The sequence below is a fragment of the Heptranchias perlo genome, chromosome 18 (assembly GCF_035084215.1).
Source record: "Heptranchias perlo isolate sHepPer1 chromosome 18, sHepPer1.hap1, whole genome shotgun sequence".
In the NCBI taxonomy this organism is placed as follows: domain Eukaryota; kingdom Metazoa; phylum Chordata; class Chondrichthyes; order Hexanchiformes; family Hexanchidae; genus Heptranchias; species Heptranchias perlo.
The window spans coordinates 54,277,255-54,565,612 of NC_090342.1; the positions used below are offsets into that span (position 1 = coordinate 54,277,255).

Below are 288,358 nucleotides of genomic sequence, written 5' to 3' on the forward strand. Positions count from 1 at the left end.
CTGGATTGAATTCCATTTGCCACTTTTCTGCCCACCTGATCTTCCTGCAGTCTACAGCTTTCCTCCTCACTATCAACCACACTGCTAATTTTTGTATAATCTGCAAACTTCTTAATCATGCCCCCTACATTTAAGTCCAAATTATATATATATCACAAAAAGCAAGGGACCCATTGAAAACAGCCTTCCAGTCACAAAAACACCCGTCAACCATTACCCTTTGCTTCCTGCCACTGAGCCAATTTTGGATCCAACTTGCCACTCTCCCTTGGATCCCATGGACTTGTACTTTTTTGACCAGTCTGCCATGTGGGACCTCGTCAAAGGCCTTGCTAAAATCCACGTAGACTACATCAAATGCAATACCCTCATCGACCCTCCTTCTTACCTCCTCAAAAAATTCAATTAAGTTAGTCAGACACAACCTTCCCTCGACAAATCCATGCTGACTGTCCTTGATTACTCCGTGCCTTTCTAAATGACGGTTTATCCTGTCCCTCAGAGTTGATTCCAATAGTTTTTCCACCAAGGTTAGACTGACTGGCCAGTAATTACTTGGTCGATCCCTCGCTCCCTTTTTAAACAATGATACAATGTTAGCAGTCCTCCTGTGCTGTATCCTGTGAGGATTGGAAAATGATGGTCAGAGCCTCTGCTATTTCCTCCCTTGCTTCTTTTAACAGCCTGGGATACATTTCATCCGGGCCTGGTAATTTATCTACTGTCAAAGATGCTGATCCCCTTAATACTTCCCCTCTCACTAAGTTTATCCCATCCAATATTTCACACTCCTCCTCAACTGCATCATCACTCTCTTTTATAAAGACAGACGCAAAGTATTCATTAAGAACCATACCAACATCTTCTGCCTCCAAACATAGGTTACCTTTTTGGTCTCTAATAGGCCCTACTCTTTCCTTAGTTATCCTCTTGCTCTTTATGTATTTATAAAACATCTTTGGGTTTTCCTTCATTTTACTTGCCAATATTTTTTCATGCCCTCTCTTTGCTTTCCTAATTTTCTTTTTAATTTCACCCCTGCACTTTCTATACTCCTCTAGGCTTTCTGTAGTTTTGAGTTCTCGGTGTCTGACATAAGCTTTCCTTTTCTGCCTTATCTTGCCCTGTGTGCTCCTCGACATCCAGGGGGCTCTAGATTTAGCAGCCCCGCCCTTTCTCTTTGTGGGAACATGTTTACTCTGCACCCCTTGATTGACTCCCACTGCTCTGACATTGATTTACCTTCAAGCAGCTGTTTCTAGTCCACTTTTGCTATGTCCCTTCCTTCCCCAATTGAGAACTTTAACTCTTGTTCTATCTTTGTCCTTTTCCATAACTATGCTAAATATAACTGAATTATGATCACTACCACCAAAATGTTCTCCCACTGATACTCCTTCCACCTGCCCAGCCTCATTTCCTAAAACTAAATCCAGAACTGCCCCCTTCTTGTTGGGCTTGCTACATACTGGCTAAAAAAGTACTCCTGAAAGCAATTTAAGAATTCTGCGCCCTCTATACCTGATTCACTGATTCTATCCCAGTTAATATTAGGGTAGTTGAAATCCCCTATTACTGCCCTACTAATTTTGCACTTCAGAAATTTGCCCATATATTTGCTCTTTTATCTCCCTCTGACTGTTTGGGGGTCTATAGTACACTCCCAGCAGTGTGATTGCCCCTTTTTTGTTCCTTAGCTCAACCCATATGGCCTCATTTGATGATCCTTCTCATATCCCTCCTCACAGCTGCAATTGTTTCTTTGACCAACATTGCCACACCCCCCCCTCCTTTTTTATCCCCTTCTCTATCTCATCTGAAAACCCTGTAACCAGGAACATTAAGCTGCCAGTCCTGCCTCCTTTAAGCCATGTTTCTGTAATAGCTATGATATCGTACTGCCACGTGTCTATCTGTGGCCTCAGCTCATCTGCCTTATTCACTATACTCCTTGCATTAAGCACTGCCAAACTCCCTTGCTGTTTATTTTCTAACCTTCGTTTCCACTGCCTTCCCAAGTCACTTACTAATTTTCTGCCTTCTATCTCCAGTTCTGATTCTATCCCATCTGAATCTACACTCAGGCTCCCATCCCCCTGCCAAGCTAGTTTAAACCCTCCCCAACAGCGCTTGCAAACTTCCCCACAAGGATATTGGTCCCAGCCCTATTGAGGTGCAACCCGTCCCGCTTGTATGGGTCCAGCCTCCCCTAGAACCGGTCCCAATGCCCCAGGAATCTAAAGCCTTCCCTCTTGCACCATCTCTCTAGCCATGCATTCATCTGCTCTATCCTCCTATTTCTATACTCACTAGCGTGTGGCACCGGGAGTAATCCAGAGATTACTACCTTTGAGGTCTTGCTTCTTACTCTCTTCTCTAACTCCTTAAAATCTTCCTGCAGGACCTCTTTCTACCTATGTCATTGGCACTGATATGGACCACGACCTCTGGCTGTTCACCCTCCCACTCCAGAATGTTCTGCAGCCACTCAGTGACATCCTTGACCCTGGCACCAGGGAGGCAACACACCATCCTGGAATCACTTGGGGCATGATTTTTACCTGGAGCCAGGAAGAGAGCAGGGAGATGGGTGGAGGTGAGAGGTCAGCGATCATTTGGTGGGGGTGGGGGTGGGGGGGGGGGGAAGGAAACTGGGAGAGGCGAGAACTCAGGAGATTTTGGGGGAGGGAGGGGGGAAAAAGAAGGCCGATCATGGCAGTTCGATCGTGACAGGTAAGCTTGTTGGGCCTGGAGGAAACATTTCTGCTCCTCCTGGTCCACAAACTGTGCAATAAAGGAACTTACCTAAATGAACGGGCTCTTCTCACCTCCTTTAACCTGGCGAGATTCACGAGCCCCAGGAAAGCCATCCTGGAGGCGTTAAATTTAAAGTTAAATTTCATTCAGTTAAAACAAAGTGCCACGCTAAATACCTGCTCGTCGGCACTAATTGGGAACATGACCTCAACCAGGGCGTTCCTCGCACGCACCAAACGCGCCCACGTTAAATCCGGAAGTAGGCGCATTGGAACTGGGTTGCGGTCGCAATTTAAAAACCTGCAATTTTGACCTCCCACCTGCCCCCAACCCACCCATTCGAAGGGGTTAAAATTCCTCCATTGGAGTCCAGGTCATACCAGGCTCCTCTGAGGATTAGAAAGTTTAAAACTGATAAACATTGGGTACCCAGTGGTCTGCCCTTGATGCTGTTCCAGAATTCCATTTCTCGTGCCATCACTCCAATCCCCAGGGAGATGTGGAAGGATCTATAAGCATATCTAAGTCTCATAATCCCAGCGATTCATCATTTTTACTGTGCATAGCTGACTCATAGCCAGCATGCTGACATAATCACTGACAGTACAGGAGATAATGATGACTAATATTAATCACTATCACCAGTTTTTATGGATCAGTGATTCAAAATGTCACTCAGCACTGCATCACATAGAAGCCAAAATGTCAACCTGAAATGTTATAACATTTGGAGCATCCACTTTCCTCAGGCCTTCCAGTATCCACCAGTATTAACACTCAGCACTGAACTTCCAGCAGAAGAGTGGCCCTCTGTAGCACCCAGGGCACTGTTGACACAGGAGAGCTGCTGTGCAAAGTGAGTGAGAGGAGGTGCACTCGTGTCATTGCAGTCTCAACCAGCCAGGTGTGGCTGCAACTTAGGAGGACGTTCACTACCTCATCTGGATTATCGAGGTATGCATGCTGCAGTGTTTCCTCCCCTTCACACTGTCCTACCATGCTTGCCAACGCTGCAGCAGAGTACACACTGCAGCAGCAACTTATACCTGCAACCCTCCCCACACTAGGCTGCATGATTGGCCACCTGGGTTTCACGATACATACTTGTGACACTTCTAACCTCTCAACTGTGCTGCTCTGCTTGCAGGCCAAGGTGTTACATAACAGAAGAGAGCAGAGGCAGACGAGTGGAGAGTCATGTTGCAACAAGCCCTCGAGTCGAAGGTGCAAACTCCTGCAGATTATTGGGCCAGAGGGCATGGAGGAATGGGGGGGGGGGGGGGGGGAGGGAAAAGTTGGGAGCCCCCCCCCTCCATACTATCCTTTTGCTCACTGCTCCAGAAGTATGAACTTAAGCATCATGCAACTTAATAATCCATTGTCATGGAATCATTATTTGACAGGCATCACTTAGACAACATTCTAATGTATGCTGCTCTTCACTTTCTATAGGCGTGCCGAGTGATGAGAGGTAACAGGGCCCAAATTTATGTTCAATAATTTTTTTAAATCTTATATTAATTTATTAAATGATGAAAGTTACAAATACTCGTGTCCTAAATTCCATTTGATTATGATCCATGGCAGATTTTGCCATTGAGTTCATTGGCAATAAAGCTCAACATAAGGGGTTGGGCCCCAACAAAGGTGAAATGCTGGGCTCCCAAATGCCTCTCAACAGGCCTGAGTGTCCCAAGAGAAACAGCACCAGGTTCCAGCTTTTCAGAAATTAGCACTTCACAATACTGCGCATTACTTACAAACATCACGATGAGGTATATCCACCCCAAGGCATTGAGGAAGTAGGTTACAGGAAAATGTGTCGGGTGATGCACAGAAAAAAACATTTGCATTTATCACAGGATGTGTCAAAGTACTTTGCACTTTAAAAAAAATTGTTGTAATGTAGGAAACACAGCAGCCAATTTGCGCACAGCAAGGTCCCACAAACAGCAATGAGATAGTGATGTTGGTTGAGGGATAAATATTGGCCAGGACACTGGGGAGAACTCCCATGCTATTCTTCAAAATAGTGCCATGGGATCTTCTACCTCCACTTTAGAGCGCAGACGGGCCTCGGTTTAACGTCTCATCCAAAAGACAGCACCACCGGCACTCACTCAGTACTTCACTGGAGCGTCAGCCTAGATTTTGTGACCGAGTCTCTTGAGCGAGACTTGAACTCTCAACTTTCTGACTCAGAGGCGAGAGTGCTACCATTTGAACCATGGCTGACACATGGAGCACGAATGTGGAGAGGCAGTTGTTATGGCTGTGGAAGAGCTGAAACCTGTTGGTCAGAGGGACAGCCTGCTTCCTTCCTCAGCTGCTGAGCACTTGGATTCCGGGGCCTGAATTTAAAAAGGATGGATGCTATTAAGTACCTGCAATTATTTCTGGGTTCCTCTGTGGAGGCTTAAAAATAGATTGGGTTGACCAGCTGGCATTGTGGATTGCCTTAAAATGAAGGCATTATGACTACTGCTGGAAAGTGGGCATTCACTTGCCTGTTCCTATTTCAATGATCATAGATGACTTGCACATTAATAAAGGCAAAGGAATTGTGTGCTGGAGCTCATTGGGCCATCTGGCTGCTGACAATGGCAAGATGGACTTTGGGGAATGAGAGATTTGAACACCATTCTGCAATATGGAATTGGACATTAACTTAGAAAGATACAGCATCAGCCAAAAAGACAGAACGAACTGCTGTTAACATGGTCCCTCTGTGCAGCTGGACTTTTGATTGATTTAAAACTGCAGTTCTATGGGAAAGCTTCTAGAAGTTTTAAACAAGTCAACATACCACAGAACTGATAGTCAGTTAGAATCATGGACACATAAAACCAGATGAGCACAGATAAGAGGGGCCTTTACATTCTAAAGTGCGTGAAAAGCCAAATGAGTACATATAAGGGAAGCCTTCACATTTTAAAGTGCTGAGCTAATTGTACCTGGTTTTGAATGAAGTCACTGTCCATCGTAAAGGCCTAATTGGACAAAAATGACATTTACCTTATTTTACTTACGCCCCAAAGTGCAAAAACAATATAAAAAAGACATTGCAATGGAACTAGCACTGCAGTGAGAGGACAGGACAACAAGAGCTCATCACAAGGAGGAGGACATCATCAAGATGAACTGATCATCCAGAAAACTCAACGACCACTCTCTACATATGATGTGGAGATGCCGGTGATGGACTGGGGTGGACAAATGTAAGGAGTCTTACAACACCAGGTTATAGTTATATAAAGCTGTTGGACTATAACCTGGTGTTGTCAGACTCCTTACAACTCTCTACATAGGATAGGTAGTATGGATTTATGCCTATAAAGTTGTATAGCCTAAAAGCAATTTGTTCGTGTAGTATATTTCCAAAAGTTACCATCCAGAGTTCACCAACCCTTGGAGATCAGTAAGGACCAGTGTTTGGATTGTGTGGACAAACCCTACAGGAATCCTATCATGCAAAAAAAAATGCAGTGTGTTCTAATTCTGCTGCAGGTCATCAGCGGGAAAAGCAATAAAATTGCCCTGAACAGTCACCTAGTTGTTACATCTAAGAACTGCAGATTAACTGATTTTGCTGATTTGGAAATGGTGTAGAGGAGGGCCAAAGATTAATGCCTAGTTTAAGGCTACTTAGTTACCAAGATAGGCTCAAAGAACTGGGACTCTACATTTTAGAGAAGCATAGATATAGGGGTAATTTGATCGAGGTTTATAAGATGAAGGGAATAGATTGTGTTTTCCATAATTGGCCTGGGTTTTTCCTGGTATTTGGTCTCTCCCAGGAGATTACATGGCTTTTGGGGAGTCTATATATTGTGATGCACAAGGCATTGCAATTGTGTGGGACAGGGTGGATGGACCAGTGGGTCTTTTCCCGTACATCATTGTTCGTATGTTTCATGTGGCAGCTTGGAATGAGCCATAAAGTTTAGCGCCGTGGTGACTGACAGGACAGCATCTGTGACAGTGGCTGTGGTTGAAAAACAGCTGGAGGTGAGTTTCCAGGAAATAGCACGATGCTGTCTCCACCTCAACATAGTCACTGTGTGGAGACAGTTTTCCTCAGACATACCAAGGTAGGTGTGTCCCAGCTTGTAGATCTAAATCCGTGGCTAACAATAGGTGTGGGCAGTACATCTTACATGTAGTCTAACTTGCATTCTTCCTCTCCTCCTGTTCTTTCTCCAACTAACTTCCCATTTTGTAAACTATAATTGCAGAAACTGAAGACATGTTATGCCCAAAACCTTAAAAAAAACTTTGCAAAAAAAAACTGCCAAAGTAACCAATATTGTTCTATCTACAGTTCAACAACACTAACAGGTCCGGAATTGAAAATCACTGGTGTCACTTCAAATACCAATGTAAGTGCAGAATAGCTTTCCATGCAACACCTGCTTTGTAGGGTTGAGACTATTGTACAATGTACACCCAGTGGGAATCATAGCAAATTGCACATGCTTATCTGGATTTTATCTACATTAGGACGGATCTTAATATTGTAATTAAATGCTCACTTGTTTTCAGCAAGAACTGTGCCCATCCACATTACACCCCCTGCATGGTACAATATGGATCGCGACCTATGTCTGAATAAACACTCAAGTTGGTGTGGTGATTTAATAGATGCTTTTATTTCAGACTCTCTGGAATATTCTCTCAAGGATAGAACATTCCAGTGTAAGAGGAATGTAGCAGTTACTCTTATCAGGGGGCTCTCTATTGTTCAGTCACCAATAATGCAAGTATGAAACATATCAATTGGGTTCCTGACCCTTATTGCACCCTTAACACCAGCAGTGCTGATTGGAAAATATATGCTTTTGTAGACATAGAAACAGGAGTAGGCCATTCAGCCCCTCGAGCTTGTTTCGTCATTCAATTAAATCATGGCTGATCTGTACCTTAGCTCCATTTACCCGCCTTGGGTCCGTAACCCTTAATACCCTTGTCGAACAAAAATCTAAAACTCAGTTTTGACATTTTCATTTGCCCTCCAGCCTCAACAGCTTTTTTTTTGGGGGGGGGGGGGGGGGGGGGGAGGTGCGGGGGAAGGAAAGAGAGTTCCAGATTTCCACTCCCCTTTTGTGTGAAGAAGTGCTTCCTGACATCACCCCTGAAGGGCCTAGCTCTAATTTTAAGGTTATGCCCCTGGACAAATCCATATATTAAGGAGAAAGGGTGGATGTGATACAGTTGCCTCAGGATTCAAATCCAGCCCAGGCTGATGGGATGGAAGTCCTTTTTGTCTACTGGCTGTCAGTATCCAATGTGAGATGAGATTGAGCAGTTTCAATCCAATTCTTGGTGGGCATGGACCCACAGCACCATCTGCAATAGGTTCTAAGGTTGGGACTAAAAGTATATTGTCAAGGTGGAGTAGAGGACGTTTTACTCTGCAACTAACCTTACTTGGGAATGTTGATAGTGGGAGCCTGAAATGAAAAGTGTTTCATTTCCCAGCACTAACATCCCTTACCTGATGTGCACAAAAAAAGTTTTAAACTGAAGTACCAAACTCCCAATGGGATTTTGGGTTGTCCCCAGCAGATTAAAATACCATGCTGTGCAAGAGCTGACATTGGTACATGAGCCCTTTGTAAGTTCTGTGCTATTTGTTAACCTCCTGTACCTATTTCCACAGCAATAAGTATGAACATAAACTACAGAAGCATCAACAAAGCTTATCCCTCTTTCAAGTATCAGGTCCTTGGCTATGAAGAGGAGCTGCTAATGATCATCAGCTGGGAGTGATTGCCGTTAATTACCAGCAAAGCCACAAATGTCAGAGACTGCAATCCAAGGGACTGTGAGATTCCTGCAAAATGTAGGATATTGGGAGGCCTGCTCTATTCAAAGCCATGAATTGATATTTTCAATTTCTTTTACATGAGCAGGGATACCACTGATATTGTAGTCACAGCAGAGATACAGGTGACCAACTGTGTCAATCTGGAAAACTAGCAAAAGCTGACCAATAGCTTCAAAAAGCTGACAACTAAAGAATGAGCTCAATACATGAAAACAGGCAGTTACACAGGTTTTGTAACTTAAACTGTAGGTGTACACAAATTCCTTGGAGAAAAAAAAATAATTAAATGAAAGCCTGAGAGAGATAAACCCAAATGTTGAAGGCACAAAATCGATGGGGGTTCCCAGGAGGTCCAGGGCGTACTCCCTAGTAAATGTTGAATTTCTACATTCTGGTTATTTTTAAGTGCTTTGGTACTTCACAATTAATACATTTTCACTTATTTTCAAAAAAAAAGGAAAAAAAAAAAAGTGACATTTGGATTTTCAACCGATCAGCTTATTCAAATGTTACCTCAACAGTCACTCTCCCACATCCAACCTCCCACCGACCTAGTTCACAAAAGAACTCTACTCCAGACCAGTGCAGAGATGCTGCACCCCATCCAACTCCACCTTGGAGACATTAATTTCTCCTCCAACTTGCCAGTGCATACAGGCACTCTTTCCCTGCCCATCTTACTTCAATCTGGCACTCTCCTCCCCTCTTTACACGGGTAAACTAGTATTCTGCCACTCCCTCAATTCAAACTGGCACTCTTTCCTCCCTCCGGAGTTCAGGCTGGCTCAGGAGAGCTATTCTTTGTTTCGCCTCGCAGTCCCCCAAAGCACCACTCCCAACTTCTGCCTCGTTCCCTCTCCCACTTCTGGCCCCTTCATTACCATCCATTTCCTTCTTAGATAGTAGCACCCTGCCTCTGAGTCACCATTGACTACAATGTAAAGGAAAATCAGGCAGGTGTAAAACAGGTGGTCATGTACACAATCTTGTTATCTGCAGAGATCAATGTGTATTTCGTAAACTCAATTCTCTGTTTTTTGACAGACACATCCATTCCATTGTCTTCAGTGATGTTTGAGGCAGATCTGCCAGTAAGGCCAAGATCTAGAATTGACTGCATTTTTTTTGTTATTAAAAAAATCCTCGTCAAGAGCCAAACATATGGCAGGACACCAACAAGATTGAAAAAAGAGAAGACAAGACGACAGGGTGCAATAATCAAGTGATGCCAAGTCTGGGTTTTAAAAGCATGAAGATTGAAAGAGGAAGGAGAAAGCTGGGTACAAAGCCACATTCTACCACTCTGTGACAGAGTTCAGTGGCATCAAAATGTCCCATTAACACCAGTTCACAACTTTACTCTGAAAAAAAATACATCCATACCACAAATGCTCTGTTAATGAGGATTTGCTCAAATCCAAATTGCCTTCATTGTATACAGATGATATCATGTGCTTATACATCATACTCTTAGATCCACTAGATTGATTCCTGGGATGAGAGGATTGTCCTATGAGGAAAGATTGAGTAGAATGGGCCTATATTCTCTGGAGTTTAGAAGAATGAGAGGTGATCTCATTGAAATGTATAAAATTCTTAGAGGGCTTGACAGGATAGATGCTGAGAGGCTGTTTCCCTCGGCTGGAGAGTCTAGAACTGGGGATCATAGTCTCAAGATAAAGGGGTCGGCCATTTAGGACTGAGATGAGGAAAAATTTCTTCGCTCAAGAGGGTTGTGAATCTTTGGAATTCTCTACCCCAGAGGGCTGTGGATGCTCATTCGTTGAGTATATTCAAGACTGAGATCGATAGATTTTTGGACACTAAGGGAATCAAGGGATACGGGGATAGGGCAGGAAAGTGAAATTGCGGTTAAAGATCAGCCATCATCTTACTGAATGGTGGAGCAGGCCCGAGGACCGTATAGCCTACTCCTGTTTCTTATGTTCTTATCCAGACAATCAACGCAATTGGGTGAAGAGTGATCAGGCATGATTGTGGAATTTTTACTGTTATCATTTTACTGCCAAAAGCAAAGAATGGCCTTAGGGGCATCATGATTAAAGACAGGATCTAGCTTGGCATTAACACCCATTACGGTCAAGTAGCCTACTGACACTCACTGTCTTGGCACACAAATGAAGAATGGTTACTTAAGTGACAAAACAGAGGCCTACCATTACCCTGTGGGATTGTATCCCAGCAAGGAAGCAAAAAGGGGTATCACCAACTTAATCTCTCAATGCTCATGCTCACAAATAAAACACAGGTCTTACACTGCACCAAAGTGGATAAAACATTCCTCCCCCCACAAACTTATAAACAAACTCCACTTAAGAGTACAATCAAAAATACCACGGAAAGCCTAGGTGCCAATGTGGCACCAAGCTATACAGACCAGAAGGTCGCAGGTTCCATTCCTGCTGACTTCAGCAACGCTGGGTGCTATAGTTGGATTACATGGGGTAGGAGGAAGCAATTCATTGTCCCCTGAAGGAAAATGCCTGTGTGTGGATCGCTGATGAAAACAGGATTAGGCTTTTCTGTGATGCCCTCTATAGTTGAACAGCCTGTCAACAGTCGCTGCCCTAGGTCAGACATGAAGAATCGCCATTTAGGTATAGTACTGGAGAGCTGGAATTGTGTCTGGAGCTCTATCCCTGCAAGAGTCAGCACTTTCAGGAGTAGAAGGCCAAAAATAAAGAGAGAAAGAGAGAGAGAGAGCACGATAAAGAGAGATAAAAAGACAGAGACAAGTAAAATGACACCTTCCAATGACAGGGTGCTGTGGGCAAACGATTTCCCGCTGGTCGAAGCAGTGACTTCCAGTGTACTAAAGTCTCAGGCACTTCGGTAACCCTTGGTCAGTAGTTTCCACAATCCTGAACTGCAGTCAATATTTGTAGAATAAAAGACAGAGAATTCATTTTCAAAAATGTAGCACACTCCTTACTGAAGCCATTGGAACATCCTGCATGTAATTTATAGACAGAGACAGATAAAGATAGAAACAGTATTCCCCACAGGAAACAGTGGGATATGGGAAATAACTCACAGAATAATGTAGGTGAAACAAAAATGATGTTCCAATACCCTGCTACTCCTGACTCAGTTATTCTATTTATGCCACCTATCTGTCTGCTTTGTGTTGCAATGCAGATTATAATTTAAAAATGATTTTTAAATTGCTAATAAATGATGAAACCAGGTCCATGTGAGATTATTTCCTCCCCGCCTACCCCAATTTTTCTCCCCATTTCTCATGAAGGCATTGATTCCTCCCTGGGGTACAGCCCCATTGGTGCCAGCCAGCAGCCCGCTGGTATCTTTCTTAAGTGGCCATTCTTCATTTGAGAACCTGAACAATGAGCGTCAATCTTGGAGGGAGTCACAACTGATCCAGACCCTGTTCTCACCCAATGTCCACATGCACTCACTTTCTAGCAGAGATCAACCGGATCAGCAGCAGGAGTTGTAGCCAATATATATATACAACTTGGCACTAAAGCAAAGAGTAGTGAGAGCCCCAACTAACACACTGATCATTATCAATATTACTCCAATTTTACAAAATGACAAACCACAACATCTGGGCTTGTGATGAACCCTTGGGTGACACGTACAGTCAAGTCAAAAATGCTATTGAGTGTAAGGAAATGCCTGGCACAGCTCTAACTGATTCAATTCAAGTCCTAACTTTGCCCCTCATGCAGTCCCGAAGACTCAGCAAGTTTATCCAATGAGTAACTAAGGCATACAAACCAGGAACCTTCCCGTCTGTATTGAATTGACTGATTTCAGTCAGCGTTAACAGGGGTGATAATACTGGCCTGAGTACCTCTGGATTAGGGAGAGGGCAGATTATCCAGGGCACTCATTCCCAATTGTTATCCAGCATCCCTTGCTGGAAAATCCAGATGTGCAAATGTTAGATGAGGATAGGTGAAAGTTCAGCTGTGATATCATGATGATCAAATAACCCATCAACAGCACCGTCTAGGTCACAAATGAATAGCTACTTGAGTAAGAGTCACAGAACAGTTCCCTGGCCAGGAGTCAACACCTTTAGGAGAGGAAAGCAAACTAGAGGAAGAAGAGGAAAAAAGAATTTGCCCCTCACTTTTTAAGTTGTGGTAGAGCTGTCCTATCACTTGCAAATCAGTCAGATTACATAAACTTTTTTGGGTGTGGATTTTTAAAAAGGTACTGTGTATCTATACATATATTTTACAGACAAATATATATGTTCACAAAGAGCAAAACAAGTTTTGTAATTAACAAGGTTATCTTAGTAAATGCACCATTCAAGACCTTTAAATGCCATTCAGGTGAAAAATGAAGAATCACAGCCTCTTACCTTCCTGTGGGTACTTCCTAGCCACAGCTTTCAATATCACCCTTTTTCTTTTCTCTCATCCAGTGAGTAAAGGACCAGTTTTAAAACAGTAACAAGAAGGCAGGCAATGTAAAGCTCTTTAGTCTCCAAAGCACAAACCAGCAGCAACCATCAAGCAAAATCACTGCAACACAACACAGCTGAGCTGGCTGAGGGACGAGACTTGGTCATTACCATGACCAAGCAAGGGGGATGTACACAATCAAATCAAACACTTTTCCACATCTACAATGCAACCAGTTGCAGCCAAGCTGATGGGAATCACCTTTCCCAACATTAAATTACAGTCTTTAGGATAACATTTTTAAAAATCAAAGCTGTAAGATGAGCTATGTGTCTCCAGCATACCATACACCCCTGTTGTGAATAGTGAACTTGAATGTGTGACCCTAGCACTAAAACAGCCTTTTAAAGGGACTGTGCCCCTCACACTCACTAACTTCTGGAGCATTTCACAAATCCACTAACTAGTCAATTTCAGAGTTTTCAAACACTTGCCATGCTCTAATTGAAATTAGATACAACTTTGAGGTCATTTAAAGCTATTTATATATTATTTTAAAAATGAACAATTCCAATTTTAGCCAGGTTGCAGAATTGATCGTAATTTTTATTGAATCTGAAACCCCTTTTGGGAGTGTGGCATGAAGAATGACATTTGATAAACAAGCTTCAGAGCAAGGAGTGTTCAGTGGAAATCAGGAGGTCAATGGGTAGAGCTCCATTTTGCTATTCATTCAGTTACAAGAAAACATGCTTTCACAGGTCTGCAATAGATATTCTCTCAGACTCTGTATCACTAGTCACTCTCAGAGGTGGACCTTACTTCCCCTACAATCAGAAGAGCATCTATCACTGCCCAATATCTATCTAGATAATCGTGTGAGTCAGTAGGTTGCGGGTTCAAGCTCCACTCCAGAGACTTAAGCACATGTTCTAAGCTTATACTCCAGTGCAATACTGAAGGGGTGCTGCACAGTGGATGAGACATTAAAGTAAGGCCCTGACTACCTGCTCAGATGGACGAAAAAGATACCATGGCATTTTTGAAGAAGAGTAGATGAGCTCTCCTGGTGCCCTAACTAACATTTCTCCTTCAACCAACACCAAAGTTTATCTGATCGTTATCATGTTTGTGGGATCTTGCTGTGCGCAAATTGGCTGCCACATTTGTCTACATTACAACAGTGACTATGCTTCAAAAGTACTTTGTTGGCAGTGAAATGCTTTGGCACATCCTGACTCATGAAAGGTGTTACATAAATATAAGTTATTTACCTTCTGCACTCAATCCTTTCAGTCTGATCCAGAAGTAAGCTATATTGCAGAACGGGCAGTGCTCTAAGTGACATATTATGCTGTTTCCACTGGCATTATTGGCTGGGAGATATTGGGGAGTAATTTCAACCCCCAAGAATGGGTGGGTGAGGGCGGGTGGCAGTAAAAATAGTTGATTTTTGGAGCGGGACCACGCCCCAGTTCCAACGCGCCCACTTCCAGGTTTAACCCAGGAGCATATTAGGATGCGCGAGCACAACTGAAACCTGGAAGTCCCGTTCCCACTTAAAGCCGGTGGACCAATATCTAAAGGGGCAATATATCTCACTGCGATAGTTGAGGCACTTAATTTTTTGTGTATTAGAAATGTCAAACAAATTTAACCTTACCTGTTCGGGTTTCCCATCGCTTCTGATTCACCTCAGGTGAAAGCAGGTGGGAAGGGCCGGATCCATGAGGTGAGTGCCGTTATTGCACTGCTTGTGGGCCCGGAGGAGCAGGAGTGCTTCATTCAACAAGGCCCAACATGCTCACCTGGTGCAACAGGACCCTGTGATCGGCCGACACCCCCCCTCGATAGTGGACCCCTCCCCCCCCCCCCCCGATGCTGGACCCCCATCCCCCGACACTGGACCACCTCCAACCCCCGTGGACGCTCCCCGATGGTGGACCCCCGACCTTCTTCAAGGCCCACCCAATGTCCACTTCCCCCCATCCCTCCAATTACTTCCACGGGCCACGATCTCGCTCTCCCTCCTTCCCACCTCTCCGATTCGCAGCTCCTTTCCCTTCTGACAGGCAGCCACCCTGTCGATCTGGCTGGCTGGCATGTGGGAAACCCAGAAGCAAAAATATTTACCTTCAATTGAGTTGCGATCACAGATTGCGACGGACTCATTTGGCTTCCAGGTTCCCCACATGAATATCTACGGACGCACTGAGTTCCCAGCTCCAAACTAAAATCATGCCCATTAACTCCAAGAATCAGGGGTCTGATTTCAGTCTATTCTCAATCATCAGCAAGGTGATGGAAGGTGTCGTTGACAATGCTATCAAGCTCACCAATAACCTGCTCATCGATGCTCAGTTTGAGTTCCCCCAGGACCACTCAGCTCCTGACCTCATTACAGCCTTGGTCCAAACATGGACAAAAGAACTGAATTCCAGAGGGGAGGTGAGAGTGATTGCCCTTGACATCAAGGCAGCATTTAACTGAATGTGGCACCAAGGAGCCCTAGTAAAATTGAAGTCAATGGGAATCAGGGGGAAAACTCTCCAGTGGCTGGAGTCATACCTAGCGCAAAGGAAGATGGTAATGGTTGTTGGAGGCCAATCATCTCAGCCCTAGGACATTGCTGGAGGAGTTCCTCGGGCCAGTGTCCTTGGCCCAACCATCTTCAGCTGCTTCACCAATGACCTTCCCTCCATCATAAGGTCAGAAATGGGGATGTTCGCTGATGATTGCACAGTCTTCAATTCCATTCGCAACCCCTCAGATAACGAAGCAGTCCATACCCGCCTGTATCAAGACCTGGACAACATCCAGGCTTGTCTTGATAAGTGGCAAGTAACATTCATGCCAGAGAAGTGCCAGGCAAAGACCATCTCCAACAAGGGAGAGCCTAACCACCTCCCCTTGACATTCAACGGCATTACCATCGCCGAATCCCCCACCATCAACATTCTGGGGGTCACTATTGACCAAAATTTAACTGGACCATCCACATAAATACTGTGGCTACAAGAGCAGGTCAGAGGCTGCGTATTCTGCGGCGAGTGACTCACCTCCTGACTCCCCAAAGCCTTTCCACCATCTGCAAGGCACAAGCTGGGAATGTTCTCCTTGGAACAGAGAAGGCTGAGAGGAGATCTGACAGAGGTATTCAAAATCACGAAGGGTCTAGACAGAGTAGATAGAGAGAAACTGTTCCCATTGGTGGAACGGTCAAGAACCAGAGGGCATAGATTTAAGGTGATTGGCAAAAAAACCAAAGCTGATATGAGGAGAAACTTTTTTACACAGCGAGTGATTAGGATCTGGAATGCACTGCCCGAGGGAGCAGCGGAGGCAGATTCAATCATGGCCTTGAAAAGGGAACTGGATAAGTACTTGAAAGGAAAAAATGGGGGGGACACGGGGATAGGGCGGGGCAGTGGAACTAGGTGGATTGCTCATGCATCGAGCTGGCGCGGACTCGATGGGCCGAATGGCCTCCTTCCGTGCTGTCACCTTCTATGATTCTATGATAAGTCAGGAGTGTGATGGAATACTCTCCACTTGCCTGGATGAGTGCAGCTCCAACAACACTCAAGAAGCTCGACACCACCGAGGACAAAGCAGCCCGCTTGATTGGTACCCCATCCACCACCTTAAACATTCACTCCCTCCACCATCGGCACACTGTGGCTGCAGTGTATACCATCCACAGGATGCACTGCAGCACCTCACAAACCTGCGATCTCTACCACCTAGGAGGACAAGGGTAGCAGGCACATGGGAACAACACCACCTGCACATTCCCCTCCAAGTCACACACCATCCCGACTTGGAAACATACCGCCGTTCCTGGGTCAAAATCCTGGAACTCCCTACCTAACAGCACTGTGGGAGAACCGTCACCACACGGACTGCAGTGATTCAAGAAGGAGGCTCACCACCACCTTCTCAAGGGCAATTAGGGGTGGGCAATAAATGCTGACCTTGCCAGCAATGCCCACATCTCATGAACGAATTTTTTAAAAACCACAGGACCCCCATTTCTGCATCTAATTTTTTTCTGTTTAAAATTTGTTTTTCACAAATTTAATTTTATGTTTGCTGGCCCTAATACTCTGAATTACTTTAAAGAAATAGTCCCGTCTTCGCACTGAGGACACCATCCAACGTGTTGTGTGGCACTACCAACGTGCTAAATGGGATAGATTCAGAACAGATCTAGCAGCTCAAAACTGGGCATCCATGAGGCGCTGTGGGCCATCAGCAGCAGCAGAATTGTATTCCAGCACAATCTGTAACCTCATGGCCCGACATATTCCTCACTCTACCATTACCAACAAGCCAGGGGATCAACCCTGGTTCAATGAGGAGTGAAGAAGATCATGAAAAGGAGCAGCACCAGGCGTACCTAAAAATGAGGTGCCAACCTGGTGAAGTTACAACTCAGGACTACATGCATGTTAAACAGCGGAAGCAACATGCTATAGACAGAGCTAAGCGATTCCACAACCAATGGATCAGATCAAAGCTCTGCAGTCCTGTTACATCCAGTCATGAATGGTGATGGTCAATTAAACAACTAATGGGAGGAGGAGGCTCTGCAAACATACCCATCCTCAATGATGGCAAGGTCCAGCACGTGAGTGCAAAAGACAAGGCTGAAGCGTTTGCAACCATCTTCAGCCAGAAGTGCCAAGTAGATGATCCATCTCGGCCTCCTCCCGATATCCCCACCATCACAGAAGCCAGTCTTCAGCCAATTCGATTCACTCCACGTGATATCAAGAAACTGCTGAGTGCACTGGATACAAGAAAGGCTATGGGCCCCGACAACATCCCGGCTGTAGTGCTGAAGACTTGTGCGCCAGAACTAGCTGCGCCTCTAGCCAAGCTGTTCCAGTACAGCTGCAACACTGGCATCTACCTGACAATGTGGAAAATTGCCCAGGAATGTCCTGTCCACAAAAAGCAAGACAATTCCAATCAGGCCAATTACCACCCCATCAGTCTACTCTCAATCATCAGCAAAGTGATTGAAGGTGTCGTCGACAGTGCTATCAAGCGGCACTTACTCACCAATAACCTGCTCACCGATGCTCAGTTTGGGTTCCGCCAGGACCACTCGGCTCCAGACCTCATTACAGCCTTGGTCCAAACATGGACAAAAGAGCTGAATTCCAGACGTGAGGTGAGAGTGACTGCCCTTGACATCAAGGCAGCATTTGACCGAGTGTGGCACCAAGGAGCCCTAATAAAATTGAAGTCAATGGGAATCAGGAGGAAAACTCTCCAGTGGCTGGAGTCATTCCTAGCACAAAGGAAGATGGTAGTGGTTGTTAGAAGCCAATCATCTCAGCCCCAGGGCATTGCTGTAGGAGTTCCTCAGGGCAGTGTCCTAGGCCCAACCATCTTCAGCTGCTTCATCAATGACCTTCCCTCCATCATAAGGTCAGAAATGGGGATGTTCGCTGATGATTGCAGATTGTTAAGTTCCATTCGCAACCCCTCAGATAATGAAGCAGTCCGAGCCCTCATGCAGCAAGACCTGGACAACATCCAGGCTTGGGCTCATAAGTGGCAAGTTACATTCGCACCAGACAAGTGCCAGGCAATGACCATCTCCAACAAGAGAGGGTCTAACCACCTCCCCTTGACATTCAACGGCATTACCATCGCCGAATCCCCCACCATCAACATCCTGGGGGTCACCATTGACCAGAAACTTAACTGGACCACCTATATAAATACTGTGGCTACAAGAGCAGGTCAGAGGCTGGGTATGTGACTCACCTCCTGACTCCCCAAAGCCTTTCTACCATCTACAAGGCACAAGTCAGGAGTGTGATGGAATACTCTCCACTTGCCTGGATGAGTGCAGCTCCAACAACACTCAAGAAGCTCGACACCATCCAGGACAAAGCAGCCTGCTTGATTGGCACCCCATCCACCACCCTAAACAGTCACTCCCTTCACCACCGCCGCACCTTGGCTGCAGTGTGTACCATCTACTGGATGCACTGCAGCAACTCGCCAAGGCTTCTTCAACAGCACCTCCCAAACCTGCGACCTCTACCACCTAGAAGGACAAGAGCAGCAGGTACATGGGAACAACACCACCTGCATGTTCCCCTCCAAGTCACACACCATCCCGACTTGGAAATATATCGCCGTTCCTTCATCCTCGCTGGGTCAAAATCCTGGAACTCCCTTCCTAACAGCACTGTGGGAGAACCTTCACCACACGGACTGCAGCGGTTCAAGAAGGCGGCTCACCACCACCTTCTCAAGGGCATGATGTGGAGATGCCGGTGATGGACTGGGGTTAACAATTGTAAACAATTTTACAACACCAAGTTATAGTCCAACGATTTTATTTTTAATCCCACAAGCTTTCGGGGGCTTTCCCCTTCCTCAGGCGGTGTGGAAGATCATGCCACATCGTTCCACACCGCCTGAGGAAGGGGAAAGCCCCCGAAAGCTTGTGGGATTAAAAATAAAATCGTTGGACTATAACTTGGTGTTGTAAAATTGTTTACAATTCTCAAGGGCAATTAGGGATGGGCAATAAATGCCGGCCTCGCCAGCGACGCCCACATCCCATGAACGAATAAAAAAAAAAGTCTGGGTTAACCTTATGTATATACTTTAGCTGTCGGTGTCAGCCTTGGCTCAGTGGTAGCCCTCTCAACTTTGAGACAGTCGGTCATGGGTTCAAGCCCCACTCCAGAGACTTCAACGAGGCTGACACTTCAATGCAGAACTGAGGGAGTGTTGCAGGTGCCATCTTTTGGATGAGACCAAAGTCCCATCTTCTCTCTCATGTGGTTGTGAAAGATCCCATGGCACCATGTGAAAAAGAGCAGGAGAGTTCTCCTGGTGGCCAGGCCAACATTTGTCCCACAACCAACACCACCTAAAGCAGAATATCTGATCATGTATCTTAATGCTGTTTGCAGGACCTTGCTGCACGCAAATTGGCTGTCGTGTTTCCCTCGATTACGACAGTGACTACACTTCAAACTACATAATTGACTCTGAAGTGCTTTGGGATATCCTGAGCTTGTGAAAAGTGTTGTTTCAATACAATTTCTTCCTTTATCATTTAATATTTTACATATCTCAATGAGGTCCTGACTTAACCTTCTTTTTGGACTGTATAAATTAAGCTTCCCTCATCTTTCCATTTGGCTGATCTACTCTACAATTATACTACTGCTTTCAGATCAGCAGTATAACATGGAAGTCAAGTCAGCAATCTGATTCCCAGCCGTATTAAAGCCAACATGAGTTTATCTCCAGGTGGCTCACTGGGTCTCCTGGGAGCTATTTAAACTTAATTATGATGTGCTTTAATTAACATTAGCAGAGAGCCCACATCCCACTTGTGCTCTCTTAACACTGAAAATTAACTGGTTGGTGAGCGGAGCTCTGTGTAATCAAGCTTGCATACCTGTCCAAAACTCTGTTGTCCGACAGAGTACGAGGTGCAAGCAACAGTATAACTCAATGCCTTGGCTACAAATTGTGCTTTACAGGTTCTGAGCCCTGTAAAGTAGCAGTCGATGCACACCGACTGATCCATGCATGCTGGCCTAACTCTTCAAAAGTTGAGTTTGCTGCTTGGATGAGTCGGTGACTTATCGTGCTCAAACAGCTCGTGTGGATAGCTCAGCTTTTTATGGCATTCCTTGAGATTATACTCGCTACTTTACATTGCGTGAGACATGCGCTAGCGCAGTCTCTTTCCTGGATGTCCCGGCTTTGTTTGCTCCAAGCCCAATATAAAACTTTTGGGGCCTGTGGCCCACAGTAGCAGAGCTAAAGGTCAAAGGATTGGGGGGTCGAAGTCCAGATTCGGCCGACTTGGCCCCCAGAGGCAAAAGTTTAAGCAAGGGGTCTGGGGGTTGGAGAGCTAATGCTTCGGGGTTGTATGCACAGCACAGCCATGACAATCTCCTCCAATGCCACGTTCATGTCAGGGTCTACAAGGCAATGCGCTCGCAATTGGGAATTTAACAGTTAAGTGAGTAAATTATTTGCAGTCAGTTTTGGCCGAGTCTTGACATACAAACTTGGCTGACTTCAAAGTGATTGGGGAGGTGGTGTGTGGGGTTGGCTCATGACCCCGATCCCCCACTGGTAGCCCAGGTCTTACTGACAGCTGGTTTTAGTGAGTCCCAGCAGTTTTACATTCGTTTGCAGCAGGCTGCACAGGACATCTAGGAACTGCCAACACTAAATGTGGGTCTTGTTCGATTTAATAACAGTTATAAAGACTTGACTTTCATGTTTGTGTGTCTGAGAGAGATCAAAATAAACTTGGTTAAATGCCAATTTTATTTTTAAAGAAATCAGTAAATATTAATGATGTAAATATTAATAATGTAAACAATAATGTAAATATGAAGATTTTTTCATAATAAATTTAAATCATTTATTTACTTATTAACAGCTCTGTTGTCAAAGACAGAAATGCTGTTGAAATAATTCACAAGACCTAATAGCTTTTGACATTACATCCACCTTGAAGTAAAAATTACCTGTCAAAATTTATTCAAAGTAATAGCTTGTACTAGTCAGTAAATCCCAACATTAGCATGCCTTCAGTGCAGGAAAAGCAGATTTACCCCCCGATCTTCTCCTGTCCTGTCCTGAAGGCTAAGGCTTGCCAGAATGGGATTGTATAGTTACCAAATACTATCCCACCTAATATAACTATCTAAACACAGACCAGGAATTAAAGCTGGGACCTCCTGGTCTTTTAAAAAAAAATTTGTCGGGATGTGCGTGACACTGGCAATGCTGTATTTATTATCCAATCACTAGTTACTCTGAGAAGGTGGTGGTGGGCCGCCTTCTCGAACCGCTGCAGTCCTTGCAGTGATGGTGCTACTACTACTACTACAACAACAACAACTTGCATTCATATTGTGCCTTTAACGTAGTAAAACGTCCCAAGGTGCTTCACAAGAGCATTATCAAACAAAATTTGATATCAAGCCACATAAAGGAGATTTTAGCACAGGTGACCAAAAGCTTGGTCAAAGAGGTAGGTTTTAAGGAGCATCTTAAAGGAGGAGAGGTGGAGAGGTTTAGGGAGAGAATTCCAGAGCTTAGGGCCCAGGCAGCTGAAGGCACGGTCACCAATGGTGGAGTGATTAAAATCGGGGGATGCGCAAGAGGCAAGAATTGGAGGAGCGTGGAGATCTCAATGGGTTATAGGGGGCACTCCAGAGTTAACGGTGCGGGAGCAGGAAGAGAAGCCATTGCAGGTGATTCTCTGGCTACAACTGGATAGATAAGAATGGAACCGGGCGAGCGCAGTCCCACCCAGCTAGATGACATAGAAGAGGCGTTGGAGGAGGATGGTGTGGTCAACCGTGTCAAAGGCTGCAGACAGGTCGAGAAGGATGAGGAGGGATAGTTTATCATAGTTACAGTCACATAGGATGTCATTTGTGACTTTGATAAGGACTTTGGAGAGGAAAGGGAGGTTGGAGATGGGGCGGTAGTTTGCAAGGACCGAGGGGTCATGGGTGGGTTTTTTGAGGAGGGAGATGATGATGCCAGATTTGAAAGGGAGGGGGACAGTACCTGAGGAGAGGGAACCGTTATCAATATCAAACAATATCAGCTAACATGAGGAAGGGAAGTTGGGTGGTCAGTAGTTTGGAGGGAATAGCGTTGAGGGAGCAGGAGTTGGGTCTCATGGATGAGATGAGCTCGGAGAGGGCATGAGGGGAGATAGGAGAGGAACTAGAGAAAGATGCAAGTTCAGGACTAGGGCAGGGGGGAACCTTACGGGAAGTTTGGCTCAGTGGGCTAGGGGAAGGGAGGGAAGCAGCAGAGGCAGCTGAATGGATGGTCTCAATCTTAGTGACAAAGAAGTCCATGAGCTCCTCGCACTTTTCGTTGGAGGTGAGGGTGCAGGGGGCAGGGGACAGTGGACAGTGGTTTAAGAAGACAGTTTGTAGTGAAGTGAAGCCTGGGGTTATCTTTGCATTCCAGGATGATCCTGGAATAGTGAGCAGATTTGGCAGAGGAGAGCAGGACCTGATAGTGCTTTATGTGATCCAGTCAGATCTGGCGATGAATGGCTAAACCAGGCGTCCAGCATAAACGTTCAAATCTGTGTTCCTTGGACTTAAGGGAGTGGAGATGAGGGCCATACCAGGGGGAACGATTGGGGTGAGAGAGAGTAATGGTTTTAATGGGGATAAGGGAATCAAAAGTGGAGATGAGGGTGTGACTGAGCAAACCAGTAGCTGCAGAAATGTTGTGGTGAATGGAGGGCCAAAGGGTAGACAGTTGTGAATTTGAAGGTGCCGTTGTAAGTGACCTGGGGAAGAGTTCCTTCCAGGGACGCACACAGAAGGAAGTGGGGTCAGGAGGCGGAAGGGGGACGTGGGTGGAGTGGGATACAAGGAAGTAATCAGAGATGGCCTTATCCGTGATTGACACGATGGGAGTAGAGAGGCCACGTGAGATGGCAAGGTCGAGGAGGTGGCCGTGAATATGGGTAGGGGAGTTTATATGGGGGGAGAGATTAAGAGTGAACTCAGAAGAGAGAGAGAGCACGATAAGTTGAGATGGAGGTTGAAATCACCGAGGATGAGAAGTCTCTCAGTGCAAAGGCTGAAGAAGGAAAGCAGTGAAGATATCTCGGTGAGAAACCTGACGTGGTACTTCATGGGCGGTAGAGAACGAGGATTTTAAATGAGAAGTGAGAGTGGTGAAACAAGGTGAGATACTCAAAGGAAGAGAAGGTGCCAGTGGAGTAGGGGGACAGACCGAAGTGTGATTTGATGATAAGGGCCACACCGCCACCGCGGCAAGTGGTGGAAGATATAGCCAGGCAGGGAGGCTTCTTTAAGGGGGAAGGTGTCATCACCCGTCAGCCAGGTTTCCGCTAAGGCCATGATGTCAATGTAATCATCCACAATAAGGTCATGGATGGCAAGGGCCTTGTTCCCAAGTGAACGGACATTCTGGTGGGAGATGCGGAGAGGGACAGTGATAGCTGACTTGTTGGTGGGGTCCACAGGATCAGCGCTGCGAAGGGTGAGTGGGATTGGAAGGAGATTGGCAAAATTAGTCCCCAACGGGCGCGCTGGGCGGGAAAGTCAGTGAGAGAGTAGGATGGGGCAGTTGGAGCTGCTACTCATAAGGAGGCAGCGATGAGTGCCTCGATGGGCCCTTTGGAGGATGCAAGAGAGGCCCAGAGGGAAGCTATAGGCTTATCTAAGAGGCAGTCAATCCTGGGACAGCAGTAGGAAAGTCGAGGAGTGCTGAAGGCTTGTTAGGTGTTAGGTAAGGAACTCCAGGATATTGGTCCAGTGATGAGAAAAGAACGGTGCTATCTGTCAAAGTCAAGATAGCATGTGACTTGGAGGGAAAATGCTTTAATGTCACACCAGACATCGGCCCTGAAATTCAACAGGGTTCTCCCAATTTCCATTTGTAGCTTCGGCCCCTAGAGAAATTATGTAAATAGCCGTTTTCAGCCATTTCTCCAGGAGTTCTGCTGATCTTCCGGCAAAGTTACAACAAAAGATCAGCAGAACCACTGCAGAATTTCCAGGCCATTGGCTGCATGACAGTGTGATGGCAGGCATTGGCTTTACGCATTAGACCATTGAGGCAGCTAAAAATAGTTAGGCCTAGGATTTCCACGTGGTGAGTTGCACTGCTTTAATGCCAGTGGAAAATTAATTTCGCTCATCAACGGCATGGAGAGGTATTTACACAACAAATTCCTGGGTCAGCTCATTTGCATATCCAAAGGAGGAGTGATTGGCATAAAATCTGTGTAAAATGAGTGTAATGTGCTGCGGCACATGGAAATAAGAGTGCAGACATTATAAAGCCATTTCTGGCAGAAGGCTGCAGCAGTAGGCTGGGGGAGCAGCAGGTAAGTAAGGGGGATTGATTTCGGGGCAGCAAACCAGCATAAACAGTTTCCGCCCATTTTGCTGCCAAAAAAATTTACTTGCCCTGATTATTCGCCGAATAAATCGTGGAATTTCTAAGCCACCATTTTGACAATTTATTTGTTTTAATTATTTGCCTGCAAGCATTCCTTGCCTTCTTGACACTCTTACCTCTGGGTCAGAAGGTTATAGATTAAAGGCCTATGTTACAATGGAATTGAAATCGGGCAGGTTCTACAATGGGTGGGCCAGATTACCGCTCAAGCGGTGTAGACAAAAATGTACCCCATAAACTTCTAACCAAATTAACTTATGAATACAGGCAACAATATTAAACCAGGAAACCAGCTCAGCCAGATGTTCCCCATGGATGAGTGAATGGGGGTGATTTTAATTTGCTTTACGCTTAATAAAAGTTCCGTTCTTGGAAGTAATGTAGAGGGATAAGAGGGGTAGAGCTCCATGATGTCACTTTTGCATTGGCCTGCGATTTCTGGGGGGCTCCTGGAGGGTGACAGAGCTGGTACAAGCATTCAAATGAAGAGGGAGTGACATAATTGCATTTCCTGTCAGATTTTCCACTCTCTAAGACAGATGCGCATTTTTTGGAGCAATGCCGAGAGCAATTGCACCTTAGGCCCTGTGTCCAGCCCTGCTAGATCGGAGGATCTGAGAAGAGAAGGGCAGCGGGAAGATGGAACCTAGAAAAAGGTACACACCTTATTTTTGCCAGATTCTTGAGAACACTGTTGAGGCTGGAAATCTTCTGGCTGATGTCCAAAAACACTGTAGCCAGTGGTCATAACCAGTGTTGAAGACCTCTCAGAAAGTCCAACATTGGTTGGATTTCCACACCCAATTCTGGGCACAAACCCCTTCTAAGGTGCAAGCCTGCAACAGAGGAATGTCAGTCTCTTAAAATGGCTTGAACCCAGAAATACGGACAGGTCATGTTGGATGGAGCGCAATTTGGATGCAAGCTGCCTGACTAGTGGGGAGGGGAGAAAATTGGCCTCAGTATCTCTGAACACTTTCCCAGGCTATCCTTGGTCACAAAGACAAAAGATTGTCTTTAAAGATTCAACTAATCTGAAGCCAGTCTTTCTAATTCACATTACACTGTCTATCCAAAGTCACATTAAAAGGATATAGTACAGAAATGTCCCTGTTGGAGGCATTACAGAGCTCTGCTTTGATCAACCACCCAGCTGTAAGATCCGTGTGCTTAACCTATGCTGAAATGACAGTACTGAGGGAATATTGCACTGTGGCAGGTGCCAACCTTTGGATGAGACAATAAACCCAGATTTAATCTGTCTGTTCTCATGGTTCAGTGGATGTTAAATATCCCATAGCGCTATTTGCATTACTGTAAGGAGTTCTCCAGGTGTCTTGGCCCACATTCCTCCTTCAACCAATACCAAAAAGAGATTAACTGGTCATTCATCTCGCTGCTGTTTGTGCAATCTTGAATGTGCAAAATGGCTGGTGTGTTTACCTACATAAAGAAACAATCATTGCATTGGAAATTAATTCAAATGAATTTCATTATAGATAAGTGTGAGGTGGCACATTTTGGTAGGAAGAATAAGGAGGCCACATACTCCTTACATAATAAGAGTCTAAATGGGGTAGAGGAACAGAGGGATCCAGGGGTACAGATACACAAATCACTAAAAGTAGCGACGCAGATTAATAAGACCATAAAAAAAGCAAACAAAGCACTGGGGTTCATTTCTAGAGGGATAGAATTGAAAAGCAGGGACGTTATGTTAAACTTGTATAGAACCTTGGGTAGACCACACTTGGAGTACTGTGCACAGTTCTGGTCTCCATATTATAAAAAGGATATGGAGGCAGTGGAGAAGGTGATTTATTAGGATTATACCAGGATTTACTAGGATGATACCAGAACTGGGAGGTTATATCTATCAGGAAAGATTGAACAGGCTGGGGCTCATTTCTCTAGAAAAGAGAAGACTGAGAAGTGACCTGACAGAGGTATTTAAGATTATGAAAGGGTTTGATAGGGTAGACGTAGAGAAGATGTTTCCACTTGCAGGGGACCAGAACTAGGGGCCATAAATATAAGATAGTCACTAATAAATCTAATAGGGAATTCAGGAGAAACTTCTTTACCCAGACAGTGGTTAGAATTTGGAACTCACAAGGAGTAGTTGAGGCGACTAGCATAGATGCATTTAAGGTGAAGCTAGATAAACGCATGAGAGAGAAAGGAATAGAAGGATATGTTGATGGGGTTAGATGAAGGGTGGGAGGAGGCTCGTGGAGCATAAACACCGGCATAGACCTGTTTCTGTGCTGTACATTCTATGTAATACATTGTATATGAGTGCTTTAAGATGTTTCTGAGAGATGTGCTAAGATGCTGTATAAATTTAGGCTATTGTTTTTTTTCTCTTTTAATTTTGTAGCAGCTGCACTCTAAGAGAGAAATAAAGTCCCTCTTCCCTGGCCCAATCAATCATTTGTGAAGTACGCTGCTTCACAAACACGTGCCCTGAGGTGTAATATGTCTCTGATGTCATTATGATTGAATGGTATAGAAATAGCTAGGGATGAAGGTGAAAGAGGGCATCAATCAATCCAATTTGGGTTTTCTCAATGTATATTTGGTTAGCAAGACTTGAGAAGCTGGACACCATCTAAGACAAAGCAGTCCTCTTGAATGGCACCCCTGCCACTGGACTAATATTTACCCCCTCACCCACCATGGCTGCAGTATGTACTATCGATAGGGTGCACTGCAGCAACTTACCAAGCTTCCTTATGCATACATGAGGGAATAGAGGGATATAGAGACAGGGTGGTAAGAGGTAATTAGAGTGGGAGGAGGCTCATGTGGAGCATAAACACCGGCATTGATCATTTGGGCTGAATGGCCTGTTTCTGTGCTGTATATTCTATGTCATTCTACGTGGGGCTCAGTGTTTATGAACAATGATACACAGTCCGTGGACAGCACAGCGCAACTTTTATTTCAAAATCGCACAACGGCAGTAAGAATCAGCTGGGGCAACTGAATAATCATATTCCAGACAATTTAAAAGACAAGACAGGATCAGCCCCAATTGTTCAGCACTAGCCCATGTGGTACTGAGCAACACAGACCAGGAAGATCTGGGGTTTGATCTGGGTGTGCGGTAATTCAGTAGATCTTAGCCAAGGAAGCAACATAATTGGCCTCAGCATCCTTGGGCTGGGGAGTGGAAAAATCAGTCAGGGTTCCTGTTCCTCATTGTCATCTATTGACCTGTGCATGAAAGTGGATATATGTGGCCTTTGGTTGGGAGCAGGTTTGGGTTTGTTTGTGAGTAGCCACCCAATAATCACTGATGAAGATGGCAAAGTGCCATTGGCAGCAAACATAAATGGCTGTTGCGAATGACACATATCAGATCTGTTACTTTGACTCTGGCCAACACTTCTCGAGTGAGCTATTGTTTTAAAATTATGTTCATCACGATCGAGCAGCAGTTACTTGATTGTTAGCGATTCCATCCTACAAAAGTGGCTGTGTAATATATATGCAGAAATCACATATTTGCATAAAATGTCCTTTCGACTGACTCTTACTCATTTATTTGCAATCTTTCACGCTTCAGCTTATTGGTCTCACCAGAACCAATAAAACTACCACTGATCCAACAGATAGGAAAACATTAATTACAGCGCTCTCAGTGACAGAGAAACCACATAAAACACCCTTTCTGCATCACAGCCTTTACTATCACACTGTCCAATATAACACACACTATTTTTGTTCCCTCTCTGACAAAGAAATATATAAAGCATCCCTTGTGCGATACAGTCCTCACATATATTGCTAATGGCTCCCTGATTAAGAGAGAAACCATATGAAGCACAAGCTCCTTAACATGCTCCTCAAATAAAACATACCATGACCGTATGGTTCTCAAAGATAGCATTTAGGTACCTAAAGTTATAAGTTTATATACGTGCCTGTGTTATGTCTTGGTGTTAAAATTAGATAATATCTGCAGCATTGAGATCTCGTGTTGTTTAGGCTTTGTCTTGACAGTTGATGCGGCTCTGCCTGGTACCTGTCAAAGTACGTCAAAATGGTCAACTTTTAAAGACTTGGACAGCTAAAGCTATCATGTCATTTTTTGTAGCCGGTTGATTGCTTAGGAACACAGGACGGTGAGAGCAAAGACTGGAGATCACTGCTGTATATCCACAGATTGCTTCTTTAGAAGATCAATCACCATCTGTCGTATCAGATTGCACTGGGAAGATTTTTTTTTACTTTTTCCAATTTTCTCCTATCTCCTGCCAAGGGATTGCTGAGGTACAGTTCTACAGGCACTGTGTGCCCTCTGGTAACTTGCCTAATGATCATTCTTCCTGTGTGAGCCTAGATGAGAGTGTCAGCAGTCTGTTTAACCATGGGTGCAATCACAACCGAGCTAGATTGTGCCCTCACCTCATGTCCACACATGCACATTTTCCAGCAGAGGTTGCTGGATAGAACCAAGCAAATTGATTTTAAATTACTAAATAATTCCATTACGGAAATACTATACAGATATCAAGATATTCCTTTTAAGTTTTCTTATTTTATTTTCCAAACTGGGGATGGACATGGGTTTTTCCCTCCAGTGTTCTACCCTCCTCTTCTGAAAGCATGAAATCACACTGGAGTATTGTTCCACGGGGGACCAGTCACCATCAGGTGTCACACAAAAAATTTCTAATCATTCAAACAAAGGGAAATGATTAGAATAGTTGGATGACATTTCAGTTGTGGAACTGAATCCACAACAGGCAGAGAGCATGGTGGTCTTATGGCTCTGACAACTGTGGATTTCAATGTATTGGACCACCATTCCTTTGCCTCTGTGATCCAGCTTCATAGCCTGTCCAGACAGAGGAGCTGAAATCTCCTCCCAATGGAAGGTCACTATAAGTTGGCTTCTTGGAGACCAAGGCTACCCATTGCACACTTGGTTTATGACACTTGTGCGACATCCATCAACATCTGATAAACACAGGTTTAATGAGGTCCATGGGTCAACAAGAGCCATCATCGAGCACACCATCGGAATGATGACTTGCAGGTCTGGGGGCTTTCTTCAATATTGCTCAGCCAAAGTGTCACGCGTCATCATGATAACAGACTCAAAGAAAGCATTGAGATTACTGAAGGCCCATCAAAACGGCCTTCTATCCTACTGAAGAAGGAGGAGATAGTAGAGCTCAGGATCTGAATGGAGACAGTATATGCTATTATTGATGTTCTAGGCTCTGTCATAGGTGGCTCTGCCACAATTGGCCCTGAAGTGACTATATGCTCCATAGTAGATGGCAGTTTTTCAGTATCATGTATCAGAACTCCACACATGCAGGTGGCGGAAGGGTCAACAGCTTGACACACTGACTGCCGTTCTTCCACAGATGATGTCTGACTTGCTGAGTGTTTATTTGTGGAATCGACTATACTAATTGCCATGTGCTAAAAGCTCCTAGGCACACTGTCCACTATCTGCAGCAATCTGTCATTTCAGAAAACATCCTTCTTTTAAAATCTGGGTCCTAGTGGTATGTATCCAAGTCCTCTTTGATAGGGAATGGGCATGAAATTGGCCCGCCGGTTAGCTTGTTCTTTTTCTTTGTTTGCCACCTTCACCTGTTCCTGTTCATGTGTGCTCCATATATCGTCCAGAGCACTCTCCTGAAATGTCCTGATCCAGATCCTGCAGGATTGATATTACTGAGCTGGTACTTGGGAGGTAAGAATGAGGGATGGTGCATTGTCTTTCTGTAGCCTTATCACTGGATCCCAGCTCTGAGTTATGAGGCTGACCTAGAGGAAGAGAAAAAAGACAGGAGTTAGGAAGTAGTTTAGAAGCCAATGAATGAGGCAGTGAGTGAAAGTAAAGAAAGGATGATCAGGAAAAATTGGTAACAAACCCTTAGCTGGGAGCAGGCCTCTGGCTTCCCCACCTCCTGTTTCCTCCTTAATGTCCCTGGTCTGGATCTCTTGGGCTTCCTCTTCAAAAGGGGTGAGAGGATTCAATCTAAGGGGGCTGTAGGGCGATTATCCCGTTAAATTCATCATCCTAGAATTACGAGTATGATGAGGTTCAACACCCAGCAGAATAACATGAATGCACAATTTTAAAAGTCAACTCTCACTCTTTATTGAACAGTTCCCACTTTACTTCCAACTTACAGTAAGCTTACACTCAGCTGCATGCGTGATCCATATGAGGAGGAAGACCCTAGACCATTCCTCTCTTAGCTAGCTATTTCCAAAGTTCCTAGTATAATACTTACAATCATCCCTCAGTTGGTCTTCCGATGGTGATGTAGGTCCCAGTAGAGCTGACCGGACTCTACCTGCTTCCTGTGACTGGCTGTGGTTCCAGTCCTACACTGCAGATCTCAGTTCATATTTATACAGTCTTTTGCACGCAATGTTGATTTCCACATTATCCCTTTAAGCTGGCGGCCGACTTGGCTGATCTCGTTAACCTATGCCTTCATTCCCTTTAAACAGGTTTTAATCTTTCTGTAAGAGGCACAAAGACCATCTCTACCTGCTGACGGTTGACCGCACACAGACTTATCTCGCCCCATTGTCTGATAATAAGGTTAGCATTTGACAAACATGTTTTCCTATGCTCAGTTGTTAATGGTTACTTTAAACAGTTCTTTTTTCTTGACCACATCTTTGTCCCTTGATCTTGCAGCGAGGTCCCTCCACATTGCAGTTTGGCTCTCAGCAAGCAGAAGTTAACTCACTGTTGTCCTTCAGTCCTCCCTTTAATATCTCTCAACCTTAAAATGGGATATTACCACTTGGTCATGTGTCTTCTGCCAACCATAGATGCTTGTAAGCATTTCTTCCTCTTTAGTTAATTCCCCTTAGTTTCTGTCTTTCCTTCTCATCCTTCCTCATATGTTTCATGAAGCATTTTAATTTCCTTTGCCTCTGTCTACGGCATAAATCCCACAACAAATACAAAACAATAATGAGTTGTACAACGACAAAAACATGCGAGACAATACGGATCCAAGGGTGGATCTGAATATTGGTCCCGTAATTCCAAAACACTTCCCACCAACTTTGGTCAGGGATTGCCTGTACCTTTTTCTGAATCAATCTGTTCTGTTGTTCCAATTTATAGAACACTTGTCTAGATTGTTCTACTTCCTTGGGAGTGGGGGAATGTCATACCCAAACCTTTCCACGTACTGTCTCAACTGACTTCGGAGTTCATCTTTGATCTTTATCTCTGTTATATTATGATGGTAAATGTTAACCAGCTCACGGTGTCCTAACCTGACCGGCCTCTCTGGGATAAAACAGAAGGTCATTTGGCCGTACACAAACTCCTTTTCCCGAGTGGTAACACAGTACTCTCCCTCCCCAACAAAGGCAACCTGGGTACCCACAAACCATAATCCCACAGCTTCCATCGTGTAGTTCACATCAGTCATGTTAAATCCACAAATGGATTGTTCATGTTGTCTTATTCGGTACAAGCATACCATCCATCCGCCTCGTTCCTTTCATTCCTCCAAACTAACTCCCATCATATAATCTCCCAAATTCACTGCATAGGGTGTAATGTCTTGGTGTTTTACTAGCATGCCATCTCTGACCACCCCTGTATTCTCCACGTGATAAAGTGGTGGTGGTGTGGCAACAGGGGAGAGGACCTTACTAACCCAAGCATAGTCAAATTGGTTTGTTTACAATTTTCCTGTACAGGGTAAACCTAGGCCCAAGTTGACACATGGTGATATTGTTCCGATACTTGTGCAAATCCTCATCTCTTATCCACGATGGTACCTCCCCTCTCCTAATTTGTTGAAAATTTTCCCTAGCTTGTTCAATCAGCCAGGAGCTGTACACGACACACGTCATTGTGTGCGGCTCCTGCCGAGGCGTTCTTATCTTCCTTTATGATTTCATTCATTTTAACCGCCTCAGTCTCTAACTGATCTGCTATTCTGTGTAGGTGAATCATTGCAGCCTGGGTTTCGTTTAATTCCTTCCCTTGAACTTCTGTGCTTCCCCCCACGATCTCCTTCAACCGGCCTCTCAATCTCCTGACTTCCTGATCTAATGTGGCCAAATCTAAGCTATTAACCAAAGAGATGCCAGTATTAAAGGTTGTGGCAGCATCATTTACCAGACTCCTCCTTCTCCTAGTTTTACCTTTGAGTTTGTGCAGGTTTCTCCAATCCTGACTCCCCCTGTACTCACAGTGCGGCTCAAAATTTCCCTCAATAAACGCCCATACAAAGCCTTTGTTCTCTTCCCACACCACTCTGGCAACCCTAGACTTGTTAGGTTCAATATCACCGGTACTACCTCATGGTGTACGTTATGAGAAGACGTGGTATAACGTCTTCCCTGTTGGTATTAGTACCAGACCATTATTCAGCCCAGGTTCTAGCCTAGGACCCCACCACTTGACTTTGGCTAGGAGGTGGCAGCTTACTAGGGGGTGGTGACTTAGGCGGCTCCTCGGGCAATACCACCCTTAGCCTTGGCAATGACTCCCAAGTGCACCACCCTTGGACAGGAGCACATGTATACACACCCTGCTCCCCCTTTGTTTGAGTCCAACAGACGGTACTTTTGAATTATACCCAATCAGATCCTCCCTTTTCACCCCCCCCATTATCATGTTCCCATGTTAGAGTCACTAATCTCGACCTGGGTCAGGGCCACATAATACAAAACGGCACCCCAAGTCTCACCTCTACCACTGTTATGTTTACGTGTGCCCTTAATTTGCTCTGTCCTGGAGCCAAACAATTCAAGTCATCTCTAGCCAAATGAAAAACCTCAACATCTTCCCGGGTGGTACCCGTGGTGTGGCCTCCCGTTCATGTCATCTCATTACTCTCACCACTCCAGCTCGCATTATCTTGCTGCTGTATAACAACCTCTCGCTCTCTCCGGCTCTCCCTGTTCCCTCCTATTCGCCCCCGTGGTCGTACAACCATCCCGGTGTTCGGAACTCTTAACCCTGCGTTTCCCTGGGTCAGTTTCAGGCTGAAGGCAACTACACAGATCACGAGAGTCCTCATCTTCCTCCATCCAATGGGGTTATCTGCAAGATATAATACGCTACAGATGTGCTTTGTGAGGGTTTTACCGCCACAGGCACATCAAGTATTAGTTATTTACATACGTATTTACAACATTTCTTTACGGGGTTTTCTTCTGGCGGGTAGTCAACTGTATAGGGGAGGGCGTACAGGTGGGCACAGTCGGCTTCCCTTTTTGCTGCTGGTCCAGGCGGTGTCCAAAGCACTTTAGGCTTTTTGAGCCTCCGACCCCTACATATCCTTCCTCTGCTAGGCGGGGCTTCATCCGTCTTATCCCAAATTATTGGATCTGCCCACCACTCAGATTGGGCAAGACTCAATATTGTCTCTTGTGCCTTGGGCTGTTTGGTCTTTACCTTCCCCACATTATACTTCTTACATTGGTTGATGTGGAACCACATTACTCGCTTAGGCAGTTGTACGGTGTAGACCATAGGCTAGCCTTATCCATGATGGCGTATGGGCCCTTGTACAGGGGCTCAAACATTCCCGCTCGGGCATAATCCCTTATCATAACTTGGTCCTCTATATTCCATTCTTGTGTCCCCGCGAACTCCAGTTGTAACTTATTCTCCCGGTGACTTCTACCAATGTTAGTTGCAGCTCTCAGCAGTATTTCTCACAACTGCTCTCTCAATTCCTGTACATATCTATCTCGGCTGACCTCTCTCTCTCCCCTCTCGCTTAACCTTGGGATTAACAGGTGCATAGCTATCCTCATTTCTTACCCCGTCACCAGCTCGTGTGGCGAGTATCCGGTGGCCTTCGAGACTCCCGCTCTAATCCCCATCAGGAGTAAGGGTAACACCTCCTCCCATGTCTTCTCATTTGCTTCCCCTAGCTCTTTCCTCGGCCTTTCCTTGAGAGTTCTGCTCATCCTTTCCACTATCCCGGATGATTGTGGGTTATGGGACATGTGCCATTTCCCCTTTATTCCCAACATGGCTAGGGTCAGTTGCATCACCTGTCTGGTAAAGTGAGATCCTTGATCTGACTCCAGTATGTCCGGTAGGCCTCATCGGGAGAATACCTCCTTTACCAGTGTCGTGAATAAAGCTGTGGCAGCTTTACTTGGGAACGCTTCAACCCACTTTGTAAAGCTATCCACTAATACCAGACAGTACTTATTCCCTTCCTTGGTAGTGGGAAGGGGCCCGATAAAATCTATCTGTAAACTCTTCCAAGGTTCCTCTACCTGCCAGGTTTATCCCATTGATGCTTTCTTTTTCTGAGGGTCTGGGTTGTTAGCTGCACATACTCGGCAATTGTGCATGTATTCCTCGACATCCTGTCTCATATTTGACCACGAGGCCACAGCTGCAACCCTTTTCAGTGTATTATCGACCCCTGGGTGTCCAGCCCCTAGTCTCCCATGGGTCAATTGTGTAAATTCCTCTCTGTTACCTGCCGGCACCACCCATTTATCCTCTTTAATCGGCACTCCATCTTTTACACATACATCCGTGCCTCCATATGGGCCCTCTATCTCTTATTTCCCCTTTTGCTTTTACCACTGCTCTCAGAGTAACGTCACTCATTTGGGCTTTCTTCAAGTCCACAGGTTCCTGTTCTGATGTAGCTACACCTTGTCCCGTGTGCGCCATTACCACTCCTGATTCATTCGGATCCCATGCCGTCCCGTTCACCTCCCCTTCCTTGGCTAGCTCATCTGCCCGCTTATTACACTCCCACTGGGGTTCCATTTTCGAGTGGGCTTTTACCTTATGGACATAGTACTCATTATCTGCATTATCAGTGATCTCTAGTATAGCCTTCAACAGAGGTGCTATAGTTAGTGGTTTCCCATCAGCTGAGTTAAAGCCTCGCCTGGCCCATATTGCCAAATATTCTGTGCATGAGTTACATGTGAACATTGAGTCTGGGCAGAGTGTAAAAGGGGTCGGAAACTCAGTAGGGTGTGGTCACCACATACACTACTGCTGCCAGCTCTGCTTGTTGGGCACGCATGCCCACGGGTAGTTTCAGCTTCACTTACACTCGCCTTTCGGGGTCATATATCCCACATCCTGTCTTCCTCTCACCCTTTTCCACATAACTTGATCCATCAATGTAAATGTCCCTACCATTAGGATGTATTCCCACTCTAAAGCCTCCCTTAGAGTCCCAGATTCCTTCCACTGTACTTGTGTGCTGTTTCCCAGGATACAGCAGGTTCGCTGCCAGTTTGGGTTCTGACAAACGTTCCGTAACTACCCTGGCCTGGCTCAGTAGCTGGGTCCACCTTGCTACCCTAGCACTACCAGTACCATCCTGGATCCTTCCCTCAAGCAACAGTCTAGTAGGGGTGTGACATGTGAGCAGAGTGACCGGTTGTCCTCCAGTGAATACCTCAAAGTGTTTCACCGCCCAATAGGTGGCTAATAGATGCCTCTCACAAATAGAGTAGGCCCTTTCCACCTCAGTTAATACCCTGGACGCATACCCCACCGGTCTTAATTTCCCATTCCGTTCTTGCAACAGCATGGTGCTACGACTGGTGTCTAATGCTGTCACTTCGAGTTGGAAGGGTAGGGAGGGGGTTCTACTGTCCCTAATGCAGGGGCTGTCTAGAGCCTTCGTTTAGTCTCTTCAAAGGCTTCCTGCTGTTCCTCACCCCACTCCCAATCTACTCCCTTCCTTAGCAGTACCTGGAGAGGCCAGGTGGCTGCTACATAGTCCTCAATAAACTCTCGGCAATACCCTGTCAGACCCAAAAAGGATCGCAACCCATGGGCATCCTCTGGTACTGGGAGATCCTGCACTGCTTGTCGCTTAGCAGCACCTATTCCCTTCTCTCTGGGTGGGAGGGTAAGCCTCAGGAGCTGTACTTTCTCCTGACCTATCTGGGCCTTCCTAGGATTAACCTTAAGTCCTGCTTTCTATAACAATCCAAATAATTCTTCTGGTAATTATTTGTGTTGTTCCTCTTCCTCTGTAAATAACAGTAAATCATCTAAATACTGTATCAGTTACAACAAAGGCTATGGGCCCCGACAACATCCCGGCTGTAGTGCTGAAGGCTTGTGCTCCAGAACTAGCCGTGCCTCTAGCCAAACTGTTCCAGTACAGCTACAACACTGGCATCCATCTTCTCTCAATCATCAGCAAAGTAATGGAAGGTGTCGTCAACAGTGCTATCAAATGGCACTTACTCACCAATAACCTGCTCTCCGATGCTCAGTTTGGCTTCCGCCATCTCCAGACCTCATTACAGCCTTGGTCCAAACATGGACAAAAGAGCTGAATTCCAGAGGTGAGAGTGACTGGCCTTGACATCAAGGCAGCATTTGACCGAGTGTGGCACCAAGGAGCCCTAGAAAAATTGAAATCAATGGGAATCAGGGGGAAAACTCTCCAGTGGCTGGAGTCATACCTAGCACAAAGGAAGATGGTAGTGGTTGTTGGAGGCCAATCATCTCAGCCCCAGGACATTGCTGCAGGAGTTTCTCAGGGCAGTATCCTAGGCCCAACCATCTTCAGCTGCTTCATCAATGACCTTCCCTCCATCATAAGGTTAGAAATGGGGATGTTCACTGATGATTGCACAGTGTTCAGTTCCATTCACAACCCCTCAGATAATGAAGGAGTCCGTGCCCGCATGCAACAAGACCTGGACAACATCCAGGCTTGGGCTGATCAGTGGCAAGTAACATTCGCACCAGACAAGTGACAGGTAATGACCATCTCCACCAAGAGAGAGTCTAACCACCTCCCCTTGACATTCAACGGCATTACCATCGCCGAATCCCCCACCATCAACATCCTAGGGGTCACTATTGACCAGAAACTTAACTGGACCACCCACATAAATACTGTGGCTACAAGAGCAGGTCAGAGGCTGGGTATTCTGTGGCGAGTGACTCACCTCCTGATTCCCCAAAGCCTTTCCATCATCTACAAGGCACAAGTCAGGAGTGTGCTGGAATACTCTCCACTTGCCTGGATGAGTGCAGCTCCAACAACACTCAAGAAGCTTGACAGCAATCAGGATAAAGCAGCCCGCTTGATTGGCACCCCATCCACCACCCTGAACATTCACTCCCTTTACCACCGGCGCACTGTGGCTGCAGTGTGTACCATCCACAGGATGCAATGAAGCAACTCGCCAAGGCTTCTTCGACAGCACCTCCCAAACCCACAACCTCTACCACCTAGAAGGATAAGGGCAGCAGGCACATGGGAACAACACCACCTGCACGTTCCCCTCCAAGTCACATACGATCCTGACTTGGAAATATTTCACCGTTCCTTCATCGTCGCTGGGTCAAAATCCTGGAACTCCCTTCCTAACAGCACTGTGGGAGAACCTTCACCACATGGACTGCAGCGGTTCAAGAAGGTGGCTCAGCACCATCTTCTCAAGGGCAATTAGGGATGGGCAATAAATGCTGGCCTTGCCAGCGACACCCACATCCCATGAACGAATAAAAAAAAAATCAGTCGCTTTGGCTAACTAAAACCTTGGATGACCCGTGCCATACACTGGTGGAAAATAGAGGGGCCATTGTGGAATCCTTGCGGCAGACACGTCCATGTATACTGCTGTTCTTTAAACATGAATGCATATTTATACTGGTCTTCCCGTCTCCCTGGGATGGACCAAATCCCATTTGAAAAGTCTAAAACACTGAATACTTGAGCCGACGTGGGAATTGGGCCACCAATTCTCCTACAGCAACTACAGTGGGGGAACAAGAGGGTATATGCTTATTTAACACCTTATAGTCGATGGTCATCCTCCGTGACCCATCAGGTTTCCTTACCGGCCAAATGGGTGAATTGACATGCGTTCCTATTGTCCTAAATACCCCTTGCTCCAACAGGGAGTTCACCACCCCCTCAATATCTCCCTCTGCTTCCCTGCTGTACCGATACTTTCTCTGGGGTTTGCACATGGGTTCCCCTTCTATCTGAACCTCTACCCCTTTCATTCTGCCACAGTCGTGTTTACTGGTAGCAAAGGCCCCTTGGCGTTCCTTCCACACCGACTGGTATGTGGCTGGGACATTCTTCACCAGCTGTTCTATGTCATAGACACCTACAGCTGCCTGGATGCATCCCATTCCCCCTGGTATCACGATCAACTCCTCGGTCTCCTCACCTGCCTGCCATAGGCACATGTTACAAAAATCAACTACGATATTAATGACGCAAAGCCAATCTGCTCCCAACATTCCTTGTCCAATTTGCGCAGCATTCATTAATATGCATGGCCACTGTGTTTCCAAGGCCCCCCACTCGAACTCTTAAAGGCTTTGATACCGCCCCAACCTTAGATTTTTCCGTAAACACAGAGGCTGTAAGGTTCCTCGCTTGACCATGAGGATTGATAAGGGTTCTCCTGATGTACTACAGTTTTAGAAGATCCGGTATCCACCAGACAACCCCTCTCAATGCCTTCTATAACCAAATCTACACTGGGTCTACCCCATGGGTTGTATGAAGGGGCACAGGTACTTGGGCTGGGTGCGGCACCTTTACTTCTGTCCCAAGTCCTCCCTTTGGGCCTTGGGCGGTATTAACTCTTCCCACTTCCCCCTGCTCCTTCAATTGCATGGCTGCATCCAGCAGTTTTACCACATCTTCTTGTGACAAGTTTCCTGCAGAACCCTGCTTCCCAACTTCCTCCTTGGATTTCCAGTTGGAGTTGATCTCTCCCCCTTTTGGAGGGGCCCTACACTCCCTGGCAAAATGCCCTGCCTTCCCAAAGTTGTAATACTCTCCTCTCACCGGGCCGGGGGCAGACTTTTGCTCCCTCCTGCATCCAAGTAGTAGGAGTGGGCCCAGATGTCGTCCCCATCCCCGGTTGTCCTGAATGTATCTTCTCCCTTTGGACGGGTACCAGGGTATTCTGGTGGGCCAAGGTTGCCTTCTGGATCACCTGATCCTCAGTGATAATGTGATCACCGGGATCATACCAATTCTCTACCCTTTCCTTTACCCCAGGGCGGAGTCCCGCGACCAGAATTCTCAACCAATGGCACCACTGTTCCCCCTGAAGATCGGCCCTCACTGGCACTCCTCCCATCGCATGGTGGCATGCTCCCCATTTCCGCTCAGCATAGCTATCTACCGCTTCTTGGCTTCCCTGCATGGTCTCGAACAGGGCTTTAAAGGGACCTCCCATTCCCTGTCCCATGGCTACTCTTAATGCATCCTTAAAAGCAGTCCCAGGTACCTCCTCCCATTTTAGCATTTAAATTCAGACCACCGTAAACGGAGGGAGTTAACCCTATCAGCGCTGCATTTTTAGTCTCTGATGCACTCAGCCAATGTATGGTTTTAAATTGCTCAACCTGCTGGATAATTCATGACAAGTCTCCTCCAGCCCCCAACGGAGGGACCCCCGCCATCATCACCTTTAACTGATTACTGGTATACGCCTGTGTATACTGATTTAGTACTGGTCCCTGTGGGTTCCCAGGTGCCAGTGGCCCGAACTTTATCTAGGTCATTGGCGCCATTGGGGAGGGCTTCGGGGGTGCCCCCGTACCCTAACGGTTCCACTTCGCCTTCATCTTCTCCCATTAAATTGATCATGCCTTGCTTGGCCTTTACTTGCTGTTTCAACTGTGTAATTATTTGCTGACACCACTTGTGATCTACCCTCTCGTGTGCCTCTTCCCTCATCAGGTTATAGGCTGCTTTCATTCCTTCACACTTTGCTTTAATTTCATCTACTTGCGCATCAGCTGCATGATACAACTTCTTTTATTCTTCAACTTCCTCTCCCGCTTTACACGCCTGGGCCTGATAGTAACTAACAGTCTGCTCATAGGCAGACTCTGCTTTCAATTTGTCTGCCTCGAATTCTTCTAACTCCTTCATGGGTCCGTTCACTTCTGTTTCACGGTCCCTAGACTGTTTCCTCACTTGTTCTAATTCTTTCTGTAGTTTAATGGTTTCCCATTGATCCCTTCTGTGCTGGTGATTATACCCAAATAACCATACTACCTCTTCTGTCCCCGTTCGTCTTTGAGGCGACTCCGTCCACTCTTTCACTCTCTCTAAGCGATCTCCTTCATCCAACCTTTGCTAGGCTTCAGTTTCTTAGAGATATACTGCAGTAACCTGGTCTCCATAGTCACCAGGGTATTACTCTTCTTACCTCCCCTTTTGTTGGTGTAATATTTCCTTACTCATACTGTCAACTAGGGACCCTTCGTGGTCGCCGAATCCTGTAGGGCGATTATCCTGTTAAGCTCGTGACCCCAGAATTACGGCGAGTATGACAAGGTTCAACACCCAACAGAATAACACAAATGCACGTTTTTAAAAGTCAACTCTCACTCTTTATTGAACAGTTTCCACTACACTTCCAACTTACAGTAAGCTTACACTCAGCTGCATGTGTGATCCATATGAGGAGAAAGTCCCTCGACCATTCCTCTCTTAGCTAGCTATTTCCAAAGTTCCTAGTATAATACTTACAATCATCCCTCGGTTGGTCTTCTGATGACGATGTAGGTCCCAGTCGAGCTGACCGGACTCTACCTGCTTCCTGTGACTGGCTGTGGTTCCAGTCCTACACTGCAGATCTCAGTTCATATTTATACAGTCTTTCGCACGCAATGTTGATTTCCACATTATCCCTTTAAGCTGGCGGCCGACTTGGCTGATCTCGTTAACTTATGCCTTCATTCCCTTTAAACAGGTTTTAATCTTTCTGTAAGAGGCACAAAGGCCATCTCTACCTGCTGACGGTTGACCGCACAGGTTTATCTCTGATAATAAGGTTAGCATTTGACAAACATGTTTTCCTACTCTCAGGTTTTAATGGTCACTTTAAACAGTTCTTTTTTCTTGACCACACATCCTTGTCCCTTGTTCTTGCAGCGAGGTCCCTTCACACTGCGGTTTGGCTCTCAGCAATCAAAGTCTCACACCAGAAGTTAACTCACTGTTGTCCTTTAGGGGCTTTATGTGCAGCTTCTCTCCCTTTTGTAATGGGCAGTCTTCCACTGCAAGAATAGTAAACCAAGTTAAATAATTGACATTGGCAAGAGGATATTCTTGCCAAAAGAGCCTGAGCGTGTATCAGCCTGTTGATGATAATTTTCTGATTACATTATGCTGCTACAATAAATAGAAGGAGTTGTTAGGGGGAAATCGTAAATTCAAGGCATCAGGAAGAGTACAAAGGAAATGGAGCAGTCTTCCCTGCTGTATAATGAGCAAAGAGGGAAACTTCAGAGATACGATGTGGAGGTGAGGGCTCAGTTCATGCCTTCACAGTTGAATCAATGAGTGATGTGAGTGGGATTTCCTACCTTGGTACATAATGAGATCACTGAACTTTGTGCAGCACCGCAGCCAGGTCCTTGGATCAATGCTGCTCACATTCATTTGGATGCCAAGGGTCGTGCCACTTACCATGGGACACGCCGGCCATCCCCAGGAAAGCGAATGTTCTTCCTCAGCCACAGTTGCTCAAGGTAAGGTTCTTATTGCGTGATATCCTGCTGCTCTCTTGACAAATGACAGATATGACAACAAGCTCCTGACAGTTAGAAACAATTTTACAACACCAAGTTATAGTCCAACGATTTACATTTACCTGAGGAAGGAGGAAGCTTCCGAAAGCTTGTAGATTTCAAATAAAATCGTTGGACTATAACTTGGTGTTGTAAAATTGTTTACAATTGTCAACCCCAGTCCATCACTGGCATCTCCACATCCTGACAGTTAGAATCTAATAAGATACAGCACAGAAGGAGGCCATTCAGCCCATTGTGTCTGTGCTGGCTCTTTGAAAGAACTATCCAATTAGTCCCACTCCCCTGCTCTTTCCCCATAGCCCTGCAAATTATTCCTTTTCAAGTATATATCCATATTGTTCTCCCTATTTGGCCTGAAAAACTGCAATGCGCTTTAACCTGCTCTAGGTCTTTAAGACTTGCAGCAGCAAACAGTCTCCTGCCCACAATGGGTGAGCTGCCAAACACCCCAAAATATGTGCACAATAAGCAAACAATCCGGATATCACACAGTTCTGTGGTATTGTACAAGATATATGTACCTTTTATACAAGAAATGAGCACGGTTTATACAGCTGCTGATTTGAGATATTTTTCAATTGAGAAACCTTAATTAAGGGCTAAGGCACATAGTGCAGGATACCACCTGGATTGAAAAGAATAGGAGAGAAGATGAGTTAATAAGTTGTGGCTGTGCGATACCAAGCTAGAGTTTTAAAAGCTTGAAGATTGTAGAAGAAAGAGAAGACAGAGAGGTAAGGAGTGCGACCGCCGTGAGGTTCTGGGAAAGAATTAGAATTGAAGATGGTACACCTAGCTGTGACTTCAACTCAGTGAGAAGGTAGGGAAGAGCAAAGTTTGTGGGATCGTGTATATGAAGCTTAGGAGCAATAAGAGAAAAATTCAGAGGAGGAAGGAAAGTAGTAATATCAACACAATGGTGAAAGAAAACAGGTTGCGATGGAGAAAGAGAGGGAGGATGATAAAATGAGAAACGATAAATGTATAGGACAAATCAATTCTGGCTTGTCTATCATCAACAGAGCTTGTCCTGCTCTTGAATTTTGGTTTATTGATGCTGTAATGGGCACACAACTTACCCAGTTTAAAGCATGCAGTACATGAACAGAGATTGGCATACGCACAGATGTCAGATGAGGACAACACTGAACTCATTTGTTATGCCCCCTCAATGGTCCAATGGTCTGCCAATATTCAGGGCTGGACTTCCCTCCGTTATCCCTTTTGATTTTGGAAAAGGGGCAAAATAATGCAGTGAAGCCCACCACTGTTTTCCCGCCCTCAGCTCCACTTCCTTTCCCTGTGCCTGCCCCTGGCCACTTATTCCATGCTCACTGCAGGGAAATGTCGGTGGTGGGGGGGGCAGGGCCTGATTTCCCGCCTGATTTTACTGCTCTCCGCTCCTCTTACTGTCATCCCCAGGACCATCCAGAGAAAGGTGGCGCAGGCTCGGAGTTGTGACAATAAGACCCCAATTTTTTTTTTTTTTTGAGAGGGTGGGGGCCGAGCAGCGGCCTCCTCTTCCTCTATTTTGGCCCCAACGTCATACCTTCTTAGACCTCGGTTTCAGTCAAGGCCTGAAAAGAAATTCTTGGAATCCTCTTCGGGGCTCTTCCCAAACCTTTAAATGACTGGTCACTTATTTGGGTGCTGCAAAGAAAGAAAATTTACATTTATACAACAACATTTTTTTGTGTATAAAGGTGCATTTATATAGCACCTTTCACAACCTCAGGACATCCCAAAGCATTTCACGGTCAATAAAGTACTTTTGAAATGTAGTCAATGTTGAAATGTAGGAAACACAGCAATCAATTTGCACACAGCACGATCCCATGAACAGCAATGAAATAAATGACCAAATAATCTGTTTCAGCGATATTGGTTGACTAATAAATATTGGCCAGTACACCAGGGAGAACTCCCCTGCTCTTCTTCAAGATAGTACCGTGGGATCTTTTACATCCACCTGAGAGCGCAGATCTGCACTTGTATTTTGTGCCCTAGCAGTGGCGGGCTCATTCTTGGTGGCAGGGATCCCACCAGAACCTGCCCTACAAAAATAAAATAGCCCTGACTCGGGAAAACGCGTCGGGGACACGGAGGTGCTGGGGTGGCGAATGCAAGTCCAGCCCCGCCATGATACCGCTGCGAGAAAGAGAATCCAGCTTCACTGTCCAGGCTTCCACGTGAAAAATAGGTACATGTGGGTGATTGATTAATGTTTTAAACCCTTTACCCAGAGGGTTTCATTCTCAAAATATAGACATAGATATGCTCACTGTCAGTCAAGAAGTTGGAATTCACCAATGGAGAAAGTTAATTATATTTTCACACCAACTGAAAAAGGGGCAGGGATGTTTATTTTAATGCGAGTTTAGGTCAGTGATGTCATGATCACTCAAGAATCACATTTGGACTGATTTGGGTTTCGGATTCAGACCACTTGAAACATGGCTGGTCCATATTTCAATCTGTGTTTTAATAGAAATCAGTCATGAGTGAGGAGCTGGAGCATCAGGGAACTCAAGCACCCGCTTGTCCACTTGGAGGCAAGAACCAAACTACATTCAGGAAGTATTAGATTTCTGGGTTCATTTTCAAAGAATTACAGTTGACCTAATCGAGATCAGTTTGGTTAGGCCTGTCACTTCAAGGCATAAAAATAAGCAATGAGCTTCCCCAATGGCCCAGTTTATAAATATGCTATGTGTTGTGATTAGGAGGCCTGAAGGTCCCAGGATCATTTTCTGGTGCCACCCCTAATTACTGGTGATTCTTGTTGGAAAATGTTGCTTGAATGGACATTAGGTGAGGACAGGATGCCCTTCACATATTGTTAGGCACTCACATAGGAACATAGGAATATAGGAACAGGAGTAGGCCATTCAGCCCCTCGAGCCTGCTCCGCCATTTGATAAGATCATGGCTGATCTGTGATCTAACTCCATATACCCGCCTTTGGCCCATATCCCTTAATACCTTTGGTTGCCAAAAAGCTATCTATCTCAGATTTAAATTTAGCAATTGAGCTAACATCAAAGCAACGGCCACGTGGGTGATGTACCGTAGGGCTGTTGGGACATATCTCAGCAAGAAGTCAACACCTTTGAGACAGGATTAAAAGACATAGGCATAAATAAATATATAGGTAATGAAGTTTCATGCCTGTAACTAATTATATACCTCATTTTCTTATAAATCCGTGTCAAGAGAAATGGACCTGCTGCTTCCACACCAGCAAAAAGAACTTCTGACTTCTCAAGAAACTAAAACTTGTACCTGCAGGGCATAGTGCCAACATTTCAACAGTTACAATCTCTCACAGATCAACAGAGATTGACTCCTTCGACCAGCGATCCAGCCACAAACAGAATTTGTTCCAGCAAGCTTCTTCTCTGACAGGAAGAAAAAAAAAGTCAGTAAATTATGAGCCTCTGTGAGGGGACACACTTAAGGACATGGCCATAAATTACACTGCCCTTATTAAATCTAAGGAGGAAAATGTAGGCAACCCGTCTGGCTGCTGAAAGTGAGCAGCAGCTGAGAAATATTGTTGCCGCATCAAACAATTCCTTTCCACAGAACATTATTTACCGAATAAATGTCAACAGAGGAAAGATGTCTGCTATTACTCATAACTTCACCATTACACACCAGAGCGGCACAACAGAAAGGAAAGACCATTGAAAAAGCCAATATGCCGCTATTGGTATATTGGTGAATACTTTTATTTCAAAGATTTACTGTGTTTGTGCTTCCGTCTCTCCTTCAGCATGGAAAGCAGCATGGGCTTGGTCTGGATCCAGGCCTGGGCTACAGCCATTGCTACATCATGTCTCCTGCAAATTTAGTCTCATAATTAGCTGACAAAAAGTTTATCTGTGCAATAGGGCCGATCCCCAGCCAATTATTCTTTTGATTATAGAGTGGATTTATAGTTACAATCACACAATTTCTCTTTGCGCAGCAGACCCCGTGCTCATTTGACCTGCAGTGCAATTAGTTAAGTGCCCAGGTGCGTGCTCTTTGTAACAGAAATTATTTGAAGCTAAAATTATTAGCTGAAATCAGGATGCTTGGGTGAAGGTAAAGGGTCACATAAGGGCCAATTTTCCTGGGGCCAGTGGTGGGGAGTGCAACAGTGGGCAGCCCCGGGGCAGTGAAGAGTGCCGTATTTCCTGCCGGGGCTCATTTTAATATTATGTGGGTGGGCACTATGCCCAGTGATTGGGTGAAGAGAAAGAAGGACTGGAAAGTGAAGCACTACTGTAGACCTTAAAGATTTGTGATAGCTTAAAAAGGATGCAGCTTTTTGGCTCTGGGGGAAAAACCTGTGGAGAAAATGCTACAGACAGAGAAAAATGTTTGATTTGGCAAGTCTGCAACCTCAGTAGAAGCCAGCCAGAAGCCAAAATTGAGAGTGCCAAGGAGAATTACCTAGTTGGCTGATTTAAAATATTGTGCAAACCTTTACCACGTCAGACAGGAGGGCTGGTTGCATAAGGGCAATTCGCTTTGATGAAGGTGGTGATTCAGCAATTGCTACACATAGTTGAGCAAGGGAATAATGCCCTGTTTCCCCACCATGGAAGGAAGGTACTCAAGGCTGTGGCCTGCAGTGGATGGCAAGAGGTGTCTGAGGCCATAACTCCAGCAGCACTGACATAAATGATGCCATGGCATCATTTCGAAGATGAGCAGGTGAGTTCTCCCCAGTGTGCTGGCCAATATTTATCCCTCAACCAATATCATTAAAGCAGATTATCTGGTTATTATCACATTTCTGTTTGTGCAAGCTTGCTGTGTGCAAATTGGCTGTCACATTTCTTACATTACAATGGTGACTACACTTCAAAAGTAGATAAGTCACCCGGTCCGGATGGGATGCATCCTAGGTTGCTGAGGAAAGTAAGGGTGGAAATTGTAGAGCTTCTAACCTAATCTTCCAATCCTTCTTAGATACAGGGGTGGTGCCAGAGGACTGGAGAGCTGCAAATGTTACACCCTTGTTCAAAAAAGGGTATAAGGATAAACCTGCCAACTACAGGCCAGTCAGTTGGGAAGCTTTGAGATACGATAACCTGGGACAAAATTAATAGTCACTTGGACAAGTGTGGATTAATAAAAGAAAGCCTTGTTAAAGGCAAATCGTGTTTAACTAACTTGATTGAGTTTTTTGTTGAGGTAACAGAGAGGGCTGATGAGGGCAATGATGTTGATTTGTAAATGGACTTTCAAAAGGTATTTGATAAAGTGTCACAAAATAGGCTTGTCAACAAAATTGAAGCCCATGGAATAAAAAGGGCAGTGGCAGCATGGATACAAAATTGGCTAAGTGACAGGAAACAGAGAGTAGTGGTGAACGGTTGTTTTTCAGACTGGAGGAAGGCATACAGTGGTGTTCTCCAGGGGGCGGTACTGCTTTTTGTGATATATATTAATGACTTGGACTTGGGTGTACAGGGCACAACTTCAAAATTTCCAGATGACACAAAACTTGGAAGTTTAGTAAACAGTGAGGAGGATAGTAATAGAGTTCAAGAGGACATAGATAGGCTGGTGGAATGGGTGGACATCTGGCAGATGAAATTTATCGCAGAGAAGTGATACATTTTGGCAGGAAGAATGAGGAGAAGCAATATAAATTAAATGGTAAAATTCTAAAGGGGGTTCAGGAACAGAAAGACCTGGAAAAAATTCTGAAGGACAAAATTAGTCTCCACTTGGAGAAGCAAGGATTAATCAGGGATAGTCAACGTGGCTTTGTCAAGGGAAGATCATGTCTGACTAATTTGATTGAATTTTTTGAGGGGGTGACTAGGCGTGTGGATGAGGGTAACGCAGTGGATGTGGTATACATGGATTTCAGTAAGGCCTTCGATAAAGTCCCCCACAGGAGACTGGTCAAGAAGGTACGAGCCCATGGAATCCAGGGTGCCTTGGCACTTTGGATACAAAACTGGCTTAGTGGCAGAAGGCAGAGGGTGATGGTCGAAGGTTGTTTTTGTGACTGGAAGCCTGTGGCCAGTGGGGTACCACAGGGATCGGTGCTGGGTCCCTTGCTGTTTGTGGTCTACATTAATGACTTGGATATGAATGTAAAAGGTATGATCAGTAAGTTCGCTGATGATACAAAGATTGGTAGGGTGGTAAATAGCGAGGAGGATAGCCTCAGTCTGCAGGACGATATAGATGGGTTGGTCAGATGGGCGGAACAGTGGCAAATGGAATTTAACCCGGAAAAGTGCGAGGTGATGCACTTTGGAGGGACTAACAAGGCAAGGGAATACACAATGAATGGGAGGACCCTAGGCAAGACAGAGGGTCAGAGGGATCTTGGTGTGCAAGTTCACAGATCCCTGAAGGCGGCGGAACAGGTAGATAAGGTGGTAAAGAAGGCATATGGGATACTTGCCTTTATTAGCCGAGGCATAGAATATAAGAGCAAGGAGGTTATGATGGAGCTGTATAAAACACTGGTTAGGCCACAGCTGGAGTACTGTGTGCAGTTCTGGTCGCCACACTACAGGACGGATGTGATCGCTTTGGAGAGGGTGCAGAGGAGATTCACCAGGATGTTACCAGGGCTGGAGCGCTTCAGCTATGCAGAGAGACTGGGAAGATTGGGTTTGTTTTCCTTGGAGCAGAGGAGGCTGAGGGGGGACATGATTGAGGTGTACAAAATTATGAGGGGCACAGATAGGATGGATACTAAGGAGCTTTTTCCCTTCGTTGAGGGTTCTATAACAAGGGGACATAGATTCAAGGTAAAAGGCGGGAGGTTTAGAGGGGATTTGAGAAAGAACTTTTTCACCCAGAGGGTGGTTGGAGTCTGGAACTCACTGTCTGAAAGGGTTGTGGAGGCAGGAACCCTCACAACATTCAAGAAGCATTTGGATGAGCACTTGAAATGCCATAGCATACAAGGCTACGGACCAAATGCTGGAATATGGGATTAGAGTAGACAGGGCTGATGGCCGGCGCGGACACGATGGGCCGAAGGGCCTCTATCCGTGCTGTATAACTCTATGACTCTATGGATGTGCACAAATCTTTGAAGATTGAGAAAGTGGTTTAAAAAACATATGGGATCCTGGGCTTTATTAGCAGAGGCATAGGGATCGATTTTGCAATGGTAGCGGGTTAGCAGCGAGGGCGGGGGGGGCGGGCGGGGGTGAACATGTGTGTGTCAAACCCTTGTGAACAAAACTAACCGTTTCCGACGCAATCGCATGTTGATTGCTGATGATTAACGTCCTCTCCGGGTTTCGCACCCTGCTACGTGAGGCGGGGGCAAGAAAGAGAGCGAGACATCATCCGACACTGGAATGGAAGATCGGGGGGGGGGGGGGGGGGGTGGAGAATGGAAGATCCGAGGGGAGAGGGGCAGATCGGGAGGACATCGGGGGGAGGTGAAGAGGGGGACATCGGGATGATGACGAGGGGGAGATCGGAGAGGGAGATATCGTACATCAGAGGAGGGTACAAAAGGTAGGTTCATTTTGTGTTCTAACTTCCTTCTTTGTTATTTTATTTCATTTGTTTAGTTTCTTTTTCCCTGATCTGGCCCTTCACGCCTGGTGAAGCGGTGGGCAAGCCGCCCAGGTAAGTTAAAAATCATTACAATCACTTACTCTGTCACAGATAAAGTGCCTTAAGTGCCTCAATGAGGTACATTTGGCTCTTTAACTATCATCCCGCAGGCTTTAATTGCTGGCGGGACTTCCAGTTTCGGGTCACCCGCGCGCACACAGGTGGGTCCATGGGAAACTCGGAAGTCTGCGGGTTGGAGCCGGCTTCCGAACCCGAACGGGATTTCCGTGATTTTCAGAGCCTCCTGCCCCCAACGCATCCACAATTGCCCCCTAAAATTGAGCCCATAGAGTACAAAAGCAAGGAAGTTATGATGAACCTTTATAAAACATTGGTTTGGCCACAACTGGAGTATTGTGTCCAATTCTGGGCACCGCACTGTCGGAAGGATGTGAAGGCTTTAGAGAGCGTGCAGAAAAGATTCACTGAATGGTTCCAGGGATAAGGGACTTCCGTTACATGGATAGACTGGAGAAGCTGGGGTTGTTCTCCTTACAGCAGAGGAGGTTAAGAGGAGATTTGATAGAAGCATTCAAAATCATGAAGGGTTTAGATAAAGTAAATAAAGAGAAACTGTTCCCATTGGTGGAAGGGTCGTGAACCAGAGGACACAGATTTAAGGTGATTTGCAAAAGAACCAAAGGCGACATGAGGAAAAACTTTTTTACACAGCGAGTGGTTATGATCTGGAATGCGTTGCCTGAAAGGGTGGTAGAAGCAGATTCAATCATGGCTTTCAAAAAGGAATTGGATAAATACTCGAAGGGAAAAAATGTGCAGGGCTAAAGGGAAAGAGCGGGGGAATGGGACTAACTGGATTACTCTTACAAAGAGCCAGCATGGGCTCGATGGACCAAACGGCCTCCTTTTGTGCTGTAACCATTCTATGATTCTACTTAATTGGCTGTAAAGCGCTTTGGGATGTCCTGAGGTCATGAAAGACGATATATAAATGCAAGTCTTTCTTTCTTACATCTGACAGATTTGCCAATGCTAATCACTATCTAGCAATCTCTGCTGGAAAGTGTGCATGTACACACCTCAGGTGAGGAAAGGACCACGCTTGGCTGCGATGGTCCCAAGATTGAATAGCTTGCTGACACTCAGTGCCTCAGTTCACATTTGAAGAATTGCCACTTCAGTAAAGTGTCAGAGGGCAGCCAACACGCATGGAACTGTAACGTTGCACGAATAGGAGAAAATTGGAAACCAGAAAAATAAGTACTCAAAGTCTATGGCTCCAATTTTAGAATGGAGACAGGAAAGCAGCGGTGGGGGGGGGGGTCGGTGAATGGGAGCGTGGGTAACCCGACTAATAAAATATGTCCGTTTCGCATGTGATCGCAAGTGAATTGGTGCCACTTAACGTGGCTTCCGGGTTTGCAGTCTGAAAGCTGCGCAGTGGGCGGACTGCGCACCCGGATCACAGGCTGTCAGCTGGATGAGCTCGATTTAAAGGGCCATTGCTCCAAGGGCTTTTGCTGGAGCAAAGACCCAGAAATCACAATGTAGCAGCACAGGGGCAAGGCTGCTCCAAGGTTCAGCAATGCCTCACTGCAGCAGCTACTGGACGGGGTGAGGAGGAGGAGGGAAATCTTTTACCCAACGGACGGGAGGAAGTGCCCTGCCTCTGCCACCAAAAAGGCCTGGTTCGAGGTGGTAGACGAGATCACCAGCAACATCTCCCGCACCTGGATCCAGTGCAGAAGTGTTTCAATGGCCTAACTAGGTCAACCAAAGTGAGTACACTTATTGATTCTCCAGCATTCTGTGTTCCACATCACCTCAACACCCCCCCCCCCCCTCACCAACTCATTCTGCACTCTATCACATCAATCCTCACACCCACGTAAGGCTCATCCTCAACTTACCTGCACTTCCTCACCTCCCCATTAGACACCCCACCACTACCACTCACCCCAATCCTCATCCAATGTCATGGCTCTGTCTCATACTCAACTCTGACGCACCTCTTTCACGGTCAGCTTCACCCAAAGCAATGCATTCATCAGTTGGCCACTTCACCATCACTCAATCTGTCCTTTGTTCCTTTCTAGTAGAAAAGAGCACGCGAGAGGGCGAGGACTGGAGGGGGGCCATAACGAGTAAGGTCCTCACAGACGTGAAGCAGGAGGCGCTGGAGATCAGCCGCACTGGGTGTCTGTCCGTCGGAGATGGCGAGACTGGCACCCGACAAACGTCTGGTGACACAACTTTAACATTCATCACACACAATATGAATTGATGTTAACATGCCTTGCCATGTTCAACACCTAAGTATGCTCGTCACAACATGACACAACTGTGATGATGCTAATTATTGCCTTCTGTTCTCTTACAGGCCCTTCAACGACCACAGTGAGGGCAAAGGGTGATTCCCCAGAGAACCTGCCGGCCTCTGAGGGCGCACCGTCACATCCACCGACTAACTCACTACTAGGACCGAGGTGTGAGTATCTGCGCTGGTGGATGGCTCACGATTTTCGGAACCGCCCGCCCCCAATGCACCCGCATTTGCCTCCTAAAATCACTCCCTTGCTCACGTCCCTGTGCCTCCATTCCACTCATGCAGGAGTTGGACTCCTCCATCTTCTGTGCTATTTTGGAGTGTGCTATTTTGGAGTGTGCTATTCTGGACATAGATGCTGAACCCTATCCTTTAAAAGGAGAATGATCAAGGGACAGCAGCACATTTGCGAGGTACTGGAACAGGTGCCACATGCACTCTCCACAAGATGGAGGAGTCCAACTGCTTCATCAATGACCTTCCCTCCATCATAAGGTCAGAAATGGGGATGTTCGCTGATGACTACACAGTTTTCAGTTCCATTCGCAACCCCTCAGATAATGAAGCAGTCCGAGCCTGCATGCAGCAAGACCTGGACAACATCCAGGCTTGGGCTCATAAGTGGCAAGTAACATTCGCGCCAGATAAGTGCCAGGCAATGACCATCTCCAACAAGAGAGAGTCTAACCACCTCCCCGACATTCAACGGCATTACCATCGCCGAATCCCCCACCATCAACATCCTGGGGGTCACCATTGACCAGAAACTTAACTGGACCAGCCATATAAATACTGTGGCTACGAGAGCAGGTCAGAGGCTGGGTATTCTGCGGCGAGTGACTCACCTCCTGACTCCCCAAAGCCTTTCCACCATCTACAAGGCACAAGTCAGGAGTGTGATGGAATACTCTCCACTTGCCTGGATGAGTGCAGCTCCAACAACACTCAAGAAGCTCGACACCATCCAAGATAAAGCAGCCCGCTTGATTGGCACCCCATCCACCACCCTAAACATTCACTCCCTTCACCACCGGCGCACTGTGGCTGCAGTGTGTACCATCCACAGGATGCACTGCAGCAACTCGCCAAGGCTTCTTCGACAGCACCTCCCAAACCCGCGACCTCTACCACCTAGAAGGACAAGAGCAGCAGGCGCATGGGAACAACACCACCTGCACGTTCCCCTCCAAGTCACACACCATCCCGACTTGGAAATATATCGCCGTTCCTTCATTGTCGCTGGGTCAAAATCCTGGAACTCCCTTCCTAACAGGACTGTGGGAGAACCGTCACCACACGGACTGCAGCGGTTCAAGAAGGCGGCTCACCACCACCTTCTCGAGGGCAATTAGGGATGGGCAATAAATGCCGGCCTTGCCAGTGACGCCCACATCCCGTGAACGAATAAAAAAAAAAACTCCTGTACGAGTGGAATGGAGACACAGGGACGTGAGCAAGGGGTGATTTTAGGAGGCAAATGTGGGTGCGTTGGGGGCAGGGAGGCTCCAAAAATCGCGCAAATCCCATTCGGGTTCGGAAGCCGGCTCTAACTCATCGGCTTCCGAGTTTCCCAGGGACCAACCGGTGTGCGCGAGGACGACCCAAAACCGGATGACAGTTAAAGAGCCAAATGTACCTCATTAAGGTACTTAAGGTACTTTACCTGTGACAGATGAAGGGATTAGAAAGATTTTTTAAACTTACCTGAGCGGCTTGCCCACCGCTTCTGCTTCACGCCTGGTGAAACCAGGCATGAAGGGTCAGATCAGGGAACAAGAAACAAAATTAATTAAATAAAAAAACATGCATTGAAGTGAAAACACTAAATATACCTACTTTTGAAACCTGCTTCGATGTCCAATGTCTCCTGCTCTGATGTCCCCCTCTTCACCCACCCTCACGTCTGGCTCTCTCTCTTTCTCACCTCCCCCTACCCCACCTCGCGTTGCAGCTCCTGACGGCAGCCAGCCTGTCAATCAGGCTAGCTGCCTGGCGCGAAACCTGGAGAGGACCTTAACCACTATCAATCAACGTGCAATCGCGTCGGAAACGATAAGTTTGATTCATGCGGGTTTGCCAGGCGCCCAACCGCTCCCCCCCCCGCTGCCATCCCGCCTCCCCACTAATATCGGGGCCCAAGTATCTGAGATAGTGTCGCAGGTAAGTGCAGAAATGTCTGGGATGGAGAGAAGGCTAGCCTCCGTTGAGCTTTAAGGATGGCTCATAAATTAGTCCATTCAGGCCATAACAACGGTCGTTCGGACTCGGGGTGAACAACATTCTGCCGCCTTAAACAGGCAGGCAGATACTTTACAACTGTGCTTCCAAGGCCTCATACATGACCTCCAAACTGTTGTCCAGCAGGGTGGTAGGAGTGATATGGGCCTGGTCCAGGAGAGGGATGATGGCGAAAGGGGACTTGGAAGTGGGGACGCCACTCAAAGCACTCCCATGTCTCACCCGTTGCCCCGCTCTCAACCAGTTCCCACAATGCTGCCTTTTCTTCAGGTGGCCGAGTCTGCCCCAGCACAGGTGCAGATGGAGCAGTCTTTGGAGGGGCCCCCACGGGCACCAAAACCCAGAGGGTGTAGGCCGAAAGTATCTAATCGGTCAGGGCATGAACATGAGCAACCTGCCACTACCTCTGCTGCAGCCACAGGGGAAGCACCACGTAGAAGTAGTAGGAAGAGAAAGGTGAAGGTTTTGTGATCACGAAGATGATGCATAAGGGTGTCTGACAGACTGTCATGTTTTTCACTTATATTTGTTTTTTGTTAAAATCACATTAAATGTTATGATTCTCACCACTACTGCCACGTCTTGCCCATTCTTGACTGGCTTTTCTAATAAGGCCCTTTCATGAGCTTCACCATGAACGGCAACCCTTGATGCCACCCATTGGGACACTTTACAGTGGGTGTATGTGTAGTTGCAGGACTGTTTTTGGCGGGGTGGGGGGGGGCGGAGGTGGGTGCTGGTGATGTTACTTGTCCTCGGATGTAGTGGCGAATGCAGCCATGGGCGCCCCCCCCCCCCCCAATCCTGACGGTGTCAGTTTGAGGGGGTCCGAAAGGTTGTTAAGTGTGTGAACAGAAGAATTCCGAGTGGAAAATAAGAATGTTCAGTGAAAACACAAAGATCTCCCAGCCAAAAGTTTGTCTGAAAGAACTGAGTGCCCTACTGCAATACCTTACCTTTTTATCCCCATCTGTCAAACAAACATTTGAAAGTCCAACAGGCTGCTGGCTGAAACACGTCTGTTACAACATGGAATGTTTCCCACAGCACGGGAAACACATTGAGGATGTTTGAAAATCGGACACCTGCCTCAATGTGCACAAAAGTAAGTGCTTCAAGTATCTAAATAACTCTCTTTACTGCTGGCTTTAATTGCTGGTGGGGCATCCGCATTCATGAGGCGCGGGCACACCCAGACGCGTCAGTGGGGAACCCGGAAGTCTGCGGGTTGGAGCCTGGTTCCAAACCCGCTTGGGATTTCCCCAATTTTCGGAGCCCCCCCACCCACCCCCAACGCACCCGCTACTTCATTCGAAAATTGAGCCCTATTATTCACAATGGAGGACCTTGCTGATATACAATTTTTTCCACTAAATAGTAGGCTAACTGCTTATTGAAACAATTCAATGTTCTGTGGTTTTGCCCCTGAATCATTTTTGGTAAATCATTATCGTGGTCATCAGTCGTTGTCTTTCCGTCTGACTCAACAACAATCTTCATTGTTTGTGTTACACTCTACTTTCTTTGTACTTCAGCTTAGCATTTCCAATAACCTTTACTTCCATCGCTCAAAAACGATCTTAAATCTGCAATCTTTCTGAAACTCTTGCAATTGAAGTAAACAACCTTAAATACTTAAAGCTTCTGCAGTTATCATCACTTCATTTGATTTAACCAGCCATGGCAAACAAGTATACTTGCATAAATCATTTTTAAAAATACAGTTCCGTTCTCCAAACATACCTTAAAAATTGCAACCATCAAGTCAAGTTTTTCTATACAAGGTTCCTTGCACTGGGGAAATTGGTGGCATGGCAGACCACTACTGATACTTTTGTCAAGGACTTTAATACACAATTCTATAAATCCATTTTTTTTTCTTTTCTTCCTGTTGCTAATGTAAGACTAATTAGCAATCTCACTCAGAGAGGCCATAGTATGATTAGTACAGGAAGTGGAAAAATATCATACTGATTGAGACAGGGATGCTTTTCAGAGGTTGGGGCTAAAGCACATTGCTGGAACAAAGTAGAGGGAGCCTTATTCTACATCTAACTGTGCTGCATCAGCTTGATGCCGATACTTGCTTCCTTTCAGGGGTGGACATGCTGCAGGGAAATCAGGAAATTTCCCAAGTGCTCCCCTGAATGGTTCCATAGTGTTGTATTATTGGAGTCAACTCCCACTTATTCTGTGAGAATCCCAAAGAATCTCTCAGGGGAGCCATTCGACACCGGTTCCATTCTCCAATATTAAAATTGCTGACCTCAATGAGCATAAAATTGACAAAAAACAGCACAAAAGAACCATGATGTTCACTAGGTTCCAATAATCAACATAAGTCCCGGATGACATCACTGGAGACCAATCTGCGTTTTTAAAGAAGGGCCCTGATGACTTCCATTGGGTGTCCCTCTTGCTTGCTCAGAAGAGCAGGTTAAGATCGGAACCTGCGGGAAGGCAGTGGGATCAATGCGGGTAAGTCCGAAGGGCCATTTTAACTGCCCGCCCACCCAATTTCCCCCCCGGTGAGCAAAATTAAAATCAGCCCTTTGGGCTCCTTGCACTGATATAGTAATCACATTACTCATGTAAAAGCTTCACATTGGGAAGTCTACAAAAGACTGTTTCACCCAAAAGCCTTATTCCATAACAAACTGGAAGAAGTGCATCCTTGAAAAGTGTTTTTCAATTCCTTGTGGACTGACTCAATCTTCATTGTATTTGTACCACTAGTATCTTGCTATATCATTCTGCTTCTGCGTAACATCTTCTTGTAAATAAATCTATTAGCTTTAGCCAAAACAGAATGGTCTGGCATTGTGGTATTTAATGGTTTTGGAAATTCAGTACTTTTTTTTGAAACTGAGTGTTGTTAGTACTTTACAGTTAGCGATGGAGGCCATGGTCAGTATGTGCCAACTGCTGAAGTTTTTTTTTACTAGACCTTTCCTGAGCCACTAATCACTATTTCCCTATCAGACTAGTATGGTTCCTTATAAGCATACAGGTTTTGTTAATTTATCACATCTCACTTGGAGGCCTTGATCGAGATCTTGGTTTCTTCTAACTGGAGTCTTTGTGAAAAACTTGAGCAAACATTTTCTTGTTTGAGAGGGAGAAGAGCCATATGTGATTTTTCTCATGGTGTAGGTGAGATGATGCATGTCCTGCTATTTATGTCTTTGCATCAAGTGTTTGCAGACAAACAACAACAAAAAGAGGATTGTCGAACATGGTGCCCCTTCAAACCATGCCAAATGTGTCTGGGTTTGATCTCCCATCCTGAACTTTTGTCAAAGCTTTCACAAGTCTAACTAGGGAAATTAAGTTAGCTCTGCAGTACAGGAGGTATAATATTCACATTCCTAGACACTATAACTGAATCTAAATCGGTATCAGTATTGCTGGCTGCTTTGGATAATCCCTTGGTCACACACAGGTCTCCATTTGTCCTGTGTACAGACATCAAGCATGTACCACTGTGTTAGCTGAAAGAAATGATTTAGAGTAAATCCTCTTCCTACTGTCAATGATATATTTACAAAAAGGGACTTAAAATTGAGTAATAAACTGAAATCTTCGCAAATACTTATTCCTCTGCTTTTCAGACTGAATCTAGAATCTATCCTCCAACTGAGAAAATGAATTTGCTCTAAAGAAGGAACAAATTTGCATGCAACACTGTGCAAATTTTTATGGATAAAGGCCAAGGTGCCTGCTTTATTGCATGCAACGTATTAACAAAAAAGATTATATTAATTAATATATGCAAGCTCCACTGATGGGTCAGTTAGTTAAGTCAGTGTGGAACTTAGTCATATATCTCAAGCAGGTCCCAAGTTTGATTCATGGTCTGTATTAAGTTAGCAACACTTGGGGCACGATAATTGGCCTTAGCGCTCTTGAGCTAGGAAAGGGAAATCAGTCAGGCTCCTCTTCCTGATTGCTCTCCAGTGATCCCTGCTGGATAGTACATACACGTAGACATTGATTAAGGACAGGATCAAGCTTAGCTGTGATGCCTTCCACAGTTAAACTGAAACTCAGGCTGGGGGGTTTCTGCTTCAGCACTCCCCACCCATCCATTAAATGCATAGGGATGGCAGAAGCGAAGAATTCTGGCCAGACTATCTGAGATCATACATAATGAGTGTCCACTTGGATGAGGTACAGGAAAGTAGGCAACTGTTCTGGAGTGTGGATTTGTATCTTCAGGGGAGGATACTGCCAAAAATAAATAAGAGGAGGTGCTGGATGCAGTTTGCCAGGAAAGCTCAAAGTGGAGAACAGCATTCCTTTCCTCATGTTTGCCTGATGACCTCAGTACTTAGAGATTACTTTCTCCTATTTGCCTGCTGACTTCAGTATATAGAGATACCTTTTCCTGTTTGAGTCACGACCGCAGTATTTAGAGATTCCATTCCTCCAGTTTGCCTGATGCCCTCAGTATTTAGGGACTGGCAAACTGGAGGAATGGGGGACTTTAACCTTCACACAGGTTGGGAAAAGCAGACTAGCAACTGTCAGAAAGGTAGTAAATTTTTTGAGTGTGTCTGGGATAGTTTTCTACTATGTCATAGAGGCAACAAGGGGGCAAGCCACACTAGATTTAGTAATGAGTAATGAACCAGATTTAGTTAACAGCTTAACTGTGCGTGAACATCTATCCATAACATGATCGAGTTCAATGTAGTGTTTGAAAGGGAAAAAAGTGAGTCAGCTGTTAAGATTCTAGACTTGGGTAAGGCCGACTGCAATGGGATGAGACAGAGGCTGTCCACAGTAAACTGGGCAAATCTGTTAATGGGTAAAACGACTGATGATCAGTGGGAAATGTTTAAAGAAGCATTTAACGTGATACAGAATCAGTTTATACCCCTGAGGGGCCAGAACTCTACTTACCAAATAAAAGCCATAGACAACTAAAGAGGTAAGAGACAGTATAAGACATAAGGAAAGGGCATACAAAAAGGCAAAAAATGGCATAGATCCAGGCGAATGGGAAAGATACAAAGTTCAACAAAGGGTCACAAAACAGATAGTAAGAGCTACAAAAAGAGAGTATGAAAAGAAACTTGCAAGGGATATCAAAGCCAATACTTTTATAGTTATATTAGGAAAAAGAGGGTGGTCAGGAGCAGTGTTGGCCCCTTAAAAACTGAAAGTGGGATATTGTCATTGACAATGGGGAAATGGCGGACATGTTGAACAATTACTTTGCGTCAGTATTTACAGTAGAAAAAGAGGATAGCATACCGGAAATCCCAAGAAAACTAATATTGATTGGGGACAGGGACTCAATAAAATTAACATAAGTAAAGCAACAGCAATGAAGAAAATAATAGCACTAAAGAGTGACAAATCCCCAGGACCAGATGGTTTCCGACAGAAAGCAGGAAACTACAGGCCAGTTAGCTTAACATCTGTCATAGGGAAAATGCTAGAATCTATTATTAAGGAGGTTATAGCAGGGCACTTAGAAAATCTCGATGCAATCAGACAGAGTCAACACTGCTTTGTGAAAGGGAAATCGTGTTTGACTAATTTATTGGAGTTCTTTGAGGAAGTAACAAGCAATGTGGATAAAGGGGATCCTGTGGATGTGGTGTACTTGGATTTCCAGAACGCTTTTGACAAGGTGCCGCATCAAAGGTTACTACACAAAATAAGAGCTCATGGTGTAGGGGGTAACATATTAGCATGGATAAAGGATTGGTTAGCTAACAGGAAACAGAGAGTAGGCATAAATGGGTCATTTTCAAGTTGGCAAGATAGGTTAAGTGAGTGGGCAAAAATTTGGCAGATGGAGTATAATGTGGGAAAATGTGAACTTGTCCACTTCGGCAGGAGGAATGGAAAAGCAGCATATTATTTAAATGGAGAGACTGCAGAACTCTGAGGTACAGAGGGATCTGGGTGTCCTAGTACATGAATCACAAAAAGTTAGAATGCAGGTACAGCAAGTGATTAGGAAGGCAAATGGAATGTTGTCATTTTTGCAAGGGGAATGGAATATAAAAGTAGAGATGTTTTGCTACAGTTGTACAGGACATTGGTGAGACTGTGTGCAGTTTTGGTCTCCTTATTTAAGGACATAATTGCTTTCGAGGCAGATCAGAGAAGGTTCACTCGACTGATTCCTGGGATGCGGGAGTTATCTTATGAGGAAAGGTTGGACAAGTTGGGCCTGTATACACTGGAGTTTAGAAGAATGAGAGGTGATCTTATTGAAACATATAAGATCCTGAGGGGACGAGAAGGGGTAGATGCTGAGAGGATGTTTCCCCTTGTGGGAGAGACTAGAACTAGGGGCCACAGTTTAAAAATAAGGGGTCTCCCATTTAACACGGAGATGAAGAGAATTTTTTTCCCTCAGAGGGTCGTGAGTCTGTGGAACTCCCTTCCCCAGAGAGCGTGGAGGCAGGGTCATTGAATGTTTTTAAGGCTGAGTTCGATAGATTCCTGATTAACAAGGGAGTCAAAGGTTATAGTAGGTAGACTGGAAAGTAGGGTTGAGGTCACAATCAGATCAGCCATGATCTTATCAAATGGCAGAGCAGGCTCGAGGCACCGAATGGCCTACTCCTGCTCTTAATTTGTATGTTCGTATTTTCTTCTGTTTGCCTGATGACCTCAGTATTTAGAGATTCCTTTCTCATGTTTGCCTGAAGCCCTCAGTATTTAGAGATTCCATTCGCCTGTTTGACCGATAACCTCAGTATTTAGCGTTTCCTTTCTTCCTGTTTGCCTGCTGGCCTCACGATGGATGCGTTATCCTCCTCCTGATTACCTCATTATGCATGGGTTATCCAGGAGAAACAGGCACAGCTGCTCAAAGAGCTTCATCTCTAAATATTTTCCAACCAAATTCTGTGAATAATCCGTCACACTTGGAACTTTTAGTACTTTTGCCAGGAACTGTAATGAGGTGTGATGAGCTTTAATTGTTGGCTGAGGTTATCAGGCTGCTTTTTTCATCAATTATGGATGATTATGTTATAACATTTGCTGAAATTCACATCAGATTATATCTGGCTTGTGTGGCCTTTCATTCAGTGAAGATGTAAAAACGTGCTGACTGTGCTGCTTTCCAATAACAGCAATTATGTTGTAGGTTGGGGTCATAATCTGGGAAAGACCATCGAAGAGCTGGGCCTGGAGTCAACACTGCTTTGTGAAAGGGAAATCGTGTTTGCGCACAGAGAGGCGTGCAAGCTGGATACAAACTACTTACGCAGTTTCAAAGATTGCGGAATTTTGTGTGAAAATGAGTTACATGCATAACTGCAATACCCCCAAGTTTCCTCATTATTTTGCATCTGTCATCCAACCTTTTGTCTGAACGAATCTCCGCCCACAAACCGGCCTTGCCGCCAACTCTCAAATGTGAGTATCCTCCAATTGTGTTTGTTTGGGAGTGTTGGCGGTGGGTTAGCTCTCAACATTGCGACCAGATTTTCAGATGCAGCAGGAAAGAAAGTAATTCTTCTGGTGTTTAATTCCAATTTTTTAAGCAATTTAAGAAATTTATCCTCACTGAGACCTGCTCTGTATTTTCTGTTTTTTTTGAATGGATTTTCATGGCTAAGTATAATTGAACAGTTTCCCCGATTAAAGGTTCCTGCTGTGCTTGATGTGAACGAATGGTGGTTTAAATGAGTTGAAACTTACATTTTCATACTTAAAGAAGAAATGTGTCGTGTGGGTTTGGTGCTTTTCTTGTGGCTCTGATTGTTTATGCTGATTTGGCCCCGTTTTAAGTTCGGACGTATTCCAATGACTACTTGGGCGCAACTTGACCGGCAAAATGGGTGCGACTTTGGGCGCATTTTCGGGTCTAACTTCTGGATAGCACTCAAGGAGGAAACTCCAGGCTCTCGTGTCTTCCTGGATTAGCAAAGCTATGCTGAGTCAGGCACAAGTGGTTCATTCAGTGCACAGTGAGTTGCTTTTTTTGCTGCGGCTTCGGCTTGTGGGAAAGACCTTCAGAGAGCTGGCGTCTTTCCGAGTTAACGTGGAAGTGGTACTGGTCATTCAGTCACAGCCTCCTTTGACTCACAGCGAGTAAAGCTCTTTCGCTGCCCTTCAGCAATCTACGAAAAGTCAGAGGCCGTGTATTGTCGGGTTGCCGCTGGTGGTTTGGTCACCTGCACTCTGTCAGCGGAATGAGAACATGGTTTCAACCTTGCAATCAGGGTGTGAGAATGCGGTCACACTTGGAGTGGGGTCTGTGGCGAGTATCGGTGTAGTAATTGCTGTTGAACCACAAGTTTGTCTCAAAAGGCAAAGTTGCAGTTTCAAAATAAAATGCTGGGTTAGAAAGAGTTAAAGTAGGAGACTGGATGCTCTTGCGAGAGCCTCGTGCTATTTCTGTAAATGTCAATGCTGCACCAGAGATTATGTAATTATTCCGAATAAGGCCCTGCCATTAAATACAAGTGCAGAGGCAACACAAGCCAGAGGAGACAGAGGCAGTGGCAGTGACAGACGCTGACAACAAGACTGATGGATACCAATTTACTCTCACCTTTCTTAGAATCCAATAATGCGATTTAAACAGCAAAGAGTCGGAGAATTACACCAACAGCATTTGATGGGTGCGTCGTTTCATCTTGCGCTTGTGGGTTTTTTTTATCCAACATTCCATGCAATGACATACCCAGTTTGTCATTTTTAGTGACATATTTGGGATGCTGCTGTTCCACTGTATGCCATTTCAAATAGAAAGGATCTACAGAGATACTTCCAGGGTTGTCACCAGTCTGATTTTAAAATTGGCAATCATACATTTTTAAAATGTAAACCACACACCAAGCATCTGCATTTTTAATGGCTACTTTTTAATGAATTTTGCACTTGTCAAGATATGGGACACCAGTGCTGGGAAATGAAGCACTTTTCATTTCAGGTACCCGGTGCTCAAGTCTCTGGAGTGGGGTTGAACCCACAACCTTCTGACTCAGAAGTGAGATGGCTAACTAACACTGAGGCAAGGTTGACAACACCCATCTGCTTCCTGGCCTCAGGATTAACAAAAAGGGGAAAAGCCCATATTCAGGGCAGTCAAATTTTGAACAAAGGACTGTAGGATAGCCCTTGGCCCAGAACTGGAAGCTATAGTGCAGGCAGTTAGAAGTTATCAAGTAAGAAAGATAATGCCATAAACCTGCGTTCCAGCTTTCAGACACTTAGGTCGGGATACAGGCTGCTGTCTCCTGGAGCTTTCAGGATCCGATAGCTAACAAGCCACAGGTCAGTGGGCAACCAGATCCCAGGTCCATTAGGATGGCGAAGGCTGAAGTTGGCCTGCATGAGGCTGCCTTTTCTCAGGAGCGCAGCACATGCCAGGCACCCCTTCAGAGATGCGTGTAGTGGCACAGAGGAGGAAAGACCAGGCTGCCCAGACAGACACTCTATAGATGCAGCCCACAACAGATCCTTCTCAGGACCAAGTTGTCATGAGAGGAGGGCTACCTCAGCCCCATGAGCTTTTTGTACCATAAGAGCAGTCTTGTGACACTGGCCCTCAGCATTTAAGAATAGGTAAAAAAATGTAAATCATTTCAAGCAATCGAGAGGTCTAGAATGAGGGGGTCATAGATCCAAGATGAAGTATAAGAAAATTAGTACAGAAAGCAAGAGAAACATTTTTACACAGAGTTGTGAGGCTGTAGAATTCACTTTTGAGGTTGGTGGTTGAGGCAGAAACTATGTCAATATTCAAGATTAGATTGGATAGGTCGATGAAGGGAAAGAGGATAAAGGGATATGAAAAATCATGGAATGATACAACACAGTAGGAGGCCATTTGGGCCTTTATGCCTGCTCGATGAAAGAGCTTTCCAATTAGTCCCACTCCCCTTCTCTTTCCGCATAACCCTTGAAATTTTTCCACTTCAAGTGTTTATCCAATTCCCTTTTGAAAATTATTATTGAATCTGCTTCCACCGCCCTTTCAGGCATCGCATTCCAGATCATCACAACTCATGTAAATTATTTTTTCCTCATGTCACCTCTGGTTCTTTTGCCAATTACCTTCATCTGTGTCTTCTGATTACTGACCCTCCTACCACTGGAAACAGTTTCTTATTTACTCTATCAAAATCATTCATGATTTTGAACACCTCTATCAAATCTCCCCTTAGCCTTCTCTGCTCTAAGGGGAACAATCCCTGATCCTCTAGTCTCTCCACATAACACAAGTCTTTCAACCCTGGTACCATTCCAGTAAATCTGTTCTGAGCCCTCTCTAAGGCCTTGACATCCTTCCTAAAGTGTGGGGTCCAGAATTGGACATAATACTCCAGCTGGGGCCTAACCAGTGTTTTGTAAAGGGTAAGCATAACTTCCCTGCTGTTATACTCTATGCCTCTATTAATAAAGCCAAGGATCCCATATGCTTTTTTAACCACTTTCTGAACTTAGAATCATAGAAAAATTACAGCACAGAAGGCGGCCATTTGGCCCATCATGTCCGCGCCGGCTGAGAAATAAGCCACCCAGCCTAATCCCACTTTCCCGCATCTGGTCCGTAGCCCTGCAGGTCATGGCCCTTCAGGTGTACATCCAGGTATTTTTTTTAAATGAGTTGAGGGCTTCTGCCTCTACCACCCTCTCAGGCAGTGAGTTCCAGACCCCCACCACCCTCTGGGTGAAAAAAATTTTTCCTAATTTCCACTCTAATCCTTCTACTTTAAATCTATGCCCCTGATTATTAACCCCTCTGCTAAGGGAAATAGGTCCTTCCTAGCCACTCTATCTAAGCCCCTCATAATACACCTCAATCAAATCACCCCTCAGCGTCCTCTGTTCTAAGAAAAACAAACCCAGCCTACCCAATCTGTTATCATAGCTAAAATTCTCCAGTCCTGGCAACATCCTCGTAAATCTCCTCTGCACCCTCTCCAGTGCAATTACATCCTTCCTGTAATGTGGTGACCAGAACTGTGCACAGTACTCAAGCTGTGGCCTAACTAGTGTTTTATACAGTTCCAGCATAACCTCCCTGCTCTTATATTCGATGTCTCGGCTAATAAAGTAAAGCATTCCATATGCCTTCTTAACCACCTTATCTGCCTGTCCTGCTACCTTCAGGAATCTGTGGACATGCACTCCAAGGTCCCTCACTTCCTCTACACCTCTCAGTATCCTCCCATTTATTGTGTAATCCCTTGCCTTGTTTGCTCTCCCCAAATGCATTACCTCACACTTCTCCGGATTGAACTCCATTTGCCACTTTTCTGCCCATCTGACCAGACCATTGATATCTTCTTACAGTCTACAGCTTTCCTCCTCACTATCAACCACACGGCCTATCTTTGTCTCATCCGCAAATTTCTTAATCATGCTCCCTACGTTTAAGTCCAAATCATTAATGTATACCACAAAAAGCAAAGGACCTAGTACCGAGCCCTGCGCCACCCCACTAGAAACAGTCTTCCAGTCACAAAAACACCCGTCGACCATTACCCTTTGCTTCCGGCCACTGAGCCAATTTTGGATCCAATTTGCCACATTCCATTGTCCTCTCACCTTCAAAGACTTATGTACGTATACCCCCAAGGTGTCTCTGTTCTTGCACACCTTTTAAAATTTGATCATTTAATTTATATTGCCTCTCCCCATTCCTCCTACCAAAATGGATCCCTGTGTTAAATTTCATCTGCCATGTGTCTGCCCATTTCACCAGTCTGTCTATGTCCTCCTGAAGTCTGTTACTATTCTCCTCACTGTTTACTATATTTTCGAGTTTCGTGTCACCTGCAAACTTTGAAATTATGCCCCGTATACCCAAGTCTAAATCATTAATATATATTAAAAAGAGCAATGATCCCAACACCGACCCCTGGTGGACACCACTGCACACTTCCCTCCAGTCTGCAAATCAACCATTCACCATTACTCTCAGCTTTCTGTCCCTTAGCCAATTTCATACTAACGCAGCAACTGCCCCTTTAATCCCATGGCCTTCAATTTTGCTAACAAGTCTATTATGTGGTAATTTATCAAATTCCTTTTGAAAGTCCATATATACAACATCAATCACACTACCCTCATCAACCCTCTCCCTTACTTCATCAAAGAACTCAATTAAGTTAGTCAAACATGATTTGCTTTTTAACAAATCCATGCTGGCGTTCATTTATTAACCCATATTTTTCCAAGTGCCAATTAATTTTGTCCTGGATTAATGTTTCTAAAACTTTCCCTACCAATGACGTTAGGCTGACTGGGCTGTAGATGTCGGGTTTATCCCTCTCCCCTTTTTTGAACAGGGATGTAACAATTGCAATCCTTTAGTCCTCTGGCACCACTCCCATATCTAAGGAGGATTGGAAGATTGTGGCCAAAGCCTCTGCAATTCCCTTACTTCCCTCAGTAACCTTGGATGCATCCCATCTAGACCGGGTGACTTTCCTACTTTGAGTACTGCCAACCTTTTTAGTACCTCCTCTCTATTTATTTTTATCCTATCCAATTTCTCTACTACCTCCTCCTTTACTGTGACATTGGCAGCATCCTCTTCTTTTCTCTGAAGACAGATGCAAAGTACTCATCCAGTACCTCAGCCATGTCCTCTGAGCTCCTTTTTGGTCCCTGATCGATCCCACCCTTCCTTTGATTACTCATTCAGTACCTCAGCGATGCTCTCTGCCTCCATAAAAAGATCCCCATCCTTCCTTTGACTACCCTTTTACTATTTATATGTTTGCAAAAGACTTTTGGTTCCCTTTTATGTTACCCGCTAACCTATTCTCATACACTCTCTTTGCCCCTCTTATACCCTTTTTCAGTTTTCCCCTGTACTTTTTATATTCAGCTTGATTTTCTACTGAATTATGAACCTAACATTTACCATGAGCCTCCTTTTTCTGTTTCATTTTAATCTCTATATCTTTAGTCATCCAGGAAGCTCTAGCTTTGGATGTCCTTCCTTTCCTCCTCGTGGGAATGTGTCTAGTCTGTAGCCGAACTATCTCCTCTTTGAAGTCCTCCCATTGCTCATTTACTGCTTTACCTGCCAATCCTTGATTCTAATCCACCTGGACCAGGTACCTTTTCAACTCACTGAAATTAGCCCTCCTCCAGTTGAGTATTTCCACATTCGATTTTCCTTGTCCTTTTCCATAACTATTCTAAACCTAATTATATTAAAATCACTGTTTCCCAAATGTTCTCCCACTGAAACATGCTCCACCTGCCCCACTTCATTCCCCAGAACTAGATCCAGCACTGCTTCCTTCCAGGTTGGGCTGGAAGCATACTGATCAAGAAAGTTCTCTTGTACACATTTCAGGAATTTCTCCCCCTCTTTGCCCTTTACACTGTTATTTTCCCAATCTGTATTATGATAATTGAAGTTCCCCCATTATCACTACTCTGAAGTATCTTTCAGCAATTCACCTACAAATTTGCTCTATCTCCTTCCCACTATTTGGTGGTCTATAGTATACAACCAGCAGCATAATAGCTCGTCTATTGTTCCTTAATTATAACCAAATACATTCGGTCTTTGAACCCTCAAGTACATCATACCTTTCTAGTCCTGAAACAGTATCTTTGATCAATATTGCCAACCCCCCCACCTCTCTTTCCTTCCCTATCTTTCCTGAATACATTGTAGCCAAAAATATTAAGTACCCAGTCCTGTCTTATCTTAGTGCTCTTATGCTCACTAACACGAGTAATCCAGAGATTTCTACCTTTGGGGTCCTGCCCTTCAAACTTCCTCCCTAGTTCCTCAAATTGTGCCAGTAGGACCTCAACCCTTTTCCTACCTATGTCATTGGTTCCCACATGGATCACAACCTGTGCCTGTTCCCCTTGCCCCTGCAAAACGTTCTGCATCTGTTCAATGATGTGCTTTACCCTGGCACCAGACAGGCAACACACCATGCGAGACCTCAAGTCGGTGGTTGTAGAAACACTTGTCTATCCACGTGACTATCGAATCCCCTATGATGACTGCATTTCTAAACTTTGCTGTTCCCTCTGTGCAGTAATTTGCCCCACAGTGCCTTGGATGTGCTCTAGACTGCACTCCCCCGAGGTGTCGTCACCCGCACTGAAAACCAGTTTGAGAATGCCACACTCCAGGAGGATTCCTGCACAGACTGCTTCTTCCTTCCCTGCCTGATGGCTACCACTTACGATCCTTCTGAACTCTCTGTAGTTGCAGGTTGACCACCTCCTGGAACGTACACTCCAGGAAATTCTCAGCCTCCCGTATGCCCTGCAGTGATTCCAGCCGCTCAAGCTCAGAAACCCTGATGTTGAGTTAGAGCAGCCGGAGGCACTTCCTACACAAATGGTTATCCAGGACACACAAAGCATCTTGGAGTTCATACATGGCACAGGAATTGCAGGCAACTGATCTCACCTGTCCCATCATTCTGCTTAAAAGTCTACCTACTTACTTGTGTGTACATGTCATGTATGTATGTATGTATGTATACACACACAGTCTCGACACACATTATATATGTATATCTCTCTCATGATGAGATATACATACACGTCTCATATATACACAAATATATATGTTTCATATATAAATATGTACATATTTATGAGATATATATATATATATATATATGTATCTTATTTTTCCATTATATATCTCATGATAGATCTGTTTTTAGTTTAGTATCCCCTTACTCCTTATTTATTATGTATACCAATTTTTTTATTTATTATAATTCAGATCCCTTTAATGTTCATATCCTCTGCTTAGTTAATTTTAATTTTATCCCCTTAGATCTAATTAATTATATATTTTCTTCTTTACTGTTACCACTTGGTTTAAATTACTTAGCACCTCCATCCCCATCTACACCGAATTCCCACTCTCACCAAATTCCCTTCGTCACTCTGTTAGGCAGATTCACCCAACTCTGTGCTTTTGCAGATATCCCTCTAATATATGTCCTTTAAAAACACACTAGTTACAACTGGTCAGACAACTTCCAGACACAATAATTAACACCTAGGTCAGGGACCCACTTACAGCCAATTGAATGTAAACTGCCACTGACTTGCAGTTTTTTAAAGTAAGAAAACTAGGTTAAATTTCAGTTTGATAAAAACACACTTTCTGTACGACTCACCCATTACTTTCCAGTGAATTTCCCACTCTCACCAAATTCCCGTTGTCATTCGATTTAGCAGATTCACCCAACTCTCACCAAGCTCTGTGCTTAAAGAAGGACTATTTGCTCGCATGAAGCCTAAACACCAACATGGACTGGTTGGGACAAATGGCCTATTTTTGTATAACTATGTACGGTGTGAAGGAGTAGAATGTCTACAAGGTTTATGTATAAGATTGTTGTATTAAAGAAAACATGCAACATTTTTTTGCACTCAGTTATTCATGAAAATTATACTGTTTTGCAGTGTCTGGTAGGGGTAACAAAGATACAACAAAGGCGATGTGCCCCGACAACATCCCGACTGTAATGCTGAAGACTTGTGCTCCAGAACTAGCCACGCCTCTAGCCAAACTGTTCCAGTACAGCTACAACACTGGCATCTACCCGACAATGTGGAAAATTGCCAGGTATGTCCTATCCACAAAGAGCAGGATTAATCCAATCCAGCCAACTACCGCCCCATCAGTTTACTCTCAATCACCAGCAAAGTGATGGAAGGTGTCATGACAGTGCTACAGAATGGCACTTACTCACCAATAACCTGCTCACTGGTGCTCAGTTTGGGTTCTGCCAGGACCACTCGGCTCCAGACCTCATTACAGCCTTGATCCAAACATGGACAAAAGAGCTGAATTCCAGACGTGAGGTCAGAGTAACTGCCCTTAACATCAAGGCAGCATTTGACAGAGTGTGGCAACAAGGAGCCCTAGTAAAATTGAAGTCAATGGGAATCAGGGGGAAAACTCTCCAGTGGCTGGAGTCATATCTAGCACAAAGGAAGATGGTAGTGGTTGTTGGAGGCCAATCATCTCAGCCCCAGGACATTGTTGCAGGAGTTGCTCAGGCCAGTGTCCTTGGCTCAACCATCTTCAGCTGCTTCATCAATGACGTACCCTCCATCATTAGGTCAGAAATAGGGATGTCGCTGCTGATTGCACAGTGTTCAGTTCCATTCGCAATCCTTCAGGTAATGAAGCAGTCTGTGTCCACATGCACAAGACCTGGACAACATCCAGGCTTGGGCTGATAAGTGGCAAGTAACATTCACGCCAGATAAGTGCCAGGCAATGACCACCTCCCCTTGACATTCAACGGCATTACCATCGCCGAATCCCCCACCATCAACATCCTGGGGGTCAACACTGACCTGAAACTTAACTGGACCAGCCACATAAATACTGTGACTACAAGAGCAGGCCAGAGGCTGAGTATTCTGCGGCGAGTGACTCACCTCCTGACTCCCCAAAGCCTTTCCACCATCTACAAGGCACAAGTCAGGAGTGTGATGGAATACCCTCCTCTTGCCTGGATGAGTGCAGCTCCAACAACACAGAAGCTTGACAGCATCCAGGACAAAGCAGCCAGCTTGATTGGCACCCAATCCATCACCCTAAACATTCACTCCCTTTACCACCGGCGCACCGTGGCTGCAGTATGTACCATCCACAGGATGCACTGCAGCAACTCGCCAAGGCTTCTTCGATAGCACCTTCCAAACCCGTGAACTCTACCACCTTGAAGGACAAGGGTAGCAGGCACATGAGAACAACACCACCTGCACGTTCCCCTCCAAGTCACACACCATCCCGACTTGGAAATATATCGCCGTTCCTTCATCGTCACTGGGTCAAAATCCTGGAACTCCCTACCTGACAGCACTATGGGAGAACCTTCACCACAGGACTGCAGTGGTTCAAGAAGGGGGCTCACCATCACCTTCTCAAGGGCAATTAGGGATGGGCAGTAAATGCCGACCTTGCCAGCAACCCCCACATTCCATGAACGAATAAAAAAAATGTTCAGTAAGGTTCTAAGCTGTGTTTGGCATTGGAGATTTGGATTTACCCTGAAGGTCGAGAAAATGGAATAATGGTAGTGGTGACAAATGGACAGATTAAAAATATGAGAAAGCTTTTTTAAATATTTGTATTCGGATCCACCTTGTAGCCAGCATTGAGGAATCCTCCAAATAATGATCTTCAAGAGGCTCTAATCCAATCTCCTCTGCCTCCAAAGCAGCTAGGGCCACCTACTCCAGGATCTCCATGTCCAGCCCTTTCTGGGTGGTGAAGTTTTGCAAGGTATAGCAAATTACCACTATGCAAGAGACACACGTATTGCTATTCCCATCCTGATCTGTCCAAGCAGTGAAACCAACCATTGAAGATGCCAATAATTCTTTCCGTGACAACTCTAATAGAGGCATGGGCCTCATTGCCAAAAACTGAGGAGCACCACAAGATCAGAATTGCAGAGACCAAAGCCCAAATGTCCTGCAGAGCAAGCTCAATACCTTACCATCACCAGCAATTGATCTGGACCCAGGTTATTTATTTAAATACTTCAATTTGCCATTGACTGGGCTGACACCAAGGTTAACTCAAATGCAGACATCCATCTGGGCAAAATGCTTGCCGCAAAAGGCAAAAAAATAAAAAAGTATACAAAGCTCCTGACTGCAGGAGAAAATACACAGCTGGGGTCATGATCCACTGAGAAAAATCCAGCTGTTTCTAGAAGGTTTTTATTTTTAATATCAAATACTCTGAGGTATATCATCAGGGCTGGTTATGATTTTTCTTAATACCATTCCAAATGTGGAAGATTGGGAGTGAAGACCTGTTCCAATTCACAGTAAAATCACCACAAATGAATACTCTGTGGGTAATTAGCAAAAAATTATACCTAAAGAATAGGCAGTTAAGACCTGACACCTAGGATTTGCCAATGCTGTGTACGAATTCATTCTGGATATAAATCTCATTCTCTCAAATTTTCCTCAGCTTTTTACTATCAGATATGTGACCCAGACTGAGCACCTTTGCTGGCTTTGGTGACGTCACCTTGCTCAAACATTCGAGATCTTCGCAAAACTGCAAGAGTGGAGAGACAAAGCACTCAACTGGATAGGCAGATGGATTTCCAATTAATCTTTTTTCTTTCGTGCAAATATTAGATTGTGTTTTAGGTTTATAGCTAGGATATGTGTGTGCGAGATACCTAATTTGGCTCGGAACCACTTTATCCTTGGCTCACCCCAATGATATCAAGGACTTAAATGAACACAGGTTGCCGCAAATGGTTTTACAAAATATATAAATAACTTTAATTATACTACTGCTACATGTTCAAAGAAAAGACAAGATTGTCAACTTAACTATCAGAGGCACAAGAACTTGCTTTCAGAATTACAGTAACAGTATCAATTTACCACAACTCCACTCAGTTCAGAATCATTGCATCATAGCCTTAGCTGGGTTCACCATGTATATTTTTATCTTATATCTGCATGCATTTCCTGTCTACAAATCCTTACTTCCTGTTGTCAAGTTTTTGCCACACCTTTGGGTCACCTTTTTCCATTTCCACAAATTTCAACGTCCACATTTATAATGGAAACTACTAGGCAAACCTGTCATTGTGTGATTGCACAACCTGGCCATTGGTAGGTGTTGTGTTAACTTTTTTTCCAAAAATCACAAACTGAAAAATTTTCATGCACCATTTTTTCTCAGTAACTGAAATTTCTATGCCCAAAATAAGGATTTAAACAAAATAAAACATTAAACAAATTACATACAACACAATAGCATGATTACATATATCCACTGAATTGTCTTTTGTATCTTTTGATACTTTGAGAAAGGTTTTCACTTGAAGGCCTCAGCCTCTCCAAAAAGCCTGGGTTTACATTTGATATTTTTGCCCTTAGCTGTGACGCTGAATTGAACTTGGATTGAGCATGTGCTGGTATCTAATTTCCCAGGAAGCACCGGTACTGCTTAGTGAGCTGTACTGATGGAATAGTTTTCTCTTTATCAGCAGCAAGAGAAATGATGTAACAATTCATTAGAGACCTAATTCAATGGATGTCCCATTGCAATGGCTCACTGTTTATAATACTTTCCAATTCCATTAAATTCCAACTGCTCTCAGGGGAAGGTATATTCCATTTTTTATCATGCAATAAAGAGAATCTGTAGCTTCAACTAAAGGCACAAGCAATATACAATCACATTCCAACTTTACTGATGTTCACATCAAAAATTTTCTTTTTCATTCTTACCACCTGCTACTTCCTTGTGGTGCTCCCTGAGTGGCAGGAGGTTGTAAGGTGGGTGTCTGGGAAATTACAACAACAACTTGCATTTATATAGAGCCTTCAACATAGTAAAACGTCCCAAGGTGCTTCACAGGAGTGTTATCAAACAAAATTTGACACCGAGCCACATAAGGAGGTATTAGGACAGGTGACCAAAAGCTTGGTCAAAGAGGTAGGTGTTAAGGAGTGTCTTAAAGGAGAAGAGAGAGGTAGAGAGGAGGAAGGGTTTAGAGAGGGAATTCCAGAGCTTAGGGCCTAGTCAGTTGAAGGTTCCGCCACCAATGGTGGAGCAATTAAAATCAGGGATGCGCAAGAGGCAAGAGTTGGAGGAGCGCAGAGATCTCAGAGGGTTGTAGGTCTGGAGGAGGTTACAGAGATTGGGAGGGATGAGGCCGTGGAGGGATTTGAAAACAAGGATGAGAATTTTAAAATGGAGGCCTTTCCAGACTGGGAGCCAATGTAGGTCAGCGAGCACAGGGGTGATGGGTAAACGGGACTTGGTGTGAGTTAGGATATGGGCAGCAGAGTTTTGGATGAGCTGAGGTGACACTCATCTCGGGGATGCTGTTGAAGGACCAGCTTCCAGTTGCATTTCTCTTGCCTTTTCAAGGTTATCTTGGCCCTAACAGCTTATTCCCTCAGGTGATGGCATCTTAGGGGGCTGGAGGGATCCAACCAGTGTGTCACTGCCCTGACAGACAGTATCATCATGAGTATCCACACCTGACAGCCCACTGGCTCAGTTGGGCTAATAGTCAATGAGAATGCAAACCAAATAATTCCAATAAAGTCTTTGAAACCCTGTAAAATAGTACTGTTAAGGATGGCTCACAATGGGAGCAGCCACACCTACCATTCCAGAAGTCATGATTGTCTTTACATCCTCCTCTTAGGTCCTTGATGCGGTAGGTCTCTTCTGGACTGCTATATGCTCCAGGATGGACTGCATTACCTCACAAACGCCCTTTATATGTTGCATATGCGGGTAGTAGACTCTTAAAGCTTATCTTGCATTGAGAGCACATTCGCGGAAACTATCTCTACAACACACTCACGAGTTGTATCGTCCTGGATCATTTTTCTTTTAAATACGGGCCCCTGACATATGGATCCCTGGGTCCCACGGCCAAAGGCTATTGTTTAGACACCCTCCAATCAGCCATGGCTAGATCTTCATCTTCCACTCCCAACTCCTCCAGTTCACTGGTGCTCGGTGTATCACCTAGAGAAATTTCAACACAATTCACGCCATAGATTCACCAGAATGATGCCAGGGATGGGAAACTATAGTTATAAGGAAAGACTTGAGATACTGGGACTATTTCCACTGGAACAAAGATTGAGGAGATTTAATAAAGATTTTTTAAAATATTTTGATGGAGTGAATAGGGAAAGACTATTTCCTCTGATTGGGGAGTCAATAATGAGGGGGTCATCAATCTAAAATTGCCACTAAAAGGTTGAGGAGAGAGGTTAGGATAAATATCTTTACACAAGAGGGTTATTGGAGCATGGATCGCATTGCCAGAGGTGGCGTTAGGACCCTGCAACCCATACAATTACACAGTGCCCCGAGCTAGTCAGGCGCCCCGAGCAGATCCAATGAAAGGACACCTATGCAGTGGTAATTTACCAGCTGATTCCCATCACATTGAGTTAAGCCTTAAGGGTGAAAAGAGGCATTTTTATAACTTACGCGAACATTAAGCAATGAGGGCATTTTTTTTAAAATTTACTGAGAGGAGAGAAATGCAACAGGACAGCAGAGGATTTGCAGCCCTCCTATAATAAAAGCTGTATACCTAGGAACACGCAGCAGCCTGCAGTGGGCTCTAACCTCAGCGATCACCTTCTCACAGTCATGGCTGTGGGGGGAGAAGGAGAAGACTAAATTCAGTTCTTAGGAGCTGTAAGTAGCACTCAGCGAGGGTAATTTTGACTCTGTGTGATAGTGGGCTAGATTTTGCAGTAGCAGAGCATCCAACACCGTCTGCCATTAGTTAGACTTACCCTTGCACGTTTAGGTTTTTAATTTCTTTTGCGTGGCGAGTTGCTGAAAGTGCGAGGTGATAACGTCGCAGCGATGGAAACAAGGCATCTGGGACCTGAGTGAACAGACAACGAACTGTGTATCTACCGCGCAAATACAGCAACTTCACGTCATTGAATGCATTTCAATAGTGAGGCAGACAGCGAGATGCCGTTTTCGCAAAGCTAACAATAAAGCGGCGCAACTCGGACAGCAACTTTTGGATATCCGCCTTTAACTGCGCACCTGCCCCTCACCTGAAGTTGCTGTACCATTTGCACTTAAAATCTGGCCCAGTGTAAAAAGGGAGATAGCAAATCGGAAGCCCATTTTACATCTCTCCTGATTTTAATTTTCATTGACTTCAATGGAAATAAAATCTATTACCCATTTTACATTACCGCACAGAGTCAAAATTGCCCCAACTACTCAGATATTATACAAGACCTTGCTATAGCTAAAGCATGAAAAGCTAGTTACTACATTGACAAATGGCTCATATACTGAAATAACAAGTGTTTCAAGACTTTTATAATTGTTCGATATCAAGCACTCGTATTATATATCGCTAATCATTTTGACAACTACTTTTATGTTACCTTTTGCAAACATGCCTTTCGACAATCTTACTTGTGTGGATTTGGTGGTGGTTGAGGCAGAGACCATTGTATCTTTTAAGGGAAAATTAGCTAAATATTTGAAGCAGATGATGATACAGGGCTATGGGGAGAAAGCAGGGCAGTGGGATTTGTTTTGGATTGTTCCAGCAAAGAGCTAGCACAGACAAGTTGGGCCAAATGGCCTCCTTGTGTTCTATGATTCGCTATAGCGAAAAGTTCAATTACCTGGTGACATGCATTAAAAATGAGAAAGTTAGGTGTAAGAAGGGGAGTCAGGTGGAACTTTTTCACCCAAAGGGTGAGAGCTGTGAAATAAATAATAAGAGAATGTCACTGAAGTGAACAGTATCATTGGGTCCAAGAGATAATTTGGACATATTTTTGGAGAGAAAATAGAAGTATGGTGAGAAAGTGGATGGGGTTGAGCTATGAAAAATGTAGGAGCCCAATGGCCCTTTTCTCTTGTTAAAATTCCTTGTGATTGGTGAGCATAATTTTAAACAAGCAATGAAAGTAAGGCAGGGCTCCCAGCTCCTGTTAGCTTTAAATATCTTGCTGTCTACTTTTCAGTGTTCTGTCAAAAACTAAGCAAAACATGAAAATGTATGAGAGCTGTGGGGCTAGTTTACTGAATAATAAAAGAACAATGTCTGTTTTACCCAAATTAATACACAGCGTATTTATATTTCCATATTCACCCACATTTTATATATGAACAACAACCTTGCCATTCGTATTCAATTTACTCTGTGAAAGATAGTGAACAGTTCGACTTTGTTCACAATAAAAACATGTCACTGTCCAGAGATGCACCCCTTCATCACAGTACAATGCTTCAAAGTGATTGAAGCAGCATAGGGATCTAAAAAGCAGACCTATTAACACTGTCAAAAGCCTGATATGTTATTCAAAGGCTCAGCACATCCCTCACACTCCAACCTAGCAGCATTCTTTGTTTATCCAGTTTTCTCCACTTGTTTCCTGAAGATACTGACATTCGTGCTGCGACACAGTTTCACGGGTGCCAGGTGTTCTCCAGTGCTTGAATGCACACGCTTCACGTGTTAACCTAGACACTGGGTGATGGCAGGCTGCTCGGTTGTGGAGGTTTGCACTTCTGCCCATCAGATTTCCCTCTGCCTCGTGATGGAGTGCTCCAGCACCATAAACCACTGTATCCAACAACAACTAATGGGAGGAGGAGGCTGTGAACATCCCCATCCTCAATGATGGCAGAGTCCAGCACGTGAGTGCAAAAGTCAAGGCTGAAGCGTTTGCAACCATCTTCAGCCAGAAGTGCCGAGTGGATGATCCATCTCAGCCTCCTCCCGATATCCCCACCATCACAGAAGCCAGTCTTCAGCCAATTCGATTCATTTCACGTGATAGCAAGAGTGCACTGGATACAACAAAGGCTACGGGCCCCAACAACATCCCGGCTGTAGTGCTGAAGTCTTGTGCTCCAGAACTAGCCGCACCTCTAGCCAAACTGTTCCAGTGCAGCTACAACATTGGCATCTACCCGACAATGTGGAAAATTGCCCATGTCCACAAAAAGCAGGATTAATCCATTCCGGCCAATTACAGCCCCATCAATCTACTCTCAATCATCAGCAAACTGATGAAAAGGTGTCATCGACAGTGCTATCAAGCGGCACTTACTCACCAATAATCTGCTCACCGATGCTCAGTTTGGGTTCCATCAGGACTACTCGGCTCCAGACCTCATTACAGCCTTGGTCCAAACATGGACAAAAGAGCTGAATTCCAGAGGTGAGGTGAGAGTGACTGGCCTTGACATCAAGGCAGCATTTGACAGAGTGTGGCACCAATGAGTCATAGTAAAATTGAAGTCAATGGGAAAATGGGGGAAAACTCTCCAGTGGCTGGAGTCATACCTCGTGCAAAGGAAGATGGTAGTGGTTGTTGGAGGCCAATCATTTCAGCGCCAGGACATTGCTGCAGGTGTTCCTTGGGGCAGTGTCCTTGGCCCAACCATCTTCAGCTGCTTCATAAGTGACCTTTCCATCATAAGCTCAGAAATGGGGATGTTCACTGATGATGGCACAGTGTTCAGTTCCAGTCGCAACCCCTCAGATAATGAAGCAGTCTGTGCCCACATGCAGCAAGACCTGGACAACATCCAGGCTTGGGCTGATAAGTGGCAAGTAACATTTGCACCAGACAAGTGCCAGACAATGACCATCTCCAACAAGAGAGAGTCTAACCACCTCCCCTTGACATTCAACGGCATTACCATCACCGAATCCCGCACCATCAACATCCTGGGTGTCACCATTGACCAGAAACGTAACTGGACCAGCCACATAAATACTGTGGCCACAAGAGCAGGTCAGAGGCTGGGTATTCTGCGACGAGTGACTCACCTCCTGACTCCCCAGAGCTTTTCCACCATCTAGAAGGCACAAGTCAGGAGTGTGATGGAATACTCTCCACTTGCCTGGATGAGTGCAGCTCCAACAACACTCAAGAAGCTCGACACCAACCAGGAAAAAGCAGCCCGCTTGATTGATACCCCATCCACCACCCTAAACATTCACTCCCTTCACCACCAGCGCACCGTGACTGCAGTGTGTACCATCCACAGGATGCACTGCAGCAACTCGCCAAGGCTTCTTCGACAGCACCTCCCAAACCCGCGACCTCTACCACCTAGAAAGGCAAGGGTAGCAGGCACATGGGAACAACATCACCTGTACGTTCCCCTCCAAGTCACACACCATCCCGACTTGGAAATATATCACTGTGCCTTCATCGTCGCTGGGTCAAAATCCTGGAACTCCCTACCTAACAGCACTGGGGGAGAACCTTCACCACAGGAATGCAGTGGTTCAAGAAGGCGGCTCACCACCACCTTCTCAAGGGCAATTTGGGATGGCAATAAATGTTGGCCTTGCCAGCGACACTCACATCCCATGAACGAATAAAAAAAAAAGCTGACAAATGGCAAAATGTGGTAAACAGGGTGGGGCTTGGGGGTTTAGGTTGTTCATAATTTAGCTGAATGCACTAAGGTTTATAGCCATTTTCCCAATCTCCAGGTCACAAAACTAAATCTTCAGATATTAGAAGACAGGACTAACAGAGTAATGGCAGAAAAGAGAAAGCAGGAGCAAAACAGTAACAAACAAAATATATTATGCAACCTATAAATTTTCTCCTGGAATAGTAAGTACAGTCACAGGACAATGTGGCGTTTCACTTGGCGGTGATGGAACAGTGTCTAACAGTGCCATGTGAAGCAGTTTGTCTCAGGCTGTTGAGAGACTCCAATTAGCCTCACTTATTCAATAAGCTTCTTTCATCAGACAGTCAGCACATTTCATACTGTCAAGAGAAGCACTCTTAAACTGTTGCTTTACATTGCTACATTTTGCCAAGTCTAAACCTGAACAGAATGGAGACAGGTTCATGCCCTGAGTTCTGAAGTTTGCTTTGCTGATGAAAATTCACTGAAGGTCATAATAACCTCAAAAATTAATGTCTCCACATCATGAGGCATAACATTATTGTTTACAATTTTGGTCTCCTTACCTAAGAAAGGATATACTTGCCATAGAAGGAGTGCAACGAAGGTTCACCAGACTGATTCCTGGGATGGCGGGATTGTCGTATGAGGAGAGATTGAGTAGACTGGCCTATACCCTCTGGAGTTTAGAAGAATGAGAGGGGATCTCATTGAAACATATAAAATTCTTACAGGGCTCGACAGGGTAGGTGCAAGGAGGATGGTCCCCTGGCTGGGGAGTCTAGAACCAAGGGTCACAGTGTCAGAATAAAGGGTAGGCCATTTAGGACTGAGATGAGGAGAAATTTCTAAACTCAGAGGGTGGTGAATCTTTGGAATTCTCTACCCCAGAGGGCTGTGGAGGCTCATTGAGTACATTCAAGGGATATGGGGATAATGCAGGAAAATAACGTTGAGGTATAAGATCAGCCATGATCTTGTTGAATGGCGGAGCAGGCTCGAGGAGCCGGATGGCCTACACCTGCTCCTATTTCTTATGTTCTTTTTATAGAAATTTCCAGAAACACCACTCAAAAACCAGAGGGTCCATGGAATGGGTAGCAATGCTAGTTTCAGGGAGCTAGGCATATTTAAAAACCTGTTTATACTTCACTGTAACTTTTGTTTACTGAACGCTCAAAAATACACCAAAACATTGTATTGTCCCACTGGGAGCAAGGCTGCCATTTTAAGGAAGCAGAGGAAAGTGGGTTTTCACATGAATATCCACGTTCAAGAAGTGCATCTGAATTGACCGTAGATCAAAGCAATCACTAGTGATCGGTACCAGGGTGCTGCTCCTGGCTAGGGAGGGGAAAATCCGACAAGGTTCCTACTCCTGATCCCACTGGAAAGTGTTAATGTGTAGATGTTGGGTGAGGACAAGTGCAGGCTCATTATGATGCCCTCTGTGGCTAAGTAGCCTGTTGACACTCAGTATCCTGACTTACATATGATGAATGGCTATTTGAATAACGTACCGGAGGTCAGGGAGAGTCAGTGCCTTCATAAGAAAAGGAAGAAGCTGGCAGAAAAGTTTTTGTTTAAAGAAATCAATTAATATTAGTATCTAACCATAAGGTGCCTTTAAAAGAGCTGTGTTTATATTAGATCATCAGCTCCCCATTGCTTAGCTGCAGAAATAATAAATCATGTAACATTTTCTATGATAACAAAATTCTAACCTAAAATTATTTCCTGAATCCCAGGAAATCCCTTGTTTCGAGATAACTAAACCCTCCCTGTGGCTTTTAATATGGCTTTATAGAAATTGTTTTATAGCAAACAAAGTATTTATTTCAGAGAGGGTAATGGATACCTCTTGGTAATAAAGTAGAGAGACAGTTAATAGCATCACTTTCATAAACCAAAAGAGGAAATCCAAAGTACATGCGTGAGTATTTCTGCAGGCACAGACTAGGTTATTATTTAAAGGGAAATAAGTTATATTTCTGCTTTATCAGATCTGGGGTATGGTCTACTCTTAATTCAAAGTCACTTAATTCAAATTATCTGATAATTTGTATTTGAGCACTAAATTTGCCTTTGAGCACTAAATTCCCACTATGCTGTGTTACAATGCTTAATTTGAATTATTGGAATTTTTTTAGTGCAAGAATTGATTTCCAAGTACAATAGAACCATAGAATAGTTACAGAACAGAAGGAGGCCATTCAGCTCATCGAGTCTGTGCCAGCTCTTTGTAAGAGCAATCCAGTTAGTCCCACTTCCCTGCTCTTACCCCATAGCCCTGCAAATTTTTTCTCTTCAAGAATTTATCCAATTCCTTTTTGAATCTGCTTCCACCATCCTTTCAGGCAGCGCATTCCAGATCATAACTACTCGCTGCATAAATAAGTTTTTCCTCATGTCGCCTTTGGTTCTTTTGCCTATAGTTATAAGGACTATAAAAAAAACAGAAAATTCATAAGAAGTTTTTGTGCTCAGCAAGTTAAGGGATGTTAATGCTGGGAATGAAACGTTTTTTATTTTGAATATCTAGCAGCAAGAATTCCCAAGCTAAGTATCTCCCAATTAAATGAAGAATAAAACCCCTCCACTATGCTCCAAAGTTGTGCCTCAGCCCAACCTCAGATGAGATACTGCACCAGCGGGACAATATTTCATTTCCCACACCAACCATCCTGTGACCTCTAAGTAAGATTGCCAAATAGTTCTGAATTTGGGGCAATTTTATTCTGTGGGATCATGTCCACTAAGAACTGGATTGGGAGGTCTAGGATTTCTTGTCTTATCCTGCCAGTTTTCTGATAGATGTGGAGCGGATGGGGCATGAATGGTACTCAGGCCCACTTTGGTACTGTGTCCCCACCCCTTTTCTAGAAAGCAGCCTCTGCGGCTAAAATTGCAACCACTCAACTAGGCGGGCATATGCAAATGGTATGCCAGTGATGGAAACAAGGCTTCCGTGAGGTGAAAGATCAATGTCTCATATACAATGCCCCCTTTTGTCCCAATTCTATTGAATTTGCCTTTTAAAATTGCTTTCGTAATGTTGCAGTGGTCTGCTGATTGATTTGAAATGTAGTGCAAAAAGATGTGAAACCAAGGATGATTATGATTTTCCCTCCAGTTTTCTCTTTTTACTCCTCTTTTTAGGAATATCAGTGATTCTTGCCAGGTTACCAGCAGCCCTCTGACATCTCTGCAAAGTGGCTATTCTTTGTGAGACCATGGGAAAGCATTACAGACAAGGACTCATCTTGTCCTCACTAAACATCCATATATGTATATTTCAAGAAGTGGTCACTAGAGAGTGGTGAGGAGTAAGAACCCTGGTTGACTTTTCCACTCCCTACCTTGGACAGGGACTACTCATAGCCCCATCACCACTACGACTGCTGCCTTAGCTAATAGAAAACAACTCAGCTGAGCAGGTTTCCTTCCCCTTCCTAGACCAGGTCAATGAGGCCCAACAGGAATCAACTAAATCAGCACAATCGCCTGGTCTCATTTTAATCAGAAATATAAATTAATCAGGGTTCTGGTCATTAATTATTCATTTTTCTCTTTTTTCAGTCCAGATTATGTTTTTATGAAATATTATTTAAATTTTATCCAGTCGCTCCCATTTCCATAATATTGAGATCAAGCACTAATTTTTAAATAAAGAGTCTTTTACCATCTTCCTCATTCTTTGAATGATATGTATTTGTTACACACTGTAGGAATAGAGCTTACCCTGATAGGTTCAAAGGGAACCCATGTGCTGACCACACACACACATCGAAATTGCTAGACCAAAAAAGACCAAGGTCCAACTAGTTTGCCTTCTACCATCCTGGTAGTGACATGATACAATGATAATGGGGTCATTGATTAATCACGCCTATCAATTAGTCTACAACAAATTCAGATATGAGATGAGGAAGACCCCGGTGGAGAGCTTTGGGACCCAGAGGTCCAAAGTCACCTGTTCCTCCCAAGCATGTTACACTTACCATGTCATGTCTTAAATTACTCATATACTGTATCCCAAAATACTATTTTTGGAAAGAAATCTATCTAATTTGCATTTGAATTAATTAATACTAGCTGCTTCCACCATCTCCTTAGGGAGCCTGTTCCATAGATTGGCCACTCTCTCACCGAAATATTGTTTCCATTGATTTGTTTTGAAAATGAAAATGCTGTGCATAGGTAGTACCCCATGCAGTTTCTTATTCCCAGGATGTATATGTCCCACAGTCCATACCATTGCACCAGTTTATTTTGACCGGAAGCTAAACCGAAAAACTATTTATTACAGCACCTGCCTGAATGCAGAGACTGAGACTTGATAGGGAGAGTCTGAAAAATCTCAGCGCCTGCAATTAAATTGCACAGAAGATAATGGGCAAGTGTTCAAGAGCTCATTTTAGAAATAAAGTTTAGTTGCTGAGAATTATTTTTCCAAAATCATGTTGAGTGATTCTATTGGTTCACTTTCTTTCTTTTTAAAATTATTTTTTACTGGTAGATTCTCCTGAAAGTCAGCAGATACGTTATGAACACTTTAAAGGTAAAAAGCTGGTTTTGTCAGCTAAGTGAGCAAACAACTGGCAGATGGGGTAAGCTGCACCAGCAGGATGGACAGCCTGGGGTCTCGAGCCTTCATCAATGGAGGTGGGGACCAAAAAGGGGGCAAGGCAAAACAAGGAGGATGGGAGCTGTGTGTGTGTGTGTGTGTGTGTGTGTGTGGAAGGGGGGGGGGGTGGGTGGAGAAGATAGGGGAGAGGAAAGACGATAAGAGACTGAGGAAATAGGTATAGGAAATGAGAATCAAACTGTAGAAAAAAAACAGTAAAAATAAAAGTTCACGGACCTGAGGAAAAGAAAGGAGCAGAAATACTTTGAGTCAGGAATTAAGAACATGGGAAAAAAGTTTTGAAGTGTAACAGCACCACCCAGTGTCCAGAAGATGGAAAGGTAAGTCTGTCAATTATACATCAGAGTCTGTATTATTTTATGAGTTAAAAGTAATACCCAGATGTGACATTTGCTACTGATACAATGAAGTCACTTGGGACTCAAATATCATGGCACAGATGTCCACTGTACCTAAGAGGTGCATGCTATAAGCAACAGGCAACTACAGGCCAGTCAGTTTAACCTCGGTAATAAAAACAGAAAATGCTGGAGAAGCTCAGCAATCAGGCAGCATCAGTGGAGAAAGAAACAGAGTTAACGTTTCAGATCGAAGACCTTTCGTCAAAACTGGAAGATGTTAGAGTTAAACTTTAATTCTTTAACATCTTCCAGTTCTGACGAAAGGTCTTCAACCTGAAACATTAACTGTTCCTTTCTCCACAAACGCTGCCTGACTTGCTGAGGTTCTCCAGCATTTTCTCTTTTTATTTCAGATTTCCAGCATCCGCAGTATTTTGCTTTTAGTTTAATCTCGGGGAAGCTTTTAGAAACGGTATTCAGGACAAAATTAAGAGTCACTTGGACAAGTGTGGATTAATAAAGGAAAGCCAGCACGGATTTGTTAAAGGCAAATCATGTTTAACTAACTTGATTGAGGTTTTTGATGAGGTAACAGAGAGGGTTGGTGAGGGCAATGCAGTTGATAGTGTGTATATAGACTTTCAAAAGGTGTTTGATAAAGTGCCACATAACATGCATGTCAGCAAAATTGAAGCCCATGGAATAAAAGGGGCAGTGACAGCATGGATACGAAATTGGCTAAGTGTCAGGAGACAGAATAGAGGTGAAAAGTTGTTTTTTGGACTGGAGGAAGGTATACAGTAGGTGTACAGTGGTGTTCCCCAGGGGTTGGTACCAGGACCACTGCTTTTTTTAATATCTATTAATGACTTGGACTTGGGAGTACAGGGCACAATTTCAAAATTTCCAGATGACACAAAACTTGGAAGTGTAGTAAACAGAAAGGAGGACGGTAATAGACATCAAGAGGACATAGACAGGCTGGTGGAATGGGTGGATACTTGGCAGATGAAATTTAATGCAGAGAAATGCAAAGTGATACATTTTGGTAGGAAGAATGAGGAGAGGCAATATAAACTAAATAGTACAATTCTAAAGGGGGTGCAGGAACAGAGAGACCTGGGGGTATATGAGCACAGATCTTTAAAAGGTGGCAAGACAGGTTGAGAAAGCAGTTAAAAAAAGCACAGGGGATCCTGGGCTTTATGAGGCATAGAGTACAAAAGCAAGGACGTTATGTTGAGCGTTTATATAACACTGGTTCGGCCGCAACTGGAGTATTGTGACCAATTCTGGGCACCGCACTTTAGGAAGGATATGATGCCTTAGAGAGGGTCCAGAAAAGATTTACTAGAATAGTTCCAGGGATGAGGGACTTCAGTTACGTGGACAGACTCTCCTTAGAGCAGAGAAGGTTAAGAGGAGATTTGATAGAAGTGTTCAAAATCATGAAGGGTCTAGACAGACTAAATGCAGGGAGGATGTTTCCCCTGGCTGGGGGGTCCAGAACGAGGGGTCGCAGTCTCAGGATACGGGGTAGGACATTTAGGAGTGAGATGAGGAGAAATTTCTTCACTCAGAGGATGGTGAACCTGTGGAATTCTCTACCACAGAAGGCTGTGGAGGCTAAGTCACTGAATATATTTAAGAAGGAGCTAGATAGATTTCTAGACACAAAAGGCATCAACGGGTATGGGGAGAGACCGGGAATATAGTATTGAGATAGAGGATCAGCCATGATCATATTGAATGGTGGAGCAGGCTGGAAGGGCCGAATGGTCTACTCCTGCTCCTATTTTCTATGTTGACAGAGTAGATAGAGAGAAACTGTTCCCATTGGTGGAAGGGTCGAGAACCAGAGGACACAGATTTAAGGTGATTGGCAAGAGAACCAAAGCCGAAATGAGGAAAAAAAATTTTACGCAGCGAGTAGTTATGATCTGGAATGTGCTGCCTGAAAGGGTGGTGGAAGCAGATTCAATCGTGGCTTTCAAAAAGGAATTGGATACATACTTGAAGGGAAAAAATTTGCACGGCTAAGGGGAAAGAGCGGGGGTGTGGGACTAACTGGATTGCTCTTACAGAGAGCCGGCATGGGCTGAATGAGCCGAACGGTCTCCTCCTGTGCTGTAACCATTCTATAACAATTATAGATTTTCAATGCTCCTCTGAACTATCTTGTTTCACTGAAGTCACTAATGTACGATCCTACACATTCTTCCTCTTTGCTGCATCCTCACTGTGTTGAAATCAAGACTCATCACAGTCTCATACTCTAACTCATTCTTTCCTCAAATTATGGAACACCTTAACTCCTTCAGTCTTTCCTTCATCCTGAAACATAAATGCTTTTAAAAGACAGGCTTCGCACCACCCTCATCACTACTTCCTGAGTTGCCTTCTCCTCTGTTCTATTCTTTACAATCTTGGTGATGTCCTCGACCAATGAGGCATGGACCATCACCTAAATTTTTTAAAAATCTTGTGGATCATACATGGGGGCTGATTTTCACTTGGGAAAATCAGCATTGACGGGGTAAGTAATGGCCTAAAAATCGGGTCTGGGCCTTAAAATCGCAGCTGTGTCTTTGCTGCCAGAATGGGCAACTGGCCGGCACGTTCCACCAGTCGGCTGCCCAAAAGTCAAAATCGCCTCCTATGGAGTTTCTGAGTGATTGGAGGGTTTGATAGAAATGAGAGATGTGGTGAGAGAGACGGAATGAAGAGTAAGTGGGTTGCAATAAAAGGCTTTTAGATCAGTTCTTGGGAAATTCTAATCTATCAGACAATTACTGCTGTGGTACATTCTGTGGAGAATTGGTCTAAATGGCCACATTCTCAGGTCAATTAGAGGTTAAATGCTGAGGGAAGCTTGTGTAGATTGGCAGCTGTTTCCAAATCTCTTGCTTCTGTGTCCTTTGGGAGAGGGCATGTTATTAAGGTTAGAAAAACCAGCAGAGAATAACTGCCTGGCTTTCTCTTTTTTAATACTTTGAAATACTCTCTCACTAACTCTTCAATTTTACTTCTCTCTCTGTCCTCTGCTTTTCACCCGCTGCCTTTTTTTCTTTTCTTTCCTTTCATGTGGGAGGTAGTGGGTGATATAATATGATGTGACAGGGAAAGGAGAAACCAATGGCTGTAAGCTGCATTTGCAGGGGGTTGCAGGAAACGTATGCCTCTAAGTGGCTCCCTTCCTATCCATTCCCCTATTCATGGTCCCCAACCCCTCATTATCCTTAGCTCTTCTATTTTGAACTGTCTGCTCATCCCTCATAGGCCTTCTCTCCCCCTTGCTCTGCTATTACTCACCTCACCCTCAATCCTCCATTCATTTCCCCTCTAGAACCACTCACTCCCCCCAAAGGCAGCTAGGGAGAGAACAGAGGACCCCTTGCCTTCAAATTGTTGCTCTCTTCCACTCTATTTTTATCTTTCCTTCCTTCCTACCTACTTTCCTCAAAGAGGCTTAGCTTTCAAAATTCAACTTAATTTTTTTTTAAAAACAAATCAAATTATAATGAAGTTGGTTTTACTGGCTGCCTTTCTCTGTCCCACAGCTGCTAGAAATTAGAATCTTGTTTTCACAAGTATAAGCCATTGGCCTCCAATCTCTGAGAAACCTTTTCTAACTGTCAACAAAAGACAGTAAGATAATCAGTTGGCTCAAAATTCAACTGGCATTTTATCTTGAAAATTGAAAGCTAACATGAAAACACTTTCTCTCACCCTTTGACAACAGTCTCTCTCTGCTTAATACACTTTCTAAAGTTTATAGTTTTATGTTCTACAAACTTGTGTAAACAGTAAACTATCATTTTTTTCTCACAGAAGCTCAAACACAGCCTCTCTCAAAAAAAAACAATAAATATTAACCTCAATGGACCTTTCAAATGTTTCCTCTTGTTTTTTAAAAAACTATTTGAAGAAAAGCTACCGAGTACTGATGCATCCTGAGAAATTAGTTGCACTGCACATGCTCAGGCTGCACAATCCAATCCAAATTCAGCTGTCAAAGTCAAAGTCCATGCTTTCTGGATAGGCTGAGGCCTTCAAGTAAAAACTTTAATGAAGGTATTAAAAGACAATTCAACAGGTGAATGTGGACATGTTATTAATATGTATTATTTCATAATTTTGTTTCAACTCCTATTTTGGATATTGGGCCAGATTTTGCTGTGAGCTGCGAACGAACGGCTAGCTTGCACTTGCCCATAAACTTTCTATGCGGTTCTGCACAGCAAGTTGCTGACAGCGGGACATCCATACAACATCTAGGACCTGTAACAGGGCAAGCAACTGTTTATCTCCTTAACCAATCAGATTGAAGGATCAAAAGCTAAATACTGCAGATGCTGGAAATCTGAAATAAAAACAGAAAATGCTGGAACTACTCTGCAAGTCAGGCAGCATCTGTGGAGAAAGAAACAGAGTTAATGTTTCAGGTCGCTGACCTTTCGTCAGAACTGAAAGAAGTTAAAAAGTTAACAGTTTTTAAGCAAATAGAGAGCCAGGCAAAAGGGGAGGGGCCAAAAGAACAAAAGGGAAGGTCTGTGATAGGGTGGAGGGCAGGAGTGATTAAATGACAAAAGGGATGATGGTGCAAGGCAAGGAGGATGGTAATGGGACAAGTAAAGAAACAAAAGATGGGTCTAGAGGAGCTGTGAATGGCAACAGCAGAACCATTACCAGCACGACTGAAGAATCGTTAATAACAGCGCAGGGTCTGAACCAGGAAGTGTAAGTTAGAATAGTGAATTCAATGTCAAATCAGGTATAGAAAGTGAAATAAAGAGAGGGAAAGAAAGATTGGATTAAGAGAGAGAGATGAGACACAGAAAAAGTAACAAAAAATGTATTTACATTTCTTTTTATTTTAAAAAAAATCTCCAACAATAATTAAACGCTGAAGGAATGAGACTCCACACTTGTAAAAATTAATTTTTAGTGCCAGAGAGATTGTTTGGCAGTAATTAAGACTTCCCACACCATTAAAAAGGTATTTAGACTGGAACGGACAAGCCCTAACTTTTTGTGGCAAGTTTAGTTCCTATCTATAACGTCAGTACTGGAACTTCATGCCGTTCAATACATTTGAACGGGGAGCCAGATGGCGAGATGCCGTTTTCGCGCAGCTTACGGAGGACTGGTGCATCTCAGACAGCAACTTCCAGATTTTCGCCTTTAACTGCACGATTTGCACATAAATAACGGTGAGCGCTGTTAGCCTCAATGTTATTTTGACAGTAAAATCTGGCCCATTATAAATTTCAATTATTAATTTTAAAAAGTCAGAAAGCATTTTGAGCAATTTGTGGGAATCTGGTGGCCAAATTGCACAATCACATTGATGAATTTATATCGCATAACCCACTATAAATGTTCACATAGGAATTTATAATAGGTAAAAGTTGACACAAAAAGCATAACAAAAATGTGACAAGAAGTCAAGTTGTGCAGATAGGATATGGTAGAAATTTGAGAGAGATTAAAATGTTTTATATTATATTAAGAAAAGAATGTCAATGCTCCTATGAACTTTCATCTCTGTGGAGGAAAGGTACTGCGTATAGATATAATGAGTACTTGAGGGGTTACAGTTTAACAAATATAAATGATGGGTTGGAAGGAGGAATGCATATGGAGGACTAGAAAGAGACCAGCACTTTCGTGGATGTAGGGAGGAGTGGAGAGTGAGCCCAACAAGATCACCCCAATTTTATTTATTCAGCCATAGTTTATTTAATTAATTTACTGACCCACTCTCCCCAAAGTCTGATTTCATTTGCTCAGCCCCAGTTTATTTATCTAATTAATTAATTCTCCCCAGAAGCCTGATTTCATTTACTCAGATGCCATTCATTTAATTAATTCATTCATGACTTCCCAGCTCTTGTTGAAGCTCAATTTCACTTCATTAATTTATTTGCTTGTCAACCCGTTGAAGGCCACTATCAGTTAATTAATAAATTCAGGAGATATCAATTCAAAGTTGATTCATTTTTTTCATAGATTTAAAACAATGGAAAATACCTTGGCCATGAGTTTCCACTAGATTGCACTGGCTTTCTCAGCGCAATCCAGCCGAATCAGCGCAAAACATTGCGGAACTTCGATTTACACTGGGCATAATTCGAGTTTCCGCTATGTTCTGCACTGGCTCAAATCGGGCTTAAGCCAGCCATGCCTCCCCTGATCAAAACGAGGATAGCGAGTTTCTGCTGATTGCACCTGCCTGAAGCCGTTTGAAGTGAGTCTTAAAATTAAGCTAGTTTTTTTTAGGCACACATGCACTAGTATGCACGTTTTAAACATTAAGTATTAAAAAATATTTAATTTACTAAGAAACTGACTAGTGTACACCAATGAAAGTAGTAAATGGTTCAGTATGGTTTTTTTTCTAAAGTTATTTTCAGTGATTTAAAATCAGGTTACTCACAGGGAGGACCAAAAACTATTAAAGTGCTTATTTTTTTGAGCTAAATCCATTTTCAACTGTATTAATAAAACTGCACCTGGTTACCACTCCTAAATACATCAATTAATATTTTTTATTGCAAAAAAAATAAATGATTACACTCTGATTCACGGAAGATTATACATTTGTGATTATGTTAATACATTTTAGCGGAAACTCGCAATAAAAGCCAGTGCAATATCGGGCACAGTCTGCGCCCAATGCTGAAATTCAGGGCCTTTATATTTAGTGGCAGAAGAGGAACTAGGAGATTGAGTTGAGGCACAACAGTGCCACCTAGTGTTGGGAAGCCTGCAAGATAAGTATATTCTCAATTTAAAAGCACAACTATACTTTAAAACTGAGCATTCATGCCTGTGTAAAGTAATTATTGGCATTACCCAGGCATGACAATAACTTCACATAGGAAGTTAGGAAATGCGCACTAGATGAACAACTGAATATATTAACATTTATTATTTTTACATCTATTGATATCACTTTCACTTTACTAGTAATGCCGGGTGATTATATGTCAACATAATAACAATGAATTTTGTATATGCTAGAACAGGAGACCAAGTTGATGCAATCCATGAGCCTGGAGGTTCCCTGTTCCAACATTTAACATACTGGAGCATTCATTTTTGTCATCAGCAGATTACTGGAGTTACCTGTGAATTTAACCCTCAGAACAGCAGCCAAGCTCACTATGGAAATGTTGGCTTTTATCACAGACTGATGGCCTCTCTCTCTCTGTCAGATTGTTGCTTTACAATCGTTTCTCTACTGTATACTCCTTTTAACTTGCATCTGTCCAAAGCCAAGCAGAGCCAGTGAGTTAAAAAGAATCATGGAATAGAAGAAATCTGGAAGGTATTTAATGTGCAGAACTGTGAGTTAATCAGTCAGTTTTGAAATTAGTGCACTAATTTGAATTTACCTTCAATCTGTCTGAATCCTGAACATAAAACAGGGACCGCAAAAAACACAGCAGAGAAGATAATAGAGAATCAGAAAGCTGTATTGCCCTCAAGTGAAGATCAGTTGGAATTGCAAGTAGAATTTGAGAGTGAACTACTTTTCAACACAATTAATAAGGATATCATGAACAGGCTAATCAATTAAAGATCAATATCAAATTGACTGGTGACAGCTTATTAAAACCATAACTTCTGGCCAGAATTCGATAGCATCTCACCAGCATTGCAAGGTGAATAAGGATTTGCTCGCTCTAACTGACGATTCCAGGTGCCTTTATCTTTTTTTTTAAAATTATATTTTTGCCAATTTCATCTCTTCTTTTGTGAAGGTGCTGACTCTTGCAAGGTATGCAAATGCATAGGCTAGTGGGATGGAAGGTGAGAACAATGAGGTTGGGGGGGCGGGGGGGAGGAAATCCTGTCATTACTGTGAGAGGTGAAAGCAGAGGCACAGAAAATGGGGCTGATCAAGTGAAGGAAAAGTCCAGAAAAGGAAGGGAAGAGTCAGAGATGGATGACTAAAGACGAGGGGTGGCTGGAAATTAGAATAGGCAATGAAGTAGTCAAAAACAGAGGAGCAGGAAGTGGTACCCACACAGTCGTCAATGTTAACAGAGGAAGAAGTCAGGGAGGTGGTCTGAGTAGGGTTAGAACAAGTGTTCCACATAAAGATAAAAGACCAGGCCGAGCTGGGACCCATGCAGCCTGCCATAGCAATATATTTTATCTAGAGGAACAAAAAGTAGTTGTTCAGGGTAAGAACAAGATCTAGCAGTAGCCCTGAGGTGGACTTTCTGGATTCACTAGGACTGCCTGTAGGGAAAAACTGTTTATAGAATCATAGAAATTTACAGCACAGGAGGCCGCCATTCAGCCCATCGTGTCTGTGCTGGTCGAAAGAGAGCTATCCAGCCTAATCCCACTTTCCAGCTCTTGGTTCGTAGCCTTGTAGGTTACGGCACTACAAGTGCACATCCAAGTACTTTTTAAATGTGAGGAGTGTTTTTGCCTCTACCACCCCTTCAGGCAGTGAGTTCCAGACCCCCACCACCCTCGGTGAAAAAAATTCTCTTCAACTCCCCTCTAATCCGTCTACCAATTATTTTAAATCTATGCTCCCTGGTTATTGATCTCTCTGCCTATCTAGGCCCCTCATAATTTTGTACACCTCAATTAAATCTCCCCTCAGCTTCCTCTGTTCCAAAGAGAACAACCCCAGCCTATCCAATCAATCCTCATAGCTAAAATTCTCCAGTCCTGGCAACATCCTCATAAATCTCCACTGTACCCTCTCTAGTGCATTAACATCTTTCCTGTAATGTGGTGACCAGAACGACACGCAATACTCTAGCTGTGGCCTGACTAGTGCTTTGTACAGTTCTAGCATAACCTCCCTACTCTTATATTCTATGCTTCGGCTAATAAGTACTAAAGTATCCCGTAAGCCTTCTTAACCACCTTATCTACCTGTCCCGCTACCTTCAGGGATCTGTGCATATGCACTCCAAGTTCCTCTACACCTCTCAGTATCCTCCCATTTATTGTGTATTCCCTTGCCTTGTTTGCCCTCCCCAAATGCATTACCTCACACTCCTCCGGATTGAATTCCATTTGCTATTTTTCTGTCAACCTGACCAGTCCATTGATATCTTCCTGCAGTGAGCTTTCCTCCTCACTATCAACCACACAGCCAATTTTTGTATCATCTGCAAACTTCTTAATCATGCCCTCTACATTTAAGTCTAAATCATTGATATATACACAAAAAGCAAAGGACCTGGTACTGAGCCCTGCGGAACCTCGCTGGAAACAGCCTTCCGGTCACAAAAAAACCCGTCAACCATTACCTTTTGCTTACTGCCACTGAGCCAATTTTGGATCCAACTAGCCACTCTCCCTTGGATCCCATGGGCTTTTACTTTTCTGACCAGTCTGCCATGTGGGACCTTGTCAAAAGCCCTGCTAAGATCCATGTAGATTACATCAAACACGCTACCCTCATCGACCATCCTTGTTACCTCCTTAAAAAATTCAATCAAGTTAATCAGATACGACCTTCCCTTAACAAATCTGTACCTTTCTAAATGACGATTAATACTGTCCCTCAGAATTTTATTCCAATAATTTGCCCACCACCGAGGTTAGACTGACTGGCCTGTAATTACTTGGTCCTTCCTTTTCTCCCTTTTTAAACAGCAGCAGTCCTTCAGTACCATGCCTGTAGCCAGAGAGGATTAGAAAAGATAGTCAGAGACTCCGCTATTTCCTCCCTTGCTTCTCAACAGCCTGGCATCCATTTCATACGGTCCTGACGATTTATCTACTTTCAAAGATGCTTATCCCCTTAATACTTCCTCTCTCACTATGTTTATCCAATCCAATATTTCACACTCCTCCTCAACTACAATGTCTGCATGGTCCCCCACTTTTGTGAAGACAGATGCAAAGTATTCATTAAGAACGATACCCACATCTTCCGCCTCCACAGTGTTACCTTTTTGGTCTTTAATGGGCCCTACTCTTTCCTTAGTTATCCTCTTACTCTTTATGTATTTATAAAACATCTTTGGGTTTTCCTTGATTTTATTTGTCAATATTTTTTCATGCTCTCTTTTTGCTTTCCCAATTTCCTTTCTAATTTACCCCTGCATTTTCTATACTCCTCTAGGCTTTGTGCAGTATTGAGCTCTCGATATCTGACATAAGCTTCCCTTTTTTGCCTTATCCTACCCTGTTGTCCTTGACATCCAGGGGGCTCTAGATTTGTGAGTCCCACTCTTTTTCTTTGTGAGAACATATTTGCTCTGAACCCTCACTATCTCCTCCTTGAATGCCTCCCACTGCTCTGACACTGTTTTATCTTCAAGTAGCTGTTCCCAGTGCACTTTTGCAAATCACATCTCAGCTTAGTAAAATTGGCCTTTCCCCAATTGAGAACTCCTGGTTTATCTTTGTCCCTTTCCATAACTATGCTAAATCTAACTGAATTATGATCACCACCACCACCAAAATCCTCTCCCACTGATACTCCTTCCACCTGTCCAGCATCATTCCCTAAAACTAAGTCCACAGCTGCCCCTTCTTGTTGGGTTTGTTATGTACTGGCTAAATAAGTTCTCCTAAATGCATTTTAAGAATTCTGCACCCACCATACCTTTTACACTGATTCTATCCCAGTTAATATTAGGGTAGTTAAAATCCCCTATTACTGCCCTATTGTTCATGCACTTGTCAGAAATTTGCCTACATATTTGCTCTTCCATCTCCCTCTGACTGTTTGGGGGTCTATAGTACACTCCCAGCAGTGTGATTACCCCTTTTTTGTTCTTCAGTTCAACCCATATGGCCTTATTTGATGATCTTTCTAACATATCATCCCTCCTCACAGCTGTAGTTGTTTCTTTAACAAATATTTCGACCGCCCCTCCCCCCCACCCCAATCTCGTCTGCTGCAACCAGGAACGTTGTGTTGCCATTCCTGCCCGTTTAAGCCATATTTTGGTAATAGCTATGAGATCATACTTCCACGTATCTATCTGTGCCCTCAGTTCATTTGCCTTATTCACTAGACTCCATGGATTGAGATATCTATACCATTAAACACCACCAAACTCCTCTGTTCTCTATTTTCTAGCCTTTGTTTCCTCTGCCTTCCAAACTCGCTTTCTATTTTCTGCCTTCCATTTCCAGCTCTGCTTCTCTACTTTCTGAATCTATGCTCAGGCTCCCATCTCCCTGCCAAGCTAGTTTAAACCCTCCCCAACAGCACTAGCACACCTCCCCGCGAGGATATTGGTCCTGGCCCTGTTGAGGTGCAACTATCTGGTCCCACCTCCCTCAGAAACGATCTCAATGCCCCAGGAATCTAAAGCTCTCCCTCCTGCAACATCTCTCCAGCCACGCATTCATCTGCACAATCCTCCTATATCTGTACTCACTAGCATGTGGCGCCCAGAGTAATCCGGAGATTACTACCTTTGAGGTACTGCTTATTAATCTCTTTCCTAGTTCCCTAAAATCTGCCTGCAGGAGCTCATCCATCTTTCTACCTATGTCATTGGTACAGATATGGATCACTGCCTCTGGCTGTTCACCCTCCCCTCTCAGAATGTTCTGCAGCCACTCAGTGACATCCCTGACCAGGAAGGCAACATACCATCCTGGAATCACGTCTGCGGCCACAGAAATGCCTGTCTGTTCCCCTAATTATTGAATCCCCCATCACTATTGCTTTCCTGACCTCCCTCCTCCTCCCACCGCCCCCCCCCCCCCACCCACCCCATACAGCTGAGCCAACCATGGTGCTGCAGACTTGGCTCTGGCTATACTCCCCAAAGGAACCATCGCCCTCACCAATACTCAAATACCGGTTAGAGAGTGAGATGCACTCAGGGGACTCCTGCACTACCTGCTTGGTCCTCTTTGTCTGTCTGGCGGTCACCCATTCCCTCTCTGCCTGCACATTCTTAAGCCATGGGGTGACCACTTCCTGAAACATGCTATCCACGGAGCTCTCGGCTTTGCAGATGCACTGCAGTGAAGCCAGCCGCTGCTCAAGCTCAGAAACCCAGAGATTGCGTTTCTCTTGCTGATGACACTTCCTGCACACGTGGCTGTCCAGGACACAAGCAGCGTCATGGACTTCCCACATAACACAGGATGTGCATTCGACAGGACTGAGGTACTCTGTTATGTCTCGATTTATTATACTTATCAAACTTATCAGAAATAAACTTAAGACTTGTCCCTGGTCTGGACAAAAAAAATCAGCTACTCACCAATCAGCTCCTTCCCTTGTGCCAACGTCACATCTGAAAGTTATAACCAGTCTTTCCAGCAGCTGGCCTTGACAGGTTTAGGGTTACCACCAGCTGCACAAGACCCACATATCAAGGGCAATTGCCACTGGCATGCTGTGACACCAGTATAGAAGCAGCTTATGTTTGTCCCTGTGCTTTTTCACCTCATATTGCTATTTTTGTAGCTTTTTCATTGCCTCATTTACACGATCTTCATTAATCATGCCAGAGTATGAGTCACTTCCCAGATTTCAAAAAAACTGTTTACTGGGCATTTAACTCACTGGGCCCGATATTAGGAGGCAGATTGCCAGCAGGGAGTCGAGTGGGTAACCCGTCCAGTAAAACTGGTGGGTTCCCAACGTGATCCTAAGTAAATTGATGCCACTTACCTTGGCTTCCGGGTTTCGCGCTGGGAAGCTGCGCAGCGGGCAGACTGCGCACCTGCATCATAGGCTGTCAGCTGGAGGAGCCCTATTTAAAGGGGCAGTCCTCCACTGACTGATGCTGCAGAAAGGAGCCAAAATTACAGCATGGAGCAGCCCAGGGGGAAGGCTGCTCCCTGGTTTAGTGATGCCTCACTCCAGGTCCTACAGGATGGGGTGAGGAGGAGGGGAAGGACAGAGATCTTCTCCTCGGCGGAAGGGGGTAAGTGGCCTGCCTCTGCCACCACGAAGGCCTGATCAGAGGTGGCAGAGGAGGTCACCTGCACCACCAACATATCACGCACCTGCATACAGTGCAGGAGGCGCTTCAATGACCTAAGTAGGTCAACCGAAGTGAGTACACTTACTCATTCCCCTACACTCTGTCTGCCACATCACCGCCCCCACCCCACATCTCCTTCTGCACTGCCAACACTACTCTATCACATCACCCCTCACACCCACTCAAAGCTCCTCATCTTACCTGCACTTACTCACCTCGCCAGTACTCATCCCACCACTACCACTCAACCCAATCCTCATACAATCTCATGACTATCTCATACTCACCCTCTGATGTATCTCTTTCACGGTCAGCCTCATCCAAGCTGCCACTATCTGTGCTGCAGCCACAGGGCATGCATCACATATGTGTAGTAGGCAGTGTAAGGCAAACGTGTTGTGAGCATGAAGGGGATGCACTAGGGTGTTTGAAGGTTTGTCATGGTTTTTACTTATATTTGATTTCTGATCAACTCACATTACATATTATATTGTCAACACTACTGCCTCGTATTGGCTATTCTTGACTGGCTTGTGCAATAAGGCCCTTTCATGAGGTTCTCCTTGAACACCCTTGATGTCACCCATTGGGTCACCCTACAGCGGGTGTACGTGTAGTTGCACGACTACTTTCTGCAGGTGCCTGTTGCGCAGCACTGTGTTGCGTAGCTCCACGTGGCGGAGGTGGACGGCATGCCTGGTGATGTTGCTCGTCCTCCAACGCAGTGATGAATGCAGCAATGGAACCCCCCCCCCCACTTCCTGACCGTGTGAGTGTGAGGGGGTCCACAAAGTAGGTAAATGTGTTTGGACAGCAGAGTTTAGGGTATGATTTAATAATTTGGAGTGTGGAGACAATGCTGTGGCAGGCAAAACTTTGTCTGAGGCGACAGTGCCCTGCTGCAATGAATGAGGGTTTACCCCGTACCTGTTAAATGAACCTTTGCAGCTGCCACTGGCTGCTGGCTGCAACACGTCTGTTTAAACAGGGAGTATTTCCCCCAGCATGGGAAACACACTCTGCGCAAGTCCAAAATCCGAATCCTCCTAAAATCTCCAACTAATGAGGTCTGTAAACGACCTCAAGTACCCAGATAATGATCTTAAGTGGGATCTCACCGGCTTTGATTGCCAGTGGGAGTCCCGCATGCGGGGGCTATGCGCGCACCAATTCGAGTGATTGGGGAACCGGAAGTGGGCAGGTTGGAGCTGGGCTCCGGACCCACTCAGAATCCCCAATTTTAGGAGCCTCCCCACCACGAACGCACCCGCTCAGTAATCCGAAAATTGACTCCATTGTCTCTGCCAAGAATAGGCATTTCAGATTCATAACTCCTCTCTGTTGCTCTCTCCCTCTTGTTTTAGAATCATAGAATAGAATCATTACAGCACAGAAGGAGGTCATTCGGCCCATCAAGTCTGTGCCGGCTCTCTGCAAGAGCAATCCAGCTGGTCCCACTCCCCCGCCCTTTCGCCCAGCCCTGCAATTTTTTTCCTTTCAGGTACTTAATAAATTCGCTTTTGAAAGCTATGATTGAATTTACTTCCACCACCCTTTCAGGCAGTGCATTCCTGATCATAACTACTCGCTGTGTAAAAAAGTTTTTCCTCATGTCGCCTTTGGTTTTTTTTGCCAATCACCTTAAATCTATGTCCTCTGGTTCTTGACCATTCCGCTAATGGGAACAGTTTCTCTCTATCTACTCTGTCTAGACCCTTCATGTTTTTAAATACCTCTATCAAATCTCCTCTGAACCCCCTCTGCTCCAAGGAGAACAACCCCAGCTTCTCCAGACTATCCACGTGATATGTTAATTACTGCCAGTCAACCTCTTGGACACTGGAAATTAACTATTACAAGTGTTGAGTCTCATTCCATCAAGTTTTAATTGATGCAGATTTAAAAAATGTAACATTTAAAATTAACATTCTTTTTGTAACTTTTCCTTTGTCTCTTTTTTCCTCTCTCTTAATCCAATCTTTCTTTCCCTCTCTATTTTATCTAGACCTGATTTGACATCGAATTCACCCACTCTAATTCATGCTTCCTTCTCAGTCCTTTCGCTGTTAATTTCACAATCCTTCAATCTGATTGGTAAGGAGATATACAGTTGCTTGCCCTGTTCACACAGGTCCCAGATTCCATCACTGACGTTATCACTTCGCACTTTCAGCGACTTGCCACGCAAAAAAATTTAAAAACCTAAAAAGGTGAAAGGGCAAGTCTAAATAACAGCAGACGTCCTTAGATGCCCTGCCACAGCAAATTATGGCCCAATACATACATGCGCACAAGTGAACATATCGTAAAATCCTCGGGCTATGCTAATCTGAACTCTCTCAGAAATTCCAAACTAATACTCAAAAAAAAATCCTTAAACATTGCCAAAAACATTTACTGAATGTCAACATAAGTCTATGTTTGTGCATAAGTAGCTTTGTTCCTCTCTCAAGCTTTGCAGACAAGACAAAACTTGTAACATTTGTATTGAGTTAGGCTTGCACAAGAGTCTAACTGTAGCAATGTTTTAAAAACTCCTTCACCTAGAATTTGAACAGGAGTTCTCCTGATCTCCCTAAATCTGGTGGAAGACAGCAAGCAGGATCGCCAGAGAACTGGGTTTCTTAAGTTATGGCAGGAGATTGGGCGAACCCCACGGAAATTAATCCCCCCTGATGATTAGTGACTGAATTAACGGAACCTCTACAAAGCTAAAACATGACAGAAGAACTGCTTCATTTTCTGGCACATTGCTTAATGCAAGGTAGCTACTACATTTGAACACACAATAACTACACTTTAAAATTATGCACTATGAAGTGTTTGGCTCATTTGAGACATGATTAAGGCACTATATCAATCCAAATTCTCTCTTTCATTCTTAAATAAATGCAATCCAAGTAACACTGAGAATGCCTACGTGGCAAGTTTCCAGTAGAATACCTACGTGGCAAGTAGCAGTGCGGTTAAGCAAGAGTTAATTAGTAGCTTAATAGGACAATGGGCCCCTTTTCGGCCACATGTTTGCATGCTCAGCTCTTTGTTAAGATTAGGGGTCTGGTGTGGGGGTATCTATGCAGCTGGTTAAGCAATAAGAGTACAAGGCTGTGCAAGGCCGAAGGAACATTCCTAGTTGGGAGATAAGGATGCATCCCTCTCTTGTTGTAACTGCGGCGTGATCATGCACGTGTACTACCTGTGATTGGTCTGCCATCATGTAACCTAAGCATGGCCTACCCATGCCCCGCTTATGATTGGTGTTGACTCTTTGTTAATCATGCTCATACTCCTGTTGTAACTGTATAAATGTGTGAACCTTTGTATGTAACTTTACTTGCTCTGTTGGACTCGACAAGACTCTGTCAGCAGTCAATGTCGGTACTATAGACTAAGCCCCGCGGATAATAAATTCTGTTAAACTCTGAAGGTGTATTCGACTCAGTGATTGCTGAACCAGACTGAGGGTAAAAGAATCCAGTTCATCAACACAGTACATTACAAAAACATTGAATTGTCAGATACATTCTGTGAATTTAACACTGGCTAGGTTCCTCAGTGTTTGTTGAACATTACTTAATGTCAGATTGGGTTTGAGAATATTGTGAACTCCATAAAAAGTGGTTGAGATTAGGAAATAAAAATGTGTGGATTGTGTCGGATAATTTGACACTGCACAACCTCAACTTCTTAGGATCCCCCGTAATGGTTTACTTTTTCCAAACACCTTTAGACACAGATTGCAGTTTCCATCAGCAAGCTACATTCATTATGAACTGAAACCTGTGCTTTATTTTCCAGCATGTACAAATTAATGTGTCTGGATTTAACAATTAATCCCTAATAATGGAATAACACTCATTACAAATACATGGGATGCCCATCACATTGTGTCACCTCAGAAGGCAGAAAATAACAGACTAGTAGACCAATGCATACAGGCTAGAGCTATAGTCAAATTTATTTACAGTGAAATAAAACACAGGAGTGAAAAGTTACAGCAAAATACTAAGAAACTTACACAATGTGAGCTGTTTAAAACAAGAAATGCTAAATTCTTTTCAGTAAGTTCTCGTAACAATCAATTAAAAAGTTAACTATATAAAAATGTATATGCCATAAATTCAGACTCTGAGGTAGTCTAATAGTCCTTGTTTTAACACCTGAACTACTGGAAAATTAAATTCCATCTGTGTGGCTAGAAGTGAATCAATATAGGAAATAACCTCTTGTCCTTCAAAAGAACATATAAATTAATTAACTTGGGTTCAAAGACATACTGTGACTTTGAAGCAGACACCATCTGCGGCAGCAATTAGATATTAAAAAAGCGTGTGGACACATCAAGCTGACAATACTAATACTACATGTATTTAAAACGAAATTTATATCTCATAGGACAAGACCCCTATTTTCCTTATATCCCAAATCACACAATTGCAAAAGATTCATCCATATTACATTGTAAATCTACAATATGTTAAAACCTTACATCTGTGCAGACTTCCTGTCAATTACCATCACTGGCATAAGGGTGTAATTACAGTATGACACGTTTACATTGGCAGTTTCCATTATAATTATGGATGTAGGAATTTATAATAGAATATAAAAATAAGTGCAGAGTGTATGACTTAAACATGGGGACTGAATTACATATGTGCACCCTGGTCCAATTATCCATGCTTAACCTGAAGACTACATTTGTTCTTTTTTTAAATGTTGTTCTCAGGATATGGGCAACACTAGCAAAGTCCATTTACTGCCCATTTCAAGTTGCCCTGAGAAGGTGGTGTTGAGCCTTCTTGAACCACTACAATCCTGTGGTGATGGTGCTCCCACAGTGGTGTTAGGTAAGGAATTACAGCACATTAACACAGGGGCAATGAAGGAACGGTGATATATGTCCAAGGCAGGATGGTATATGAAATTGGAGATGATGGTGTTCCCACACATTGCTGCTTTTGTCCTTCTCAAATGGTAGAAATTGCAGGGAAGGGAGGTGCTGTCAAAGTAACCTTGATGAGATGCTGCAGTGTATCCTGCAAATACATACTGCAGCAGTTCACCAGCGATGGAGGGGTAGCTATTAAACTCAGTGGCAGGGCCATCGAACAAGCAAATTGCTGTGTCTTGGATTGTGTTGTGCTTCTCGAACATAGTTTCAGCTGCACCCATTCAGGCGAGTGGTGTATATTCATAACACTTGAGCTTTGTAGATGGTCAGGAGATGAGCCATTTATATTGACTTCCTGTGTGTAACACCACAGGGGATCAACCAGTAATAGATAAAAACTCATGCATCTAATGTATGTCCATCACCTACCAGATACCACATTTTGTTACCGATGCAAAAAAAATCCCGTCATTGAAATGGAGCCTGAGGTTTACGAGAAATTGATTGCTTGAAACTGACCTCAGCTACAATTACAAACAGCTACAATTGCCTAGATTCCCACAAGGAATACTTGAGCACTGGTCTTAAAGAGACAGGCAAGGTTAACTGCTAAACATCACAATCACACTTCAGACTACATACATGCAAGGATACAGGAGATTGTTTTTCTTTTTAATTGGTGGTAGCTTTAATGCCGCATCTCTAAGGGAAAATATAACATTCACACAATTTCAAGAGACATTCGCACATTTTGGTAATTAAAAAGGTCATTTGGAGTGTTAGCTTCCATGATGGCTCAGTTGGTAACCACTCTCCCTACTGTTTTACGGAGTCATTAAAACCAAGCAGCCTCCAGATTCCATCCTGGTCAATGCAGAATTTACTGATCTCAGTCAGAGCATCAGGGAAAATTTAACAATTGTCCTTGGGCCACACAGATTTTTTAAAAAATCAACCAGAGCTCCTGTTCTGGATTGCTATTCATTGAGTCTTGATGCAAAGATTGAGTTTGAGAATCTCCGATGCTGACAGAATGGGCTCAGTGATTCCCCTATAGCCTGCTGGCACCCAATCTAGAATACCTCTCAACTTTCAAACTTGAAATCAAAAAATATCATGCAGTGCCATGAATATTCAAATTATCTAATATTTTCAACCCCACTGATTCAGGAATCTTCACATACTGCTGGAGTTGAGCCAGGCTTGGACCAGAGTCTGGGGAAATTACATGAAGGGCAACATTCCGTTAAGATGTCTCCAACATTAGGTGGTGTGGCTTCATGTTGTAAAAACCGTGTCAGAACAGCAGTTGATTTTTCTCCCAGTTGGGGCAATGTTCTGCTCCTTAACCATTCATTTCTCAAAGCAATTACACTGGTGAATACATGTCCGTGCACTATTATTGTTACAGTTGTTTGTATAAATGATGGTTTAAAATTATATTTTTCAAATCTGTTAATAGTTTATGGTTCAATATTAATCAACACCAGCAGGTCCTTTGATTTTATTATCTCGAGGATGCTGCAGAAAATCTGAACAGGAGAAGTGATAGTGATTCTGGTCAGCCATGGCATTGATCATTAAACATCCTGGCATTGAACAGTCATGCCTGATCATATAATCCCATAGGAGAGACTTCCCCTCTCAAATGTCAGGTTGGACTGTATGCCCAGATTAAGCCAGCTTCCGATAGGACAGAAGTTAACGTTTAGACTAATGCCAACACCATCTGTAATGGCTGCATCACTGCACATGCGTAAGTCATCTAGGAACCAGGTTTGCAACATCAAATGGAAAAACAAAAATCTTAGTCTCCACTCATGGTATACCTTCCATCCTGGAACGCAAAACTCCATTTGTGTTTCTTTTGCAGCAACTTCAGTCGTCCCTGATCTTACATCAGGTTCATTAGGAGGACGACTGTAGGATCCTACTTTATAAATGCCATCAAGATATAAATCTTGAAAGGCCACCATTACTCCAAATTAGCATTTTGATTTAATCCATGTATATGAATTTAAGTATCCTTTATTACAATTGAGGTTACCACAAATACCTTTTATTCACATCCAAAAGAAAATCTGCTTCCAAAAGGCAAGCCCTTGCTACCTACAAATCTAAATATGACCTCATTCACAAAGCATTCTGAGATTGCAGGGTGAACAATAAACCCTTTTACAGAACAGTCATGCATTGGAAATAGTACTGGATACCAATGTACACTCCTGATCTCTCCAACCGACAGAAAACACTACCTTTTTGTTTCTGGGGCTTTATTACTCTAGATTTGTTATGCCTTCTGTATTTTAGATCACTCTCATATGTCTTCAAGAGTATTTATTACCCTTGATATCTAGGTAAGCTTTTGTTAGTGTGCCCAGAATAACGAAAAGAACTTGTTAATTAATACTGGAAATTATTTTGCACCTCTGCTTTTGGTTTAAGCTATCAACCAAATTTATTAAACAAGCAATGAAAATAAAACCGTAATATAATTTACATATATTTATGTTAGAAATTCTCTCTAGCTCCTATAAAGCAAAACAATAAAACATCACAATCTACACACTAAAATATTGTTTTAGATACTTTTATATGTGTAGTTCTTTTCTTGTAATCTTTCCTAACTGCAGGAGCTATCTAGCAAACTGTGAAGATTCCAAACAGCTTGATTTAACTTCCTTCAGCTCAACTTTGCTCTACTAACTCAGCTTCATGAATTGCAACCATTTAAATACCCATTGACTGTTAGTTAAAGTTTGTTGGACTTGAATAACTGACATCAGGATTCAAAAATAACTGTCTGCCATACACATAATCACAAAGTGTGTATATATTTGAAATATGTAGCTTAGTACTTCTCAAGTCTGTAACCGTCGAAATAAATCAGCAAACTTCACCAGATCTGCACTGATTTAGGCTGAAACAGTACAACTGGCTTTTAAACTCTTTACATATTGTGGCTGTATTAAAAGGAACAAGTACCAGACTAAAACAAGACAGAACTGCTTCATTTTTATCATGTAACCACCCCACTTTTGAGCTGGATACTTGATTACTGCTGATGAGGCACGTGTTAGGATCAAAACTGCATTTATTGCTGATGTGGCAGCACGTCAGTGTTCTCATTTTGGGAAGCATGAGTGTTGGATCCTTGGAGGGCATTATTCCATCAAAATAAACATTCACTTTTGTCATAAGTAGCATGTAAGTACACTAAGGGATGGTGGTCAGAATATTCTGTAAACTCAAGTCCAAATAAATACAGTTGTAACTTCTGCAGCTACCAGAGGCCACGTAGTTGTTCTTTTCCCGTGATACCTGCAGCTTGTGATTTAGGTAGACGACTGGGTATTCCTCCCCAAGGTACTTAGGCAAGTAAATGACAGCACTAATGCCTCAGTCTGACGTGTCAGTGTACAGTGTGAAAGCCCAAGCATAAAAATTGCTAGATGCAAAAAAGCCAAGGTCCATCTAGTTCACCTATCATCCTTATATTTGTGTGATACAATAATGGAGTTGTTGACTAAACATGGCAATCAATCTCAGACAACAGACCAAGAAATAAGGAGGAAAACCCCCAGTGGTGAAAAACATTGCGAACCAAAGTTACCTGTTCCTCCCAAGCAAGAGCACAAGACCCCCATCAACTGAGTTTGCTGTATATTCCAACCGTTTGCTGTGCTCTCATTCTGCTGCTGTACCACCTCTGTTCCAAACCAGAATGGGAGCAGAAGTAAAATCCATGGCAGCAACACAGCAACAATACAATTATATACAGTAAGCTTATCAGTTATTATAGAAGTTTCATACGCTTGCTACTACTGCCATGTGACTGACATCATTCTGACACCAAATTTAAGAGCCCCCATTCCACTGCTACAGATAGACGGCTAGTTGGTTTCTGTTCCGTCTTCTGCTGCTGGTTGCTCCAAGTCTCTGTTCCAGCTTATACTTTGCTGCTCCAGCTCTACTGCTTCAGCATCCTTATTCCCTCTCAGATACTGCAAGGACTGTTAATATTACTGGTGAGTTAAAAATTATGCTTTGAGATAATACATAAACTTTGTAGTTATTCCATGGTCCTTACAATGCATGTTTGGATTTAGGATATTACAATGCCAAAAAAATACCAGCAAGGAGTACAGTGACAAAGGACAGCTTTGAAAAAAAAAGTAAAAAACATGGGCTTTGTAGCATTTACTTGGTAAAGGTCTGTGGCTGTTCTACATTTCTAACCTGTGGCAGTTCTACATTTCTAACCTGTGGCAAATGTGGCATTTGTGGTGTTTCTTTGGCACTGTTTAGGAGTGTTGCAATAGCAAACAAAAGAAACCCTTCAACAGATACACTGACTAGGAACAGCAATATTAGACAATGCAACATTTATCTTCAGAATACTGTTAAAACACCTAATGTGATCCCTAAAGCACTGATAATTTTAGAATCCCATATAATTTTCTTAAAAATGGAATTTGATTTTGTCAGTCACTATAATCCAGCAGCTCCACTCAAATCTGTAAAATTAACCAAAACATTCAGCAAGAGACTCTAAGTTTAGCTCCTATTCTGTAGTGTAGATATTTCTCTTCTCAACACTCCTTCAAGCCCACAGTCCCACAGCCTCATGCAGCCAAACGTTTATATAAAATGATGTGCAGTCCACTTGTGAGCAATTCAATTACATCAGATACCAACTGGCAGGAAGACAGGCAACAAAAGTGAAGCACTGAGGAAAAGATTAGGTGAAGAAAATGAAAAAAAAATACCACTCCAGTCAGAACATTTTCCTCTAAAATTGGGACAGTTAAAAGGGCTGGGATTCACCATTAGTGTTAATAATGGAAATTAGAATACATAATCAGGTCCATTATACAAACAAAAAATTTGAGGAGCTACCAATTTTGAATATATTTTTGAAACAAACTATTCATTAAAAATTGATATAGTCCAAAAAGAGTGCATTCTAAAGGGCACCTAAATCACGGTGCTACAGACTCAGAAGCACAGTTTCTTTGACCAGGGTATTGCTGGCAGTGTTATAACAAGGATGTCCTTGCGTGGTCAAGGACAGAATCTATTTGGTTAAAGTTAAGAAACAATAGAGGCGCCATTACACTACTGGGAGTATTCTATTTCTATAGGCCACCAGCTAGTGGGAAGGATATAGAGGAGCGAATTTGCAGGGAAATTACAGCAAGGTGCAAGAATTATAGACAAATGGGAGACTTCAACTATCCTAATACAGACTGGGATAGTAATGGTGTAAAGGGCAAAGAGAGGGAGGAATTTCTGAAGTGTGTTCAGGAGAACTTTCTTGATCAGTATGTTTCCCACCCAAGGAGAAAGGAGGCATTGCTGGATCTAGTTCTGGGGAATGAGGTGGGTCAAGTGGAGCAAATGTCAGTGGGGGAACATTTACAGAACAGTGAACATAGTATCATAAGATTTAGATTAGTTATGGAAAAGGACAAGATCAATCTAGAGTAAAAATACTTAATTGGAGGAGAGCTAATTTCAGTGGGTTGAGAACAGATCTGGCCTGGGTAAATTGGAATCAAAGATAGGCAGGCAAAACTGTAATTGAACAATGGACGGCCTTTAAAGAGCAGATGGATTGGGTACAGTCTAAGTACATTCCATGAGGGGGAAAGGTAGGACAACCAAAGCCAGAAGTCCCTGGATGATGAAAGTGATAGAGTAAGATGAAGCAGAAAAAGGGGGCTTATGACTGATGTCAGGTTGATAATAGAAGTGAGAACCAGGCTGAATATAGAAAGTACAGAGAAGTGAAAAAGGAAATAAGAGGGGCAAAGAGAGAGTATGAGAGTAGATTGGCAGCTAACATAAAAGGGAATCCAGAAGTCTTCTATAGGCATATAACTAGTAAATGGGTAGTAAGAGGAGGGGTGGGGCCAATTAGGAGCCAAAAAGGTCTACACATGGAGGCAGAGGACATGGCTGAGGTACTAAATGAGTACTTTGCATCTGTCTTTACCAAGGAAGATGCTGCCAAAGTCACAGTAAAAGGAGGTAGCTGAGATACTGGATGGGCTAAAAATTGATAAAGAGGAGGTCCTATAAAGGCTGGCTCTATTTAAAGTAGATAAGTCACCTGGTCCAGATGGGATGCATCCTAGGTTGCTGAGGGAAGTAAGGGTAAAAATTGCAGAATTGCTAGCCATAATCTTCCAATCCTCCTTAGATATGGGGGGGTGGGGGGTGGTGGTGTCAGAGGACTGGAGAATTGAAAATGTTACACACTTGTTCAAAAAAGGGTATAAGGATAAACCCGGCAACTACAGGCCAGTCAGTTTAACCTCAGTGGTGGGGAAGCTTTTGCAAACGATAATTCAGGAAAAAAAAATTAATAGTCACTTGGACAAGTGTGGATTAATAAAGGAAAGCCAGCACAGATTTGTTAACAACAAATCGTGTTTAACTAACTTGATTGAGGTTTTTGATGAGGTAACAGAGGGTTGATGAGGGTAACGCAGTTGATGTTGTTCATATGGACTTTCAAAAGGCATTTGATAAAGTGCCACATAATAGGCTTGTCAGCAAAATTGAAGCCCATGGAATAAAAGGGGGCAGTGGCAGCATGGATACGAAATGGCCATGTGATAAGAAACAGAGAGTAGTGGTGAATGGTTGTTTTTCGGACCGGAGGAAGGTATACAGTGGTGTTATCCAGGGGTCAGTACGAGGACCATTGCTTTTTTTCATATATATTAATAACTTGGACTTGGGTGTACCGGGCACAATTTCAAAATTTGCAGATGACACAAAACTTGGAAGTGTAGTAAACAGTGAGGAGGAAAGTAATAGACTTCAAGAGGATATAGACAGGCTGGTGGAATGGCGGACACATGGCAAATGAAATTTAACACAGAGAAGTGCAAAGTGATACATTTTGGCAGGAAGAATGAGGAGAGGCAATATAAACTAAATGGTACAATTCTAACAGGGGTGCGGGAACAGAGAGACCTGTGGGTATATGTGCACAAATCTTTGAAGGTGGCAGGATAGGTTAAGAAAGCGGTTAAAAAGCACAGGATCCTGGGCTTTACAAACAGAGGCCTAGGGTACAAAAGGAAGGAAGTTGAACCCTTATAAAACACTGGTTCAGCCACAACTGGAGTACTCTGTCCAATTCTGGGCACCGCAATTTAGGAAGGATGAGAAGGCCTTAGAGAGGGTGCAGAAAAGATTTGCTAGAATGGTTCCAGGGATAAGGGACTTCAGTTACGTGGATAGATTAAAGAAACTGGGGTTGTTCTCCTTAGAGCAGAGACGGTTAAAACAAGATTTGATAGTTATTCAAAATCATGAACGGTTTAAAATAAAGTAAATAAAGAGAAACTGTTACTAAAGGGTAACTAGGGAGAGAGTAGGGCCTCTTAAGGATCAACAAGGTCATCTATGTACGGAACCACAAGAAATGGGTGAGATCCTGAATGAATATTTCACATCGGTATTTACGGTTGAGAAAGGCATGGATGTTAGGGAACTTGGGGAAATAAATAGTGATGTCTTGAGGAGTGTACATATTACAGAGAGGGAGGTGCTGGAAGTCTTAACGCGCATCAAGGTAGATAAATCTCCGGGACCTGATGAAATGTATCCCAGGACGTTATGGGAGGTTAGGGAGGAAATTGCGGGTCCCCTAGCAGAGATATTTGAATCATCCACTGCTACAGGTGAGGTGCCTGAAGATTGGAGGATAGCAAATGTTGTGCCTTTGTTTAAGAAGGGCGGCAGGGAAAAGCCTGGGAACTACAGACCGGTGAGCCTGACATCTGTAGTGGGTAAGTTGTTAGAGGGTATTCTGAGGGACAGGATCTACAGGCATTTGGAGAGGCAGGAACTAATTAGGAACAGTCAGCATGGTTTTGTGAGAGGAAAATCATGTCTCACGAATTTGATTGAGTTTTTTGAAGGGGTAACCAAGAAGATAGATGAGGGCTGTGCAGTAGACGTGGTCTACATGGACTTCAGCAAAGCCTTTGACAAGGTACCACATGGTAGGTTGTTACATAAGGTTAAATCTCATGGGATCCAAGGTGAGGTAGCCAATTGGATACAAAATTGGATTGACGACAGAAGACAGAGGGTGGGTGTAGAGGGTTGTTTTTCAAACTGGATGCCTGTGTCCAGCGGTGTGCCTCAGGGATCGGTGCTGGGTCCGCTGTTATTTGTTATTTATATTAATGATTTGGATGAGAATTTAGGAGGCATGGTTAGTAAGTTTGCAGATGACACCAAGATTGGTGGCATTGTGGACAGTGAAGAAGGTTATCTGAGATTGCAACGGGATCTTGATCAATTGGGCCAGTGGGCCGATGAATGGCAGATGGAGTTTAATTTAGATAAATGTGAGGTGATGCATTTTGGTAGATCGAATCGGGCCAGGACCTACTCCGTTAATGGTAGGGCGTTGGGGAGAGTTATAGAACAAAGAGATCTAGGAGTACAGATTCATAGCTCCTTGAAAGTGGAGTCACAGGTGAATAGGGTGGTGAAGAAGGCATTCGGCATGCTTGGTTTCATTGGTCAGAACATTGAATGCAGGAGTTGGGATGTCTTGTTGAAGTTGTACAGGGCATTGGTGAGGCCACACTTGGAGTACTGTGTACAGTTCTGGTCACCCTATTATAGAAAGGATATTATTAAACTAGAAAGAGTGCAGAAAAGATTTACTAGGATGCTACCGGGACTTGATGGTTTGACTTACAGGGAGAGGTTAGACAGACTGGGACTTTTTTCCCTGGAGAGTAGGAGGTTAAGGGGTGATCTTATAGAAGTCTATAAAATAATGAGGGGCATAGATAAGGTCGATAGTCAAAATCTTTTCCCAAAGGTAGGGGAGTCTATAACGAGGGGGCATAGATTTAAGGTGAGAGGGGAGAGATACAAAAGGGTCCAGAGGGGCAATTTTTTCACTCAAAGGGTGGTGAGTGTCTGGAACGAGCTGCCAGAGGCAGTAGTAGAGGCAGGTACAATTTTGTCTTTTAAAAAGCATTTGGACAGTTACATGGGTAAGATGGGTATAGAGGGATATGGGCCAAGTGCAGGAAATTGGGACTAGCTTAGTGGTATAAACTGGGCGACATGGACATGTTGGGCCGAAGGGCCTGTTTCCATGTTGTAACTTCTATGATTCTATGATCGGCGGGTCGAGAACCAGAGGACACAGATTTAAGGTGATTGGCAAAAGAACCATAACGCAACATGAGGATAAACTTTATGTAGCAAGTTATGATCTGGAATGTGCTGCCTGAAAGGTTGCTGGAAGCAGATTCAATTGTAGCTTTCAAAAAGGAATTGGATAAATACTTGAAGGGAAAAAATTTGCAGGGCGACGGGGAGTGGGAGTAACTGGATTGCTCTTACAAAGAGCTGGTACGGGCTGGATGGGCCGAATGGCCTCCTTCTATGCTGTAATCATTCTATGAATTGTAGCTTAAGCTACAGAATGGGGTATGGTCGAAATGTCTTCTTGGACCATCCAAGTAAATATCAACCGAGTTGCCTTGAACAGTTGGCAGTTGTCTACCTTGCTTGAAGAGTGCTTCTGGGTAATGCTGCGCAGAGTTCATGCATATATTTTCCAACTTCCCACTTAGCTGCTCAGCTTCACTTGCAAATATTTTGTGCATTCTGAAAGTGTCCAGAACTCTCAATAAAAACACAACTGTTTTAGAATTCCAAAAAAAAGGTTTCTTGTATTTTTTTTGAAACTGTCTCAACCAGCACCAAATATGAGCATAGCAGTGTACAAGATATACTTTAGTATTGACTGATACAGCTCTGGTCAGTACACCACAATCATATCTAGATATTTTTCATAATCTTGATCATGCATTTTAATTATATCCCAACCATGCTCATTTAAAAGTAACAAGATTTCCCAAAGTTTCACCATCTCTTCCAGATGCAGCAGAGAATCTCAAACTGTCCCATTGATATAATCCAAGGATGTACATACCCAAGGATGAACAGCTGATGAGGACTTTCATCTGGTATTCAATCCATTACACATAGAAAATAGTCAGCCCGTTGGATTTCTTTGAGCAGATAAAAAGAAATCATTTTGCAGCAAAGCTGAATACTTTATTCTGTGCCTGTGCTGATAAATTATTTAGGTGTCCCTTAAGATTACCCATGGGGTTATAAACTTAGAAGTATGATCCTGTGCCTAAGTTCAAGAATTTATTGAAGAAACCTTTATGGTTTGATATGGCACTTTCATCACCTCTAAAACGTAGTTATAATCTTGATAATGTGGTTATAAAGTCGACTATTCAAGATGAAGCCAATTTAGTGATCTTTTCCTATTGGTACCTGCTTTGTGTGTTGGTAACTAACTTGTTCACCCATTCCTTTGCTCCTGAAAAATCTAGTCAGATTTCAACATTGCCCAAGTGATCATTACACATTTTATGTTTGTGAAATCTTCCGTTGTTATCCAGTGATCAAAACTAGTCACTTAGCATGCCGTACCAAGTTTGTTCTGCCCTGACACAAAGCAAAAAGTGCAGACGGTACCAATGGTGCATTATAACCATGAAAATTTGTCAAATCAAAATACATTGAATTTATGCTTTTAGTTTCAAATTGTTTGACTAAGTTATGTAACTAAATGTATTTAAATGTATTTATAAAGTACTTAGTCATGTATTCATGGTTGATTCATCTTATCTTCACGGTAGCTGTTTTATATAGGCAGTTTACTTTGCATTGGAAGCAGCTATTGTCATAACTTAATCCTGTCCCTTCTCTGGAATTGCCAGTATTTTGAATGATTAAAATCTAATTTATAACTTCAAACATTTTGCAGTAAACAACAATATTGACAGGCAGCAAGGGACCAATCAGGACTCTTTCCACAGGCATCCAAGGTTACTGATGGGGCAATTATCAGCAAATTTGATAAAGCACCACATAATAGACTTGTTAGCAAAATTAAAGCCCTTAGGATTAAAGGGACAGTGGCAGCGTGGATAAAAAATTGACTAGGGGACAGAAAGCAGAGAGTAGTGGTGAAGGGTTGTTTTTCAAACTGGAGGGAAGTATACAGTGGTGTTCCCCAGTGGTCAGTATTAGACCACTGCTCTTTTTGATATATATTAATGACCCGGATGTGGGTGTAGAAGGTGTAATTTTAAGTTCGCAGATGACAAGAAACTCGGAAATGTAGTATACAACGTGGAGGATAGTAACAGACTTCAGGGGGACATAAACAGACTGGTGAAATGGGCAGACACATGGCAGATGAAATTTTACACAGAAGTGTGAAGTGATACATTTTGGTAGGAAGAATGAGGAAAGGCAATATAAACTAAATGGTACAATTTTATAGGCGATGCAGCAACAGAGACATCTGGGGTGCACATACACAAATCTTTGAAGCTGGCAGGACAAGTTGAGAAGGCTGTTAAAAAAGCATATGGGATCCTGGCCTTTATCATTAGAGGCATAGAGTACAAAAGCAAGGAAGTTATGCTAAACCTTTATAAAACACTAGTAGGCCTCAGCTGGAGTATTGTGTTCAATTACGGTAGCATAGTGGTTATGTTATTGGAATGGTAATCCAGAGGCCTGGACTAATAATCCAGAGACATTAGTTCAAATCCTGCCACGGCAGCTGGGGAATTTAAATTCAGTTAATTAAAATAAAAAATCTGGAATAAAAATCTAGTATTGATAATGGTGACCATGAAACTACTGGCTTGTAGAAACCCATCTGGTTCTTAGGGAAGGAAACCTGCCATCCTTACCCAGTCTGGCCTCTATGTGACTCCAGACCCACAGCAGTGTGGTTGATCCTTAAGTGCCCTCTGAAATGGCCGAGCAAGCCACTCAGTTGTACAATCCCACTACAAAAAGACATAATGAGAATAAAACTGAACGGGGCATCAAACCAGTAAGCACCGGACAGGACAAAGGCAAAGCAAGGCCAGTCAACATAGAAACATAAAAAAAGGGCCGAATGGCCTGCTCCGCCATTCAATATGATCATGGCTGATCCTTTATCTCAATACCATATTCCCGCTCTCCCCTTGATGCCTTTTGTGTCTAGAAATCTATCTAGCTGCTTCTTAAATATATTCAATGACTTGGCCTCCACAGCCTTCTGTGGTGGAGAATTCCACAGGTTCACCACCCTCTGAGTGAAGAAATTTCTCCTCATCTCAGTCCGAAATGTCCTACCCCGTATCCTGAGACTGTGACCCCTCGTTCTGGACCCCCCAGCCAGGGGAAACATCCTCCCTGCATCAGGTCTGTCTCGCCCTGTCAGAATTTTTATATGTTTCAATGAGATCCCTTCTCATTCTTCTAAACTCGAGTGAATACAGGCCGAGTTGACCCAATCTCTCCTCGTACGACAGTCCTGCCATCCCAGGAATCAGTCTGGTGAATCTTCGCTGCACTCCCTCTATGGCAAGTATATTCTTTCTTAGGTAAGGAGACCAAAACTGTGGTCTCACCAAGGCCCTGCATAACTGCAGTAAGGCATCCTTGCTCCTGTACTCAAATCCTCTTGCAATGAAGGCCAACATACCATTTGCCTTCCTAACTGCTTGCTGCACCTGCATGTTTGCTTTCAGTGACTGGTGTACAAGAACACCCAGGTCCCTTTGTACATCATTTCCCAATTTATCACCATTTAAATAATACTCTGCCTTTCTGTTTTTCCTTCCGAAGTGGATAACTTCACATTTATCCGCATTATACTGCATCTGCCATGTATTTGCCCACTCACTCAACTTATCTAAATCGCCTTGAAGCCCCTTTGCATCCTCCTCACATCTCACGATCCCACCTAGTTTTGTGTCATCAGCAAACTTGGAAATATTACATTTGTTTCCCTCATCCAAATCATTGATATATATTGTGAATAGCTGGGACCCAAGCACTGATCCCTGCGGTACCCCACTAGTCACTGCGTGCCAACCCGAAAAAGATCCATTTATTCCTACTCTCTGTTTCCTGTCTGTTAACCAATTTTCAATCCATGCCAGTATATTACCACCAATCCCATGTGCTTTAATTTTGCACACTAACCTCTTATGTGGGACTTTATCAAAGGCCTTCTAAAAATTCAAATAAAGCACATCCACTGGTTCTCCCTTATCTATTCTACCAGTTACATCCTCAAAAAACTCCAGTAGGTTTGTCAAACATGATTTCCCTTTCGTAAATCCATGTTGACTTTGTCTAATCCCTTGATATTTTCTAAGTGTCCTGTTATCACATCTTTTATAATAGACTCTAGCATTTTCCCTACTACTGATGTTAGGCTAACCGGTCTGTAGTTCCGTGTTTTCTCTCTCCCTCCTTTTTTAAATAGTGGGGTTACATTTGCCACCCTCTAATCTGCAGGAACTGTTCCATAATCTATAGAATTTTGGTAGATGACAACAATTGCATCCACTATTTCCATGGCTACCTCTTTTAGTACTCTGGAATGCAGCGTACAAGGCCCTGGGGATTTATCGGCTTTCAGTCCCATTAATTTTCCAGCACTATTTTTTTTACCAATACTAATTTCCTTTAATTCCACCTTCTCACTTGTCCCTTGGCTCCCTAGCATTTCTGGGAAGTTATTTGTGTCCTCTTTTGTGAAGACAGAACCAAAGTATTTGTTTAATTGCTCTGCAATTTCCTTGTTCCCCATTATACATTCTCCCATTTCTGACTGTAAGGGACCTATGTTTGCCTTCACTAATCTTTTTCTTTTTACATACTTGTTGAAGCTTTTACAGTCCACTTTTACATTCCTTGCAAGTTTACTCTCATACTTTTCCCCCTCTTAACCAATCTCTTGGTCCTTTTTTGCTGAATTCTAAACTGCTCCCAATCCTCTGGCTTGCCACTTTTTCTGGCAACTTTATATGACTCCTCTTTGGATCTTATACTATCCTTAATTTCTTTTGTTGGGCGGCTTTTCCTTTGGTGTTTTTGCACCAGAAAGGAATGTATAATTGTTGCAATTCATGCATTCATTCCTTAAATGTTCGACCCTGTAAAGTCCTCTTCACTAACATCTGGGGACTTGTGCCAAAATTGGGAGAACTGTCCTACAGACTAGTCAAGCAACAGCCTGACATAGCCATACTCACGGAATCATACCTTTCAGCCAATGTCCCAGACTCCTCCATCACCATCCCTGGGTATGTCCTGTCCTATCTGCAAGACAGACCCGGTACAGTGGTATACAGTCACAAGGAGTGGCCCTGGGAGTCCTCAACGTTAACTCTGGACCCCATGAAATCTCATGGCATCAGGTCAAACATGGGCAACAAAACCTCCTGCTGATTACCACCTACCGCCCTCCCTCAGCTGATGAATCAGTCCTCCTCCATGTTGAGCACCACTTGGAGGAAGCACTGAGGGCAGCAAGAGCACAGAATGTACTTTGGGTGGGGGACTTCAATGTCGATCACCAAGAGTGGCTCGGTAGCACCACTACTGACTGAGCTGACCTGAAGGACATATAGGACATAGCTGCCAGACTTGGCCTGCGGCAGGTGGCGAGAGAACCAACACGAAGGAAAAACCTTCTTGACCTCATCCTCACCAATCGACCTGTCACACATGCATCTGTCCATGACAGTACTGGTAGGAGTGACTACCAAACAGTCCTTGTGGAGACGAACTCCCGTTTTCACACTGAGGGCACCGGCCATCGTGTTGTGTGGCACTACCACTGTGCTGAATGGGATAAATTCATAACAGATCTAGCCACTCAAAACTGAGCATCCATGAGGCGCTGTAGGCCATCAGCAGCAGAATTGTATTCCACCACAGTCTGTAACCTCATGGCCCAGCATATTCCTCACTCTACCATTACCAACAAGCCAGGGGATCAATCCTGGTTCAATGAGAAATGTAGAAGAGCATGCCAGGAGCAGCACCAGGCATATATAAAAATGAGGTGCCAACCTGGTGAAGCTACAACTCAGGACTACATGCATGCTAAACAGCAGAAGCAGCATGCTATAGACAGAGCTAAGCGATCCCACAACCAATGAATCAGATCAAAGCTCTGCAGTCCTGCCACATCCAGTCGTGAATGGTGGTGGGCAATTAAACAACTAACGGGAGGAGGAGGCTCCATGAACATCCCCAATGATGGCAGAGCCCAGCACGTGAATGCAAAAGGCAAGGTTGATGCATTTATAACTATCTTCAACCAGAAGTGCCGAGTGGATGATCCATCTCGGCCTCCTCCCGAGATCCCCACCATCACAGAAGTCAGTCTTTAGCCAATTTGATTCACTCCACATGATATCAAGAAATGGCTGAGTGCACTGGATACAACAAAGGTTATGGGCCCCAACAACATCCTGGCTGTAGTGCTGAAGACTTGTGCTCCAGAACTAGCCACGCCTCTAGCCAAGATGTTCCAGTAACAGCTACAGCACTGGCATCTACCCGACAATGTGGAAAATTGCCCAGGTATGTCCTGTCCACAAAAAGCAGTACAAATCCAATCCAGCCAATTACCACCCCATCAGTCTACTTTCAATCATCAGCAAAGCGATGGAAGGTGTTGTCGACTGTACTATCAAGCGGCACTTACTCACCAATAACCTGCTCACTGATGCTCAGTTTGGGTTCCGCCAGGACCACGTGGCTCTAGACCTCATTACAGCCTTGGGCCAAACATGGACAAAGGAGTTGAATTCCAGAGGTGAGGTGAGAGTGACTGCCCTTGACATCAAGGGAGCATTTGACCGAATGTGGCACCAATTGAAGTCTATGGGAATCGGGGGAAAACTCTCCAGTATCTAAGTCATACCTTGCAGAAAGGACGATGGTAATAGTTGTTGGAGGCCAATCATCTCAGCCCCAGGACATTGCTGCAGGAGTTCCTCAGGGCCTAGGGCAGTGTCCTAGGCCCATCTTCAGCTGCTTCATCAATGACCTTCCCTCCATCATAAGGTCAGAAGTGGGGATGTATGCTGATGATTGCATAGTGTTCAGTTCCATTCGCAACCCCTCAGATAATGAAGCAGTCCGTGCCTGCATGCAGCAAGGCCTGGACAACATCCAGGCTTGGGCTGATAAGTGGCAAGTAACATTCGTACCAGACAAGTGCCAGGCAATGACCATCTCCAACAAGAGAGTCTAACCACCTCCCCTTGACATTCAACGGCATTACCATCGCCGAATCCCCCACCATCAATATCCTGGGGGTCACCACTGACCAGAAACTTAACTGAACCAGCCACATAAATACTGTGGCTACAAAAGCATGTCAGAGGCTGGGCATTCTGCAGCGAATGACTCACCTCCTGACTCCCCAGAGCCTTTCCACCATCTACAAGGCACAAGTCAGGAGTGCGATGGAATACTCTCCACTTGTCTGGATCAGTGCAGCTCCAACAACACAAGAAGCACGACACTATCCAGGACAAAGCAACCCGCTTGATTGGCATCCCATCCACCACCTTAAACATTCACTCCCTCCACCCCTGGCGCACCACTATGGCTGCAGTGTGTACCATCTAAAAGATGCACTGCAGCAACTCACCAAGGCTTCTTCGATAGCACCTCCCAAACCCCCGACCTCTACCACCTAGAAGGACAAGGGCAGCAGGCACATGAGAAAACCACCACCTGCACATTCCCCTCCAAGTCACACACCATTCTGACATGGAAATATATCACCGTTCCTTCATCGTGGCTGGGTCAAAATCCTGGAACTCCCTACCTAACAGCACTGTCTGAGTACCTTCACCCCACAGACTCAGGTGGCTCATCACCAACTTCAAGGGCAATTAGGGCAATAAGTGCTGGCCTTGCAGGGACACCCACATCCCATGAATGAGTGATAAAAAAAATTCTGGGCACCACACTTTAGGAAGGATATTAAGGCATTAGAGAGGGTGCAGAAGAGATTCACTAGAACGATACCAGGGATGCAGTACTTCAGTTATGTTGAGAGACTGGAGAAGCTGGGGTTGTTCTCCTTAGGACAGAGGAGGTTAGGGGGAGATTTGATAGAGATGTTCAAAATCATGAATGGTTTTGACAGAGTAAATAAGCAGAAACTGTTTCCAGTGGCAGAAGGATTGGTAACCAGAGGACATAGATATAAGGTGATTGGCAAAAGAGTCAGACGTGACATGAGGAAACCTTTTTTAAAAAAAACGCAGCAAGTTATGGTGATCTGCCTGAAAAAGTGGCGGAAGCAGATTCAATAGTAACTTCCAAAAAGGAACTAGATAAATACTTGAAGGGAAAAAATTTACAGGGCTATGGGGAACGGGACTAATTGGATAGCTCTTTCAAAGCCGGCTGAAGCACGATGGGCCGAATGTACTATGCCTACTATGAAACTCAAATCTCCCATGCTCTCCAGAGAGAGACACAGGCAGACAGACAGGGTTAATGGGGTCAGAACCTATCCTTCCCTTTCAATGACTGATTAACAGGACATGAATGAAAACATCCTTTTGGAAATCGCAAAAGCATTATAAAATCAGATGATTGGTGCAGCAGAGAGAAATTGGGGCCGGGTGGCAGGCAGCGACATGCCTTTATGGTACGGTAGTCCACCCTTAACCAAGTAAGTAGTTTGGTTAATGGTGGACATAAAGCGGCAGCGGCGAGAGAGAAGGCCCAGAACATAAAGAGGGAGCAGTGAGAGGAATCAATAAAAACAAGTCAAAAAGTGACATCACAGAGGAGTGCCAAGGGTAAGTCAGTGTAAGTCTTTAGTGGCTGGTTAGTGTCTCTAGTGTTTAGCTAAACAGTTAAATAGCCTTAAAGCTAAACTAACAGTTAAAAAGAGCAGGAAACCAGAGCAGTTGAACCAACCCAGGGAAAAATCTCGAAAGGTGAAGTCACAGTCAGCACAGAGTGGGGAGCTCTGGAACCCAAGGAAATTAAACTAAGTCTTTAATTTACTATACACACTATTTTTAACTATAAAATATAAATCAATAGTTAAATAAACAAATATTCAGAATTACTAATTAATTTAAAATCAAGCTAAAATCCATCTACTAAATATTTTCTAGACCTTAAGTGTTTATATTAGTTCTGGAATTAAATTAATACTAATAAATAAATAAAAATTAGAAATGGCCGTGCAGGCTAGGTGTCAGGACTGTGATAGTTGGGAGTTTGTGGACAGTGAGACTGCCACATCTGCAGTAAATGTCTTGAGCTGGAGTGCGAGTTAGAGACACTCCGACACATAAATCAGCTTGTTAAGGGGAACCAAGGGGAAGTAGGGAAGCAGGTCCCGCAGACACTGGACAATCCAACAGGTACAATGTACTTTTTACCTGTGAGGACTAAGATGTAGGCTGGAGGGAGGACAGCCAGCATGCTAACCATGGTACCGTGGAGCAGGAGACAGTCGAAGGTGGGGCGGGGCGGGGAAGAGGAGCAGAATAGAAAGGTTGTCATCGTGGAATTATAACGCCACAGGAGGCGGCCATTCAGTCTATCAAGCCTGCGCTGGCTCTCTGCAAGAGCAATCCAGCTGGTCCCACTCCCCCGCTCTTTCCCTGTAGCCCTGCAAATTTTTTCTCCTTCAGGTACCTATCTAATTCCTTTTTGAAAGCCACAATTGACCCTGCTTCCACCACCCTTTCAGGCAGTGCATTCCAGACCCTAACCACTCGCTGCGTATAAAAGTTTTTGCTCCTGTCGCCTTTGGTTCTTTTGCCAATCACCTTAAACCTGTGTCCTCTGGTTCGCGACCCTTCCGCCAGTGGGAACAGTTTTTCTTTATTTACTCTGTCTAGACCCTTCATGATTTTGAACACTTCCATCAAATCTCCTCTCAACGTTCTCTGTTCTAAGGAGAACAATCCCATCTTTTCCAGTCTATCCACATAACTGAGGTCCCTCATCCCTGGAATCATTCTAGTAAATCTTTTCTGCACCTTCTCTAAGGCCTTCACATCCTTCCTAAAGTGCGGTGCCCAGAACTGAACACAATACTCCAGTTGTGGCCGAACCAGTGTTTTATAAAGTTTCATCACAACATCTTCACTCTTGTACTCACTCTATGCCTCTATTTATAAAGGCCAGGATCCCGTATGCTTTTTTAACCACTTCCTCAACCTGCCCTGCTACCTTCAATGACCTGTGCACATATACCCCCAGGTCTCTCTGTTCCTGCAGTCCTTTTAGTTTATAAAGGGTTTAGATTCATGTGTTCTGAAGTTTAATTTGAGACTACAACGTTCAAAGACCGTAGTGAAAATCACTAAGCTGTTATCATAATTTCCAATGCCCCAATGAGTTTCATGACATTCCCTGAAGGTAGGTGTTCCAGCTGGTTGGATCAATCCCACTTGCATGGAATGTGCATGGGGACTGGAAACTTGGATGGGAAATTCCTTTTGTCAGATCCCCACTTGATTAGCACAGTATCCAATCTTCTAGCTGGCCCTTCAGACCAACCTAAAGCATTCTCACATAAAATTAGCAAGAGCTTAGTTAAAATGCTAAAAAAATGAAAGGCAATTACTTTTGAAGATGAGACTGCCCTGTCTTCTTACCCAGATTGTGCTGTGCACTCAGTTTGCTCGTATAAAATTGGAGATAAAAGGCAGGCACATTCTAGCCTTTTAGAAAGTCCTTAAAACTGGTGGATTTTTCATTGCTGCAACCTAAATTCTTAAAATAAGGATTGGATTGAGTGTTCCTCTTTATTTGCATTTTTAGAGGTTCACTTGTACACAATGTGTGCAAACCCAGGCACACCTATCTGAGAATGCCTGAGGACAATTACTTTTGTAGGTTCTCCTTCCATAGACAGCCAGTGACTGAGTTGTATTGTATGTCAGAATCTAACATGCAGACTTTGACAACAATTATGCATTGTCAATGCCTGTGAAGGTAACCACAGCAATGAATGTTTATATCTCCAGCTTCTTGTAAACTATTTACAGGGGCATATCCAACACCAGTCTATTCGCAGTACACAGGTGCATCAAACACATCACTGATTGTTGTTCACCAAAGAAGTACCTTCGACACTTTCCTCCATGGAAAAACCACAGCAGAATGAGAGGGTATTTCAGTTTATCTGCATCAAGAATTCCCTAAAGTTATTGATGGCACCATATGCCTATCCAGACACCTCCACATAATGCCACGAGCCCCAAGAACTTCTATTTCATCAACGTCCAGGTAGTCTATGACCAGTAAACAGAATCACGGAGGTGATTGCCCATTTCCTAGGCAGTGGGCATGATTCCTTTATTTTAAGACAACCCTCTATGCCTGGGGTTATTTGAAAGGGAAGGTAGATTGGAAGGATGGCTTTTAGGAAACAAAGGCTACCCGTGCTCGTGACAACCAGGAACGCCAGGTGAATGCAGATACGAGGTCCTTGGTGCCACCAGGATCATTATTTAGCAAACCGTCAGCATCTCAGAGCAGTTTTTCTGATGCCTACACAGATCTCCTAGGTCATTATGCTCTGCTGCACAACTTTGCCATCCAGAGAGACCTAACAATAGAGCAGGTGGAAGAGGAGGTTCTTCGACAGTCAAGGGCAGACTAAGACAATGACAATAACCCTCAATATATCCCCACTGAAATAGCTTTGCAGGCAGCAAGAGTAGCACACCAGGCTCTTATCGAGAGACCTTCACCCAAGTACCCGAGGCACCCAATTAACTCATGTGCACACATGCAGTGATTCACACACCTTCATCAATATTGTCCTTGGCACTAACTCAACTACCACGGATGCCCATCGTTTGATCTGTTGCTTCCTATTCAGCACCATCAGAACTAAACTCTCAACCAAGTTGAAAAGAAGTGCAAGCAAATAATGCCTAGAAATAATGGCACAGAGTATCTGCCCCCCTTTGATTGGGGCACTTATCTGGCAAGTCACGTGCTGTCTGCAAAAACAGTGGTTTGAAAAAATTGGATGCCTCCTCTTCGGCTTCTGCAAGGCCACACTCAGTGCTTGCACAGGCATTAGCTACCAAATAAACTATCAGGCCCTCCTCTGGCAACCTCTGAGTACTGGATACCTTGGTGGCTCTCCTTGGTGATGTGTGGTGTGTTTCTTCTCAAATCTAGTCTAGTTGCCTTTCTTATTGCTTCCCCAGTAGGAGGAGTAAGTAGGGTGGCTAGCTGCTGAGTCTCTATTGGGATTGGGGCTCTCTTGAACCTTCTTGTGGGGGGGCGGGAATCATCAGATGGTCCTGCCAGAGTTTTCATCTTGCCCAATTTTTCTCTGGCAGCCTGGGCGTGAACACTATCTGGCACATCTTCTGTCATTTGAGTGGGATGGGGAATAGGTAGTGTCCTCTACAGTCGTGACCAAGTGCCCAGGAGGATATGTGCCTACCTGGTGCAAGATTAAACGATATCTCGGAGCAACTGGAATGGAACTTAGAAAGGGAGGGGGAGGATCCAGCTGTCCTGGACCATGTTGGGACCAATGACATAGGCAAGAAAAGAGAATATCAGAAGTTAGGAACTAAATTAAAAAACAGGACCTCACTGGTTGTAATATTGGGATTACTAACCGAGCCACGTTCTAATTGGCATAGGGATAAACAGGTCAGGAAGGTGAATGTGTGGCTGAAAGACTTGTGTGGGAAAGAGGGGTTCTATTTCACTGGGACAGGGAGGGGCTGTGCCGTTGGGACGGACTCCACCTGAACCGAAATGGGACCAGTGTCCTAGCGGAAAGGATAAATAGGGCTGTCAGGAGGACTTTAGTAAGATGGCGGGGGGGGGGGGGGGGGGGTGGGGGAGGGATCTGGTGAAGGTAACATAAGTCTGAAGAAAAAAGAAATAGGAAATGAGGGTAAAGGTCAAACCAAGGTAAGGAATAAGGGTAACAGTCAGGGAACAATTGCAGTTATGGGACATAAGTACAAAACAATTGTTAAAAATAAAGTATGGGGAACAATTGCTAAAAATAAATTAAATTGCCTGTACAGCAATGTGCACAGCATCCAAAACAAAATGGTGGAACTAGAGGCGATAATTCATAATAAGGAGCCAGATGTGGTAGGGATCATTGAAACATGGCTACATAGAAACAGGACTGGCAGTTAAATATTGCAGGATATAATGTATTTAGAAAGGATAGGTAAGGAAGACGGGGAAGGGTGGGGTAGCTGTACTAATGAAAGACAAAATAATGGCAATAGAGAAAAGGGACATAAGTAACAATAAGGTAGAAACAGAATCCATGTGGATTGAGACAAAGGATAAGAAGGGATCGATCATGTTAATAGGCATATTCTACAGACCACCCAATAGTGGAAGGTGGGTGGAGGATGAAATATGTAGACAAATGTATGAAATGAGTAAAAAAACATTAAATAATAACCATGGGAGATTTCAACTACCCCCAAATAAACTGGCACGAGATATCGGAAGGGGAAAAGGGAATGGAGTTTTTACAGTGTGTACAGGACTCCTTTCTTAACCAGTATGCGAGAAGCCCAAGAGAGGAATCACTGCTAGATCTGGTAATGGGAAATGAACCAGATAGCAATCATAACATAACATTTAAAATAATAATTGAGAAAGACATAAGTAAGACAAAGACCAAAGTAATAGTTTGGAAAAAAGCTAATTTTGAAAGGATGTGAATGGATTAGAGAAGGTAAATTGGAAAAAAAAAATTGACAGAGACAGAACAGCAGTGGGAAATATTCAAAACAGTGATCAAGAGAGTTCAGGAGAAATATATTTCTCTAAAAAGCACAAACAAACTAGCCAACAATGAAACACCATGGGTGAATAAAGAGATCAGGGTAAAATTGAAATTAAAGGAAAAGGCATACTCTAAGCACATAGACAATAAAGGAGGATGACAAAAGGGAATACAAAGAGTTAAGAAAGAAGTCGAAAGAAGTCAAAAGAACATAGGAACAGGGATAGGCCATTTAGCCCCTCAAACCTGTTCCGCCATTCAATGAGATCATGGCTGATCTGTGACCTAACTCCATATACCCATCTTAGCCCCATATCCCTTAATACCTTTGGTTAACAAAAATCTATCAACCTCAGATTTAAAATTAACAATCGAGCTAGCATCAACTGTTGTTTGCTGAAGAGAGTTCCAAACTTCTACCACCCTTTGCATGTAGAAATGTTTCCTAACTTCACTCCTGAATGTCCTGGCTCTAATTTTTAGGCTATCTTCCCTAGTCCTAGACTTCCCAACCAGCTGAAATAGTTTCTCTCTATCTACCCTATCAGTTCCCCTTAATATCTTGAAAACTTGGATCAAATCACCCCTTAATCTTCTAAATTCCAGGGAATACAATCCTAGTTTGTGTAACCTCTCCTCGTAGTTTAACCCCTGGAGTCCAGGTGTCATTCTAGTAAATCTACGCTGCACTCCCTCCAAGGCCAACACATCCATCCTAAAGTGCGGTGCAAAGAACTGAACGCAAAGCTCCAGGGGTGGTCTAACTAGGGCTTTGTATAGCTGTAGCATAACTTCTACCCCCTTGTATTCTAGGCCTCTAGGTATAAAGGCCACCATTCCATTAGCCTTTTTGATTATTTTCTGTATCCATGACATTTTAATGATCTATGTACATGAACCCCAAGTCTCTTTGGACCTCCATTGTTTCGAGCTTTTCACCATTTAGAAAGCACTCTGATCTATCCTTTTTAGGTCCAAAGTGGATGACCTCACACTTGCCTACATTGAAATCCATCTGCCACAGTTTTGTCCATTCACTTAATCTATTAATACCGCTCTAATTTTATGCTTCCATCAACACTGCTTACAATGTTGCCTATCTTTGTGTCATTGGCAAACTTGGATATGTGGCTCTCTATCCCATCATCTAAGTAACTAATAAATAGTGAATAGTTGAGGCCCAAACACAAATCCCTGTAGGACACCACTAGTCAAATCCTGCCAATTTGAGTACCTGCCCATTATCCCTACTCTGTCTCCTGCCGCTCAGCCAATTTCCTAACCAGGTCAATAATTTGCCGTCAATAATTTGCCATCAATTCCATGAGTTTCAACTTTAGCAAACAGTCTCTTATGAGGGACTTTATCGAATGCCTTCTGGAAGTCCATATAAAGAACATGCATAGACATTCCCCTGTCCACTACTTCAGTCACCTCTTCAAAAAATTCAATCAGGTTCATCAGGCATGATTTACAGCATCCAAAACAAAATGGTGGAACTAGAGGCAATAATTCATAGTAAGGAGCCAGATGTGGTAGGGATAATTGAAACATGGCTACATAGAAACAGGACTGGCAGTTAAATATTGCAGGATATAATGTATTTAGAAAGGATAGATAAGGAAGACGGGGAAGGGTGGGGTAGCTATACTAATGAAAGACAAAATAATGACTCTTTACAAATCCATGCCAGCTCTCTCTGATCAACTAAAAATTTTCTACTGAACAATTAGGAAAGCAAAAAGGAACTACAAAATTTAATTATCAAGGAATATAAAAAGAAATAGTATTCTAGGGACACATAAATAACAAAAGAAAGATCACAACAGGGATAGGGCATTAAGGGATGCACTTGATAAACTCTCAGATAATGACAGAAAAATGGCAGAAATACTGAATAGTTACTTTGCCTCAGTATTCATCAGGGAGACTAACAAGGTGGGCAGGACATTAGAAGAGATTAAAAAAATATAAAAACATTTAAGATAGAAAAGGGGGAGATAATTGATAAACCACTCAAAATTGGAGAGGATAAAACCCCTGGTCCAGATAGATTGCATTCTCGATTAATAAAACAAGTTAGGGAATCGATAGCAGAGGCACTTTTACATATATAAAAATTCATTAGAAAAGGATTCAGGGCCAGAGGATTGGCAGACAGCTAATGTTATTCCTATATTTAAATAGGGAGATAGAACAAGTCCAGAGAACTAAACAACAGTTAGCTTAATGTCAGTAGTAGGAAAGATAGTGGAATCTTTACTCAAAGATGTAAAAGAAAGACATCTAGCGAACAAAAATATAATAAAGAATAGTCTGCACGGATTTCAGAAGGGAAGGTCATGTTTGACCAACCTTATTGAATGCTTTGAAGTAACAAAGAGTTGACAAGGGTAACGTAGCAGATGCAATATATTTGGATTTTCAAAAGGCCTTCGATAAGGTACTGTATTGTAGACTCATGACTAAGGTCAGAGCTTGTGGAGTCAGGGGACTGGTAGCAGAATGGATAGCAAGGTGGCCACAAAACAGAAAACAAAGAGTAGTAGTTAAGGGTAGCTACTCTGATTGGCAAAAGGTGGGAAGTGGTGTCCTACAGGGATCGGTGCTGGGACCACTGTTGTTCACAATTTATATTAACAATTTGGATTCGGGAATCACAAGTACAATTTCAAAACTTGCAGACGACATCAAATTGGGGGGTGTAGTTAATACAAAGGAAGAATGCTTCGAAATGCAAGAGGGCAATAATAAACTTGCAGAATGGGCATGTTATTGGCAAATGAATTTTAATATAGATAGGTGTGAGTTGGTGCATTTTGGTAGGAAGAATAAGGATGCCACATTCTGTTTGGAAAATAAGAGTCTAAATGGGATAGAGGAGCAAAGGGATCTAGGAGTAGAGATACACAAATCACAAAGTAGCGACGCAGTTTAATAAGGCCATAAAAAAGGCAAATCAAGCACTGGGGCTCATTTCTAGAGACAGAATTGAAAAGCAGAAAAGTTATGTTATACCACACTGAGTACTGTGTACAGTCCTGGTCTCTGTATTATAGAAAGGCAATGGAGGCATTGGAGAAGATGCAAAAAAGATTCACAAGGATGATACCAATTGAGAGGATACACTTATCAGGAAAGGCTTCAGGCTGGGGCTTTTTTCTCTAGAAAAGAGAAGGCTGTGGGGTGTCTGATAGAGGTCTTTAAGATATTGAAAGGGTTTGATAGGGTAGACATAGAGAAAATGTTTCCACATGTGGGCAGAGTCCAAAACTAGAGGTCATAAATGTAAAATAGTCACCAATAAATCCAATAGGGAATTCGTGAGAAACCTCTTTACCCAAAAAGTGGTAAGAATCTGGAACGCAATACCACAAGGAGTGGTTGAGGCAAACAGCATAGATGCATTTAAGGGGAAGCTAGATAAACACGAGGTGGGGAATAGAAGGCTATGTCGATAGGTTTAGATGAAATAGGGTGGGAGGAGGTTCGTGTGCAGCATAAATATCGGCAGAGACCAGATGGGCCAAATGGCCTGTTTCTGTGCCGCAGATTCAATGTAACGATGCAATTCAGTGAGGTTATTCCACTCACTATCTGTGTGAGTACTAGGTCTTTACTGGAGTTATCTAGCTCAAGTCCCTATACTTTTGTCTCCTCATTTCTCCATTCCCTTTCCTCTGCCCAATCCTCCTCCCCTCTCTCTCTCTCGCTCCTCCCCAGCTCCGGCCCCTTCCTTTTATCTTCCCACCGCCCATCCCCATTTTTCTCTGTAACGCCTCCCTCCACCTTCCCTTTGTCTCATTCTCTCTTGCCTCCCTCCGCTCTTTCTCTCTCTCTCTCTCTCTCCATGATTTCAACGCGAGCCTGGCTAGCACAAGCGTTCGACCTTCAGCACAAGTTTACTTACGTGTTTGTGCTATATCACCCACTTGCCTCAACGGTAAACAGCCCACCTCTAACTCAGGAATTTGTTCATCGAACTCCACGGAGAAGTCTCTTGGTCTTTTTTTTTTATGTCTGTGAGGCATTCCCTCGGTAAAATACTGACGACAAGCCCTTCAGTCGGGACTCCCCACCTGGGTCCGCGCGCCACCACCGTTAACTCGACACCCAGCGCGCGGCGCGTCCGAAACTCGCTCCGACTTCATTTTAAAACCGGCTGACGGGCGGAGCAAGGACTGCGCGTGCGCGCTCCGACCGCATTGTAAAACCGGCTGACGGGCGGAGCAAGGACTGCGCGTGCGCGCTCCGACCGCATTGTAAAACCGGCTGACGGGCGGAGCAAGGACTGCGCGTGCGCGCTCCGACCGCATTGTAAAACCGGCTGACGGGCGGAGCAAGGACTGCGCGTGCGCGCTCCGACCGCATTGTAAAACCGGCTGACGGGCGGAGCAAGGACTGCGCGTGCGCGCTCCGACCGCATTGTAAAACCGGCTGACGGGCGGAGCAAGGGGGCGGGAGCCGCAACGAGAAGGCGAAGTGGCTCTAGCTGATTGGCCTGAACCCGCCGCCAATGGAAAAAGGATTTTCGGACGCTGCCCGGTGACTGATTGGTTGACGCAGCTGTCAGTTAGAGTTCCCTGTGCGCTTCCGGCCGGTGCGAGAACAACACGGGCAAGCGGCAGCCGGTCGGCGCTTGACGGACGGTGTAACCGAGCGATCGTTATGGAAGTGCTGGACAGCGATAGCACGGACCCCCTCCATTGGGATACCAAGCTCAGTGAGCTGAATCTCTCGCCAGGAAATTGCGAGGCCTTTTACACGACGGTAGGACCTCACTGTTGACAGGGGCTTTGGGCAAACTCGGGCCCGGGTTAATTCCACTGGTTTAATCCCCTTGTGTGTTGAGCTCGGTATCGCGGATCGCCAGAGCTGGAGTTGAGTTTTGCCAGTTCTTCAAGGTTGGCTTGGCTTGGCTTGGCCGAGAAAGGGATTGAAGATTGCGTGATACTACTTTCAATGGTGGGACTGTCTGGAAACATTTCTGAAATCTGTCAATCAGACTCCAAAAGTTTGTCTCCCCTCCCCTTCCTGGTCCTTGGGAGTTGTGGTGTACGATAGTCTGGATAGGATCCGGGTGCACGGTCTCATCTGGAAGGTGATGAGGAACCTCCTGGCATCCGGCGGTGGTGTGCCGTGCGATTGGCATCGTCCCTAAACAAGAGCTCGCAGCCAGGGATTGTACCAAGTCCAAGTCTGTGCCTGACTAAGGTGACAATTGTAAACAATTTTACACCACCAAGTTATAGTCCAGCAATTTTATTTTAAATTCACAAGCTTTCGGAGGCTACCTCCTTCCTCAGGTGAGGAAGGAGGTAGCTTCCGAAAGCTTGTGAATTTAAAATAAAATTGCTGGACTATAACTTGGTGTTGTAAAATTGTTTACAATTGTCAACCCCAGTCCATCACCGGCATCTCCACATCCTGACTAAGGTGACAACCCAAGTTACCACTGGTAGATATTCTTTGAGGTGCAGAGTTGGTTGGTTTATCCCCGAGTTTCACATCCAAATTTCCCGTTGATCTGTCCAACATTCTTCCCTTACCTGATGCCACCAAAAAAGCAGGTTGACTGGTTGCTTTCATCGTGTTGCTTTCTCTGATATCTTACTTGCAAAATGGTTGCTGTATTTATTAGTTAATTGTAGATGGGGTGCTTTGCGATGTTTCTGAGATACGTGATACGATGCTATATAAATGCAAGCTTTTTTTAATGGCAGTAAAACCTGCCAGTGTTAAACAAGCTAGTGTTTTTCATGTCTTCAGCATCATTCAACAGATCTTCAAATTCTTTAAAGCTCCTCGTTCTAAAGGCAATTAAGTCTCTATTCCATTTTTTTGCGTACTGAAACTGCTGAGGAGTGAGGCTTACTGGAAAAGTTGGACCAGAGTTGGGACAGGATTCCTGCAGTGGATCAGTGGGCTGCCTGTATCGCCATTAATTGACATGAAGCCTCTGAAGCTCCTTTGATGTTTGGATCTCACATATAGCGAGTCACATGTTGTTTCCCCTCCATAGTACCAATGCAAACCTTATATTTCCAGCAGTTGAGGGGTCTAGAACGAGAGGTCATACATTTAATCTTGTATCTAAGAGGTTTAGAACAGAGAGCAGAAGAAAGTTCTTGAGTTGTGAAGCTGTGGAATTCAGTTCCAGGGTTAGTGGTTCATAGAATGGCCTCCTTCTGTGCTGCAACCATTCGGCCCATCGAGCTTGTGCCAGCTCTTTGTAAGAGCAATCCAGTTAGTCCCATTCCCCTGCTCTTTCTCCGTAGCCCTGCAAATTTTTTTCCCCTTAAGTATTTATCCAATTCCTTTTTGAAAGCCACGATTGAATCTGCTTCCACCACCTTTTCAGGCAGCGCAATCCAGATCATAACTACTCACTGCATAAAAAAAGTTTTTCCTCATGTTGCCTTTGGTTCTTTTGCCAGTCACCTTAAATTTGTGTTCTCTGGTTCTCGTCCCTTCCGCCAATGGGAACAGTATCTCTTTATTTACTTTATCTAAACCCTTCATGATTTTGAACACTTATCAAATCTGCTCTTAACCTTCCCTGCTCTAAGGAGAACAACCCCAGCTTCTCCAGTCTATCCACGTAACTGAAGTCCCTCATCTCTGGAATCATTCCAGCAAATCTTTTCTGAACCCTCTCTAAGGCCTTCGCATTTTTTCTAAAGTGCGGTGCCCAGAATTGGTCACAATACTCCAGCTGTGGCCGAACCAGTGTTTTATAAAGGTTCAACATAACTTCCTTGCTTTTGTACTCTATGCCTCGATTTATAAAGCCCAGGATCCTGTAAGCTTTTATAGCCGCTTTCTCAACCTGTCCTGCCACCTTCAGAGATTTGTGCACATATGCCCACAGATCTCTCTGTTCCCGCACCCCCTTTAGAATCGTACCATTTAGTTTATATTGCCTCTCCTCATTCTTTCTGCCAAAATGTATCACTTCGCACTTCTCTGCGATAAATTTCATCTGCCACAAATTTCATCTGCCACGTGTCCGTCCATTCCACCAGCCTGTCTATGTCCTCTTGAAGTCTATTACTAACCTCCTCACTGTTTACTACACTTCCAAGTTTTGTGTCATCTGCAAATTTTGAAATTGTGCCCTGTGCACCCAAGTCCAAGGCATTAATATATATCAAAAAAAGCAGTGGTACTAGTACCGACCCCTGGGGAGCACCACTGAATACCTTCCTCCAGTCTGAAAAATAACCATTCACCACTACTCTCTGTTTCCTGTCACTTAGCCAATTTCATATCCATGCTGCTGTTGCCCCTTTTATTCCATGGACTTCAATTTTGCTGACAAACCTATTAACTTTGTCAACATTCCAGATTGGATTGGATAGGTGGATGAAGGAAAAGGGGTTGAAGGGATACGGGAACCGGGTGGGTAAATGTGGTTAGAACTATTTGCTTGTCTGGAGGGTAAATGCCAACACTGACTGGTTGGGCCGAATGGTCTGTTTCCATGTTGTAGTTTCTAAGTATTTCTATGTAATAACTAGACTATTGCTCACTTAAGTGTAACTGGGTCAACAAGATGAACAAAATGTGTTTGCTTTGATAAAATTGTGTTTTATGAGAAAACTTAAAACAATGCAATATATTTCCATACTTGCATTCTGAAAATGATTGTTTGGAATTTGGGTATTTTTGATTGTATTTGCACAAGGGAGGACCAACTGTCCAGATTATTCAAGATCCATTTCCTAGTTGTGAGGATGTTACTGGGTCCATTCAGTCTGAAGAAGCTCTAACTTTGCCTTTATAACTGAGAACAAGCTAATGAGTAGTTATGAATTAATTATTTGATGTGGTTTTATATTTAGTCTTTTTTTGTGACTCAAAATGTCTGGATTTTTATCCAGCCAAATCAGTTTCTAGACCTTTGTGTTGCCATGTATCACAAGGTTACCAAGAATCTGTATGCATTGGGGCTGCTTTATGCCACTTGCATGACTAAGAACCTACATCAAATCTGGAGAAAATTACTTGCTATTGATCAAACTCCTCAATACAATGTAAGCTGTGGTGACATATTGTCTGTAAATATATTGAGCAGAACGAAGGAGATTAAGATATTTGAGTAAGAATGGGGAGAATAACACTAATGAGGGGCCTTACAAAATTTAAAAACCAAAAAAAATGGAGCTTGAATAATTAAATGGAGAAAACCAACTGCAGCACTGAAAAAGTGTGGAGTTGGCTAGCACCAGTAGTTATGTGCCAGAATAATGAGCTCTAACGGATCGAATTGTCTGCTATCCAGCAGAAAGGATTGAACCATTTCAAGTCCAGTCTGGGCTTTATTATTATTGATGGCTATGATGAATGCCTCAATGTGGATATTTCAACCTGTTGTATTTGTTTTGGTTTCTCTCTCCACACCTGCCAGAACTATATTGCTAATATTATGAATGAGAGACGAGAAAAGAAGCAGAAGTAGAAGTCAACTGGGCACCGGATGAAAGGTCCAGATCATGTCAGTGCTGAGAACTGCTCAAGCTCCACACAGATGGGTGACACAGCAACTAATAAATTTAAATATAACCATCTGTCAGCACAAAACCATCCAACTGGTCCTACCACACCAGGAGAGGCTGGTGTTGATTTTCTTAGCCCTGGAGGGGGCTTGCACTACACGAGAACTGCCTGTCCATGTCACCCTGGTATTCACTTTTGTGCCAATTGACACCATGCGCTATATTGCAGTCAACATTGCAACAGGATTGTGTCAGACTAGTTGAACCAAATATGAATTTATCTAATAAACATCGGTGTCTGCATTGGTTTGTGGAGGTAGTTCCCCAGTTGGTACTTCTCAACCCATGTGATCTCATCACCATCTCCTTCTGTGGCACCAGGTTGAAAATGAGATGGTGGTCTATTTAGGAACCTTTTGCCTTGGAGCACCTCCCATTCAGGGCTCTGACCTACAGTCTTGGCAGGGAGGGAGAGGGTGGTGTCCTTTTTTGAGAGTGGTCACCAGGATCTTGGGGGGGGGGGGGGGGGTGGCAGGGAAGGAGGGAGCGACAGAATCGTAGAACCTCTCTTATTTACTACTATTTTAATTGCTTTCCCTGCGCCCAACATCCTCAAGACTGCTCTCCACTCTCTGTTGAGGAGAAAATTGTCAAAATAAAGGATTGTGACATGTTGACCCTAGACTCAGTGGGAAATCTTGTGCTCATTGTATGTGCCTTGTGGTCTGTGGAATTAAATTACAGTTCTACAACTGCTGTCCAGCAAAATAATGTTATAGATGTTTACTATGGAACTACTCAAAGTTTGCTTTTATTGGATTAATGGATTGGAATCGGGATTTGTTTCTCAAGTTTTTATTTGTGTTGGCTAATTTGGCTTTTGAGTCATCCTATGTAAACAGAATGATTTTTAAAAAAACACTAGACGCAGCTCAGCCACCATTGTGGACAAGGTGCAGGGTGTGTGTGTTGAAATGCCATTTAACTCATCTAATTTGAGAGATATCAAGGACTACACAGGGCAGAAGTCAAAGTATTACTGATAATCAAAGCCACTGGCTTATGGTGACTAAGTAAGTCAGATACGGTTTTCATTAAATGGGATTCTGCAAGTTTTGTCAGTACTTCAGGAATCAAATTCTCTAATTGCATTTTTTTTCGATCAAAATTGTAAATCAGTGGCCTTGCTGATAACTTTTTATTTTGCTATTTCTATAGTAGTCAATGGTAACACTATTGCTAAACATCGCAAACCAGACAATAACTTGTTTTGAGATCCGCAATAACAGCATTGGCTGGGATCAATTTTTCATAGTATTACTCACGACTTGATTTCAAGGATTATGATCCTTTGGCTTCTTTCATTTTATATAGTGAAATAACAGTCATGCCTCATGCTGTCCCTGTTTAAGTTCATGTTTTGGATGACTTTAATAGAAAAATATATAACCTCTGATCAGTTTAACTGCTATAACTGTTTTTCTCTGTCGTGTGTTAGTTCTTGACCTCTAGTAGTGGTATATAGCTTTTTATAGGCAAGAGCCATGATAAGCAGCTGAGTGGTGGGTCTTACCTACATATTCCCTTTGGTTCACCATTTAGGTAAGCAGACTTCCCCTATGACCCAGGGTGCACCCTTTTACTTTGCAATATCTATGTAAATGATTCCCTGACCGCAGGAATTGAAACAAAATATTTGCTATGTATACCAGCTCCTGTAATATTGCACATGTTGCCATCTACGTTCTGTCTTTACGGGAGGCATACTGTAAAGCATTTTTATCCAGATGAGGCATAACTGCAAAGCAACAAAGTGGTTTATTTTCTATAACATACATGAATTAACAGAATACTGTTTTCAAAGTGTAATATGTCAAATTCTCATATTTCTCATTCCATAAAAATAACAAGCTGGCTACTCCCAAGTTAACTGATGCTGTCTTTTGTTACAGGTTGCTTGAAATCTCTCACCCATTTCTGTGCCTAAGCGAACACGAGAAATAGAAGAGCCAATTTTAACATTGGGCGGTGGAGAAAAACTGGCGATGGTAGTGGATTGGCCGCCCGATGTACACCCCTCCTGATTTTCCTTCCAATTAACTTCAATGGAATGGAAAATCAGCGGGTTGTATAATCGACAACTGATCGGTTATTGCTAGTTTTCCACCACCGCTGAAAGGTAAAATTTGCCGTAGAGTCCTCCAGTGTGCTTAAATCTTTGGGTGGGGGGGGGGAATTATCCTGCAGAGCTGTCAATCACTGCAGGTTCAGATTGGGACCACCTTTAAAATTGTGGGGAAATGACTGACTTGTCATTCATTGTTTTAAAAAAAAAACAAGGCAGAATGGTTGGTTAGCAGCATTGAATGAAAACCATCTTTGCTAATAGCCTTGGAGGGTTGACTCTCCATTTCAACTCATCAGCCCCTGGGATCTTTCCATTGTTTTAAAGCTACAGAAACTTTCATAAACAAACTGTTTTGATGTTGGCATCTTGGGTGTCAACCAGGGACTATTTCATCACCATGGTGTGAAAGGCTTGAGATTTACACAACAATCTCTTTTGTTTGAGTTAACATTCCAAATTATGATGGGAACCAAACTGTATTCTATGTCTGTTTTAAATGCTGAACCGAAATCCTTGCATTTAACATTGTAGAAATATTGGCCCAGAAATTGCTTAGAAAAGAACAGTGAGCCCCACAGCGCTCACTGTTGGTGTTGGCGAAATCGAGGAGCAATTCCGGCATTCGCTCACGTGCTGTGAAATGCGGAAACCCGGAACTTGCTTCTCTTGGTTTGTCGGCGATATCACTTGCTGGAATCAGTGGAAACCATGGACCAGCAACAAATTGCTCATCTGCCCAGCTGGAAAGTAACTAACATCACCACAATACAGGTACGTTTAAAAATACCAGGACTAAACTAAGTTTTAACAGTGAGGTAAGTCTTAATGACTGCCAAACAACTAAAAATTAACTTTTAGAAATGTGGAGTCTCATTACTCATTTTAATAGTTTTTGGTCATTTACTTTTACTTTTTTCTTTTTCCTCCTGTCTCTTTCGATTCGATTATTTCTTTTTTTCGCTGTCTGTTACTGTTTTTACAAATGATTTTAACGTGATACCTTTAATTTCCTGGATTTAACGTTCCAAGCCTGCAGAAACTCTTTGCAGCGTGTCAAAAATGCTGCAATTTGATTGGTCGAAGAGAGAGTGCTCCTCTCGCTTCTCCCATGGGTCCAAGCTTCGCTGGAACTAACGCTGGGCTCTTTGCTTCCTATTAAATGTAAGGAATCTTACAACACCAGGTTATAGTCCAACAAATTTATTTTAAAATCACAAGCTTTCATCACCTGACGAAGGGGATAATCTCCAAAAGCTTGTGATTTTAAAATAAATTTGTAAGATTCCTTACATTTGTCCACCCCAGTCCATCACCGGCATCTCCACATCATGGCTTCCTATTAAAGGAAGTGCACCCAGTAAAGTCCCTGGTAAGTTAGTGGGTTAGTATAAATCTATGGAGCGTAAGCACTGATGGTTCACCGCTCTGACTAATTTACAAAATTCAGTTCATGCAAGACCAAAATGCTACAAGATTTTTATATACAGGCTTTGTGATAAGTAACCAAGTAGGATGACCTGCTCTAAACTGTGAACATTCTTCTAACTGCATATTTCTTCCTTCAAATTTCCTCAATTATGCACTGTTGAGCAAAACCCTCCCCTTTTTAGTACCTTAGTTTATCAAGCTTAAAGCATTATCCCAGCACATTTGGAGTTTCTATCAAAACAATAAATATACATCTGTCCAAATGACTTTACTTCTGCAAGATTCTTCTGTGTTGATTTGAAACTTACTATTTAGCATCTTTTAGTTTATGGAGCATCCTCAAATATTTGGGTATTCCTATTTCTCAAGGCCAACTGAATCATAGAATCATAGAAGTTACAACATGTCCATGTCGCCCAGTTTATACCACTAAGCTAGTCCCAATTGCCTGCACTTGGCCCATATCCCTCTATACCCATCTTACCCATGTAACTGTCCAAATGCTTTTTAAAAGACAAAATTGTACCCGCCTCTACTACTGCCTCTGGCAGCTCGTTCCAGACACTCACCACCCTTTGAGTGAAAAAATTGCCCCTCTGGACCCTTTTGTATCTCTCACCTCTCACCTTAAATCTATGCCCCCTCGTTATAGACTCCCCTACCTTTGGGAAAAGATTTTGACTATCTACCTTATCTATGCCCCTCATTATTTTATAGACTTCTATAAGATCACCCCTTAACCTCCTACTCTCCAGGGGAAAAAAGTCCCAGTCTGTCTAACCTCTCCCTATAAGTCAAACCATCAAGTCCCGGTAGCATCCTAGTAAATCTTTTCTGCACTCTTTCTAGTTTAATAATATCCTTTCTATAATAGGGTGACCAGAACTGTACACAGTATTCCAAGTGTGGCCTCACCAATGCCCTGTACAACTTCAACAAGACATCCCAACTCCTGCATTCAATGTTCTGACCAATGAAACCAAGCATGCCGAATGCCTTCTTCATCACCCTATCCACCTGTGACTCCACTTTCAAGGAGCTATAAACCTGTACTCCTAGATCTCTTTGTTCTATAACTCTCCCCAACGCCCTACCATTAACGGAGTAGGTCCTGGCCCGATTCGATCTACCAAAATGCATCACCTCACATTTATCTAAATTAAACTCCATCTGCCATTCATCGGCCCACTGGCCCAATTTATCAAGATCCCGTTGCAATCCTAGATATCCTTCTTCACTGTCCACAATGCCACCAATCTTGGTGTCATCTGCAAACTTACTAACCATGCCTCCTAAATTCTCATCCAAATCATTAATATAAATAACAAATAACAGCGGACCCAGCACCGATCCCTGAGGCACACCGCTGGACACAGGCATCCAGTTTGAAAAACAACCCTCTACAACCACCCTCTGTCGTCAATCCAATTTTGTATCCAATTGGCTACCTCACCTTGGATCCCATGAGATTTAACCTTATGTAACAACCTACCATGTGGTACCTTGTCAAAGGCTTTGCTGAAGTCCATGTAGACCACGTCTACTGCACAGCCCTCATCTATCTATCTTGGTTACCCCTTCAAAAAACTCAATCAAATTCGTGAGACATGATTTTCCTCTCACAAAACCATGCTGACTGTTCCTAATTAGTCCCTGCCTCTCCAAATGCCTGTAGATCCTGTCCCTCAGAATACCCTCTAACAACTTACCCACTACAGATGTCAGGCTCACCGGTCTGTAGTTCCCAGGCTTTTCCCTGCCGCCCTTCTTAAACAAAGGCACAACATTTGCTATCCTCCAATCTTCAGGCACCTCACCTGTAGCGGTGGATGATTCAAATATCTCTGCTAGGGGACCCGCAATTTCCTCCCTAACCTCCCATAACGTCCTGGGATACATTTCATCAGGTCCCGGAGATTTATCTACCTTGATGCGCGTTAAGACTTCCAGCACCTCCCTCTCTGTAATATGTACACTCCTCAAGACATCACTATTTATTTCCCCAAGTTCCCTAACATCCATGCCTTTCTCAACCGTAAATACCGATGTGAAATATTCATTCAGGATCTCACCCATCTCTTGTGGCTCCGCACATAGATGACCTTGTTGATCCTTACGAGGCCCTACTCTCTCCCTAGTTACTCTTTTGCCCTTTATGTATTTGTAGAAGCTCTTTGGATTCTCCTTTGCCTTATCTGCCATAGGATTGGTAGAGAAGTTAATCCTATAGTGTCTGGTTTGCTACAGCTTTTCCTATATTTTACTTTAATTTAATGGCCACTCTATATATAGCTGCAGTGCTGATTTAAAATAGTTTCATTGTTCAGTAGCTATACATTTTTGAGTCAACTGAACATTTTTTTTCCTAAAATGGAGAGATTCTAGAGCCCTTCAACTTCAATGAATTCTGGGTTGCCAATCTCCTGTGGCTGAGTGGGCAGTTTGGCAGAGCCCAAGTCTGATCCCAGCCTGTGGTGCATGAACTGATCTCTGCTGGGTCAGCAATCGGGGAAGGGGAAGTGCAATTAGCTTAGTAAGGGAGAAAAACTGACCAGGGTTCCTGCTCTTGATTACTTTCTCAGTGAACCTTGATGGAAGGCATATATGTATGGATGTTGAGAGACAGGATTGGCACAGCTGTGATACACCCATGGTTGAATAGCCTCTTATTTGTTGTTGAGGCTCACATATAAAGAACAGCCACTTGGGTAAGACACTCAATAGCTGCCAGTCCCTGTGGAATTGCAGTCATCATGAATCGTTGCCTTCAGGAGAGGAGGCCAAGGCACTGAGTGTGCATGAAGGTTGCTAATGCTTGTCCCCTCATATTGTCATTTAAAATGGGAGGGTCTATGTAGTAACTGATTATTTTTAATTACTGTTTACAGGTTTTATTTTGAATTGGAGATGAATTAGATTTCTAATGTAAACCCACATAAAATGTGAACCTGTGTTGGTTCTAATGCTTTCAACTAGAATGGATATATGAATTCGTAACGCCATGCCTGCTAACTATACTGCAAGTCTCTGCAGCTTTAGTCCATGCTGCACCAAAATTCCCTTCTTAAATTGGCTAAAGGAAAGCCCTGTATATTTGATATGTCAAACTGATTCTGTTGCAGTTTGCACCAGAATATGTTTAATTTCTAATGAGAGCTGGACCATTTTTGTCTTGAGCTGTTTTTATATTGCACCAACACTGGCTCCTGAATTGTGGGTCCTCACACAGCCAGCAGCATACCCAAAGTAAACTTGCAAGATTTGCTGCAGCTGGGAAGTTGTTTTTTTGAACTGGATTTTACTGGCTTCTGGTCTTGACCTATCTGGCAAGTTTACTTTGGCATTGCCACTGGTTGTGTGATACCTGTGTGTAGGAGCTGGTGGCACTAGCTTATTATAAACACTTAATTTTCTAGTGATCCTTCACATCAGGCCCTTACGTTGTTCATGATGCAGGTTACATGCCCCCATATAATGAATGATTCATTAGTCCTTTTGGGAATATCTTAAAACTACGAAGTAAAGTTGGAATTTCTAGTTCTGTTTGAATTTGAATAGCATTGTATTACATAATTCCTACCTGTGCCCATCTGTCAAGAGTGATCACAATCACTAAGATGGTGCGTAGAAACTATTTAGGGCTTTTTATGTTATAGGCCAGGTCTTGGGAGAGAAGCCCACAAGTGCCACTGCCCTCGCCAATCTTCCTGTGAACTGGTGGCAAAGGGGAAAAGCACGTGCAGGCTGCCTGTGACATTTCACGTGTGGAGTATTGATGTTGAGATTTTGCATCATAGCATTAGTGTGGAGATAACGGATACGCTTGTGCATACAAAGACATGACACCATTGCTGAAATAGCAGTAGCACATTACCTGGCCCTAATAAAATTAGTGACAACCAGAAAGACCCATTGACAAATGGATTTTCCTTGCCATTAGTCTAAATAAAATCCAAACAATTTATGTTGATGTGGCTGCCAGCTATGGAAGTCTCCCTCTATAAATGTGTTATTTTCTTAATCACTCGCTCATACGGATTAGATGATGTTCAAGGTTTTTTTAAAAATCGTCATTCTGGTAATTTAAAATCTATATCAGAACCCTTGAGTGATTCACACAGCTTAACACTTGGGCCAGCAGAGACCCAGAAAAGGAGCCTTGAGCTTTCGGTGAATAATTGTCCCATAGAAAGTACACACACTGGTAAATTTCAGTTCTCAATATCTGACTAGTTGAGCATACTGCTGTAAATGGACTTTCAACTTCTGTATCAAAGTAAAAATCATTTTGGATATTGCCCTGTGTCTAAGTTTATACTGCACTAAAGTGAGGGTAGCAAAAGAATGCAAATACGTATCAAGCTATCTTTTTCTCTTCCGAGCAATAAGTGTAATCAAGGTCACAGGCGAGTATAAGGTGGTTCTTGTAATGGTATATTTTTGAGCCCTCCGTTATAGCAGATGGTAAATCAGAGTGAACACAAAACAATGAACTATGGGCACAAACTATTATGGACCATATTTTTTGAACCAGCAGCATTTTTTAAAATTCAACATAAAACAACAGCTGCTTCCTCAATATTGACTGCAGATAATAATTATGCAGTACGTATGGATAATCTGAAAATCATACTGGTCACTTAGTGGGTAAAAAAAAATCTTGCAGAACAGAAAAGTCCCAGGTTCAATCCCTGGTCTGTGTACAGCTGGCTGACCTGTGTGGCACTAAAATTGGTCTAGAAGTTGATGTGCTAAAAGGGGAAAAATCGGCCAGGGTTCCCACATCTGTTTGTTATCCAATGACTACGGCTGAAAAATGTGTATGTGTGGACTCTGGGAGAGGATACGATTTGGTTTGGCTGTGATGGTCTCTATCATTGAATAGACTGCTGGTATTTACTGTCCAGGCTCGTGTGAGAATGGAGACTTGGGAGAGGCAGTAGATAACTGATGCAGTGGAACTTTTGATTGTTTTGACTTCAATGAAGATGGTGTCCTTGATTGGGAACCCAGCCACCACATGGTAAAATACATTATTTTAGAAGCATTTTTTTAAAACTCCATGCTTGACGGCATCTGGATAGTGTCAGCAAAGAAATTCAACTTGGTTAGGAATAGTTCATAGTTAACTGCTTCAAGTTGGAAATTTTGGACTTTTGTGTTCATTTGAGCTGCTTTGGCTATAAACAGAACATTGTGCAATATTGTGCACCGTCTCTGCATTATAACTGAATGATTCCAAAAAACTTCTCTTGGGGATGAGTTGATTAACTTAGTTGCAGAGCATTTATATAATTTGCCTCTTCAGTACATGTTATACGTAGTATGCATGAGAAACATTTATCTTATAAATATATATAAGTACCTGTGATCGTCTCCATCCCTGCATGCACCCTCTGTTCCTCTAACATCAGTTTGCTCCCTGTTTCCTGGTGCCTCGTCTCCCTTCTCATCACTGTCAGCTCTTTCAAATGTAAGGCTCTCCCTATGTGTCTCCTACCTTATTATCTCCCTCCCTGCTTTCTGGAAGTTGCCCTCTACATCCCCCTAATTTTCCTTCCCAGCTTTCAAATGTTTCATTTAAAAACCCTCCCAACTTTCTTTTCCCCTTTCCCCTCCTGCTCAATGTCTACTGTTCTTCTCCACTGTGTAAAGCACTGAAATACTTTAGTGTACATGTAGGACTCTAGACATGATTGCCTTGGCTAAATGTAATTTCTGATGCATACAGTACTTTTTGAAGTGAACCTGATGACTTCTCAGCAGCAAGTTGTATCTCTTGTACTCTATTTATATTAGTCAAAGGCAGCATTCTGTGTATGTCTCTGAAGGCAGAGAATACTGCATTGTAAGGTGGCTTTGTTTCGTGTTTGCCAAGGTAATATCAGTGAGAAATGCAAATTGAAAGAAGAAATATTTCTCCAAGCACTTCGCAAAAAGAATTATTTTTTGGAGTGCAGTGGCTGTTATGTAGGAAAACAGGCAGTCTTTTGGTGCCAGCAGTGACCCACAAACAGCAGAGATGAATGACAAGTTGATTTATTTTTTGGTGGTATTAAGTAATGAAGGAATGTTGGCCAGGATCCTGGTTAAAAATCCTTGCCCCTCTTTGAATAGTGCCATGTAGATCTCCAGTGTCCATCTGAATACTGAAAAAGCAGATGGGACCTCGGTCTAACTGCATTCCTGACACTGTAGCCCTCACTGAAGTCAGTTTAGTTTTGAGCCTTTGAGGCTCCTATTTGTTCTGGTGTAGGTGGACTGATTTCTCAGACTGCTCACAAAAAAACAGAAATGCAATATTTTTTTCTCCCCCCACCCCCGCACCCCAAACCCCTCATGTTGCCACTGTTTTCTAATGGTGAATCTGTCCTATTTTTGCACAGAATTCAGAATACTGGGAACCACGTCAATTGGAAGCAGTTCTGGAATATAAATGGAGTATAAGTTCTCAGTGCTGCTGATTGAATTAAGAATTTGGACACTGTGGTTGGGGAAAAAAGTTCCTGTGAATGGTTGTTTGCAGAGGTTGATAAGTAAATGAAAGCCTTGTGTGTGCACATAGGAGTGTTAGCAAGCTGAGGATGTTGTTAATAAAGGGTCTTTGAGAGAAGAAACTTTATCCACAGATGGCATCCAGATGTGTGACTATCCTTTTTTATTCAAGCACATACCCTGCAGACATTTAGGCAGACTGACGTCTCGAATGAATGAATAAGAAATTAGTTGTTTTTAAGAATGCTAGACTGTAACAGTGCACTATTCTGATCAGTGTGTATCTCCAACATGTAGGGTAAGTCAGCTTACTGAATTACATACAGGATTGTGAGCAAGTCTTGTAGCTGCAGTACAGCGTGATGGAGATATTGGAACACAGACTCCTGAGAGAATATTGTTCTTGTACTGGAGTTAAATACCTTGCTGTTCCTTGGAGTAATCAGTCTTTCTTTCATAGAATTGAAAACGGGACCTACCTGCTAGGGAATTCATATTTGCTTCACCATCTGTGCTTTTAGTTTCTGGTTTAGTGCTGGAGAGTGCTTGACTCTCAAGTCGACACGTGGTGCCTCTGATAAATGCACATTGTGGCGATCAGCCACTCTGGCTATTCCAAGTGAGGTCATTGTACTGCAAGAGTTGCAGCAGACCGTCTAATCTCTGGAGATGGAGGAGAAGCTACATTGCATGACATTTCTCTGGCAAATGATTAGTACAGCCTTGAATGACCTTAATACTAATTTTTGTGTGGATCTGGGCTAATATTTCATGTTCCAAAAACTCTCAATGTAAAGAAATTTCTCCTAACCTCTATCCTCACTCTGAGTGACAATTTGGTCTTGAGTGGAGAAAGCAGAGCTCCAATGCAATCTTATTTAAAAATTAAAACTATTTCTAAAGATAGTGGCTCTTTTTATCATTTGTCGTTTTTTCTATCATTGTAAATTGTAAGAGGAGCACAGCAAACCTCCAGAATTCTTTTTAAACTTTAAATTTTAAGGAAGTTGGCTGCAGGATGTGCAGCAGCAGTGCCATGCGACCACCACCTCATCCAGGTGGTGTCTTCACCAGCACAAAATTAATTGGCAATATCAAGCAGCACCTTTTGGGTTGGTGCACTGCAAACCTCGCATTAATGTGACGGTTGTGGCCCATTCTCCAAAAGGAGGAAGCTTGTTTGGAGGTTGAAGCCAATGACTGGAGAGTGGGGGAAGCATAGTTGTAGCACATTAATTATAGAATGTCCACATTAAAACCACAAGAAGTATGTTTTCAGGAAATTCATGTAATTAAGAAAAGTTTTTAATTTTTAAGAGTTTGTACATTGACCAATAGGAGTTTGACATAATTTGAAGCCTAAAACGGTTTATATATTTGAATATCTATTTGAGTTTGTGACTTTTTTGTTCCTTTTCCATTTTGGTTACTGCCAGCCTGCTTTCCCCAAGCTACAGGGAATATACATTATAGTTTGGTATGCAAATAGTCACGTCAAAGACATTATTCCATGCAGATACCTTTTTCTTGCAAAGCAAGTAGAAATCACTTTAGATTTCAAGACAAAGCCAGCAGTTTGTACTATTGAATGAAGGTAAATGCCTTGCTAACACTTACAAATGGACATTTATCTCATATCTGAAGGAAATTCAGGAAACCCTTGCATTAGGCTGGTAAACTTGTTTCCACAATGGAAGACGACAATTTTCCTACATCCCAGGCTTTCAATAGGAATTTCCTCAGGAGTTCTCCCGATCAGTCAGCGGAAGATCGGTGGGAATCCTGTTTATGCATCTATCTGCTGATCTTTAGCCAAATCAGGAAAACCTTTGAGGAAATTCCCTGGGATAAACTTTATAAAGCATGCAAGAAGCATACCCCTGGCTAGCAAGCATTCCCTTTGTTTTCAGTCCTGCAGATTTTTGGCAGCCTAACACATGTGAGAGATATAGATTTGATCCTTCTTGTTACTGGTTGAACTTCAAAAGGACTGGACACTATGGGGAAAAAATTCAACTTCAATGGAAAGGAAATTCAGACTGGATGCGTAACGAGTGGCTAATCCACTACTACCCGTTCTGCACCCCCACCAAAGTTGAATTTCACCCCTATATCTCTTGATAGTTTTGCTTCAGTTTTTCTGAGGCCAGCGACATAAGGGTTGGAGACTCTCTGTGGGTCCAACAAAACTCCACCTATAAATAATTACATCGAATTACATAGAATATACAGCACAGAATCGGGCCATTCAGCCCAACTGGTCTATGCCAGTGTTTATACTGCACACTAGCCTCCTTCCACCCTTTTTCATCAATATTGTGGACTCTGACCTTTGTTGAGTAATACTGAGAGAATCATTTATTATTATTTTTGTAACAAGTGGGTGTAGATAAAGCACTGTAATCTGCTGTATTGTCCATTGCTGCTTTTCTGTTACTTTTAATAAATCTAAACTGAAGTTTGAGGTCACCAGATAGAGCTCTTGCCATTTCTAATAAACCTGGGAAACGCTACAGTACTAGAGAGGGAGCGAAGGCTTGCTTATAGGAGTGCCCTTGACACTGAACACAAGAAATATTTGAATAAAACTCGAGCGTAACAGACATTACGTGTTTGAGACAGATGTTTCAAATTCCTTCAACACTGCTAATCTTGTGGAATTGTTTAGGCGAGGAGGCCTGCAGTTTGAACTTGTCTGTAGTGTACTAATGGATATTCTTTATTTTAACTTGGCCAAAGTTCAAACTGACTGATTATTGGGCTCTATAAAACTGTAAAAGCAAAGGAATTTCTTGTTGCCTGAATGAATTAGTGACAGGTATTGAATACATTTTATTAGTCCTATTGCTGATCTCATCCCTTCTAACCAAAGGATTACTCTCAAGTTTGTTTTTCAGCTAAAGTAATATAGTTGAAACAATTAACAATAAGCCAAGTTTACCACATAATAGATTAAATCTGTTCTGAACTATTTGCTATATGCATCTCGCATTGTGGCAAGATTTATATTTAAATATGATGTGGAGATGCCGGTGATGGTCTGGGGTTGACAATTGTAAACAATTTTACAACACCAAGTTATAGTCCAGCAATTTTATTTTAAATTCACAAGCTTTCGGAGGCTACCTCCTTCCTCAGGTGAACGATGTGGAAATGAAATCCTCGAAATGAAATCGCATTTATAATTCACAGGACAATGCTTGGTGATTACAGACAGTTTTTTCAACTGCCCGTTGCCAAGGCAATCAGTGTGCAGACAGACAGGTGTTACCTGCCAGGTCTCAGAATATACAAATCACCAAAAAAAAACAACAAATTTATATTTAAATAGGAATAGGTCTTTAGGAGCTGTGCTTTCAGGTGACATTAGTGATCATTGGCACTTTTAGTCATAAATTAGAAAAATGAAACCCCCCCCCCCCAAAAAACAAAACTGTTTTTCAAACCAGAGGTCTCAAAATGCACCAAGTTTATTCAAACCCAAATGGATCATACCTCTGGGAGAACTATTTTGGCCCACAGTTAATAAAGACATTCATTTTGGATAGATAAAGGCATACATGTGGGTCAAATCTAAGAGTGGTGATTTAATCTAATGTTAAGTTACCAATTTTTGCTTGTGTAATGTTGAGATGGGTATCCTTGCTCACCCATTGAGGGATTGGCCAGTGATTCAGAAATTTTGGAGTGAAAGATTTCCTTTTCACCAAATTCCCTAAAGATTCAATTCCACTTTTTACTGACTCTTTAAATACTGACTGTTCTAGTTCACTTAGCCGAATGTTTCGTAAACTTCGACTCAAATTCATGGGGTTGCAGGCAGACAGGAAATTTAGTGGGAGGACATGTATACTATGGGCTGGGCTATTGGACAATGGAGTTGTAGTTCCTCCTTCCCTTTTGGGGAGGGGCAAATTGAGTATATAAATCCGGTTCCATGAGAGGGATGGAAGTCTATGTGCTGTTGTGTTGCTGACATGTGCCATGGTTCCCATATTGATAACTGTCTGGAATTTGAAAGATGTTGAAGACCCCATTGTCTGCTGTACATGGGATTTCGCCAGTGTATGTCTGTATACATGTTAAAAGTTTCCTTGACTAATGGCCCTTGCATTCTTTCCTCCTGTTACACCATAGATAGGTTCGCACAGGTTACTTTCAGGGCTGCTTTTGGAGTGGGGGTGGGGGTACACATTTCTTTCACTTGCAATAAAGGAGAAAAGACTGGCAGTAAAGAAGTAATATTTGTCTCCCATCACCATTTATATAATCTAAACTGGAAGAAAATAGGTGATCCCAGTCAGGCTGTGCTGTTCCAGTAAAACCTTCCAGAACACACATCCAGTTGCATATCATCACATTGTTCACTGCTACCAAAATCATTAAGACTTTGTGACTTGGCATGTGTATAATAGGTGATGCGATGGTCTACTGTTACCAGTTAGGGGTTGAAACTGACAATGTGCCACACATGCTTTGTGTACCTCGGTTATAGATTGACACTGCTGCAAGTGCTTTGTGTGACGTCAACTGCATTGGACCTCCAGTAAAATAAAAGAACATTGTTACAATTTAATTTGTTTTATTTTTGTGCCAATTCATACAAATATTCTATTTTTCCAGTGAAATTACCTTGGGGATCCAGCAACTACATTTAAGATATTTACCCATGTCTTTTGTTGCTTGTGAGGTGAAGTACTGAATTTAAGTATTGCATACATTCTGGCAGCGATTCTATGGGGTTGGAATTGGTTTTCAGCAGTAGCACAAAATGGGCGATAACAAATCGGCAGCCCGTTTTACACTCCGCCCGATTTTCTTATTCACTCACTTCAGCTGCTTTTATCATGACCTCCATGAGCTGGTTTGTGTTGCCTTTCCTTACATGTTTCTAAAATTTCTAAATGTCCGATTAATTACTAACACTGGATTGAATCCTCAACACTGTTCTAGGACATTCCCTGAAGGATATCTGCAGTTCCAACTCTAATGATATTTCTGTATTCAAACATTTAGGTTTCTGGACTAACGTGTATGATGTTTGTGTCTTTAAAATGAAGTGTTCAGCAATTCAAGCAACCTAGCATATCTTAAATATTGGGTGAAACATATCTTGTTAGTCTTTAATTCATCAACTTATCACTACTCCCACCAGTGACTAACTACTTCCCACTTGAGTTGTACAGATCAGAATATCCTCTTGAGACAGCACATTTTGGAAAATGTTTAAATCCAAAAATACCCCCACACGCACCATTACCCTTTATTGGAATCCTGACGGCATGAAGAACAATGTAATGCATCAGTTATATCCATGTTTGAGAAACAAATATAATCCATCTTGTTTCTGTTCTATTAACTACCATTGGGTCCATAGATTGGGCATGAAATTGCACACGATCTATCTTTGGATGATATCGTGATGTGTTGTTTAGTGTTATTTTAGAGTGGTGTCAGAACACTATTATTAAGGCTGTACCATGGCAGGCCCGGGTCCCATGATATTCATTCTCCTCCAATTCAGTCTTGCTTTCCTTGAGCAGATCTGCGACAGGTTTCTTCTGTTGCGTATGAGGGGTGAAGTGAATTGCTTAATGCATTTCTAATTTGGATCCATTAAGAATCCCTTCATTCAATCCGTGTACACAGTGCTCCTTCATATGACTCCCAAAGCCCAGCTGACTACTGCAAACAGGAAGCAGTCAGCTCACAAAATCCCACTGGCAGATTCAATGCTCGCCAAGGCAGCTGATCTCTTCTGGCATCTACAGTTGGAATGCTTATGTAAACCTGCAGCCCCTGACCCCTGCAACCATTTCTCCCACTTTAAACCCACCTGCACGTCAGTAAGATCACTGAACTTGTTCTCAGCAACAACTTACACTCACACCCCACCCCAAAGCAGCATTGCAAGGATTGCACAGGACTGCTGAATTTCTGATAACCATCATCCCAGTCATCACCCAGAAAGAAGCAGTGCATCCAAATACAATGTCCCCACACAACCACTAGCATTAGAAAGAACAGCTGTACATAATTTTTTTTAGAATTTCCATGACTTTTGACTTTTTACCATGATAATGATTTTTTTTCTGAAAATGTTACCATGACATAGTCACAGCCTTAGTGCATAATCCCAAGTTTCAATTTTTTTTCTCTTTCCTATTTCCTCAGCACTTCACAGAGATGTTGGATGAGTTTTCCAAGGATATGCTGGGCCACCTCTTCAACGACCCTTTTCTTTCTGATAAAAGTGAGCTGATGGATGCAGAGCTCTCGCCCGCTCCACATATCCAGGCTGAGCACAGCTACTCCCTGGCAGGTGACTCCCGGCCACAGTCCCCACTCACACAGATCTCGACTGAAGATGACTTTAGTGAAGGTATTGATGTGTTTGTTTCAGGTTTTGGTTTGAACTTAAAAGATAGTCTAAATGCATTAAAAAAAATACAGCACCCTTATTTTGATTTATATCTAAAGTCGCATTTTTGTTTAGCAATTAGGACTATTTTAAATGATCTGACTACTTTGTAGTGTATATTTCTGCATATGAAAATAAATCTCCCACTGATTACATTCAGAGAGGGTCTAGTAGCTGTACTGGTAGAGCTCTGGGCTCCATTCAGAGAGGGTCTGTTAGGTGTACTGGTAGAGCCCTAAGCTCCATTCAGAAAGGGTATGGTAGCTTCAGCAGTAAAGTCTCGCATTCCCATTTATAGGGGGCTTGATAGCTATAGTGGCATAGCCGTGGATTCCATTCAGAAAAGGTCAGGTACATGTACTAGTAAAGCAATAGATTCCCATTCAAAAGGGGCCTGCAGAGTGTGTAGCTAAACTGCGACAGACCAAGAAGACCCAGGTACAAATTCAGTTCAGGTCTTTGCTTAGTTGGTTGATATCAGCTGGGCTCTTGGTAGAGTCCTGCAATTCACTTCAGGGCCCTGGATTCAGGAGGAGAAAATCGAGTAGGGTACCCCTTCCTGAACACTGGCCTCTAACCCCTGCTATAGGTGCATATGTGTATGGACCTCGGGTGAGGACAGGATAGGGCTAAGCTAATGGCCCATGTTATGCTCGTTGTCTAGACTTAGACTTAAACTTAAAGAATGGTGATGTTCCAAATTGGCTATCTACAGAGATTAAGTAGGACTGGTTCTTGGCCAGGGTACTAAATGGGATATATTACAGTAGTAGATCTCTTCCAGTCTAGGAGAAAACAATTGCCAGGGTCATTGATCTTGTTTCAGCACATTTGCACACATGTCGGCCAAATAAAGAAACTGATTTTACTTTCTTCATTCCCAACCTCCACATACCAAAAGGAAGATGGGCAAAATACCATTATAAAATTAATCCTTTGAAGAAGTAGCAGAAAGATAGACCGGGGTAATGTAGTGGATGTAATATATTTGGATTTTCAAAAGGCTTTCGATAAGGTACTGCATTGAAGACTCATGACTAAGATCAGAGCACGTGGAGTCAGGGGACAAGTAGCAGAATGGATAGCAAGCTGGCTACAAAATGGAAAACAGAGAATAGAGGTTAAGGTTAGCTACTCAGACTAGCAAAAGGTGGGAAATGGTATTCCACAAGGATTGGTGCTGGGATCACTTGTTCACAATTTACATTAACGATTTGGAATTGGAAGTACAATTTCAAAATTAGTTGACTACACCAATTTGGGGGTTGTAGTTAATACAGAGGAAGAATGTGTCAAAATGCAAGAAGACATTAATAAACTTGCAGAATGGGCATGTAATTGGCAAATGAATTTCAATATAGATAAGTGTGAGGTGGTGCATTTTGGTAGGAAGAATAAGGAGACTACATACTGCTTGGATAATAAGAGTCTGAATGAAGTAAAGGAGCAGAGGGATCTCTAGGCACAGATACACAAATCACTAAGAGTAGTGACGCAGGTTAATAAGGCCATAAAAAAGACAAACCAAGCACCGGGGTTCCTTTCTGGAGGGATAGACTTGAAAACCAGAGAAGTTATGTTAAACTTGTTTAAAAACTTGGTTAGAACACACTTGGAGTACTGTGCATAGTTCTGGTCCCCATATTATAAAAAGGATATAGAGGATTTGGAGACAGTGCAAATAAGATTCACAAGGATGAGACCAGAACTGAGAGGATATCCTTATCAGGAAAAGTTGAACAGGCTGGGGCTCCTTTCTCTAGAAAATAGAAGACTGAGGGGTGACCTGATCGAGGTCTTTAAGATAATGAAAGGGTAGATGCAGAGAAAATATTTCTGCTTATAGGGAAGTCCAAAGCTAGAGATCATAAATATAAAATAATCACGAACAAATCCAATAGGAATTCAGGAGAAATTTCTTCACCTAAAGAGTGGTTAGAATGTGGAACGCGCTACCACAAGAAGTAGCTGAGGCAAATAGCATAGGTGCATTTAAAGGGAAGCTAGATAAACGCACGAGGGAGTAAGGAATAGAAGGGTATACTGATAGGGTTAGATGAGGTAGGGAGGGAGGATGCGCATGTTGAGAGTTTAAACCCCGACATAGACTAGTTGAGCCGAATGGCCTGTTTCTGTGCTGTAGACTCAATGTAACATGTTTGATGTCCCTGTTCAAAAAGGGGGAGAGGGATAACCCAGCAATTACGGGCCAGTCAGCCTAATGTCTGTAGTGGGGAAACTTTAAGACAATAGTCCGGGACAAAATTAATTGGCTCCTGGAAAAATATGGGCTAATAAATTAATGTCAGCACAGATTTGTTAAAGGATAATTGTGATGACTAACTTGATTGAGTTCTTTGAAGTAACGGAGAGGGTTGATCAGGGTAGTGTGGTTGATGTTGTGTATATGGACTTTCAAAAGGCATTTGATAAAACACTTGTTAGCAAAATTAAAGCCCATGGGATTAAAGGGACAGTGACAGTGTGGATACAAAATTGGCTAAGGGGCAGAAAGCAGAGAGTAGTGGTGAACGGTTGTTTTTCAGACTGGAGGGAAGTATATAGTGGTGTTTCCCAGGGGTCAATATTAGGACTACTGCTCTTTGACATATTAATGACCTGGACTTGGGTGTAGAGGGTATTATTTCAAAGTTTGCAGATGACACAAAACTCTGAAATGTGGTAAACAATGTAGAGGATAGAAACAGACTTCAGGGGGACATAGATAGACTGTGAAATGGGCAGACACATAGCAGATGAAATTTAATGCAGAGAAATGTGAAGTGATACATTTTGGTAGGAAGAATGGGGAGAGGAAATATAAACTAAATGGTACAATTTTAAAGTGGGTGCAGGAACAGAGAGACCTGGGGTGTATATATACACAAATCTTTGAAGGTGGCAGGACAAGTTGAGAAGGCTGTTTTTTTTTTAAAAAAAGCATGTGGGATCCTGGGCTTTGTTAATAAAGGCATATACAAAAGCAAGGAAGTGATGCTAAACCTTTATAAAACACTGGTTAGGCCTCAGCTGGAGTATTTTGTTCAATTCTGGGCACCACACTTTAGGCAGGATTTCGAGGCCTTAAGAGAGGGTGTAGAGGAGATTTACTAGAATGGTACCAGGGATGGGGAACTTCAGTTATGTGGAGCGACTGGAGAAGCTGGGGTTGTTCTCCTTGGAACAAAGTTAAGGGGAGATTTGATAGAGGTGTTCAAAATCATGAAGGGTTTTGATAGGGTAAATAAGGAGAAACTATTTCCAGTGGCAGAAAGGTCTGTAACCAGACGACACAGATTTAAGGTGATTGGCAAAAGAACTAGAGACGACATGAGGAAGCATTTTTTTTACGCAGCGAGTTGTTATGATCTGGAATGCACTGCCTGAAAGGGTGGTGGGAGCAGATTCAATAATAACTTTCGAAAGGGAATTGGATAAAGACTTGGGGGCGATAATGCAATGGCTGCCACCCATTATGCTGAAGGTCATTGGGTGCTGAATCCCCATATTATGAGGTGTGGAGCCTTGAGGCCTGCTGTACTTCATATGCATTGCTTGTCTCCTCCAGGTGCCCATTAAGGTCCCAGTTTAATTTAAGGGGCTTCCCTTTAATGTGACTAGAGCCCCAATTGCTTAATGTCCATTCAGGAGGGGGAGAATTTGCTGCTGGCTTTTCCCTAATAATAGGCCACCTTTCATTTTTCCCACATTTCATTTCGGCCTTTGATGGCTAGATCCACAATAGGGGCACAAGTCCGTGACAGCTGTATGGAGGTTACAAAATGGCAGCAATGTTTGGGCAGCCAGCAGCTTTTTATTGAGTTCCTGGCACCCAACTTTCTGGCCCCTGCCCCACGACGGTCCCATTGTGTCATGCGCTACATGCCAGGAATGCCACTAATATATTTTAATGAACTGGCCTTGCATTATCGTGCAACATCAGTTCATTTAGGTGCAAGTATTTAATCTGGACCACTTTATTGGCCCATACTTCTGACCAAGTGCATGGGCACATTTATGGATGGTGCCTATGCTGTGCTGATGCATGCGGTGAGGCAAAGCAAGATTACCTTAGTTAGCACTGAAGGAAACCATCCTCAAAGAAGAGTCGTCCAAAACGCTTTGCAGATAGCTGACCATGTGTTGCTCTCTGTAACACATAAGAGGACCTGACTCCAAATGTGAAAGAAAATGGTGGATCTGAGGAAAAAGTGCCACGGTAATGAAACCCAGCAGTTTTCTGTAGCAAATATCTGCCCCAAGTATGCATTACCACCAAGAACCTTTTACACTTTTAGCTGGCATCTGCAAAGCATCCATGCAATCTTATAGCCTTTTAATTGCTTAGAATGAATGGCCATAGAGTAGCATGGCACACATATAGGCTGAAACTTGTTTCTGAGATGGTTGTCACACTGAAATTGTAATAAAGCTAAGCACAGCAAATCCTTCCAATGTACCCTAGATATATGATGTGTGCTATTGACACAAAGGATGGGCTGCAGGTTAGGCACGTGTTATATAGAATCCAAAGCACACAAACCGGCCATTCGGCCCAACGGGTCAATGCCAGTGTTTATACTCCACATGAGCCTCCACTCTGCCCCATATCCCTCTAGTACCTTCTCCCTCATGTATGCATCAAACCTCCCCTTAAATGTGTCAATGCTATCTGCTTCAACCACTCCGTGTGGTAGTGAGTTCCACATTCTCACCACTCTGTGTAAATAAATTCTTTATTTGATCTGTTGGTGACTGACTATATTTATGCTCCCTTGTTCTGGACTCGCGCACAAGTGGAAACAGTTTCTTCACACCCACCTTATCGAACCCCTTCATAATTTTAAAGACCTCTATCAGGTCTCCTCTTTGTCTTTTTTCCTGAGAAAAGAGCCCCAGCCTGCTCAGTCTTTCCTGATAGTTGTCTCCTCTCAGTTCTGGTAACATCCTTGTAAAGCTTTTCTGCACTTTCTCCAGTGCTTCAGTATCCTTTTTGTAGTGTGGAGACCAGAACTGCATAGAGTACTCCACGTGCGGTCTAACCAATGTTCTGTATACATTTACCATTACCTCCCTGCTTTTCTATTCTTCCAGAAATGAACTCCAGGGTGGTGATTTTAACCCCAAAGAACTGGTGGTTTGGGGGCTGGTGGGATGTTAAAATAATAGACTTTTGAAGGGTGACCGCATCCTGGCTCCAACCTGTCCACTTCTGGGTTTAAGCCAGGCGTGTTTGAATGCGCATGTGAATTTGAATCCCAGAAGTCCCACCCTCACTTAATGCCAGGCGGGCGGATTGTTAAAGGGGCAATATACCTTATTGAAATGGTTGAGGTACTTAATTTTTTGTTGCTTCTAAGGCTGAAACTAATTTAATCTCACCTGCACGGATTTCCCATGGCTTCTGAATCTCATCAGGTGAAAGGAGGTGAGAAGGGCCGTTCCATGAGGTGAGTGCCTTTATTGTACTGCTTGTGGGCCAGGAGGAGAAAGAGTGTTCCCTCCAGGCCCATCTGCCGTGATTGGACCCCCATGATCAGCTGACCCAACTCCCCTCCGCGCCCCCCCCCCCCCCATTTCTGACTCAACTCCACTCCACTCCCCCCTCCTGATGTCAGACTCTCTCTTTCTCTCCATCCCCACCCCGGGATGGGAGAACCCTCATTGCATCCGAGTCCTCTCTTGATGTCTGACTGCCGACCCGATCACCACCCAGCCCGTGATCTTCTCCACCGCCACCCCACCCCCAATCTTCACCTCCTACATCAGACTCCCACCGCCCCCCACCACTGGATGTCCTCCAAGGACCACAATCTCTCCCTCCCTTCCTCCTCTCCAATTCCCGGCTGCTTTCCCTCCTGACAAGCAACCAGCTTGTCAATCTGGCTAGCCGTCGTGCGGGAAACCCAGAAGCAAAAGTAATTACCTTCAATTAAGTTGCAGTCGCAGATTCTGACGCACTCAGCTCATTTCTGGATTTCCCACATGAATATCTACCCACCCGCGGAGTTCCCGGCTCCAGGTCATGGTCTTATCAGTTGGTGTTGCTATTTTTAGTGATTTATGTATCTGTATTCCCAGATCTTTTTGCTCCTCTACTCTATTTAGTTTCTTATCGCCTTATTTGTCTTGCCAATATGAATCAGCTCACACATCTGTCACTGTATATGCTCCTTAAACTTGCTACATTACCTCTTTGCATGCAGGACAAGCTAATACATAATAAATGGCAACATACCCCAACTGGAGGTGGTCCAACAAATTGCAAGCATTTGATTCCCTTTGAAAAGGCCATCTGGAGTTGTGTATGAGAGCTCAGAGGAAGTAAGGGAAAGTGAATCTTGAGGCCTTCCCCAAACTCGGAACTCGTACTAACTTGTTCTTGTTATGTTTTGTTTAATTTCTTGTAGACAGCCATTAAAAACACACAGTCTATTGAAATGCCAGCTGTTTAAAGGTGACTCTTGAAGCCAACATTTGTATCACGTGTCTCTGTTCTATTATTGTAGGCCTGGATAAGCAGCCGATGGCCAGCACCCTACATCATTCTCACCAATGTTTGCAAGCACCAGCACAGCGACATACATCTCAGAGGATGCAGATAGTAAGCTTGGGGAGGTAGCATGTTGAGTCATAGTGCACAGGTGAAGGCGAGTAAATGATAGTAACAAAGAAGGAAGAAGTACCTGCTGCCTGAATGGGCACATGGATACCATTATTGTCACTCTGTTCTTTAGGAAGTCCATCCAAAGAGGAAGACGATTATCCTTTTTTAATAACAATTTAAAAAAACTTTCTTAAATCTGTAAAACTTATTTTTATTTTAAATTTTCCTTCTGCAGATATGGAGTGTGAATCCTGGTCAGTGAGCTCTGATCTAAAGCCAATCACGCTGAAGCATGAAGCTCTCCTCTGTGATAGTAACTGTCTTGCTCCTTCTGTTACCTTAACGACCACAGCCACTTCCATGGTCGTAGACACTACACTCAACACGTACAAGGTGGACACGGCCCCTGTGATTGAATCAGCTCTTGATGCAGTCCCAAATGTTCAGGTGAGATACACTTTACGTCTCTATATTTGTACTTCTGGGGCTCCCTCGGTAACCTCGTGAGCCAAAAAAAGGATCTATGGATTTGAATCCTAGTCTGTGCTGAGTTTGCTGGTCTTAACTGGATAATCAGTTGTGCAGCCAGGATTTCTGATCCTATTGCCACAAAATGATCCCTGCTGAAAAGTGCACGTGGATGTAAATTGAGGCAAGAGCAGAATTCAGCATAGCCTTTCTCAGTCACATAAGCTTGTTACTCTTGCTGCCTAGCCTCGCTCATGACGAATGGCCTATAGGGCATGGCACCTGAGGCCTCCCATGGAACAGTGTCCCAGCACGAATTAGCCTTCAGGAGAGGAAAGGACAAAATTAGAAAGAAAAAGACCTCTAGTTGCTTCTACATTAGAGTAATCACTCTCGAAGAATTGGGATAGACAAATCTCATTGAGGAGTAAAATATGAACAAGACAACTTAATCTCAGTGAATCTGAAAAATGCATGCCAAAACTCACCATACTTGCATATTAGATTTATTTTTCTATACATCATCCCTTTAAAGGTTCCATATATCATTAACATAAATACCAAACTAAATTTATGTGTGACTTGATCATTAATACTGCTGTGCACTTGGCCAAAAGAAGGCATGTTTGCTGCATACTTAACAAGGTCTAATGCTTTGCCAGAAATGAGAACATAATGTCTTTATGGATAGAAAAAGCCCATTAGACCAATACAAGCCTATCCTTTTTTTCATAGATGAACCGCGTCAACCCATCTTCACACCACTTCTCTCAATCCTATCTATCTCCAGAAATGTATCCATCGTTTCCTGAACTGACTTGTGCTGTCTGCTTCAAGGTCCTCTCTGGTAACTTGTTGCACAGCTCTCTTATGCTTTGTTTGAGAAGGTCTGCCTGAGTTTCCTCCTAACTCCCTAATTCCCTAATTTGTAACTAGCAATTGCTGCTATTTGAACTCTTTACCATACTTAACAATTTGCCTGGTTCAAGTTTGTCAATTATGGTAGAGGAAAGGAGGAGGCCAATCGGCCCATCATACCTGTGCCGGCTCTTTGAAAGAGCTATCCAATTACTCCCATTCCCCTGCTCTTTCCCCATAGCACTGTAAATTTTTTTCCCTTCAAGTATTTATCCAATTTCCTTTAGAAAGTTACTATTGAATCTGCTTCCAACACTCTTTCAGGCAGTGCACTCCAGATCATTACAACTTGCTGCACAAAAAATGTTTCCTCATGTCGCCTCCAGCTCTATTGCCGATCACCTTAAATCTGTGTCCTCTGGTTACCAACCCTTCTGCCACTGGAAACTGAGTAAATAAGGAGAAACTATCAAAACCGCTAATGATTTTGAACACCTCTATCAAATCTCCCCTTAACCTTCTTTGTTCTAAGGAGAAAAACCCCAACTTCTCCAGTCTCTCCACATAACTGAAGTCCCTCATCCCTGGTACCGCCTCTTCTGCATCCTCTCTTAAGGCCTTGACATCCTTCCTAAAGTGCAGTGCCCAGAATTGAACACAATACTCCAACTGAGGCCTAACCAGTGTTTTATAAAGATTTAGCATAATATTCTATGCCTCTATTGATAAAGCCCAGAATCCCATATGCTTTTTAACAGCCTTCTCAACTTGTCCTGCCACCTTCAAGGATTTGTGTACTTGTACCCCTAGAATCTCTCTGTTTCTGCACCCCCTTTAAAATTGTACCATTTAGTTTATATTGCCTCTCCTCATTCTTCCTACCAAAATGTTTTCCGCATTAAACTTCATCTTCCATGTGTCCGCCCGTTTCACCAGACTGTTTATGTCCTCCTGAAGTCTGTTACTTCATGTAGATGAGAAGTAGGAGGGGGCCAAGGATAGATCCTTGGGGGATACCAAAGGTAACAGTGCAGGAGCGGGAAGAGAAGCCATTGCTAGTGATTCGCTGGCTATGACTGGATAGATAAGAATGGAACCAGGCGAAGGTAGTCCCACCCAGCTGGATGACGGTGGAGAGGCGGTGGAGGAGCAATATATCACTTAAAGGAGGTACGGTGAACGCGAACTAGACACAAAACTCTTACCTTTACCAGTGTCTGTTGGGAGTCCCTTGATGGTGTGTTTTGTGCTGCTGGCAGGGCCAAAACTTCAGAGAAAAAAATCTTTGTGTAGATATAAGTGTCAGCCATGGTTCAGTTGGTAACACACTTACCTCTTGAGTCAGAAGGTTACGAGTTCAAGTCCCACTCCAGAGACTTCATCACAAAATCTAGGCTGACACTCCAGTGCAGTACTGAAAGAGGTGCCGTCTTTCGGATGAGACGTTAAACCGAGGCCACGTCAGGTGGATGTGAAAGATCACATTGCACTATTTTGAAGAAGAGCTGGGGAGTTCTCCCCAGTATCCTGACCAATATTTATCCCTCAACCAATATCACTAAAATAGGTTATCTGGTCACTTATCACGTTGCTGTTTGTGGGACCTTGCTGTATGCAAATTGGCTACCTCATTTCCTATATCACAACAGTGACTACACTTCAAATTGGCTGTAAAGCACTTTGGGACGACCTGAGGTCATGAAAGGAGCTATATAAATGCAAGTTTTTCTTTCTATATAGACAGATGGATAGATTATATGGGCCAATTCCGTAGAAACATTAACTTTTAACTCACTTAAAAATAGAAGTTAAATCTTTAAAACTCATACACCTGAATACAATTCACATTGGTATATATCATAATTAATTTGGTGATACTTTTAGGCCTGAACCCATGTAAAGACACTAAAAGGTAAATTTTATGTATTTGGAGTCTTGTTATAGAGCTTCACCTGCTGGGAACTTGGGGCCTGGAGGTCAGTGCAGATTTTCTTCTGGGAGCAAAAATTTGTAAAATCAACCCTTGTATCCTTATTATTTGTGATTGGCTTTCAGGAAGTCAATTTTAAAAGCAGTTTAAAAATCAACCCACGAATATGACTCAGTTATGCAGTCATCCTCACTAACTTAGTTATTACCTGCCAGATCATGTGACAACTTGAGCTACAAGACGTCAAATGAAATTCATGTTTGTATTAAAACAGTAAATACTGACACGGTGGGTTTTGTTTTAAAAATAAACTTTGTGAGAAAATTTGACTGCGGTATATCCGTAAGGATACCTTGAAACATCAAAATAGTTCAAAACCATCAAAATACGAATTGGCGAGGTCAAGGCTGCAGAGGGCTGACAACTCTATGCTGCAGGATCTTTCTATTCACAGGAGAGAAATAGCCCTGTGATAAAGGGAAGGAAACAAATAAATCAGTGCCAAAAACAGCAAATTAAGATCAAAATTATAACAACAGTTGTGAAGATCTGTGGGGAAAAGCTCTATGCCTTAGTCGACAGAAGGGGTAATTTTAATCTAACTCACCAGATGAACTCTGCTCAGTCACCCATTTTACTCCCCGCCCGATTTTATTCATCATTGGAAAGTAAAATCGGGCGGGATGTAAAACAGGTGGCTGATCTGAACCCACCTATCTCGAGCCCAGTAGGTTGGAATAAAATTACCCTCAGTGTTTATCACCAAAAGATTGCCTGAATCTGCTCAGAACAGACCTTATTTGCAAAAGCAAGATACTGCAGATGCTGGAAATCTTAAATAAAAACAGAAAATGCCGGAAAATACTCAGCAGGTCAGACAGCATCTGAGGAGAGAGATAAACAAAGTCAGCGTTCCAGGTCGATGACCTATCATCAGAACCTTATATGTATTAAGCTGAATATAAAACTTCTCCAGAACAAGTCAGTCTACTCTTTTTTTTAAAAAAGTCAGTGATTGTTGAGGTATTGGCCCAGCATTTGCTGGAGTGAGGCGAGCCTCGTTAGTTAGGATTCACCCTTTAGCTCGTTTTTTCTTCTTTTTTGCGGAAGTGCGAGCTGTTAACGGAGCATCTGGGACCTTGGTGAACAATGGGACCAACAATCTCTCCCCTTAGCCAATGAGATTAAAGGATTGAGAAAGAAACCAAGGAACGATGGAGAAGGAATATGATGAACTAGAGTCAAATCAGAAACAGAAGAGAGGGAAAGAAAGATTGGATTAAGTGATAGAAAGGAAAAGTAAGAATAACATTTAAAATTTTACAAATTTCTAAGAACAATGTACTACCTGCAGGAATGAGACTCCAAAGTTTCAGTTGTTCCCTTTCTGGGCTGGAGAGGTTGAGTGGCATTGCAGAAACATAAATCTCGTCATTAAAAGTGTTCTTACACTGTTTAAGTATTAGCCCTAACTTTCTGCGGCAAGTTTAATTCATAATTAAAGCGCAAATGCAGCAATTTCTTGAAACTCACGGGAAGGTTGACGGCGAGTTGCTGCCGTTTTTGTGAGGCTAACTGCGGAGCAGCAATTGTCCAGCAATTTGTGATGATTTGCAACTTTTCCTCGCCACAAATTGTTGGATTATTTACACGGCAAGTTAAATGCGCATACCGTTATTGCTGTTATTTTGCCAGCACGTTCTAACCCATTGAATTGAAACATTTGGACTAACATATTGCAAAGTTTGCTAGGTGCAATTATGGATGTGCTTTTCAATGATAAGGAACTTGTTAGTCTAAGAATGCCTTAGTCCCTGCAAGAACTGGGGTGCACTGATCCAGAAATGGTACTGATGTTCTGTCATACCTCTCTTATTAAAGACAGGAAGGCTGCTGCTAAAATGCTCTGGTTATTAAAGGCTCAGACAAGTTAAGGACGGCATTGAACAATTAGGCTGACCACTGGCTAAAAAAACTCATTATCTAAGTTTCGATGGAAAGGGTGTATCTTGGAACAGTGGGAGACTGCAAGTAGCAATAGATTTACCATAAGATGCTTCCAATATACTGATGAAGAATGCAACCACATTTCTACATGGTCCTGATACTGTCAAACCTGTTCTACTGCTTATGATCTACTTTACTCTTGCCCATGAAAGAAGCCAATATAAGCACAGCAGTAATAGATACAATAGTCTAGATAACCCACCTGCTACACTGTGACACACTAGAGAATGAGCTACCCTAATTAATTCCAAGACTTCTGTCCATGTACCAAAAAAACTTTGGTGATCTTTATATCACACGGGGTCTGTGCGCTGCACCACCTACTGTCACGGAGAATAACAATGAAGTACAATTGGAGTATCTGCTTATCAATTTAAACAATCAAATCTGTACTTTCTGAAGAGCATCATAATTCCTTTCCTGCTTAGAACTTCAATCTCCAGCTTTTACAAATCAGAGACTAGAAGTCCATCTGCTACTGCTGACAATTCATAAATGACCAAATTCATAGTAGTAGCAGAGAATACTTGCCCTGATAATACATACTAGGGACAGTCAGAGTTACCTAGTGAGAGGAAAGGAAATGGTGGAATTTATCATTCGACAGGGGCCTCTGCGTACTCAGAAGAATGAGGAAAACAGACAGCACAGGGAACTTCTGCAGCATAAATAAAGATTTGTTTTCAGACAAAGATTTAGGGAAACTGGGCAAAGTCTTGATGAAAGTGATGATTGCAACATTGACAGTGTTCTCTGGCCATTCCTGCTAGCAGGTAAGATCGCAATACAATACACTAACACCATGGCAATGTTCTGTACTTGGTGTACTTTGGAACAAAGAAACAGAAAGCTGGGTCACAGAATTTGCTCTTAATTATGAGAAGCAAATCTTTGTAAACTCCACACGCTGCTGGCACAGCTGTTGGCTTGCTTCTTCTCTGTCCGGGGAAAAAGGCAGATGTGCTCCTCACTTCAGGTTGTGGGTATTAACAGCAACGTAGCAGGAGTGACAGAATGGGAGAAGGAACTTCCAATTTTAGTTTATTACCCGTGGGAGAATTTGGAGACATCCGTGCTCAAGAATCAGCAGGAGGAGAAACTGTTATGAGTTTTAGCCCAAACTCCTGAAGCAGATAGCAGATCAGACATGGATTGTTCAGCTTAGTGAAGAAATGAGGAATTACATTTGAAGCAATCACCTTTATTCACAAAAGGGATGGGTTTCAGTTAAAGATTTAGGTACAGTGCGACAACTGAATCAAAATAAAAAGCGATATTAAAAAAAAATCTTAGCACAATGGAGCTTTAAAGAGAGAGGGCGTTTCTACTAAACTTGGTTATTGTGCTTGAAATCACTTGAATACCGCACTGACTAAAGGGTTTTGTAAAGTTAAATATTTTCAAAAAGACTAAAAGTTTCTTCCATATAATTAAGGACCAGGGTGACATTTAAATAATAAATGTTAAATGCTCACTCATTTTATGCTAGGGACATATAACATGCAATTCTTTTAACGCCCTCACTCAGCCCAAAATAGAGAGCTATTTCAATATAAAGATTTTGGAAATCAAAGCTGGGATCAAGGACTTGACAATGAAGTTAAAATTGATGAAGACTGTAACCCTGCTATCCAATGAAGAAGAGCCCACCTCTGGGGCTCAATGTTAGAAGTGAAAAACGGGTGAGTTGTGGACATTGAAAATTGCCACAATTTCAGACCCTTCGGTCAAAATCATAAGGATGTCCAGGAAACCCGTACTAGTGGGTTTCTCATCCTCAATTTGACCTCCCTGCCCCCTTCCTGGCTTGTTTGTAAAATTGAGCCCCTAGATTCAACAAAAAGGCTGCATTAAAGTCAGCAATTCAGCCTATCGGGGCTGAACCAACAGAGACAGTAGCGACTTGTGTTCGCATGTCTGCCATCGATGCCTGTGCTTCCCTCATAAAACGGGAGCCTTTTTTTACTGAGAACAGTGAATTAATTAAAACATACCTGAATAGTGTTTTCAGCTTGCCACATTTGGAAGTCAGCAGTGCCAACGAAAGCACAAACTTGAGCATGACAGAGCCACAGCTGCTTTACAATGGTCTCTCTGCCAGATCTTATGAAGCAATTCTTACTTTTAGATTTGTCACCTGATGGCATACAACCTAAAAAGAACCATGAAAGAGAAAAAGCAATGGAGACTACTTTATAGCTGCTGACATTTTACCTGGAAAAATAGTGACATTGACCAGGTTTCATCCTATATCTGGGCAGCTATTATTGAATGAATGGTGCTTTGAGGTGCAGATCTATCATTTATTGTAAGAGAGACAGCTTTTAAAAGCTTGTTTGCACTGCTTTCTATCCAGTTAGACTTTAAAGGGTTTCCTGTAGATCATAAAGATACAAAAATGAAGTGGCTGAAAGCTATCAAAGTTGAATTAAGTTAACTTTACCATCAAGCCATCTTTCAAGCATGCATTGATATTGGCAAAGTTCTATAAAAATGCATGGCTCATGACCAGTTAAGCATTCTACTCACAATTTTTGAAGGACTTGCCAATCAGCAATTCAACAGCTTGTATGTGGCTTCCGTTATCATGAACATCCACATTAGAAAATGTGGAGCTCGCCTTGCAGCTGTTCATGGCATGTTCAAAGTACTGTACAATTAATCACAGTCAATTACTGAGGGGCAGGTTACACATTTAATGTCACATTCTATTTCTACTCCTTGCTTTGCAGAATGTGCCAGTGGCTTTGTCCTGTCTCCACGCACGCCCTACTCCATTTGACAAACAAATTTATATTTGGAAATCACTTGAGATAATGCACTAACCGCAACCTCGGTAAAATGCATACTGGATAACTTAGTGACTGCATGATGACAGCAAAGAATCCCTTATTGACGATGTGACAAATTCAGCAACTCAGCAGCCTTTTATTTGCTATCTGTACTCTTTATGAAATGGTAGGTAACCCTGACTCAAACAGTGATAAACATTCTATTCCCTCGGTTATTCAGCACCTTTCCGATTCATCTCCATTGTAATGTCCAAGTCCTTCCCTTGGGCTATTTTCTGCTGTTAAAAACCACATACCATGGATGCCTGCAGTTTCTCTGCTGAGATTCTTCAAGCTGTCCTGCCATCAAGAAAGGGTGATGGCACAAACATAAAATGAAACGGGTGGGTGGGATCTGACCAAGTGTGCAGGAGAGCAACATGAGAGCATTATGCTGCTGCCAAGCACAGTGACTGTGTGCTGTCCCTTATTTGATGAGCATTGTTGAGCAACTCACTGCTGTCCTTGTTTACATACACAAGAGTCAGAGAATCACAGATTCTGCCTTTGGAGAGCTTTAAAATCTCAGTGGTGATGGAATCGTTACTAAGATACTTCTGATGTGGAGATGCCGGTGATGGACTGGGGTTGACAATTGTAAACAATTTTACAACACCAAGTTATAGTCCAGCAATTTTATTTTAAATTCACAAGCTTTCGGAGACTTCCTCCTTCCTCAGGTAAATTTACCTGAGGAAGGAGGAAGTCTCCGAAAGCTTGTGAATTTAAAATAAAATTGCTGGACTATAACTTGGTGTTGTAAAATTGTTTACAATTAAGATACTTCTGCTATTGTTCATTGGCTCACTATAAACATTTTGGGAAATGCTGCAATTGGAGCATCTCAGAAGATAGAAAAGTACTCTGTTAAATTGTTGTCTGCACTGATTTCTGTGACAGATTAAATTCTAAACCCAACAATCTCATAACAGTTGAGGCAGTGTCAAGGATATTCAAATTCTTAGATCAGTTGCAAGTGAATTATGCAAATCCCATTCTCATCAAGGTGACACTTGCAGTTGAGCCTTTCTTTGAAAATGAACATGATAAAGTTAGAGCTGTGACACTTTACTTGGGAAGCTAATCAGATTTGGAAATATATGACTAAAGCCAGTATTCATGCACCACATCAACCTTTTTTAGCTTGGTGCAGCATCTCAGTGATGAGAGCAATGAGGTAATAACGGTCTGAAAATTAGTGCTCAATTTAATTGGTCTGATAATGGTGTCAGAATGTATATGTAAGATGGCTTGATTGCTTTCATTGGAGGAGACCATGCTGGATTATGAGATGTTTAAGCAGCATCTTCAAGCACATTAGCAAAGACTTGTCTGACAAGATCATCATTTATATCACAAGCTGTGTTACGTTCTTCAGCAACTGCAGTAATATTTATAAGTTCTCTCATGTACAAGGCTCTCTTCAGATCAGACTTGTGCTGATTATTGCTATGCTATCAGATCAAGTACGAAGTGTCAAAATTAAAGGAGCCATAGTGATACAGTATCTCGACATAAGGTAAAAATAGTGTCCACAATAATTACTTGTATTCCAGAAACTAAAATACATCATAAGGAGCTGCTGAGTTGTTTGGGGAGAGCAGTCATCAGTTTATTTTCAATAGGTTTCCAAAATGGATGCATGCACTCCCTTGAGATTTCTTTTTATAGTGCAAAATGACTTTTCAACAGTATTACTACTTTATAATATATATGCCAACTATGTTCTTCTGATGATCAATTGTTGATTATCACAACAAATTTAGAGTAGGATTATTAATCCTTCAGTATGGGTGTCAGCATGACTGCATCAATGGCATTGAATGCTGACTGTGGCCATTGAGAGCTCAAGGTATTAGTGAAGGAATGAATCCAATGCCAAACAAAATCACCTCTCAAATCTTCCACCTGTATCTTACAGCCCCAAAATTAAGAGACTCTGCTCCCAGAACGGCATCTTCCTCGATGAGAGCGCTTATTAGAGAATCAAGCATGGAGGTCATTATGTCTGATTTGTAGTGCTACTGATTTTCCTGTCATTAATTTTAGGGGCTAAAAAAATCAGGAGCATTGTGAATCAGTCGTGCTGGCCACTATGTATGGTGCTGTCATAAAGTGAAACTATGCCCTAGGAGAGAGGGCGAGAGAGAGAGATACATTATATATTGGAAATTAGTGAATAATCCCCATATTTATCTTACACAGCAATAACCTAGGGCTAAGAATGAAAACAACTACAGTACAGTTTGGATTTAATCCTTCTTGGATTGCCAAGCTCACTTATATCAGACAGGATCATAGTAGTGTCGGTGCTGTACAATGGGCTGACATTTCGTGTAAAGCTTTGCTCCACAATCATTCTGGCAGTTAATTGATAGGAAATTATGGACATTCTACCGAAACATAGGGGTACATTTTGCATTGTGAGGCTCCTGGTGCGGATTGGAGTTCATCATTCCTAGTTCGTGGTGCTGCTGATTCTCCGCCCTTAATTCTGCTCCCTTCGTATTGAGTGTGGTTCTACACTGGGATTTCTATGGGAAATGAGGAAACATCAATGAAAGCAAATCTCACCATCTGCATGCACCTCCTGCCGACAAAATCTTGCTGTTGCCTCATTTTTGGTCAGACTTTATTGTGTCAGCTTTTTCCATTAAATATTCCTGTGTCCATATTTAAAATAGAAAAACCCTATGTAGCTAGCTCTACAGTGAATAAATTGAAGCTAACACAAGATTTGCTATAGGCCACCAGATCAACACAAGGAGGACAACTTGCTCTAAGAGGTGAGGGTGTGTGAGAAAAGATCAATGGGAGACTTCAACCAATCCAATATAAATTGGAAAAACCCAAATGGTTTAGAATCACAGTCGGTAAATTTAATGCATGACTGCGTCATGAATCTGCTTAAGGGAAGCAGTGCTCATCTTGACCTACTATTCATAACTGACAGAGAAAACGGAAGTTGTAGAACCCGTGAGTAGAGTGATCACAGAATGATCAAATCTAACGTGGTCTGGGACCCAATTATACCAAAGTCTAGGAGCCAGGATTATAATTTTAAAAGGGCTAAACTCAAAAGAGATGAGGGTAAAAAACTAAAAACAAATGGATTGAAGGAAGGTGTTTGTCAACATTTCAGCAGAGGACAAATGCAACACCTTTAAAGGAACAATGCTGGACATGTACATATTGATGATCAGCAATCTCAGACTAAACAACCCTGAGCCTAAATGGATTAATAAATTAAACCATGAAATATCAAGGAAAAATGACCTCTACTAGCCCTGCAGGAAAGGAGAAGGGCACACTGAAACAGATATAAGATCTTGTGGAAACAAGTTAAAAGGATGATCAGGTGGCCAAAGAAACACCTAGGTAAAAAAGCATAGCTGTGGTGACAAAATAGAATAGTAAAAAATAATTTCTGTTCTACAGCAGCAAGAAGGCTATTGGCAAAGAGGTGACAACATTAAAAGATGCAAATAGGCTTGAAACTGAGGATAAACACAGCATAGTAAATGTTTTGAATGATTACTTCACAAGGGAAGATATGAACAGCATGCCTGTATCCAAAAGCAGGCCCAAGGCATGATTCAAGACTTCAGTATAAATGAGATGGAAGTTCAAGACAAGCTGAAAAGACTAGAGACTTATAAATTCCCAGGGTTAGATGGAATTTATCCCAGTGTTGAGAGAGACTAGGGAGGAGATTTGTGAGCCACTGACTATCATCATGAGGGAGTCAATGAACATAGGGAGGTACCAATAGATTGCAAACAGGCTAACAAGGTGTCCATATTCAAATAGGGTGACAAAGCAGACATAGGCAATTACAAATCCATTAGTTTTACTTCCATTAAGTGTACAATAATTAAATTGATTATCAGGATTAAACTTGGAGATTATCTGTATAACAACAACCTAGTAAACAGCAGTCAACACGGCTTTAGACACGAAAGATCCTGCCTGACCAATCTCCCAGATTTCTTTGAGGAAGTGACAACCCAAGATAACTGTGGTAAACCTTAGTGTTGTGTCCTTAGACTTCCGAAAAGTATTTGATAAAAGTTTCACACAAAAAGTTGTTAATTACGCTCAAAACTGTGGGTAATCAGGGTGAAACCTGGGTAAAGGGCAGAAAACCATAGGTTGGAGGAGTAATGTCAGAGTGCAGGGCGGGTCCTGGGTGGGATGCCCCAGGGCTCAGTGTTGGAACCACTACTGTTTCTAATCTACATTAGTGACTTGGATTCTGAAACTCAATGCAAATTGGTTACATTTGCAGATGATACCAAACTAGGAGGGTCAGTGGAATCAAAGGAGGCAGCCAAGAAACTAATGAATGAGCTAAACAAACTATGTGAGTGGGCCGAACAATGACATAAAATTTAACGCAGACAACTGTAAAGTATAACAGAGGAGGGGAAAATGGGCAACACACATACTTGGTGAATGGAGTTGAAATAGTTGAGGATGGAGTTGAAACTGACTGAGGAATCTTAGTAAACTCAACATGTCCAGCCAATACAGAACAGCAATCAACAAAGTCAATAGAATGTTGAAGTACATAGCCAAAATAGTAGAATACAAGATGGAGCAAATTGTGATCATAGAATCATAGAAAAGTTACAGCAGGGAAGGAGGCCATTCAGCCCATCAAGTCCACGCCGACTCTATGCAAGAGCAATCCAGCAAGTCCCACCCTTTCCCCGTAGCCCTGCAATTTTTTTTACTTTCAAGTACTTATCCAGTTCACTTTTGAAGGCCATGATTGAATCTGCCTCCATCATCTCCTCAGACAGTGCATTCCAGATCCTAACCACTCGCTGTATTAAAAAAAAGTTTTTCCTCATGCCTCCTTTAAATCTATGCCTTCTGGTTCTTGACCCTTCCGCCAATGGGAACAGTTTCTCTCTACCTACTCTGTCTAGACCCTTCATGATTTTTGAATACCTCTATCAAATCTCCTCGCAACCTTCTCTGTTCCAAGGAGAACAACCCCAGCTTCTCCAGTCCATCCATGTAACTAAAGTCCCTCATCCCTGGAATCATTCTACTAAATCTCTTCTGCATCCTTTCTAAGGGCTTCACATCTTACCTAAAGTTTAGAATTGCGCCCTCTAGTTTATATTGCCTCTTCTCGTTCTTCCTACCGAAATGTGTCACTTTGCATTTTTCTGCGTTAAATTTCATCTGCCACGTGTCCGCCCGTGCCACCAGCCTGTCTATATCCTCTTGAAGTCTATCACTATCCCCTTCACTGTTCACTATCTTTCCAACTTTTATGACATCTGCAAATTTTGAAATTGTGCCCTGTACACCCAAGTCCAAGTCATTAATATATATCAAGAAAAGCAGTGGTCCCAGCACAGACCCCTGGGGAACACCACTGTACACCTCCCTCCAGTCCGAAAAACAACCATTCACCATTACTCTCTGTTTCCTGTCCCTTAGCCAATTCTGTATCCATGTTGCTATGCCCCCTTTATTCCATGGGCCACAATCTTGATGACAAGCCTACCATGCGGTACTTTATCAAACACCTTTTGAAAGTCCACTTACACCACATCAACTGCATTGCCCTCATCTACCCTCTCTGTTACCTCATCAAAAAACTCAACCAAGTTAGTTAAACGCAATTTGCCTTTAACAAATCCGTGCTGGCTTTCCCTAATCAATCCACATTCGTCCAAGTGACTGTTAATTCTGTCCCGGATTATTGTTTCTAAAAGTTTCCCCACCACAGAGGTTAAACTGACTGGCCTATAGTTGCTGGGTTTATCCTTACATCTTTTTTGAACAAGGGTGTAACATTTGTAATTCACCAGTCCTCTGGCACCACCCCTGTATCTAAGGATGTTTGGAAGATTATGGCCTGTACCTCCATAATTTCCACCCTTACTTCCCTCAGCAACTTAGGATGCATCCTATCCGGACCAGGTGACTTATCTACTTTAAGTACAGCTAGCCTTTCAAATACCTCGTTATCAATTTTTAGCCCATCCAGTATCTCAACTGTATCTTCCTTTACTGATCAAACTGTACAGTGCTCTGATTAGACCACACCTTGAGTACTGTGTCTAGCTCTGGTCACTGCAAAACAAGGGGACACTGAAGCACGAGAGGCACGATGCCTATTGCCAGCAGTCTGAGTTATGAAGAAAAACTGGAGAGAGATGGGCTTTTTAGCCTGGAGAGAATACACCTGCGAGGCGATCTTATAGAGTTTTGTAAGGTAGTAAATGATATGAGAAAGGAATAGAGTTCAACTATTAAAAGATAAGTTCAACTATTAAAAGATAACTTTAGGACTGAAATAAGGAGGTTCTTCAAGCAAAGAATGATCAACACCTGGAATGGACTTTCAGGCAGCATGGTGCGGCTAAAACCTTTTCATTTGATGCAGCAGTGGGGAGCTCTTCTGGATGGATGAATTAAAATGGGCCAAATGGCCTTTCTAATCCCTAAGAATCGTGATCTTGGGAACTGACTCCTTTTGCCATTCAATTACAGTCTCTGGCCACTAGGTGACACATTATCTTTTACTTGCAAGTCACTTAAAATGCTTTCTTAAAAGTCTTCAATTATCTTTTTTCAGTCACTGAAATCGCTAATGTCTAAAAGAAGGGTTTAAACAAAATTTTAAAAATTTCCCAAAAAATGTATATTCCACAATAGTACAATTCAATATATCCATTGAATTTTATTTTGTATCTTTTAATGCCTAATGTTTCTACTTGAAAGTTTCAGTCTCTACTAAATGCCCTAAATGATATGTTTGTCCAGGGCTGAGACGCTGCTGGCTGAAGGCATCCTGCATATGCATTCTGCACAATTTCCCAGGATGTATCAACAGCATTTAAGCTAGCCAAATGACTTAGTGCTTTCTCATCTCTATAACAAAATCCATTTGATTGCTTTTTAAAATTATTAGAAGAAAAGCTAGATGGCATTTCATAAGCTTTTTAGATGACATTGCATAAGCTTTATTCACATACAGTTTTCAGAGCATCTGTTTAATTAAACAGATGCCCTATGTATGTGAGAGAGCGTATTCTTTCTGTACTTTCGTTTTGTATTCTACAAGCTCCAAAACCTTGAGCTCGAGCACAAGCATTCGGAGACATACCCTGCATTTCTGATCAGCGTGGACGCACAAACCATCCAGGTACTCCCACATTGCACACGTACTGGACATCACAGGCTTCTGCTGTCCCCCTATACTAAACTGTTTTCTCTTAAAAGTGAAATAAAACAAAATACAACAATTGAAGTATAATTTTAGACCAACTGCGCCTCAAGGCTGAAATCTTTCTGTTACAAATTTCACAGTTATACACCAGACATTCCCTCAAATTGAGGGTAACTGGTCAGTCCTGTGAGCAGACCCTGTGTCTTCCACTTTTACTGCCCAATGTCTAGTTAAATTATAGCGTGATACAGGGATCATTACAATAGATCTCTTTTTGAGCATATTGGATACTGTGATCTCGCATTTGCTTCCAAATTCATTCTCCAGTGTTTTCAGAAAGCGGACTGGAACACACTGTAGTGATATGAGTCAATTGTGAACCAAGAAACTGGCTTATTTTTACATTAAATTATATAAATGAACAGAATACAGTTTTCACAGTGTGATTCAATAAATTTCCTATTGTTCCTCATATCACAAAATAATATGTGACTCTGCCATGGAATGGATTAAACCTGCTCACAAATTAGCAGAACTAACTAGTAATAACCATTTTTTTTATAGGCCATATGTGTTCATATCTCAGCCTGCAATTTCTTAGTCTTCCTCTGTCTAATTTGGAAGCAAGACCTCTAACTGTTCCAGGCTCAAACTGCTTTCGACTGACTTCTCCTGAGAGACAGATAGAGAAAAGATGTCCTCTGACCACTCTCTCAGCTCTATGCCAAGGATTGGGCTGTCAAGTTGTCAATCAAAGTTACCATTTTGAATGAAAAATCCCTTCTCTCCCTGCCTTGGTATGGGAGTTCGTGGCAACTGCATTGCCTACTTAGCTAAGCCCCCTGCTGGGCACATTTAATGCAAACTATTCTTGCATTAAGGGTGAAAACTGTTATGGGAGTTGCTCAACAACTCCCTGCTGATTCAAAACGAATGTGATATGCAAGATTACACAATTTTGATAGCTTGTATTCTGCCTAGTTGTCCTAGTTAACATTGGCTTTGTGTAGCTTTAGGAATTAACCCTTTATAAACTGAACATGACATTATATGAAGCTTTATGGCACAGAAGGATGGCAATTGGCCCATTATGTCTTTGCTGGCTCTTTGCTAAAGCAATTCAAAACTAATTCCACTGCTCTGCTTTCTCCCCATTGCAGTTTAAATCCAGTTGTTGAAAAGCTATATACAAAATAAATTGACTTAGCTGTTTGACACATTGAGTAAGGAAGAAACTTTGCATTAACTCTAGAAATATTCATTCCTTTTTAGCTTTTCCTCCGCTATTTTACCAAGCAAGATTTGAATAGTTGAAATCCCTATCATTAATGTACAGTCTTTTTGCAGGCCTCTCTAGTCTGCAAAAATATCTTTCTTTCCTCTCCACCTGTCTAGTAAATCTATTACAATCAATAATTATCTTTTTTTCTTTAACTATCCTTGACCTTAAGTTACTGTGTCTGTGCTGTAAAGCATTTACATAAATTCTTTCTATTAGCGCAATACCCTCTCTTACTCACATTGGCACTCCAACTGCTTTGCAGTGTTAATTCCTTCTGTAAGTTCTAAATCCTAATACTTTACTCTCTCAGTCAATGTCCTGGTTTAACCAGGTCTCTTCTATTCCTATTACATCACATTTATCCTTCAGAACAGTGTTTCCAATTCTGCAAACTTTTTTTTGTCTGCTGTTATTGCTCTACTGTGTGCTCTTAGATCATTCTATGCACCTTCTGAGGTAAGGTAAGTGATGTCTGAATTTCCCTCCACTCAGATGGACAGCTTCTCTTGTTATCTTCCTTTTTGATCACTATTTCACACCACCCATGTTGTGTTCTTTCAGACTAAAACGTGCACACAGAAGGTTCTTCCAAAGATTAAGCTGGAACCACATGAGGTGGATCAATTCCTCAATCTGTCTCCAAAGGAAGGTGAGATGTATAATTGATATATTGTGAGGCATTGTTCCACACTTTATAACTGTAGAACTACTCAAGTTGTGCTAAACACCTAGTTAGTTAGTTAATTTTTCATAGATAGGAAATCATTTAGAAGGTGGAACTTAAAAGTAAAGTTGATTGAACAAAGTCATAAAAACTGTACATGAACTGAAGATCCAATATTATGCAAAAAGATATTATTAACCATTAATTAGAGATGTGTGGTGATAATGCTGTGCAAATTCCATATGGTAAGGACATAAAGCAATGATAGTGTGCAGATTCTGCCCAATAGTGTTACAGATCAGTAACACTATGCAAATTCTGGTCAGTAGGGACATTGAGTTATTATGCTGCGCAGATTCCATCTGTTGGGAAAATGGAACAATGACACCATTGGTTTGTAAAAGTGGGAGAAAGTATAGAATCAGAATGTGCTGGCCAACCAATCGAGTTAATTCCCATCACAGATTGTGTACAATGTGCGCTTGGTCTCTGCGCAACTCACTTGCTCTCCTGAGGAAGGCAACCCAACCATAGGCAAACCTCCAAGAGGAATAAGATCTGTGAAATTACTCCCTGACCCCTAGGTATAATCAAGGTGAATCCCAGAATCTGAATATAAATTTACAACTGAACTTTCCAAATTTGCACTAGTTGCATTGCATTCCACAGGTGACTCATCTGTGATCCCAGCAGTGCAAAAACCATTGTATCTCAGTGTATTTGATCAGCTATGTCTACCCTTAACGTTATCAACTGCTAACCATCTCCAGTACAACAATGCCTTTTTCAAGGCATGGCATCCAAAATTACATTCCAAATGCTGTTTAGGATTAAAATAAACTTTCAACTTCTCACCCAGCATGCTGTAAATGCATTCCTGTACTGGAACAGCTTTGCCGATAACAGTTTTACATGGAATACGTTTAGTGAGTAATCAGGAAATGCACTAAATACGTAAACAAAAGCAAACTACTGCGGATGCTGGAAATCTGAAATAAATACAGAAAATGCTAGAAACACTCAGCAGGTGAGACAGTATCTGTGGAGAGAGAAATAGTTAACGATAACCTTTCATCAGAACTGATACACTAAATACTTTTTTCCAGCTTTGTTCAGACACTCATTCATTATGTACCCATCTATCATGTTGCCTGTTCCCTAAATGCATTACCTTGCAGTTATTATCCACATTAAAATGCATCTGCCATTTGTAGCCCATGTAATTAATTTGTCCAGAACTCATAGCTTAGGCTGGTCATCTGACTACATGGGTGATGTCATTAGCAAGTTTTGTATTTGTTTGGCGTCTCCTGACTTCTCTGCTTCTGCTATTTCAACTATGGTGTAGTGCCTTGCACTGTGGGTTTTGGTTTTTCACTAAAGTTTCTCAACAAATGAAAACGGGCTAGCACTCTAGGCCATTCTTTGGCAGCTCCAATTTGTTACAGAGCTGAATTGGACGATTCTTGCTTGCTCTCTTGGCCAGATAACCATGTGAAGTGCAAAGAACGTAAAGAAGATGTGGAAATTTTTTTAAAATTTGGGGCACTGAAAGAAAGTTATTTTCATAAAATAATTGTGAATTGAATATGCTGTGTGTCTAGGAATAATGTAAATATTTTAATCTCACAGACATCTGTGAATCTGGTTCATTCTGTCCTGAAGACAGTTTACCCGAGACATTTTCTGAGGCAGGATGTCTTTGCGAAGCAGAGACTGAATTATGTGTTTAAATGGTGACTCTGTTTTCTTTTTTTTGCAGCAGGAGCAGATATTGTGCAACTGCCACCAACCCCACCGAGCAGTCATGGCAGTGACTGTGAGGGCGGACAAAGCCCAATACGTTCTGTTCAATCACCAGACCCCATCCAGCCACAGCCCACAGGAAAGGTTATAATCCGAACACCATCTGCTTTGTCCAGTTCCCCTCTTCTCACTGCACCACATGTAAGCTATATATTTATTGGAACACAGAGTAATAAGTGCTCCTGCATCCCTACTTTTTGTCAGATCTTCCAGGAAGCTACGAACATTCACTGACAACCTAACATTAGTAAACTTCTGGGAGCAGGGCACTACCTGCACTGTTGGATAGTGATGATGATGGGAGGCATTCAAATAAGGAGATCAAAACTGAAACTGGGGTGGGGGGGGTGGGGGTAATTTTAACCGAACCTGCTCAGTGGGAAACTGACTGGATTGGATTGGCTGCCGAATTTACACCCGCCCAATTTTACTTTCCGTTGAAGTCGAGAACAGTGGAACCAATTTTAACTTATCAAAATTGGCGTCAACGGGGTGGTAATGGCCTCAAAATGGGATCGGTCGACTTACTGATCCATTAACACTGCCGCCATTTTGAAAGAGGTCTACAGCTGGGCAGACGCAGAGCCAGCCTGAAACGGGGGTAGGCCTCTTTTCCGTGTATATTGGGGTCCTAATGACATAGTTAGGATCCCGGTTGCAATTTTAAAAGACACATGGGCTGAGCGTGTCCCACCATGTGTACTAGCGTTGAGCAGCTTAGGCAGTGGTCCTTAAAGGGAAACGACCACAAAAGTTTTAACTCCTGTATTTTTGTGGAGCTGGAATACTTTTCCTGGCTCCAGAAAATTATTGCAGGCTGCTGCGGCCTAAGCTTGCGTCTCTCTGCTTCACCTCCCTGCCTCCAGGACCTATTTAATATGTGGATATGAACCACATTCAAAGGATGAGGCAAACCATACCCATGATTGATAATCGTTAATATTCCACTCGACTAAGTTGGAATTGAATGAAAGCCCTTAAACAGAAATGTAATTCTTCATCCCCTCAGAAGCTGCAAGGCTCATCAGGACCTTTGATTCTGACAGAGGAAGAGAAACGCACTCTGATTGCTGAAGGATACCCAGTTCCTGTCAAACTACCACTCACCAAATCAGAAGAGAAGGCACTCAAGAAAATACGCAGAAAAATTAAGAACAAGGTATGGAAGATCAGCATAATTGCTTTTGCGCTGCCTTACTTAGCAAGCCCTTGGCTTCATGTAGTCTCTTATTGGAAATGCAGGAACAACCTGGTTTTGCGATGGCAAAATCGGAAAATGACTGAGCACCAATTAGCTCTCTCAATTATTAAGTATTACATAGGTATGTGCTTTGCAAGGAGCAATACTAAAATGTTGGAGTAATCCATGTGTACTAATCATGCTGGATCAGTTATTGCAGTAGATGTGAAAGTCTTAAGAGGAAAAGAAAACTTCCCGTGGAAGTTGATTAAAGACGGGTTTTGTCCATGACTAGATAGCTGCTGATTTCCTCCTGTTTTCTGTGGAAGTTTAATGTGTACTGTGCTAATAAGTAAAATTGAAGTGCATATTAATGATCAAAAATCATGAAAGTCTATCATCAGTTCTCAAAACCTGATTCTTCCAGATAGCAAACAAGTTGCAATAATTTTGTTCTTGGCAGATCTCAGCCCAGGAGAGCAGAAGGAAGAAGAAAGAATACATGGATACGCTGGAGAAAAAGTAAGACTGTAATTATTTAAAGGCACAGTAGTCCTGATAATTTTGTATGTAATGCACTTATTCTTATATAGCTCTGCTCACTTGGTGTCTCTCGCCTCTTAAGTCAGAAGGTTGTGGGTTCAAGCCCTACTCCAGGCTGACACTTCAGTGCAGCACTGATGGAGTGCTGTGTTGTCAGAGATGCAGTTTTGTGGATGAGACATTAAACTAATGTCTGCCTGTTCAGATGGATGTAAAAGATCCCATGGCACTATTCGAAGAAGAGCAGGAATTCTTTTAGTGTTCTTGCCAATATTTAACCCTTAACTGATACCACCAAAACAGATTATCTTGTCATTCGTTCATTTGCAGTTTGTGTTACCTTGCTGTGTGCATGTTGGACGACACATTTTCCACATAACAGCAGTGACTAAACTTCAAAAGCAATTCATTGGCCGTAAATTGGATGTCCTGAAGACATGAAAGATATATAAATGCAAGTTCTTCGTGACATGTCATTCTTCTGCAATTTTTAATTAAAAAATCCACTTATTTGATTGCTAATCTCAAAGGGTCCACACAAATAGATTGTTGTATCTTCAGGTCAGATAGAATAGAGTGCTTCATCTGCCTGGGACAGCATAATAGTTAAAATGATGTATCTTGTCTTTCTTGTCTCTGTGAGATATGAGGATAGATAACATGGGGGAATTCTCCTCCGTGATCCTGCCTGAAAAATTACAGCAAATAATGTTGGAAAATTTGAATGGTGAGACCCACTACCACCTCACCGCTCCTACCAGGATTTCTCGCCTCTGCCAGAACCACTGCTGGTCACTCCTTCCCCACCCACTGCATGGAAATGGCGGCGGGGGCGCAGGGCCTGGGTCCCTGGTCCATTTTCCTTCTTTTTACCCCTGTTACTGCCACTTCCCGGGGCTATCATGTGGAAGGTGGCGATAGGCCTCAGAAAGTGGTGATAAAGGCCCCGAGATCCTCCAGTGGAGGCAGAGGGTCTTACAGCGGCATCTTCTCCAGTCGGCTTCAGAGAAACTTACCTGTGGATGGCCTCAATCTTTACCAAGGCCTTCAGCGGGAGCCTTCCTTCTGATCGTCAGAACACTTCTACTCCTTTAAGGTCCCTTGCCAACTCTTCTGGTGTTGTAGTGGCGGCTCCAAGGCAGCTATTCCCCACCTTTGCACTGGCAGGCTCCCTCTTGGTGGCAAGAATCAAGGCGGGTGCGTGCCATGCATATGTAATAAACCCTGACTCAGGAAAATGGGCTGGGTCAGATACAGAGGGGTAGGCTCCAATTTTGCCCTGCCAGAACTCTGCCCCAAAGAGAAGAAGGTGTCCTTCCCAGTGTCTCTTCCAGGTGGTAGGTTAGAGAAATACAATATTCCGTCTCACTCCTAAATAGCAGAGCGTTGCTAAGAAAGCATTTCTATCTTTGTCCATGGTAAAGAGATTAAGATAACCAATGGGCTTGGAAACAGTGGCACTGCACATTGGACTGGTGGCATGCAGATTCAATCTTCCCATTTGTCTGAATTGCTTGTCTTAGCATTTTAGCTGTAAGGAGGCACCGAGCCAATGCGAGGGAGAATTGGAAGGAAAGTCTTGTTGCTTGGAGTGGAACTGATAGACTAAGTTGCTCTCGGACTTCTATCAACCACGTTGGTTCATTGCTTGGAGAAAAGCAAAATCAGCTTCAGAAAGATAAATTAAATAGTACATCCGTCTCTCTTTAACAGCAGATTTCATGGAATACCATGTGCTTTCTACTGATAAATTATTATTTGCCCTCTCTCCTGGATAGCAGAATAAATGAGATAGAACATTCAATCCTTCTCCCGAATATTAAGATTGACAATAGTATTTATCATCGCTGTCCCACGTTTTTCTTACCAGGGTGGAATCCTGTTCAAATGAAAACAGCGAACTCCGTAAAAAGGTGGAAAATCTGGAAAAGGCAAACAGGTAATAGTGCTGCCACGTGTTTGTGCCTTCTTTATATTCATTTCCTCCCTATTACGTTTTAATCAACAATTGATCCAGAGCTCATTACGGTTCTAACCTGATTCCTGAAATACAAGTTCTGAGTTTAATCCGAAACAGATTCTGTGTTGATTTCATTGTCGATCAGGTTGAGCAGTGTGTAAATGCTCACTGTTCTTGCCTCTTGCGCATTTCCGATTTTAATCGCTCCACCATTGGCGGTTATGCCTTCAGCTGCCTAGGCCCTAAGCTCTGGAATTCCCTCCCTAAATCTCTCCACCTCTCTACCTCTCTCTCCTCCCTTTATGACACTCCTTAAAACCATCCTCTTGGTCATCTGTCCTAATACCTCCTTATGTGGCTTGGTGTGAAATTTTGTTTGATAACGCTCCTGTGAAGCTCCTTGGGACGTTTCACTATGTTAAAAGCACTATATAAATGCAAATTGTTGTTGTTGTTGTTGTTCAGATTTTCACTTTCTGCTGCTTGTAGGTAGATAATAGGGATGTGATATAACTCAATGGCTTCTTCTTTATCTGTTCAGTCTCCACATAAAAATCAATATTTTGTCAACCAAGTGGGGAAATCATGGACCACTGTCCCTTTAAGAGTTTACATCTTCACGCTTGGAGCTGTGAGGCCTACATGGCATTGTATTTTTAATTCCATGATTTAGAATTGCAGCTCAATTATTTTCCTCTCATTGGCAAATGTTTGGTTTATTGCTGCAAGAATTTCAGCACCGTTCGTTCATTTCCGGTGATTTTATAGTCTCAGTTTTTTAAAAAGCTTTTGCAAGTATGTTTTCTTTTCTAACTCTGCAATGTCACTTCCAGTTTTGTAATACATTTTATTATTTTTCATGTTATGTCTTCATTGAGACCTCTGTGTGTTATCTGTAATCAAAGCCTTAACAGTTGACCAATCGTTGATGTAGATTGATGTGAATGATCAGATTATAGATTTATTCATACTGCTGTAGGTCCTTTCCAGATTAATATCAATGTTGATTTCCAATATTGCATAACTTTCTGAAGTGCATGGTCTGTTCCATATTCTGAAAAAGTGCGCACTGTGAACACTTGAAATACTGGACTCTTTTAAGAAAGGATGGAATCACTCAATCCTCTACACTAGTCCATGAAAGTGTTCCAGATCAGAGTATAGAACATCAAAGGCATTGCGAGAACGATGCTTCATCCAAAATACAGGCTGAGGTATTCCTCAGTGACTGGGTGGAGCCATCAAGGTGTTCTGTGTCTCACACAAGTTGCCTTAGCAAAATTCAGAGGTTCCATATTGTTTTAGGCCTTCTGTAAAAGAGCCTTGATCCAGTTGTCCAGTGTGCACAGTATGCAACAGGTCCAGTTGTCCAATATGCACAACCAAATTTGAACAGAGAAGCATTCACTCTGCAATTGTTGAGGAGGCCATACCAGTGTATGATAGGTATCCCTGGCATCGTCAGGACTTGGGGTTACATTTTGACGGATCTACTTATATCACTCGACAATCACAAACTCTCATGCTTCTGCTCAAAGGCTGAGTTGATGTCAACTCATGCTTGGCATGCCTTTTGGAAATGGATGTTTCTATATGCACATTCTTCCTTTCTCAAAAATCTGAAGAGTAGAAGCAAGGATGACATTGCTGATAATCCCCTACTGGCCTCACTGAATATGGTTCTTAGACCTCCTACAATTACAAACCATCCACCAACTAGGCCTATAGTATTGAATGGAAAAATTTTGTTAAATAGTGCTCCTGTCAAAAAATTAGCCCATCTTCCTATTAATGTCTAGGTTTTTGGCTTTCAAATTTTAGATCACTGTCGTTAGTAAATCCCAATTCACTATGTTTTAGCGAGTCTGTTCACTAGGTTGATATCTAGATAATGTGTCCCAGATAATGAACAAAACTAACTTCCCATAATTTTAGGTACTGGAATTACCTTTTGCCTCCACAGGATCTCTCCCCTGTCTTTTGATGACTGACCAAGCATCACAACTTCAAACTTACCCTGTGGTTTTCTTCCCTCCCAGAGATAGAATCATAAAATCTTACAGCATAGGAGGCCATTCAGACCATCGTGTCTGTGGTGGCTCTTTGAAAGAACTATCCAATTAGTCCCACGCTCCTGCTCTTTCCCCATACCCCTGCAATTTTTTTATTTTCAAGTATATATCCAGTTCCCTTTTGAAAGTTACTGTTGAATCTGCTTCCACCACCCTTTCAGGTATCAGGCATTCCAGCTTATAATAGCTCGCTGCAGAAAAAGATTTCTCCTCATATCCCCCCTGCTTCTTTTGCCAATTATCTTAAATCTGTGTCCTCTGGTTATCGACCCTCCTGCCACGGGAAACAGTTTCTCCCTATTTACTCCATCAAAACCCCTCATAATTTGGAACACCTCTATAAAATCTCCCCTTAACCTTCTCTGCTCTAATGAAAACAAATCCAGCTTCTCTAGTCTCTCCACATAACTAAAGTCCTTCATCCCTGGTACCTTTCTAGTAAATCTCCTCTGCACCTGACATCCTTCTTAAAGTGTGGTGTCCAGAATTGGACACAATACCCCAGCTGAGGCCTAACCAGTGATGTATAAAGATTTAGCATAATTTCCTTGCTTTTGTACTCTATGCCTCTATTTATAAAGCTAAGGATCCCATATGCTTTCTAAAAGCTTTAATAACTTGTCCTGCCACCTTTAAAGATCTATTACTATTTAGGAATCGCCCAAATCTAGGTTGCTAGTTCTCATTGCACTTGTCTCTCCAAGTCATTCTGGAAGATGGTGTTATTAATACACCAGACTAGAGCTGGGTTCACATGCCAAATTAAATGACTAGATTTATTTAAAGAAATTAAACAGGTAGATCATATAAACACAAACCTATGTACAGGTCCTTTAAATCTCTAATCTTCTTCAGTAATAGTCAATGTAGAGTCTCTTAACCAACAGTCTGTAACATGTTTTTCATGGTTTAATCTTACTCAGTCTCTCAGGCTAGAGGTTTAAATGTCCCATTTGCCTTTGATCTGCCTGGAATGCATATTAATCGTTTAATGTTTTCTCTGATGGGGCCATTTCCAGTTTGAATGATCCACAGATGGGTGTTCTTCTTACCTCCAGACAACATCTTTCTGGCTCAGTTAACATTAGCACTATCTGAAAGACAAAGGCTGCCTTCTGGGAGTCAGTCACACTGTGCAGCGTGGCCATTTTAGACCTACCCCAGCTTCAGCTTTTAAATTTATACAGAACACAGTGTTTTAATTTATATTTCCATACAAAGCTAGTTCTACCTCAGACTATCTACATGCAGCGACAATTAAAGGAACTTCTTACAGATCATATCAAATACCTAAAACTGTGTCATGTCCATATTTCCGGCAAAATGTAATTTTCTGTCAGTTTTGATTTTGGATCAACATTTGAATTTATGAATCCTTAGTCTGACCCTGTTTGACTCATCCTCCAGTACTACCATCTGTCACCTTAATATTAACATGATGACTGTCAGCTTTGTTCCAACATGAAACTGGCACCCTTCAAGAAGAAAGCTACCTGTCTGCCTAGCTTGGAGAAGCATTGGTATCATTCATGAGGATATCCACATCTTGCTTTTCTGTGTATCTATAAGGTTAATCTTGAAGGGGAAATCTAAATTGGAAAAATAATTTCTGTTTGGTTGCAGTACACAAAGCTTCAATGGCATTGTCTAATAGAGTGATAAATATTTTATTTCTTAGGTCCTTGCTCCAGCAGCTACAGGGACTCCAGGTTCTGGTGGCAGGGAAGATGCCCAGAACCTGCAAGGTGGCCAGCACACAAACCAGCACATGCCTGATGGTAAAGACAAAGATTTTTCTGTTGTCGGTATATTGAATTGAAGCAAAGCATTGAAGATTCTCCTTCATTCTGATCCTCCACACGAGAGTGAGACTAAGTCACAGGGAGAATTGTGGAAGGGATGCACCTTTAAGACATTTTAAGCATCAGAATGTTGGTGTCCCTTTCTCCCGCCTGATGCTGTATAAAAGAAATGTGCCTACTGAGTGGAGTTTTTCCCAACTGCTGGCTTTGACCACATCTTTGCTGCATCCTGGTTCAGCAAATAGTCTTCTCTTCATTTTTTGTGTTTTCTGGAATTTAAGATGTCATCTTAAATGGTTCTCTGCACCGTACTAAGTGTCAGAGTGCTTTCCCTGTACTACAGTCATTTCTGGTGTCTGTCCTGCTTTTCTCAGAAGCATGACATGGCCACCTCTAGTGTCTACGTTTTTTTTACTTGGCAGTCTTTGTGGATTTAATGTTTGGTTTCACATCCCCAATTGTTGGTATCCCATTTCAACATTACTGGATGTGTAATTCTGTCAGGTCTTTTTTGGTGGACCAACATTACCTCATGTAGCGTAAGTATAGGTTAGTGTTCCTAAAATACTTCCACAAAATAATGTCCAAATTTCCATTAATCTCAGGACTAGTTAGTCCCTCTTCCCCACCTCCCACTCGCCTGCTCTATAAAGTTTACAGCAGCACTTTTCTATTACCGGATTCATTCTTTCTTTACAGATGTAAACTTGGTGCTTCATCTTTGTGAGCAATATGCCTGGATCAATTTTGTAATTTTCCCTCTAATTTGGAAAATTTGCATTAACTTGAAGTCTCCTCTTTTCCAAAGAAAGCAACTGCAATATCTTTACCTATTCTCATAACTAAAATTTCTGATACATGGAAGCATTTTATTTCTTGCCCTTAACCTTCTCAAAGGCATTAATATCATTCTTGTGATTAGGTGGCAAAAAATGTACACAATACTCCAGATGGGGCCTGACCAATGCTTTATACAACAATACAGCCTTTTTAGATTCTATCCATTTGTTAATGTAACCTAATTGCCTATTTGCTTTTTTCACCGTAGCCAAGTACTGCTCACAGTTAGAATCATAGAGTCATACAGCACAGAAGGAGGCTATTCAGCCCATCATGCCTATGCTTGCTCTTTAAAAGAGCTATCCAATCAGTCCCACTCCCCTGCTCTTTCCCCATACCCCTGCAAATGTTCCCTTTTCAAGTGTATATCCAATTCCCTTTTGAAAGTTAATGAATCTGCTTTCAGGCAATGCATTCCAAATCATAATAACTCTCTGCGTAAAAAAAATTCTCCCCATCTCTCCTCTGGTTCTTTTGTCACCTTAAATCTGTGTCCTTAGATTACCGACCCTCCTGCCAGTGGAAACAGTTTCTCCTTATTTACCCTATCAAAACCCTTCATAATTTTGAACACCTCTATTAAATCTCCCCTTAACCTTCTCTGCTGTAAGGAGAACAATCCCAGCTTCTCTAGTCTCTCCACATAACTGAAATCCCTCATCCTTGTAACCATTCTACTAAATCTAATAACTTTCCTTAGAATCTCAGAACATCTCCAGCATCAGAGAGGACAGACTTTGGTCCCATTGGTCTGTACTGGATTTGAACCTGGGCCCACAAGTGAAAGGACAGGATAGGGAATTAGGGGTTACGGGGAGCGGGCAGGAAATTGGACATGAATTTAGATTTGAGGTTAGGATCAGATCAGTCATGATCTTATTAAATGGCGGAGCAGGCTCGAAGGGCCGATTGGCCTACTCCTGCTCCTATTTCTTATGTTCTTATATTAACCCACTGTGACAGCCCAACTGAGAGCTCAGTTTTATTGATTTATCCACTGTAACCCTAGATTGCTTTCCTGATCAGAATGCTGTATCACTGTTCCATTTAACACACACTCCCTTTTATTTGATCCCTTCTGTAACAATTATTTCATGCTTATCCACATTGAATTGCATTTGCCCCGTTATTTAAAAGATCTATGTCCGTCTGACTCTGATTACATTGTTCCCAGTTATTTGTGTTGCCACTCATTTTGGTGTATCTGCAAACCTGGAGATTATCCCCTTGTGTCATTTTTGTCAATATTTATGATGGAAAGACCCTACGTCAACGTTGCCAGTCATGCTGTATTGCAGGCCTCTGGTCACTAGGTGGTGTTGTGCCACGAGTTTCCAAGACCAACCTCCCCTTTTGTTTTTCCACCTGATATTCAGGTGTTTATAAAACATTTTTAGGTGTTTAGGCGCCCAGCACCACCACCCCACTCAAACCGTTGATCCCCTCCCATCTCCTGCCCTATTTCATAACCTTGTTAATGGTGGTTGGGCTCACCATCTAATGACGTAAATACAGCATCCTCTTGATAATATGAAGTAATTTTTTGTGCTAAGAAGAATTAAGCAATGTTAATAACAGTGGGAATTTAGTTCTCAAAAAATGTTGAATCGTCAGATAATTTGGGTGATTTTGAATTACGAATAGACTGTAATACCACATCTGCTAAAACAGCAGTTCAAATCTGTTCTATGCTTAATAGTGTCCTTTTTTTAAATAAGTAAGTTCACTGACATTCCTCTGTTAAGTCATCAAGATGAAGGCATCTTTTCTCTGTGATTATTCCAAACCTCTGATTTTCTTGCTGTTGCAGATTGTGGTGCTGTGTTTTGCCATTGCATTGGGGAGTTTCAGTAACAGATTTGACCCATTCTCATCCTCTGTGACAACAACAGTCCTACCTGTCCAGGATTCCACACAGGAGTCCTATGCAGCCACTGGTAAGAGACAACCAACCATTTTTGAGACTGTACAATCCATTGACATTTGCTGTTTGAATTGTAATGGAGCTGAATTTTCTTAATATCCTAAGTAGGAATTGATAACGGCCTTATTAGCAGTTCTCTTTTGTAGGCTGGCATTTACTTAGATGATCGGTGCTTTTACTCACTAAACCATTGGGGCTCAGCGCAGACCAGGAATCAGTGCCTTTACTCACTAAACCACTGGGGACTCTTGTCCGACTACTTCCTGTATCCCTCACCACCCACATTCCCCCTACCCCCTTCCAACATCACTTCTTTCCGCATCCATCCCTAGAAAAATCTCTCCCCACTGTATTTACAGCAGCACTTTCAAACGACCAACAGCCTAGCCTTTGCCCCTCCATTCGCCACAATATTTCTGCAGTTGTAAATTTGCTCAACTGCTCCCTCACCTCCACCTTTGATATACCTCTTCCCAGTAAAACCATTTACTCGCTCCCATCCTGGCTATTCATCATGGTATGGCCCCAATCTTTGCTCCCTCAAATCCAATAGGATTTGAGCATTTCTAATGCACAACTGGTTTAACCGTCCATCACCAGATTTGCCTGGACCACATCGAGCGTTATTGGGCCTCGCTCTCTTCTGCCAAAACCACCCACTATTCTCAGATCATTCTGGAAAGCAAAGATAACCCCTGGTTTCTTTTCTCAACTATTAACTGTCTCCTTAAACCACTCCAACCACAAGTGCAAGGAGCTTGTGGACTTCTTTGTCACTAAGATTGAGACCTTCCGTTATTTCCTCTCACGACCTCTTTGAGCTCATATCATCCATGAAATCTGCTCCCACTCCCACTGCTGAGCACCCAATTTCCCTTCCTAGCACCCATGCTAGCTGACATAGTAAATGGTTCCGTCTCCTCAAGGAATGTCCCCCTTCCTTTCACAACTGCAGTCATCAGCCCCCTCAAAAAACCCTCCTTTGACCCCTCGGACCTTGCAAACTACCACCCCTATATCCAATCTCCCTTTCCTTTTCAAAGTTCTTGAACGTGTTGTCACCACCCAAATCCATGCCCATATCACCTGCAACTCCCTGTTTGAATCTCTCCAATCAGGTACCACCCCTGCCACAGCAAGGAAACAGCTCTAAGCAAAGTCACAAATGACATCCTCTGTGGTTTCTCTTCTACCTCTCTGCATTCTTTGACATGGTTGACCACACCATCTTCCTCCAATGCCTCTCTTCCATTGTCCAGCTGAGTGGGACTGCCCTCGCTTGGTTCTACTCTTACTTATCTGAATATAGCAAGAGCATCTCCAGCAATGGCTTCTCTTCCCACCCCCGTATCATTACCTCCGGAATTCTCAATGAATCAATCCTTGGCCTCCTCATCTTCCTTATCTACACGTTGCCCCTTGGTGACAACATCCGCAGACATGGGGTCAGCTTCCACATATACGCTGATGATACCAAGCTCTACCTCTCCACTACCTGTCTTCATCCCTCCAATGCCTCTATGCTGTCAGACTGCTTGTCTGACATCCAGTCTTCAATGAGCCAAAGTTGGGAAGAACAAAATCATCGTCTTCAAACCCCGCCACAAACTCTATACCCTTGCCACCAATTCCATCACTTAGCCACTGTCTCAGGCTGAACCAGATTATTCGCAGCCTCAACGTCCTTTTGGACCCTGAATGAGCTTCCAACTCCACATTCTCTGCATCTCAGACACCTGCTGCTGAAACCCTCATCAATGTCTTTGCCACCTCCAAACTCAACTATTCCAATTCTCTCCTGGCTGGCCTCCCCTCCTCCACCCTTTGTAAACTTCAACTCATCCAAAACCCTGCTACCCATTTCCTGTCCGACATTATCCCGCTCACTTATCAGCCTCATCTTCGCTGACCTACTTTTGGTCCCAACTCCTCATCCTTCTGTTTAAATCCCTTCATGGCCTTGCCCTCCCTATCTCTGTAACCTTTTCCAGATCTACACAACCCCCTCCCTCCTCTGAGCTCTCCTTTCCTATGACTCTTTCATACGCTCCAGAATTCCTTCTATAAATCTCTTTGCCTCTGCAGCTCCCTCTCCTTCTTTAAGACATAGTAAGATAAATTTCTGGTTACAAACAGGATCAAAGGCTATGAAGACAAGTGCAGACATGGATGATCAAGCACTCCAAGGAATAGTATACTCTGTGTACTGCTGGGACCATGTAAATATCAACTGTGTAATGCAGCTGCCTATAGTTGAGTAGTGTCAGATTACTGAGAGCAACAACAGCTTGCATTTTTATAGCACTTTTGATATAGGATAAACTTCCCAAGGTAATTCACTGAGTAAAGAAGTAATTGATGCCAAGCCTTATTGGAGAGTTAGACGAGGTGACCAAAAGCTTGGTTAAAGAGATGGGGTTTTCAGAAAGCTTCTTAAGGCGAAAGAGAGGTGGATGGGTTTAGGAAGTGAATTTTAGAAAGTAGAGCTAAGGCAGCTGAAGGCTCTGGCACCATTGATGGAATAGAAGGAGAGGGGGATTCACAGAAGGCTGGAGTCAGAGTGCTTGGGTGGGGATATAAGGCTGGAGAAGACTGCAGAGTAGAGTGGGGGTGGGGCCATTGAGGGATTTGTAGACCAGCACAGGAATTTTAATGTCAACATGTTGGAGGACAGGGAGCAAGTGTATGTTGAGCCAGTGTTTGCCAGCGAGGAAGGAGGTGAATGCAAGCAGGACAGAATGCTGGCGGCAGAGTTTCGGATGAGCTGTAGTTTATGGATTGCGGAGCTTGGAAGACCAGTAAGGAGGGCATTTCAGAAATCAAATCTACAGGTGACAAAAGCATTAATAAGGGTTTTGGCAGCAATGACATTGAGACAGGTGACCAGCAGTATTGGTGATGGATAGTAGGTAGAATTTAAATCTCAGTTCTAGGTTGAACAGTATGCCGAGGTTGCGTCTGATCTGATTCAGCCTGAGATAGTAAACAAGGTAGGGAATGGAGTCAGCGCTAAGAGTTTCTGGTGGGTGTTTAAGTTTTCAGCCGCCTTGCCCCACCCTCTAAAACTTGCTAAACTGCTCCAATTCTTTCTCTGCTTTAAAATGTTTTAAGAAAACCCTATCTATTTGACCAAGCTTTTGGAGCTAGAATCTTTTATTAGGGACAGGGTGACTGATCATTTAGACAAATATGAACTAATGGGAGAGAGCCAGCATGGATATGTAAAGGGTAAGTCATGTGTAAAGAACCTAGTTGAATTTTTTGAGGAAGTTACTAATGTGGTAGATTAGGAATATGGATGTTATTTATATGGACTTCCAGAAGGCATTTGACAAGGTTCCACAAAAGAGACTGCCGGCCTCCCATCTTCCACCTTTCATAACTGAGCTCATCCAAAATTCTGCTGCCCGTATCCTAACTCGCACCAAGTTCTGTTCACCCATCACCCCTGTGTTTGCCGACCTACATTGGCTCTCAGTCCGGCAAAACCTTGATTTTAAAATTCTCACCCTTGTTTTCAAATCCCTCCATGGCCTCGCCCCTCCCTATCTCGGTATCCTCCACCAGCCCTACAACCCTCCGAGATCTCTGTGCTCCTCCAATTCTGGCCTCTTGCGCATCCCCGATTTTAATCGCTCCACCATTGGCGGCCGTGCCTTCAGTTGCCTGGGCCCTAAGCTCTAGAATTCCCCCCCCTAAACCTCTCCGCCTCTCTACCTCTCTGTCCTCCTTTAAGATGCTCCTTAAAACCTAATCCTTTGACCAAGCTTTTGGTCACCAGTCCTAATAACTCCTTATGTGGCTCTGTGTCAAATTTTGTTTGATAATCTCTCCTGTGAAGTGCCTTGGGAAGTTTTACTACCTTAAAGGCGCTATATAAATGCAAGTTGTTGTTGTAACAAAAGTGAGAGTGCACGGAATTGGAGGCAACCTATTGGCTTGGATCGGGAATTGTTTAGAAGGTAGAGAGTAGGGATAAAGGGTATGCACTCAAATTAGCAAGATGTGACTGGTGACGTTCCCCAGGGATCTGTACTAGGGCTGCAGTACTGACTTGGATGAAGGAATAGAGAGCCACATTTCTAAGTTTGCTGACGACACTAAGTTTACTGGCACAGTAAATAATGTAAATGGGAGCAGAAAGTTGCAAAGAGTCATTGATAGATTAAGTGAGTGGGCAAAACTGTGGCAGATAAAATTCAACATGGGAAATTGTGAAGTCATCCACTTTGGACCTAAGAAAGATAGATTAGTGTGTTTTCTAAATGGCGAGAAGCTAGGAACTATGGAGGAGCAGAGAGATTTAGGGTTCCAACTACAGAAATCATTAAAACCTAGTGAACAAGTACAAAACATAATTTAAAAGGCTAATGGAATACTGTCCTTTATTTCAAGAGAGCTGGAATACAAAGGGGTGGAAGTTATGTTACAGCTGTACAGAGCTCTGGTTTGACCACATCTGGAGACTGCATTCAGTTCTGGGCACCGCACCTCAGGAAGGATATGTTGGCCTTGGAGGGGATGCAGCACAGATTCACCAGAATGATACCGGGGCTAAAAGGGTTAAATTATGAGGACAGGTTGCATAGACTACGCTTGTATTCCCTTGCATATAGAAGATTAAGGGGTGATATAATTCATAGGATCATAGAAAATTTACGGCGTAGAAGGAGGCCATTTGGCCCATCGTGTTCGTGCCAGCTCAAAATGAGCCACCCAGCCTAGTCCCGCTTTCCAGCATTTGGTCCGTAGCCTTGTAGGTCATGGTGTCAGGTGCACATCCAGGTACTTTTTAAATCAGTTGAGGGTTTCTGCTTCTACCATCCTTTCAGGCAGTGAGTTCCAGACCCCCACCACCCTCTGGGTCAAAAATTTTTTCCTCAGCTCCACTCTAATCCTTCTATCAATTACTTTAAATCTATGCCCCCTGGTTATTGACCTCTCTGCTAAGGGAAATAGGTCCTTCATATCTGCTCTTTCCAGGCCCCTCATAATTTTGAACACCTCAACTAAATCACCTCTCAACCTCCTCTGTTCCAAAGAGAATGACCCCAGCCCATCCAATCTTTCCTCATAGCTAAAATTCTCCAGTCCTGGCAACGTCCTCGTAAATCTCCTCTGTACCCTCTCTAGTCCAATTATGTCCTTCCTGTAATGTGGTGACCAGAACTATACACAGTACTCAAGCCTAACCAGCATAATTGAGGTGTTTAAGATGATTAAAGGATTTGATAGGGAAGATAGAGAGAAACTATTTCCTCTGGTGGGAGAGTCCAGAACACGGAGGCATAACCTTAAAATTAGAGCTAGGGCGTTCAGGGGTGATGTCACTACAAAGGGTAGTGGAAATCTGGAACTCTTCTCCCAAAAAACTGTTGAGGCTGGGGGTCAATTGAAAATTTCAAAAATGAGATTGATGGATTTTTGTTAGGCTAGGGTATTAAGGGATATGGAACCAGTGCCTTGGTGAGACCACACTGGAGTATTGTGTGCAGTTCTGGTCTCCTTACTTAAGAAAGGATATACTTGCCATAGAGGGAGTGCAGCGAAGGTTTACCAGACTGATTCCTGGGATGGCAGGACTGTTGTATGAGGAGAGATTGGGTCGACTCGGCCTGTATTCACTCGAATTTAGAAAAATGAGAGGGGATCGCATTGAAACATATAAAATTCTGACAGGGCTCGATGGACCTGATGCAGGGAGAATGTTTCCCCTGGCTGGGGGGTCCAGAACGAGGGGTCGCAGTCTCAGGATACAGGGTAGGACAGTTAGGACTGAGATGAGGAGAAATTTCTTCACTCAGAGGGTGGTGAACCTGTGGAATTCTCTACCACAGAAGGCTGTGGAGGCCAAGTCACTGAATATATTTAAGAAGGAGCTAGATAGATTTCTAGACACAGAAGGCATCAAGGGGTATGGGGAGAGAGCGGGAATAGAGTATTGAGGTAGAGCATCAGCCATGATCATATTGAATGGCGGACCAGACTCGAAGGGCCGAATGGCCTACCTCTGCTCCTATTTTCTATGTTTCTAAGTCGGGTAGATGGACTTAAGGTACAGATCAGCCATGATCACATTCAGTGGCGGAACAGGCTCGAGAGGCTGAATGACCCACCTCTGTCCCTATGTCCTCATTTAGATGAGAAAGAGGAGGGGACCAAGGAATGTAACCTTGGATTCAGGAGGTGACTGCAGGGGTGGGAGGGGAATTCATCTCTGGAGATGCGCTGGCTGCATTGGGACAGGTTGGCTATAACATGCCGCTGGCAGAATTGCTCTCATTCTTTGCAAAAGGTTCAACTTCCACGTACACAAAAGATTGTCTGTCTTAGTGGACGTATGGAATCGACTCCCATCAAAAACAACCAGTGCTATTTAGATCAACTCTAATTTAAAAAGAATGGGTCAATATCCGGTTAAATACAGGGTTAAAAATTATAAGTACAAGGATGGATATACAGATGATCAAATATCCTCAAGAACACTGATTCCTGTATTACTGAGAGCATTAGAATAGATCAGAAACTGACCAGCTAACGGCTGAATAATGTAGGTGCCATCTTACATGAGTTTTGTTAGACTATTTCCAGGGACTGAAGAGAAATATCAGAGATTTATCTTTATGGAAGTTTTACTTGTGATTTTTCACCTCAAAAGATTAAATGACCCATATTTGTGTTCTTCTCTTTTAACCCATTGTTAAAGTCATTATGATCTATAAAATACCTCAGTCTTCTTTAGTACATTGTGATTTCTGATTAAAGGTACCTTTCTGAAAGATCATCGTGTTGCAAGAATCTAAAGAGCATACAGGCCATAACCAGTGTTTAGCATCAATTTGGATCATGCTTCATGAAGCTACTTAATACTAGTGGTTAAGCGCTGACCATTGAATATGTTACTTCGATTTTCAGGAGATGCTTGATAAAATTCCATGTGTAAGATTTGAAGAATGTTAAATTAATGACAGATTATTCAGTTGTATTCAAAGTTGGCTTAGCAACAGGAAGCAGGTAATGATAAAGAATGAAAACACATGTCTGGAGGGCAGTGACAAGTAGAGTTCCATGGAGTTCAGTTCAGGAGCACCTGCTGGATCTTGTAATATTATAACATTTGCTGATATCAGATGAAAATATTAGAAATAAACAGCATTCAGAGATGAGGAATAATTAAGCAGATAGACTAAGCAATGGCAGTTATTATTTAATATAATAATGTAAGATAATGCAAAGTGGTACAGAAACAGAAAACACGTATCTGAGGCTGTCCTTCAGCAAAGGTAGAAAAGGGAAAGGATCGGGTGTGATTCTTGATTTTTTACTGAAAGTTTCCACCAATATGAAGCTGAAAAAATCCTCGTGCACCTCAAGGGCATTTGACTACAGATTGTGGACAGTTGACTAAGATTTGATAGTGGCAATGTGAGGCGGATAAACATTCAGGAGCTTTTGTTTAATAATCATTGGCGTGCAGGCAGCATTCAGTTCTTGCAAATAATCTATGCAATTCAATCTGCTACAATCGTAATGATCCTCAGTCTGGACTTGAATTTATGATTTTCCTCCAGTGTTGCAGCATCACAGTTAGCTAACTGGAAGAGAATGCAACCACTATGATGGAGATTCATTCCCGGTAAAACTCCCTCCTTTTGGACTATCCTTACAGGGAAATGAATAAATTCATATCAGCTAATTGCAACGAGGAGCACTCATGTATTTTCAGCAGTTCTGCAGAATTGCAAATTGAATTGCACAGTAAGGTCACTGATGAAACAAAGTGGCATGTGGATGAATGATATTGAAATCAATATCACTTTCTATAAACAGAAAAGTGTTTTAACTGTACAATATGGAAATTAAAAATGATATTTAAATCATGCACTTTCTGATCATCAGGTTCTCTTTCTCTGAGTTACAAGCTGTGCGGGAATACCAGATGGCTACAATGTAGCCCACTATGGGGCAACTCGCTTCTAACAAGGACTGAGTTAGATTTGATGACTTGGGAATTTAGACAATTAGGAAAATTAGTTCAAAGTCTACTGACTATGGCTATGTCTAACATGGGGTGAATTCTCCAACACCTTCACACTGTTAAGGAATCATTAAGTATGTCTATTAAGTTGCTGTACTTTTCACTCCAATGATTTGTGGTTGTACCTGGTTTGTACATACCATCTGAGAAATCAAGTTTTTCCATGATTATCCTATCAAAATTTTCTGTTTATTACTAAATTCCACCCAGATTGGTTCTGCCATTTCCTCTTCTACTATATTCACCCTTTTGATAGCTGTTGCCCTTGAGATGGTGCAACAAAAATGATTTTAAGTACTGGACATTTGAGTTATGAAAAAAGCTATTAGCTTTCCTTTGGAAAAAAGGAGTCTTTAAGGTGACCAATGTTCTCCTGGACCCTCCATAAACTTCAGTTCATCCAAAACTGCTGCCCATATCCTATCTCGCTTCAAGTCCCACTCACCCATCACCCATGTACTCGTTGACTCCCGGACCCCCAACGTCTCAAATTTAAAATCCTCCCTATCTCTGTATCCTCCTCCAGCTCTGCAACCCTCCGAGAACTCCGTTCCTCCGATTCTGGCCTCTTGTGTATCCCTAACTCCCTTTGCCGCACCATCGATGGCTGTGCCTTCAGCCATCTAGGCTGTATGTTCTGGAATTCTTTCCCTAAACCCTTCCACCTCTCCTCCTTTAAGACCCTCCTTAAAACCCACCTCTTTGACCTCTCCTATTATGTGCTTCTTTGGCTCAGAGTCCATTTTAGTCTGATTACGCCTCTGTGAAGTGCTTTGCGATGCTCTTTTACATTAAAGGCTCTATATAGATTCATATTATTGTTGACCCAAATTGAAGTTTTAAGGATTGAGGATTATGAAGGGAATTAACAGACCTTAATCTGACAAATTGTTCACTATGGTGAATGGTTCAAATACGAGGGAGCATGTGGTAATAATTAGAAAGCAAGCAGAGGAAGAGAGTTGTGGGATAAATTATCAAAAGACCAATGAAATGGACAGTTTTAATGGGCTCAAGAGGTAACTTGATATGTTTCTGGAGGGAGAAGGGTTTGAAGACAACAGTGAGATGGTGGGTAGGTGAAGTTGATCTATTTTAAATAAAAGACACTGTTCTATTGTGCCTAATTGGCTTTCCTTGTGTTAGATCATCTTTGCTAATAGTGCCACTTGTACAGTTTGCTAAATAGATCAACCTTAAATACAGCATTCTACAACCTTTTAACTCCACCTCTTATTCATCTGCTTGCAGCTGTGTTTCTGTTACGCCAATAATAGCAGCATTTCTGTAGATGTGTACCACTAATATCCATTCAATCCTTCTGCACCTTACATTAGTCCAAAAACAGTTTAGTTTCTTGCTGTACTTATTTGAACTGTTTATGATGTTTCCATTCCTCTCTTTACCCTGAACATAATTTCCTCCCATTTATTTTAGTTCCTCATTAACCTTAACATTAACCAGTATTTATCCAAGGTTAGAGCATGTGGAGTCAGGAGTCAAGTAGTAGAATCAAGCTAGCTATAGAACAGAAAACAGGGAGTAGGGACAGCTACTCAGATTGGCAAAAGGTGGGAAGTGGTGTTCCATGGGGATCAGTGCTGGGACCACTGTTTTTCTACATTTACATAAAAGATTTGGACTCGGGAATCAGAAGTACAATTTCAAAATTTGCGGGCGATAATGGGGGTGTAGTTAATATTGAGGAAGACTGCGACAAAATACAAGAGGACATTAATAAATAATTGGCAAATGAATTTCAATATAGACAAGTGTTACATTTTGGTAGGAAGAATAAGGAGGCCACATACTGCTTGGATAATAAGAGTCTAAATGGAGTAAAGGAGCAAAGCGATCTATGGGTACAGATACACAAATCACTAAAACTAGCGACACAGGTTAATAAGGCCATTTAAAAAAAAAAGGCAAATCAAATACTGGGGCTCATTTCTAGAGGGATGGAATTGAAAAGCAGAGAAGTTATGTTAAACTTGTATAGAACCTTGTTTAGACCACACAGAGTACTGTGCACAGTTCTGGTCTCCATATTATAAAAAGGATATAGAGGCACTGGAGACTGTGCAAAAATGATTTACTAGGATGATACCGGAACTGAGAGGTTGTGGTAGAGTTTCCGCTCCTTTACGCCAGTAATATCAGCGCAATTCAGGCGTAATCGGCTGAACCAGCGCAAAAGATTGGGAAATTTTAAATGTGAGTGAGTTCTGCCCAAAACCATTCACGCTCAAATTTCCATGATCTTTTACACTGGTTCAAGATCAGTTCAGCCAAATCAGGCTCCGCCCACAACTGGCCACGCCCCCAGGTTGACATGGTGAGATTGCGCTGGTTCGGGAAAGCTCTTCAAATTGTGCTCATTTTCTTGGGCGCACAGGCACAAGTGGGCACGTTTCCAAAGCTTTTCATATCAAAAAATATTTTACTACGAAACTGACTAGTGTACACCAACGGAAGTAGTAAATGGTTCAGTATAGTTCTTCTAAGTAATTTTCAGTGATTTTAAATCAGGTTTCTCACAGGTGGAGGACTGGACACTTAGTAAAAATGCTTATTTTGTGTGACAAACCCATTTTCAGCTATATTAATAAAACTGCACCAAGTTACTGCTCTTAAATACATCAATGAATACCTTTTAATGGAAAGGGGAAAAAAACGATTTTGTTCTATTACGTTGCCCGATTGCGCTGGTTCATGGAAGATTTTATGTTTGTAATTATGCAAATAATTTTTATCGAAAACTTGAACTGTAACCTAACCAGCGGAATCTCAAGCGCATAATTGTGCCCAAAGCGGAAACTCTACCGCGGAATACTTATCAGGAAAGGCTGAACAGGCTGGGACTGTTTTCTTTAGAACAGAGAAGGCTGGTGGGTGACCTGACAGAGGTCTTTAAAATTATGAAAGGGTTTGATAGGGTAGACATAGAGAAGATGTTTCCACTTTTGGGAAGACTAAAACTAGGGGCCATAAATATAAGATAGTCACCAATAAATCCAATAGGGAATTCAGGAGAAATTTCTTTACTGAAAGAGTGGTGAGAATGTGAAACTTGCTACCACAAGGAGTAGTTGAGGTGAACAGCATAGATGCATTTAAGGGGAAGCTAGATAAACACATGAGGGAGAAAGGAATACAAGGATATGCTGTAGGTTTAGATGAAGAGGGGTGGAAGGAGGCTCATGTGGAGCTTAAACGCTGGCATAGACCAGTTGGGCTGAATGGCCTGCTTCTGTGCTGTAAATTCTGACTAATCTGTATCTTAATCCTACTACAGCAGTACCACATTCGGTTTTGATAAAGAAAGAGAGAACTTGCAATTCCAGACGAATCCCAATTATTGTTTTCATGTTCTGAAGCAATACCTATTTACCCCAATATGTTAGCATGCAGACTATTCTTCCTGAACAAGTTCCACCTATGTCAAAAAGTTCAACAATTAACAAAAAATAACTTTCATCTGTAAACACTATTTTAGTCACCACTCATTGAAGTCAATTATTCTTTCCATTCTCGGAGGGTAATTAAGGACAGATTGAGGATGGAGAGCAGGACGGATTGCACTGCAAATAGCCCACGCATCACCACAATGTACATTTTACTTCAGACTTATTTTTATATTACTTTGACTATAAATGGATATAATCATGAACATTCTTGTCATTCCCAGCATTTATTAGTACATGCACCTCGACAGTGGAGTTTACTAGTAAATGTCCAGTAACAATGTCAATGCCATGACTTACCAGTTAAATGCATAGTAAAATTTGTGATTCAAAATTACCCCCAAAATCCCTTTGTTTTTTTGAATTAATTACATTTACCTTTGTCAAAGCAGTAATGTTATCTCAGCAGAAGGCTGAGGTTCCCAGAGAGTACCATCAACCTAGAGGAATAGTTTTTAAACTTCTCACTGTGAAGGACCCCCTGCAAATATTGGCACACTCCCAAGGATCCCCTGCAAATATTAACAGACTCCTGGGCACCCCCTATCTTGACTTTGCAAAGACTGTGTCAACTACCAAAAGCAAAACAGAGCTAACCTTTCATAAAATGGTTTTTATTTGTGTGCGTGTATATAGTAAGTCAACATATTCAGAAAAAATTGAGAATACAGAATTTCGAATCCTGCTTAGTATGCCTGAACCCACATAGTCAGAAATCTGATAACCTTGCAACCCTTGTCTGAGAATCTTCGACTTTTTGCTCTAATCACGATCTGGTATTTTGCCAGTTTAATGAATGTAATAAGCTATCTTCGAGGCAGTCTGAGTTACCTTTTAATTTATTAAGAAGACCGCTGGACAGATTTATGTGACATTGTGGTGAAGGGCAAAAATGTAGCTTTAAATTCTGGTCACGTTTCTTCCCACAGTTCGCTCAAGACATTTATTATTTTATGAAGAGCACCCTGGCTATGAAGATGAGTTCAGTTCTGTGATGTCGACAGATGCCTGGGAAAAATTAGCAGAGTCTGTTAGAGAGAGAGCTCGACTGGCACAGTTCCTCACAGCCAGGGGTTCAGCACAGAAGCAGCAGGCACAGGAAGCAGTCACACACATGGAGCAACCAGCAGAAGAATATATAATAGCAAATGAAACAAGAATGGAGAACTCAGTCCTGATAGATCTCCAGTCACAACGGTATGACTCACGTTCCTGAGTGTTATTTAAAAATCACCCCATTCCTTTAAACATGGAAAATGTTGTTGATTGGGGGGAGGGGGCGTAGAAATCAGGCTTGTATTTTAGTTGGCATGTATTGATAAAGAAAACCTGAGAGTTTTACTGCGTAAGGGCAGTGAAACATGAAGCACTGATGTGTAGACCTGACAGCTACAGAAATAGCAAAAATCTTCACATCCACATTATGTAATCTGCTGCTGTTTCTTAGTATTGCAGTTCTGCAGTGCCCTTCTCCTGCCAGTAGAGGGTATCGTTCAATGGAAACATGGGGCAGGGGGAAAAGAAAAATCTTTATTCATTTAGCAGTTTATCACATTTCTCAGAAACACCTCAAAGTGCTTTGCAATAAATAAATTACTTTGAAGTACTATTGTCATGTAGGCACACTTGGTAACCATTTTGTGCACAGCAAGATCCCAGAAACAGTCATGAGATCAATGGCAGGTTAATTTTTTTGGCGATGTAAATCGAGGAAGGAATATTGTCCAGGACTTTGGGAAACTCCCTGCTTTTCCTGTAATAGTCGCACAGGATCTCCATTTAAACCAGCGGAACAGTGTAGCATCTCGTCTGAAGGATGGCATTTCCAACAATACAGCACTCTCTTATTACTGCAATGGAGTGTCAGCCTGGATTATGTGCTCAAATCCTACAATGGGATTCAGACTCACCAATTGCTGACTCAGAGGTGGCAGTGGTGCTGACTGGGCCAAGCTGTTATTCTGGTGACAGGAGCTATAACTGAACAGGTTTTCTGAAAGCTGGGTCCAATGGAATTGCCAACCTATCTGCACTACCCGTTGTGATGCTTCCCTTACCAGTCTCTTGAATTGTGTTGTCTGCGCTGTTAACTTGATTGGAGTCAAATTTTTATCCCATTTACAAATGTACAGAACACCAAATAATTTGCGATTTGTTTCCCATTTACCTAAAGGTAGCTCAGTCTGTCACTCAGAATTTGTATCCATACCAGCAAACTGTCCTGCAGCAGTTTAATCCATCCCAGTCCCTGTTACAGTCATTGATGATGAGGAGACTGACACCTCTGTCACCAGCAGACTGATGATGGGGTCACAAAGTTTTCTTTCCAGGGTAGTGATTGCAAAATCTAATTTTGCTGAACCCTTCCTGCCTGTGCATCTCTTGCCTAGCTGAAGTTCTGTTTTCTGTACTACTTATTCATTGACCATGTGGTAACTTTTTTTTGATAATGTCTGATTTTTTTATATATATATATACTAATTTGTACATTTGCATCTTGCTTTGCCTTCAGGAGCCTTCCCAGCGTAGGGATTAATGGAACCACCATTGAAATTGACAGAAGAGTCAACACAACATCATAAAGGACCCTAAGGTGGCTTTTATCCTGATTTGCAATGAAAGCAGCCCCTTTATATAATACCCCACTCGGACTGGCCATCAACAGCCATCCAGGAGAAGATCAGATACTTTTGCATTATTTCCTGTATTTCTTTATCACAAACATACTTACTGAATATTAATTTATGTATTGGGAACTTGAGTTACAAAACGTAAGTCTTCATTCCTGCATTGATTGCTCTTTAAACCGTGCGGGCTGGCTGTATCAAGCCATTTACTTTAAGGGTGTGAAGGAGGTTGATCTCACTGTGGGCTAAGATTCCATGTTTCAGGACCAGCAGAAAAGATTAATCTGAATTTCGGTAAGTTGATAGCAATATGCTGTCACCTCATCCTCATGTGTTCTATTCATTCTGTGTGCAAGTAAGAATTGCTCTCAGTCCAGCTATGGGGAATCACTTGGAACGTTGCCCCTTTAACAGATTCACGCCCTGGGAGGTTGGTTCACCTTCCTCTCTCTGTGATATCACAGCCTCGATCCCTCAGTTAACTTTCTGTTGGGCAGCAGGTGTAACCTGTTGCCTTCTACAGCAAAGTTTCAATGACCTTTATCAGTTTTGATACTATGTAGTTTTAGTGTCTCAGTTCCTGGGTCATCATTTTTTAACCAAGCTTTTGCATTTGTATTTTTAGTAAAGATCTGAAAACAAGTCTGCACTGCATTTAACGGATGTTATTTCAGATCTAGCCTTTGCTGACCAATCCAACCTGAGTTTTACTGTAAATGTTTACTGTGGCTGTAATATTTCTATGCCTCACTGGTCCTTCACGTCTCAGTGTTGCTCTTACTGGGCAAAGATTGAAGCTACGATCCAACAGAACAGAGAAAGGACACTGACACCCATAATAAACTTTATTAAAGGGACAGTGTTCTTCAGTGACTTCCTTATAGGATGCTCACAATATTAATGCTGTGTATTCTATCATTGATCTAACAAAGAGCCAACACAGACACAATGGGCCAAATGGCCTCCTATGTTATTTTTTATTGATAAAATGGAGACAGGAGACTAAGAAACAGAACTTGGTGCTGCTCCAAGTCTTCTACCTAAAGAGATTTGGCTAGTAAGCAGAGTCAGTCTTAAGTGGTATAATGGTATAATTGGTAAAAGAACCAGAGGTGAGATGAGGAGAAAATCTTTTACATAGTGAGTTTTTATGATCTGGAATGCACTGCCTGAAAGAACATAGGAAAAAGGAGCAGGAGTAGGCCGTATGACCCCTCAAGCCTACTCTGCTTTTCAATCAGATCATGGCTGATCTTCTATCTCAACTCCACTTTCCTGCCCTGTCCCCATATCCCTTGATTCCCTTAGTGTCCAAAAATCTATCGATCTCAGTCTTGATTATACTCAACGACTAAGCATCCACAGCCCTCTGGGGTAGAGAATTCCAAAGATTCACAACCTTCTGAGTGAAGAAATTTTTCCTTATCTCAGTCCTAAATGGCAGACGTCTTATCTTGTGACTATGACCCCTAGTTCTACTCTCCAGCCAGGGGAAACAGCCTCTCACCATCTACGAGCTCTCTAAGAATTTTATACATTTCAATGCGATCACCTCTCATTCTTCTAAACTCCAGACAATATAGGTCCATTTTCCTCAATCTCTCATCATAGAACAACCCTCTCATCACAAGAATCAATCTGATGAATCTTTGTTGCACTCCCTCTAAGGCAAGTACATCCTTCCTTAGGTAAAGAGACCAACACAATACTCCAGGTGTAGAAGCAGATTCAATAATAACTTTCAAAAGAGAATTGGATAAATACACGAAGGGGAAAAATTTGCAGGGTTATGGGCAAAGAGCAGGGGAGTGGGACTAATTGGACAGCTCTTTCAAAGAGCCAGCATAGGTACAGTGGACCGAATGGCCTCCTTCTGTGCTGTATCATTCTATGATTCTATGAAGCAGAAATGAACTTCTTGCAAAAGAATGAACGTGAAGGGGAGCATTTTCAATATTCAATTCATTATTTGCATTAGGACCCAGTTAATGTGATTCAGGAGACTGAAATTGCCAATGACATCACATTTTTCTCTTCTGATCCAGGGACCAATCAATCCTATATCTCCCACAGAGGAATGGTTAATACGCATACTACAAATGTAGAAAAGCATCGCTAGTAAAGTTTAACCATCTCCATTTTTTTTCAGCCAAGTGTCTGACCTGCAGAAACCCATCACCATGGTAACAGGCTCTAATATAAGATACTCAGAAATCCACACAGTTAGAATGACTCTTTGCCTGATATGGATAGCAGACTCTCCATAAGGACACTCTGCACCCAGCTAAGTCTAGTGAACTTAGTTGCAGGTTGGCCAGAACCAAGGCTCAGGGATCCCCAAATATGTTTAGGGGTACTGCTGGAGTTTAATCAGCTAAAACCATGTAGCTTACCAGCGTACAGAATTGGTAATCTTCCCACTATCTAGGGCCATACTATCCATCATGGCATTTGGATTGCAGGATTATCTGGAACTGAGTGGGAAGAATCTTAGTTCCCAGTGACCAGCCTACTCCTCCAGGTTCCATTGGTGAGCCAGGCTGTCTGGTTAATCATCAGCAGTATCCTGGAATACTGCAGACTTGAGTGGCTCAACTACTGGACTACCAAGTATGCTGTAGAAGGTTGACTTAGTTTCGATCTTCCATTAGCAGGTGTGTCATCCTGGAGCCACCTTGATTCCAAAGAGATTCTGCTTACATTTAATAATTATGCATCAATGGTATTTGATGGAATTTCAGTAAGTGGGATTTCTTTATTCGTGTATTTCTCCAAATGCTAGCTGACTGCACTTTTTAGTCCTGTTTCTGACCAGAGAGGTCAAAGAAATCTTACTTTGATTACCAAGACCTCAGTGTTGACATCTGCATAAGATGAAGCTTGGAATAATTCACTCCAAGTTTTACAGCCAGCTTTTCTGTACATATTTTCATGGACCACTCTATAGATGTATTTGTATTTTCCTTGTTTAAAAATAATCTTAACCAGCAGAAATTGTTTTAAAGACGTATTTATACACCAGTTAAACTTCCGTCTTCATTCTTTGAGACTTCGGGTCTTGACTGAGGTCATTGCATTGGTCAGCTCCTTCCTTATGCTGCATTTGATCTGCATTTAAGTTGAACCAAAACAAAATGGATGATCGTTTTCTCTGCAGTGACAGTCTTGGGGAAAAAAACATATTGGGGTAAAGTCTTTATTCCATTCACACTGGGAGACGGCCCTAACTCTAATTCTGATGAGCACTAATGGAACACGTTCTGTTTAGTGGACCATGAGGACAGAATGAGAGAGCTAGAAGTATTGACAAGTAAACCTTTACATGCAATAACTGCTTTTCAGAGATTTGACTCCAGGTGAAGTAGGAGGGTTTTGCAGTACACTTACCCAAATCACACATAGCCTAGGTGTTACATTTTTATTCTGGTTGGGTGTAATTCTGAAATATTCATTCCCGGTTCCCTCATTCCTATCATCTATTGACATTCTGGCCTCATCATCTCCTGTGATCTTGAATGGACCTCTTTCAACTACCTCCAAGAGGCTTAGTTTTATCTTTTGTGAGAAAAGAAAAACATGAGTACTGCTCCTGTATCTGAGGCAGCTCTTTAAGCACCTCTCACACTCCTTGACAAGATACAAGAAAAAGCTGATAATCTGCAATTTATCAGCAGATAATCTTCTGCCTCTAGCTGCAATTTTTCTGTTCTGTCAATACTGCTATGGCCCATGTCGCTCTGAACTTTTCTCTCTTGTTCCTCATAAGCTGAAAATATGCCACCCTACAGTCTCTCCCCCTACACTGTGTAGAATTCATTACTGATCACCCTGCCGTACTCTAACTCACTCCTTCCCAGGATCTCAAATCTGTGGAACTCCTTAGCCGCCTTTCTTCCTATAATCTGGAGGCTTTCAAAACACCCAACCCCTACTTGATTTCTCTCATCTTCTCTCCTACTCCTTTTAGTCGAGATGTCCTGCAGTGGGCAGAGCCATGAAATGGAACCAATAAATCAGGACCTAAGCGATTACAAATGAATTAAAACTGTTTTGAATCGGACGCCACATCTTTGAGTGAAGAGAGGAATGCTTGACTGTGTGCCCAAAACACACATGTCTGTTGAAATTTGATCTCCTTTATAAACTTACAAACAGAACAAGTTAGTCCAGAAAGCCTCCCTGTTCAAACTGTTTGGAGTGATTGAGGATACAGGTTTCAACAGTAAAATTTTAATTTAGTGATTCTTTTGAATGTACAAGGGAAGTTAGGGTTGGGCAGAGGACTTACTCAAACACATTGTTGGGAATGTCAAGTGATGAGTTAGAGATTGCAATCTTTTTTAATTGAAAGTTTTTGACAAATTATGCAGCTTTTACATCAGTTTTATGCATCTGGCAGTAAACCATGCTTTCAGTAGATACAGGTGTACTTCTCTACAAAGTAGTTTTCAAAAACAAAATCCCAAATGCAGTGGTGAAATGTTAAGATCCTGGAAAGATAAAGGGGCCTTCAAGGAGACATCAAGGGAAGGTAGGGTTTAAGAGAATGATTAGAATTGTTTACTGAAATATTACTGTATTTTAACTTTCCCCCGAAGCCCCTCATGAATGAATTTAAAAGCCGGTTCTTGATTCCAAAAGACTCCAAGGCATATGAACTCCTGTGGTTGCTATGCTTAGCCGCATCTTAAATGTGCTTGTATGGATTTCTTCTGCTCGGTATTTCTAGTTCTTTTAGAATGGTTCCAATTTCACTCGGAAGAACAAGCACAAAATATCTTCACTTTCAACGTCACTGTTCCTAGCAACCAAAGCAATCTTACCCCCAAATGCATTAGCGAGCAAACAAGTAAATGAGCAATTTACTTCAGTATTCAAATATAATAAAACAAAAACTGTAGATCAGTTAGCAACTGAAGGAGAAAGAGAGGCTGACTGACCCACTGTGTATTTCCATTATCCTCTGTTTTTATTTCGGGTCTCCAGCATTTGTTATTTTTTTCTTTTTATCTCTTGATTATGTGCTACATACTGCTGTCATAATTATACACCTGCATCCTTCCTTCCAAGTGCCATTTTGACACATTTGCCAGGATTGAAGGAACACCTTCTCCACGCTAAGGCTATAAAATGTTCAAAAATTGTCACGCCAATACTGCAAGTTAGAAAGCACAAAAGGTATAAGTAGTGGTGTTTTATAAAAGGAGAATTTCCCACGTACCGGAATTCATTGAGAGTTATCAATCCCAAGAAGTGAGTATGCAACATTATATAACTAAAGTACTCTTTATTAAGAGAGTTAAAGTGAAAGTTAGTTTATTGGTTTGATTAGTTCAGACAGCTCACGATTCACAGTATAGTCTGTTGACGTGTTCTATAAAGTCACAGCTCCTAGACCTTTCATCCACACCTTTCCAGGTGTCCTGATTGAAGTATTTCTTAACAATTTTCAGTGTTTATTCATAGTATCCAAAGAGTGCAATTTGATCATAGCTGGTATTATACACAAATATTCAAGTTGATTATGTACAGTAACACTGTGCTAACTCAGCACAGAGGCATCTGCCTCCAAATCCAGAGCTCCAATTTGTCATTCCCATTCACTTCTGTTATCTACAACGATTTCGTCAACTCTGATCCTGATCTAAGTGCCAGCTAATTATATTTAAACTGCTGTTCGTCGGTTAATTTAAATTGGTCCTGGCGATGATCCAACATTACAAGTTGTTGGACGTAGGACCAGTTGGAATTTCCAGCCTGGTTGTGATGATTTAAAGTTTATGGGGAATGTTTGATGGCAATCTAAAAGTGGACCAGTATTGTATTCCCCAACATTGTCTTTAACTGGCTGAACACATGTATAATTTTAATGTCCCATTTCTGTATGTCTCCTGATACGATATATGTGGAACGGTTACCAGAATGCATCAGCGTTAATCCTGTCTTTCTGGCGTAGAAAAGTTTATATTTTATTCTATACGGAAACATTTTTTTTCATTAATAATGACTGTCTTTATACATATAAATTGTATGTTATGCTTCTTTCCATTGCAAATAAATATTTTCCTTAGTAAAATAAACAGTTTATAAGACAATGCTTACCTTCATTTGTTCAACTTGCATTGTTGTCACACATCAGGAAAACATTCCTCAATGGGGGGGAGAGTGTCTAACTCTCAGCACTGCCTACACTGAAAGAAAGAGAAGACAGAGGAAAAACAACAGGCAGAATTAAGAGCTAAGAGAAAACAAATAGAGGAGGAGAGACAGGCAGAAAAGGGAGAAATTAAAGCAGGATATAAGGCAAAAATAAACAAGAAGGAGAGAAAGGGAAATAGCAAAAAGAAACACAGATGTAGGGAAATAAAGAACTGGGGAAAGAGAGAATGATACAAAAAAGTAAATGGGAAATTCCAGCCGAATTGTAAGCTGAAGACGACTTTTACCCAAGAGTTTTAAAGGAGATGGGGAATGAAAATAGTGTAGCTTTAACATAATTAAGTTTGAAAGCCTGCTACTAAAAATTCTCATGTTCTTATGAATCTCCAGGAACTAAGAGTGCTATTTGAGCCCAAGGGAAGCTTGAACTATTTTAATAAAAATAGACAGAATTCAATTTATTTTAATAAAATTAGGCCAAAAGAAAATTGCCATTTAAATGCTTCTTAATTAATTGGATAGAGCAATTACTTGTGGAGTAGGATCTAAATTCCTTCAATTCAATGTATTCTCTGTCTACTTCGAGGGTGTGCCTGGCCATCATCTTTTATGCACAGGTGGAGACTGGCGTAGTAGTGGCTGAAGTGAAGAGAGACCTACGGTCCTCGTGGACTGGAGGAAATATCATATAGCTAGTACAGCTCTGCCAAATTGGATCATGTTCCACACTCAGATTCAGACAATAATGCTTTGTCGTATGAATTACCTTACATGGCTGCTGTACAAATACACTGTTAAGAGTCATTGACCTTGTAGAATGACTGCTGAGTGGGCTGGAGGTTTTCCTACCTGCCAGTCGATAACAAATGAAGAATACACTCCACCATACACTTAGCTATTCTCTGCTTAGTGACTGCTGATCCATCTGCTCTGGTCTGAAATGAGATTTACAGATAAACTTACTGCAGTGCATAAAGACTGTATAAGGACATTGTGCTCAACTTCAGAATAGTGAAGCTGCAGATGACAGGAAGCAATGATTGCTCTTTCTGTAAATGAAGTTGAGATACAAGCTTTTTCCTTCATTTAACAACCTCCACACTCTCCTGGAGCTGGCCAACGCCAGGCCCTCACCCACAGGACACACTAGCTGTGATATCCAGGGCCCCTTGGATGCAGTGAGCAGAAAAGAGGCTCTATTTTCTTACGAAAGAACTACTTTAAGATGCCTAAGAAGTCAAATACATCTGTGCAATCCTAGACTGCAGGCTGCTCAATAGATTTCTCATAAGGGGGAAATGCAAGATGGTTACTCTGCTTCACAAGGTTCACAATTGTAAACAATTTTACAACACCAAGTTATAGTCCAGCAATTTTATTTTAAATTCACAAGCTTTCGGAGATTTTCTCCTTCCTCAGGCAAATGTTTCATCTTGAAACATTTGCCTGAGGAAGGAGAAAATCTCCGAAAGGAAGGAGAAAATCTCCGAAAGCTTGTGAATTTAAAATAAAATTGCTGGACTATAACTTGGTGTTGTAAAATTGTTTACAATTGTCAACCCCAGTCCATCACCGGCATCTCCACATCATCACAAGGTTCAGGCAGTTCATCCTGGAGACTGGCTGCAATAGACCTCAAGGATGTCACGGAAGGACTCCAAGATTCTATTTTTTAGAGAAACGTTAGTAATACAGAGTTTTTCATTTTGAACCATTTTCTGTCCCGAGGGGATTTCCATTATTGCAGCCCACCTTCACCTGCAATATTTACCTATCCAAGAGCTGTTCAGGTGTCAGTTGCTAACTCTGCATATAGTGTTGACTGAGCACATCCCTCCCTTGGTGAATAGATTGCATCTTCTAAACACTGAAACAAAAAAATGGACTGACATAAAACAATTTGGCTCATTAACCTGTTCTTTCCAACAAACCACATACTCCATTTAAAATCTGCAGGGAGATTATTAAGCACAGGTAAAGCATCCAAAAAGATAGAGCTCTGATAGGCCTTCCTAACATCCAAGATATTAATGTAGCATCACCCCTACATTATTCAGCCCTGGGTTAATGTATTCTTATTGTCCCACCTGTACAGGTCCCTGCTGCTGGGTGTGGCTCTGGGATCTGCTTTTGGCTGCTGCCAGTTTTGATGTCTGCTGCTGGATGTTAGGGACTCTACTTCCTGTTGCGGGATGATGGTGGTTTTGATCCCCGCCGCTGATGTTGGAGACTGGGTGCTCTGGCCCCTGATGTTGGACACTGGATGCTCTGGCCCCTGATGTTGGACACTGGGGGCACTGCACTCTGCCACAGGATGCTGATGGTTTTGCTGCATGCTGCTGTTATTCCTGCTGCTCAATTCTGGGGGTCTGGTCCTTGACGATGGATGCTGCTGGTCTCTGCTGGCTCTGCTTTCTACACCAGGATCCTGGGAGCTCTGGTCCCTGACACTGGTTCTGGACTCTGCTGCTGGATTGAGATGATTCAACTGGCTGCCACTGTGCAGCTGGTTTTAGTCCCTAACTCTGGCTGTTGGTTCTGGTCTCTATTGCTGGATATTAATAGTTGTGGTTCCTATTGCTGAATGCTGATGGTTCTGGTACATGTTGCTGGCTGTAATCCCTGCTGCTGGATGATGCTGGTCTGATCACTTCTGCTGAATGCTGCTGGTTCTGGTCCCTGCTGCTGGATGCTGCTGGTTCTGGTCCCTGCTGCTGGATGCTGCTGGTTCTGGTCCCTGCAGCTGGATGCTGCTGGTTCTGGTCCCTGCTGCTGGTTCTGGTTCCTGCTGCTGGATGCTGCTGGTTCTGGTCCCTGCTGCTGGATGCTACTGGTTCTGGTCCCTGCTGCTGGATGCTGTTGGTTTTGGTCCCTGCTGCTGGTTCTGGTCCCTGCTGCTGGATACCTCTGGTTCTGGTCGCTGCTGCTGGATGCTGCTGGTTCTGGTGCCTGCTGCTGTCTCCGCTCCCTGCTGCTGTCTCCGCTCCCTGCTGCTGGATCCGGTCCCTGCTGCTGGATGCTGCTTGTTCTGGTCCCTGCTGCTGGTTCTGTTCCCTGCTGCTGGATGCTGCTGGTTCTGGTCCCTGCTGCTGGATGCTGCTTGTTCTGGTCCCTGCTGCTGGTTCTGGTCCCTGCTGCTGGATGCTGCTGGTTCTGGTCCCTGCTGCTGGATGCTGCTGGTTCTGGTCCCTGCTGCTGCATGCTGCTGGTTCTGGTCCTTGCTGCTGGATGCTGCTGGTTCTGGTCCCTGCTGCTGGATGCTGCAGGTTCTGGTCCCTGCTGCTGGTTCTGGTCCCTGCTGCTGGATGCTGCTGGTTCTGGTCCCTGCTACTGGATGCTGCTGGTTCTGGTCCCTGCTGCTGGATACTTCTGGTTCTGGTCGCAGCTGCTGGATGCTGCTGGTTCTGGTCCCTGCTGCTGGATGCTGCTGGTTCTGGTCCCTGCTGCTGGTTCTGGTCCTTGCTGCTGGATGCTGCTGGTTCTGGTCCTTGCTGCTGGATGCTGCTGGTTCTGGTCCCTGCTGCTGGATGCTGCTGGTTCTGGTCCCTGCTGCTGGATGCTGCTGGTTCTGGTCCCTGCTGCTGGTTCTGGTCCTTGCTGCTGGATGCTGCTGGAACTGGTCCTTGCTGCTGGATGCTGCTGGTTCTGGTCCCTGCTGCTGGATGCTGCTGGTTCTGGTCCCTGCTGCTGGATGCTGCTGGTTCTGGTCCCTGCTGCTGTCTCCGCTCACTGCTGCTGGATGCTGCTGGATCCGGTCCCTGCTGCTGGATGCTGCTGGTTCTGGTCCCTGCTGCTGCATGCTGCTGGTTCTGGTCCTTGCTGCTGGATGCTGCTGGTTCTGGTCCCTGCTGCTGGATGCTGCAGGTTCTGGTCCCTGCTGCTGGTTCTGGTCCCTGCTGCTGGATGCTGCTGGTTCTGGTCCCTGCTACTGGATGCTGCTGGTTCTGGTCCCTGCTGCTGGATACTTCTGGTTCTGGTCGCAGCTGCTGGATGCTGCTGGTTCTGGTCCCTGCTGCTGGATGCTGCTGGTTGTGGTCCCTGCTGCTGGATGCTGCTGGTTCTGGTCCCTGCTGCTGGTTCTGGTCCTTGCTGCTGGATGCTGCTGGTTCTGGTCCTTGCTGCTGGATGCTGCTGGTTCTGGTCCCTGGTGCTGGATGCTGCTGGTTCTGGTCCCTGCTGCTGGATGCTGCTGGTTCTGGTCCCTGCTGCTGGTTCTGGTCCTTGCTGCTGGATGCTGCTGGTTCTGGTCCTTGCTGCTGGATGCTGCTGGTTCTGGTCCCTGCTGCTGGATGCTGCTGGTTCTGGTCCCTGCTGCTGGATGCTGCTGGTTCTGGTCCCTGCTGCTGTCTCCGCTCACTGCTGCTGGATGCTGCTGGATCCGGTCCCTGCTGCTGGATGCTGCTGGTTCTGGTCCCTGCTGCTGGATGCTGTTGTTTCTGGTCCCTGCTGCTGGATGCTGCTGGTTCTGGTCCCTGCTGCTGGTTCTGTTCCCTGCTGCTGGATGCTGCTGGTTCTGTTCCGTGCTGCTGGATGCTGCTGGTTCTGTTCCCTGCTGCTGGATGCTCCTTGTTCTGGTCCCTGCTGCTGGTTCTGGTCCCTGCTGCTGGATGCTGCTGGTTCTGGTCCCTGCTGCTGGATGCTGCTGGTTCTGGTCCCTGCTGCTGGTTCTGGTCCCTGCTGCTGGATGCTGCTGGTTCTGGTCCCTGCAGCTGGATGCTGCTGGTTCTGGTCCCTGCTGCTGGTTCTGGTCCCTGCTGCTGGATGCTGCTGGTTCTGGTCCCTGCTGCTTGTTCTGGTCCTTGTTGCTGGATGCTGCTGGTTCTGGTCCCTGCTGCTGGATGCTGCTGGTTCTGATTCCTGCTGCTGGATGCTGCTGGTTCTGTTCCATGCTGCTGGTTCTGGTCCCTGCTGCTGGTTCTGGTCCCTGCTGCTGGATGCTGCTGGTTCTGGTCCCTGCTGCTGGATGCTGCTGGTTCTGGTCCCTTCTGCTGGATGCTGCTTGTTCTGGTCCCTGCTGCTGGTTCTGGTCCTTGCTGCTGGATGCTGCTGGTTCTGGTCCTTGCTGCTGGTTCTGGTCCCTGCTGCTGGATGCTGCTGGTTCTGGCCCATACTGCTGGTTCTGGTCCCTGCTGCTGGATGCTGCTGGTTCTGTTCCCTGCTGCTGGATGCTGCTGGTTCTGGTCCCTGCTGCTGGATGCTACTGGTTCTGGTCCCTGCTGCTGGATGCTGTTGGTTTTGGTCCCTGCTGCTGGTTCTGGTCCCTGCTGCTGGATACCTCTGGTTCTGGTCGCTGCTGCTGGATGCTGCTGGTTCTGGTCCCTGCTGCTGTCTCTGCTCCCTGCTGCTGGATGCTGCTGGATCCGGTCCCTGCTGCTGGATGCTGCTGGTTCTGGTCCCTGCTGCTGGATGCTGCTGGTTCTGTTCCCTGCTGCTGGATGCTGCTGGTTCTGTTCCCTGCTGCTGGATGCTGCTTGTTCTGGTCCCTGCTGCTGGTTCTGGTCCCTGCTGCTGGATGCTGCTGGTTCTGGTCCCTGCTGCTGGATGCTGCTTGTTCTGGTCCCTGCTGCTGGTTCTGGTCCCTGCTGCTGGATGCTGCTGGTTCTGGTCCCTGCTGCTGGATGCTGCTGGTTCTGGTCCCTGCTGCTGGATGCTGCTGGTTCTGGTCCCTGCTGCTGGACGCTGCTGTTTCTGGTCCCTGCTGCTGGATGCTGCTGGTTCTGCTCCCTGCTGCTGGATGCTGCTGGTTCTGTTCCCTGCTGCTGGATGCTACTGTTCTGTTCCCTGCTGCTGGATGCTGCTGGTTCTGGTCCCTGCTGCTGGATGCTCCTGGTTCTGGTCGCTGCTGCTGGATGCTGCTGGTTCTGGTCCCTGCTGCTGGATGCTACTGGTTCTGGTCCCTGCTGCTGAATGCTGTTGGTTTTGGTCCCTGCTGCTGGTTCCGGTCCCTGCTGCTGGATACTTTTGTTTCTGGTCGCTGCTGCTGGATGCTGCTGTTTCTGGTCCCTGCTGCTGGATACTTCTGGTTCTGGTCGCTGCTGCTGGATGCTGCTGGTTCTGGTCCCTGCTGCTGTCTCCGCTCCCTGCTGCTGGATGCTGCTGGATCCGGTCCCTGCTGCTGGATGCTGCTGGTTCTGGTCCCTGCTGCTGGATGCTGTTGTTTCTGGTCCCTGCTGCTGGTTGCTGCTGGTTCTGGTCCCTGCTGCTGGATGCTGCTGGTTCTGGTCCCTGCTGCTGGATGCTGCTGGTTCTGGTCCCTGCTGCTGGGTGCTGCTGGGTCTGGTCCCTGCTGCTGGATGCTGCTGGTTCTGGTCCCTGCTGCTGGATGCTGCTGGTTCTGGTCCCTGCTGCTGGTTCTGGCTCCTGCTGCTGGTTCTGGTCCCTGCTGATGGATGCTGCTGTCTCCACTCCCTGCTGCTGGATGCTGCTGGTTCCGGTCCCTGCTGCTGGATGCTACTGGTTCCGGTCCCTGCTGCTGGATGCTGCTGGTTCCGGTCCCTGCTGCTGGATGCTGCTGGTTCTGGTCCCTGCTGCTGGATGCTGCTGGTTCCGGTCCCTGCTGCTGGATGCTACTGGTTCCGGTCCCTGCTGCTGGATGCTGCTGGTTCTGGTCCCTGCTGCTGGATGCTGCTGGTTCTGGTCCCTGCTGCTGGATGCTGCTGGTTCTGGTCCCTGCTGCTGGATGCTGCTGGTTCCGGTCCCTGCTGCTGGATGCTGCTGGTTCTGGTCCCTGCTGCTGGATGCTGCTGGTTCTGGTCCCTGCTGCTGGATGCTGCTGGTTCTGGTCCCTGCTGCTGGATGCTGCTGGTTCTGGTCCCTACTGCTGGATGCTGCTGGTTCTGGTCCCTGCTGCTGGATGCTGCTGGTTCTGGTCCCTGCTGCTGGTTCTGGTCCCTGCTGCTGGATGCTGCTGGTTCTGCTCCCTGCTGCTGGATGCTGCTGGTTCTGCTCCCTGCTGCTGGATGCTGCTGGTTCTGGTCCCTGCTGCTGGTTCTGGTCCCTGCTGCTGGATGCTGCTGGTTCTGGTCCCTGCTGCTGGATGCTGCTGGTTCTGGTCCCTGCTGCTGGTTCTGGTCCCTGCTGCTGGATGCTGCTGGTTCTGGTCCCTGCTGCTGGATGCTGCTGGTTCTGGTCCCTGCTGCTGGATGCTGCTGGTTCTGGTCCCTGCTGCTGGATGCTGCTGGTTCTGGTCCCTGCTGCTGGATGCTGCTGGTTCCGGTCCCTGCTGCTGGATGCTGCTGGTTCTGGTCCCTGCTGCTGGATGCTGCTGGTTCTGGTCCCTGCTGCTGGATGCTGCTGGTTCTGTTCCATGCTGCTGGTTCTGCTCCCTGCTGCTGGATGCTGCTGGTTCTGGTCCCTGCTGCTGGATGCTGCTGGTTCTGGTCCCTGCTGCTGGATGCTGCTGGTTCTGGTCCCTGATGCTGGATGCTGCTGTCTCCGCTCCCTGCTGCTGGATGCTGCTGGTTCTGGTCCCTGCTGCTGGATGCTGCTGGTTCTGGTCCCTGCTGCTGGATGCTGCTGGTTCTGGTCCCTGCTGCTGGATGCTGCTGGTTCTGCTCCCTGCTGCTGGATGCTGCTGGTTCTGGTCCCTGCTGCTGGATGCTGCTGGTTCTGGTCCCTGCTGCTGGATGCTGCTGGTTCTGGTCCCTGCTGCTGGTTCTGGTCCCTGCTGCTGGATGCTGCTGGTTCTGGTCCCTGCTGCTGGATGCTGCTGGTTCTGGTCCCTGCTGCTGGATGCTACTGGCTCTGCTCCCTGCTGCTGGATGCTGCTGGTTCTGCTCCCTGCTGCTGGATGCTGCTGGTTCTGGTCCCTGCTGCTGGATGCTGCTGGTTCCGGTCCCTGCTGCTGGATGCTGCTGGTTCTGGTCCCTGCTGCTGGATGCTGCTGGTTCTGGTCCCTGCTGCTGGATGCTGCTGGTTCTGGTCCCTGCTGCTGGATGCTGCTGGTTCTGGTCCCTACTGCTGGATGCTGCTGGTTCTGGTCCCTGCTGCTGGATGCTGCTGGTTCTGGTCCCTGCTGCTGGTTCTGGTCCCTGCTGCTGGATGCTGCTGGTTCTGCTCCCTGCTGCTGGATGCTGCTGGTTCTGCTCCCTGCTGCTGGATGCTGCTGGTTCTGGTCCCTGCTCCTGGTTCTGGTCCCTGCTGCTGGATGCTGCTGGTTCTGGTCCCTGCTGCTGGATGCTGCTGGTTCTGGTCCCTGCTGCTGGATGCTGCTGGTTCTGGTCCCTGCTGCTGGATGCTGCTGGTTCTGGTCCCTGCTGCTGGATGCTGCTGGTTCTGGTCCCTGCTGCTGGATGCTGCTGGTTCTGGTCCCTGCTGCTGGATGCTGCTGGTTCTGGTCCCTGCTGCTGGATGCTGCTGGTTCTGGTCCCTGCTGCTGGATGCTGCTGGTTCTGGTCCCTGCTGCTGGATGCTGCTGGTTCTGTTCCCTGCTGCTGGATGCTGCTGTCTCCGCTCCCTGCTGCTGGATGCTGCTGGTTCTGGTCCCTGCTGCTGGATGCTGCTGGTTCTGGTCCCTGCTGCTGGATGCTGCTGGTTCTGGTCCCTGCTGCTGGATGCTGCTGGTTCTGGTCCCTGCTGCTGGATGCTGCTGGTTCTGGTCCCTGCTGCTGGATGCTGCTGGTTCTGGTCCCTGCTGCTGGATGCTGCTGGTTCTGGTCCCTGCTGCTGGATGCTGCTGGTTCTGGTCCCTGCTGCTGGATGCTGCTGGTTCTGTTCCCTGCTGCTGGATGCTGCTGTCTCCGCTCCCTGCTGCTGGATGCTGCTGGTTCTGGTCCCTGCTGCTGGATGCTGCTGGTTCTGGTCCCTGCTGCTGGATGCTGCTGGATCCGGTCCCTGCTGCTGGATGCTGCTGGTTCCGGTCCCTGCTGCTGGATGCTGCTGGTTCCAGTCCCTGCTGCTGGATGCTACTGGTTCTGGTCCCTGCTGCTGGATGCTGCTGGTTCTGGTCCCTGCTGCTGGATGCTGCTGGTTCTGGTCCCTGCTGCTGGATGCTGCTGGTTCTGGTCCCTGCTGCTGGATGCTGCTGGTTCTGGTCCCTGCTGCTGGATGCTGCTGGTTCTGGTCCCTGCTGCTGGTTCTGGTCCCTGCTGCTGGATGCTGCTGGTTCTGGTCCCTGCTGCTGGATGCTGCTGGTTCTGGTCCCTGCTGCTGGATGCTGCTGGTTCTGGTCCCTGCTGCTGGATGCTGCTGGTTCTGGTCCCTGCTGCTGGATGCTGCTGGTTCTGGTCCCTGCTGCTGGTTCTGGTCCCTGCTGCTGGATGCTGCTGGTTCTGGTCCCTGCTGCTGGATGCTGCTGGTTCTGGTCCCTGCTGCTGGATGCTGCTGGTTCTGGTCCCTGCTGCTGGTTCTGGTCCCTGCTGCTGGATGCTGCTGGTTCTGGTCCCTGCTGCTGGATGCTGCTGGTTCTGGTCCCTGCTGCTGGATGCTGCTGGTTCTGGTCCCTGCTGCTGGATGCTGCTGGTTCTGGTCCCTGCTGCTGGATGCTGCTGGTTCTGGTCCCTGCTGCTGGATGCTGCTGGTTCTGGTCCCTGCTGCTGGATGCTGCTGTCTCCGCTCCCTGCTGCTGCTGGAGGAGGAGCAGGGATTTTCCCACAATCCTGTGCTCCCGGTGATGGAGGCTGCGCCGACAGCGGCCGCTCTGCCCATTCCCACCCCTCAGCGCCGAGTGCCGCTTCCCGGGGATCAGGTGCAGTGGTCGGGCGTGATGGAGCGGGGGAGCGCGGCGGGATCGCCGGCCGCTGCCGGGCTGGGGCTGGGGCTGGGGCTTGGAGCGGGCCAGCGGGACCAAGCGGCAGGCGCCGCCGGACGGGAGACTCCGGAGCCCGGGCACAGTCCCCTCCAGCAGTCGCTCAGCGGATCCCATAGTCTGGAGCAGCGCCTCAGCGAAATGGGCATCAGGAAACAGACATCGTACAGGTGGGTCGGAATTGTCGCTGCTGGTGACCGGCTTGTGAGTGGGAGAGCTTCAGGGTTTAACCGTGGATGAGAGATGGAATGTAAAATTGTACAAGGCTGGAGTTAATGCAACATCACCAGATTGACAGTAACCCATGGGTTTGCAAATATAATGAATGTTTCTTTTTATGGTATTGAATAAGCTGGATATTCATGCAGCAAAAACAGCAGATTGCTGATAGTCTGTGGAGCTCACATTGGGCAGGAATACTGTGGGATTAGGGAGCTTTGCCTGCCAAGCATCCATTCCCTATCTTCTGGGTTCCTAAACCATTTTTTTTTATATATAGTGGGTAATACCATAAACTTTGCTGTCAGAAGTTATATCATACATCTATCTATTCATACCTGCAAGTAAATATCAAATAACCTAAAGAGATGAATGTCGAGCAGCTCCTCGGTGTGGTATTTTCTGTTGATGGGGCCTCTACGGGATTTTGTTGACGTTTTCCCTGATTATTTGTTGAATTGTGTCATTTCACTACAACCTGTGAGCTGTTGAATAACAGTTGTGAGTTCAATTTTAATTTTCAGTTGATTATCAAATCTCATCATTGCTGTTGTCTGATGTACTGAGCAGTGTAGTTCAGGATATAGATTCAGGGCGCACAAGTGAGATTCGTAGAGTACATTACTACCAACAGGCAGGTATGAGGGTATACCTTACCAGCACCAGAACGGCATCTGCATTTTGATATTTGGTTGGTAATTTTGCTATTCAGTGGCATCTTGTGTGTAAACTGAAATAAATTCAAGCTGATTAAAAATGTCTGTAAAGCTCCCTCAGTGGGCTCAGTGTGTAGCTGCATTGCTAAGTCCAGTGCTAAGCTGTATAGATCAGGAGGATCCCAGGTTTAATCTCTGGTCCGTGCTGAGTTAGCTGATGTCAGCCAGGGCAGCAGTATGGGGTGCTATAATTGTCTCTGGGGTAGGGGGAGGAATGATCAGCTAAGATTTCTGAACCTAGTGGCTATTCAGCGATCTCAGATGGAAAGTGCGCTGCTTGAGGACAGGATCATGTTCGCCTGCACTGCCCCCACAGTCGAATAGTTTGTTGATGCTCATTATCTTGGCTGGCGCATGAAGAATGGCCACTTGGCCAAGGTATGGAGCCCAGCAAGTCAGTGCCTTTAGATTAGGAGGGGAGAAAAATTGGAGGAGGATGCAAGGAAAAGAAATGTGTTAAAAATGAAGATGCGATGAGATGGTCTCACCCCTAGGTGAAGGTTAAGTGGAGCCTGGGAACATTAGGACATCGCAGAAGACCTAATGTCAACTCAAACTAGCCAAAACATCATACAGCCTGGTGGTTTAATTATTATTATTGAATGAGTCAGAACACGAACCATCAGTTAAAGCAGTTCTGCTCCCAGCAAGATATAAAATAATTCATATAATAAGAGGATCTGCTCTTCCATCATGGAGAGCTCTGACATTTATACATTTCATGTTTCTCATGACATGTTTATAAAAATTCAGATTTTTATTAAAATCCAGTTATTTGCTGCTTGTTTCTCTGTGACAATGTCCTCCTACTAAAGGTACTAACACAGTCATGGCCATATATGGCATGGAAATTGTTCTGTGAAATCATATCTTGCACGACTGCTGCGCCCACAGAAAAAGTAAGTAAGGGTGTATATTGCAGAGGTCGGGCCCTGCCATTGCCAGGCTGGACACGCGGCATTAATTAGGTCCAAGCCAGATTGATAGGCAGCTGATGGGGTAGATAGAGAGAAACTATTTCCTCTGGTGGGAGAGTCCAGAACAAGGGGGCATAACCTTAAAATTAGAGCAAGGCCATTCAGGGGTGATGTCAGGAAGCACTTCTTCACACAAAGGATGGTAGAAATCTGGAACTCTCTCCCCCAAAAAGCTGTTGAGGCTTGATAGATTGATAGATTTTTTTTCGGCAAGGGTATTAAGGGTTACGGAACCAAGGCGGGTAAATGGAGTTAAGATCCAGATCAGCCGTGATCTAATTGAATGAGGGAACAGGCTCGAGGGGCTGAGTGGCCTCCTCCTGTTCCTATATTCCTATGAATTGCTGGCTAACTGCTGGAATATAATAGGTTAGGTATTTTACTACAAGACATTGAACTGAACCAGCACTGTACACTCACTGTTGGTACTGCACACTATTAAATGGTCCCTTTGCTGAGTTTTAGGAGCAAGTAGGACAAATGGAGCCATTGAACGCCATAGGCACTTGGAGCCTTCAGGCTTGTTGAAGATAGAAGCACCCTAAGGATGGGGGAAGGCAGCTGTTTTACTGCCAGCATTGGGGGTGGGAGGGAGAGGAGGATAGTCAGAGGGATAGAAGTATAACCCAGAGAAGCTCAAGGATGGGTGGAAGAGCACCAGGGAGGCTGGCTTTTTACCCCTGTGTGTTAAACATCCACCCCCTCCACCGTGGCTGCAGTGTGTCCTATCTACAGGATGCACTGCAGCAACTCACCAAGGCTTCCTTGGCAGCACCTCCGCACCTCCACCGCGTAGGAGGACAAGGGCAGCAAGTGCATGGTAACACCATCGCCTCCACGTTCCCGACTTGGACATATATCTCCATTCCTTCATTGTCACTGGGTCAAAAACCTGGAACTCCCTACCTAACCAGCATTGTGGGCGTATCATCACCGTATGGACTGCAGCAGTTTAAGAAGGAGGCCAACCACCACCTTCTCAAGGGCAACTAGGAACGGGCAATAAATGCCAGCCTTGCCAGTGATGCCCACTCTCCGAGATATAAAAGAAACGTTTTTTGTTGTGAGCTGCATCCTTAGCTTTCAATGTTGTTGCCAGCACCGGTCCTGCGTTGTTGCCTCTATGTACAGAAAAAGTTCCTGTTCTATACTTTCTCTTGAAGTTCGATAGTTTCTGATTTTCCAGATATCCAGAAAAAGGCCGCAGGAGCAGAGAAAGTGCCCGCTATAGAGAGAGATAATCTGAGCCACCCACTCCTAATATAACTCCTGATAGAGGTCGCAGGCAGCATGTATGAAAGCTGTTTGCTGGTATTCCTTAGGAGAGCATTTCTATCTCTGTTACAGTGTACGACTGTTGACAATCTGAGTATGGTAGTATTGAAAATAATCGTGCTTAGACAGTGCTAATGGTGAGGAAAGGGTGAAGGGAGTGAAGGTGTATTTTTGTTAAGTGACTAACCTGTCGTTGCACTGATCTTGATCTCTCAAGTGAGGATTTGGATCCAGGGCTGTGCTTTACACAATTTTTATTGTCCAGTTATGCTAAACTGGGAACACAAGAATCCCAATTGGAGACCAGTCTCTGCTAATTGAGGCTTTGAGTTACTGTGAGGGTTGGTGCCATCCCCAGAGAGGGCAAGGTTGGATTGTTCCAATTAATTTCAACTCTAGCAGCAGCCCATTGCATGTGTTTGAATCCCGGGGCTCTTGCGTTACAGCTGATAATTGCTGACGATTTCCTCCCTGTCATTATGCAGAGAAGGGGAGATGTCGGTCTCCAAAATGGGAGAGATTGGCATGGTGGGAGGAAGAGAGGAAGTAGAGTGGTTGTGTTTTTCGGGTGGAGTGGGGTGCCTACAGCAATAGTAAAAGGTGAAAGAAACTTGTAGCCTGCAAAGAACATGATTAATGAGAGACCTCATTGAAATATATAAAATATTGAATTTGACATATTTCTTCAAAGTTCATCAGAAAAGTAGGACCAGAGGGCATAAATAGAAATTAGTGAAATGTAAACTTGGAACAGATATCAGGAAACAATTCTTTACTCAAAGAGTAATAAATATTTTGAATAATCTACAAACAAGGCAATATAGGCAGGAACACTGGATTTATTCGAAATACGATGAGATACCATAATGCAAGAATTAATGTACTAGAAGGATTGGCTTCAATGAAACAAATATTTTATTCTCATCCTTGCCTTGTGTTATGATCTTCAGCTGCAAATCACAGGCACTGTGCTTGTAGTGCTGTTTTTCATGGTCTCCCCTGGTCGAGTGGGAGGACCATCTGGATCTTTGGAGTGACTCAGTATAACTTCCTGCTCAGACTCCTCCTGATAGCAGCAGCTCAAGACTGTGGAAACATTAGTTCACACGTGGGCCGTTGGCTGCTCAGGGGTTCTCTGTGCTCAACCATCTGATCAGTTTCTTTCAGCTAACCTTACAAAGGTAAACTCCTCAGGCCTGGTTTGAATAGGCTGTTCTGATCTTAATAAAGAGTTGATATGTACTAGTCTGGTCCAAATATTTATGTTGAAAACTTCTATTATGAATATATTTGACATCTAAGTGAGGGATATTAGTGCTAGGGAATGGAAGACTTTTTCACCCAGAAATGAGAGGACAATGTTTCAAAGGACAAAGTGTCCTGGCCAATATTTATCCCTCAACCAACATCAGTAAAACAGATTATCTGGTCATTATCACATTGCTGTTTGTGGGATCTTGCTGTGCGCAAATTGGCTGCTGTGTTTCCTACATTACAACAGTGACTGCACTTCAAAAGTACTTCATTAGCTGCAAAGCACTTTGGGATGTTCTGAGGTCATGAAAGGTGCTATATAAATGCAAGTCTTTCGTTTTCTTTCAATGTTTGAGCCCTCTCTTCATCCAATTCCCAAAGTAATATCTACTTACAGTTTACAAAAAATACTGACAAGTTTGCCTGTTGTTTACTGTAACTTTTTTCTTGCTCCCAAATGTACCTGGAAAGACACAGGGCTAATGGACCTCTGAATCCAGCTGTCTTAAAGATAGAAATACCCCACTATTGGTGGTGGAATGAGGGAGGAGGGCTTGGCCACTGGCAGAGCTGAGGGAAGACAAGAACATATGAAATAGGAACAGGAGTAGGCCATATGGCCCCTCGAGCCTGATCCGCCATTCGATAAGATGATGGCTGATCTTCTAACTCAACTCAACTCCACTTTCCTGCCTGATCCCCATATCCCTTAGTGCCCAAAAATCTATCGATCTCAAGATGGCAGTGGCTCAGACAAAGGAAGTGATTGGAGGTTCCTGTTGATATTGAAAGTTCAGTATTAGAGGTTTGTGTAGAACCCAAGGACTGGAGGTGCAGCACCAGGGACATTGGCTCTACAGCATGATTACATTCCCGTTTCCACGTAAAAATTGCCTCAGCGCACACACAAGACATTCCAGGTCTGAACATTTTAATGATCCTTGGTAGTTGTTAGTTAATCAGAGGTGTGGTAAAAGTTGTAAAAATGAACACAAATTTCCAGCAATGTTTCTGTTCAGATTCATATGTAGATTGTTTCCTGCAGGGATAGAACCAGTAAATAGTAATGTGGTGTTTACAATGTCCTTGGTTGGCCTGGAACCAGTCTTTTCTACTCATGCTGTGGAAATTTCCTGAGCCAATTATGCAGAAGTATTTTCCCAAAGCTGTGTATCAGGGAGCTACCTGGAGCACCTTACATACCTTCACTAAACATTACTGCCTTAATCTGTCAGCAAAGGGTGGGACTGCATCAACACCTCAGTGCTTCAAGCTCGTCTGCACACTTATTTGCACAGAATCCCGTCTCCAGGTTGTGCAATGTTTCCGTTGTGTTCTTTTTATCTGTAGTGCTCAACAAAGGAGAGACATTATAGTGCAGTAATCGGTTTAACACAAAGAGCCCCTTTGGTTTCAGCCAGATGCTGAATTCGTGCCAGTTTATCTGCAGCTATGCTACAGATCTTGGGTTGGAGCAAAGTGGAAATAGCTTTAACTTGGGGTAATGATTTGTCAGGGAAAAATAATGGAAATCAAGAGGTAGTTGTGGATAAAATCATGCAAATCATGTGGGAAGGAGCAGAGAATTCCTCATCTTTGAAATAAACGTGCAGGCGGACACAGACCAAAATATCCAAAATTAAAACTGCCTTGATGGGGGTTGTGAACTCCAATCCCCCACAGTTTTTACTGTTCCCCCCGGGAAGGATTGACTTTGGTTAGTCATGTAAGTGACACTATAAACATAACAAGAAAACTTTTTCAGATCACTATTTCCAGTGAAGGACTTTAGTCTTTTAATTGGAGAGCCCAGGGTTGGGTTGTTAGCTTCCTTTAAGCAAAGCAAGCTCGATGGGCTGAACGGCCTACTCCTATTTCCTACTATTCTAGAAATAGCGAATCTGGGAATTCTGCTTCATCTATTTCTGATGTGACTTAATATTGTGACCTGGGTAAACCTGTACTGATAGAAGAGTACAGAAGAGTAAAGGTGAAATTACTTCAATGATAAGAGAGGGTACAATGAGAGGTCAGCAGTCAGTGGACACTTTATGGGTAGAATTAAGAAATAGAAAAGAATTTAAGACTGTAGTGGGAGTTGTGTACAGGCCCCCTGGTAGCAGCTGTGAAGTGGTAGAATGTATAAATACAGAGATTAGACAAGCATGTAGCAAAGGCAGAGGGGTTTTAATGGGGGATTTTAACTTTCATATTGATTGGGATAAGCAGACGAGCTCATGTCAAAAAGGTAGCGAATTTCTTGAGTGTGTCAGGACAGCTTTCTGCAACAATATGTCTAAGAACCAACAAGGGGGCAGGCCATATTAGATTTAATAATGAGTAATGAGCCAGGTTTAGTTAACAGCCTAACAGTGAGTGAACATGTATCTAATAGCGATCATAATATGATCGAGTTCAACGTTGTGTTTGAAAGGGAGAAACCCGTATCAGCTACGAAGATTCTAAATTTAGGTGAGGTCGATTTCAATGGGATGAGACAGAGACTGTCCACAGTAAACTGGGCAAATCTGTTAATGAGTAAAACGACAGATGATCAGTGGGAGGTGTTCAAAAAAGAATTTAACGTGATACAGAACGAGTTTATATCCCTAAGAGTCAAGAGCTCTACTTGCAAAAAAAAAAGCCTTGGATGTCAAAAGAGGTAAGAGACAACAAAAAACTAAAAGAAAAAGCATACAAAAATGCAAAAAATAGCACAGATCCTGGAGACTGGGAGAGATACAAAGAACAGCAAAGGGTGACAAAACAGATAGTAAGAGCCAAAAAAGGGAGTGTGAAAAGAAACCCACAAAAGATATCAAAATCAACACAAAAATTTTTTACAATTATATTAGGAAAAAGAGGGTGGTCAAGAGCAATGTGGGCCCCTTAAAATCTGATAATGGTGATATTGTAAATGAAAATAAGGAAATGGCGGACATGTTAAATAGTTACTTTGCATCAGTATTTATAGTAGAGGAAGAGGATAGCATGCCAGTCACCCCAAGGAAACTAATTTTGAATCAGGGACGGGGAGTCACCATAATTATCGTTAGCAAGTTAACGGTAATGAAGAAAATAATGGCACTAAAGAGTGACAAATCCCCAGGACCAGACGGTTTCCATCCCAGGGTTTTAAAGGAAGTAGGTGAGAACAATGCACAAGCCCTAACTATAATCTTCCCAAGTTCTCTCGATTCAGGAATCGTTCCTTTAGATTTGAAAATTGCACGTCACTCCGCTATTTAAGAAAGGTGAGAGAGGGAAACCAGGGAATTATAGACCAGTTAGCCTAACATCTGTTGTCGGGAAAGTACTAGAGTCTATAATTAAGGATAGAGTAACTGAACACCTTGAAAATTTTCAGCTGATCAGAGAGAGCCAGCATGGATTTGTAAAGGGTGGGTCATGCCTGACGAACCTGATAGGATTTTTTGAAGCGGTGACTAAAGTAGTGGACAGGGGAATGTCAATGGATGTTGTTTACATGGACTTCCAGAAGGCTTTGATAAAGTTCCTCATAGGAGACTGTTAACTAAAATTGAGGGCAAATTATTGACCTGGTTAGGAAATTGGCTGAGTGGCAGGAGACAGAGAGTAGGGATAATGGGCAGGTACTCAAATTGGCAGGATGTGACTAGTGCTGCCCCACAGGGATCTGTGTTGGGGACTCAACTATTCACTATTTATTAACAACTTAGATGACAGGATAGAGAGCCACATATCCAAGTTTGCCGATGACACAAAGATAGGCAGCATTGTAAGCAGTGTTGATGGGAGCATAAAATTACAGAGAGATGTTAATAGATTAAGTGAATGGGCAAAACTGTGGCAAATGGATTTCAATATAGACATATGCTACACAAGTACTCAGACAGTGCAGAGTGATGGTGTGTGCTACACAAGAACCTGGATAGTGCAGAGTGATGGTGTGTGCTACACAGAACCTGGATAGTGCAGAGTGATGGTGTGTGCTACACAGAACCTGGATAGTGTAGAGTGATGGTGTGTGCTACACAAGAACCTGGATAGTGCAGAGTGATGGTATGTGCTACACAGAACCTGGATAGTGTAGAGTGATGGTGTGTGCTATACAAGAACCTGGATAGTACAGAGTGATGGTGTGTGCTACACAAGAACCTGGATAGTGCAGAGTGATGGTGTGTGCTACACAAGAACCTGGATAGTGCAGAGTGATGGTGTGTGCTACACAAGAACCTGGATAGTGCAGAGTGATGGTGTGTGCTACACAAGAACCTGGATAGTGTAGAGTGATGGTATGTGCTACACAAGAACCTGGATAGTACAGAGTGATGGTGTGTGCTACACAAGAACCTGGATAGTACAGAGTGATGGTGTGTGCTACACAAGAACCTGGATAGTGCAGAGTGATGGTGTGTGCTACACAGAACCTGGATAGTGCAGAGTGATGGTGTGTGCTACACAAGAACCTGGAAAAGTACAGAGTGATGGTGTGTGCTACACAGAACCTGGATAGTGTAGAGTGATGGTGTGTGCTACACAAGAACCTGGATAGTACAGAGTGATGGTGTGTGCTACACAGAACCTGGATAGTGTAGAGTGATGGTGTGTGCTACACAAGAACCTGGATAGTACAGAGTGATGGTGTGTGCTACACAGAACCTGGATAGTGTAGAGTGATGGTGTGTGCTACACAAGAACCTGGATAGTGCAGAGTGATGGTATGTGCTACACAGAACCTGGATAGTGTAGAGTGATGGTGTGTGCTACACAAGAACCTGGATAGTACAGAGTGATGGTGTGTGCTACACAAGAACCTGGATAGTGCAGAGTGATGGTGTGTGCTACACAGAACCTGGATAGTGCAGAGTGATGGTGTGTGCTACACAAGAACCTGGAAAAGTACAGAGTGATGGTGTGTGCTACACAGAACCTGGATAGTGTAGAGTGATGGTGTGTGCTACACAAGAACCTGGATAGTACAGAGTGATGGTGTGTGCTACACAGAACCTGGATAGTGTAGAGTGATGGTGTGTGCTACACAAGAACCTGGATAGTACAGAGTGATGGTGTGTGCTACACAGAACCTGGATAGTGTAGAGTGATGGTGTGTGCTACACAAGAACCTGGATAGTACAGAGTGATGGTGTGTGCTACACAGAACCTGGATAGTGTAGAGTGATGGTGTGTGCTACACAAGAACCTGGATAGTGCAGAGTGATGGTGTGTGCTACACAGAACCTGGATAGTGCAGAGTGATGGTGTGTGCTACACAGAACCTGGATAGTGCAGAGTGATGGTGTGTGCTACACAGAACCTGGATAGTGTAGAGTGATGGTGTGTGCTACACAAGAACCTGGATAGTGCAGAGTGATGGTATGTGCTACACAGAACCTGGATAGTGTAGAGTGATGGTGTGTGCTACACAAGAACCTGGATAGTACAGAGTGATGGTGTGTGCTACACAAGAACCTGGATAGTGCAGAGTGATGGTATGTGCTACACAGAACCTGGATAGTGTAGAGTGATGGTGTGTGCTACACAAGAACCTGGATAGTGTAGAGTGATGGTGTGTGCTACACAAGAACCTGGATAGTACAGAGTGATGGTGTGTGCTACACAGAACCTGGATAGTGTAGAGTGATGGTGTGTGCTACACAAGAACCTGGATAGTACAGAGTGATGGTGTGTGCTACACAGAACCTGGATAGTGTAGAGTGATGGTGTGTGCTACACAAGAACCTGGATAGTACAGAGTGATGGTGTGTGCTACACAGAACCTGGATAGTGTAGAGTGATGGTGTGTGCTACACAAGAACCTGGATAGTGCAGAGTGATGGTGTGTATTACACAAGAACCTGGATAGTGCAGAGTGATGGTGTGTATTACACAAGAACCTGGATAGTGCAGAGTGATAGTGTGTGCTACACAAGAACCTGGATAGTGCAGAGTGATAGTGTGTGCTACACAAGAACCTGGATAGTGCAGAGTGATAGTGTGTGCTACACAAGAACCTGGATAGTGCAGAGTGATGGTGTGTATTACACAAGTGCACAAGTGCTGCTGTGAAATCTGCGCCCCTGCATAATAGACTGCAGGAGGGGAAAGGTAACCCTGGGTGCCATGTGTGCTTGATTAACACCATTAATATAAGGTTATCATGGGGTTTCCTAACTTAGCAACCCTTATGAGATCATGGGGGTGATTTTAGGAGGCAATTTTAGGAGGCGTTGGAGGGCTCCGAAAATCGCAGAAATCCTGTTTGGGTTTGGAAGCCGGCTCCAACCCGCCGACTTCCGAGTTTCCCAGGGACCCACCTGTGTGCGCGCAGGCGACCCGGACACAGAAATCCCGCCAGCAATTAAAGCTGGTGAGATGATAGTGAAAGAGTCAAACGTACCTCACTGAGGTACTGAAGGCACTGTACCTGTGACAGAGTAAATGATTAGAAAGATTTTTAACTTATCTGGGTGGCTCGCCCACTGCTTCTGATTCACACCTGGTGAAACCGGGGCCGGATCATGAAACAAAATCATGGAACGAAGCGAAAACACTAAATGAACCTACCTTTGCAACCTGCTCCGATGTCCAATGCCCAATGTCTCCCACTCCGATGTCCCCCTCTTCACCTCCCCCGATGTCCCCCTCTTCACCTCCCCCGATGTCCCCCTCTTCACCTCCCCCGATGTCCCCCTCTTCACCTCCCCCGATGTCCCCCTCTTCACCTCCCCCGATGTCCCCCTCTTCACCTGAATTCTGAGAAAAGGCTTTTAACTAATACAAGCTCCCAGCTAGTTGGAACCATGGAAGGTCCCCAGGTAATCAAGCCATAAAACCTTTAAGTTAATTACACCAGAAAGTTCTTTGTTTCTTTACTGGTGTGAGAAGGCATTATTCCTAACTCAAACCACTTAGGTAACACCGAATGGAACATAAAGATGTCACATCTCCACATTTGTGTGCAATAAAACTCTTGACAAATGCAAGATTGATAAGGAAAAGGCCTTAAATCGCAGTCACAAAATCTGTCATGCTGGGGGGAAAGCCATGTCCCAGTGACTCAACGACAGTCACAGGACTCCACATTAAACAGGTTTGATGGAAGGGGGAGTGAGACCTTCTGCCACATGTATGATTCTGGTTGAATGTAGGGAGACCACCCTTTGAAATTAAGATATAAAAATAGAGGGTTCTGCAACCTCAGGTGGATCAGTAGTAGCAATTAGTAGACAGTCTGTAGTAATCTTTTTTCTGGAAGTAATTCAGTAGCAGAGAGAGCAAGCTGTCTCTCTCTTTCTCTTTGTAGAAGATTATGAGGTTGTACTAACCAGTCACAAGCAGAGAAAAATGTCACCTAACTTTATAAGTGCCCTAGATCAGAGAAAGGTTAGAATGAAGCCAATTCAGATATTGTCAGCGTGTGTGAGGGGGTTCAGGCAGAGTGTAATATTTCCAAGTTTGCTGTCGATACAAAACTAGGTGGGATTGTGAGTTGTGAGGAGGATGCAAAGAGGCTTCAAGGCAATTTAGACAAGTTGAGTGAGTGGGCAAATACATGGCAGATGCAGTATAATGTGGATAAATGTGAAGTTATCCACTTCCGAAGGAAAAACAGAAAGGCAGAGTATTATTTAAATGGTGATAGATTGGGAAATGTTGATGTACAAAACGACCTGGGTGTCCTTGTACACCGGTCACTGAAAGCAAACATGCAGGTGCAGCAAGCAGTTAGGAAAGCAAATGGTATGTTGGCCTTCATTGCAAGAGGATTTGAGTACAGGATCAAGGACGTCTTACTGCAATTATACAGGGCCTTGGTGAGACCACACCTGGAGTATTGTGTGCAGTTTTGTTCTCCTTACCTAAGAAAGGATATACTTGCCTTAGAGTGAATGCAGCAAAGGTTCACCAGACTGATCCCTGGGATGGCAGGACTGTCGTATGAGGAGAGATTGGGTCGACTCAGCCTGTATTCACTCGAGTTTAGAAGAATGAGAGGGGATCTCATTGAAACATATAAAATTCTGACAGGGCTCGACAGACTGGATGCAGGGAGGATGTTTCCCCTCGCTGGGGGGTCTAGAACGAGGGGTCACAGTCTCAGGATAGGGGGTAGGACATTTAGGCCTGAGATGAGGAGAAATTTCTTCACTCAGAGGGTGGTGAACCTGTGGAATTCTCTACCACAGAAGGCTGTGGAGGCCAAGTCACTGAATATATTTAAGAAGGAGCTAGATAGATTTCTAGACACAAAAGGCATCAAGGGGTATGGGGAGAGAGCGGGAATATGGTATTGAGATAAAGGATCAGCCATGATCATATTGAATGGTGGAGCAGGCTCGAAGGGCCGAATGGCCTACTCCTGCTCCTATTTTCTATGTTTCTATGGAACCGAAGACCCAAACGGAATAAATAACCCCGTTGTGGAAAGGGGGTTCATTAACTCGATGCTCCAGGAGCGAACACCTGAATTTCAGGGAAGGAAGGAACCATGCTGCTTCAATTGCTTCATAGTCCAAGCATTTTTTTTTGTGTGGGTGGATGGAATGAAAGGTGACAGGTGAACAATGTTGCTCAAAAAACAAGGTTGTGTAAGTTCTGAAGAATTGCTAACTACCAGTGTGCAGACATTAATCGGCATAATAATAGACTGGCCATCCACAGCTGTAACTTGTCAGCTAGCTGAGGGTTTAACCCGAAAATAAACTCACCAACTGTAATAACCCCAGACTCTGCTCACTGCTATAATTAATACTCAGTGTGTTTGCGTACCTAACTTTCATCTTAAATTGTGATTTTCGAACCAATAAACAGTCTTATTGTGTATGAATGATTGTTTGACTTGTATTGTGCAGAGAGCAAGTGTGAAATGGGTACTCAGACAGGGCAACGTAATGGTATGTTTTACATTTGAACAATGGGGGCGATGTTTTGGGGGTACTCTGATATCGCGCTGTGATGGCAGTACTCCGATACTGCAGTGTGATGGGGCGTGATGGGAGTATTCCGATACTGCAGTGTGATGGGAGTATTCGGACACTGTAGTGTGATGGGAGTATTCCGATACTGCAGTGTGATGGGAGTATTTGGATACTGCAGTGTGATGGGAGTATTCCGATACTGCAGTGTGATGGGAGTATTCTGATACTGCAGTGTGATGGGAGTATTCTGATACTGCAGTGTGATGGCAGTACTCCGATACTGCAGTGTGACGGCATCTGATTGGAGTACTTGGATACTGCAGTGTGATGGGGCGTGATGGGAGTATTCGGACACTGTAGTGTGATAGGGCGTGATAGGAGTATTCTGATACTGCAGTGTGATGGGAGTATTCCGATACTGCAGTGTGATGGGAGTATTCCGATACTGCAGTGTGATGGGAGTATTCTGATACTGCAGTGTGATGGGAGTATTCCGATACTGCAGTGTGATGGGAGTATTCCGATACTGCAGTGTGATGGGAGTATTCCGATACTGCAGTGTGATGGGAGTATTCCGATACTGCAGTGTGATGGGAGTATTCCGATACTGCAGTGTGATAGGAGTATTCTGATACTGCAGTGTGATGGGAGTATTCCGATACTGCAGTGTGATGGGAGTATTCCGATACTGCAGTGTGATGGGAGTATTCCGATACTGCAGTGTGATGGGAGTATTCTGATACTGCAGTGTGATGGGAGTATTCCGATACTGCAGTGTGATGGGGCGTGATGAGAGTATTTGGATACTGCAGTGTGATGGCATCTGATAGGAGTACTCCAATACTGCAGTGTGATGGCATACAATGAGAGTACTTGGATATTGCACTGTGATGGTATGTGTTGGGAGTACTCGGATATTGCACTGTAATGGTGTTTTTTTTTATTCGTTCATGGGATGTGGGCGTCGCTGGTGAGGCCAGCATTTATTGCCCATCCCTAATTGCCCTTGAGAAGATGGTGCTGAGCCACCTTCTTGAACCGCTGCAGTCCATGTGGTGTTAGGAAGGGATTTTGACCCAGTGACGATGAAGGAACGGCGATATATTTCCAAGTCGGGATGGTGTGTGACTTGGAGGGGAACGTGCAGGTGGTGTTGTTCCCATGTATCTGCTGCTCTTGTCCTTCTAGGTGGTAGAGGTCGCAGGTCTGGGAGGTGCTGTTGAAGAAGCCTTGGCAAGTTGCTGCAGTGCATCCTGTGGATGGTACACACTGAAGCCACTGTGCACCGGTGGTGAAGGGAGTGAATGTTTAGGGTGCCAATCAAGCGGGCAGCTTTGGCCTGGATGGTGTCGAGCTTCTTGAGTGTTGTTGGAACTGCACTCATCCAAGCAAGTGGAGAGTATTCCATCACACTCCTGACTTGTGCCTTGTAGATGGTGGAAAGGCTTTGGGGAGTCAGCAGGTGAGTCACTCGCCACAGAATACCCAGCCTCTGACCTGCTCTTGTAGCCACAGTATTTATATGGCTGGTCCAGTTAAGTTTCCGGTCAATGCTGACCCCCAGGATGTTGATGGTGGGGGATTTGGCAATGGTAATGCCATTGAATGTCAAGGGGAGGTGGTCATTGCCTGGCACTTATCTGGCGCAAATGTTACTTGCCACTTATGAGCCCAAGCCTGGATGTTGTCCAGGTCTTGCTACATGCGGGCTCGGACTGCTTCATTATTTGAGGGGTTGCGAATGGAACTGAACACTGTTCAATCATCAGCGATCATCCCCATTTCTGACCTTATGATGGAGGGAAGGTCATTGATGAAGCAGCTGAAGATGGTTGGGCCTAGGACACCGCCTTGAGGAACTCCTGCATTGAAAGTACTCGGATATTACACTGTGATGGCGTACAATGAGGGTACTTGGATATTGCACTGTGATGATGTGCATTGGGAGTATTCGGATACTGCACTGTGATGATGTGCATTGGGAGTATTCGGATACTGCACTGTAATGGTGCGTGTTGGAAGTACTCGGATATTGCACTGTAATGGTGTGTGTTGGGAGTACTCGGATATTGCACTGTAATGGTGCGTGTTGGGAGTACTCGGATATTGCACTATGATGGTGTGTGTTGGGAGTACTCGGATACTGCACTGTGATGGTGTGTATTGGGAGTACTCGGATATTGCACTATGATGATGTGTGTTGGGAGTACTCGGATATTGCACTGTGATGGTGTGTGTTGGGAGTACTCGGATACTGCACTGTGATGGTGTGTGTTGGGAGTACTCGGATATTGCACTGTGATGGTGTGTATTGGGAGTACTCGGATATTGCACTATGATGATGTGTGTTGGGAGTACTCGGATATTGCACTGTGATGGTGTGTGTTGGGAGTACTCGGATACTGCACTGTGATGGTGTGTGTTGGGAGTACTCGGATATTGCACTGTAATGGTGCGTGTTGGAAGTACTCGGATATTGCACTATGATGATGTGTGTTGGGAGTACTTGGACATTGCACTGTGATGGTGTGTATTGGGAGTACTCGGTTATTGCACTATGATGATGTGTGTTGGGGGTACTCGGATATTGCACTGTGATGGTGTGTGTTGGGAGTACTCGGATATTGCACTATGATGATGTGTGTTGGGAGTACTCGGATATTGCACTATGATGATGTGTGTTGGGAGTACTTGGACATTGCACTGTGATGAGTTGTGTTGGGAGTACTCGGATATTGCACTATGATGAGTTGTGTTGGGAGTACTCGGATATTGCACTGTGATCAGTTGTGTTGGGAGTACTCGGATATTGCACTATGATGAGTTGTGTTGGGAGTACTCGGATATTGCACTGTGATGGTGTGTGTTGGGAGCACTCGGATATTGCACTATGATGATGTGTGTTGGGAGTACTCGGATATTGCCCTGTGATGATGTGTGTTGGGAGTACTCGGATATTGCACTGTGATGGTGTGTGTTGGGAGTACTCGGATATTGCACTGTGATGGTGTGTGTTGGGAGTACTCGGATATTGCACTGTGATGATGTGTGTTGGGAGTACTCGGATATTGCACTGTGATGATGTGTGTTGGGAGTACTCGGATATTGCACTGTGATGATGTGTGTTGGGAGTACTCGGATATTGCACTGTGGTGATGTGTGTTGGGAGTACTCGGATATTGCACTGTGATGGTGTGTGTTGGGAGTACTCGGATATTGCACTGTGATGGTGTGTGTTGGGAGTACTCGGATATTGCACTATGATGGTGTGTGTTGGGAGTACTCGGATTTTGCACTGTGATGGTGTGTGTTGGGAGTACTCGGATACTGCACTGTGATGAGTTGTGTTGGGAGTACTCGGATATTGCACTGTGATGGTGTGTGTTGGGAGTACTCGGATACTGCACTGTGATGAGTTGTGTTGGGAGTACTCGGATATTGCACTGTGATGGTGTGTGTTGGGAGTACTCGGATACTGCACTGTGATGGTGTGTGTTGGGAGTACTCGGATACTGCACTATGATGAGTTGTGTTGGGAGTACTCGGATATTGCACTATGATGAGTTGCGTTGGGAGTACTCGGATATTGCACTGTGATGGTGTGTATTGGGAGTACTCGGATATTGCACTGTGATGATGTGTGTTGGGAGTACTCGGATATTGCACTGTGATGGTGTGTGTTGGGAGTACTCGGATATTGCACTGTGATGAGTTGTGTTGGGAGTACTCGGATATTGCACTATGATGAGTTGCGTTGGGAGTACTCGGATACTGCACTGTGATCAGTTGTGTTGGGAGTACTCGGATACTGCACTGTGATGGTGTGTGTTGGGAGTACTCGGATACTGCACTATGATGAGTTGTGTTGGGAGTACTCGGATATTGCACTATGATGAGTTGCGTTGGGAGTACTCGGATATTGCACTGTGATGGTGTGTATTGGGAGTACTCGGATATTGCACTGTGATGATGTGTGTTGGGAGTACTCGGATACTGCACTGTGATGGTGTGTGTTGGGAGTACTCGGATATTGCACTGTGATGAGTTGTGTTGGGAGTACTCGGATATTGCACTGTGATGGTGTGTGTTGGGAGTACTCGGATACTGCACTATGATGAGTTGCGTTGGGAGTACATGGATATTTGCATAGTGATGATGTGTGTTGGGAGTACTCGGATATTGTAGTGTAGTACAGGCCAGTCAGTTTAACCTCGGTGGTGGGGAAACTTTTAGAAACAATAATATGGGACAAAATTAACAGTTACTTGGACAAGTGTGGATTAATAAAGGAAAACCAGCATGGATTTGTTAACGGCAAATTGTGTTTAATTCACTTGATTGAGTTTTTTGATAAGGTAACAGAAAGGGAGGGTAATGAGGAGGGTAATGCAGTTGATGTGGTATATATGGCCTTCCAAAAGATGTTTGATAAAGTGCCACATAAAACATAGAACATAGACATAGAAAATAGGAGCAGGAGTAGGCCATTCGGCCCTTCAAGCCTGCTCCGCCATTCAGTATGATCATGGCTGATCCTCTATCTCAATACCATATTCCCGCTCACTCCCCATACCCCTTGATGCCTTTTGTGTCTAGAAATCTATCCATCTCCTTCTTAAATATAAAATTGTGAACAATTTTACAACACCAAGTTATAGTCCAGCAATTTTATTTTAAATTTATTTTAAATTCACAAGCTTTCGGAGCCTCCGAAAGCTTGTGAATTTAAAATAAAATTGCTGGACTATAACTTGGTGTTGTAAAATTGTTTACAATTGTCAACCCCAGTCCATCACCGGCATCTCCACATCATGACATTCTTAAATATATTTAGTGACTCGGCCTCCACAGCCTTCTGTGGTAGAGAATTCCACAGGTTCACCACCCTCTGAGTGAAGAAATTTCTCCTCATCTCAGTCCTAAATGTCCTACCCCGTATCCTGAGACTGTGACCCCTTGTTCTGGACCCCCCCAGTCAGGGGAAACATCCTCCCTGCATCCAGTCTGTCGAGCCCTGTCAGAATTTTATATGTTTCAATGAGTTCCCCTCTCATTCTTCTAAACTCCAGTGAATACAGGCCGAGTCAAACCAATCTCTCCTCATACGACAGTCCTGCCATCCCAGAAATCAGTCTGGTGAACCTTCGCTGCACTCCCTCTATGGCAAGTATATCCTTTCTTAGGTAAGGAGACCAAAACTGCACACAATACTCCAGGTGTGGTCTCACCAAGGCCCTGTATAACTGCAGTAAGACATCCTTGCTCAAATCCTCTTGCAATGAAGGCCAACGTACCATTTGCCTTCCTAACTGCTTGCTGCACCTGCATGTTTGCTTTCAGTGACTGGTGTACAAGGACACCCAGGTCCCTTTGTACATCAACATTCCCCAATCTATCACCATTTAAATAATACTCTGCCTTTCTGCTTTTCCTTCCAAAGTGGATAACTTCACATTTATCCACATTATACTGCATCTGCTATGTATTTGCCCACTCACTCAACTTGTCTAAATAGCCTTGAAGCCTCTTTGCATCCTCCTCACAACTCACAATCCCACCTAGTTTTGTGTCGTCGGCAAACTTGGAAATATTACGTTTGGTTTCCTCATCCAAATCATTGATCTATATTGTGAATAGCTGGGGCCCAAGCACTGATCCCTGCGGTACCCCACTAGTCACTGCCTGCCACCCCGAAAAAGACACATTTATTCCTACTCTCTGTTTCCTGCCTGTTAACCAATTTTCAATCCATGCCAGTATATTACCACCAATCCCATGCGCTTTAATTTTGCACACTAACCTCTTGTGTGGGACTTTATCAAAGGCCTTCTGAAAATCCAAATAAACCACATCCACTGGTTCTCCCTTATCTATTCTACCAGTTACATCCTCAAAAAACTCCAGTAGGTTTGTCAAACATGATTTCCCTTTCATAAATCCATGTTGACTTTGTCTAATCCCTTGATATTTTCTAAGTGTCCTGTTATCACATCCTTTATAACAGACTCTAGCATTTTCCCTACTACTGATGTTAAGCTAACCGGTCTGTAGTTCCGTGTTTTCTCTCTCCCTCCTTTTTTAAATAGTGGGGTTACATTTGCCACCCTCCAATCTGCAGGAACTGTTCCATAATCTATAGAATTTTGGAAGATGACAACTAATGCATTCACTGTTTCCATGGCTACCTCTTTTAATACTCTGGGATGCAGATTATCAGGTCTTGGGGATTTATCGGCTTTCAGTCCCATTAATTTTCCAGCACTATTTTTTTTACTAATACTAATTTCCTTTAATTCCTCCTTCTCACTCGTCCCTTGGTTCCCTAGCATTTCTGGGAAGTTATTTGTGTCCTCTTCCGTGAAGACAGAACCAAAGTATTTGTTTAATTGCTCTGCAATTTCCCTGTTCCCCATTATAAATTCTCCCATTTCTGACTGTATAATAGGCTTGTTATCAAAGTTGAAGCCCATGGAATAAAGGGGGCAGTGACAGCATGGATACAAAATTGGCTAAGTGGCAGGAAACAGAGAGTAGTGGTGAACGGTTGTTTATTTGACTGGAGGAAGGTATACAGTGGCGCTCCCCAGGGGTCGGTACTAGGACCACTGCTTTTCTTGATATACATGAATGACCTGGACTTGGGAGTACAGGGCACAATTTCAAAATTTGCAGTTGACACAAAACTTGGAAGTGTAATGAACAGTGAGGAAGATAGTGATAGACTTCAAGAGGATATAGACAGGCTGGTGGAATGGGCGAATAAGTGGCAGATTAAATTTAACGCAGAAAAATGGGAAGTGAAATATTTTGGTAGGAAGAATGAGGAGAGGCAATATAAACTAAAGGGTACAATTCTAAAAGGGGTACAAAAACAGAGAGATCTGGGGGTATATGTGCACAAATCGTTGAAGGTGGCAGGGCAAGTTGAGAAAGCGGTTAAAAAAGCATACGGGATCCTGGGCTTTATAAATAGAGGCATAGAGTACAAAAACAAGGAAGTCATGATGAACCTTTATAAAATACTGGTTCAGCAACAACTGGAGTATTGTGTCCAATTCTGGGCACCAAACTTTCGGAAGGATGTGAAGGCCTTAGAGAGGGTGCAGAGGAGATTTACTAGAATGGTAACAGGGATGAAGGACTTCAGTTATGTGGATAGACTGGAGAAGCTGGGATTTTTCTCCTGAGAGCAGAGAAGGTTGAGAGGAGATTTGATAGAGTTATTCAAAATCACGAAGGGTCTAGACAGAGTGGATGGAGAGAGACTGTTCCTATTGGCAGAAGGGTCAAGAACCAGAGGGCATAGATTTAAGATGATTGACAAAAGACCCAAAAGTGACTGGCAAAAGAATCAAAGGTGACATAAGGAAAACATTTTTACACAGCGAGTGGTTAGGATCTGGAATGCACTGCCCGAGGGGGTGGTGGAGGCAGATTCTTTTGTGGCTTCCAAAAGGGAATTGGATAAGTATTCAAAGGGAAAAAATTTGCACGACTATGGGGAAAGGGTGGGGGAGTGCGACTAACTGGATTGCTCTTGCAGAGACCCGGCATGCACTTGATGGGCTGAATGGCCTCCTTCCGTGCTGTAACCATTCTATGATTCTATGATGTATGTTGGGGTACTCGGACATTACAATGAGATGGCCTGTGTTGGGGTGCTTGGATATTGTAGTGTGATGTTCTCCAAGCTCTGGAATTCCCTCCCTAAACCTCTCCACCTCTCTCTCCTCCTTTAAGAGGCTTCATAAAAAACCTACCTCTTTGACCAAGCTTTTGGTCACCTGTCCTAATACCTCCTTACATGGCTCAGTATTAAATTTTGTTTGATAATCGCTCCTGTGAAGTGCCTTGGGACATTTTACTACATTAAAGCGTTGTTGTCGGTACTTGGATGTACAGTGTTATGGTTGTGATGTTGTTGTTTGATCAGGTACTCAGATTCTGCATTGTGATAGAGTGCGATGGGAGCACTCAGATGTCACAGTGTGATTGTTGTGTTGGTGATACTTGGATAGTGCAGTGTGACTGTTGTGTTGTTGTTGGTACTTGGATGTACAGTGTGATGGTTGTGATGTTGTGGGTACCTCGATAGTACAGTGTGATTGTTGTGTTATTGTGGGTACCTCGATAGTACAGTGTGATGGTTGTGATGTTGTGGGTACCTCGATAGTACAGTGTGATTGTTGTGTTATTGTGGGTACCTCGATAGTACAGTGTGATTGTTGTGTTATTGTGGGTACCTCGATAGTACAGTGTGATTGTTGTGTTATTGTGGGTACCTCGATAGTACAGTGTGATGGTTGTGTTATTGTGGGTACCTCGATAGTACAGTGTGATTGTTGTGTTATTGTGGGTACTTCGATAGTACAGTGTGATTGTTGTGTTATTGTGGGTACCTCGATAGTACAGTGTGATGGTTGTGTTATTGTGGGTACCTCGATAGTACAGTGTGATGGTTGTGTTATTGTGGGTACCTCGATAGTACAGTGTGATGGTTGTGTTATTGTGGGTACCTCGATAGTACAGTGTGATGGTTGTGTTATTGTGGGTACCTCGATAGTACAGTGTGATTGTTGTGATGTTGTGGGTACCTCGATAGTACAGTGTGATGGTTGTGTTATTGTGGGTACCTCGATAGTACAGTGTGATGGTTGTGTTATTGTGGGTACCTCGATAGTACAGTGTGATGGTTGTGATGTTGTGGGTACTTCGATAGTATAGTGTGATTGTTGTGTTATTGTGGGTACCTCGATAGTATAGTGTGATAGTTGTGTTATTGTGGGTACCTCGATAGTATAGTGTGATGGTTGTGATGTTGTGGGTACTTCGATAGTATAGTGTGATGGTTGTGTTTTTGTGGGTACCTCGATAGTATAGTGTGATGGTTGTGATGTTGTGGGTACTTCGATAGTATAGTGTGATGGTTGTGTTTTTGTGGGTACTTGGATAGTACAGTGTGATGATTGTGTTGGGGAGGAGGCAGATAGTGCAGGAATCCACTGGGAGTGCAGCATGCTCAAACTGGTTTCCAGGACACCTCGGGGAAGTGCCATCTAGAGCACATCCAAGGCATCGTGGGGCAAATTACTTCACAGGGGGAAAAGCAAAGTGTAGAAATGCGGTGGTCATAGGGGATTCGATAGACATGCGTTTCTGCAACTGCCGATGAGTCTCGCATGGTGTGTTGCCTACCTGGTGCTAAGGTGAAGGACATCACTGAACAGGTGTAGAACATTTTGCATGGAGATGGGAAACAGACAGAAGACGTGATCCATGTTGGGGGAAGGGGAACAGCCAGGTAATGACCATCTCCAACAAGAGAGAGTCTGACCACCTCCCCTTCACATTCAACGGCATTACCATCGCCAAATCCCCCACCATCAACATCCTGGGGGTCAGCATTGACCAGAAACTTAACTGGACCAGCCATATAAATACTGTGGCTACAAGAGCGGGTCAGAGGCTGGGTATTCTGTGGCGAGTGACTCACCTCCTGACTCCCCAAAGCCTTTCCATCATCGACAAGGCACAAGTCAGGAGTGTGATGGAATACTCTCCACTTGCTTGGATGAGTGCAGCTCCAACAACACTCAAGAAGCTCGACACCATCCAGGACAAAGCAGCCCGCTTGATTGGGACCCCATCCACCACCTTGAACATGCACTCCCTTCACCACCGGCGCACTGTGGCTGCAGTGTGCACTGCAGCAACTCGCCAAGGCTTCTTCAACAGCACCTCCCAAACCCGCGACCTCTACCGCCTAGAAGGACAAGAGCAGCAGGTACATGGGAACAACACCACCTGCACGTTCCCCTCCAAGTCACACACCATCCCGACTTGGAAATATATCGCCGTTCCTTCATCGTCGCTGGGTCAAAATCCTGGAACTCCCTTCCTAACAGCACTGTGGGAGAACCTTCACCATACGGACTGCAGCGGTTCAAGAAGGCGGCTCACCACCACCTTCTCAAGGGCAATTAGGGATGGACAATAAATGCTAGCCTCGCCAGCAACGCCCACATCCCATGAACGAATTTTTAAAAAGCCAGAAGATGTGATCCATGTTGGGGGGGAAGGGGAACAGCCAGAAGATGTGGTCCATGTTGGAACCAATGGAACCAATGATATCGGTGGGAAAAGGATTGAGGTCCTACACACAGAGTTTCAGGATCTAGGGAAGAGGTTGAAGAACAGAACCTCAAAGGTGGTAATCTCTGGATTACTCCCTGTGCCACGCGTTAGTGAGTATAGTAGCAGTAAGATAAGACAGGTTAACGCGTGGCTGAAGAAATGGAACAGGAGGGAGGACTTCAGATTCCTGGGCCATTGGGAGCAGTACTGGGCAGGAGGGACCTGTACAAGATGGACGGGTTGCACCTCAACAGGGCTGGAAGCAATGTCCTCGCAGGGAGGTAAACTAGTGCTGTGGGGGAGAGTTTAAACTAATTTGGGAGAGGGAGGGGCACCAAGATGAAGCATTAGAGAGGAGATACAAGGAACACAGAGGACTGGGAGAGATAAACAGCATTAGAATAATGAGTAGTTCAGAAATCAGAGAGCTCAGACAGGGGGGAAATGCGAGACAGACTAAGATGGGTTTAGAATGCATGTGCGTAAATGGACCAAGTGTGGTAAATAAGGTTGGTGAGCTGCAGACACAAGTAGCCACATGGGATTATGATATAGTGACAATAACAGAGACCTGGCTCAAACAAGAGGAGGAATGGGCACTTAATATTCCTGGCTACAATGTATTCAGGAAAAAAAGGGTAGGAGAAAAAGGAAGAGGGGTGGCAGTATTGATCAAAAAAACTATTATAGCATTAGAAGGGGATGATGTAGTTGAGGGGTCAAAGACAGAATGTATTTGGTTAGAATTAAGGAATAATAAAGGAGCTATTAAGCTGCTGGGTGTAAAATATAGACCACCAAATAGTGCGAAGGAGATAGAGCAAATTTGCAGGCAAATTGCAGAAAGATTCAAGAACTTTAGATTGGTGATAATGGGAGATTTCAATTATCCCAATATAGACTGGGAAAATAATGGTGTTAGTGGCAAAGAGGGGGAGGAATTCCTGAAATGTGTACAAGAAAACTTTCTTGATCAGTATCTTTCCAGCCAAACAAGGAAGGAAGCAGTGCTGAATCTATGTCTGGGGAATGAAGTGGGACAGGTGGAGCATGTTTCAGTGGGAGAACATTTGGGAAACAGTAATCGCAATATCATTAGGTTTAGAATAGTTATGGAAAAGGACAAGAAAAAATCAAACGTGGAAGTACTCAACTGGAGGAGGGCTAATTTCAGTGAGTTGAAAAGGGATCTGGCCCAGGTGGATTAGAATCAAGGATTGGCAGGTAAAGCAGTAAATGAGCAATGGGAGGACTTCAAAGAGGAGATAGTTCGGCTACAGACTAGACACATTCCCACGAGGAGGAAAGGAAGGACATCCAAAGCTAGAGCTTCCTGGATGACTAAAGATATAGAGATTAAAATGAAACAGAGAAAGGAGGCTTATGACAAATGTTAAGCATATAATTCAGTAAAGAACGAAGCTGAATACACAAAGTACAGGGGAGAACTGAAAAAGGAACTAAGAGGGGCAAAGAGAGGGTAAAAGAATAGGTTAGTGGGTAACATAAAAGGGAATCCAAAAGTCTTTTATAAACATATAAATAGTAAAAGGGTAGTCAAAGGAAGGATGGGGATCTTTTTATGGAGGCAGAGAGCATCGCTGAGGTACTGAATGAGTAATCAAAGGAAGGGTGGGATCGATTAGGGACCAAAAAGGAGCTCAGAGAACATGGCTGAGGTACTGGATGAGTACTTTGCATCTGTCTTCATTAAAGAAGAGGATGCTGCCAATGTCAGAGTAAAGGAGGAGGTAGTAGAGACATTGAATAGAATAAAAAATAGATAAAGAGGAGGTTCTGAAAAGGTTGGCAGTTCTCAAAGTCGAAAAGTCACCCAGTCCAGATGGGATACATCCAAGGTTACTGAGGGAAGGAAGGGTGGAAATTGCGGAGGCTCTGGCCACAATCTTCCAATCCTCCTTAGATATGAGCGTGGTGCCAGAGGACTGGAGGATTGCAAATATTACACCCCTGCTCAAAAAAGGGGAGAGGGCTAAACCTGGCAACTATAGGCCAGTCATCCTAATGTCGGTAGTGGGGAAACTTTTAGAGACATTAATCCAGGATAAAATTAATTGGCATTTGGAAAAATATGGGTTAATAAATGAAAGCAAGCACGAATTTGCTAAAGGAAAATTGTGTTTGACTAACTTGGTTGAGTTCTTTGATGAAGTAACAAAGAGGGTTGATGAGGGTAGTGCAGTTGATGTTGTGTATATGGACTTACAAAGGGCGTTTGATAAATTACCACGTAATAGACTTGTTAGCAAAATTGAAGCCTGTGGGATTAAAGGGGCAGTTGCTGCATGGATACAAAATTGGCTAAGGGACAGAAAGCAGAGAGTAGTGGTGAACGTTTGTTTTTCAGACTAGAGGGAAGTATAGTGGTGTTCCCCAGGGGTCAGTATTAGGACCACTGCTCTTTTTGATATATATTAATGACCTAGACTTTGGTATACAGGGTATAATTTCAAAGTTTGCAGATGACATCAAACTCGTATATGTAGTAAACGGTGAAGAGGCTTGCAACAGGCTTCGGGAGGATATAAACGGACTGGTGAAATGGGCAAACACATGGCAGATGAAATTTAACACTGAGAAGTGATGCATTTTGGTAATAAGAATGAGGAGAGGCAATATAAACGAAATGGTACAATTTCGAAGGGGGTACAGGAACAGAGAGACCTGGGGGTGCACATACACAAATCTTTGAAGGTGGAAGGCAAGTTGAGAAGGCTGTTAAAAAGGCAAACAGGATCCTTGGCTCTATAAATAGAGGCATAGAGTACAAAAGCAAGGAAGTTATGCTGAACCTTTATAAAACACTGGTTAGGCCTGAGCTGGAGTATTGGGCTCAATATTAGCACCCGCTATCGGTGCGTTCCTGGCGGGGGGGCTCCGAAAATCGGGGAATCCCGGAGCGGGTCGGGAGCCCGGCTCCAACCCGCCCACTTCCGGGTTCCCCACAGACGCGCTGACGTGCGCGCTCAGCCCCCGCATGTGGGACTCCCGCAGGCAATTAAAGCCGGCGGGGTGCCACTTAAAAATATTTCTATTGGTATTTCAGGTCGTTAACAGACCTGATTAAGGAGATATTTTACTTGGGGTGGGATTTTACAAAGAACTGGGACTGTTTCTCATACTAGGGGAAACACTCCCAGTTCAAATGGACGTGTGGCAGCAGCAAAGGTCCATTTGATAGCTGAGGGGGAGACCCTCACTCATTGCAGGAGGCCACTCTGTCACTTTGGACAAAGTTTGGCCTCCACCACCCTCCTCCTAACAATAAAATTCACCAACATGCACACTTACCCCAGGGTCCAGAGACATGTACCTACCTTGCGGACCCCCTCAAACGTACATCTTCTGGATGGGGACCGCTGTAACTGCAGTCATGACCTCCTCGGAGGGCGAACAGCATCGCCGGCCACGCTGTCCACCTCTGACACGTGGAGCTCCACGACACAGTGCTGTGACACATCCACTTGCACAGCAGGAGGCAGGGCAAAGGCAGAGAGAGATGCGTCGCAGAGGGCACTACCCTCGCCACAGGGTCTACAGACTGAGGCTCAGCTTCCTGGACCTCTCTGAGCAGCAGTGCACACGGAGGCTCAGAGTCACTCGACATGTAGTCGTGGATATCTGCAGCCTCCTTCATGCCAAGCTGCTCCTGGCTGGCCCGAGCACCATCTTCTTACCTGTCGCTGTCAAAGTCACCACTGCCCTCAACAACTTCTCCTCCGCATCCTTCCAGGGTGCCACTGGGGACATCACCGATGTCTCTCAGTCGTCTGCACAAAAAAGTCCTGCAAATACACCTACACCCACTCTGCAGTGACACAATGGGTGGCATCAGGTGTGGGTCTTCATAGTGATCCTCAGGAAAGGGCATTATTGCACAGACCAGACAAGATTCGCAAAGACGTGGCAGTAGTGGTGCCAATATAATATGTAATGTGAGTTGGTCAGAAATTCAATATAAGTAACACCCATGACAAACCCTCAAACACCCTTGTGCATCCCCTTCATGCTCACGACACGTTTGCCTTACGCTGCCTACTGCACATATGTGATGCATGCCCTGTGGCTGCAGCACAGGTAGTGGCAGGTTGAGTGAGGCTGACCGTGAAAGAGATGCACGAGAGGGTGAGTATGGGATAGAGCCATGAGATTGTATGAGGATTGGGTTGAGTGGTAGTGGTGGGATGAGTACTGGCGAGGTGAGTAAGTGCAGGTAAGATGAGGATGAGGTTTGAGTGGGTGTGAGGGGTGATGTGACAGAGGAGTGTTGGCAGTGCAGAAGGAGATGTGGGGTGGGGGCGGTGATGTGGCAGACGGAGTGTGGGGGAATGAGTAAGTGTACTCACTTTGGCTGACCTCCTTAGGTCATTGAAGCGCCTCCTGCACTGTGTGCAGGTGGGCGATATGTTGGTGGTGCAGGTGACCTCCTCTGCCACCTTGATCCAGGCCTTCCTGGTGGCAGAGGCAGGCCGCTTCCTCCCGCCCGCCGGGGGGAAGATCTCTGTCCTCCCCCTCCTCCTCACCCCATCCAATGAGAGCTGGAGTGAGGCATCATTAAACCTGGGAGCAGCCTTCCCCCTGGGCTGCTCCATGCTGTATTTTTTCCTATTTCTTGCAGCATCAGTCAGTGGAGGACTGCCCCTTTAAATAGAGCTCCTCCAGCTGACGGACCTTACTGCGCATGCGCAGCCCGCCCGACGCGCAGATCAGCAGTGGGGAACCCGGAATAAGAGGTAAGTGGATCCAATCAGCCTGCGATCGCGCGCGGGGCAGACTGATTTCACCGGGCGCGTTACCCACGCGCCCAATCGCCCCCCCCGCCGCGAACCCGCCGCCATGGTAATATGGGGCCAATTGTGTTCAATTCTGGGCACCACACTTTAGGAAGGATGTCAAGGCCTTAGAGAGGGTGCAGAGAAGATTTACCAGCATGGTACCAGGGATAAAAGACTTCAGTTACGTGGAGAGACTGGAGAAACTGGGGTTGTTCTTAGAGCAGAGAAGGTTAAGGGGAGATTTGATAGAGGTGTTCAAAATTACGAAGGGTTTTGATAGAGTAAATAAGGAGAAAGTGTTTCCAGTGACAGAAGGGTCGGTAACCAGAGGACACAGATTTAAGGTGATTGGCAAAAGAGCCAGAGGCGACATGAGGAAAACAAAATTCATGAAGTGAATTGTAATGATCTAGAATACACTGCCTGAAAGGGTGGGGGAAGCAGATTCAATCGTGACTTTCAAAGGGGAATTGGATAAATATTTGAAATGGAAAAATTTGCAGGGCTACGATGAAAGAGCGGGGGAGCGGGATTAATTGGATAGCTCTTTCAAAGAGCTGGCACAGGCACAGGTGTCATTCTATGATTACAGTGTGTTGCTTGTGTTGGGGGTACTTGGATGTTGCAGTGTGATTGTTGAGTTGGGGGACTTGAATATTGCAATGTGATGGCACATGATGGGAGCACCCAGATGTGATAGCGTGATATGGGAGGGCAGTGCTGAGATTGTGAGTAATGATATTGTGTGTTCCCAGTGCTCTGATAGTGGACCACGATTGTCTGAGGAGTTGGGCCTGATTAATCTGTCTGATATCTCAACCCTGGGGCAGTGACAAGTGTATTTTAGAAGTGCTGACAGTCACACTTCACTGTTATTGTGTGGCGCCTCTAATAGCTACTTATTTGGTGTGTGAAGTGTGCCAGTGTGTCTCCGAGTCTTCCATCTGTCAGCAACCCAGCCATTGAATACTGGGATGGGGAGTGAGAAACATCCAACATGTTAATTTCTTTTGAACTTGTGTCATTATTCAGTATGAGGATAATCCATGCTGTGATCTGTTAATGCTTCTTCCGAGTGAGATGTTGCAGTTTCAGCAGGTTACTGATACTGCCAAAAAAGGAAAATTCTTCAACAATTCCAATAAAATTTTTCACACTGATGTTCACACATTGCATTGAGAGTGAGAGAATCCCGACTGGAAATACCATGTAGTTCCAAAAAGGCGTTTTCCTAATCTCCATGCTGTTTGTGATTACGCTCCCATCACCTATTCTTAAAGCAGTTCCACCAACTGACTAATTGGAAATGAGACAAAGGCGTTCGCAAGGGAATGTCTGGGAGTGAGACTGGGAGCGTGCAGGAGAGCCGCATGGAACTTGTGGATACAGGCTGGGAGTGAGACTGGTAACTGGCAGGATAGAGGTTCTGAGTGTGCAGGAGAGGGGCAGAGAGCTTGCTGCATGGACATGGAGTGAGGTTGGGAGGGTGCAGGAGAGGGGCAGGGAGCTGGATAGAGGTTCTGAGTGCACAGGAGCAGACTGGGAGTGAGTCTAGATGTGTGCAGGAGAAGGACTTAGACTGAGGCTGTAAATGTGCAGGAGAGGCCTGGGAACGAGGCTGGAGAGTACCAGGGAGCAAGGCTGGGAATATGCTGGATTATATTCAGCAGTAATCACAATGTGGAAATGCTGCAGTCAAATTACCAACAGCAGATGGAAAAGCTCCACCCTCCGTCCCACCTCTCCATCCTCAGTCACACCTCTCCACCCTCAATCACACCCCTCCATCCTCGGTCACACCTCTCCATCCTCGGTCACACCTCTCCATCCTCGGTCACACCTCTCCATCCTCGGTCACACCTCTCCATCCTCGGTCACACCTCTCCATCCTCGGTCACACCTCTCCATCCTCAATCACACCTCTCCACCCTCAATCACACCCCTCCATCCTCGGTCACACCTCTCCATCCTCCGTCCCACCTCTCCATCCTCAATCACACCTCTCCACCCTCAATCACACCCCTCCATCCTCGGTCACACCTCTCCATCCTCCGTCCCACCTCTCCATCCTCAGTCACACCTCTCCACCCTCAATCACACCTCTCCATCCTCGGTCACACCTCTCCATCCTCGGTCACACCTCTCCACCCTCAATCACACCTCTCCATCCTCGGTCACACCTCTCCATCCTCGGTCACACCTCTCCATCCTCGGTCACACCTCTCCATCCTCGGTCACACCTCTCCATCCTCGGTCACACCTCTCCATCCTCAATCACACCTCTCCATCCTCGGTCACACCTCTCCATCCTCGGTCACACCTCTCCATCCTCGGTCACACCTCTCCACCCTCAATCACACCTCTCCATCCTCGGTCACACCTCTCCATCCTCGGTCACACCTCTCCATCCTCGGTCACACCTCTCCATCCTCGGTCACACCTCTCCATCCTCGGTCACACCTCTCCATCCTCAATCACACCTCTCCATCCTCGGTCACACCTCTCCATCCTCGGTCACACCTCTCCATCCTCAATCACACCTCTCCATCCTCGGTCACACCTCTCCATCCTCGGTCACACCTCTCCATCCTCGGTCACACCTCTCCACCCTCAATCACACCTCTCCATCCTCGGTCACACCTCTCCATCCTCGGTCACGCCTCTCCATCCTCCGTCCCACCTCTCCATCCTCGGTCACACCTCTCCATCCTCGGTCACACCTCTCCATCCTCGGTCACACCTCTCCATCCTCAATCACACCTCTCCATCCTCGGTCACACCTCTCCATCCTCGGTCACACCTCTCCATCCTCAATCACACCTCTCCATCCTCGGTCACACCTCTCCATCCTCGGTCACACCTCTCCATCCTCGGTCACACCTCTCCACCCTCAATCACACCTCTCCATCCTCAATCACACCTCTCCATCCTCGGTCACACCTCTCCATCCTCAATCACACCTCTCCACCCTCAATCACACCTCTCCACCCTCAATCACACCTCTCCATCCTCGGTCACACCTCTCCATCCTCGGTCACACCTCTCCACCCTCGGTCACACCTCTCCATCCTCGGTCACACCTCTCCACCCTCAATCACACCTCTCCATCCTCGGTCACACCTCTCCATCCTCGGTCACGCCTCTCCACCCTCAGTCAGACCTCTCCACCCTCGGTCACACCTCTCCATCCTCGGTCACACCTCTCCATCCTCGGTCACACCTCTCCATCCTCGGTCACACCTCTCCACCCTCAATCACACCTCTCCATCCTCGGTCACACCTCTCCACCCTCAATCACACCTCTCCATCCTCGGTCACACCTCTCCATCCTCGGTCACACCTCTCCATCCTCGGTCACACCTCTCCATCCTCGGTCACACCTCTCCATCCTCGGTCACACCTCTCCACCCTCAATCACACCTCTCCATCCTCGGTCACACCTCTCCATCCTCGGTCACACCTCTCCATCCTCGGTCACACCTCTCCATCCTCGGTCACACCTCTCCACCCTCAATCACACCTCTCCATCCTCGGTCACACCTCTCCATCCTCAATCACACCTCTCCATCCTCAATCACACCTCTCCACCCTCAGTCACACCTCTCCACCCTCAATCACACCTCTCCACCCTCAATCACACCTCTCCACCCTCAATCACACCTCTCCACCCTCAATCACACCTCTCCACCCTCAGTCACACCTCTCCACCCTCAATCACACCTCTCCATACTCGGTCACACCTCTCCACCCTCAATCACACCTCTCCACCCTCAATCACACCTCTCCACCCTCAATCACACCTCTCCACCCTCCGTCCCACCTCTCCACCCTCCGTCCCACCTCTCCACCCTCCGTCCCACCTCTCCATCCTCAGTCACACCTCTCCACCCTCAATCACACCTCTCCATCCTCGGTCACACCTCTCCATCCTCGGTCACACCTCTCCATCCTCAATCACACCTCTCCATCCTCGGTCACACCTCTCCATCCTCAATCACACCTCTCCATCCTCGGTCACACCTCTCCATCCTCAATCACACCTCTCCATCCTCAATCACACCTCTCCATCCTCGGTCACACCTCTCCATCCTCAATCACACCTCTCCATACTCGGTCACACCTCTCCACCCTCAATCACACCTCTCCACCCTCAATCACACCTCTCCACCCTCAATCACACCTCTCCACCCTCAATCACACCTCTCCACCCTCAATCACACCTCTCCACCCTCAATCACACCTCTCCACCCTCAATCACACCTCTCCATCCTCAATCACACCTCTCCACCCTCAATCACACCTCTCCATCCTCAATCACACCTCTCCATCCTCAATCACACCTCTCCATCCTCAATCACACCTCTCCATCCTCAATCACACCTCTCCATCCTCAATCACACCTCTCCATCCTCAATCACACCTCTCCACCCTCCGTCCCACCTCTCCATCCTCAATCACACCTCTCCATACTCGGTCACACCTCTCCACCCTCAATCACACCTCTCCACCCTCAATCACACCTCTCCACCCTCAATCACACCTCTCCACCCTCAATCACACCTCTCCACCCTCAATCACACCTCTCCACCCTCAATCACACCTCTCCATCCTCAATCACACCTCTCCACCCTCAATCACACCTCTCCATCCTCAATCACACCTCTCCATCCTCAATCACACCTCTCCATCCTCAATCACACCTCTCCATCCTCAATCACACCTCTCCACCCTCAGTCACACCTCTCCATCCTCAATCACACCTCTCCACCCTCAGTCACACCTCTCCACCCTCAATCACACCTCTCCATCCTCAATCACACCTCTCCACCCTCAGTCACACCTCTCCACCCTCAATCACACCTCTCCATCCTCGGTCACACCTCTCCACCCTCAATCACACCTCTCCAGCCTCAGTCACACCTCTCCATCCTCAATCACACCTCTCCACCCTCAATCACACCTCTCCATCCTCGATCACACCTCTCCATCCTCGATCACACCTCTCCACCCTCAATCACACCTCTCCATCCTCAATCACACCTCTCCATCCTCGGTCACACCTCTCCACCCTCAATCACACCTCTCCACCCTCAGTCACACCTCTCCATCCTCAATCACACCTCTCCACCCTCAATCACACCTCTCCATCCTCAATCACACCTCTCCACCCTCAATCACACCTCTCCATCCTCAATCACACCTCTCCATCCTCAATCACACCTCTCCATCCTCAATCACACCTCTCCATCCTCAATCACACCTCTCCACCCTCAGTCACACCTCTCCACCCTCAATCACACCTCTCCACCCTCAGTCACACCTCTCCACCCTCAATCACACCTCTCCACCCACAATCACACCTCTCCACCCTCAGTCACACCTCTCCACCCTCAGTCACACCTCTCCACCCACAATCACACCTCTCCACCCTCAGTCACACCTCTCCACCCACAATCACACCTCTCCACCCTCAGTCACACCTCTCCACCCTCAATCACACCTCTCCACCCACAATCACACCTCTCCACCCTCAGTCACACCTCTCCACCCTCAATCACACCTCTCCACCCTCCGTCCCACCTCTCCACCCTCCGTCCCACCTCTCCATCCTCAATCACACCTCTCCACCCTCCGTCCCACCTCTCCATCCTCAGTCACACCTCTCCACCCTCAATCACACCTCTCCATCCTCGGTCACACCTCTCAATCCTCGGTCACACCTCTCCATCCTCAATCACACCTCTCCATCCTCGGTCACACCTCTCCATCCTCAATCACACCTCTCCATCCTCGGTCACACCTCTCCATCCTCGGTCACACCTCTCCATCCTCGGTCACACCTCTCCATCCTCAATCACACCTCTCCATCCTCAATCACACCTCTCCATCCTCAATCACACCTCTCCATCCTCGGTCACACCTCTCCATCCTCAATCACACCTCTCCACCCTCCGTCCCACCTCTCCATCCTCAATCACACCTCTCCATCCTCGGTCACACCTCTCCATCCTCGGTCACACCTCTCCATCCTCGGTCACACCTCTCCATCCTCAATCACACCTCTCCATCCTCAATCACACCTCTCCATCCTCAATCACACCTCTCCATCCTCGGTCACACCTCTCCATCCTCAATCACACCTCTCCATACTCGGTCACACCTCTCCACCCTCAATCACACCTCTCCACCCTCAATCACACCTCTCCACCCTCAATCACACCTCTCCACCCTCAATCACACCTCTCCACCCTCAATCACACCTCTCCACCCTCAATCACACCTCTCCACCCTCAATCACACCTCTCCATCCTCAATCACACCTCTCCACCCTCAATCACACCTCTCCATCCTCAATCACACCTCTCCATCCTCAATCACACCTCTCCACCCTCAATCACACCTCTCCACCCTCAGTCACACCTCTCCACCCTCAATCACACCTCTCCATCCTCAATCACACCTCTCCACCCTCAATCACACCTCTCCATCCTCAATCACACCTCTCCATCCTCAATCACACCTCTCCATCCTCAATCACACCTCTCCACCCTCAGTCACACCTCTCCACCCTCAATCACACCTCTCCATCCTCGGTCACACCTCTCCACCCTCAATCACACCTCTCCAGCCTCAGTCACACCTCTCCATCCTCAATCACACCTCTCCACCCTCAATCACACCTCTCCATCCTCAATCACACCTCTCCATCCTCGATCACACCTCTCCACCCTCAATCACACCTCTCCATCCTCAATCACACCTCTCCATCCTCGGTCACACCTCTCCACCCTCAATCACACCTCTCCACCCTCAATCACACCTCTCCACCCTCAGTCACACCTCTCCATCCTCAATCACACCTCTCCACCCTCAATCACACCTCTCCATCCTCAATCACACCTCTCCACCCTCAATCACACCTCTCCATCCTCAATCACACCTCTCCATCCTCAATCACACCTCTCCATCCTCAATCACACCTCTCCACCCTCAATCACACCTCTCCACCCTCAATCACACCTCTCCACCCTCAATCACACCTCTCCACCCTCAGTCACACCTCTCCACCCTCAGTCACACCTCTCCATCCTCAGTCACACCTCTCCACCCTCGGTCACACCTCTCCACCCTCAATCACACCTCTCCACCCTCAATCACACCTCTCCACCCTCAATCACACCTCTCCACCCTCAGTCACACCTCTCCATCCTCAATCACACCTCTCCATCCTCAGTCACACCTCTCCACCCTCGGTCACACCTCTCCATCCTCAATCACACCTCTCCATCCTCAATCACACCTCTCCATCCTCAATCACACCTCTCCATCCTCGGTCACACCTCTCCACCCTCCGTCACACCTCTCCACCCTCAGTCACACCTCTCCATCCTCAGTCACACCTCTCCACCCTCAATCACACCTCTCCATCCTCAATCACACCTCTCCATCCTCAATCACACCTCTCCATCCTCAATCACACCTCTCCGCCCTCAATCACACCTCTCCGCCCTCAATCACACCTCTCCATCCTCAATCACACCTCTCCATCCTCAATCACACCTCTCCACCCTCAATCACACCTCTCCACCCTCAATCACACCTCTCCACCCTCAGTCACACCTCTCCATCCTCAGTCACACCTCTCCATCCTCAATCACACCTCTCCATCCTCAGTCACACCTCTCCATCCTCAATCACACCTCTCCACCCTCAGTCACACCTCTCCATCCTCAATCACACCTCTCCATCCTCAGTCACACCTCTCCATCCTCAGTCACACCTCTCCATCCTCAGTCACACCTCTCCATCCTCGGTCACACCTCTCCATCCTCGGTCACACCTCTCCATCCTCAATCACACCTCTCCACCCTCAGTCACACCTCTCCATCCTCAATCACACCTCTCCATCCTCAGTCACACCTCTCCATCCTCAGTCACACCTCTCCATCCTCAGTCACACCTCTCCATCCTCGGTCACACCTCTCCATCCTCGGTCACACCTCCCCATCCTCAATCACACCTCCCCATCCTCAATCACACCTCCCCATCCTCAATCACACCTCTCCATCCTCAATCACACCTCTCCATCCTCAGTCACACCTCTCCACCCTCAATCACACCTCTCCACCCTCAATCACACCTCTCCATCCTCAGTCACACCTCCCCATCCTCAATCACACCTCCCCATCCTCAATCACACCTCTCCACCCTCAGTCACACCTCTCCATCCTCAGTCACACCTCTCCATCCTCAATCACACCTCTCCACCCTCAGTCACACCTCTCCACCCTCAATCACACCTCTCCATCCTCAATCACACCTCTCCACCCTCAATCACACCTCTCCATCCTCAGTCACACCTCTCCATCCTCAGTCACACCTCTCCACCCTCAATCACACCTCTCCATCCTCAATCACACCTCTCCATCCTCAATCACACCTCTCCATCCTCAATCACACCTCTCCATCCTCGGTCACACCTCTCCATCCTCAGTCAGACCTCTCCACCCTCAATCACACCTCTCCATCCTCAGTCAGACCTCTCCATCCTCAATCACACCTCTCCATCCTCGGTCACACCTCTCCACCCTCAATCACACCTCTCCACCCTCAATCACACCTCTCCATCCTCAATCACACCTCTCCACCCTCAATCACACCTCTCCACCCTCAATCACACCACTCCATCCTCAGTCACACCTCTCCATCCTCAATCACACCTCTCCACCCTCAATCACACCTCTCCACCCTCGGTCACACCTCTCCACCCTCAGTCACACCTCTCCACCCTCAGTCACACCTCTCCACCCTCAATCACACCACTGCACCCTCAGTCACACCTCTCCACCCTCAATCACACCTCTCCACCCTCAATCACACCTCTCCACCCTCATCACACCTCTCCACCCTCAGTCACACCTCTCCACCCTCAATCACACCCCTCCACCCTCAGTCACACCTCTCCACCCTCAGTCACACCTCTCCACCCTCAATCACACCTCTCCATCCTCAATCACACCTCCCCATCCTCAATCACGCCTCTCCACCCTCAATCACACCTCTCCACCCTCAATCACACCTCTCCACCCTCAGTCACACCTCTCCACCCTCAATGACACCCCTCCACCCTCAGTCACACCTCTCCACCCTCAGTCACACCTCTCCACCACAATCACACCTCTCCACCCTCAATCACACCTCTCCATCCTCAATCACACCTCTCCATCCTCAATCACACCTCTCCACCCTCAATCACACCTCTCCACCCTCAATCACACCTCTCCATCCTCAATCACACCTCTCCATCCTCAATCACACCTCTCCACCCTCAATCACACCTCTCCACCCTCAATCACACCTCTCCACCCTCAATCACACCTCTCCATCCTCAATCACACCTCTCCACCCTCAATCACACCTCTCCATCCTCAATCACACCTCTCCATCCTCAGTCACACCTCTCCATCCTCAATCACACCTCTCCACCCTCAGTCACACCTCTCCACCCTCAGTCACACCTCTCCACCCTCAGTCACACCTCTCCACCCTCAATCACACCTCTCCACCCTCAATCACACCTCTCCATCCTCAATCACACCTCTCCATCCTCAATCACACCTCTCCACCCTCAATCACACCTCTCCATCCTCAATCACACCTCTCCACCCTCAATCACACCTCTCCACCCTCAATCACACCTCTCCACCCTCAATCACACCTCTCCACCCTCAATCACACCTCTCCATCCTCAATCACACCTCTCCATCCTCAATCACACCTCTCCATCCTCAATCACACCTCTCCACCCTCAGTCACACCTCTCCACCCTCAATCACACCTCTCCACCCTCAGTCACACCTCTCCACCCTCAATCACACCCCTCCACCCTCAGTCACACCTCTCCACCCTCAGTCACACATCTACACCCTCAATCACACCCCTCCATCCTCAATCACACCCCTCCATCCTCAATCACACCTCTCCACCCTCAATCACACCTCTCCATCCTCAATCACACCTCTCCACCCTCAATCACACCTCTCCATCCTCAGTCACACCTCTCCACCCTCAATCACACCTCTCCATCCTCAATCACACCTCTCCATCCTCAGTCACACCTCTCCACCCTCAGTCACACCTCTCCATCCTCAATCACACCTCTCCACCCTCAGTCACACCTCTCCACCCTCAGTCACACCTCTCCACCCTCAATCACACCTCTCCACCCTCAATCACACCTCTCCATCCTCAATCACACCTCTCCATCCTCAATCACACCTCTCCACCCTCAATCACACCTCTCCACCCTCAATCACAGCTCTCCACCCTCAATCACACCTCTCCACCCTCAATCACACCTCTCCACCCTCAATCACACCTCTCCACCCACAATCACACCTCTCCACCCTCAATCACACCTCTCCATCCTCAATCACAACTCTCCATCCTCAATCACACCTCTCCACCCTCAATCACACCTCTCCATCCTCAGTCACACCTCTCCACCCTCAATCACACCTCTCCATCCTCAATCACACCTCTCCATCCTCAATCACACCTCTCCACCCTCAATCACAACTCTCCATCCTCAATCACACCTCTCCACCCTCGGTCACACCTCTCCACCCTCAATTACACCTCTCCACCCTCAATCACACCTCTCCACCCTCAATCACACCTCTCCATCCTCAATCACACCTCTCCACCCTCAATCACACCTCTCCACCCTCAGTCACACCTCTCCACCCTCAGTCACACCTCTCCATCCTCGGTCACACCTCTCCACCCTCAATCACACCTCTCCACCCTCAATCACACCTCTCCACCCTCAATCACACCTCTCCACCCTCAATCACACCTCTCCACCCTCAATCACACCTCTCCACCCTCAATCACACCTCTCCACCCTCAATCACACCTCTCCACCCTCAATCACACCTCTCCACCCTCAATCACACCTCTCCATCCTCAATCACACCTCTCCACCCTCAATCACACCTCTCCACCCTCAATCACACCTCTCCACCCTCAATGACACCTCTCCATTCTCAGTCACACCTCTCCACCCTCAATCAAACCTCTCCACCCTCAATCACACCTCTCCATCCTCAATCACACCTCTCCACCCTCAATCACACCTCTCCATCCTCAGTCACACCTCTCCATCCTCAATCACACCTCTCCATCCTCAATCACACCTCTCCACCCTCAATCACACCTCTCCACCCTCAATCACACCTCTCCATCCTCAATCACACCTCTCCATCCTCAATCACAACTCTCCATCCTCAATCACACCTCTCCACCCTCAATCACACCTCTCCATCCTCGGTCACACCTCTCCATCCTCAATCACACCTCTCCACCCTCAATCACACCTCTCCATCCTCGGTCACACCTCTCCATCCTCAGTCCCACCTCTCCATCCTCAGTCACACCTCTCCACCCTCAATCACACCTCTCCATCCTCAGTCACACCTCTCCATCCTCAGTCACACCTCTCCATCCTCAGTCACACCTCTCCATCCTCAGTCCCACCTCTCCATCCTCAGTCACGCCTCTCCATCCTCAGTCACGCCTCTCCATCCTCAGTCACACCTCTCCATCCTCAATCACACCTCTCCATCCTCGGTCACACCTCTCCATCCTCGGTCACACCTCTCCATCCTCAATCACACCTCTCCACCCTCGGTCACACCTCTCCATCCTCGGTCACACCTCTCCATCCTCAGTCACACCTCTCCACCCTCAATCACACCTCTCCATCCTCGGTCACACCTCTCCACCCTCGGTCACACCTCTCCATCCTCAGTCACACCTCTCCACCCTCAATCACACCTCTCCATCCTCAGTCACACCTCTCCATCCTCAGTCACACCTCTCCATCCTCAGTCCCACCTCTCCATCCTCAGTCACGCCTCTCCATCCTCAGTCACACCTCTCCATCCTCAATCACACCTCTCCACCCTCGGTCGCACCTCTCCATCCTCGGTCACACCTCTCCATCCTCAGTCACACCTCTCCACCCTCAATCACACCTCTCCACCCTCGGTCACACCTCTCCACCCTCGGTCACACCTCTCCATCCTCGGTCACGCCTCTCCATCCTCGGTCACACCTCTCCACCCTCAGTCACACCTCTCCACCCTCAATCACACCTCTCCATCCTCGGTCACACCTCTCCATCCTCGGTCACACCTCTCCATCCTCAATCACACCTCTCCACCCTCGGTCACACCTCTCCACCCTCGGTCACACCTCTCCACCCTCAGTCACACCTCTCCATCCTCGGTCACACCTCTCCATCCTCGGTCACACCTCTCCATCCTCGGTCACACCTCTCCATCCTCAGTCACACCTCTCCACCCTCGGTCACACCTCTCTATCCTCAATCACACCTCTCCACCCTCGGTCACACCTCTCCATCCTCAATCACACCTCTCCATCCTCAATCACACCTCTCCATCCTCAATCACACCTCTCCATCCTCGGTCACACCTCTCCATCCTCAGTCACACCTCTCCACCCTCGGTCACACCTCTCCATCCTCAATCACACCTCTCCATCCTCAGTCACACCTCTCCATCCTCAGTGCCAATATGCTAAGGTCTAGTATCAGTTCAGCAGATCAATTCCAAAGTACATGATTCTTTGTCTTGCTTCAAAGTTGAGGCAAGAAAGTCAAATCTGTTTCTATCTGAAGCTAAAGACTGTTATCCCTGCTCTTGGAAAATGTGTTTCCATGCGTCACGCTGGCTAAGGCCGAGTGTGGAGTTGTTATTTGGATAATTCATCAAAATATAAGGTCAAATGCCAAATAATCCATAATGTTAATGTAAAACATAGAAGACGTCTTGGTCATTCAGCCCTGAAAGCACTTTCCCAGTATACTATGAATTGCCAAGGGTTAGATTAAGTAAATTAATTGACCAAATCAAGGTCAGCTGTAAGAATGTTAAATAGCTTCAAAATATTGTTTCATCTAAATGTGCAAGCTCCTGCAGGGAAAGAAATAAAGCCATGTATTTATGTCGAGCCTTTCACAGCTTCAGGACGACCCTTTACAACCAATTAAGTACTTTTTAAAAAAGCGTAGTCACTGTGGTAATGTAGGGAACGCGACAGTCAATTTGCACACAGCAAATGAAATAAATGTCCAGGTGTTAGTTGTGGGATAAATATTGGCCAGGACACCAGGGAGAACTCCGCTGCTCTTCTTCGAATAGTGGCCATGGGATCTTTTACATCCACCTGAGAGGGCAGGCAGGGCCTCGGTTTAACATCTCATCCGAAAGACGGCACCTCCGACAGTGCAGCACCCCCTCAGTACTGCAGTTGGGTGTCAGCCTAGATTTTGTGCTCAAGTTGCTGGCATGGGACTATGAACCCACAATCTTCTGACTCAGAGGCAAGAATGCTACCAACTGAGCCACGACTGATACCGTCACTGGCTTATAGACGTCACTAAGGGCAGTCATCCACATTTTCTTCAAAATCACAGTTAGACAATTTTCTTCTTCTCTGCCTTGGAAGTGCGGTCAAATTACAGGCGCAACACAGAGGGAAAATGGGCAGAAACCCTATTGTACTGGGTTTCTGCTTCAGCAAGATTACCTGTCTTGGTTTTAGGCTGAGGTACTTTTCAGTATGCCAGAAGGAGGTGCAGTGATTTAAACTGGATGGTAGTGGTCACCAAAGGACATGACTTGTGTCTGCGACCAGCTTTCCTCTGGTCACAGGTCAGGGGGCAGATTGCTCCTATCAAAACATGGAGCCATTGCTTCTTCTGCTGGCATTCAGATGCTTGCTCACTTTAAGGGACAGGCTGAAAGTTGCAACCGCGTTCTTTGGGTTAGTGAATGTTGTTTTGGAGCCTCCATGACTGCTACACAAGGGTGCAAATGAGGGTAAATCTTTGAAGAGGGCCCTGGAAAACCCTTTCGCCCTCTTCATTAAAACTGGGTGTTTCTTTCAGAATCCCACTTTATATCGCTTATGTGTAGGACGAGGAGGGTAAGGCTGAATCTGTTATGGGTAACTGAAAGTGCAGACATCATAGAAGGGTTTATGCCAACTAATCAGCCGTATCCCCAGAGGGATATATAGGGGGGAAGGAGCTTAGGAGCCCAGAGAAGTGGTACATGAACTTGGTGATCCGCTGGCACGTCCCTGATAGGCAGTGTGCTGCCAGTGGTCATGAAGGTGACAGTGGCATTACATTTCTTTGCTACAGGGTTGTTCCAACAGGCAGCGGGGGAGCTAAGCAGTATTTGATTTTTTACTGCACTTGAGTTTCCATGGCTCCCTCTATATTATGCACTGCTCAGTCTGTACAGCTTCTATATAATGCACTGCTCAGTCTGTACAGCTTCTATATAATGCACTGCTCAGTCTGTACAGCTTCTATATAATGCACTGCTCAGTCTATACAGCTCCTATATAATACATTGCTCAGTCTGTACAGCTCCCTCTATATAATACATTGCTCAGTCTATACAGTTCCTATATAATCCTTTGCTCATTCTGTACAGTTCCCTCTACATAACACAATGCTCAGTCTGTACAGCCCCCTCTGTGTAATGTTGCTCAATCTGTCTATACAGTTGTCTAATGTACTTTAATGTAGCCTCCCTGTATTACATAGTTTTGAGTCAGTACAGCTCCCTGAGTTACACACTGCTCAGCCTACTGTTTCCCCTGTGTAATACATTTGTCTCCTGTGTCTTTTGTAATTTTCAGTCTGTGCAGCTCCCCTCTTAATCCTGCACCGCGCTCTATGTAATGAAATGTTGGGCCCACACAGCACCATGTGGAATGCACCGTGAACTTGCTGCACAGTTCACGGTGCATTAGGCAGCAGCCTGGCTCTTCCTTATAAGGTTGTGTTGGTTGGCTTTGTGCAGGGCTGCGGAGTCTCAGCTGTTAGTCTGTTGGCTTTCTGTCACTGGGCACCCTGGTGCTGTCACACTGCAGAGTCTCAATCCCTGCTGTGGTCTGGCTGCTGCTTTTAACGCCTGGTTATTAGCTGTGGCTTCATTAGCGAGTTACGGTGTGTATCCATAGCAACTATATGTCACAGAGACACATCCCTGTGTACTGTGACTTCTGCTCCCTTGATCACAAGGACAGTAATTTAAGATAAGTGAGATTGCTCTCTCTCTACTAAATGGACCTTCATCTTGTTATCTCTTCTCTCTAATGTCCTCTGCTCCTTCACAAAAACGCCCTGCCTCTTACTGGGATTCGGTTGGGCGTGCACCCTCCAGTGACAGCCCCAAGTGGCAGAAGAGCCTGAACAGTGAGAGGCTGTGGACAATTCACCTATGGAGGGCTTCACAGCTGAGCCTGATCCTATAGTCAGACAATGCCCAAACAGGCAGTTTCCAGCAGGGGTCAGTGAATAGTGATCAGGAGCAGCAACTCTGGCTGAATTTTCCCTCCTACCCCCTAAACCAGTAAGGCCATGGCTAACTGTCACACCTCAAGTTGTTGTCATGGCTGAATTCAGCTAACCCCAGGATAGAACCTGCCAAAGCCTTGTTTGATATGATTTAGTACCATACTGGATGGTGTCTTTACTCACCAGACCAATGGGGAAACAACCTTTTATTCTGCCCAGATACAAAATAGACTCACTGTATGGAAGTTTTAAAAAAAACTTTCTTGAGGGACTGGTGCCCACTACAGGGACTGACATTGTCAGACAGTCCCTGGGACTGGTGCCCACTACATGGTATAACATTGTCAGACAGTCCCTGGGACTGGTGCCCACTATATGGTATAACATTGTCAGACAGTCCCTGGGACTGGTGCCCACTACAGGGACTGACATTGTCAGACAGTCCCTGGGACTGGTGCCCACTACAGGGACTGACATTGTCAGACAGTCCCTGGGACTGGTGCCCACTACAGGGACTGACATTGTCAGACAGTCCCTGGGACTGGTGCCCACGACAGGGACTGACATTGTCAGACAGTCCCTGGGACTGGTGCCCACTATGTGGTTTAACATTGTCAGACAGTCCCTGGGACTGGTGCCCACTATATGGTTTAACATTGTCAGACATTCCCAGGACTGGTACCCAATATTATATTAATTTCTCCTGCTTCAGTAAGAGAGGAGGGGAGTCCATGGTCTCACATCCAACTCTCAGGCCTTTATTGTGAAGGTTGGGCAGAATGCTGGACACATTTCAATAAACATGAAGCAGCTTTATTGACCGGACCAGTGTACCACAGTACGCCATGTGGCAGGATGAATCAACAAAACATGTAACTCATGTACAGTTAAGCTAGACGTGAATCAGTAAAATCAGACGAGAACATCCCACCAGGCAATCAACTCTCTACTGCGTTACACAACACTGCTTTGGAACTAGTCCAGACTCTTTTCGAAACCTGCACAGAGAAAGAAAGTGAAAACCCACCAAACACTTGGTCATCCTTCCCAATATCTAAACCATTTTAAGAACATAAGAACATAAGAAATAGGAGCAGGAGTAGGCCAATCGGCCCCTCGAGCCTGCTCCACCATTCAATAAGATCATGGCTGATCTGATCCTAACCTCAAATCTAAATTCATGTCCAATTTCCTGCCCGCTCCCCGTAACCCCTAATTGCCTTTACTTCTAGGAAACTGTCTATTTCTGTTTTAAATTTATTTAATGATGTAGCTTCCACAGCTTCCTGGGGCAGCAAATTCCACAGACCTACCACCCTCTGAGTGAAGAAGTTTCTCCTCATCTCAGTTTTGAAAGAGCAGCCCCTTATTCTAAGATTATGCCCCCTAGTTCTAGTTTCACCCATCCTTGGGAACATCCTTACCGCATCCACCCGATCAAGCCCCTTCACAATCTTATATGTTTCAATAAGATCGCCTCTCATTCTTCTGAACTCCAATGAATAGAGTCCCAATCTACTCAACCTCTCCTCATATGTCCACCCCCTCATCCCCGGGATTAACCGAGTGAACCTTCTTTGTACTGCCTCGAGAGCAAGTATGTCTTTTCTTAAGAATGGAGACCAAAACTGTATGCAGTATTCCAGGTGCGGTCTCACCAATACCTTATATAACTGCAGCAATACCTCCCTGTTTTTATATTCTATCCCCCGAGCAATAAAAGCCAACATTCCATTGGCCTTCTTGATCACCTGCTGGACCTGCATACTAACTTTTTGATTTTCTTGCACTAGGACCCCCAGATCCCTTTGTACTGCAGTACTTTCCAGTTTCTCGCCATTAAGATAATAACTTGTTGTCTGATTTTTCCTGCCAAAGTGCATAACCTCACATTTTCCAATATTGTATTGCATCTGCCAAATCTCCGCCCACTCACCCAGCCTGTCTATATCCCTTATACCTCTGTGAAGTGTCTTGGGACATAATATAAATGCAGTTCATTGTTGTTCAACTGCATCTAGACCATTTTGAAGTAGATTCTTTGAAAAGCTAATGTTTATTTCATATCGAGTCGTGGACATTTATACTGTATTTGTAATAATTTTGACCTATGAAGGCTGTTACTCTCACAGTGTGAGTGATTATACCTGAAGCTCATTCATTATATTTACACCTGCAAAAGTCAAAACTGAAGCCTGCTTTGAGAAAGATGCATGGGTTTTGTATAGGGTTACCAACTCTGGTTGGACATATTCCTGGAGGTTAAATCACATGACGTCCCATCTCTAACTGCCTCGCCTTTTTCCCATCTTCAATATTTTCATAACTAATAATTAGCTATAAACAAAAGTGTTCAAAGAAAATGAAGAAAAACACCATTTTTTTTTAATGCTCCTATGATTTTTCTCCCGGGTGTTGCTCGAGGCAGAGTCCAGGAGATGAATCTTACATTCCTGGAGACTCCAGGACAATCCTGGAGGTAGGGCAGCCCTAGTTTTGTACAAAGACTTGCCCTGGCAAAGGCACGACACTGAAGTAAGCACTGATGCATGCCCCAATTATAGTTTGCCAAGATCATCGTCACTTGTGTGCGTTTTTGTCCTTCAAAACCTAAAATATTTCTTTGTTTTGCAGAAAAGCAATCTTGAGATCAGGCCTCCAGCACCTAGCTCCGGAACAGGCGCCCAGTACCATACTGAAGAATGGGCCTACCAGGGAGATGCGGACCAGCCCTGACTGGACTGTGAGTTCTTGGATCAATAGTTGGGTATTAACTGTGCACCGTCTTATATTGGAGGGTATGGGCTGCGATACATTAATACATGCTGGATAGAGCATAATAGTTCCTGAGCCATTGGCACCATGGATATGCTGTGTCAACTGGACAGTTATGCAAGATGTAAGGTTGCATAGATATTCTAAAATTTGTTGGATTTACCTTGTGGGCAGACTGTGTAACATGCTAAGTAAGGTGCTATTTGTCAGTACGATGAGCGTTCTCACTCAAACCCCTTTGTTTCGGTGAAAGTGCAAGAAAATCAGAGAGGAAAATCAGGGCGGGGTGTGCAACGGGCGGGGTGTGCAACGGGCGGGGTGTGCAACGGGCGTGGTGTGCAACGGGCGTGGTGTGCAACGGGCGGGGTGTGCAACGGGCGGGTGTATAGAGGGTGGTCGATCCGATACCACCTGTTTTCTGCCCCCATTGAAGTTGAAAGTTGCCCCCAAAATCCCACATGTGAAGCTTTGCAAGGAAGTTAAAGCTCGTTAATTAATGGGAAATCAGCTAACTGGATTTAAAACATTTGACAATGGGAAATGGAAAAGGGTTAAATTATGAGGACAGGTTGTATTGTCCAGACTTATAATCCCTTGATTATAGAAGATTAAGGGGTGATCTAATTGGGGTGTTTAAGATGATTAAAGGATTTGATAGAGTAGATAGAGAGAAACTATTTCCTCTGTTTGGGTAGTCCAGAAGGGGCCATGACTTTAAAATTAGAGCCAGGCCGTTCAGGGGTGATGTCAGGAAACATTTCTTCATACAAAGGGTAGTGGAAATCTGGAACTCCCTCCCCCAAAAGAGCTGTTGGGACTGGGGGTCAATTGAAAATTTCAAAACGGAAATTGCTGGATTTTTGTTAGGCAAGGGTGTTAAAGGTTATGGAACCAAGAAGGGTAAAGGAGTTGAGATACAGATCAGCCATGGTCTGATTGAATGGCAGAATAGGTTCGAGGGGCTGAATGGCCTCCTCCTGTTCCTAGAAGGCAATAATGAATGGAATGGTGCCACTCTGCCTCGGCAGTTTGCCTTTGTCATTTTGGACACAAAGGAACAGGAGGAGGCCATTCAGCCCTTCGAGCCTGCTCTGCCATTCAATTCGATCATGGCTGATCTGCACCTCAACTCCATTTACCTGCCTTTGCTCCATATCCCTTGATGCCCTCACCTAACAAAAATCTATCGATCTTAGTTTTGAAAGCTCAAATTGTCCCAGGATCCGCAGCCTTTTGGGGGAGAGAGTTCCAGATTTCTACTACCATTTGTGTGAAAAAGTGCTTCCTGATTTCCCTCCTAAATGGCCTGGCTCTAATTTTAAGATGATGTCCCCTTGTTCTTGATTTTCCCCACCAGAGGAAATAATATCTACCCTATCCTTTTGTCATTTTGTCATTTTAAACACCTCAATCAGATCACTCCTCAATCTGCTATACTCAAGGGAATACAAGCCCTTGCAACCTTTAAACCCTTATAGCCCCAGCATTATTCTGGTGAATCTGCGCTGCATCCCCTCCAAGGCCAAGATATCCTTCCTGAGGTTTGGTGCCCAGAACTGAACACAGTGCTCCAGATGGGGTCTGACCAAGACTGTATACAACTAAAACATACCTTTACTCCTCTTTGTATTCCAGTCCCCTTGAGATAAACATTTAATCAGCCGTCTTGAAAGCTTTTTGCACCAGTGCACTAGCTTTTTTGATTTGTGTTCATGGACTCCCAAATCTCTTTGTTCCTCCACAGCTCCTAGTTCCTCACCATTTAGAAAATACAAGAAAATACTGTGCCAGCCAAACAAAAGTATCCAACTGCTCGAAGTAAAGCTCGTATCATATGGTCTCTCAGTGTTCAATAACTTTGTCTGATTCACTACTGACAGCTGTAGTGTGTCCTAAAAGTTGGGAGGCTGAACAGGAGCTCTGCTATATGTATGCAATCCAACTCTCAGTGCTGAATGTTGTGTGCAACATCAAGAATAAGAAGCCTGGCCTAGTTCCCCATCTCACTCCTGAGCTGTCTGACAAGTCCAATCCCCAATGTGTGAAAGAACAAGCCAAATGTGACAGTGCTGACAGCAACAATACTGAAACTGGTGAGGACCAGGTGATGGCTCAGAATCATTCTTGTTCTAACTTCTGCCATTTCCATGCTGTCTGTCCTTTGGTTAAAATGGCGAGACGTGTTCTCGATCTGTTTGCACTCCATTCCATTAGTCTATTGCTGACTTTGGCACAATGAATCCTTTAGGCTGCAAGACCTCTCGAGCATCAGGTGGGCTTGCCTTGTTTTAATGCTGGGATGGATATTAATTCTGAAGATCTTCAAATACCTGAAATGTCCATCAGACATGGTTCTTACTTCTAAAGAGTTTAATCAGCTTGTAGAAATAGTGGTTGCACTTTAGCTAATCAAATTGATGTTGCTGCAAAGTTTATGTTCATTTGCATGCCCTCAATATGCCTTTTGGCAAAGCTTTTGGTCTAGCCTTGACAAAGAGGATGAAACAGTGTCAGCCTAATGATTTAAGTGGCCCACTGCAGTACCCGCAGAAGTTACATCTTCAAACACAGGCACAGACGACATTTCCATCATTCCTGCAACTCTCATCATGAAAAAGTAGGACATTTTATTGTTGAAAAAGTTGGTGGATAAGATTCCTCGGCGTGACTCTGATTGTGGGACGACAGCAACACCCCCAGGTACTGCAACTGCAGCAGTGCCAATGCCAACTAGTCTTCACACTGTCACTGAAGCAGCATTCGGATCCCGTAGTACAGGTATCTGTTTTACAGGCACTTACCTCTGCACTGACCAACACTAATGCTTTCAGGCAGTGGTGCAGTGAAAGATATCACTTTTTGCATCAATCAGTGGCCAGACACAGGGATGCTATCTAATTATCTCCGGGTCATAACACTAATTTCTGTAGACGCCAAAGTAGACGTGTGTTTTCAGGGGCTGAAATAACTCCGCATTCATCTTGATCCTGCCGTAGCCAATATTTATCCCTCAACCAACATCATTAAAACAGATTATCTGGTCATTATCTCATTACTGTTTGTGGGACTTTGCTGTGTTCAAATTGGCTGCCATGTTTCCTACATTACAACAGTGACTACACTTCAAAAAGTACTTCATTGGCTGTAAAGTGCTTTGGGATGTCCTGAAGTCGTGGAAGGTGCTATATAAATACAAGTCTTTCTTTTTCTTTCTGTGATGTTGACATTTTGGACTTTTACACTGCTGCAAATGGACAGCTATGGCCTGTTATTCTTCATTCTTTTAAAAGTGGTTAAAGTTTGAAAGGTGAGGAATATTGTCTAATGGACATGCTAATGACTAATTTATATTTATTGTAGATGATTGATGATAGTTTTTTTCTTAGACTCTTAAAGACGAGGACCGGTGGCAATTTTTCTTATTGGGTGTATTGTTACTGTGTGTAATGGAAGTAGAATGGAAGGATGGGTCAAGGTATGACTGTTGTCATTCAATCCTTTAGTCTGAGACTCGCCATTTCAAAATGTGCTAATTCATTTCAGAATGATGGTCGCTGTATCTGAAGACAAGCTATCCAGACAGAATCATGATGCTGCCTGTATGTTTAAAGAAACACAAAGTCATTGGCCTAAATTTTAACCCCACGAAAGGGTGGGTTGGGGGCGAAAGTGAAGGTAAAAATTGTAATAAAACTAAAACCTGACCCCAACTCGCCTCCAACCTGCCCACTTCTGGTTTTAGCGGAGGCAGGACGAGGGGCGGGGGGACCAATCCACTCCTAGGTGGGTTGGTCAGTGAAAGCTTTCAAGAAGGCTGCGGGCCTCCATTTTTACAGCTTTTTTATTTTTAACTCCTGGGGGCCGGGTTTCCCAGGCTTTCTACTTCACGCCACGTGAGAGGAGGCGAGAAGGCCTGAAACATCAGGTAAGTGCCTTCCTAGCATTGCTTGTGGACCTGGTGGAGCAGGAGCGCTTCCCCCAGGCCCAATAAGCTACCTGCCGTGACCCCCCCCCCCCAACTACGATTTCTGACTCTCCCATGATCTCTGACCCCCCCCCCCCCCCCGATGCCCTCTGATGGTTGCCCTGGTGACCTCCGACTCCCCCTGAACACCAATGACTGCCCCCGCCCCCCCTTTGACTCCCGACCCCTCCGATGACTACTGAGCCCCGGATGACTCCCGACCCCCGATGACCCCGACCTCCCGATGACTCCCAACCCCCCCCCCCCCCCCCCCGCCATGACCGACCACCTCCCCCCATCTCAAGACTTACCTGCTCAGATCCGCTTCCTGGCTCTTCTCCCGTCCGACTGACGGTCAGTCTGTTATTCAGGCTGGCCTGTCAGACGGCAAACCGACAATAAAAAGACATTCTTACGTCAAAATCGTAAGGACGTCCGGGAAACTCGTTCTTCTGGGTTTCTCATCAGGAATTCCCCTCCCCCATCCCATGCCCTCTACCCGGCTCCGGGTTAAAATTTAGGCCATTGTGTTGAGTGTGAAAATAAGTACATTTTTGCTCATTGTAAACTCAGCAATAGAGGTCCATAAGTGGGAACAACTTACTTGAGATAAGGAAGCATGGCGAGAAACCATTCATGAAGGCACCTCCTACTAGCCCCATCACATTGCTTTTTTTTATTCATTCATGGGATGTGGGCATCGCAGGGAGGCCAGCATTTATTGCCCATCCCTAATTGCGCTTGAGAAGGTGGTGGTGAGCCGCCTTCTTGAACCGCTGCAGTCCGTGTGGTGAAGGTTCTCCCACAGTGCTGTTAGGAAGGGAGTTCGACGATTTTGACCCAGCGACGATGAAGGAACGGCGATATATTTCCAAGTCAGGATGGTGTGTGACTTAGAGGGGAACGTGCAGGTGGTGTTGTTCCCATGTACCTGCTGCTCTTGTCCTTCTAGGTGGTAGAGGTTGTGGGTTTGTGAGGTGCTGTCGAAGAAGCCTTGGCGAGTTGCTGCAGTGCATCCTGTAGATGGTACACACTGCAGCCACTGTGCGCCGGTGGTGAAGGGAGTGAATGTTTAGGGTGGTGGATGGGGTGCCAGTCAAGCGGGCTGCTTTGTCCTGGATGGTGTCGAGCTTCTTGAGTGTTATTGGAACTGCACTCATCCAGGCAAGTGGAGAGTATTCCATCACACTCCTGACTTGTGCCTTGTACAAAGGGAAAGGCTTTGGGGAGTCAGGAGGTGAGTCACTCGCCACAGAATACCCAGCCTCTGACTGCTCTTGTAGCCACAGTATTTATGTAGCTGGTCCAGTTTAGTTTCTGGTCAATGGTGACCCCCAGGATGTTGATGATGGGGGATTCAGCGATGGTAATGCTGTTGAATGTCAAGGGGAGGTGGTTAGATTCTCTCTTGTTGGAGATGGTCATTGCCTGGCACTTGTCTGGTGCGAATGTTACTTGCCACTTATCAGCCCAAGCCTGGATGTGGCTATCTGAGGGGTTGCGAATGGAACTGAACACTGTGCAATCATCAGCGAATATCCCCATTTCTGACCTCATGATGGAGGGAAGGTCATTGATGAAGCAGCTGAAGGTGGTTGCGCCTAGGACACTGCCCTGAGGAACTCCTGCAGCAATGTCCTGTGGCTGAGATGATTGGCCTCCAACAACCGCTACCATCTTTCCTTTGTGCTAGGTATGACTCCAGCTATTGTTTTCCCCCTGATTCCCATTGACTTCAATTTTACTAGGGCTCCTTGATGCCACACTTGATCAAATGCTGCCTTCACGTGTATGGTAGTATAGTGGTTATGTTACTGGACTAGTAATCCAGAGGCCTGGACTGATAATCCAGAAACATGTAGTTCAAATCCCGCCACGGCAGCTGGGGAATTTAAATTCAGTTAATTAAATAAAATCTGGAATAAAAAGCTAGTATCAGTAATGGTGACCATGAAACTACCGGATTGTCGTAAAAACCCATCATGGGCAGATGCATCTGCGACAGGCAGATTGGTGAGGATGAGGTCAAGTAGGTTTTTCCCTCATATTGGTTCTCTCACCATCTAGTTCACAAATGCTGTCCTTACCCGGCCTGGCCTATATGTGACTCCAGGCCCACAGCAATGTGGTTGATTCTTAACTGCCCTCTGAAATGGCCTAGCAAGCTACTCAGTTGTACAATCTCACTACGAAAGTCATAACAAGAATAAAAAACTTGACAGACCATCGTACAAGTAGGCACCGGACACAACAAAAGCAAACCAAGCCCAGTCGACCTTGCAAAGTTCTCCTCACTAACATCTGGGGACTTGTGCCAAAATTGGGAGAGCTGTCCCACAAACTAGTCAAGCAACAGCCTGACATAGCCATACTCACAGAATCATACCTTTCAGCCAACGTCCCAGACTCTTCCATCACCATCCCTGGGTATGTCCTGTCCCACCGGCAGGACAGACCCACCAGAGGTGGCGGTACAGTGGTATACAGTCAGGAGGGAGTGACCCTGGGAGTCCTCAACATTGACTCCGGACCCCATGAAATCTCATGGCATCGGGTCAAACATGTACAAGGAAACCTCCTGCTGATTACCACCTACCGTCCTCCCTCAGCTGATGAATCAGTCCTCCTCCATGTTGAGCACCACTTGGAGGAACCATTGAGGGTAGCAAGGGCACAGAATGTACTCTGGGTGGGGGATTTCAATGTCCATCACCAAGAGTGGCTCGGTAGCACCACTACTGAACGAGCTGGCCGAGTCCTGAAGGACATAGCTGCCAGACTGGGCCTGCGGCAGGTGGTGAGAGAACCAATATGAGTGAAAAACCTACTTGACCTCGTCCTCACCAATCTGCCTGTAGCAGATGCATCTGTCCATGACAGTATTGGTAGGAGTGACCATCACCCAGGAGATGAAGTCCCATCTTTACACTGAGGACACTGTCCATCATGTTGTGTGGCACTACCACCGTGCTAAATGGGATAGATTCAGGACAGATCTAGCAGCTCAAAACTGGGCAGCCATGAGGCGCTGTGGGCCATTGACAGCAGCAGAATTGTATTCCAGCACAATCTGTAACCTCATGGCCCGGCATATTCCTCACTCTACCATTACCAACAAGCCAGGGGATCAATCCTGGTTCAATGAGGAGTGTAGAAGAGCATGCCAGGAGCAGCACCAGGCGTACCTAAAAATGAGGTGCCAACCTGGTGAAGCTACAACTCAGGACTACATGCATGCTAAACAGCGGAAGCAACATGCAAGAGACAGAGCTAAGCGATTCCACAACCAACGGATCAGATCAAAGCTCTGCATCCTGACACATCCAGTCGGGAATGGTGGTGGTCAATTAAACAACTAACGGGAGGAGGAAGCTCCTTGAACATCCCCATCCTCAATGATGGCAGAGCCCAGCACGTGAGTGCAAAAGACAAGACGGACCCCTCCCCCCACCCTTGATGACTCCCTCCCCCTCCCCCAATCTAAGACTTACCTCGTATCCGCTTCCTGGCTCTTCTTCCGCCCGACTGACGGCCAGCCTGTTAATCAGGTTGGTCAGTCGGACGGGAAACCGACAAAAAAAAGACGTACTTGCGTCAAAATCATAAGACGGCCGGGAAACCTGTACTTCCGGGTTCCCCATCACAAATTCCCCTCCACCCGGCTCCGGGTTAAAATTTAGGCCATTGTGTTGAGTGTGAAAATAAGTACATTTTGGCTCATTGTAAAGACTGCAATCGAGGTCCATAAGTGGGAACAACTTGCTCGAGATAAGGAAGCATGGCGAGAAACCATTCATGAAGGCACCTCCTGCTACGAGGTCCCATCACATTGCTGATGCTGAATATAAATGCTGACTGAGGAAGTCTTGCCTGAAAAACCAAGGATCCTGTGTTCAATCTGCGGACGCTCATCCCCAGCAAAAATAGGTCTTGTCAGTCACCAAAGAACTCACTGCAGAAACTGAGATGATATTCTGGCCATGTCCTTCGATATAGATGGACGCACGGCGACGCTGCTATTTTCCTTCATGTTTTCGCGGGATCTGCGCACTGTCCATTTATCCCAAAAATAGTGATTCCCATCCCTTCCCCAGGAAATGCAAGATTGAATCCTCAAATTTCGGGATCACAGTAGGCATCAGGAATTGCAAACCATAGTGGTAATTTCCTGTGAAAGGCGGCAGGCCAGGGTTTAACGGTGAACATGAGGATATTCTGGAGATTTGCTTGAGATGCTTTGAGGATGAGAGGGCGTTTACGCAGAACTTTCCCTCAAGAGTTTAAATGGCTGCAATACCGTGATTGCCTTATAGAGAATTTAGGAACTTTAAGAACAGGAGTAAGCTATTCAGTCCCTCGAGCCAGTTCTGCCATTCAATTAGATCATGGTTAACCTGTATCCCAACTCCATTTAACCACCGTCGATCCATACCACTTGATACCCTTATTTAATAAACATCTGTCAACCTCTCATTTGCAAATTTCAATTGTCCCAGCTTTTTGGGCTGGAGATTTCCACTACCCTTTGAGTAAAAAAGTGCTTCCTGATTTTTCCCTCTCAACGGCCTAGCTTTAATTTTAAGATTATGCCCCCTTATTCTGGATTCCCCTACCAGAGGAAATAGTTTCTCCTTATCTACCCTATCAAATCTATTATTATTTTAAACACCTCAATGAGATCACCCCTCAACCTTCTAAACTCAAGGGAATACAAGCCTAGTCTATGCAACCTGTCCTAATAATTTAACCCTTTAGGCCCTGGTATTATTCTGGTGAATCAGCGCTGTACTCCTCCAAGGCAAATACATTCTTCCTGAGGTGCGGTGTCCAAAACTGAACACAGTACTCCATATGGGGTCTGACCAAGGCTCTATAGAACTGAATCATAACTTCCTCCACTTTGTATTCCAGCCCTCTTGAGACAACGGCCAACATTCCATTAGCCTTTTTGATTAATTTTTGTCCCTGTCCACTAGTTTTAGTGATTTTTCATGGACTCCCAAATCTCTTTGCTCCTCCACAATTCCTAGTCTCTTGCCGTGAAGAAAATATTCTAATTTGTCTGTCTTGGACCAAAATGGATGACCTCACACTTCCCCACATTGAACTCCATTTGCTGCAGTTTTGCTCATTCATTTAATCTATGTCCTTTGTAACTTCCTGCTCCCATTTACACAATTACTGTGCTTCCTTACTTATTGTCATCCACAAACTTGGATATTCAACTCTCTATTCCTTCATCCAAGTCATTGATATATAGTGAAAAGCTAAGGCCCCGATACAGATTCCTGGGGAACGCCACTTGTCACATCTCGCTAATCAGAGTACAACCCCATCGCCTATCTCCCAACTCCTATGTCACAAGGTTATCTCCAATTCCGTGCCCTCTCATTTTTGCTAAGAATCCCTTGTACGGAACCTAATCAGATGACTTCTGAAAGCCCATATAGACAACATCCATTGACACTCCCCTATCCAACGTATTAGTGACCTCCTCAAAAGAATTCAACAAGATTAGTCAGACATGATTTACCCATCACAAATCCACGCTGACTCTCTTTGATCAGCTCATACTTGTTCAAATGCTCAGTTACTCTGTCCCTGGTGAAAGATCCCAGTAATTTTCCTACAACTGACATTAAACTGACAGGTCTGTAGTTACTGGTTTCTCCCTCTTTCCTTTTCTAAATAATGGAGTGACGTTGCAATTTTCCAATCCAGAATCTAGAGAGTTTGGGAAACTTATGATTAATGCTTCTGCAATTTCCCCATCTGTTTCTTTTAATACCCTAGGGTGGAAGCCATCAGGTCCTGGAGATTTGTTTATCTTATGTCCCAATATTTTCTCTATTACTATTTTTTAACTTATATTAAATCCAATATGTTCATCCCCTTGACTTATTTTTAGGTGTCCCTGGCTGGTGTAGCAGATTTACAGATTCGGACAACAAGTTTCCTTTTGGGGTATGAGAGACTATTGATTCACCAACGTAGCACAAATCAGTAGCCAATTGTACCTTACAATATCATACAGATTATCAACCAGTTATATTTTAGTTAGCATGAAGATATACAACCTGGTGCTTCTATCCTAGATTGTGCATTGATCAGACCCAGGACTCTTGGGTATTCTTGGTGAATGGTCCAGTAGCTCCGAGATGTCCTTCTACCCACAGCTATGCTGACCCTTTTACATCTTAGTTGCCGAGGGTATCACGAGATACCTTTTTGCGAGGCAGTTGTCTGCCTTGAGGTTAATGAGGTTAACAGTTGTGCTTGCAGGGTTCTCAGTTCTGCTAACATCTGTTATCTTGCTTCCTTGTTCGAAGACAATGGTTAATTTCGTGCTAGGCTGCAGTCTGTACGAGCTGGAACAATAGATTAAGTTAGCCAGCTAGACAAGGTCACAGTCAACTTTTAGCCTGATGAATTTAGCCATTATCTTACTCTGGTATTTTGTCCTCTTCCTCCACTGTGAAAATAGATACAAAGTCTTCATTTAACAAGTCTGCCATTTCCTTATTATCCATTATAGTCTCACCTACATCTTCAATGGGCCCACGTTCCCCTTTATAACTCTTTTCCTCTTCATATATTTATACAAACTTTTACTGTTGGCTTTAATACACACCCTCCTACACAGTGTTCCTACACACTCTCCCTTCTCCCTGCATCTTCAACATAATACACAGCAGCATTTCCTGGTCAAGCTCATTCATTCGTTCCCAGTACCTGAATACTGGTTTTGTAGAAGTCCTCACTTCCTCAGTCTTCCTATTCTCCCAGAATCTACCAGCTTTTAAAACCAAAGGGTTGGTGCTTCCTAACCCCCAAGCCTTGGTTTTCCTCATTCTCTCTCCTACACCATTGTCATTCTGCACAATGGGCCTTGGCTCCTTGCATTATTTCTCAATTTAGAAAAATCTACACTCTTACAATCTCACCGGCTCATTTAACTACTGAATTGAGTTAAGGAAGGCCCTCAACTTAGTAATGAATGAGCACTTTGGTTATAAAATTACGCATTCAAACTAGGCAGTCATTAAAAGCAGGTATTTTTTAACAGCATCCTTTGAGAAGAATTGATCCATCTGATACATTTTCTGTTTGCAGGAGAATGCTATAAATGGCGATCATGTTTGGCTGGAGACGAATGTCTCTGGAGATTTCTGCTACCTTGGAGAAGAGAACTGTTTGGTGAAGATAACTGTGAGTCACCCCTAAGGGCACCCCAATTGAACTACAGCTGTTAATGAGCCACAGAGAGCAACCTAGTGATGATCACTGAGTAAACTAGATGCAGCACCCCTATTGAACATCATTGTTAGAAAACTAGACAGACCAACCCTTTCAGAACATTAGTTAATAAACGAGATTGAGCACACCGTGCTGAAAATCAATTAATAAACGAGATTGAGCGCCCCCTTCTGAAAATCACTTACTAAACTAGAGCACCGACTACTGACCTTCAGTTATTAAACTAGATAGAGCACACCCTCTCTTCCTATCTTTACACACTTTCCAGGGAGAACAGAGTGAAGTAGTGGAAGGATTTGCAAGCTAATTAACAGTTTGACTGACAGTGACCTGAACACTCCAGGCCACCATCTTTATACCAGCTGAGAGAGTGGGTAGTTCTATACTGCAAGAGGGAGTTATAGACGCAAAATCCCATTGGATGTTACCCCTCAATTCAGAGCCGAAGCTCCAGTGAGAAAATCAGAGGGTGACCCCTAGTGAAGATCACTGTGAGTAAATCAGAGGGTGACCCCTAGTGAAGATCACTGTGAGTAAATCAGAGGGTGACCCCTAGTGAAGATCACTGTGAGTAAATCAGAGGGTGACCCCTAGTGAAGATCACTGTGAGTAAGTCAGAGTGTGTCCGTGGTGAAGATCACTGTGAGTAAATCAGAGAGCTCCCAAGTGAAGATCACTGTGAGTAAATCAGAGAGCTCCCTAGTGAAGATCACTGTGAGTAAGTCAGAGTGTGTCCGTGGTGAAGATCACAGAGTAAGTCAGAGAGCTCCCTAGTGAAGATCACTGTGAGTAAGTCAGAGTGTGTCCGTGGTGAATATCACAGAGTAAGTCAAAATTGCCCCTAGTGAAGATCACTCTGAGAAAATCAGATAGTGTCCAAAGTGAACATCACTGTGAGTAAATTGGAGGGTGTCTCTAGTGAAGATCACTGAGCGCAAATCAGAGTGCCCCTAGTGAACATAACTGTGAGCAAATCAGAGAGTGACTCTAGTGTAGATCACTATGAGTAAATCAGAGTGATCCGTTGTGAAGATCATGGTGAATGAATCAGAGTGTGTCTCTAGTGATGATCACTGTGAGTAAATCAGAGAGTGACACCAGTCAAGATCACTATAAGCAAATCAGAGTACCCCCTACTGGAGATCACGGTGAGTAAATCAACGAATGACACTAGTGAAGATCACTGTGAGTAAATCAGAGAGTGATCCCTAGTGAAGATCACTGTGAGTAAATCAGAGAGTGATCCCTAGTGAAGATCACTGTGAGTAAATCAGAGAGTGATCCCTAGTGAAGATCACTGTGAGTAAATCAGAGAGTGTCCCTAGTGAAGATCACTGTGAGTAAATCAGAGAATGATCCCTAGTGAAGATCACTGTGAGTAAATCAGAGAGTGATCCCTAGTGAAGATCACTGTGAGTAAATCAGAGAGTGATCCCTAGTGAAGATCACTGTGAGTAAATCAGAGAGTGTCCCTAGTGAAGATCACTGTGAGTAAATCAGAGAATGATCCCTAGTGAAGATCACTGTGAGTAAATCAGAGAGTGATCCCTAGTGAAGATCACTGTGAGTAAATCAGAGAGTGATCCCTAGTGAAGATCACTGTGAGTAAATCAGAGAATGATCCCTAGTGAAGATCACTGTGAGTAAATCAGAGAGTGTCCCTAGTGAAGATCACTGTGAGTAAATCAGACAATGATCCCTAGTGAAGATCACTGTGAGTAAATCAGAGAGTGCCCCTAGTGAAGATCACTGTGACCAAATCAGAGAGCGACCCTTAGGGAAGATCACTGTGATTAAATCAGAGATTGACCCCAGTGAAGATCACTGTGAGTAAATCAGTGAGCGATCCCTAGTGAAGATCACTGTGATTAAATCAGAGATTGACCCTAGTGAAGACCACTGTGATTAAATCAGAGATTGACCCCAGTGAAGATCACTGTGAGTAAATCAGTGAGCGATCCCTAGTGAAGATCACTGTGATTAAATCAGAGATTGACCCCAGTGAAGATCACTGTGAGTAAATCAGAGATTGACCCCAGTGAAGATCACTGTGATTAAATCAGAGAGCTCCCTAGTGAAGATCACTGTGAGTAAGTCAGAGTGTGTCCGTGGTGAAGATCACAGAGTAAGTCAAAATTGCCCCTAGTAAAGATCACTGTGAGAAAATCAGATAGTGTCCAAAGTGAACATCACTGTGAGTAAATTGGAGAGTGTCTCTAGTAAAGATCACTGTGAGCAAATCAGAGTGCCCCTAGTGAACATAACTGTGAGCAAATCAGAGAGTGACTCTAGTGTAGATCACTATGAGTAAATCAGAGTGATCCGTTGTGAAGATCATGGTGAATGAATCAGAGTGTGTCTCTAGTGATGATCACTGTGAGTAAATCAGAGAGTGACACCAGTCAAGATCACTATAAGCAAATCAGAGTACCCCCTACTGGAGATCACGGTGAGTAAATCAACGAATGACACTAGTGAAGATCACTGTGAGTAAATCAGAGATTGACCCCAGTGAAGATCACTGTGATTAAATCAGAGATTGACCCCAGTGAAGATCACTGTGAGTAAATCAGTGAGTGATCCCTAGTGAAGATCACTGTGAGTAAATCAGAGATTGACCCCAGTGAAGATCACTGTGATTAAATCAGAGATTGACCCCAGTGAAGATCACTGTGAGTAAATCAGTGAGTGATCCCTAGTGAAGATCACTGTGAGTAAATCAGAGATTGACCCCAGTGAAGATCACTGTGATTAAATCAGAGATTGACCCCAGTGAAGATCACTGTGATTAAATCAGAGATTGACCCCAGTGAAGATCACTGTGAGTAAATCAGAGATTGACCCCAGTGAAGATCACTGTGAGTAAATCAGTGAGTGATCCCCAGTGAAGATCACTGTGAGTAAATCAGAGATTGACCCTAGTGAAGATCACTGTGAGTAAATCAGAGTGCCCCTAGTGAAGATCACTATGATTAAATCAGAGAGCGACCTCTAGTGAAGATCACTGTGATTAAATCAGAGAGTGACCCCTAGTTAAGATCACTGTGACCAAATCAGAGAGTGACCCCTAGTGAAGGTCACTGAGTGAATGATGGAGTGACACTAGTGAATATCATTGTGAGTAAAACTGAGTGTGTTTCAAACCTTTGGCTCAGTTCTTTTTTACTTTTTAATTTTAACTTTATCCTTGCAGAAGTCAGCTCCGAGGAGGAAGTGTGCAGCGTGTAAGATAATTGTGCACACAGTGTGTGTGGAACAGCTGGAGAAGGTGAGACGCTGCCTGGCCTTTGATTTTCGTGTTATGTTTACAGGTCATTTGGCTTCAAGAAATGGGGCAGTTTTAGGAATACCTATTGTGCAGTTTGCTAATTTACTTTTATATCTTTTTCTTACTGGCCCCAAACCATGCATAACATGAAGATCTTAAAGAATCAGTATAGTTAAGTGATTTTACCTCATGGGATGATAAAAATTCCTATTTGTATGTGGGAGTTGATCTCTATTCAAAGAGTCAGGAAGAGCATACCCAAGGTGAGTAATCTAACACTATTATACCATTTTCTCATATTCTGTTTTAAAGTGTGGTGCGGTAAGTAGTTGAAAGGCTGTATTACCAATTCTGAAACAAATGCATTGTTTCCAACCAGCTGTAAAAGATGTTTCCATCTCCTTTGGGGAGCAACAAGAACAGGAGATGCAAAAATGGAAGAGGCCAGATCCATGAAAATTGCTGAGGATGAGTTATCTGAGGAGCCGTGTGTAAGGAAGGTCATATTAGGGATTCACCAAATTCCGGATGAATGTCTCTGTCACTCCTATTGCTTGGCACGTGGCTGTAAAAGTCAGTGCAGAATTTCTTTTTTTTTGTTCCAAGCTCTTTCTAGGTTTCTGGAGGAGACTGGGGTGAGATTGCTGCAGGCATTGTGTCCATTCAATTTCAGGAGATGACAGATGCGCTGTTCCTGACAACTGGCGTGTTCATTTCTCCAGAGGTGTGGAGAATCAATCGGCCAGAAGGATGTTCTCACGCTTCCCCATGAAAGGTGGATGTGTATCCATGTATAAAGATGGGCACCGTCACTCAATCTGATGCTGTACATCTATCATTTCCTACATTACAATAGTGACTGCACTTCAAAAAGTACTCCATTGGCTGTAAAGTGCTTTGGGACATCTTGAGGTAGAGAAATGCAACTCTTTCTTTTCCACCTATCATTTATCCCATAATATATGGGACCTCATATGCATGAAGGGACTGGAAGTCCTTCTGGTATTATACTTTAAGGAAATGGATGCCTGAATAATGAACCTCCTGGTGCCAGCCAAATACTCGGAGAAACGATTAAGCGATTTTCTCCAAATTTGCACAGATCATTGGTGAAGCCACATTTAAAATAGTGTGTGTAGTTTGGGGCACCCTACTTTCAAAAAGGACATTGATGTGTCGGAGAAGAGCAACAGGAATGATTCTGGGCTTAAGGCTTTAAGTTATTGGCCCAGAATTTGCTGTCAAAATAACGGTGAGCCTAATGGCGCTCATCGTTATTTATGCTCAAATCGTACAGCAACCACAGGCGAGGGCAGATGTGCAGTTATACACGAAAATTGGAAAGTTGCTGTCTGAGATGTACCACTCCGCCATTAGTTTCGTGAAAACAGCATCTCGCTCTCTGCCTCACCATTGAAATGTATTGAATGGCATGAAGTTACTGTGTTTGCACAGTTGCTTGCCCTGTTCACTCAGGTCCCAGATGCCCTGTAGAGGGCATCACGCCAGTTCCATCTCCCACTTCCAGAAACTTGCAGCACAAAATATCATGGAGATTAAACGGGCAAGTCTGACTAACAGTGGGCGCTGTCCGTTGCCCGGCTACAGCAAATTCTGGGCCAATGAGAGCGATTCTTAGAGCTGAACTTGCTTTCATTGGAGAGGAGGTTTGAGAGGAGATATGGTTCAGGTTTTTAAAATACTGAGAGGTATAAGCTCAGACTGTGAGTGCAGAACTACAGGACTAGTATAAAATTAACAACCCTTAAGCAAGGCTTAAGAGTAGAAAGATATTTTTGCCCAGAATGCTGGCCATGGAAAGTAAACTCCCAGCTAAAGCAATGAATGCTGAGTCGGTTAACACTTTTAAAAAGAGCTGGATGAATGTATGGTGTGGGAATGGGACTGAGAGTTATAAGGCATAGAAGCAGATAGAGATAGGATAGAGATACAGATACAGATAGAGATGGAGATACAGATGAGGTAGAGATGGAGATGAGGTAGAGATGGAGATGAGGTGGAGATGGAGATGAGGTAGAGATGGAGATGAGGTAGAGATGGAGATGAGGTAGAGATGGAGATGAGGTAGAGATGGAGATGAGGTAGAGATGGAGATGAGGTAGAGATGGAGATGAGGTGGAGATGGAGATGAGGTGGAGATGGAGATGAGGTGGAGATGGAGATGAGGTGGAGATGGAGATGAGGTGGAGATGGAGATGAGGTGGAGATGGAGATGAGGTGGAGATGGAGATGAGGTGGAGATGGAGATGAGGTGGAGATGGAGATGAGGTGGAGATGGAGATGGGGTGGAGATGGAGATGGGGTGGAGATGGAGATGGGGTGGAGATGGAGATGGGGTGGAGATGGAGATGGAGATGGGGTGGAGATGGAGATGGAGATGGGGTGGAGATGGAGATGGGGTGGAGATGGAGATGGGGTGGAGATGGAGATGGGGTGGAGATGGAGATGGGGTGGAGATGGAGATGGGGTGGAGATGGAGATGGAGATGGGGTGGAGATGGAGATGGGGTGGAGATGGAGATGGGGTGGAGATGGAGATGGAGATGGGGTGGAGATGGAGATGGAGATGGAGATGGGGTGGAGATGGAGATGGAGATGGGGTGGAGATGGAGATGGAGATGGGGTGGAGATGGAGATGGAGATGGGGTGGAGATGGAGATGGGGTAGAGATGGAGATGGGGTAGAGATGGAGATGGGGTAGAGATGGAGATAGAAATAACGGTACAGAAGAAATAGAGGAATGATCTTCGGAAGATGGTTCCTGAGTTACTGGCACTGTGGAAATAACATGCCACAAAATGCAGCTAGTTGGGCAATTATAATTTAGGATCTAAAGCTAGTTGGATATTTGGAAATTGCACTTGATTTGCTCAGTGACATGGGGAGAAACCTTGCGAAACCTTTCCTCAGGATTAAATGGGAAGGAGGGAGTCCACGATAGATGAGATTGTAACACGCAAAAGATAGATTTTCCAATCGGACATAAACCCGACTAGAATCGCAGCCGCCTTATCTGTAGTGCACTGTCTCCAGTCGAATTTTCAGGGTCAACCTATTTCCAATATGATGGGCACGCTGCAGACATTGGAAATTCCTCTAAATGGGAGCTCACCAGTTGAGAACTGCTGCAGGATTTAATGATGTGCAGCAGCTGGAAGATCCAGGTTTCCTGAAACTTTAAACTGGGAAAACAAGCAAGCTTTAGGGGCAAAAAATGTCTGAAAGGTGTCAAATAGGTGCCAGAGTGAGCCACTTCTCTGGGGCTGTAAGGATCTTTTGGAAGAAGCGAAGCTGAGGAAGGAGCCCTTTGAGGGCTGGAGGGCCCTGAGCGAGCAGCCCAGGGTGAATAGGAGGAGGTATCCTCCAGGGTGAACATCAAGAACATAGAAGCAATGCAGAAAAAAGTTCAATGACTTTACTAGGTCAGCCAAGGTATGAGAAACCCACTTTACATTAATGCTAAGGATATACATTTACCTGCAGATTTAAGTGCTTACAAACCTTGCTGTGAAGTATCAAGGTCCTCTTTACACACCCCCAGCCTTCATCTGGAAGTTTTCCTTCATTCACATCCTTGCATGCATTCAGCCCAGACGAATCCACCCATCTCATGTAGCTGGCTGCGGTATGTTATCACACCCACACTTGGGTATTACTGCGTGTCAGCTTAACAATTGTATCATCTCACTTCTTGTACTCTTCCTTTTGCCAAATCTTTGAAGAGAGGCGTTAGAGGGTGTTGGAGACGGGGAAGTAGGAGGGCAGCTGCCAGCTGAGGGTTCGGTGCCAAACTTCAGCTGCTCTTCCCATTCTCTCATTCGCTAAGTGCTAGCAAAGCATTTTCTATAGCTTTTCACCATGTCACTCCTTCTGAAAGCTGCTTGTGAAGGCTCCTCCTCAGCCCACCATTGTAAACTGTATTCCTCTTCTCCTTCTCTATGAGTACCACACGCCAGCGAGCCAGGACCCACTGCTCCCGGCCATGCCAGTTTCTTCGGGGCACATGGCATCAATCACTCTCTCCATCCTCAGCACCAGCTCAGATGCATCCATCACGGGGGATCTAAAGACTAAGCTAGAAGGGACTGCGCTGCTCGAAACTCACAGCAACCAGTGAGCAGGAGCAGCTGGTGGTGGCACAGGAGGAGGGGGCACTTGCTGTCTTTTGAGCCAGCTTGTGTCAGCTGATGCGCCTGGGTATCTGGATCTCACAAGTCCTGCTTTTAATAGGATGTTTTCTGAGCACTGAGCCTTAGTACAGGCACTGGGGGCTGCTCCGGTGCGAACCATTTGGTGGCCCGGGGTGGGGAGTCCTCCACTATCCACATGTACAGGAGAAACATAGGAACAGGAGTTGACCATTCAGACCCTCGAGCCTGTTCCACTAGATCATGGCTGATCTGTACCTCAACTCCATGCTTTGCAGCAGTGTAGTCCAGAATGGAGGGACATCTGCAGCAGTGCACCCCATGCACTGTTAGGTAAGGTTTTGTTAGGTACAGGTATATTTTTGTTAGGTATGGGTAACAAGGGATAGGGAGCAAAGGCGGGAAAATGGAGTTGAGGTACAGATCAGCCATGATCTAATTGAATGGCGGAACAGGCCCGATGGGCTGAATGGCCTACTCCTGTTCCGAATGTTGCTATGCCAGATGGGGATTGTCCCACAGATGCTTAGATTGGGGCCATTGAGGTGTGGAGTTCCAGATTGGAAGGGGCTATCTTTTCTGGCCTTGACGGGATTGGCGATCAGTTACCCTAAGAGTGGGCTTCACTGATCTCGTTGATCTGCTGTCACGTCGATCAGTGGCCATGGCGAGCCCCTGCCAGCCCCTTCCAAAGCCAGCACAGGTGTCAGAAAGCACTCAAGCTCAAGCAGTAGTGGAAGTGCCACAGCTTGGACCAGGTTCATCGCTGGACTCAGCTGCCATGAGGTGAGGACCAGCCCAAACCCAAGAGGGTCCTGTTGACAGATAGCAGCTGGTCACCTCACCTCCTGTCACTGAAGCATCGGTTCAGGGTTGAGTGGACATACTTCGCACTCTGCCACCTGGGAGGAGCACTGTGGTAGAAAATAGTAGGCCCAACCTACACCATGTTTAGGTATGAAAAATATGGTCGCACTGCAGTTGTTGTTTGCGCAGAGGATGTTCTTGCCAAGGTCTGGGAGGCAGGTTTCATCAGGTGGCATAAATGGCAGATCCGTAAGTTACATTAAAAAAGAAAGGCATTGTTGGTTAATGAAGGCATGGGGAAGATCGAGGCAGTGGACGCGTTTGCTAGTTATCAGAAGGTTTCCTGTAATGGAGCTGCACAAATTTCTCCACAGCCGGCAAATGATTCTCTTCCGCTGTCTCCTCAAGCTGCTCTAGCTCGTCATGGTGGTTGCATAAACTCGGCTTGTATTCCCTTGAGTTTAGAAGATTGGGGGGTGATCTAATTGAATGACTTGGATGAAGGAACAGAGTGTCTTGTGGCCAAATCTGCTGATGATACAAAGATAGGTGGAAAAGCAAGTTGTGAGGAGGACACAAAGTGTCTGCGAAGGGATATTGACAAGTTAAGTGAATGGGCAAAAATTTGGTAGATGGAATATAATGTGGGAAAATGTGAAGTCATCCACTTTGGGAGGAAAAACAAAAAAGCAAAATATTATTTGAATGGAGAAATACTACAAAATGCTGCAGTACAGAGGGATCTGGGTGTCCTCGTACATGAAACGCAAAAAGTCAACATACAGGTGCAGCAGGTAATCCGGAAGGCAAACGGAATATTGACCTTTATTTCTAGGGGGATGGAGTATAAAAGCAGGGAAGTCACGCTACAACTGTACAGGGTGCTGGTGAGACCACACCTGGAGTACTGCGAACAGTTCTGGTGCCCTTATTTAAGGAAGGACATACTTGCATTGGAGGCAGTTCAGAGAAGGTTCACCTAGGTTGATTCCGGGTATGGAAGGGTTGTCTTATGAGAAAAGATTGAACAGGTTGGGTCTATACTCATTGGAGTTTAGAAGAATGAGAGGAGATCTTATTGAAACATACAAGATTCTGAGGGGACTCGATAGGGTAGATGCTGAGAGGATGTTACCCCTCATGGGGGAATCTAAAACTAGGGGGCATAGTCTCAGAATAAGGGGTCGCCCATTTAAGACGGAAATGAGGAGGAATTTCTTCTCCCAGAGACTCGTGAATCATTGGAATTCTTTACCCCAAAAAGCTGTGGAGGCTGATTCATTGAATACATTCAAGGCTGAGTTAGACACATTTTTGATCAGCAAGGGAGTCAAAGGATATGGGGAAAGGGCAGGAAAGTGGAGTTGAGGTAAAAATCAGATCAGCTATGATCTCATTAAATGGCGGAGAAGGCTCGAGGGGCCGAATGGCCTACTCCTGCTCCTATTTCTTATGGTCTTATGAAGTGTTTAAAATGTTAAAAGAATTCGATAGGGTAAATAGAGAGAAACTCCATCTGCCCCATCGAAGTGGGTATCAAGAACAAGGGAACATAATCTTAAAATTAGAGCTAGGCCAGTTAGGGGGGAAATCAGGAAGCACTTCTTCACATAAAAGGTAGTGGAAATCTGGAACTCTCTCCCCCAAAAGGCCATGGATGCTGGGGGGGACAATTGGAGCTTTCAAGATTGAGATCGATAGATTTTTATTAGGTAAGAATATCAAAGGATATGGAGCTAAGGTGGGGAAATGGACTTGAGGTACAGATCATCCATGATCAAATTGGATGGCAGAGCAAGCTCGAGGGGCTGAATGGCCTCCTCCTGTTCCTACCTCCACTTGGTAGCCCCTTTACTGTGCTTGGTGGTCTCCATCATCTGCAGTCTCCATGATGGTGACCCTTTGCAGGGTGAAGTAGTGCAGCATGCAGCAGACAGCAAATCCCCTTGAAACCATCTCAGGGCAGGATACCTCAGATCGACCCAGACACCCAAACCACTGTTTCTACATGCTTGACACACCTCATTGTATCTGTGCTCAGCTGATGCCCTGGGATATCACAGAGCTGTCATGAGCAATGGCTGTAGAGGATATCCTTGATTGCCCCAGGAGCCACCCTAAGACTTGTCTTTCAGGGTCAAGTATTGGAGGGACAGCGGGCCACCTTAAAATGGAGGCATTGTGACAGCTGCCGGGGAGGTGAGCACTTACTTGCATAATGATGCCTGCAGACAAGCTGAAGGTTAACAGAGTGGAATCTTTTCCGATTCATATTGTTAGTTCCATTGCGTATGGGAGGACGCAGGCCCCTATAGGTGCGATCTAAAACCCTCAGTGCCATTGGTGAATCCTGCCACTCGATAACATTGCCACGTCTTCTCATGTTGCTGTCGGTAGTCCACAGCGACGGAAAAGAACTCAGAGGCTCGAGCGTACGGTGAGTCTGTGACTTGCTTCACATGTCTTCAGATAGCTGATGTCCAGCGGCAGATTGAAACAAACTTGACGCGTAAAATACCAGTGCGGTTACGACTCACAGCCACCGGCAGTGCCATGCCTGCAAGCTCTGTCATTATACGCTCATTTACTTGGACCCATCGACAAACTGGCAGTTGCTTCCTGCAGCAAATCGATTTCTGATCGGGGAATTAGAACAGACGCAAGGTGTGTGGAGATCTGGCGTAACAGATCTTCACCCAATTTTCAAATAGGAATTGACCAAAAATTAGGCGTTCCTGATCTGAAAAACCATCCAATGTATTAGCCTGCTGTTGAACTGCAAGTGTCTGTCCATCTACATTCATGAAATTAATGCTTGGGTCTTTTACAGGGCAGGCTGTCTGTCTTTCTCTTTTTTAAGTGCTTAAGGTTATTAGTGCACCTCAGCCTGTGCATTCTTATCAGTTAAGTGCCAGCTTGGCTCAGTAGAAGCACACTTGCCTGTGAGTTACAAGGTCTCTGGATTCAAGTCTCACTCCAGTACTTGAGCCTATAATTTAGGCTGACACTTCTCTGTAATACAGAGTAGGTACTGAAGTGCTGTCTTTTGGATGAGTTGTTAAACCTCTCTGCCTAATCTGCTGCATCCAAAAGATCCCACGGATCAATTCACAGCTCTTCAGTGTCCTGGTCAACATTAGTTCCTCAACCTGTCAGACCTGCCTCAGTACTGAGGGAGTGCTGCACTGTCAGAGATGCCGTAATTTGGATGAGACGTTAAACCGAGGCCCTATCTGCCCTCTCAGGTGGACTTAAAAGAATTCACGGCACTATTCGAAGAAGAGGAGGGGAGTTCTCCCAGTGTCCAGGCCAACATTCCTCCCTCAACTAGCACCACCAAAAACAGATTAACGGTCACTTATCTCATTGCTGTTTGTTGGATATTGCTGAGCGCAAAATCACTGTCATGCTCACCTCCAGTGACAGTACTTCAAACTACTCCATTGCATGTGGAGCACCTTTGAACATTGCTGAGAGAAATGATAAGGATATATATATATATATATATAAAATTTAACTGTGTTGGCTGATCCCGGGCCCTGGACCATGCAGTAGTCTATGGGAAATGTTCAACATCAGTATAATTTACATCAGTATAATTTTCCCAGTCTGTTTGTGCTCCCAGCAAACAATGGGACTTGTTCTTATGGATCCCAGGCTGGGGTTCTATACTTCTGCGATCTCCAAACTGCGATTGTCCACCCATTGACTTTAGTCTGTGGGAAATCATGAGCCGGAAAGCACACAAATGGATAACCCTGGACCTAATGTACATAAAATAACAGGTTGTTTTTATAATTTCTGAGGAGCTCCTGAATTTCTTTGCGGGATGGAGTTAGAATGAGAGACTGGGAAGAAACCCGATCTTATATTACCATTTTTTTTGTTTGATTTTATTTAGATAAGTTTCCGTTGCAAGCCAACCTACCGGGAGGGAGGTAGCCGTTCTCTCAGAGAGGTAAGTACTGGATCCTAAAACTTGCTGTTCATATTCGTAGATCCTAAAGTTATATTGTAAGGCAAGAGAAACCGAATGTCCTTTGCTGCTTTGGAGCTATTTACATATCTATCATTGGAACGGCAGTTCGGAATTAAGCCCCAATAATTAGAAGTGGCTGCTCCGTTGACGATGTATTGGGTAAAGGCATCGTTTGGTGCAGCGCTGAGCTGTACAGAAGGTCCTGATTTGATTAACTATTTGTATTGAATTAACTGATCTCGGGTGGAGCAGTAGTTAAAAGCAATAATGGACACCACCACAAGAATATCCAGCCAAGGTTCCCACTCCTGATCACTATCCAATGACTCCTGCTGGAAAGTGTGATGACAGGATTGGGTCCAGTTGCGCTGCTCCCCACAGTTGAACAGCTACTTGGGTGAAATGCGAGAGGGTAGCCAGCACGCACGGAATTGTACCCCAGAAAATTGGAACAAAAAGAAAATGATTGTGTGGGTGAATTTTGTGCATGGGTTTAGCACAGTGGGGAACATGAGCTCTGTCAGTGTACTCAATGTAGATTCCAAAGCCTGTGGGAGACTGTAGCTATACCCTGCTACTCCATGAGCTGCGAGGCCCAAGGGTGCAGGCAAGGTATGCTGTGCCAGGGGCGAGATACTGCACGTTGCCAAGATAAACTGAGCTTGGGATTTATTTATTTAGCAAACTAGATTGATTTAGGTGTGTACTTCTTTCAGTACTCCCCGCTAATTCCACCACAGGACTGAAAAAGCTGGCCAGAGATAGGTGGCTGAAAACAGAGCAGTGTAGACAATTCATTTAAATGCAAGGAACTTGAGTTATGGATTATCTGAGAAGGCAAATAAACTTGAGCCTTAAAAACTGTTTGTTTAAAGTAACATGTGCTTGATCTCCTCAGCAGAGTTTTGTGAGACATCACTGGGTTCACAGACGACGTCAGGAAGGGAAATGCAAGCAGTGTGGGAAGGTATGACTCTGCCTATCAGTACCATTGGTTCAACTCGTATTAATTGCTAATTCCTCTCTCTGATATCCCGTTCCACTTCCCGATCGCAATAACCGCCCATTCTCCTCTCTGATATCCCGTTCCTCTTCCCGATCGCAATAACCGCCCATTCTCCTCTCTGATATCCCGTTCCTCTTCCCACTCGGAATCAAGGCTGGGCTCCTACTTATTCGAAGGAGCTTGTCAATTAGTTTCCAGTATGCAGTACCCATGATGTCCCCCCCTTTAATCCTCACATGGAGTGGACAGGATCTCTGAAAGGTGTGTGGGGATTCTGACCCCTTAACAGAACATTATGCTCTACCAGCTCCTGGCTGGGATTGGTGATAGGAAGAACTGTTCTCCATAGCCTAGTATCATTTAGGGTCCACAGCCCTTGATGATTCAGGAGTTGAAACAACAATCGCGGATATTTCCAACATCCACAGCAATACCAGGGAGCGGGAAAGGCTCTCCAAGGCATCAAGGGGTGGGGCGAGTAAGGCAATACACAGGGACAGACTCGTGGACCATGCTGAGCCACAAAGTCCCATGACTAGCTCCACATCAGTTGAGATTTGGCTCTGCGAATGCTCTGCTGGATTTCCCACTCCCACTGACCGGCGAGCAGCTCACTGACAGAATGCTCTGCTGGATTTCCCACTCCCACTGACCGGCGAGCAGCTCACTGACAGAATGCTCTGCTGGATTTCCCACTCCCACTGACCGGCGAGCAGCTCACTGACAGAATGCTCTGCTGGATTTCCCACTCCCACTGACCGGCGAGCAGCTCACTGACAGAATGCTCTGCTGGATTTCCCACTCCCACTGACCGGCGAGCAGCTCACTGACAGAATGCTAGTGAAGCCCAAACAGGAAGATGGTGCGGGCTATCGACAGCTCTCGTCGGGCGGTCGGGTGGAGGGGAGGGAGCCTCGCTCTGTGGTCACCTGCAAGTCGTCTCTCACGATGTCTTGGGCCTGAAGATCTTCCGCACCTGATTTGCTCTCCTTTGGAGAGCCCAATCGATGCCTTTTGTCACTGTTTGACTTCCTCTGCCTGACAGATGTACCCTTTAAATTACAATGTTTTTATTTTACAGGGTTTCCAACAGAAGTTTTCATTTCACACTAAGGAAATCATAGCCATCAGCTGCTCCTGGTGCAAGCAGGCAGTAAGTAGCAGCCATGGTTTAACATTGTCTAGGTGTGGCTGGATGGAGAGTCCTGTTCCTCAGCTCAGACTTTCAAACTCGCCTTTGTGTCGACATGATGTAACTCTGGAATGTTCTGAGCCATTCTGACAGACGAAACGCTGGAAATAGCTTCATGTCAATTGTACATTGTGGATGCAAGAGTGGTCTCACTGACACGTGGGGGACACCTATTATCTGAATGCCTGTAATCTTTACACCCACTTCCATGCCATGTAGAGAACAACAATGCAATGTCACGGCCCAGTTTCCTGTCCTGTGGGC

General features: G+C 44.4%; 2 protein-coding genes and 2 long non-coding RNA genes across 8 annotated transcripts in view; 3 read left to right on the forward strand and 1 right to left on the reverse strand.

Moving 5' to 3' along the window:
• Positions 1–41,288: 41,288 nt before the first annotated feature.
• On the reverse strand, positions 41,289–129,189 carry LOC137334873 (uncharacterized). 4 transcript variants are annotated; one of them, XR_010966265.1, is made up of 5 exons: positions 128,943–129,189; positions 74,749–75,117; positions 45,800–45,910; positions 44,067–44,167; positions 41,289–41,980 (listed from the first exon to the last, which is right to left on the reverse strand). It is a non-coding gene; the product is annotated as an uncharacterized lncRNA (long non-coding RNA). The 4 variants fall into 4 exon arrangements; XR_010966263.1 differs by having other exon boundaries at positions 45,800–45,915; XR_010966264.1 differs by lacking the exon at positions 74,749–75,117.
• On the forward strand, positions 42,034–77,184 carry LOC137334874 (uncharacterized). Its single transcript, XR_010966266.1, has 3 exons — positions 42,034–42,454; positions 70,038–70,200; positions 72,577–77,184. It is a non-coding gene; the product is annotated as an uncharacterized lncRNA (long non-coding RNA).
• A 427-nt stretch (positions 129,190–129,616) lies between the features above and the next one.
• creb3l2 (cAMP responsive element binding protein 3-like 2) lies at positions 129,617–206,195 on the forward strand. Of its 2 annotated transcripts, none has more exons than XM_067999922.1 (12): positions 129,617–129,802; positions 149,756–149,963; positions 156,845–157,056; positions 173,742–173,829; positions 175,607–175,791; positions 176,660–176,809; positions 177,294–177,352; positions 179,244–179,312; positions 183,084–183,183; positions 185,858–185,984; positions 198,403–198,670; positions 199,986–206,195. In XM_067999922.1, the coding sequence occupies exons 1-12, from the start codon at positions 129,701–129,703 to the stop codon at positions 200,053–200,055; spliced, it is 1,638 nt and encodes a 545-aa protein (XP_067856023.1). In that variant the 5' UTR covers positions 129,617–129,700; the 3' UTR covers positions 200,056–206,195. The 2 variants fall into 2 exon arrangements, with proteins under 2 accessions (XP_067856023.1, XP_067856024.1); XM_067999923.1 differs by having other exon boundaries at positions 175,610–175,791.
• A 67,341-nt stretch (positions 206,196–273,536) lies between these two features.
• The window catches only part of dgki (diacylglycerol kinase, iota), a 338,338-nt gene continuing 323,516 nt past the window's right edge, over positions 273,537–288,358 (forward strand). Inside the window, exons 1-5 of the mRNA XM_068000112.1 lie at positions 273,537–273,619; positions 276,858–276,942; positions 285,819–285,875; positions 286,795–286,863; positions 287,984–288,055. The gene's annotated coding sequence lies outside the window, so the exon portion shown is untranslated. The remainder of the gene's footprint in view (positions 273,620–276,857; positions 276,943–285,818; positions 285,876–286,794; positions 286,864–287,983; positions 288,056–288,358) is intronic.

Coding starts and splice junctions, on each gene's coding strand:
- creb3l2 (XM_067999922.1), top strand. CDS start 129,701: ATGGAAGTGCTGGACAGCGATAGCACGGACCCCCTCCATTGGGATACC. Junction 177,353..179,243: donor ATGGATACGCTGGAGAAAAA/GTAAGACTGTAA, acceptor TTTTCTTACCAG/GGTGGAATCCTGTTCAAATG. Junction 185,985..198,402: donor GGAGTCCTATGCAGCCACTG/GTAAGAGACAAC, acceptor TTCTTCCCACAG/TTCGCTCAAGACATTTATTA.